Source organism: Eptatretus burgeri, chromosome 13 (assembly GCF_056783735.1).
Source record: "Eptatretus burgeri isolate ZD-2024b chromosome 13, Ebu_testis_v1, whole genome shotgun sequence".
NCBI lineage: Eukaryota > Metazoa > Chordata > Myxini > Myxiniformes > Myxinidae > Eptatretus > Eptatretus burgeri.
Window position 1 is genome coordinate 27737309 of NC_140973.1, and position 288358 is coordinate 28025666.

Sequence of the window (288358 nt, forward strand, 5' to 3'; positions counted from 1 at the left end):
GATGGCTGGCGTGGTGGTTGTTGTGTGATGGTGGTTGAGACGTGGTTGGTTCAAAATAAAGAGAGAACAGAAAAAATGGCGAACTCAAAGTGTCGCAGCCCAAATGGATCACATAAATTCCCTCTAAAAAATGGGTTTGGGCTAACAACACATGCACTGAGAGATATCTCAGCTACGGGCGCTTCATGGTGTAATGTGAATTTCCACAGCCCAAACAATATATATTAATTCAGTGGCCCAACGGGGCTTGAACTCAGGACCTTTTGGGTCCCAAGCTGCTGCCCTAACCACTGCGCCAACACCAGGTTGCTTCTCATGCAAAATACAATTGTATTTATTTGCAGTTTTATAAATTTAATTCGGAATATCACACTCAGAAACTTATCAAGTTAGAATCTGCAGCAAGGAAACTAAAAACGAATTGCTTGCCAAGGAGAATCATCACTGTTATGAGAACTGTTTTGTCATGAGCAAAAATGCACGAGGTTTATTGTGAAAGATTCATTTAAATTTAATGACAGACTTATTCCCCATAAATTAATTGATGTGTATTCAGTTGATTTCATGAAAAGCTTCGTTAAAGCATTGCAATTGAAATGGGGGGTAAACCTCAGAAAGATGATGCTTGGTAGATCACGTGATGGTTAAGTATGCCTGTAAGGCTCTTTGGACAGAATCGATACAAATTTACTTCCCATTGCAAGACAAGGTTTATGATGGAAGTCTATGTCATGGCTGAGTTGTTTTTACAATCCTTCCTTTTACACACCCTCACACATCACCCCTCACTCTAAACCTTCACCTTCCTCTCCTCCAGTTGTCAAAAGAACATTGGCACAAAACACCGGCTGAGAGTTCAGCGGAACACCATTTCACATCATCTACAACCACGAGGTCAGAAAATGCAATTCTGAAGAATTCTTCCCACGCTGTCCAGCAGGAAACGGACGGAATGATTACACATTGCTTTATTGCCAGGCTATAATTTAATTTCACTACAGAGTAAAAATGATGAGTATTTAAGTGCTTCTTGTGCGTGATAAAGTTTTCACCACATTTTGAATTTACTTTCATAAATTGCCATTTGAAGGAGAGCAATAATTTTTCCCCTCCAAATTGAACACAAGTACAATGACTTGGGAGGTGCAGCTTCAGAACCTCTGAATTTTCCTCATGACAATGAGAGCAGGCAGGATAGCCTCGAGGCATGCACATTTCCCTCTGAGCTGTCTAGCCAGGGTTTGAATCCTGACAAAGTGATAAACTGTCATCCTGGTGGCTCATCAATGTAAAGTATGTGCCATTCCTCGGATGGATGTTAAACAGGCATCCCATCTGCCAGCATTAGTTGGTGGATGTTGAAGACCACACGGTGTCCTTTGTGAAGAGTAGTTGAGCTATCGCCGGCACCCTGAACATATTACAAATTATTGTTCGAACCTTCAGGGGACAATGAATGCATCAGTGATACCCGCTCAGTGATGGGACTTGCAGTCGTGTGAAAGAAGATAATAATCCAATCTAAACTTTTGGCTGGCATAAACCAACTCGCATAGCTGATTGGAGAGTTTTGGACCATAATGCGACAAAATCATGCAATTAGAAAGTGATTTTTAAAAAACATTTGTCTTCTGTATCGTACGACAATTGTGTGCAGACAAAAGGCTTTTTGACTTGACATCCATTAGTTGAACCCACCCCTCTCAAATTTTAATCTCCACTGTCACATATGCAATTCATCTTTGGCAATATAAATGTACAACTGGCTATTGTGGTGCAACACAGAAGGAAAGGGTTGTAGTGTGCACAACACATATTGCAAGGCAGAGCCAGGGGTGGTGTAGTAAGTAAAAGTTGATGAAGATAAATGTTTGGCAAAGAGTTATACTCCGTTTGTTATGTTCATTTCAATTTGGTATATTATATGTTCTATATTCTATAATGAATGGCCTGACCAAAATTGCATAGACCAGTATACAGTAACATTATAGGAAGGGGTGGGGGAGGGAGGTGCATTATTCGAGTTCCTTTATACTCGGAGTAACGACAACTTGCAATTAGAAGCCATTTTGTATCCATCGAGCGTGGCGTACCGGGTAGGGAAAGTTTTTGTTTGCAATTGAATGGAACAGAAAAGAAGAAATTTCGGAAGAACAAAGGAGTAAGACTGCTGCGTTAAAATGGAGATGAGCCAGAAGTGAAGAGTTTGACATTTTTTCAAACTCTTCATTCCTTTTAGCATCAGTACTGTGCCACTGAAAACATGCATGTGCATGAAACCCTTCACATGTGCTGAGAACATGCATGTGCATGAAATCCTTCACATGTGCTGAGAACATGCATGTGTATGAAATCCTTCACATGTGCTGAGAACATGCATGTGTACGAAATCCTTCACATGTGCTGAGAACATGCATGTGTACGAAATCCTTCACCTGTGCTGAAAACATACATGTGTATGTAATCCTTCACATGTGCTGAAAACATACATGTGTATGAAATCCTTCACATGTGCTGAAAACATGCATGTGTATGTAATCCTTCACATGTGCTGAAAACATACAGGTGTATGAAATCCTTCACATGTGCTGAGAACATACAAAGTATGAAATCCTTCACATGTGCTGAGAACATGCATGTGTATGAAATCCTTCACATGTGCTGAAAACATGCATGTGTATGAAATCCTTCACATGTGCTGAGAAAATGCATGTGCATGAAATCCTTCACATGTGCTGAGAACATGCATGTGCATGAAATCCTTCACATGTGCTGAGAACATGCATGTGTATGAAATCCTTCACATGTGCTGAGAACATACATGTGTATGAAATCCTTCACATGTGCTGAGAACATACAAAGTATGAAATCCTTCACATGTGCTGAGAACATACAAAGTATGAAATCCTTCACATGTGCTGAGAACATGCATGTGTATGATATCCTTCACATGTGCTAAGAACATGCATGTGTATGTAATCCATCACATGTGCTGAGAACATGCATGTGTATGTAATCCTTCACATGTGCTGAAAACATGCATGTGTATGAAATCCTTCACATGTGCTGAAAACATGCAGGTGTATGAAATGTTTCACATGTGCTGAGAACATACAAAGTATGAAATCCTTCACATGTGCTGAGAACATACATGTATGAAATCCTTCACATGTGCTGAAAACATGCATGTGTATGAAATCCTTCACCTGTGCTGAGAACATGCATGTGTATGAAATCCTTCACCTGTGCTGAGATCATGCATGTGTATGTAATCCTTCACATGTGCTGAAAACATGCATGTGTATAAAATCCTTCACCTGTGCTGAGAACATGCATGTGTATGAAATCCTTCACCTGTGCTGAGAACATACATGTGTGAAATCCTTCACATGTGCTGAAAACATGCATATGTATGAAATCCTTCACCTGTGCTGAGAACATGAATGTGCATGAAATCCTTCACATGTGCTGAGAACATGCATGTGCATGAAATCCTTCACATGTGCTGAGAACATGCATGTGTATGAAATCCTTCACCTGTGCTGAGAACATACATGTATGAAATCCTTCACATGTGCTGAGAACATGAATGTGCATGAAATCCTTCTCATGTGCTGAAAACATGCATGTGTCTGAAATCCCTCATTCTTTTCTATACCCATTAAATCTCTCATCTTCAATGGTTTTCCTTTTCCCTCATCTCGTGAATACAGTTTATTACTCTCTTCTCGTTCTCTCCCTTTTTCTCACACTCCTTTGATTCTTTTTTCAATGAGCAGCTTGGCCGTGCCCGCACGGGATCTAAAACCGGGTAGAGATTAAGGTGGCAAAAATGCAAATCGCATCTTCTGTCAGTGAACCAGCAAGCTGGGAGCAACAATTCACATTTATAGCCACGCCTGATACAATTTAAATGCTGTAATGGCGGTGAGGTGCTCCATTTGAAACTGTTTGTTCAATATATGTCACGTTTTGATGCCTGCGGTCCATAATAAAAAAAATTGTATTGTTGTCAAAGCCACTGAACAATTGCAAATTCATAGTAGGATACACGACTAGTAAACCGTTTTGCTACAAGGTGAGGCCAAATGCAAATGGATCCTGAATTATTTTGGAAGTAACCATGCCATATAGACATGACATGTTAACAACAACACTTTTGAATAAATTACTAATTTAAATAAATAAATAAACAAACTTACATTGCAGACACACATTAAGTGGTGTTTATTTTTGAGCAACTTTGCCAGGATGTTCTCGATATGTTATAAATTATCTATGCATGTTTCGAAGATTATTTATGTCTGTTTTCGATTTATACCCAACTGCCAACTACATTGTGATTCCAGTACCACACATAGAACTTACCTGGCACTGAAACCACCCCGAATCAGTTTCCATCTCAAACCACAAACTATATCTTCCTTCCGGCGTCTTCATAATAGAGAAAAAGCATAATATATTTTTTTGTGTAGACATAATTGAGGCTTGGGGAAGAGCTAGTACACTGAACGGTTCAGGACATAACGGGACAAAAGGAACAGTAGAAAGAAGGACAAACACTAACAGCAGAGTTGAAGGCCAAGATAGAGGCAGACTTGGACAAACAATGGGTATGGGGAGGAATGAGGGCAGGAAAGGATGCATGGGGTGGACAAGATGGACACAGAAGGAAACTCTCATGAGGGAAAACTGGAAATTTGGAAGGATGAGGGATTGGGGTGGGGGTGGAGTAGGGTTAACGAGGGTAGAAAAGATCATGGTTTAGGATTGGGGACGATCTGAGATGGTGGTGAACAGCTTTCTTAAAGGGGCAGTTACTTCCCTGGGATAAATACCATGCTTGAGCAGGTCCTTCCTTTGAAATAAGGGCAATTCAATGCGATTTATTTCTTTTTCAGGAATTTCATTGTTAAATAAAATCTGAATGGAGTTTAAAAGAAAAGTTAAAATTAATGATGAGTAGACAATTATGAATGGCACTCACAAGGGCAAAAATAATTTAAAAAAAACAATCGTCAAAAGAGAAGACTTACCAGAGTTGGTGTCAAAGCCACCCAATGCTCGACTGTTTATACATTTATCGTTTTTACAAGACTAGTCCAATAATTAATATTTTTTATAAAGCATTGCAGTGAAGTCTGATCCAAATAATTTTAAAGCAATATATGTATTTGTATATTGCAATCAGTAACAAGAGCGCAAGTGAGCACAATATACGCCCGAACAAGAAGGTATATACAGAATTGTGCTACTACATGGAAAATAGCATCCTGGTTGCCATGGCAACCACTTGAGATGATGAACGAATGTCACGACACACCGTCTCCACAGTCTGTACCTATGTACCAAATATGAAACGTGAAAGTGGAAAACTTTGGGAGTTAGAGTGCGGACAGGTACGGACGGACGGACAGACGGACGACCGGTATCACATAATACGCCCCGATGTATATATCGGGCGTATAAAAAAATACTGTGGTAGATAAAAACATTAGAAAGGAAAAAATAACTTGCACCAAAAACTTTAACATTTTCACGCTCACGCTGACGCTTATGCTGATGCTCACGCCGGGGTATCGCTCTTGCTCTCTGTTCTTCGAACAGGCGAGCTTACCAGAGTTGGTATCAAAGCCACCCAATGCTCGCCTGTTTATAGATTTATCGTTTTTAAAAGACTAGTCTAATAATTAATATATTTTTTTTTATAAAGCATTGCAGTGAAGTCTGATCCAAATAATTTAAAAGCAATTTTTTGTTACGAATTCTCCCCCGCCCGGCGTGCGATCGGCCACGTAACTCGAATCGCGACGCGTCGCCCACCGGAACGGACAATTCAATCGTGACCCTCTTGGAACTACCGCCAAGGAGCTAGCCACGGGTGGGGGTTTAACCTCACCACAACCCAGTCCGCATTCTACCCGCGCGAAATAGGGTGAATCGCCGAATGTCGATATACCTAAGTACCCGCGCGGGTAGCGTACCGAGGAGTTGTACCACGCCGCAGGTTGACTCTGGACACGAACCGCTTTCGCGGCTCGTTCCGTGCTGCAGGGATAACCGAGCAGAGTTATCGTCGACCTCAACGTTTCGTGATTATTTTCCGGGTGTTACACCCTTCTACCAATTTATTCCGCGATTCAAGATGGCACTTTCAAACGGGAAAAAGACGACGAACGGGATACATTTCACACAATACAAGGACAAGCAAGGGGCAGTCATGCAATTTACAGGCAATGCAATGAAAATGAATCGTGCACGGGACGGGGACAAAGAAAACGAGCAAGGCAAAAGCACTACAACCGACTATAATTATTATTTACAAGCACTTACACAGTTTCTACTTTACCAGACACGGCGCCACAAGATCCATACAAAACCCCGAAAAGAAAATGGTGACTTCCCTTTGGGCCGTCGAGTCCTCCTCCCACGACCGTCGGCTTGGTCGCGCCTGGCCCCGACTCCTCTCGCGGTCTGCGAGCTCTCTCCGGCATTCCTCGCCCAAACGCACAGGTCCGCCACACCACCGGCGCTGCCGCGTCTCCCGTCCGTGCCTCCGTGTACAGGCCTCTCGCCAAACCGCGAGCACAGGACCAGAACGAGCCAAGACCCAGCCTCCACAGCTGCCAGAGCAGACGAGCGCAGAGGAAGAGGAAGAGGAAGAGCCAGCGAGGAAGAAGAAAACGCAGAGCCAGGGCCAGGATGAGAGAAGAGGGAGTGAGATCCACACGGAAGGAGAAGAAGAAGAAAAAGAAGCAAGCACCCTACGCGCGTCCGCCCTTTATGGAGCGGGGCTCCGCCCTTTGCTCCGCCCGTTCTCGGCTCCACCTCTCTTCGAGGCGTTTCCAGATAGCTCTCGAAGGGGGGGCGTGCCCCCACTCCGATCGCCTCACGCCGTGCATCCACCAATCGGGAGCGAGCTGCCCCACCACTCCCCTTCACACCAAGCGTGGTGGGGGGGATTCAGGCGGAAGCATCAGGCGGGGAAATTAGACAGGAAAAACCCCACAGGCGTTGTTGGTTTTCTTCTCCACGCACCGTACACATGCGTTCTTGAACCCTTTCCAACACGGAAAGGGTCGTTGCGCGGTCCGTGGAGAACAGCGTTCGGATTGTGGGAAGTGGCGAAGGTGGTGCTGTTGTAGGTTTGATCCAAAATAACGATAAAACAAAAAAACGGCCATCTCAAAGGACCACAGCCCGGTGAACACGGAAATTCCCTCTAAACAACGGGTGTGGACTAACTACACATGAACTTATCGATATATCTAACCTGAGGACATTTCTGGTGTATTGCAAATTTCCACAGCCGTAACAATATGTATTTGTATATTGCAATCAGTAACAAGAGCGCAAGTGAGCACAATATATGCCCGAACAAGAAGGTATATACAGAATTGTGCTACTACATGGAAAACAGCATCCTGGTTGCCATGGCAACCACTTTAGATGATGAACGTATGTCGCGACACACCGTCTCGTCTGTACCTATGTACCAAATATGAAACGTGAAAGTTGAAAACTTTGGGAGTTAGAGTGCGGACAGGAACAGACGGAAACAGCATCCTGGTTGCCATGGCGACCATTTTAGATGACGAATGTATGTCACGACACACCATCTCCAGTCTGTACTTATGTACCAAATATGAAACGTGAAAGTGGAAAACTTTGGGAGTTAGAGTGCGGACAGGAACTGATGGACGGACGACCGGTATGACATAATCCACCCCGATACATACATATATACATATATATATATATATATATATATATATATATATATATATATATATATATATATATTGTTGCGGATTCGCGCCCGCCGGCGTGCGGACGGCCACGTAACTCGAATCGCGGCACGTCGCCCACCGGACGGACAATCCAGTCGTGACCCTCTCGGACTAACGCCGGGAACTAGTCACGGGTGGACATTTCGGTCTCACCACGATCGTGCCAATCGGCCCCCGCGTGGGATAGGGTTGCTCGCCAAATTCGACCTACCTAAGTACCCACACGGAGGGTAGACCGGGCGATCGCACCTCGCCGCAGGTCGACTTCGGACACGGGCCACTTTAAGCGACCCGTTCCGTACTATCGGGATAACCGAGCGGTGTTATTCGTCGGCCTCGACAGTTCGATTAATTATCGGGCGTTTTAGCCCACGACCAACCCTTTACGTGAAGCAAGATGGAGATTCAATGAAAGAAAAGACGAAGCGAAGCGGGAAAACAGTTCAACATGAAGCACATTTATTTCGCGATGAACGGAAAGCACACATATACAATTCCACCAAAAGCACATGTAAAAGAAGAAGACAATGCAATATTACACAAAAAGCAAATGCAACAATGCAGATCTAACCGACTACCAGGCACACGGCAACACTTATACAATTTTACTTCACAGACGGCGCCGACAACACATATTCCCAAAGCAAAAGAAAAAGAACCACCCTCAAGGATGAGGCGGGCCTGGGGCCGAGACCGGGTCGGGCCTACCCGTCTGATGATGAGACGCGAAGTGGCGGTGTTGCCTCAACTCCGCGGGCCTCGCAGACAGTGTCTGGTAGGGGGTGGGAAAGGGGCCCCCTTTGTCGCACTATCTCAGCGCGGGGGGAAACAGGAGGGGGTTGCTGATGCTCGGGGGAAGGAGGATATCACCCTGTCTCGGGTCCCGCGGCGAGCGTCTCCTCCTCGACCTCGGTCGCGTTGCTGGGCTCTCCCTCTGCAGCTCCCGGCACCGACGCGAGCACCCCCTCGTCCGCCTTCGCCGCCGTCACCTCTCCACAGCTCCGTCTACTCGCCCTCTCCGTCTCCTCTCTTGGTTCGTCCCAACTCTTCACTCTTGACTTCTCCCACTTCTTTCCAGCTCCACCGACGACTCTCTTGAACTCCGCACAACTCTCTTTACTGACGAACGCAGCCATTTATATAAGCCCCGTGGCTTCGCTCTTTCACCCTTGACCCTTTGCCTCCGACCCTTCACCTCTCAAACTGGCTCCCCATTGGACCGAGGAAAAGTGGGCGTGAATGCTTTTTGATCCATGAATTTGCATATAGCGTCCTCACTCCAACGCCCTGGAGGCGGGGCCAATTCGCCCCAGCTCGCCGATTGGACGGAACAAAAGTGGGCGTGAGTCGTTTTTGATCCGTTTTCTGCGGAAAGTCCGTGATGTTTTTGAATACACTGCTCGGTGCGCGCCCTGCACGAGTCCAGTATCGGTCCCCACGAGTGGCGCGAGATGGTGTGGATGCGATGGTGGCGAGTTGTGACGGTAAAGGTCGTGGCGGTTGTGGTGAAGCGGCGTTGTGGTTGGTGGTTGTTGTTGTGAAGCGGCGTTGTGGTTGGTGGTTGTTGTTGTGAAGCGGAGTTGTAGTTGGTGGTTGTTGTTGTGATGGCTGTTGAGACGTGGTTGGTGGTGGTAATAATGGCGGCTGGTCCAAAATAAAGATAGTAAAAGAAAAACGGCTATCCTGAAGAGTCGCAGCCCGACTGAATGACATTTATTCCCTCGAAACAACGGGTTTGGGCCTAACTACACATATACTTACAGAGATATCTCACCTAAGGGACCTGAGTGATGGTTTGCGAATTTGGTCAACCACAACAATATATATATATATATATATATATATATATATATATATATATATATATATATATATATATATATATATATATATATATATATATATATATATATATATCGAGGCAATGCAATGAAAATGAATCGTGCACGGGACGGGGACAAAGACACGAGCAAGGCAAAAGCACTACAACCGACTATAATTATTATTTACAAGCACTTACACAGTTTCTACTTTACCAGACATGGCGCCACAAGATCCATACGGCAATCCTCGCCCGGATTTTTGTTACGAATTCTCCCCCGCCCGGCGTGCGATCGGCCACGTAACTCTAATCGCGATGCGTCGCCCACCGGAACGGACAATTCAATCGTGACCCTCTTGGAACTACCGCCAAGGAGCTAGCCACGGGTGGGGGTTTAACCTCACCACAACCCAGTCCGCATTCTACCCGCGCGAAATAGGGTGAATTGCCGAATGTCGATATACCTAAGTACCCGCGCGGGTAGTGTACCGAGGAGTTGTACCACCATGTATATATATATATATATATATATATATATATATATATATATATATATATATATATATATATATATATATATATATATATATATATATATATATATATATCAGGCATATAAAAAAAATGTGGTATATAGAAACATTAGAAAGGAAAAAATAACTTGCACCAAATACTTTAACATTTTCACGCTGACGCTGACGCTCACGCCGGGGGTATCGCTATAGCTCTCTGTTCTTCGAACAGGCGAGCTAAAGAGGAGATTAAACAAGTCGAGATACATGCCAAATAAATAAATAAATAAATATATAAATAACATATCCTCCAGCATGCGACATCGCTGGGGTAGCTTCGGCACCCGGCGATGCCGCTGTGCAGCACATGGAGACAGAATTGGGAGGGAGCGGTGTGCGATAATTGATTCATTGATTAATTGCATAATTAAAATAAATAAATAATTATAGTAAAATAATTAATTTCTCAATTGCCAAATAACATACCTAAACCACCACTGTTTCATCTAAATATGTAACTTTTTGAAAATTACGTGATTAATCGAAAAATTAAATAATTAATTGATTAATTGATTTTTCATTAAATCAAAAACACACTTTATAGCCAAATCTCTTGGTCACTGCCATGTGCAAATATCAGCTTCTGAGCTCAAAAGGAACCTGAGATATTACCCAGATGAGCTCCATTGGGATCCATAGAAAGGTTTCTTTAAAATTGGGATCTAAAGAAAGGTTTCTTTAAAATTGGGATCCAAAGAAAGGTTTCTTTAAAATTGGGATCCAAAGAAAGAAGGTTTCTTTAAAATTGGGATCCAAAGAAAGAAGGTTTCTTTAAAATTGGGATCCAAAGAAAGAAGGTTTCTTTAAAATTGTGATCCAAAGAAAGTTTTCTTAAAACTGGGATTCAAAGAAAGAATAAGGTTTCTTTAAAACTGGGATCCAAAGAAAGGTTTATTTTAAATTGGGATCCAAAGAAAGAAAAAGGTTTTTAAAAAATTGGGATCCAAAGAAGGAGGGTCTCTTTGAAATTGAGATCGAAAGAAAGAATAAGGTTTCTTTAAAATTGGGATCCAAAGAAGGAAGGTTTCTTTGAAATTGGGATCCAAAGAAGGAAGGTTTCTTTGAAATTGAGATCCAAAGAAGGAAGGTTTCTTTGAAATTGGGATCCAAAGAAAGGTTTCTTTAAAACTGGTATTGTTATTGCTTGTTTAAATATGGATGAAACTGGAGAAAATGCAATGGAATAATTTATTATTTATATAATAAGAGATGAGCAAACTGGAAGTTCCCCTCCAACCCCCCAAAAAAGCAGCTGAAGGCGATCAAAGGAGATCCAGGAAACGTTTTCTTTCTTTCAATTACCAAATAATTGGTTGCGTTGCATTGAAACTAAGAGATGAGAAGCGGTTTCCACAAGACTGGTGACCTGTTGTCAAGCTATTCATCGTGCTAGTAACCCATCACAGCAGATACGAGTGATTTTCTGCAGCGAGGGCGACATCATAAATCCAAATGAGTAAACTTGCACAGACACTGGGTGAGGCATGGAAAATGCTAACATTATTGACTGAAACCTGGATGTTTTGCAATGAGACATGAAACAAAGCACTATTTCATAGCCTCACCTTGCTGCACATAAGATAAAATGCCGACTTCTGGTCATGCTTGTGTCATGGCCCTTCCCCACGCATAACCATCTTACTTACAGGTTACTATCCTCAAAAGACAGACTCAGACTGGATATCCTCCATCTCTGGCATGCCTTCAGTAAATATTAACTTCTTATGCTTATGGAGCACTGCTCTCTCAATGGGCTGGAGCCCTCATTTCACATATGTTTCATCTGGTTGATATGGAATTCAAAGCTCACATCATCACTGTAATCTCCCAAAATGAAGCAGGTATAGCGCATGTTGCTTTCTGGTCTCAGAAAGGTTGGTATCTTCTCTCTTTTATACCACCTCTCTTCTGGTTTTACTCCCCATCCTTTTTTTTCAGCCTTCTATCCTTATCCATCCCTGCAAAAACTACACATGCTTTTCCAGTAACCCTCTCCTTGTTAGCCTTCAAAAATCCAAACTTAGTGCTCACCTCAATTCCTTTGTTCGTATTTTCTTCCATGTTTGGAAATACCTCCTTCAGTCAGTACAATTCCATTCTTCCCTCCAGGACTTCAAACTGGCAGTACACCACCATCTTACATCCATACCCATGATCCTTTCAACAGACATTAACCTTTCCCAGCCCTAACTATTTTACTTACTGATTATTATACTTATTTCTTCATCTTTTCTTCTCTCTTCCTATTTGATCATACACCTGTTTTTCCATGTCTGGCTGATTCCCCAGATTGTTACCTTGTTACCCTTATACAAGTCAAGCTATTGGATCCCAAAAAACATTTTTCAAATTAATGTCAACATCTCATATCAACATAAAAAAAGCAAAGTTGTGAACAACAACCAAATAATGCAGATGTATCCGTTGTCTCATCCTTTCCTTCAGTCCTTTAAGAGCACTGCCCATCATCAGCATGTGTTTTGTCCAATATTCAACACTGCCCTTTTATTTTCACTGGTACCAACCTCCACCCCTATAATCCCCCACCCCCAAATACAGCACTCCCTTCTGGTCCCACCCCTACCCTTCCTGCCACTCATCCACTCATGTATGATGTATTTGTCTCTCTGTTCACCTTTGATCCTGTGTCAGTCTGTGAACGTGCTGTCCTCGAAATTCATTAGCTTCTCCATGAGCCTAGATTTATGTATGGATAAAAGGTAATTTGCAGTTTTATAATTACCCCATGCACATGAAGCACAAAGCCAGGTTAAGCAATTGGTTCACTTTGTCTGTCTGTCTGTTTATTGACAACTGTCAGGTTATGATCGAGGAACAACTTACCGTAATTTCATTTGAATGTTATATTTTGAACACTAATCGGAACATGAATCAGAAAACGAGCTTGTTGTTTAGCAGTACTGTAGCTCTGAATTTGTCCTGATTGCACATATGCAGAGAGGAGTGAGATGCTTTTTCGTACTCTGTCTGCCTGTCGAGCAATCAAACAAAATTGAAAATAATTCCAAACAGGAAACTTACTGTTTTTGCAACGTCAAAGGACTCAAACAACTGGCATGAAAACTTAATGTAAGATGAATGCACGAATGACAAACAAATTTAATGTCAACGAATGGACACGACATGTAATGTCAAATAAGGTGGTGTGAAATACGCTGCAGCAATGGCGGTAAACTTCCGAATGTTTTTGTCTACTACCTTTAAAATCGTTATTTTATTTCAATTGAAATATATATATATATATATATATATATATATATATATATATATATATATATATATATATATATATATATATATATATATATATATATATATATATATATATATATATATATATATTTGAATATTGGAGAACATAAATCGCTTTATTGGCACTTTCAAAACCTTTTCGTTTAGCATTACTTGCACAAAATATTACAGCATTTTACTTCAACATGACCAATCAAATTTCCCACTCGCAGACCATGCCCATGTTTCTAAAAACTGTGTGGGGGTAAGGTGTTCTATGAACTCTCTAGTTGAATGTATTGCATTTGAGGCAATACTGCTTGTAAGACCCTTTTATTGTAAACGTGCCATATATACATGCATGTAGGTCATTGACATCCCCTGGTAGAAGATAATTAAATAAAGCTACAGTGGTATAAAGAAAGATTACTTTGGGATTTTATCTGTTGAATTGTTGAATGAAAAACAGAAGCAGCAATCAATTAGGAGTCAATTGTTGTCCCTGTCATCATGCATGAAATACATTAATAGTTAATGAGTGTGATATTGTTGCTCATTCAACTTCCTGCTTAAATTTTTTTTTTAATTGAATTCCTTATTTTACGGGCACTGTGATGATAATCATTCTCTGTAATTAAGACAAAATTGAACAGGCTTTATTTTCTTGAACAGAACAGGTTTTAACAAAAAAATTGCTGAGCCATTGAGAGTTTGTTAAAATAATGTGTTTATTTCAATGTTCTGGCTTTTGCATTTCCATGATATTTCCGTTGTTACCCACTGGCTCATCTGAAAATTTCAAGGCAAAGCACTGGTCCCATTGGCATCTCACCTGTGAATGGGAAATGCTGCTGGCTCTGTAAAAGCAAGCAAATGTAAGCATAATCATAAATACATATTTATTTTGCTGATATCAATGAAAGGCGTCAAAACACAGTGAAAACTAACGAATCCCTCACACATTAAAAACCTCAGACCTGATGCTAATAAAAGGCCTGTTGTGAGGAAGAAGGCCAATCGAGTACAAGATGGTACTACCTCACCAAGTGCTGCCTGTACTCCATGTTTCTGTACCACCAAACATGCAGTGTCAAACTCACTTTTCCAACTCTTAGCCACTCAGCAAGATGCATTCCTCATTGTACTCTCCACTCTTTGTGCCATTACCTGTGTGTAAAATATTTTTATGTGAGGATACCAAGATAATAGTATATACGAAGAGACAAATAATTGTGTGGTGATGCAGGCTGTTTTCCTGGCTAATCAGGCATTATGGGCCAAGGAAGCCAAATACAGATCAAACCCAAAGCTGTGCTCAGTTTTGTCATCAGTAAATTAGTCTTTGAGGTCAAAGGCCTTTGAAAGTAATCCAAGCTGTCGTCAATTTCTTCACCAAAAGTGGCAGCAAATTGGCCTTTGTCGCTACAGGATATGGCTACATGAAAGGTCATACTATTTACACCTTTCCTAAGTTGGCCTCTGTTTCCTCCACATATGGCAAATTTATCCCATGTCTCCTCTTCCACATCTCACATTTTTACATTCTATTGTTAGGCCTACTTGTCTAAGTTGCATGGTATAGAGATCAACATATCTTAGATAAAAGGCAACAGTTACATTGCAGAAGTCCCAGACAAGGTCAGTGGGATATTCCCATGGACTCTGGTAGATCGAGAGAAAAGGTAACATAAACCATCACTTCCAAAATGTTATCTCATCTGTCCCTGGATCATAACTACAGTGATTGGCCACTGGCTGAGAAAGAAGGGTGCACAGGTGGTCATGGACAGGGCAGGCATTATGTTCATACCAACGTTGCTTCCAGATGGGATTGGGGTGTTTCATGGGTAGCACTAGACCAGCCATTATGCTTTCCTTTTGATGCAGTCTGTCCTTGAATTCAAAGGTAGAGGTAGCCAATCCAGTAGATGAGGTTGAAGAAGCCAAAAGTGATGGGGAAGAAAACACGAGAGTAGGAGTCCAGCTTGGTTATACGGATATGCAACCGGCCTTGTCTCCAGCTGTCATTTTTACACTCATCGAAGCAGCAGAAGAATGCTGAGCAGTCCTTACCATCTAGGCACTCATAGCCATGTTCAGGTTCAGAGTTCAGCGAGGCTATTCCTCCAGAATATCCTTGTCGACCTGCTGCCTTGCTTGATGGGTACAGCGCATTGTTGAGTAGTTTATTGTCACCCAGAGCCGAACCAGGCCGAACAGTAAGTACACCAGACCTCTGTAGATAAAGTATATGATGTGATATTTGGCATGTGACAATGAAAGGATAAGCCAACTAGAACAAATAACATTGTGAACATGATAGCATAAAAGATTGAATTGAAGGAAGATATTACAATGCAAGTATCAAATAAAAATTGCCAACATAAGTTCATCGGCACCCATACATTTTACTTTTTATCAAGAAGAGCCATTAATGGAGATTACTGGAGCCAGTAAACGATATCTTTTTTTTTTTTGAATTCCATCTTTTGATACTCACATTGAGATAACAGCCAAGCCAGCACACGCCAACGCGCGCACGCACGCACGCACGCACGCACGCACGCACGCACGCACGCACGCACGCACGCACGCACGCACACACACACACACACACACCTATATATACATATAATTGTAAGTTTTGGCTCTTATGATCGTTTTAGTTGGGATTATTGAAAAAACGAAAATGTTTTTTATGCAAATACAAATAAATAACCCTTGTATATCGTATGTAGTTTTAATGGCTTTCATAGAAGTAGTAAATCAAAACAGATCTTGCAATTATCAATTCAGATCTCGTGGGTAAAAATTGTTAAATATACTCTTCATTTGCAAGAGAAAAATTATGCTTGAATCAATCATAGTGATGCGTCAAGTGAAGCATTCAGGTGATGTCACATATTTCTTACCAGTGATGAACGATGCTTTTTTTTCTTTCCTGCCTGTAACCTTTTGCGGCTCACAAAGAAGGTTAACATGGCAAACTCAATCATGGCAGCAAACACGAAGAAGAAGCACACAGTTACAAAGAGATCCATTGCAGTGGCATACGAGACCTTGGGTAATGACTTGCGGGCGATTGTACTCAACGTTGTCATCGTGAGCACAGTGGTTATGCCTGACAGAGGAAAACACAGTGAAAGCATTGAATTGTGGGAACTAAATGATGCTTGTGATGCAATTTGATTTAATTTGATTTTACACTTTCACAGCATTAACAGGACTACATTATATATCTCGCAAGATTGACATCCCAGGGATCTTGTGAATCGCTGATGAAAGTGGATGCGTTATTGAGATCAAGTTGAAACATGTAAACATGAAGTGCACACACATAGATACAATATGCCGAACTAGTAATTAAATCCCAACGGTTTTAGATACTGCACACAGAGTATCAGCATTATGCTTTCCCCCTTCTTGTCTCCCTATCTGGTAAATTGGATCCACAGACCATGATTTTGAGCTTGTGAAGCTTTTTGTTTGCACCTATGAAGTCGAGGTTTGTGGAAGAGCTACAACTCAGAATGGACAAGAATATAACAGGACATGAAGAACACAGTGGGAAGCAGGAAAGCACTCCAACAGCAGTGTATAAGGACAAACAGAGCGATACTTGGAGAAATAATGGGCATGGGGAAGAATGACAGTCCAGGCAGGATGAGGCCACAGGGGGTGAACAAGCTGGATGCAAGCTAAAATACAGCAAGTGGAGAAAGGGAAAATCCGGATGAAACAAAAAATGAAAAGGTTGGTGAGGGGTGGGGGAACGTTAATGAGGGTAGAAAAGATCATGACTATGGATGGCCAGGGATGACCAAAGGAGGTGAACAGCCATTTTGACATCTTGGAGGGAAGACTAAAATAGAACAAACCGAGGAGGTTGGTTCCACAGGTCAGAGAAAAGTGTAACAAATGAGTGAAGGTAAACAGGGAACCTGGTTTTGGGAGTTTTACTAACATCTATCAATGCAGGCTGCCGCTGAAAAATTGGACATCATCTGTTTAACAGAATCCTTTCTCCCACAGGACATTCCTGACTCCACGAGGTCTCTTCCTAGCTATTGTCTCCTCCGGTTTGAGAGGTTGGAACCCCAACCCAGCAGCAGAGTTGCACTTTACATCAATAATTCAATTCCTTACTGTCTTTTTACTCCTCATACACCTCCAACCCCCCCCCCCCAATAGTCCATTGGGCTGTGATTTCCCCTCCGCTCCCACAATTTCTTTGTCTGTGTGTTGTACTGTCCCCTGAACAGTGACAACTCCATTTACATTTCTCTCTTGACCAACTTTTAACCACCCATCCCAACTCTCTTCTTCATATGTGGTGATTTCAAGTCACCTTGCCAATTGTCTGGTACTGGTTGGTACCTCTCTTTCACCAGAAGTGGCACGTCAGCAAAGGTCTTCTGTTGACTCCATGGGCCTGACTCAATCTATGAATTTTCTGACCCGCATTTCTGCCAAAGGCAAATCCTCCCTTCTGGACTTGGTCATGACCAACATCTCTACTAATGTCTCTTGCTCTTCCTCTGTTCAAAATGGTTCATCTGATGATATGCTTTTGAAAGTCAACATCTGACTATTCTTAGAGAGCTGCCTCAATGCCGGTGAGTTTGGCAGTTCACTCAGGGAGACTTTTATGCACAAATTCATCCCAACTCATCTTTCGTTCTCACACTCTTCTTCCTATCCATGGTACACTGAATCCTGTGGTGAGGCATTTGCCTTGAAGCAACTTTCCTTCTCTTCCTGGAAGAGAAATTGGACCAAAGACAACTTCAGGTTACTCCATAAAACCTGCAGCAAGTGTGTGTTCATTCTCAGGAGAACCAGAAAACGGCATCTGGCCAACCTCAAGATTAAACTTTCAAACTTGCGTCCTTCCACAAAAACCTGGTAGCACCTTGTTAAGTCTGACTCAGGAGTATGCTCCTCCTCCATTCCTTCCCTCATTTCAAATAGACGTGTATGTTGTGAGTCGGCTGAATGCTTCAATTCTTTGTTTGCTTCCAAAGATTGTGTCCTGAACCACTCGCTCTCTGTACCTACCCTACCCAGTCGCACACAACTGTTCCTGAACTCTGTCTTTTTCACCGGAGAAGATGGAGATGTTTCTCGCAACCCTCAACTTTGATTCTGCAAGTGGTCCAGACGGCATCAGCGCACCTGTCCAAAAAACCTGCTCCACTGCTCTTGCACATTCTCCTGCTTTTTCACCCTATCATTTGCCCTCGGTCATCTTTCATCTGCTTGTAAGTCAGCCAAAATCACTGCATTATATAAACAAGGTACAAAAAGCAATCTTATTAACTACAGACATATCAGCTTACTTCCAATCATCAGCAAGGTCCTGGAATCTATTATCGCAGTTGACATCAAATCAGTCTTCTTTTCCAACAGCCTTATCTCAGACCCACAGCTCGGATTCAGAGATTGTCACTCTGCCATGGACATACTGCTTCTGCTCTCAGAACAATGGATGGAGGCCTTTAATGTCAGACATCAGATCAGAGGCATCTCTCGAGACACGTCTCGAGCATTCAATACAGTCTGGCATTCTGCCTTTCTCTCCAAACTCTGTCTATGGCATCTAAGACCACCTCCACACATGCCACCTGGATTTCCTCAACTATTGTAGCCAATGCCTGGCTCTCCATGGGATCCTCTAATCTCATTTCCCCTCCTTGTCAAGGCTGGGGTGTGCCAAGGTAGTGTTTTGAGCCCAGTCATATTATTCATCAACTATCTCTCTGACTCTGGAATATCCTCCTTATTTATTTGCTGATGATTTCTTCTGTCATAACATCTCTCATCCTTCATATAGACATGCAGTAGCCTCTTCCTTCTCTGCAGACTTTGATATAATCACAAGCTGGTCAAAAACTTGTAATATGTCTATTCATTTCCTGACAAATCTCACTTTTGAGCCTCACTAATCATCATTCTTGGGCAAATCACAATTCTAAGTTGGCCTCCAACTGGTTAATCTCCATCGTGCAAAGTCTTTCCTTGGTACACCGGAACCATTATGTATCTACACGGCCTTCATCCACAGCATGATGGAGTACTGCTCTCCCCTCTGTGTTGTGCCCTTGCCCCACACCTTCCAAATTTCTAGCTTTTCCTTACTGAGAGTTTGCTTCTGTATCCATGTTGTCCACCACCTGATTCCTTCTCTACCCTTCATTCTTACCCGCATTCCTTGTTGTCTGTCTCTGTGTATTTTGACCTGCTTTTCACATTTCTCCTTCTCTTTCTGTTGTTCATTTTGTTCTGTTGCTTCCTGATCCATTCTGTGTTCTCGCTCTTCCAAAAATCATGACTTTGTAAATAAAAAAAATCTGAAAGATCTCTGACTTTTGCATAGCAGTGTATATCATTGTAGGTTGGGTATGTCTTTCAAGCAGACAAGGCATCATATAGAGATAGAGCTGGATGCAAGATTGAATCAAATGATGGATGAGTAGCTGATTGTAGGGAAAAACATTCCTGATTTATAAATGTCAGAGGTGGATGAGAAAGAATACAGTCATCCCCCGCTATATCGCGGTTCACCTATCGCGCCCCCGGTTCATCGCGGGTTTTCCCTTGGAACCTCACTAATTTTTTTCTGCGGATTCCCCCGGTATATCGCGGTAATAATATATAGAATAGAAATTATTTAAGCATTAAATTATAACGCGTGGTGCTCGACCAGTCACACAATGCACGAGACAAAGTTTCGCTTGTGAACTTCGAATATTTTTTACGTTTTTTCTCCAAGCCCTATGATGCCGCCCAAACGCCCAGCACCTTCTCAGGCTTCTGGCAAGGAACCGAAGCGCCAGAGGAAGGTCCTGACGCTCCAGAAGAAGGTTAAAGTGCTCGATATATGCTTCGGGAAGGAAAAAGGTTTGCCACGGTTGGACGAGCACAGCCAAACCGACCAGGCCAGACAAGTCGATCTCCGGCACCTCAAACCCGATCATTGCCAAGCCGGCCAGACCAGACGAGTCGATCTCCGGCACATCGAACTCGATCATTGCCAAGCCGACCAGACCAGACGAGTCGATTTTTTTGGGAGGCATCCATTCATCGCGGATTTTCACTTCTCGCGGGGGGGTTTGGAACGTAACCCCCGCAATAAACGGGGGATGACTACTGACAAGATCAAAGAGGATGAAGAGTTCATCCCCTTTATCCCTTCATCCTTTCAGCCAGAATAACTGCCATATTCCTTGGGATCTGTAATGTTCAAAGGATGCATGACCCATGGAAAAAGTAATTTTCTTCAGTGCATGGCAAAACAATCTCATGAGACCAGAAAAGGGGGAGAGAAAAGTTATAGGAAGAAGTTAACAAAACCTGAATTGAGACAATTTGAACCAGTGGAAGACATTCAAGTTGAATGTTTGAAAGAATCAATAAAGCTGCTGACTTACAGAACTCAAATGGAATAACATGGTTATTGGTTAAAGTTCTAACCTTGAACTTGCTGGTGTAGTGGTAGTCAACACCACAGATGAGAAGCAAAGTGCTAGTTCAGAGGATAAAAGAAAATCAACGTTCGCAGTGTAATCCTTGCAGATGAACCCTTCAGTGCTGGATGTGTGATAAAGCCATTAACAACACAAAAGGTTCCTTCCTGGAAATGAGGACATAAAGCCAGTAATCCTCTTTCAGTTTTTGAGTCAGAATGGAACATTGGCTGGAGAGAAGAGAGTTACTGACATAGAGAGCATCTCCATCACCATTGAGAGTTGGGGTAATCAACTATAGAGTGTGTGGCAAAAGAGGGAAATTATTCAGTTGGGCTCAAGATAGGAAGGGATTCAATGAGGCATATATCTGCAGATGCAGCAGCCACTTGAATAAACAAATTTGATAGGTTGCAATGTGGATTTCTGCTCTCGAAAAACCAAACACGGAGGAATGACTGGAGAGACATCAAGGTGTGGAGTGGGCGAGGGAGTGGAGAAATAAGCTTTGCTCCAAATTTGATTTTGCTTATTGATTTACCCATAGATTATAAAACGCATTCAGTTCAATGTTAAATGTGTTTATAAAAAACGTCACCAGAAGTCGGGCAAGACTTAACGGAACCATGATAAACCATTCCTTGGAATGCTCAGCAGGTGTAAATATTCTTCATACTTTTGCATTAATTTCTGGTGGTCGGGCTTCCACCCGCCCTGTCTCTCTTTCATACATGTGCACCCCCCCCCAAAACCCCCAGGCCCCACCTCAGTTCACACGTTTTCTTCCAGACACCCACACAGTGGTTTTCCACTCCAATTCTATTACCTCATCTCTCTATTCTCTCATTTGTGGAATCAATACCATATGTGCCTCATGGTCTTCCCTCCAATCTTTAAAGAAGCGTTTCTCAACCTTTTTACCCTTGTGGAACCCTTGAAATAGTTTTCATGTCTCAGGGAACCCCTGCATATAAATTATTATATACCATTATTAATATCTAGCTCTTTTATATTTTTATCGTAGTTCACGTGGTAAATATAATATATTTTTTTTCGGATACCTGGTTTAAGGAAAAAATGACCCCCTTTTTGTCAAATTTATTGGCAATGAAAAAAAAACAAAAACATACTGCTCGTTTCTGAGAACTCACACCAAGGTTTTAATTCACAAAAAAAAATCTTTTTTAAATCAAAAAAAAAACAACACACCTCATGTAACTTGATCAACAAAACTTAAACAAATAAAGCGAGAGAGAGAGAGAGAGAGAGAGAGAGAGAGAGAGAGAGAGAGAGAGAGAGAGAGAGAGAGAGAGAGAGAGACAGACAGACAGACAGACAGACAGACAGACAGACAGACAGACAGACAGACAGACAGACAGACTTTGCGAGACTTCGCACTAGGAAGCACAGAGAAGATAGATGGACACCGTGCATGTGTCCCGTACTTGAGTCAGTCACTCAATGATACACGAATCCGCCGCGTACAGGACGTCCACTAACCAGTGACGGCGGTTTCACACTTGCGCCATATAGACATTGTTCAATACATTCCCTATGGTTGTTATAATTGTAAATAATAGGAGGTTGAAGCCTCTATTATAATAACCAAGGAGTTTCCAACAACATGCCGTATGTGTATAGTAAAATTACGAATATTAAATCAAACAAAAACTACTCAAAAATACATTAGCCTATTTATTACTGTTTCTCGCGGAACCCCGGTTGAGAAACACTGGTATAATGTGAGGAGGGAAAAAGGTTTTTTTTGTTGTTGTATTTTTTATATTTTAAGACATGAAACAGAGGGTATGGTTGAGTGGGATAGAAGGAGGGTGGAGGGAAAAGTGGAGAAAATAAAAACTGATGGTAATAAGGAGAAAATAGAAATAAACACGATCGTGCACACATAACAGGAAGAAGGGTAGGCCTCAAGGAAACCTGATATGAAAAGATGATGAAAACTCAACAATTAGCACAAGTTTTAACACAAGATCGAACTAGAAACACACATTAAACACAAAGATTACAATATGACAGTGAATACGCAACAAAAACGACTGGAAAAATTATCTTTGAGAAAGTCGGCAGAGACCCTGAAGCAGAACCGCCACCGTCGCTAAAGGGGGATGGCACGTTTTGATATAATATTTAATTACGACGTGGTTAATTAAATTTTAGCTCTTAATGATGATTTGTTTTTATTCCACTGTCATTTTCCAATTGGAAAAATAAGGTTTAAACTCAGAAGGTTGCAACAAACACAAAGCTACAAGTGAGAAAAGTAGTCAAACAAAGTCAGGTGATCATTTTGGAGAATGTCTGCTAGAGCCCCCCTCCCACTACCTCCCCCTCTCCACCCCCTGCCCCCTCCACCCCTCCACCCCACACCTCTTCCATGAGGACAGATAGCGATGGTTCCATATCCAAAACCATTTATAATGCCATCATCTACCTGTGTGCCAAGTTTCATGCATTTTTGCGAAAAGGTGCAATTCTTTGAAAACTGCACATATCTCCTGGAGACCTAGACTATAATTTGAACATAAACGTGTTTCCTTAGTGAAAAGCGTGCCAGAATAATTTCATTTCGTTATTGCAGTGTACACAGAAAAAAAATATACAGCGTTTTGATTAAACCAAACATTGGAACAAGTGAGATTGTCTGGGGAACAAATAATTGTTTAAATAGAGTTTGAAACTTTTTTTTTTCTTAAACAGATCAGTCCTTTTCTATTCACAGAACTGCTGGTAGCAATATTGTCAAGCAAGACTGTGCTGCTGATGTATCACCTCCTGTAAAATGGGGCAACAATTTTAACATCGACGAACTAATGCTAGCAGATGGGACTCCCAGCTTAACATCCATCCTTTGGATGAACACCAATCGGATCGTTTATCAGACTGAGAATCAAACTCAAACTGTACAGCACAAAGGTAAGTGTACTACCTGAACACCATCTAGGCAGGGCTATATATAACGATATGCTCATGGAGAAGCTAAACAACAGAGACCGCTTTACTGACCAACACTGTGGGGAACGAAGAGAAAACCGCATTGACACAGTGCAAACGAATGGCAGTAATGGAATAGGCAGAATTAAGAAATGAAATAATCAATTAATTCTACAATTAATTAATGGGAGTCAGCAAGAGAAGATGAGATTGGAGGTGGAGGTAGGAGAAATCATGAGAGGACAATAGGCAGCATGCTTTAAAGCAGTGTTTCTCAACCGGGGTTCCGCAAGAGGTCGCTAGGGGTTCCGCGAGAAACAGTAATAAATAGGCTAATGTATTTTTGAGTGGTTTTTGTTTGATTTAATATTCGTAATTTTACTATACACATACGGCATATTGTTGGAAACTCCTTGGTTATTATAATAGAGGCTTCAACCTCCTATTATTTACAATTATAACAACCATAGGGAATGTATTGAACAATGTCTATATGGCGCCAGTGTGAAACCGCCCTCACTGGTTAGTGGACGTCCTGTACGAGGCGGATTCGTGTATCATTGAGTGACTGACTCAAGTACGGGACGCATGCACGGTGTCCATCTATCTTCTCTGTGCTTCCTAGCGTGAAGTCGCGAAGTCGCGAAGTCTCTCTCTCTCGCGAAGTCTCTCTCTCTCGCGAAGTCTCTCTCTCTCGCGAAGTCTCTGTCTCTCGCGAAGTCTCTGTCTCTCGCGAAGTCTCTGTCTCTCGCGAAGTCTCTGTCTCTCTCTCTCTCTCTCTCTCTCTCTCTCTCTCTCTCTCTCTCTCTCTCTCTCTCTCTCTCTCTCTCTCTCTCTCTCTCTCTCTCTCTCTCTCTCTCTCTCTCTCTCTCTCTCTCTCTCTCTCTCTCTCTCTCTCTCTCTCTCTCTCTCTCTCTCTCTCTCTCTCTCTCTCTCTCTCTCTCTCTCTCTCTCTCTCTCTCTCTCTCTCTCTCTCTCTCTCTCTCTCTCTCTCTCTCTCTCTCTCTCTCTCTCTCTCTCTCTCTCTCTCTCTCTCTCTCTCTCTCTCTCTCTCTCTCTCTCTCTCTCTCTCTCTCTCTCTCTCTCTCTCTCTCTCTCTCTCTCTCTCTCTCTCTCTCTCGCGAAGTCTCTCTCTCTCTCTCTCTCTCTCTCTCTCTCTCTCTCTCTCTCTCTCTCTCTCTCTCTCTCTCTCTCTCTCTCTCTCTCTCTCTCTCTCTCTCTCTCTCTCTCTCTCTCTCTCTCTCTCTCTCTCTCTCTCTCTCTCTCTCTCTCTCTCTCTCTCTCTCTCTCTCTCTCTCTCTCTCTCTCTCTCTCTCTCTCTCTCTCTCTCTCTCTCTCTCTCTCTCTCTCTCTCTCTCTCTCTCTCTCTCTCTCTCTCTCTCTCTCTCTCTCTCTCTCTCTCTTAGTTCTTCTGTTTACCTTTATTGCTTCAGCTTTTTTGTTTAAGTTTTGTTGATCAAGTTACATGAGGTGTGTTGTTTTTTTTTATTTAAAATTTTTTTTTTTTTGTGAATTAAAACTTCGGTGTGAGGTCTCATAAACGAGCAGTATGTTTTTTTTTTCATTGCCAATAAATTTGACAAAAAGGGGGTCATTTTTTCCTTAAACCGGGTATCCGAAAAAAAAATATTATATTTACCACGTGAACTACGGTAAAAATAAAAAAGAGCTAGATATTAATAATGGTATATAATAATTTTTATGCAGGGGTTCCCCGAGACATGAAAACTATTTCAAGGGTTCCACAAGGGTAAAAAGGTTGAGAAACGCTGCATTATACCCATGTAACCACATGGCTTCCTGTACTGACTCTTCTTCCTCCTTCTTCTGCTGAACTACCATCTTAACTTTTGCCGACCCATATTCACCATACACCTTCATGATTTTTTTTTTCTTCAACCTTTCCTTTACCTATTCTTTAAGAAAAATAAATTCCTTCTGACCTTACACCTCCCGTAACCACGTGTTTCTCTACACCCTCTTCTTCTTCCTATAACTTTCGTAGAACTACCAGCTTCCTTCTGCGTTTGCCGATCCAAATTCACCAAACACCTTCACGATTTTTCTTCAACTTTTCCTTCACCTAAGCATACATAAACTTTATCAAAAATATAAATAAATAAATAAATAAATAAAAAAGGGTCTCTTAAAATGTTTCAACTTCCTCTTTCACACGTGTGGTTCTTGGTAATGTATCATAATTCACGACTCTTTCTTATTCAAAAGACTTTTCAATTTGACCTTTTCTTCATCCTGTGTCAAAGTCCCACTGTTGCAACGTTTCTTTTTTCCATTCTCTTAATTCTCCTTTATTGCATCCCAAGTAATGTCTTTAATCACATCTCTGACTCTAAAAAAGTTTAAATCACAGTTTGCAATGCATATTTTTGTTCCATCAATCATCCTTTTTTTTTCCAACTTCAGTGCCAATTCACCCCATCAACTTAAATCTACCTCCTCCTCACCCCTCACCTGTTATCCCCTCTCCTTTCCACTCCCATCTTGCCCCTCATCCTACCTCCGCTCTTGGCCCCACTTCACTGTCTTCTACTTCAGTATCAGTTCCTCCTCTGTTGTCCCAAAGTGTGTAGTGTTCTAACACCTGTGGGCTCCATTCCAACCTAACATATGCTGTACGTATCTCACTCTCTCAATCAGTACACTCTTCATCACCACAAACATGCTCTTTCCATCCTCTCAGCACACCTCCCCCTCTTCCCAACCCCTCAAATCTTGTACCTTCCCCTCCGCTCCCTTCTTCACCATAACACTACTAAGTCTCATCCTTCCCCTCTCTCCACCTCTCCCATCGTCGTCCTGCACCTTGGCCGTGCCTGCTCTCCGAACTTCCCTCTCAAAGCAACCTTCACACTCTTTCACCCTCACCTTTCTCAAAAACTCCCAAAAAACCCTTCTCCCTCCAATCTCCCCCCTCACTCCCCCTTCTCAAATATGCTCCACACATCCACAAAGCTGCCTCTTTCTCCTACCCTCTCTCTTTCATCTCATCACTCCACCTCCTCCAATCTTCAACTGCCCTCTGCCCCTCTTATATTACTCCCCATTATACCTTCACCCATCACCACCAAGTCTTTTCGCCTCCCGATCCGGCCCTCTCCCTGAGCTCTTCTGCAATCCCCCACACTCTTTCAACAACTCTCCTTACCTCCTCCCCTCATCCCTCATCCTTCCCTCACCAGTACCCAAAGCCTCCTCCCCTCCCTCCTCTTTAACAGTGTGGACCTCAAACATCCAGGGTCTTCACTAAAACCTGACAGATCTTTCCATTCAGGTTGCCACTGACAAACCAGACATAATCTGCTTAACAGAAACTTTCCTCCTTCAAGACGTCACTGACTCCGTTGTGTCTCTCCATAGTTACTCCCTCCTCCGGTATGACAGACCTGAGTCTCGTCCTGGTGGCGGAGTTGTTCTCTTCATCAAAGACTCTATTCCTCACTCTCCATGCACTGCTATCACTCCCCTACACCCCCAGGAATACCTCTGGCTAGGACTTCCCCTCCACTTCCACCTCATGTTTATATATGTGTTGCACCGTCCATCAAACAGTGATGACTCAATTTACATCTCGCTCTCCGAAAACATGGACCAACTTCTAACCTTTCATCCCAACTCTCTCTTCCTCATATGTGGTGACTTCAATTGTTATGCCAGTTGGCTGGATGTGGGTACCTCTCTCACCTCCCATGGCACTTCAGCAAAAGACTTCTGCGACTCATTGGCACTGACATATCTGTCAACTTCCCGACCCGCATCTCAACCAATGGTACTCCATCTCATCTGGATCTGATTTAGACAAATCTCCCTGAAAATATCTGCTGTTCTTCCTTCGCTCCAATCGGTTCTTCTGACCACGTCATTATCAAAGTAGACATCTCTCTGGTTGTTGTGAGAGAACCACCTCAGTGCCATCGAGTCTGGCATTTCACTCAGGCCGACTGGCAGGGACTTCAAGCAGCCATCAAACTTATAGACTAGTCTCCCATCTCTACTTTCTCCGACATCAACTCATCCTGGGAATTCTTTCAAAGAAACTTGCTCTCTCCCATGCACAGATTTATCCCATCTTGTCTTTGGTTGCCCTACACTTTCTCCTGCCACTGGTACACTGAAGTGTGTGGTGAGGCAGTTGTCCTGAAGCAACTTGCCTTCACCTCATGGAAGGCTAATGCAAATGAAGGCAATCTCAGTTCCTTCCACAAAGCTCGGAACAAGTGTGTGTCTACCCTCAGGAGAGCCATGTTCCCCCCTCCATCCCCTCCCTTACTTCAATTGGCAACACAGCCGATAATGTATGTGAAAAGGCTGAATGCCTAAACTCCGTGTTTGCTTCTAAATCTTGTGTCCCAAACCCATCGCTTTCTATACCCACCTTACCCAGTTGCACCCAGCTATTCCTGGAATCTGTCTCCTTTTCTCCCTCACAAGGTGGAAAGCTTGATGTCAAATCTCGACTCGACAAAAAAGCATCAGCCCAAGTGTCCTAAAAACCTGATCTGCTGTTCTTGCTCACCATCCCTCTGTTCTGTTCACCCTCTCATTTGCTCAAGTTCATCTGCCATCTGCTTGGAAATCAGCAAACATTACTGCCCTGCATTAAAAAGGTGCGAAAACAGATCTCTGAAACCACAGACCAATCAGTCTTCTCCCAATCATCAGCAAGGTTATGGAATCCATCATCACTTCAAACATTAAATCCTTCTTCTTCTCCAATGACTTGATTTCCGATCTTCAATTTGCTTTCAGGCCAGGCCACTCTACACTGGATATGCTGCTTCTGCTCTCTCAACAATGGAGGTCCTCAATGCCAGACATGAAATCAGAGCCATCTCCCTCGACATATCGCGTGCTTTCGATATGGTCTGGCACCCTGTCCTGCTCACCTCACCTTTGGTATCCAAGGTCTTCTCCACTCGTGGCTCGCAGACTTCCTCTCCTGTCACAGCCAACGTGTGGCCATAAATGGAGTTCTCTCATCCCCTCTTACTGTCCAGGCTGGAGTTCCTCAAGGCAGCAAACTGGGCCCTGTCTGTTCTTTTTGTGTTTTTCATCAATGGTCTTTCTGACTATGGAAAATCCTCTTTATCACTTTGCTGATGACTCCACCCTCTGCCATACAATGTCATCCCTCAGATCAGCAAGCAACAGCCTCTTCACTCTCTGCAGATCTGGATAAAATCACAAGGTGGTCCAACACGTGGAAAATGTCTTTCAATCCTGACAAATCTCACACTCTCACTCCGTCTATGGGAAAAGACTGTCTGGAAAAAAGCCCCATGTACTTTCTCAACAATCCTCTTGAAGATGTCCTTTCATTCAAGCTTTTGGGCCTCACTATCTGCCATGATATTTCCTGGGAAAGCAGCATTTCCAACCTGGCCTTCAAAGCCAGTCGCCGACGGGGTATCCTCCGTCGTGCAAAGTCCTTCCTTGGCGCACCTGAGCTCCTGTACACATACAAAGCTTTTGTCCGCAGCCTGATGGAGTCGCATCTGGGGCTGGTGGTCCCACCTCTCACCTTTCTCAGCTTCACGCTGTAGAAACCAAGGCATTTCGGATCATTGGTATCTCCCACGATGAGGCCGAGTCTTTGGGTCTCTCACTCGCTCACCGAAGGCAGGTCGGTGGTATTTCTGTCTCATACCGTCTCCTCTCCCGCCTCACTCACATTGCGATGTCTGCGATATGTACCCCCTCCATATTTACACAGGGCGCTCAAGGTGCACCAGAAACCCCCTTCTGGTAAAACTACCAAAATCACCAATCACTGCTCACCTTCATTCTTTCATTCCTCTTTTTCCCCACCTTTGGAACAAACTCCCACACACTCTTGAATCGCAATCTTCCCTCAAGGTCTTCAAAACAGCTGTTCACCATACTCTCTTATCTTCCCCCATCCAAAACCATGATCTTTTCTACCCCCACTAATCCGCCCCAAACCCACCTCCTTCAAATTCCCCGCTTTCCTTCCTGAAAGTCCCTGTCGTGTAAGGACCTCAGGTCAGGTCAGGTATGGGAGCATGTGCCAGAACAGCACGTCGCTGCGTCCACTTTCCGCCGGTACTCCAGGGGCCTCCGTCTGGCCATCCCCCAGGCAGATGCCAGGCCCATCCCCATCTCCTTGAGATGATGGTCAACCTGCTGCAACCACGGGGCATGTGGTCGGCCCACTGGCCTCCTCCACTCATGAGACTCCCTCGCTGAGAGAATCTGGTGAGCAGGATCAGCGTCAGGAAAATGAGCCACATGTCCATAAAGCCGCAACTGACGCTCACGGACTATGCAGGTAACAAATCTAATCCGAGTCTCTCTCAGCAACCGCTCGTTGGACACAAAATCCGACCAGCGATAGCCAAGGATTCTCCGAAGAGACCTGGTACCAAAGGAATTAAGTCTCCGTCTCAGATCCTTGGTCAGAGTCCAAGTCTCGCATCCATAGAGCAAGACTGGAAGTACTAAGGACCTGAAGACTCGGACTTTTGTCCTCCCGCACAGGTACCGGCAGCGCCACACCCCATGATCCAGTGAATCCATGACTCCCCAGGCCCGACCCAGACGTCTATTGACCTCTGACTCACAGCCAGCAGAGACATGAATATCACTGCCAAGGTAAGTGAATCTCACCACGACCTCAACATCCTCACCACAAACAGACACAGACAGGACAGCAGCATCCAAGATGTCACCAAAAGCCTGGATCTTAGTTGTGACCCAAGAAACCCGTAATCCCAGCAGCACCAACTCCTCATTCAGCACCTCGAGCGCCCCCAAAAGGATATCTAAAGTCTCCGCAAAGATGACTGCATCATCTGCAAAATCAAGGTCCGAGATCTTGACATTCCCAAACGATGCACCGCAGCTTGATCTCTCCGACATCCTCCCTAAAATCCAGTCCATACAAGTGCTGAAAAGTGTGGGGGCCAGTACACACCCCTGACGAACTCCAGTAACAACTGGAAATAAGACAGAGATGGTATCACCACACTTCACAGCACTCTCAGTACCAGAGTAGAGTTCAGACATCAGATCGATCAGTTTTGGTGGCACCCCACGAAGACCAAGAATCCTCCAGAGGACATCCCGATTCACTGAATCGAAGGCTTTACAGAGATCAACATAAGCTGCAAGCAGCCCCTGCCGAAACTCTCGTCTGCGTTCAGTGAGGACACGAAGAGCAAGGATACGGTCAATCATTGACCTCTTTGGTGTAAAGCCTGACTGCTCTGGACGCTGGTGCTCAAGCAGATGGTGGCGAACCCTATCAAGAATTATCTGAGCAAAGACCTTGCCCGGCACTGAGAGCAGCGTCACCCCTCGGTAGTTGTTGCAGTCTTGGCGATCACCCTTCCCTTTCCAGAGAGGACCAACAAGGCCCCTCTTCCAATCAGTTGGGATGATGCCTGTGTTCCAGGCAGAGCACAAAACGGCATGCAACGACACGAGTGCAGCATTTCCACTAGCCTTGAGAGGTTCAGCATGGATGCCACAGATCCCTGGAGCTTTGCCCCGTTTCAACTGGTTCACCGCAGCCCGTGTTTCCACAAGCGAAGGTGGACCACAGTTGATTTGAGGGTCAGCAACAGGGATTGTAACACCCTTGACGTCCAACTCGACAGCTGGGGGATCAGCCTGGTACAACCGCTCAAAGTAACCGGCCCAGCGGGCCTTCACTTCAGACTCCTCTGTCAAGAGCCTACCACTCTCTGCTCGAACTGCAGTGCTCCGAGGGATGGGCTTGGATGAACGCAATGCGCGAATTCCCCTGTAAGCGGGACGAGAATCACCTGTCGACAGGTGATGCTCTACCCCCTCACAGATTCCTCGCACATAGGCCTCCTTGTCCACCCTCAGTGCACGTACAGTTTTAAGCCTCAGCTCCCTGAACAGCTCAGCTCTGCCATTCAACCTGGCCCTGCGACTCTGGTCAATGGTATCCAGTGTCCCTTCAGAGACAAAATTCTTCTTTGCCCTGCAGTGAGTTCCAAGACATCCACCGGCAACATCAAGGACGGTGGTCTTGAAGGCACTCCACAACTCTTCAGGGCCCCCCAAAGCACCCAGACCCCCCAAGTGTCCACTCAGTCTGTTCGCAAACTCCTCAACGACTCTCTCATCCCTGAGCTTGCCAACATCCAGCCTAGGCTGGGATGGTACCATTCTCCAGGATTTAAGGTGCAGCTTTAGAGTTGCTACAACAAGCCTGTGGTCAGTATTGAGGAACTGAGCACTCCGGTAGACCCTGCAGTTCTGGATCATCCTCCAACGACCGTCAATTAGGACATGGTCAATCTCCTTTGCCACACCGCCAGCGTTGGAATGATGAGCTTGTGGGCACCGCCAGTCCAGCGATGAGCTTGTGGGCGCTGAAACCATGAACCAGCCACCCTAAGTCCATGACTTCTTGCAAAGTCAAGGAACTTAGTGCTATTCTGGTTCATAGTTCCTGACCCATGGGGACCAACACACACCTCATAACCATCCCTATCAGTTCCAGTCGATGCATTGAAATCCCCAAAGACTAGAAGTGTATCTCTTCTGGGGCACTGATCAACCACAGACTCGAGCGTGGCATAGAATGCATCCTTCACGGTGAGATCACTTGCCTCAGTCGGAGCATAAACAGAGACCAGGGAAATGACACCCAAGGAGTGACGAATCCTTAATCTCATAATACGCTCGTTGACCGGTGTTATCTCAATTATCATTGGGGTCAGCTTGTTGGACACGGCTACAGCAACTCCTTGGGTATGGTAACCATCCGAGCGACCAGACCAATAGTAGGTGTAACCACCCACCATTATCTCGCCGCAATCCCGTCTCCGAACCTCAGAGAGAGCTGCAAACCTGATGTCCAAACGCTTGAGCTGAGATGATAACAGAGACAGGTGATCATCCTCTCTTAGGGATAGGACATTCCAGGCACCCACCCGAAGGGACCGCCTCAGGTTAACCCAAGGAGGCCGCCGTCTGGTGGACGACACCTCAGCACCACTCCGACACACTCTCCCGCAATCTGACCCCGGGATGTTACCCCGTGGTTTCCCTCCTATCATCAAAGATTGGGGGTCCCGAAGGCTTTGCCACAATCCCGTCATCTGGTGAGCTGCCCTGCGAAGGGAAGCTGCACAGGAAGTACTCCCACGGAGTGGGTTTTCAGATTTTTTTGCATTTTTGTGTTTTGCGGAATGAAGGGTTTTACGGTGGCTGGAGTGCAAATCCTGCCACGAACCTCCGAATAAAAAAGTAACCCAACTGCAGGAGGACGTCCACAGACACAGTTGGGCACTAGATATGGATGGCCGTTGGCTCACAAGGAGCTCCTCTGCCCTTTAGGACCTGAAAGGACCTGAAAGCTCGTAAGGACCTGAAAGTCCCTGAATGGTCCATCTTGTTTACCCTGTGTACCCCGCCTCATCCCTCTCCCTTCCACAGATCTCCTTATGTCTCTGTTCCCCACTGTTTTGTCCTTCCCTCTCCCGGCCCTCTTGTCTCCCGCTCCCCTTGTTGTACGTTCTGTGTGTTCGCTCTCATACGAGCATCGACATTGTATCCAAAAAAAAAAAAAAAAGCAACAGCAGGGACCTGTGAAACATCTGCACAATGTAAAATGTGACTTAAAGTCCTCAACTTCCCTTCCCTCACAAACCCCCAATCATCAAGCCCCCCCTCCCAAACCACAAATAATCAAACCCCCCTCCCAAATCCCAAGTCCACAACCTCCCCTCTCCTCTCTAAGGCTTCAATCCCAGCCCTCCCCACTCCAAGCCTTCAAACCCCCTCCTCATCCCACATCACAACTCTTTGACCTCCCCCCACAACTCCTCAAGCCCCCTTCCCCACTGAAAGTCTTCAACCTCCCCCACCCCCCAATAGCTTCAACCTCCCCCTCCCAACTCTCCCATCTTTGCTCTCTCTCCCCCCTCCTCCCAAACACGACTCTTTGTCCTCTGCATCATCCTTCTCAGACTCACAAAAATAAAAGGGCGTCCCCACATCGATCATTACATCTTGTAATTCTTCATTACCTCATCAAAACAGTGGAGTATTTAGCTCTTTCCCCTCCCTTATCATGCTATCACAGACTTCAAAGAAACCAACATCAAAACAGCAACAACATGGCTCCGACATGTTATGACCCGCCACGTTCACCTGTCCAACTCACAATCCTGCGAGATATGTAGACACCCCATGGAACTGCAACTCTCAAGTGACCAAGAGCAGCCTATTTTTGCCAATAAATGACCCTAAACCAATTATTTTCTTCCTGATGCACACTGTATACACATATCGTTGAAAGTAAATAATGACGGATGTTTTCTTTCACAATTTCATGAGATTCCTGTAACTCCTTAGATAAAGACGTTTATAATGACATGGGTTTAATCATCCCTGGTCGAGTCATTGAAGAGAAACTAGTCAGAAATAATAGCAAGGGTCCGAGTAAACTCCGTGATAAAAGCCCTTGCTCAAGAGAATGCAACGTTATTTGGGCGGTGTTTAGCCAACAGACCGCTGCCTCGATCACTACCGAAAATAAAAAAAATAACCCGTGCTTGAAGCAAAAGCATACCCAATGCCTAAATATGTCCCTATATCAAGTGCCTTGTTTGCTATATGCCAATATATCTCCCGATATGTGCATATGTAATACATTGTGGTTATATATCTCGGATTTATTCCAATTGCACTGACCTATGGGTTGACACCAAAGGCCTGAAGCCAAAGGACTGAAACCTGAGGCCTCTATGTAATGTGGCCTTCACAAGGCCCATGATGCTCATCGGCTCCAACCTTTCGCTATGTGATGATCCCTTTAACAGTCACTTTGGTCGTTTTACACTAAAGGGAAAACTTACAGGGAGGGTAAGGCGATTGTGAATGTGACAGCTCCAAAGATGTATTTGGCTTCGCACATCATCAAAATGGTGGCCAGTAGGGTAAGAATACTGATTCTGGCTCACTTTTCCCCATGTAAATGAATGGGGGATTTTCAGCGATTCCCTTTTTTTTTCCCCTAAAAATAAACCCCCTTTTTATCCGTTTTTCCCTGCTGTGCAGGGGTTTGGCTTTTTGTGAGGCAATGTTTTATGGTCGGATGCCCTTCCTGGACGCCTCTTACAACACAGGGATATGGTACACCTATTCTAACCGGGGCATACACCGGGACCAGTATACTGGTACTCATTTCGCCGACCTCGGAAGGATGACAGGCTGAGTCAACCCCCTGGTGTTAATTCAGCAGCTGAGCGGGATTCGAACTCGGGACACTGGGATCCCAAGCCGCCACCCTAACCACTAAGCCAACACCAGGCTTTGTATATATATAACCAGGCTATCCCAAGGTATATTTATTTGTCTCCCCTTTAACCTGGGGGTTGAACAGCTCACTCATTGAACCTATAAAGATTTGTTCATTCTCAAATTCCTTCAATAGTTTAATTTTCTTTGCACAATAATCCCCATCTAAAATATTGACAAACAAAACATTTGAATCTTTATATTTTTTAAGATACCCCTTTGTGCCATTACGAAATGATAAACTTCTCTTAATGATCTCATCTGACCACCGTCCGAGTTGCAAATCATTTTTGTGTATAAACCACGCCATAAAAAAAGTTTTGTTTCAAATGTTTTCAGTTCATGCCGTGAAAATGAGGAAGTGTTTTTTGACACGGTCGTGCTGTGTGGTTTTAGACAGTCATGCTGTGAAAAAATAGGAACTATTCTGTGAGACAAGGTCTCGTGTTTATATTTTATCTCAGAACACGAACTGAAAACATTTGAATCGAAACCATTTTAAGTATGTTTTGTAAATGATTCATACAATCGCCCAGTTATTTTCCAAGCTGTCATTTCCTGTGGCCGCACCCAATGTTTCGGAGATTTTCTCATTGTAAGCCTTATAAGTGATTCACCAGACAAAGTTTCTGCCAGACAGGATTTTCATTTTTACAACTGAGACATGGATGATCTCTCTTCCGATGAAGGCAAAAGCTTACTACAGAGTTGGTAAGTTTGTTTGGTTTTCTCTTTGAACGATGAAGCAAATGATTATTAATTAAATCATGATAATTCTGATATATATATATATTTTTTTCCCTGACAGGGCATTGGAAGAAATTGAGTTTACGTATCACGACGTGGTTCATGAAATTAATACTCTTATTGAAGAGATCAATGATTTTAGAAGAGAATTGAAAGACATTTTCAATGAGTGGCACGAAGTCTTATCACGTCCTATCATCTCGAAGGAATTAAACCAATGGTGAGACACGTGTGTGTGTGTCTGTCTTCCTACCTACCTCTCTCTGCTCTTATTGAAGAGATCAATGATTTATAATGACCGGTCTCTGATCTCGAATGAATTAAACCAATGGTGAGACACGTGTGTCTATGTGTGTCTATGTGTGTGTGTGTGTGTGTGTGTGTGTGTGTGTGTGTGCGTGTGTGTGTGTGTGTGTGTGTGTGTGCGCGTGTGCGTGTGTGTGTGTTGCTTTCCCTGTCTGTCTGTCTCTTCATCTATACCCTTGACTTTTTTTTTTTTTTTTTTTCAGCACTATCGCACAACATCAGCTGTTGAAGCAATCTTGTACAACACATGATTTTCTGGAGGTAAATATTTCTGAATTATTATTAATATCACTCTCTCTTTAGAATGTCGTCTAATGTTGGTTGCATTATTAGTTTGAACGCGGTTTTGTCAGTACACTGGAATTAATTTTATTGACCTTGAAAGGATGACAGGCTGAGTCGGCCTCCTGGTGTGTTAATTCAGTGGTCAACGAGGCTTACTCATATTACCATGTAATTATTATCCACTTTTTGTTTCAAAACAGAATATGGTGTCTGAGTTTCGAAATCACAAGACATCTGGAGAAGATTGCTGGGAAAGATTATACATTCTCGCAAATGAATATTTAATATTTTCAATATTAATAAATTATATTTGTTTTGTATACAATTACTTGATTCTGAATTACAAGAAGAGGATCAAAACATGAAGGGAGGGTAGGTGCGCCCCCCCCCCCAATGACCCATCACCCCCTCATCCCATCCCTCCCCTCCCCATGTGTGTGTGTGGGGAAGGGTGGGGGGTGGGATGAGGGAGGTGGTGGGTCAAAGGTGGGGGGGGGGGCGCACAGGGGGGATGAGGGGGGTGGGGCTTGTGTGGGAGGGGCTTGTGTGGGCGGGGCTTTGGTGGGGCTTGTGTGGGCGGGGTGTGGGTGGGGCTTGTGGGGTGGGGCTTGTGTGGGAGGGGTTTATGTGGGCGGGGTTTCGGTGGAGCTTGTGTGGGCGGGGTGTGTGTGGGCGGGGTTTATGTGGGTGGGGCTTGTGTGGGAGGGGTTTATGTGGGTGGAGCTTGTGTGGGAGGGGTTTATGTGGACAGGGTTTATGTGTGTGGAGTTTTTGTGTGGAGCTTGTGTAGACAGGACTTATGTGGGAGGGGTTGATGTGGGCAGGGTTTATGTGGGCAGGGGCGAATGTGGATGAGGTTTGTGTGGATCAATGGATGGGTGGAGAGATGGGTGGATGGGTGGATGAGTGGAGCTTGTGTGGATGGGTGGATAATTTTTTAATTAAATAAACATGTTGTGTGTGGGGGAACTAATTAACTAATCACTAATTATGTGAATATGGGTGGAGCTTGTGTGTGTGGAGCTTGTGTGGAGCTTGTGTGGAGCTTGTGTGGAGCTTGTGTGGAGCTTGTGTGGGGTTTGTGTGTGGTGGGGTTTGTGTGGGGTTTATGTGGGTGGGGCTTGTGTGGGTGGAGTCAAAAAGGGGCAGAGTCAAAAAATTCCAATTTATTGGAGCTTGGGGGGGGTTTGTGTGTGGTGGGTTCGTGTGGGGTGTGTGTGGGTGGGGCTTGTGTGGGTGGAGTCCAAAAGGGGCGGAGTCAAAAAATTTCAATTTATCTTTGTCTTTTGTAATTCCTGTGAATAAAATGAACCTAAAATCTCTTCCCCTTCCAAATCATATCTTATAAGTCCAAGGAACCGTATCTATTACATCAACAATTTTAAAAAGTTCTTTCGTCCATCGTTCAGTAAAACCCTTTTCAAAATGAGATTTCCACCTCTATATTCTTACGATATCACCAACTTTGAACTTAGGTTTTCTGACATTAATCTCTTTTCATATTTTAATTTTGTAAATGTTTCTGATGGTTTCATATTCGTTGACGTGTGAATCGTGTCATTATACTTATCCACAATATCCTGAATATAAGATGACCATTGTTGTGAACCGAGTTGTGTGAATTTTTTATATAGTCTCTCTTTTAAGGTATGATTAAAACGTTCAACAACAATGGCCTTCCCTTCATTAAAGGTACTGTATAATGTAATACTGTTATTTTTTAGAAAATTCATGAATGTCTTGTTATAAAACGCTCTACACTCATCAGTCCACAATTTTTTTCGGTTTTCTCTTACTTATATTTAATATGTGTTGAAAGGCTAATATAAGAGTATAACCTGTTTTGTTTTTTAAAGGGATAAACCACACATATCTACTCCTCAAATCAATAACGGTAAAAGCATACTTGTACCCTTTATCATTATTGAGTTCAATCAAATCAGCAGACCAGATATAATCTACTTCCTTGGAATAAACTTTCCTTCTCTGAAACTTTGTGAATATTGGTTTATGTAATTCATCAGCTAATTGCTCTTCAGTCTTAATGACATCATTAGAGCTTACAAGTTTTTTGAATTTCCAAGTCCAAGTTTCAATTTAGCACTAATCATCTTCTTCACGATGAACCTATCAACTTTTTCTCTCAAGGTTGGATTTTGTATCAGAGACAAATTATACAACATTTCTCTATCGGCTTCATGCTTTTCTTCCAACGTTGTGGTATTCCCATAATCAATATCGTGTCTCATGCACACTTCATCAACTCTATTGATTGGTTTACTCCAGGATTTAGGATTGTCTGCCTCATCTAATCTTTTATCCAAGTTTGTGCCTGGACCACAGAAAGAATACCCTGGAAGATGTAATTCCCTGGTATTCCAGTAGTTGTAAATTTACTTCCTGATAAAAACTTTTGTATATCTCCTCCGAGTTTGTGTTTGGAGATAAATTGATTTTTTTTGAACCACACACCGAACATATACCTTTTTGTATAACCCTGTTATTTTTACTTTTAATATATGAAATATTTTTAGTATTACTTTTCTTTTTACATTTGAGACAATAACTCATTTATTTATGAGAACAATTCCTCCAGTCTCCAAAACCCCTTTTAGTTTCCAACATGCACATTTGAATCTTAATTTTTAAAACATAAAGAATCCTAAGAAATGCCTTCACTCTCTCCTCCATTTATTTAAGAAAAAACTTGAATTAAAATGAATGGCTTGACGATGTCAATAGTCTTGAAGAAAATATTGCAAATAGACTTGTCAATTCTTTGGTTTCCTCCTCGGTGGGTTGAGTTATTTTCTGTAATACCGCCAATCTTTTTTGAATCTCACTGGTTTCCATATTTTGATATTTATTTTGTCTCGCTCTTTCCTCCCTCTCCTCCCTCTCTCTCTTCTGTTTTTCCTCCTTCTCTTTCTTCTCCCTCTCCTCCTTCTCTCTCTTCTCTTTTTCCTCCTTCTCTTTCTTCTCCTTTTCCTCCTTCTCTTTCTTCTCCCTCTCCTCATTCTCCTTTTCCTCCTCTTCCCTCTCTTCTTCAACTCCTTCCTCATCCCTTACTATCCTTGAATCGTTTACACCCCATAGAATATTATACATATATTCATCAGGATTTCTTGTTATTCCTGCATCGAAAATAATTTTTTTACAACAGGAAACCAATAAAATTTCTTTTGAATTTCTAAAAGAGCCTTACCTTTTCTTAACTTTATAATTTTTTCATTATTTAACATTCTAATTAAATCTAAAGTTGTCGGTTTATCAACATCAGCATAATGCCAATCTTTTATTGAAAATACCTCATTCTTATGTTGTAGAACATATTTATTAAAATACCGAATACCCTTTTCTTGAAGGTATGCTTGGACACAGAAATGATAATTTTCTTGAAGCCTTCTTGCTGTCATTTATGTATTAGAAATATATGTTAGAATAATATTATGGCACGAAACACCTCCCCATCTTCCCATAGTTAAATCATTTTGTATTTCCTTACTTATTATATATAATCCTGTTTTTTCTGTTTTCATGAGATAAACAAGGGCAAAACCATTATTATATTTACCCTTATTAAATTCTTTTTATTTGTTGTTTACTAATCGTGGACCCACAAAACTCATTCTCGATACCAAGTGGATAATATTCTTCCTTACGAGACTGATTTAATTGTTCCAGGTCTTCGAGGTTAATTTTAAATGACCAATTATACCCTAAATCATTCATATCATACCCCCATTGTTCTATTCTCATACAAACGATACGCCCTTCTTTATAAAAATTTATTTTAATTCGAACTGTGAATTCTGTATGACCTGATGATAATATCAACACTTCTGTATCTTTGGAATACACAGCCGTTTTATTTAAGTATATATATTGTGATAAATCGCTTAATCTCACCAAGTCATTCGCGTCAGTTGGGCTTGGATAATTTTTTAATTTATAAGCATTTTTCATGTTAATATTTTTGTTTATATTATATTTATGTCGTTCAGCCTGTGCCTTTGTATAATAATTTGATAAATCAATATCCAGTTCTTGAGATACACCAAAGATAGAACCATCTTTACCAACATAAGTCATTTATATTAGATTAAAAATAATATCATAAATTTTTTTATTTTTGTTGAGTTGAAATAACACATATAGACATAATTGACCACAACACTTGGAATTTAATTCTTGGACTTGAAATGTTTGATAAACACCATTCTGTAAGAATTTTATGACTTCAACAGGTGGTGGAAGACCAAAACTATCAAAATAATATTTGTCTTGATTATTAAAAATACAAACCCAATGAGAACCGTTCCCATTATTATCTTCTAAGTTCATAATAATATTCTTTGTATGTTTCGGCACATTTGTTAATTCATCTCTCATACAAATAACCACATTTTGAATTTTTAATTTCTTACAATATTTGGCAAGTTGTAAATTTGATGTTGTATTCTTTCCAAATTCTTTCAACCACTCATCAATGCTCATTTATTTATTAGAAAGATATAATCCATTACCTCTTTTCGTTAATTTTACACCTGCTTGTGCAATAGAAGAAAGCATATCTCCAACTAACAATCTCGCTTTATCAGGCAGACCTTCAAGTTTTTCAGCAAAATCTACAATTACGCCACTTCCACTAATTTGTTTCTCCAACTCTTTGTTATGTCTTTCCAATTCTTTTTGAGCCTGGAGTTGAGCCTTCCTTTCGTTGGCAGTTTTCACCGCTGTTGAAATACCACCCGTCAATGCTCCAACCGCACTTAAACCAGCAAATAAAGGAATTAGAAATGGGAGAAATCCTCCACTCGTCTCTCTTATTGAATATTTTTTCAACATTGGTTTTGTCATTTTAATTTTAAGTGAGCCAGTGTCATTCAAGATTTTAACCTGTTCTCTTGTGAGCAAAACATCAATTCTTACTGCTCCTTTTCTCTGAATTGTATTAACGTTAATCGTACAAGGCTTTTGATTTTGAACACAAGATGATAGTTTATGAAGATTGATTTGATTAACATATACCCCAGTTGGTACTTTGCCACTCATTTATTTAACAAAAAATTATGTGAGACTAATCATCACACCATTATCTGTATTAATCTGCAATTCTGTTTCTTCCAAAAGCAAACAATATGTATCAACTTCTTCACTCTCTCCTCTTTCAATGTATAGGGAAGTATCCACTCGATTAGACTTTATAGTTTCCTTTTGCGCGCTCAGGTCAAACGCATAGATTGTATACAAACTTTTAAATGCTGTCATATCCAAAATAGGTTCTTTATTTCCATTACTTTCACACACCTTTTGGTAAGACTTGTATGCTTCAGCAAAATCATTTTTTTCCCAATTAATTTCCAATCTATCTCGTGGATAAAATGTTCCATCTAGAGAAACGCGAAGTTGTTTCACCTTAGCATTATCACTCAATGCATTATTCTTATCAGTCGCAGTATCACCATCTGGCTTTTAAAAATGATCCACAGATATCGTGGCTTTCCTTCCAGAACACCCAAATTCCACGTGTAAGTAGTTTGATTGAGTTTAACGTGTTGACATCTTCTTTTGAGGTATGATACACTGAGTGGTTTCTTTGAGTTAAGTCTTCGATTCAACATCTCTTCTGTTTTAAGATTAGGAGTATATTCACTGATATACCAACTCATCTCCTCAATTACAAATTTATTCTGATCACCAAAAGCATTACCAACACCAAAAAGCAATCTATTTTCATTATCATTCCTTTGTAGTTGAAATCTAATTTTAAGACCATACAGAACTTTATCATGATCACAAAATCCAAATATACCTTTAAGAGGAACCGCCACAGTAAAACTATTTTCTGCTTTTGTATCATCATTATACGCTCCTTTCCTTTGAATATATCCAGGGTCTGTGTTTGTTCCCGTTGACATATCAGGAATAAAACCTTCGACAGACCCCTTTCCCATTCTATCACTGAATGTATAGAGTGTAAATTTTATCATTTCAGATACAGCAGAGACATAATCAACCGCTTCAACTTCTTGTGTTCTAATATACAAACGCACACTATCAAACATTTTCCAGAAGAAATCATTTACAAGTGTAGCGTTTGTGTTATTCCCAGCTTTAGTGAATTTAAATTTACACAACAAGAAACTTTCGGAGAGATTCAAATAGGTTTGTTGATTATTTATTTCAAAACTTTTTGTACCATTCGTATTCCAGTCTGTTCCAGTTATTGCATTTACCTTGAAGTAATCTTCTTTTTTAGTGGAGTTTGAGATAATAATAGTATCATCCAAATCATAGATACTATCAATTGCTTCCATACTTGTATTTATTTAGGAAAAAAGATGTTAAAACTTTTGAAACCCTGATCCAAGTATTTGAATTATTTTCTGTCGTTCTTGGGGGGACAACTGAGTTTTGCCTTTCTTAATTTCTTTTTATTGCTTGTAATTTATGAGATTCCTTCTGAGCATCTTTTATACTCTTTACAGCACCTGCTACATTTCCCACAGCAGAAGCAGTTGAACCAATTAGATCTTTATGTTTAAGAATAGTTGAACCAATACCCATGAGAGTATCAATTATCCCATCTCCTCTAAATTGATGTCCAACACCCCTTTGTCTCTTAGGTTTATAGTATCCTCTACCAAGATACATACCTTCACCCTTGTAGTATGGGGAAAGGAACATCCCATCCCCTGTAATTATTTTATATTTTCCCAACTCGTGTTTCCTCACAATAACCATCGTATTTATTTATTGGAAAACTTCACGTAGGTGAATTCTGATGGATATAACTTCTCCATTAAAAGAAATCACACGATTATCTTGGTCGGTTATCCTAAAATTTACTCTGTGTATGGTTTTTCCTGACACAGGTAGATAAACCAAATTTTTAGGTTCCATATTAAATTTATAACCAATTGGGGTTGAGTATGCACTGAATGAAAATATTGTATTTGTTTTTTTTCCATCATTATAAGCACCATCAATCAAATCACAGTGAATTAACACCGAATTTATTCCTGAGGATATTTGAATGACATTATCACTGTAAAACGTCCCATTAGTTTCAATCTTTTTTGAGGAGAAACCCAATAACTCTCTAAATGAATTATCAATTGTGAAATCAACCTTGTAGTTATTTTTAACTTTAATCGTTGATTTTGAAGTATGTTTTTGAATGTTTATAACAATATTTTTTGGTTCATCACCCTGTTCTTTCATAAGACGAGCAATTTCGGAAGATATTTGAGAAATCTCATATGCTCCGGGTGAGACTGTTATCGCTTTGTATCCACTTCCGGGATTATAACTAAACTTGTCATTTTTATCAGTTATATTAAATAAGGTATTATAAGTTTCCATGGACAATAAAGATGCCTCATATTCTTTTGTTGTGTCAAGTTGTAGTGGGTATGGGAATGAAGATGTGTGGTCGCTTGTTGTGAAATTGAAACTAAGGATTGTGCTTCTCATCTTATTTAATATGAGATAAAATGTCTTTATATTGATATTTATTAATTATTTTCATGTTCATCAACTGGTCTAAAATGGCTGATGCTTCATTAAAACAATTGTTATTTCCAGCCTTCTGACTGCCTAACAACAATAACAGTCTATTAACTAATTGCGATGGGTCATTTGGAAGAAAAACTAACACCTGAACCAAGGATACTTAAAGCCTGAATAATGTGTTTCTCCTTCTCATTCTTCCTACTTTTACCAGAAAGAATAACCTTATAATTTAGAGTGTTCAGCAAATCAATATATACTCTATCATCATTATTTTCCATATCCAATGGTTTATCAATATACTTTGATTCATCCTTCACAGTTGAACCTTGTCTTCCATCTTTGTGAGAAGAAACATTAATCTCGGAGTTAGTTTAACAGGGGGTTGAGCAGAACTTAAGAACCTTAATTCATCATTAAATATCAATACCTTTTCTTGAACAAGATGAAATATTGCTGGTTGTTCTGTTGGAATGAGTCCTGCTTTGGTTTTTGAATCCGCTGAATATTCATTGTTTTGAACAGCATTCACAATATAATCAGGGGTTGATTAATCTCTTCCAGTTGTTGAAATAAACCTTCATCATGTTCTAATTCTCCAATATGCTCTAATTCTTCCTCCGTCATTTGACTGAAATCTTTCAACATTTGGAGCTTTCTGGGAGTATATTCTACTGTGGGAACTGTGGAAACATCTTTCATTTTTTCTTGGGAAGTTTTTAAAAGTGGTTTAAAAAATTTATCTTGTTTTCTTTCAAATGCTTCTTCGCCCGTTAGTTTCTGTTCATGCGTTTCTTCTTTATGTCTTCCTGTTGTTTTACAACTTTTGAAACCAACTCTTGATGTTCCTTAAATCTTCTTGCTCTTTCTTTTACATCCATTTATTTATTGTAAAATATCATTTAATGAATTGTAAAGATCAACAGGGAAATTTTCCTTTTCTTCATCATTCAAGTAGATGTGTTCAAATAAATCCTTTTCTTTAAATATTTCATCAAATTCTTTATTAACATTAATGCGAGTTGTAATTTCTTCTTCACTAATACTTGCATCTCTGCTTTTCATACGTTTGCGTTGAGTTTCTTCATCAACATCAAAACCGAATGATAAAATCTTCACTCCACTCAGATGTTTAATAATTTGTCTCGTTCCTTCTGGATTAGTTTCTAATATCCCAACACCACCAGATTTTAGTTTCCTTAACTCACTCTTACAATGTGAATATTTTGTTGTACCAAGAGAAACCTCCTCAAACATTTGACCTTCATTCCTCAATCGCATATGTTCCTCCACTGAAATATAGTGATAATCTTCACCTTTTACTTCTCCAGGTCTTATTGCTCTAGTTGTTGTTGATACAATGCGTATCACGGGGTGTTTTTTAAGTAAATTTACAATATTCTCATTTGTACTACACAAGAACCTTGATTTATGAAAGTTTTTTCCAGAAGCAGATTTACCCACAAGATTTATAATAATAGTTGTCATTTATATATGTAATTGTTTATAAAACAAAAAATATATCCCTTAATATCTCATCTTGTTTCACAACAATATATTTATATTTTTCAGTCGTGTGCTTCATATAATCCTCAAATTTCTTTTTACTACATAATGTAGAACAATTATCTCTCCAAAATTATTGATATCTATTGAATTTAACTTGAATAAAATAAAAGTATTAGCATTGTTTCTGATGGAACGACGAGGAAGTTGAAAGTACGATTGACTAAGATAAATACAATTACAAGAAGAATGTCTCCCTCTTGTGTAGTAGCTGTCCATTACCGTTTGGTTTCTCTCATTAACACAATCATCAAAGATAACGAGGTTCTTTTTTGATTTATCCAAATCTTGGGAGACGGTATATCATCCGTATTATCACTAAGAATACAAGTTATAGGATTTGATTTCTTTTTACATCTCTGTGTATCACAAAATAGTTGAATTATATCTTCAATGTTATAATCATTTAGGTTTTTTTGACGTTTAAATAAACCGATTATATCTTCTTTTTGAAGACCAGCATTAAAACCTTGTGAGAGTAGTTGATACTCTGGTTGAAAACTCGACTTTGTGAAAATTATTAAATTGTCATAATCTAAAAAGTTGGGAGTGAGGAGCATTTTTAAAAGTAAGCAGGTTTTTCCACATCCACTTGAACCAACTATGAGACATCTTAATGAATTTGGGAGATTTTTATGGTTGTTAAATTTTATCTTATTTTCCCAAATAGGTAAAAAATCATTCATTTATATATTTGAAAAACAGGTTATTTAATTTATTATTGGCTTTTTTAGAAACTCTATATTTTATCCTAAGTTCAGGTTTAATTTCAAGATAATCCATTATTTTATTTATACAATATCTTGTGTTGATATTTCCCTGAAAATTACATCCATGAATAATATACAACAACAATCCTTTGAACATTTCTCTTATACGTTCAGTTTCTTCCCTTGTAAGGAAAGGTGTGTTATCATCCTCATACTTTACATTCATTTCTCTAATCAATCTTGTAAAGTAATTCATTTTTGGTGTAAATCTAAAAGAATTATTTTCCTTTTTATATTTTTTATTATCATTAATTAGAAGATAATCACAGAATATACATTGTTTATAGGCTTTTGACTCTGTGTTTAATCCCCGTCTTTCACACGCAGGACAATTCTCAAATTTGTCATATGGAGAATCAGGAAAGTCTAGCATATTTATAAAGTAAAACTTTACTTAAACTGAAATTCATCTATACTTTCAGTTGTATATTACCATCGATATCGATATACTTTTTTTTCATTATCAGATTCAACGACAACATTTTTTATATTAAAGGTAATTTTAAAATTATCGTTAACTACTATTGAACGAAATGTCATTTCACCTGATATATTAACATCCTTTATTTCATCAGGATTTACATCTTTAGGGTTGTTGAAAAAAATACAAATTTCTCCTTGCATATTACAGATGGTCTTATCTTTTCTTTCTAAAGCTTCATCCATAAGGTTTTTGTTCTTTGATACTTTTTCTTGTTTCATTGCTTTTTCTAGTTTTGAATATATTACTAGAAGGAGAGGAGAAACTTTTGTTAGAGATACTTTAATTGATGTTCTACCAGGTATACTAAAAGCCCTTCCACTGAAGGAAATTGAAGAACTCATATTATTTACCATAATAGTTTTTATCCAATAGTTGTTATATTTATCTTTGTTCAATTTTACATCCTTGACATATTTCTCAGTATCTTTAACAGATGAAGAGATTGATTGAAACTTGTCTTTTGTGTCTTGAAACATTGTATTTATTAAGTGAAAAAGTTGGAGGATAAAATGGTTTTAAGCACAGATTCACCTGTAAAACAAAACGAAATTTTCATCAAGAAAATTTTAGTTTAAGCAAAGTTTTATTCTATAAATATGGTGAATACAACGTACTGCGATGTTTGTAATCACGAATATAAACATTATAGAAAACACCTCCGAACCAACAAACACACATTTAATCTGTTTCATAAAATATCTCCTCTTGAGTTGGAAAGAAAACATTGTGATATCTGTTCAAAGGATGTTTTGAAGAGTAGTTATAATAAACATCTTCAATCACAAAAACACAAGAAAAATGAGTTTAAAGTAAAGGGAGACTATTATATTGAAAACACTGATGGGGCATTTAAAGGGCATATAAAAATAAGGATTTTTCAATTTGGAGAACCCGGTCCATCATCAATAGCTGAATCAATTGAAATAGTGAAACCTGATGTTGAAAATTTTATTAAAAAGACATTAAAAGAAATGAAAACTTTAAAGTTTTATATGGGAGTGAAAATGAATATGAAAAGACAAGATGAAGAACAAACTCCTTATATGAGAACAGATCTTCATTTTATAACATCATTTCAAGATTTTTTGAATAGTGGGGTTTATGAAGAACTATCAAGACAAGAGGAGGATGTTGATAATACAGTGGTAGGAAGTGGATTCAATATTAAAAAAATCATCTTTTAGATATACACATTCTAAAATCAAACCCTCTTAAAGCTTCTTCTTATATTGAATTACCAAAAGAAATAAAACTAAAGAAGGCAGTTGTTAATATTAAGAACAATGATAATAAATGTTTTCTCTGGTCTGTTCTTGCTCACTTACATCCACCAAAAATGTAATTCAGAAAGAGTAAAACAATATATGAAATATGAGAATACCTTGGACATTAAAGATTTTAAATTCCCAATGCCACTAACAGATATTCCTAAATTTGAGAAAAGAATAATATTTCTATTAATGTATATGGATTAACGGATACAAACAAAGTTCAAATATTAAAAATTTCAAACAACTATAAAAATGAAGAAACACACATTGATCTTTTATATTTTAGTGTTGGAAAGAATTCACATTACACATACATCAATAATTTATCAAGATTAATCTCTTCTCAGGTATTCAGACCAGCAAACAAAATATATCCTTGTAAGTTTATGTCTTAATTCATTTCATACAAAAGAACGATTAGAACAACATTCAAAATATTGTAGTAATCATAAATCAGCTGTAATTACAATGCCTAAACCTGGTGAAAAGATTTCTTTGAAGATTATAATAAATCTATCATGCACCCATTTGTGATATACGCTGATTTTGAGTGTATCCTTAAAAAGATAAATACTGCTTCTCCTAATCCAAAAGAACCATATACAAATAAATATCAAAAACATATTCCTTGTGGTTTCTGTTATTATATCAAATCATCTGTTGGAGAAAAGTATAACAAACTTGAACATTATCGTGGAAAAAATGCTTCACAAGAGTTTGTAAAACGATTAGAAAAGGATTGTATAAGACTCACTAAATTAATGAAAGAAACAAATGAACCGATGAAATTAACCAAAGAAGAAAAATTAGAATTTAGAATGAACAATATCTGTCATATTTGTGAGGGGGAAATTAAGGAGTCTAAAGTTAGAGACCATTGTCATCTTACTGGTAAATATAGAGGTCCCGCTCATTCCTGTTGTAATCTTAATTATAAATTACCTTCTTTTATTCCAGTCTTTCTTCACAACAGCGCCAACTATGATACACATCTATTTATAAATGAACTTTCAAAAACACCAGGGAATATTTCTGCCATAACAAACACAAGTCAAAAGTATATTTCATTTTCAAAAATGATATTCACAAAACCTTTAACTCGTATTAGGTTTCTAGATTCTTACAAGTTTATGGGAACACCACTAGCCTACCTCGCATCAAATCTAAGCTCCACGGACTCTTTTCCAAATCTTAATTCATTCTTTCCAAAAGAGGAAATTCTCACTAAAGAGGAAATTCAGATTAAAGAGAGAATTCAAAGTAAAGAGGAAACTGTAATTAATGAAGAAATTCTAACTGAAGATGAAATTCTAATCATAAAGAAAATTCGAACAATGAATGAAATTCTAACTAAAGAGGAAATTCTGATTAAAGATGAAATTCTGATTAAAGAAGGAATTCTTACGAGAGAGGAAATTCAAACAAGGAATGAAATTCAAAGTAAAGAGAAAATTCTTACAAGTAAGGGAATTTATCCTTATGATTATATGGATTCATTTATGAGATTTAAAGAAACACAACTTCCATCAAAAGAAAGTTTCTATAATAACCTTTATGAAGAAGAGATAAGTGATAAGGAATATAAACACGCACAAGAAATATGGAAATTATTTAAGATAAAGAACCTTGGAGAATATCACGATTTATATCTAAAAACAGATGTTTTATTGTTAGCTGATGTGTTTGAGGCTTTTAGAACACTCTGTCATAATAAAAATTGTTATGGATTAGACCCTGCCCACTATTTCACAGCTCCTGGTTTAGCTTGGAGTGCAATGTTGAAAATGACAAAACAAGATATAGATTTAATCAGTGATGTGGATATGCTTTTGATGATTGAGAAGTCCAAGAGAGGTGGAATATCACAAGTATGTTCAAAAAGATATGCTAAAGCAAATAATAAATATCTTCCAAATTATGATAGTGAAAAAGATAGTAATTATTTGATGTATTTTGATGCTAATAATTTGTATGGATGGGCAATGTCTCAATCTCTACCTTATGGTAAATTAGAGTGGGTGGAAGAAAAGGATTATGAAAAGGCTTTGATGAATATTGTTATTTCTTCTCAAGAGGAATTGAATGACGAAGAAGAAGGTTATTATTTTGAAGTTGATTTGAGGTACCCGAGTGTTCTTCATAATAAGCATAAAGACCTTCCTTTTGCATGTGAGAAAGAAACCCCAAAGAAAGAATGGTTCAGTGATTATCATAAAAGTTTTAATATTAAAGGCAAATCAACAGAAAAGTTATTAACAACATTCTATGATAAAGAGGGATATGTTTTACATCAGAGAAGCTTAAAACAGTTTTTGAGAGAAGGATTGAGAGTAGCTAAAATTCATAGAGTTTTAAAAATTTATACAAAGTCCTTGGGTGAAAAAGTATATTCAATTCAATACAGATATGAGAGCAAATACAAAAGTAAAATTTGAAGGGGACTTTTATAAATTAATGAATAATGCTGTATTTGGAAAGACTATGGAAAATGTTAGAAACAGGCAAAACATTAGATTCGCAACATCTTGGAAAGAAGCTTCGAGATTGATAAATAAACCAAGTTTTGAGAGAAAAGAGGTTTTGTCCGAGAAATTTTCTGCAATTCATATATGAAAAAGGAAAGTATTGTAATGGATAAACCAATTTATATTGGAACAGCAGTTCTTGATTTATCAAAGATATTGATGTATGATTATTTGTATAATGACTTAAAGAAAGAGTATGGTGAAAATGTTTCATTGTTGTATATGGACACTGATAGTTTTATCCTAGATATAAAAACTGATGATGTTTATGAAGATATGAAGAAAAATATTGGAGTATATGATACAAGTAATTTCAGCAAGAAGAGTGAGTTATTTTCCAAAAGGAATGAAAAGGTTATTGGTAAGTTTAAGGATGAGTTGGGTGGAAAAGTAATGAGTGAGTTTATTGGATTGAGAGCAAAGGCATATGCTTATAAGTATGGTGATCAGATTGATAAGAGGTTAAAGGGAATAAAGAAATATGTAATAAAGAAATCAATAACTTTTAGAAATTATTATAATTGTTTGATGAATAAGAAAGAAGAATACAGGAAAATGAATACAATAAGAAGTTATAAACATAACATATATAGTGAAGAAGTAAATAAAAGGCATTAGGAGCCTTTGATGATAAGAGATTTATTTTAGATAATGGAATAGATTGTGTTCCATATGGATATTGTATGATAGAGTGTATAAAATAGATTGGGTTTTAACGATGGGAAGAAGGGTTAGGGTTTTTTAAGGGCTACACCGCTTTTTTCACAATATATAAATGGTTAAACCAAGTATTAATCAAACTAAAGAGTGGAGAAAATCTCAGTCTTGGTATATAAATGGAAAACATAATGAATGTGAAAAATATCAAATAAGTCTTATTGAAAAAATAACTAAAACAAAGGTAAATAAAACAAATAAGCGAATCAATTTAAAAAGTAGTAAGTTAGAGGATGTAAAGAAAAAATGAATATCCTTGAATGGACTGAAAACTTTGATGGTTATCAATTGAACAATGAAAAAACAATTTACTATAATCTCAAAATGATATGTGGCTCAGGAGGTGGTCAAACAAGAGCATTAAGAGAAGTTTATCATTTCGTAATGGCACAAAAGGGGTATCTTAAAAAATATAAAGATTCAAATGTTTTGTTTGTCAATATTTTAGATGGGGATTATTGTGCAAAGAAAATTAAACTATTGAAGGAATTTGAGAATGAACAAATCTTTATAGGTTCAATGAGTGAGCTGTTCAACCCCCAGGTTAAAGGGGAGACAAATAAATATACCTTGGGATAGCCTGGTTATATATATACAAAGCCTGGTGTTGGCTTAGTGGTTAGGGTGGCGGCTTGGGATCCCAGTGTCCCGAGTTCGAATCCCGCTCAGCTGCTGAATTAACACCAGGGGGTTGACTCAGCCTGTCATCCTTCCGAGGTCGGCGAAATGAGTACCAGTATACTGGTCCCGGTGTATGCCCCGGTTAGAATAGGTGTACCATATCCCTGTGTTGTAAGAGGCGTCCAGGAAGGGCATCCGACCATAAAACATTGCCTCACAAAAAGCCAAACCCCTGCACAGCAGGGAAAAACGGATAAAAAGGGGGTTTATTTTTAGGGGAAAAAAAAGGGAATCGCTGAAAATCCCCCATTCATTTACATGGGGAAAAGTGAGCCAGAATCAGTATTCTTACCCTACTGTGGCCGTATGATTTTTGAATGTTACACTTGTGGGTGGAGAAAGGCCAGCTGTCCAACTAATGTGTGGAAAGGAGCATTATGCATGGATGACAGATGGACGAACAAGCGTATTATTATCTCGATTATTATTTTTTAAAAGCAAAATTATGATGCAAGATCAAAAATATTATACATGCTCAGCCTGTTATATTTTTCAATAAACACAAATCTCTGGGTTTTATGAATGTCTTACTTTGAATTTTGCTTTAGTTGTTTGATCAGGACGCTGCAACATATTGCGGAGATCGATCTGCCACCTCAATCATATGATGAGCACTGTACAAGTGTTGCATGTAGCAACAATAATACTCCAGAACGGACACACCAAAACTAGGAATGGTTGAAGTTGTAAATAATATGGGAAGTCCATTTGTCGAAGTAATGGTTGGCAACTTGGTTGGCAATGACATAATGGATGAGGCTGTGAATATGTCCATAAAAAACTGGACAAAGATCAGCTGAATGTGTTCGTGAAAGAGAAGTTTCACCTCAAACGAAGACACTTGATCATCTTATTTTGAAAAGCCTGGTGTTGGCTTAATGGTTAAGGTGGCTGGCTTAAGATATTAGGGTCTCGAGTTTGAGCAGCTGTCATGTCGTTAAATAACATCAAGTGGGTTGACTCGGTCTGTTATCCTTCCGAGGTCGGCAAAATGAGTACCAGCTTACTGGAAATGGGGTGGAGGGGGGGGGGTATAGGCACGCTCCCAGCAATGATGCAACCAGCAGCTGCAGGCTGCAGACTGCATACAAAATAATAAAACCTTAATTTGAAGAAAAAGGTAAACTTGGTTTGACAACCTGTTCGAGATGTGTCTAAAAGCAAACTACAAGTGTCTTATTTGAAAAGTGACTGCTGTCTTTTCGCCAGGCTATACATTGATTTCCAAACACAGGAGGGAAATTGATTTCCAAACACAGGACGACTTCAGACACGAAAACCAAGCTTGTCCTCTTCCCCTATCTCAAAATGAGTTGTTGAGGTTGGGAAGTAAGTCTGATCTCCTTGGTTGTCTTTAAGGATGTGCAGAATCTAAGACTGATGCCATCATTTTAGATGGTCCTGCTCTTGTCAACATGTGGAATCCATCTGCTGTAAAAACTTTTGATGAGTATGCGAAGAAGATGCTCATATACTCCATAAAAAGTCAAAAAGTGACTTTCAAAATGACGTATGAATGCTAAATGAAGCATTTTGCACATGCACTGTGTACATGTTTCCACTGATTTGGTTCAACTTGGTTGGCACTTTTCACCTGCCATTACTAGCACAAAATCTGTGATTCAAATTGACTTTTAAACATAATTTTCAGTCGTTAGATGATAAAGTGGCAATTTCAGGATGGTTAACCATAATTGTTCTGTTCCTGAATGCAAATCGGACTCATGGAAATATACGAATATGAGAAACATCCTTGGAAGAAAGGATTTGGGTTTGTACAATTTCCTATTCACACAATTAGCTAGCGACGGCCGTGGTTACAGCACACACCCAAGAACGGGCACTACTGCTTTCACCAACAGATGCAAAAATATAGTACAATTTCTCTTGTGGCCCCAGAACCAAATAAAACAAGGAAAACAAGACATAAAATGTCATAGCTCCCATTGTTTTTAGAAATTTTGGTGTCTGGAGTTAAAGGGCTAGCCCATATTTATTTACAACTAAAATGGCTGCCAGTCTACCAGTTGGCTATCTTTGATCAGATCGCAAAATAAAGTGATGTGCACGTGTACGCCATTGTTTACTGTGCTTGTGCCATGTTTGAACAAAATAAGACCATGCCTGTCTGAGAAATGGTTGGGGACACGTTAAATAACAAAATGGCTGCCAGTCGGCTATCTTGGATCTGATTGCAAAAAAAAAAGAAAAAGATGAGCATATGTACGCCATCATTCCTTATCAGTGTGCCAAGTATGAACAACATCAGTAAATGCATGTCCGAGAAATGGTTGAGAACGTGTTCAACATTGGGGTTTTTTTTTACAACTTAAATGGCTGACAGTCGGCCATCTTTGATCGCATCGCAAAACAAAATTACGCGCATATGTATACTATAATGTGTTGTCTTTGTGTCAAGTACAAATAAAATCAGTCCATACATGTCCGAGATATGGTTGCAGATGCACGCACGCACACATGGACACAAAAACCAAGACTAAATTCATAAGGCCCTGTTTCGGACTAAGTCCAATAGGGGCTAAAAAATATATACTTATACCAACACTCACAGCCCATACCACTCCCACTCGCACCCCACCCCCTCCTCCCAAACATGAATAATAGTAAATATAATCATTTTAATCTTCCCCTGTGCATCGCCAAGCCTCAGATATGACCTTCCCATCGGTGTTAAGAAGCATGAAGGTTTGGTTGGAACGCACCATCTACGAACCTTCGGCCTAGTTCACAGGCCCATGTAATCATGAGTTTTTGCAATACAAACTACAACATATCAACTTTTTGGACGAGTTGATGAGGAAGTTATCCAACTGTTTCATTGTACAAAGGCACACCAATTTCTCAGGGGTACACTTACAAGCACTTTTGGCTTCTTAAAAAGCTTTTTTATTCCTTTCATTCTACAATTCTTATCTGGGAGGCATGAAATATGTCCAGGCTTCCCCGATTTACTTCATACTGGGGGTTTCTGCGCATGCACGCCGAGCAGTCTGGTGCGGATTATGTCATTTCGAAAGTGCCATGTTGCAAAAGGTCAGTCGGATTGACATTGTATAACACAGGTACTTTGACAATAGTTTGAAGTCCCAGATGAGACGCAAGTGAGGGAAAGCCATCAGGAGAAGAATTAGGTTTGACAATTCTGTAAATGGCAACAGTTTCTTCACATTGACGATAACAAGGCAGAGTAATTTGCCTTCCTTGCAGATCACATTGGTAATCTGATGAGAGAGAAGCAAGTTGTCACAACGAAAGGTTCAAATGTTCTCTGCAATCTTCAGTGGGATTCTACTATCCTTGCGACTTGTGATCACGAATAATCAGATACACATATGATTCTTCATATGGCAAACGGTTCTTCGAGTCATGATTTGAAGAAGATATGTCTCCCCACTGTGGACACAGATATTGTTGTTTTTGAAAATATCAGTTGTGGCTATAGCATTCGGTTCTCGGAGATATTTTCGATACATAGCTGCCCATATGAGATTTCCATTTCAGTTGGCCCTGAGAAATTGAATGCCCTATCAATTGTTGTTATGTTCTCCATATGCCTTCACACACCATTGAGCCAAAGTTTACATTTTTATTAAAAGATGCACAATTTTTCACATGTCGCCTGGGCTATTAAAGGCAATTTGAAAAAAAGCAAAGAAAAAGCCAAATCAATGGCCAAATGGCTAAGGCTAAATCAAAAGTGATGAAAGTGTTGCCTTATCACAACCATACCCAATGAAGTGCGTGCTGGTGTAGCATCACGGTTGATCCAAAAAGAGACCCAAGAGAGGACGACAATAAGACTGCAGGGGATGTACGTCTGAATAGTGAAGTAACCCATCCGTCGAACCAGGTCAAAGTACACCGTCATTACCACGTACTCACCTGCGTACAAAACACAGCACACGTTTCATAACATAGCACCCTTACTAAACAGCATCAGCAGGGCACAGATAGACCAAGCTATGGCATTCAATAGTCTCTGTCAGATTTCTTACATTTGCTTTATCAATAAAATATGTTGGTCAACATGACCCGTAAAATTGCGTCATGATTTGCACTATTTTATCTACAGTAGTATCGTAGATCAAATAGTATTTTTTAAGTTAAAAAAAAAGTTGTGCATTCTAAAATTGTAGTGCGTTTCACTGACAATAGGATAACAAGCCGTAAGGCCAGAGACAAACGAGTGCACGATATTAGACTTCTTTATTCTAAAGTACTTCCAACTGCATACCGCTCGGCAGATGGCGCTTAAGCATATGATGCATCATCTACTTGGTGCTGCTTTAGCAACATACAGCACACTTTCTCCACCTCTAAGTGGCACGAGTTATCAGACAAAATCTTCCAAATGCTGGGAACACTTTGTTATACATACAGATCATAAATATATGTGGAAAAATTATCATACAGATCATACATACAAAAAAAAACATTCAGATCGAACAGGGTGACCGGGTGACACAAAGACAGATTCTTCCTGACTTGGTAGGGGTGACATGACTGAAGGCCTCGTCACAGTTTGAGCATCATGTGGGCCAGACATGAGGGCATGTGCATTTGCTCTGGTCAGAACTGACTCAGACATATACCTTGGACTAACTGGCGTAGTTGGTGTTGGAATGTCTTGGATTGCTGACTCAAGAGAAACCTGATGTGGTGGTACAGCAAGTTCAGAATCAATTCTCACTGATGGCTGTGCTAAAATATGGTCCTGAATTTGGTTAACGTGCCATTTTCACACTTTACCATCATCAGTTTTAACAATGTAGTTAGCTGGTCCTAGTCACCCTGAGAAAATTCCTGCTATCACTGAGACAACTGTTGGTACCCACTAGCAATTCTAAGTAATCATATGCAATCACAAACCGCTTTACTTTGAAGGTACGACCAAGTTGTGGGCATGACAGAGAGATGGACAGAGACCCACTAGGTCTCAACAAATCTAGTCTAGATCTGAATAAATGCCCATACATATGCATACTGGGTGTCTCATAAATTGATATCTGTACAGCATTCCTATAATGCAGCAAAAAACCATCAACCATTTTGTACAGAGATTACTCCTTTTTTTCAAAGCAAAGCACATCTTAATGGATGACTCAGCCTGGCCATTCATTGCTTTGGTGGTATGGTACTGATTTGAGGTGATTGATACCATTTTGAACCATTAAGCTATTGAAAGCACCAGAAACAAACAGGACCATTATCTGAAATCAAATCTTCAGGTACACTTTTGTTTGCAAAAATAGACCGAAGTTTCTCCACTGTGTTTTCTGTGGTTGTAGATTGCATGATAACGGCCTCTGGCCACTTGGAGAACGCAATGCCTACAATCAAGAAAATGTTCCCAAATGGGCCAGCAAGGTTGACATTAATTCTTTGCTATGGCTTGTCTGGAGTAGGCTAAAAGAACAATACCCAGCATGGTTGGTGACATTTGACTGGCGTGTAAAGCAATGCCGAATCATACATTTGATTTCCTTGTCCAGACCGGGCCACCACAAGAGACTGGGCTAGGCCTTTGGTTTTAACGGCTCCTTGGTGAGTGGTTTATAGCTCATCGAGACAAAGTTGGCTGAATTTCAGAGGAATCACTGACCTTATACTCCACATCATATAACCTTGAGCTAATATAAAGACAGTTCTGATGATTTAGATGCATATGGCTGATACTCAGGTGTTTAAGGTAGGTCATTCCAACTACCAGTGGAGATTGCCCATTTGACACAGGCGAGCACAGAATCGTGGGTTGATTCAATTTTGAAATGGACTCAAGGAGATGTGGATGGGCCAGGTATCTGCCTGGGGGATGGCCACATGGAGGCCCATGCAGTACCGGCAGAAAGTGGATGCAGCGACGCGCAGATCCGGCGCATGCTCCCATACCTGACCTGCCTGACCTGTCGACAGGATGTGAGATGCGAAACAGATAGGGCTATCGTCCATTTTGAGTGATAGGACTGCTCTGATGCCTTAGGTAGAGCAATTGCATGCTAAGATAAGTGGACATTTAGATTCCTCGTGAATGAGAACCATATCCTCTGTGAGTATGAGCTTGATACCAACAAAAGCAGTCTGTTGGTCAGATCTCCATGCCCAGCATTCTTCCTTTCTGAAAAGTCGAGTTAATGGGGCCAACTCAGAGCTCAGATTGCTGATGAGTCCTTGGTAGTACTGTGCCATAATTGATGAATGAGTGAAGCTGGATTTTGTCCTGTGGCAGTGGCATGGTGAAAACATATTCTTCTGATGTAGGCCTGTTGGTCGGATCTTCGTATCCAGCGTTCCTCCTTTTTGAACAGTCGAGACAACAGGGTCAACTTCATAAAGTGGTTGGCCTGTATATCCTAACCAAGCTCATTGGAAAATAGGAATTGATGCTTTTGAAGGATTTGCTCAAACCAAAGTGGTGTGGGTTGTACAATGTGAATGGCTGACAAATCCAGCTTGATGTGATTCAGTCAGTCATGACCAAGAAGGGATGGTCCACTTCCTCGAACCACATATAACTTGAGACCGATATGAATAGCTCACTGTGACATCAGGTCAGGTCAGGTATGGGAGCATGTGCCAGAACAGCGCGTCGCTGCGTCCACTTTCCACCGGAACTCCAGGGGACTCCGTCTGGCCTTCCCCCAGGCAGATGCCAGGCCCATCCCCATCTCCTTGAGATGATGGTCAACCTGCTGCAACCACGAGGCACGTGGTCGGCCCATTGGCCTCCTTCACTCATGAGACTCCCTCGCTGAGAGAATCTGGTGAGCAGGATCAGCGTCAGGAAAACGAGCCACATGTCCATACAGCCGCAACTGAATCTCACGGACCATGCAGGTAACAAATCTCATCCGAGTCTCTCTCAGCAACCGCTCGTTGGACACAAAATCTGACCAGCGATAGCTAAGGATTCTCCGAAGAGACCTGGTACCAAAGGAATTAAGTCTCCGTCTCAGATTCTTGGTCAGAGTCCAAGTCTCGCATCCATAGAGCAAGACTGGAAGCACCAAGGACCTGAAGACTCGGACTTTCATCTTCCCGCACAGGTACCTGCAGCGCCACACCCCATGATCCAGTGAATCCATGACTCCCCAGGCCCGACCCAGACGTCTATTGACCTGACTCACAGCCAGCAGAGACATGAATATCACTGCCAAGGTAAGTGAATCTCTCCATGACCTTAACATCCTCACCACAAACAGACACAGACAGGACAGCAGCATCCAAGATGTCATTGAAAGCCTGGATCTTAGTTTTGACCCAAGAAACCCGAATCCCAACGGCTCCGACTCCTCATTCAGCACCTCAAGGGCCCCCAAAAGGATATCGAAGGTCTCGCAAAGATGACTGCATCATCTGCGAAATCAAGGTCCGAGATCTTGACATTCCCAAATGATGCACCGCAGGCTTGATCTTTCCGACATCCTCCTTAAAATCCAGTCCATACAAGTGCTGAAAAGTGTGGGAGCCAGTACACACCCCTGACGAACTCCAGTAGCAACTGGAAATAAGTCAGAGATGGTACCACCACACTTCACAGCACTCTCAGTACCAGAGTAGAGTTCAGACATCAGATCGATCAGTTGTCGTGGCACCCCACGAAGACCAAGAATCCTCCAGAGGGCATCCCGATTCACTGAATCGAACGCTTTACAGAGATCAACATAGGCTGCAAGCAGCCCCTGCCGAAACTCTCGTCTGCGTTCGGTGAGGACACGAAGAGCAAGGATACGGTCAATCGTTGACCTCTTTGGTGTAAAGCCTGACTGCTCTGGATGCTGGTGCTCAAGCAGATGGTGGTGAACCCTATCAAGATTTATCCGAGCAAACACCTTGCCCGGCACTGAGAGCAGCGTCACCCCCTCGGTAGTTGCTGCAATCTTGGCGATCACCCTTCCCTTTCCAGAGAGGGACAACAAGGCCCCTCTGCCAATCAGTTGGGTTGATGCCTGTGTTCCAGGCAGAGCACAACACTGCATGCAACGACACGAGTGCAGCATTTTCACCAGCCTTGAGAAGTTCAGCATGGATGCCACAGATCCCTGGAGCTTTACCCCATTTCAACCGGTTCACCGCAGTCCGTGTTTCCACAAGCGAAGGTGGACCATAGTTGATTGGAGGGTCAGCAACAGGGATTGTAACACCCTTGACGTCCAACTCGACAGCTGGGGGATCAGCCTGGTACAACCGCTCAAAGTAACCGGCCCAGCGGGCCTTCACTTCAGACTCCTCTGTCAAGAGCCGACCACTCTCAGCTCTAACTGCAGTGCTCCGAGGGATGGGCTTGGATGAACGCAATGCGCGAATTCCCCTGTAAGCGGGACGAGAATCACCTGTCCACAGGTGATGCTCTACCCCCTCACAGATTCGTCGCACATAGGCCTCCTTGTCCACCCTTCGTGCACGTACAGTTTTACGCCTCAGCTCCCTAAACAGCTCAGCTCTGCCATTCAGCCTGGCCGTGCGACTCTGCTCAATGTTATCCAGTGTCCCTTGAGAGACAAAATTCTTCTTTGCCCTGCGGTGAGTTCCAAGAAATCCACCGGCAACATCAAGGCCGGAAGTCTTGAAGGCACTCCACAACTCTTCAGGACCCCCCAAAGCACCCAGACCCCCCAAGTGTCCACTCAGCCTGTTCGCAAACTCCTCAGCTACTCTCTCATCCTTGAGCTTGCCAACATCCAGCCTAGGCTGGGATGGTACCATTCTCCAGGATTTAAGGTGCAGCTTTACAATTGCTACAACAAGCCGGTGGTCAGTTTTGAGGAACTGAGCACTCCGGTAGACCCTGCAGTGCTGGATCATCCTCCAGCGACTGTCAACGAGGACATCGTCAATCTCCTTTGACACACCACCAGCGTTGGAATACCAAGTCCAGCGATGAGTTTGTGGGCGCTGAAACCATGAACCAGCCACCCTAAGTCCATGACTTCTTGCAAAGTCAAGGAACTTAGTGCTATTCTGGTTCATAGTTCCAGACCCATGGGGACCAACACATGTCTCATAACCATCCCTATCAGTTCCAGTCGATGCATTGAAATGCCCCAAGACTAGAAATGTGTCTCGTCTGGGGCACTGATCAAGCACAGACTCGAGCGTGGCGTAGAATGTGTCATTCACGGTGAGGTCACTCGCCTCAGTCGGAGCATAGACAGAGACCAGGGAAATGACACCTAAGGAGTGACGAATCCTTAGTCTCATAATACGCTCTTTGACCGGTGTTACCTCAATTGTCATTGGGGTCAGCTTGTTGGACACAGCTACAGCAACTCCTTGAGTATGGTAACCATCAGAGCGACCAGAACAATAGTAGGTCTAACCACCCACCATTATCTCGCCGTAATCCAGTCTCCGAACCTCAGAGAGAGCTGCAATACCGATGTCCAAACGCTTGAGCTCAGATGATAACAGAGACAGGTGATCATCCTCTCTTCGGGATAGGACATTCCAGGCACCCACCCGAAGGGACCGCCTCAGGTTAACCCAAGGAGACCGCCGTCTGGTGGACGACACCTCAGCACCACTCCGACACACTCTCCCACAATCTGACCCAGGGATGTTACCCCGTGGTTTCCCTCTTTTCATCAAAGATTGGGAGTCCTGAAGGCTTTGCCCCAATCCCGTCATCTGGTGAGCTGCCCTGCGAAGGGAAGCTGCACAGGAGGTACTCCCACAGAGTGGGTTTTCAGATTTTTTGTGTGTTTTGCGGAATGAGGGGTTTTACGATGGCCTGAGTGCAAATCCTGCCACCAACCTCCTCATAAAAAGTAACCCAACTGCAGGAGGACATCTGCAGACACAGTTGGGCACTAGATATGGATGGCCGTTGGATCACAAGGAGCTCCTCTGCCCTTTGACAGGTTTTGTTTTTAAACCTGCTGGGTGTTCATATCCAAACACCCTCCTCGCCAGAAAACCTGGTGGGGGAGACGGTTTAGTCGCCGACAACCCGACCATGGAACAGGTTTACATGGTACCTGTAGCAGGTCACAGATCTAACCTGACCTGACCTGACCTGTGACATCAGCTACCCAAATCGGCTTTATTTTCTCGCTGGTGTAGGTATAAATTATAAGTTCTGAATTTACCATTCTTGGATGTGGACTTACCATTCTGAATCTTACCATTCTTGGATGCATCGGTTGATAGAACCGCATGTGGTTTCATTACGTCCATCTAGCGGAAGCCTACCTTCACTGGACATTACACCCACTGGGACTCCTATTTTATTTTTTTTATTTTTTTTTTTTTGTATACCTTGGTCGAGGCTCGTATGAGAGCTAACACACAACTCACAGCAAGGAGGCATGAGACAAGAGGGGCGGGAGTGGAAGGGACAAAACATTGGGGAACAGACACAGGTGAACTGTGGAAGGATGGGGAAGGATGGGGATGGGACGGGGAACATGGCGAGGGGAAGATGGACATTAAAGGGACTTTCAGGAAGGAAAGCAGGAGAATTGAAGGAAGTGGGCTTGGGTGGATTATCGGGGGTAGAAAAGATCGAGGATTTGGATGGGGGAAGATAAGAGGTGGTGGTGAACAGCTGTTTTGAAAGCCTGGAGGGAAGAATGGGAAAGAATAGAGTGAGGAAGTTTATTCCAAAGGCAGGAAAAAGAGGAATGAAAGAGTGAAGATGAGCAGTGATTCGTGATTTTGGTAGTTTTACCAGAAGGGGGTTGTTGGCGGACCTTGAGCGACCTGTGGAAATGTGGTTGGGACAAATCACAGAGAGAGCAGGGGGGGGCAAGGCTGGAGAGGAGTCGGTAGAAGACAGAAAGACCACCGACCAACCTGCGGTGATTGAGTGAGAGGCCCAAAGACTCAGCTTCATTGCGGGAGATGCCAATGATCTTAAAAGCCCTGGTTTCGACAGCGTGAAGTCGAGAAAGGTGGGAGGCAGGAGCACCAGCCCAGAGGGGAGAGCAGTACTCCATCAGGCTACGGACAAAAGCTTTGTAAGTGGTCAGGAGCTCAAGAGGGCCGAGGAAGGACTTTGCACGACGGAGGATTCCCAGTCGGCGACTGGCTTTTGAGGCAAGGTTGGAAATGTGACTTTCCCAGGAAAGGTCATGGCAGATAGTGAGACCCAGAAGCTTGAAAGAAAAGACTTCTTCCAGAGGATTGTTGAGAAAGTGGATGGGGGGTTTGTAAACGGTCCTTTCGAAGAGACATAGTGAGAGTGTGAGATTTGTCTGGATTGAAAGACATGTTCCACGTGTTGGACCAGTTTGTGATTTTATCCAGATCTGCAGTGAGCGAAGAAGCTGCTGCTTGCCGGTCTGAGGGATGACAGATGGTACGGCAGAGGGTGGAGTCATCGGCAAAGAGAAATAGAGGATTTTCCAGAGAGTCCGAGAGATCATTGATGAAAACCAGAAAAAGAACAGGGCCCAGAACGCTACCTTGAGGAACTCCAGCCTGCACAGGAAGAGGGGATGAAAGAACTCCATTTAGGGCCACACGTTGACTGCGACAGGAGAGGAAGTCTGCGAGCCATGAGTGGAGATGGCCTTGAATACCATGGGAAGAGAGTTTGGTGAGTAGGGCAGGGTGCCAGACTGTGTCAAAAGCACGTGATATGTCCAGGGATACGGCTCGGATTTCCTGTCTGGCATTGAGGACCTCCATCCATTGATGGGAGAGCAGTAGCAGCATATCTAGGGTAGAGTGACCTGGTCTGAAACCAAATTGATGATTGGAAATCAAGCCATTGGAGAAGAGGAAGGATTTCATGTCTGAAGCGATGATGGATTCCATAACCTTGCTGATGATTGGGAGAAGGCTGATTGGTCTATAGTTACAGGGATCTGTTTTTGCACCTTTTTTATGCAGGGCAGTGATGTTAGCAGATTTCCAAGCAGATGGCAGATGACCTTGGGAAAATGAGAGGGTGAATAGAACAGAGAGAGGGTGAGCAAGAGCAGAAGAGCAGGCTTTGAGGACACGTGGGCTGATGCCGTCTGGACCGGTTGCAGAATCTGACTCGAGGTTTGAAAGCAAGCTCTCCACCTTGTCAGGAGAAAAGGATACAGAGTCCAGGGACAGTTGGGTGCGACTGGGTAAAGTGGGTAGAGATAGTGATGGGTTTGGGACACAAGATTTAGCTGCAAACACCGAGTTTAGACATTCAGCTTTATCACGTGTGGAATCAGCAGTGCGGCCATTTGAGGTAAGGGAGGGGATGGAGGGGGAACATACACCAGAAACAGATTTGATTAAACGCCACCAGGATTTTGAGGAGGGAGAGAGGTTTGAGAGTTCAGACTTGAGATGAGAAAGATGTTGTTTTCTGGCTCTCCTGAGGGTAGCTACACACTTGTTCCGAGCTTTGTGGAAAGAACTGAGATTGCCCTCAGTTGGGTTTGCTTTCCATGAGGCAAAGGCAAGTTGTTTCAGGACAACTGCCTCGCCACAAGCTTCAGTAAACCAAGGGCGGGAGGAAGGGTAAGACAACTGAACACGAGAGGGGATAAATCTGTGCATGAGGGAGAGCAAGTTTCTTTGAAAGAATTCCCAGGATGAGTTGATGTTTGAGAAAGTAGTAATAGGAGACCAGTCTGTAAGTTTGATGGCTGCTCGGAGACCCTGCCAGTCGGCTTGAGTGAAATGCCAGACTCGACGGCGGTGAGGTGGTTCTCTGATAACAGCCAGAGAGATGTCCACTTTAAGGACGTGGTCAGAAGAACCAATTGGAGCGAAGGAAGAGCAGCAGATATTGTCAGGGAAATTTGTCAAAATCAGATCCAGAAGAGATGGAGTACCATTGGTTGAGATCCGGGTCGGGAAGTTGACCGATTGAGTCAGTCCCAATGAGTCACAGAAGCTCTATGATATATAAAATTGCCTTGATTAACACCCTTGTTAACATAGCTCAGAGGATTTGCTCACCTGGTAAGCTTCCTCTTGAAATAGACAAAATCATGAAGATACTTGACAATGGTTATCCAGAGTGGATCATTTGGAGATACGTACACAAGTTTCCCAACACAACAAAGGAACACAAGATCGGTCCTGAGAAGTGTCCAGTATATATCAGGATGCCATGGAAAGGACATTCATCACAAAGGTTCGAAGAACAAATTAAAGATACGGTTTCTCACACGCATCTGTCTGTGCAACCTCGAGTAATATTTACGTCAGTCTGCTTACGTCAGTCAACAAGGATGTGCTTCCCACCTCACAAGTCAGCAAAGTTATATATGAGTTTGAGTGCCGATGTGAAGCTCGGTATGTGGGACGCACAACCCAAACATTGGCTCATCTCATCAAACAGCATGTCTCCCTGGCGATCCGAGGAAAGAACTTGGGAACGAGGATGCAACCAGTACGAGCAGGCAAGAACGTTCAAAGACCGGCGGCCATTACATCTTCTTCTTCTTCTTCTTCTTCTTCTTCTTCTTCTTCTTCTTCTTCTTCTTCTTCTTCTTCTTCTTCTTCTTCTTCTTCTTCTTCTTCTTCTTCTTCTTCTTCCATTGCACGGCACCTGGAGGCCATTCCAGATTATGCAGACCAGTACAATGCAGATATGTTCAAGATTTTAAGCTGAGGTCGAACTACAATGCATTCATGTAAGTTAGAAGCAAACTTCATCCATTCCATGGACCCGACATTGTGTCGACAAAAGGAATTTGTACATTCTCTTATTCTATTTCAACACAGAAAGATTACAGGGATTTCTCCGACAATGGTTGGAGGTGATGACACGAATGGTACGTGATCTCAGGCAACTCTGCTCCAGCCAATCGGAGCCAACATAGCGGTGATGGAATCGACCAAAGGGCATTCGGAATCTGATTGAAGTCACGGCCGCAGAACCAATCAGTGTCGCTTTTACTTGGACATGCTTATAAAAGCACATGTGATCAGTGTTTCTGGTTTCTTTGCTGTGTATCACCTTGAGAAGAACAGCACGAAAAGCTTCGGTGTTATTTTTTATTATGTCGTGTTTGTTTTCATGTATTTTAAAAGTTCTGAACTGAGCTTCAGAATGAGAGGTCTATTCGCTAACGATGGAGACTGCAGCACCATTGTTATCTTATAATTTGATAGTATTGTCGAGTCCAGGGGGTTTACCTCCACCTGGACGGATGGCCAAACAGCCTTGGAGGCTTATAGCTGAGATTCTCGGAGATTATGGCGCGCGTGGGAAAGAAACAGCTCGACACTTCACCAGGACGGTAGCACAGCACAGGGGTTTTACTCTCGAACCCACAATAGATACACAGACACCAGCAACTTGAATAAATAATGATTTAATAAACAAAAATCAGCAATTATAATGGAAATTAATCAAGGCATGAGGTAACCTAAATCTAATTTTGAGGCGCCTCCACACAGACTTAAATACAGACAAGGGGAACAGAATAAAACTAGAACGGGCACTCAGTAGAGCGCATACCTTCGCCAATGCTACATTTCCCCCCCCCCCAGAAACCGTTGATTGTGAGGGTATTTAATCCCATACCATATCTGCCATCTCATGTGTTATGACGGCTTAAAAACATTAAATTTCCTGTGTCATATCGTACATCACAAGATTGGGCATTGAATTCACATTTTGGCATTGGTTGCATGCAAATTGGATAAAAATCGACCGCCCGATTTTGACCTTTTCATAACCTTGACCTTTGCACTCTAAATTTTGTAATTGGTATGAGAGTGTGGGGAACAGAACAGTCAACATTTTGGTGTTGGTTTCATGCAAATCGGATAAGAATTGACCGTGTTATGACTAAAACCACACATTTTGCAATGTCGTGACCCCCCCTGACCTTTGACTCCCAACCGCTAATAAGGGTTATTACGTCATTGTGTCATGTCACATATCACAAGACGGGGCATTGAATTCTGAACATTTTGGCATTGGTTTCATGCAAATTGGATACAAATTGACCACGCTCTGGTAAAAAGACGATTTTGACCTTTTTCATGACCTTGACCTTTGACCCGATCGCTGCCAAAATCTAATCAAATGGTCCTCGGATAATAACCAATCATCCCACCAAATTTGCTGCGATTCAGTTCAATACTTTTGGAGTTATGCGAATAACAAACAAACAAACAAACACACATATTCGGAAATAAATAAATAAATACACAGCGATCAAAACATAACCTTCGCAACAAAGTTTGAGAAGGGAACAAAAAAGAAACCCCTCCTTTATTTTGACACTTAGCTTAGGGTCCAAGAGATGGTCTCAGTAGCTTGAAGGTCACCAAACCATTTCATTACTGCGTGGGAGGGCACGCCCCAAAATGGTGCCGAGCCACTCTCAACCGCCGTGCAGCCTCTTCGTGGATTGTCCTCACCAACGTCAATATTCTGCTTTGCAGAATGGTACCGTCTCTTTCCCCCGATGGATCGACATGAGGCTTTGGCACTGGTCCCACACGTGGGCAAACACCTCAGCACGAACACAAGAATTGTGCTGTCTTCTTCATGCCTCGAAGGACAGCCAGCCGTAATGCCCTGCTCTTTCGACCGTCGATCCTGCCTCTCTCGCTTCTATCCCACTCGAGCCTTCGTCTCCAACCATGTCTCTCTCTTCCTGCAATGACCTGCCTCCCCATTCTCCTTTTGGACGCACTGTTTTCTCTGATCATGTCCCTCACACGAGACTGACTAACCACACTCTGCTCCTGCCACGAACAGCTTTCCCATTCTCCTCCCGAGACGTCTCCTCTTCTTTTTGATCGTCTCCTTCACACCGAATTCCACTCATGCATTTGCTTCTGTCCCGCTCCGACGTCACGCCTATCAATCACCCACTTCGGGAGCGTGACTTTCGCACCCCCCACACCCTCGTCACCCTTGGAGACGGGGCTTCTTGCCTACTTGGTCGTGCAGCTCAGTTGTAATGATTGTGGTTGTTATAAAAACGTAATTCCATCATTGCTGGTTTGTAATACAAAAACATAGTGAAAAAGTCACAGGGAGGCAATCACATATTGGGGGAAATGATCCTTAATCCCTATCTAATTAACACCACACCACCCCCTGTGTGGTGACAATAACACTTAAGCTCACAGTTTCCCTACCTAGTTTACATCGGGATGTCTCCTACACATCCATGGGCCAAGCAACTCTATATGATCCTATCTTTCCGATGAAATTTCTCCATCTACCCCACAAACGTATTTGTATTGTTAACTTTCATATTTTCTGTTATTAGTCTCGCCCCGAAGGGGATGCGAAACAATTGCAGTGTGTGTGTGTGTGTGTGTGTGTGTGTGTGTGTGTGTGTGTGTGTGTGTGTGTGTGTGTGTGTGTGTGTGTGTGTGTGTGTGTGTGTGTGTGTGCATGTTTGCGTTTATGTATTTTTTTCACTTTAAAAAAGCTTTTCTCTGCAACCGCTTATCCGATCGATGCAAAACTTTAAACATCAGAGGGACTCCCCGTGGATCATATTTTATTGCTAACTCCAACATCATAGGTTACATGGTATGGCAGCCATATTGGATTAAAGGAGAAAAATTCGATTTTTTAATTTTTTCCAGAGAAGATGATGTCCAAAGTTCTTCCATTTTTTCAACATGGCTGCCACCCCAAGTGACCTATGACATCATAATTATAATTAAAAAATTCTGCATGAGTCATCACACCTGTTAAAATTTTGTGTCAATCGGACAAGTCGTTGCTGAGAAAACACGTTTAAGGAAATCATCGAGCAAAAAAAAGGCCCAAAATGGGACAAAGAATAATAATTAATAACGAATAATAAAAAATACCCCCGAGCGGGAGTGCCGGTCATCTCTGCCAGAGGTCGACAGAAGCAAAATCAAATTAGCGGCATCGATAATCGATTCCATGGCTCGTGGATCTGGTCGTAGAATGCAGATCGCCAGAACAGTCGGTCACTTCAAATAAATGATGGAGACACTTTTCTTGAAGATTACAATGAACTGTAGATTTATCTCAAATGCATCAGTAATTATTAACTACGATAATACAAGTTCAAAAAGTAACTCTGTGCCAGACTGGAATAGGAGCAGTTCATAAAGTACGTACGCTCTACTTTCGGGTTTCAAAACCACCCACCCCCCTCTGTATGCAGGCGAGTGACCACCCACCCACCCACCCCCATATGCGTCTCATATCACAATACTTGAAGATTACAACGAACTGTAGATTTATCTCAAATGCATCAGTAATTATTAACTACGGTAATATAGTAATATGGAACAATTATTGACGTCCACGGATTCAACATGACATCGAAAATGTTCCTGTGAACGGGGATATTTTTCCCCCTCGCGATGACGACAGGCTCACCTTCAACTTATGAAACGCTTTCATGTCGTCCAACACCACTTTCATAAAGTATGTATATGCAGCCGTCGTACCACCCACCCACCCCTGTACGCAGCCCGTACGTGGGCTTTAAACCACCCACCCCCCTCATTTTTGTATGTACTTTATGAACGGTCCATACGGGGCAAAAATTTGCGCAGGACCCGGAGCATCTTCAGAGATTGGCGCCGGCCTCCGAATGACCACTTCAAATTAGCACTAGACATGTAAGAATCAGAGCAAAGTTTGAAGGGCTATAAAATCGGAACGAGAGCAAATTTCAAAAAAATGGCTCTTGTTGTTCTAGACAATAGTCCATAGTATCTGAATCACTCATAACATTTGATCTCTCTTGATAAATGAAGGAGGAGATACGATTTGAAATTGACGATTTCGCAACTTTGACAGCCTCGTGACCTTGAAAGTTATATCGTTGTGCATGTCTCATCAACCTCTATCCATTCCACTATTGGTTATTTATCTCCACTCGGTTTGATTGTGGACGGACGGACTATGGACGGGCGGGTGGACAGACTTCGAGACTGGCTTTATTAGATTATCTCTACTGAGATGATAGAGATGACTTAAAAACAAATTATCTGAACAGTAGCAATTGGGTATCACAGCCTGTAAGGCCAATGTTACCCGAATAATAAGCTATATATAATGGAGCAAATATATGAATGTATGTATTTTTGTAGCGAACGTAGTGAGCTTCATACTTAACGCGTGCACATGAGAGAATAGGAAACAACAACAACACAACACCCTGGCAATTTGGAATCGGTGTCGTTGGCTATGACCCTTTTGCTTCCGGTTTTGTCATGGGGAATGATGCATGCCAGGAGATAAAGGCATCGTCAGAGACATGAAAGACCCAAATAATATCAGACATGGTGTATATTTCCTCCACTGATTTTAAAAAAGATATCTCCCACATCATCAAAAAATAATTTTTAATCGTGATTTACGTTATTTGATCGCTGATCCCGAATCCAGGCCGAAGTAACCGGAAATTGCGTATACAGTTGTGAACAAGTTATAGGTAAAGTCAGAAGCGAATGTAAGACGAATTCTACGTTCGCTTTTAGTATTTATTTTTTTAGATGAGATCCTGTTCTAGGCGGTGTAGTTGTCGTTGTAAAGGTAATGTTGAGGTAATATGCAGTAGTGTTATCACGGTTATAGAAATGCATAAATAATTAATTTGATCTATAGTATACCCAATCACACCTTTATGACTAAAAAATTAACAAAAGGAGAGAGGAAATGCTCTCGCAGTTTTAAGTCCACCTAATTTTATAATAAAAATATCTCCCGCATCATCAAAAAATAATTTTTAATCGTCATTTACATTATTTGATTGCTGATCCCAAATCCAGGCCAAAGTAACCGGAAATTGCAGCATCGAATGTAAGAAGAATTCTATGTTTGCTTCTAGGCTTTGCCTATTCCATATTATGTCTGCTCTATCACCATTGGTTGGACAGCTGCCCTGATGCCACCCACAATTGTAAGCTGAGAAAAAAAATCACATGTCTACCATGTTGGTGTTATTGTTGCCCAACGCATCTTCGGAAGTGTCATATTCACAATCACTATATCCTCCCTGTAAGTTTTCCGTTCAGTGTAAAACGACTAAGCCACTGTTAGTCCTGGCCCTGGCATAGAACCCCGTATACATTTCTGACCGCATCGACTTTGACAGTTGATTTGAGTATGGAATACCTCTAGCTTCAAGAATCTACTAGGTGGAATTCTGAAATTTGTAGCAAAATCTGGAAAACAACCATTTTCCAAAATGGCCACCATCAGGCCAGCACCAAAAAAGAAATGCATATAACTTCTGAAAGGAACGTAGTATAAGGACGATTTTGGTGTCTATTATCGGGTTTTTAGGTATGCCCAACACAATGGTGGTGTCAAAAAGCACTTTAGACGTTGCCCAGTTACCGAAATCCAAAGTAGGCCTACTGTTACCCAAATTATGGGAATGTATATACCTTTTGATAGAAGTGTAGCCTTTTTCATTTTTTTTTTGTTTTGGAGTTTGGAGACAAAGCTCTCAGCCCCAATTTTTAATATCGACGATCAATAACTTAGTGGAGAAATAAGGAAACATTTTTCAGTTCGAGGTGCAGTCGTTGCTGCTGCATTCTGATGCTGCACAGCCTGAGACGACTGCTTAGAGCTCCTGGTATGCATGAAAGAATGATCAGAACTGATGTTCAATTGTTCATTGCAATGATATACCAGTATTATATTTATTTAACACTGTCTAAAAGTGGTAAATGGTGAATCTGATCATTTATTTTTCAGTCCATTCAAGGGTGTTGTGAGGTATGTGGGTGTGGTGGTGGTGGTTGTGGTGTATGTTGATTATATGTGGAAATTTCTTTCATTCTTTTTCAGGTGATGAAATTCTGAAAGATCCGAAACATGGCAGATAGAAAGAGAAGAAGTACCACACCAGAAGGGCTTAACCTTCGCCTAAAGCCTTCTCCCACTGCTATTCATCCCGACAGATGTATTATTTGCCAAAAGAAAGCCAAGAGCTCAGAACCACTCCATGGTGGGGCAACAGGAAGAAAACGTGTTCGTGATGTAGCGGAAGTGAAAGATGACGATGTCAATAAACGGCTGAAAATTCTTGGACCTGACTTCAAATTCAAATATCACAATACTTATTCTTGCTATAAGAAATACACGGATGTAAGAAACCGTTCGACCAGTTCTAACGAACCGGCTGCAGATGAGGCGACAGAAGAAGTATTATCTGACTCGAACATTCACAAGACATCGACACGCAGCTCCACCATGCCTCGGCCAGGACCCATGACAACTGTTAACTCAATCTATACAGAATGTGTCATGTGTGCATGTGATAGGGTCTGGATCAAAACAAGGGGGGAACAGGTGCGGGAAAAGTTTCGGCTCTGTAAGTTCGAAAGTGCACATAAGTTTTTGGACGCTATCCGTTATCGTAAAGATGATGTATATATCCGATGTGCAGACTTATACAGTCCTTAAGATGTATATGCTGCAGATTTATATTGTCATGCGTCTTGTTTTAAACAATATGTGTCAAAGTCAGATCAGAAAGAACCTAAATGTGAACTCAAAACAAACCCGAAGACTGATGTCTTCATTGATGTCATATCTCGTATAGATCCACTCCTTCAGGGTGGGTATGGCTGTACAATGACGGAAATCAGAGAGATGATTGTGATGAACCTTGATGATAGTGTGGAAGTATATAATCGAGATGTTAAGACATTTCTCACTGATTACTATGGCAATAGAATTCAATTCTGTCCAAGTTGTAGGGTTAATGACTCCGAAATGTGCTTCTCAGCAGATACAAGCAGAGAAGATCTAACTAGAACACTCCGCAATAAAGATGTAGTTAGATCCGCTGGTGAAATCCTCAGAGACACTTTCAGTGAGGTTGATTTTAAACTCGCAGATCGATTTTGCGACGATGGCAAAGAATTACGAGAGTCGTGGGAAAAGACTCCAATGCCTGACCAGGTACTGACATTCTTTAGAGCATTATTTGGTATTAAGCGGTCACGCATGCTAAAGATTGAAATGCTTGAGATGGTTAATGGTGATCGCGACGATGACGAGGTGGATGGTGACGGTGACGGTGACGCTAGTTCAGATGACAATATCCTAGAGGTGGAGTGGGCTGTGCGCAATCAGCACAACCAGCTAAACTGCCTCTTTCAGATTATGTCCAATCAACTCTTTCACGGTGCTAAAAAGACTCCTCTGACTGCCTCATTTGGCCAGTATCAATATGGTAAGAGCCGCAGCCGCGAGGTTCTGACAGCGGCAAACCGTATGGGTGTCAGTTCCAGTTATAACGATGTAAGGAGATCCAGGCGGTTGCTCGCTGCCTATGCAAAAAGGCTGGGCAAAACTGTGATCTTTTGTTACAAACAACAAGAATCAGCATGTCAAAATAACTAATAAGTAGTCAGTCAATTAGGTCAGTGACATCTTGGGTAGCGCAGATAGGTCAGTACACTAAATATTGCCTGTTCATCCAACGTCAGGATGGGACGTAAGAACTAATTGGTTTATCAATATCATAACTTGCCACTCTCTGTGCTTGAACTCATATTCATACCACGACAGGCAATGACTGTACTGTGTGATATTATTCTGCAATGTTTTTTCTCTCAGTATTGTTATTAAATATTAAGAATCTGTACAAGCCCTCGATATATGTTTGTCATACTTCGATTAAACTTTGTGTGTATCTTATTTAACTGATTTGATTGTTTGCCATACTTGATTGGCAGTCATGCTGGATTTTGGCAAACTAGATAATGTTAAATATAATACTGTTACCTAGGACTGTCAAGATGGCCACACCAGACACCATTTCTGTTAAAAGTTATGCACGTTTTCATGTTTGACGAATTTAGTTTGGTGGCCATCTTGTTGTTCGGTAACTGAGAAACATCAAAAATGTTTTTTTGGCGCCAAGACTGTGTCGGGCATACCTAAAACTCCATAATAGACACCAAAATCGTCCTTCCACTACATTCCCATCAAAATCCAAAGTTATACACATTTTCATGTTTGATGGATTTTGGGTGGCGGCCATCTTGGATTTCGGTAACTGGGCAACGTCTAAAATGCCTTTGGACCCCACCACTGTGTCGGGCATACCTGAAAAACACATAATAGACACGACATTCATCCTTCTACTACATTCCTATCAAAAGTTATACACATTTTCATGTTTGATGGATTTTGGGTGGCAGCCATCTTGGATTTTGGCAACTGGGCAACGTCTAAAATGCTATTTGATGCCACCACTTTGTCGGGCATACCTAAAAACCATATAATAGACACCAAAATTGTCCTTCTACTACGTTCTTATCAGAAGTTATATGTATTTCTTTTTTGGCGCTGACCTGGTGGCGGCCATTTTTGAAAATGGCTGTTTTCCTGATTTTGCTATAAATTTCAGAATTCCACCTAGTAGATTCTTGAAGCTAGAGGTATTCCATGCTCAAATCAACTGTCAAAGTCTATGCGGTCAGAAATGTATACAGGGTTCTATGCCAGGGCCTGGACTATGTTAAAAGGATCATCAATATATCGAAAGGTTAGAGCCGATAGGTATCATGGGCCTTATGAAAGTGATAGTACGTATAGGCCTCAGGCCTCTGGTGTCAGCCTATGGCCCAGTGCAATTGGAATTATCTGAGCTATTATAGCCACGATGCATTATATATGCACATAAGCAGTCGGCATGTTTTTGCTGCATGTACATAACCCGGATTATTTTTTTTATTTTCGGGAGCAATCAATGTAGCAGTCTGTTCCCTATACACCGCCTAAATAAAGAAATGTGTCAGAAGAACGTGTTGCATGCTTGGACCAAGTTCGACCACAGGATGGGTACTCTGTGAATGGAGCAATTGTTGGTTTGATAACCATGATGTATTATATCTGCATATAGGCAACAGACATGTTTTTGCTTCACGTATGGAACCCAGGTTATTTTTTTTACTCTTTTGGGAGTGAACGAGGCAGTGGTATGTTGCCTCTATACCATCCATATTAAGGAATGTGTCAGAAGAACGTGTTGTATGCTTGGAAAATATTGCCTGTAGGGTAGGTACTCTGCTAGTAATCGTAATAATAATAATGATTCACATACATTTGCTTGCTCCTCTGATTCTGATCTGGTACAGGTAGCACAACTGCTGCTTCATGTGTAAAATAAAGAAGTTTGTTTTAAGCATAAAAACCAGACTGTCTGCTGTACTAACTTGCAATTTCCAGCCTTTTGGCCAAAATTCCCAAGTGCTGCTCCAGGATTGCATGAATAGAAAAGTGGAAGAAGCAGACATGGACAGAGGTCAGCGGTGTGTTTCTCTCCTGCTACGGTTCAAGCCGGCCGACTGTGCATTTCTTCTCCAACCACTGTCCCATTGGTCCATTCTGTATTCTCCCACCTGCTACCTTCACCAGCAGGCGTCTTCTCTTGCTTGCCACGTGTTCCCCTGCTATGGTTAAAGGTGAGACTGGCACTTGTCGTTCCTTTTAAACACTGCCCAGGCCTATGTGAGTGATCGTGTGTGCGGCACCTAGGAGAAGATAGATTGATCTGTTGTGGTTATATTATGTGGGAATTGTTTTATCCTTCATGTCTTTATGCAACAAATTAATTATTGAATTATTAAGGAATGGCGTATACCTCATGTCTGCCGACATTTTGTGATGATAACTCGGGGTTTTTTCGGAGTCCTTGGAGGGTTAAAATTCTCATCTCTGTTTAATAAATGGCATGGAATTTGTCTGCCGAATCACAGGCATATGGCAACAGCTCACATCATTATATATTTCCACCTTAAATTACCATATAAAGGATGAGTACCATGCCTAAAACCAATGAATGTCTTACAGATGGAAGTGGGGCTTTGCTTCTTTTGTTGTATTCATTCCTCGAGTTGTTACAATGCAACAAAATGATGGAATGGTGCCATTACAAAGGTATTTTGGCCTTTATGGGTTTGTTATTCTTTTGATTTTTAAATTTATTTTCTGCTAAACAATCAGGGCCATTTTCACTCTTATAATTTCCATATACCTAAATCTTCCAGCAATATTACCACTACTTTTCTTAACCTATCTCTTTAACTTTGTGTTCACAACTGAAATGAGTACTTTGAGTGAAATTAAATAAACTTGAGGGCAAAAGCCCAAAGGCAAAAGCATGCAGCTGTTAAGCCAATGACATTTGCAATAAAAGTAGTGAGTTTTCAGGTTGGATTAAATCATGGCTCTTGCATTTTATTGCTGCATGGTCCATGGACATCAAAAGCTGCTGCTGTTTTATGGATATTGTCAGTATCTTTATGCCAAAGCTATTAGCCAATTGTCTGCACTCACCATATGTGCAGTGGCTTGTCAAAACCATGAAGGATAAAATGGGGTTCAGGCTGCAAAGATTAAATGTAACTGATCACTAGATTATGATAATTTTTCCACAGGAATGAGTCTGTCATTTGAAGAACCCTCTCAACAATGGCTTCCAAAATAAAGCATTTCATGTTAACCCCCATTTTAATGTATTCATAAACGAGGCTCAGCAGCATCTGGCTGCTGTTATGAATTTTGTATATTGGGCTGCTGTGTTTTTCAAAGGTCCTCAAAAACTTTTAAAATCTCAGATCAACGATTTTTTGGGGAAATAAATACTGTACTCTAGAATCTGCTTTAAAATGTCTTAAGCCAAATTTACAAAAGGATAATAGCAAAAAAAAAATTCAGATTCATTTATATGTTATCTTACAATAAGGGCTGACAGGATGGCCTAAAGGTATGCACACTCGTCTATAAGTCATCTAGCCTTCGTTTGAATCCCGACCCAGGTAACGATTGTCATTCTGGTGTTGCACAAGCATGGTGATTCATCAATGTGTGTGCCATCTCTCGGATGGACATTAAATGGGTGACCCATCTGCCAGCATTCATTGGTGGATGTTAAATATCATCCCATGGTGTCCTTTGCAAAGAGGAGGCGAGCTATTGCCGGCACCATGAACAAATTCCAAACTTGCAACTATTGGAGGTGCCTCTTCACGGTGGTTGCACCCCCCCAATGGGGCCAAAAATCTTCCCTGCTGCCTGGATTCCGCAGACTAGTGGAGTCATGGTCAGAGCGCCGATTGGTCCCCATGGACCGGCCCACTCACTCTCATCTTCCACACGAGCACTCAAAGATCACACTCACACATGCTTCACATATCCACAACAAAATATTTCTTTCTTTTTTTCTTCTTTGGGGAGTGACGTCCCTCTGGCAGTCCTCCACTTTCTCCTCATTCTAGCCAGAGACATAGAAACCAACCCGGGGCCCCGACCACCTCAACCCCAGAAATACACAGATAACCTGTACATTCTCCAGTGCAACACAGAAGGCCTCGTCAGCAAGACCACACAACTTCAACACTTCAATGTCACAAACAGCATTCATATAGCCATCATCCAAGAAACCAAATTGCACAAGAAAAACAAAACACCGACCATCCCGAACTATGGACCGATATGCTCAGGCAGACCGAAAAGCAGAGGTGGAGGCCTCATCAAATACATTCACAATTCAATTCGATACTCAAATGTGTCAAAGACTATTACATGCTACATCAAATAAACTTGAGACAATATATATATATATATATATATATATATATATATATATATATATATATATATATATATATATATATATATATATATATATATATATATATATATATGGGCTGGTTTAAGCATAAAGAAAATTCATAGAATTTTAAAGTTCAATTAAAAGTCACTGGTTGAAAAATATATTGATTTTAATACCAAGATGAGAACAGTTGCTAAGACTGATTGAGAAAAGCTTTTATATGTTAATGAATGATGATGTAGTTGGTAAGATGATGGAGAATGTATGAAATTCGACAAAACACAAGTTGCATCTTGGGAACAGGCTAAAAAAAATTAATAAACCAAGTTTTAAACAGGTGGAAATCCATTCAGAGAACTTTTATACTATTCATTTGGAGAAGGAAAGCATCATGATGGATAAACCCATTTACATAGGAACTTCAACACTTGACTTGTCAAACTCATGTATGACTATTTATTTAACAACTTAAAGAAGAAATATGATGAAACAGTTAATCTCCTCGACATGGATAGTTTTATTTTGGAAATTAAAACCAGACATTTATGATGATATGAAAACAAACAGAAACATTTATGACACAAGCAATTATAAAAGTGAAAGTAGTTTATTCTTTATGAAAAATAAAATGCTGATTAGAAAATTTGTAGATGAGTTGGGTGGAGAAATAATGAGTGAATTTGTATGATTGAGAGCCAAGACTCATGCTTATAGAAATTATTCTTCAAAGAATGGTGTTTCTAAATGTGATATAAATTGAAAGGGATTAAGAAGAATGTAATCAGAGACAATAAAGTTTGAACATTATTGGAACCGTTTAGTTTTTAAGAAAGAAGAATATAGAAAAATAAATACTATAACAAGTTATAATCATCAACTGTACTCTGAACAAGTAAATAAAAAGGCTCTCGATGCGTATGATAATAAAATATACATTTTAGAAAATGGAATTGATACACCCACCCTTAAGGATATGTGTTAAGATGTTTAAAAGTTAAGATATACATAAGTGCAAAAAATAAAAAAGATATAATTATATAAGTGTTAAGATATTTAAGAATTAAGATATACATAAGTGCAAAGAAAAAAATTAATTGGGTTGGGGGGATTTTATTGGTCTACTGACACCTTTTTACTGGTATATAAATGACTGAATCAGACAAAGGAATGAAGAAAACCACAGCCTTGGTATTTAAATGGAAAACATCATGAATTTGAAAATATCAAATAAGACTTATTGAAGAAATAACCATAACACAAGTAGATTAAACAAATAAGTGAATAAAGTTAAATACAAATGAATTAAAGGATGTAAAAAACATAAACATCCTTGAATGGACACAGAACTTTGATGGTTGCCAAATAATCAATGGAAATATAATTTACGACATCTCAAAATGATATGTGGCTCAGGAAGAGCTCAGACCAGAATGTTCAGAGGTTTATCATTTCTTCTCTGCTCAACAAAGATACTTAAGACAAGAACAAATCCCAACATACTATTTATTAACATTCTCAATGGTGATAGAAGCCATAAGAAAATGAAGCACTTTCATAAACTACAAGACAAACAAATATTCATCAGCTCTCTTTTTGAGTTCAATGACCAGAGAAAATTGGTCGTTATAATTAATTAATTCACACAATGATGATAATATAGAGAGAAATGACAGATTTTGACCATTATTACATCATTATCATCATTATTACTGTCAACCTCATTAGGGGGAGAAGTTGTAGTTTGGAGAGGGATTTTTGAGAATGGTCGGTTGTGGGACCCATTCATTTACAGTGCCTAGAGAAAGTCAACACCTCTTTCAAAAATTTTCAAAAAAAAAAAATTCAAAGATTTGAAATCTGGGGGCGGTCATGCTGAAAGGTGAACTTCCGGTCCCAATTTCAGTTTTCATGCAGAGGGCAGCAGGTTTTCCTTGAGGATTTTTCTGTATTTTGCTCCATCCATTTTCCCTTCTATCCTGACAAGTGCCTGAGTCCCTGCTGGTGCGAAACATCCCCATAACATGATGCTGTCACCACTATGCTTCACAGTAGGGATGGTGTTCTTTGGTTGATGTACTATGTTGGGTTTGTGCCAAACTTAACATTTTGCATTTAGGCCAAAAAGTTCCATCTTGGGTTCATCAGACCACAAAACATTTTGGCACATGGCCTCAGAATTTCCAGAATATTTTTTTGCATACCTCAAACAGGATTCAAGGTAGGCTTTTTTAAGTAATGGCTTCTTTCTTGCCACCCTCCTCAACAGGCCAGACTTGTGGAGTGCTCGGGATATTGTTGTCACATGCACATGCATACAGACAGTGATCAGTCTTTGCCATAAAGGCATGTCACTCTTTCAAAGTTGCCATTGGCTTCTTGGTGACCTCTCTGATCAGTCTCCTCCTTGCCTCGTCATCCAGTTTAGAGGGACGGCCCAATCTAGGCAGGGTCTTGGTGGTACCATACGCCTTCCACTTCTTAATGATTGTCTTGACTGTACTTCAAGGGATATTCAAGGCCTTTGAAATATTTCTATACCCATCCCCTGATCTGTGCCTTTCCACAACTTTATCCCAGAGGTCGTTTGAAAGCTCCTTTGTACTCATGGTTGAGTCTTTGCTGTGAAATGCAGTACCCAGCAGAGGAAACCTACAGGAACAGCTGATTTTATTCTGAAATAATCAGAATCACTACACTTGAACAGGTGGAGGCCAAGTAACTTGGTGTGTGATTTTGAAGGTGATTGGTTACATCTAAGCTAATTTACAATTGTTATTATCAGGGGGTGGTGGGTGGGTGGACACTTATCCAACCAAGATATTCTAGTTTTGCATTTTTAATTAATTTTCTGAAATTTGTAGAATTTGTTTTTCATTTGGAAGTTGTGGGTTATGATGTGTAAATAAAGGTTGAAAAAGTCGGATATAATTACAATTTAATTCCAGGCTATAAGGTAACAAAAGGTAAAATTTTGAATGGGGGTGTAGCCTTTCTATTGGCACTGTACATGTAAAATTGTGGGGATTTTGTCCCTCAACTCTCATTTTCCAACTACTCACGTACACATATTCTCTATGTGTAAAGATGTACAGACTTATAATGCCAACCAAAACTAGAGATGATATAACAAAAACTGCAATAGCAACTTTAATTTTGCAGGTTTGAAGTTTCACATGAAGGAGCTGTTACAAACAGATAAAGACATTATACAACACTGGACTTGACTTCAAACAAGCACAGGTTGAGGGAAGCAACATAATTTAGGAAAAGTGACATAACATCCTGGCACAATCTGGGAGCTGGCAATGTCATCTTCCGATCTCAACTTTCTATATGGAGTCAATGGGGAAATTAAGGAGAAATATTCCCCACCCCTTCCATGGGATGCTAATCCATGGGGTTTGTCCATGCTCTATCCTATAAATGCTGAGCGTCTAGGAATGAAGTAACACGTTCCATTTTTAGTCTTTGGTATAACTCGGCCAGGGTTAGAATCGTACTGCCATCTTCTCAGACTCGGAGCACATCGTCTTATCACAATTATTCTGAGTCTTGTATGTTTGTGTTAACTGTAAAAGGTGAGAAAAACTATTAATGTGAAGAATGATTGGTTTTACCTGATGGAGTTTTCAGCAAATCTGTATCATTCCTCAAGCCAAGGAAAGAAAACTGATAGAGCTTCCACGATCGTTCGCTTGCAACTTCAACTGATGTTTGACTCCACCGATAGATGATTTCTTCTTTGGGGTATCCATCTGAGGAATTAAAACATAAAAAACAGCAAAGGAAAACAAAGTGAGGGTGAAGTGCAAGAAAGCATCATCACACTTTACAATTGATGGCGTTGATTGACTTTAAGAAAACGTGTAATTAAAAACAGTTTGGAAATGCTCATTGCAATCCAAGTGATAACCCTCTTATTAAAAATAGTATGTGGTTCACTTCCTGAAAAGGGATGCCAATGTCTTCTTCTTCTTCTTCTTATACTATGACAACTACTTATTTAATGGTTCAAATTAGTCCAACCTTCTTGTTGGATTGGCCACAAATATTTGTAATTCAAAAAAGTTTGGAAATGCTTCTTGAAATCCAAGAGATAAACTTCGTATAGAAAGTGTCTGGCTCACTTCCTGAAAAGGACATTCCAATGTCTACAAATAGTTTTACTTCTTCTTTAATGGCTCAAATTAGTACCGCCTTCTGGTTGGATTGGCTACACGAACATTTCTCCCCTATCTCGAGTAATCTCTTTCTGCACCTTACCTCTCATGGCTATTGCCACCAATTCAATTTAAGTTTGCTCATTCTTCTCTTTGCCAACTGCATCCATGTCATTGACCTGCCTGACCACATCCTCCTCATCTTCCCTAAGCGCACACCCCAACCAATATACAAATCATTGATTATATCACCAAAGGAGCACACAACGCACGGGTGCCAATCTACATTGCCAGACGGAGAAAAACATGCATATCATATCAGATGCGTCACTGGAATGGGAAGTGGCATAATATAATATATACAGGGTGATCCATAATTAAGTCCTTTTTTAAAAAAAAGCAGAGCCGATCCGTCTCTTCATTGATGGACCAATGAGTCATCCTGTGTGTCAAAAATTTGGAGCAAGAAGAAGAAGAAAAGGAAGACAAATTTACCCGTGCATAGAGTGCTTTAACTCCTACTCCCCGCCTCCCATCCCCGTCCTCACATCCTGCTCCACCCCCCCTTCCCCCTTTCCCCACGTTCGTCTTGATGCCCCTTCCTACTGGAAATGTATCACACAATGACAGGCTTTGACAGACAGGCCTCTCCGTTTTTTTTTGGGGGGGGGGGGAGGGGACAGGGAGCGGATACAGAAGAGGAGAACAAATTTACCCATGCAAAGAGTGCTTTAAAGAGTGCAAAGAGTAAAAAAGAAATTTGTAATACCCTCTGTCACCACCACCAGGTGTCGCCACATGGTACAAATTTACATCTAGAATTCCCCTCCCACCCGCGCACACCCCCTCGTGAAGCCACGACCACGTAGCCTGAGTTAACCCCACACAAAGTTATATTTGTACCCCAAGATTGGAGTTTGTAACTTAAAATATGTGGCCGTGCACAAGGAACAAAACCATACAGAGAGGCAGATATAAAAAGGTCCAAGTGGCCAAAAACTCCAAATGGTCAAGGGTCTAATCTGTCTGAAGGGTGTCAGGGGTCTGAATGGTGTGAAGGTCTGAGGGGACTGAATGGTGTGAAGGTCTGAGGGGTCTGAATGGTGTGAAGGTCTGAGGGGTCTAAAGGGACTTAAGCAGTGTCAAGGTCTAAATTAACACGGTCTAAATCGCGAGCCACTCCCTCAGGGTGACTGAGCACGAGCCACTCCCTCAGGGTGACGGAGCACGAGCCACTCCCTCAGGGTGACGGAGCACGAGCCACTCCCTCAGGGTGACGGAGCACGAGCCACTCCCTCAGGGTGACGGAGCACGAGCCACTCCCTCAGGGTGACGGAGCACGAGCCACTCCCTCAGGGTGACGGAGCACGAGCCACTCCCTCAGGGTGACGGAGCACGAGCCACTCCCTCAGGTTGACGGAGCACGAGCAACTCCCTCAGGGTGACGGAGAATGTTTCCTTCAGTGGATTACATCATATCATCTGGTCTGATGAGGCTATTTTCCATGTTGGTGGATTTGTCAGCAGGTATAAATGCCACTACTGGGCAGGAAATGATCCAGAAACGATAGTCAAATGCCGCCAAAGTCGGCCAAAAATGTTCTCTGGGTCAAAAGGCTATAAAAGGTCTTCAGGGTGAAGGGATCTAAAGGTGTCTAAAGTGTCTAAGGGTTTTAAAGGTAAAATGTCTTCAGGGTCTAAAAGGTAAAAGGGGTCTTTATGGGTCTTGTAGGACTTATAGGTCTTTTGAATCCTCAGGGTCTTTGGGTGTATTATGGGTCCTCATGGACCTTTGGGTCATGTGGGTCTTTTGGGTCCTCAAGGACTTTTTGTTCCTCTGGGTCTTTTGGTTCCTCAGGGTCATCGGGTCTTTGGGATATTTTGGGTCTTTTGGGTTCTTAGGGTCTTTTGGGTGTTCGGGAACCTTTGGGTCACCTGGGTCGACTTAGTCTTTGTGGTATTTTGGGTCCTCAAGGACTTTTGTGTCATCAAGGTCTTTTGGGTCTTCTTGGTCATCAGGGTCTAATGGGTCATCTGGCTCTTTTGGGTCTTCTGGGGTGTTTTGGGTCTTTTGGATCATCTGGATCTTTTGGGTCCTCAGGGTCTTTTGGAGCCTTAAAGGGTATTCAACGGTCAAAGTCTCAGCAGTCTAAAGGGTCGAAAAGTAATCCAATAATACGTAATTAACAAACGTACGTGTGTGAAGTCAGGGTAAAATTGACATTTAAAAACAGTACGTAATTAAGACATGTAGTCACACGGCTTCATGGACGGACTGACCGTGTTTTTCATTTTTATTGTACACCGTTCCTTCCCAATTCCATATGCAGGTGATGCATGACATCATCGCCGGGTGATGAAGGAAGGGAGTACTCAGTTTTTACTCCGTTTATTTGTTTGTTTTCTTGCTTTCTTTCTTTCATTCTTTCATTCTTTCTTTTTTTCTTTTTTTCTTTCTTGGCTGGGCGATATATCAGCCATCCTTTGAGCTAGGAAGCTGAAATTTGGGGACAAAAGTGAAGATGTGCTTTGGAAAAAACAGTAATTTGGGCTGCACTTAGAGTTGGCTGCTCTTAGAGCACCCTTATTCTGGACATTTCCATCTGTCTGTCTGTCCGCGAAACTTTGGTCAAGCCGAGGGGCTAACCAACTCAACCGATTCCAATGAAATTTGGTAGGTAGGACCAATATTTCTGGGAATCGTGTGCTTTCGAATATGGGACCCTGGGCCCGAGCAACGGCATAGCAACGGCCCTTTAAAGTGGTCAAAAAAAAATCGGAAAAAAAATAAAATCGAAAAATCGAAGCTTTGAGTTCTGTGCACAATCTATCTAGCTCCGTCCATGCCAATTTGCAGCCCAAACAAAAAATATTTGTAGGAGGAGATAGGTTTTGGGCGAGTACATGTCAAACATTTCAGAAACGGTTAATTGCGAATATCTCTAAGAGAAAGGGTCTGATTTTGATGAAACTTGGGTGAAATGTGTACAATGTGGTAGCATGTACACAAAAATGAATGGTTGCTATGCACACCTCCGTTGCTTAAGGCCCAGTCACACCTTGACGTTTTAGCCAGCAATGGCAACGTATCAAAATGTATGTAAAACGCTGGCTTGCGTTGAACTTTTGATGTTTTTTTAAAAAGATTCGGACGTATTCATAACGAGTTGGTTGTATGCATAACATATTAGCAACGGACATAAAACGTTTCGTTGTCTTATAGATAACTTATACCAACGAATGCTTAGCCTGTTGTCGGCGTTCACAACCTATGCCCAATGATAGTCTAACTTATGCATAGCGCGCTGCACGTATTGCCGACGATCACGTGGCGTAGCATATTAAAAGGCTGCCGCACAACGATTTAAATCATAACCGCTGGAGAAATGGAAGTGTCAACATCGCAGTCACACCTTGGCGATCTTGCCAGCGTATGCCGACCTCTGAAAAATGCGTCTAAAACGCTGGTGCACGTCGAATACGGTATGGGTAGGTTTGGTATACATGAATAGAACGCTAAAGTAGGCTATCATATGTCATAGTAAGTGGAGTACGTCTTGTAATTTTAAACGTGTTAAAATTTTTACGACGTACTTGCCGTATGCCTCACACGTTCCGCATGCGATGGGAATAAGTTGTACGCACGATATGCGAACGTTGGCACACGTCGACAAAAGTTACTTGTAAGCTACTCATAAGTCGAAACACGTTGAGCTAATGTCTAGCGTACCCGAAAGTTATTTCTAACTTATGAGTAACGTGGTTTGAACCAATTCCTTACGTATTTCCAACGCACATTGACGTATGTAGACGTATTTGATTGACGACTTCCGGACGACCAAACAACTAAATGAACGTGTTTCTAACTTACAACTACCATATAATGGCGTATTGGCAGCGTTTAGGGGAATTGGTATATAAAAACTGGGCTTCACACAGGAGGAACCCGTCAGTGTTCCAGACTCCATGGTTTTTTTGTTTGTTTGTTTTTTCTTCTTCGGCATGACGGTGATGTTGACACTTCGATTTCTAATGCGGTTATGATTTAAATCGTGGAGCGGCAGCCTATTAATTATATTATATTGTTACGAATATACGCCGCCCAGCATGCGAAAGACTGCTTTTCACTAATAACGGCCGCACACCCACTGGACGAGCAATTCAGTCGTGACTTCCCGGAACAACGCCGAGAACCAGTCACAGGTGTGCCGTCAACGCACACCATGGCCCAGTCCGTATTATATCCGCGCGCGACAGGGTCAATCGCCGAATATCGATATACCTAAGTATTCGCGCGGGTAACAAACCAAGGGACCGTGCCACGGCGCAGGCCTGTTTGGACACGAGCCGCTTAAGCGGTTCGTTCCGTTCTGGGATAACCGAGCGGGTATTATCGCCAGACCTCGCCGGACCCGATTCTATTATCGGTATTCAAAAACCAACTAGTATTCCGAATAAACAATATGGCACTTCAATGGAGGCGGAAAAGGACACGACGAATGGATTAACATTCACACAAGCACATTTATTTACTACACACGTATACAGGGATGCAGGTATATACAGGCATGCAATCAATGGGGGAAGGGGACAAGACACGAGCAAAGTAAAGCACTACGACCATCTATGATTTACCATGTACATTCACTTAACAACAGTTCTACTTGAAAGACTCAGTGCCACAAATTTCACTCAAAAGAAAAGCAAAGAAAAGACCCCCTCACAGATAAGGGAGTCAGACTGGACCCGTGGGCCTTTATAACGTGGGGCTTTGGTGACCAAAAGGGCCCCACGAGACCGTTGCAGGTTACCTGCACCCTCGTGGTGCCTTGATGGGGCGAGTCGCGATGTCCCGTACCCATGGCAGTTAGCGTAGCCACGGTTGAGCTCGGACCTTGCCAAGCGGCAGGCTAGCTCTCTCCGGCTCTCCCCACACGCACGCGCAGGTTCGCGCGACACAGCAGTGCTGCGCCTCCAGCCCGCGTCTCCTTTGCGACGCCCGGACCTCCATCGACCGACCGCTCCAAGCTCCTGACTCGGACACGAGCCCAGATCTTCACGCAGCTCCGGCAGAAGCAGCACAGCTCCTTCCACGGCGTCCAGCGGCAGCAACAACACCAGCAACGGCAGAGCGAGTTCCTTCCACCAGCACAAGCAGCAGCAGCAGCTCCCCCTCGAGATTCTCCTCAGCATGAGCAGCAGCAACAACAGCAACTCCAGAGAGAGATTCAGCAACGACCGAGAGAGATTCTCCTCAGCACAACTCCAGAGAGAGATTCAGCGACGACCGAGAGAGCTTCAGCAACGACAGCGAAAGAGCGGCAGCAACCCCATAGAGAGAGAACGAATGCTCCGTGCGCCCTTTTTATTACCACGCTCCGTCCCTCCGCTCTCGCCCGCCCTCCTTCCAGAATATGCGGGAAACTTCCAGAACATGCGGGAACCTTCCCGAACGAAGCGTTTTCCCGCCAAATCGGGGACGCTCCCTCGCCGCTGTATTTGTCTTCTTCCACACACCGGGTGGAATTAACCGTGGAGACGCCATTCGCCCGGGGGAGGGGGGAACGGGGGCCGCCTGCTTTCCCTTGACGAAGGCCAGGCCTCGAGCAACCGTGTGCCGAGGTGGAAACGCGGTGGTGTGGTTATGAGGGTTGTGGTTAAGGTGGTTGTGTGAAGCGGTTGGTCCAAAATAACGATAGCAAAGAATAAAGGCTAACTCAAAGATCACAGCCATGTCGACACAAAAAATCCCATTAAACAACGGTGGGGAAATCTAACTGAACACGGACTTATCGGTATAACTAACTAAGGACCTATATGGTGTTCTGCGAATTTCCACAACCGTAACAATATTATAACCGCACCAGAAATCGAAGTGTCAACATCACCGTCATGCCCAAGAAAAAAAGAAACAAACAAACAAAAAAAACCATGGAGTCTGGAAGACTGACGCTAAACATTACCTCGACGCGTTTCAACTTAAGAGTAGCTTACAAGCAAGGAATGTCGACGTGTCTCAACGATCGCGTAGCGTGTTAACAACATGTCACTCATAGGTTATAAATAAGTTTCAGGTACGCTAAACATTACCCCGATGTCTTTCAGCCTATGAGTAACTTAAAAGTAACGTGTGTTGACGTGTGTCAACGATCGCATAATGTACCTAAAACTTATGGCCAGCGTAGCGGAACTTGTGAGTCATACGCTGGCATAAGTCGTAAAATTTCAAGCATGCTAAAATTTGAAGACAACTGCAAAGTACAACAATAAAAGCCAGCGTACTACGACGTATGGCAGTGTTTTTCAGCGTGCTCTCAATGTTTCCAAAACTTACCCATAACGTGTTGGACGTGGCCAGCGTTTTAGACAATTTTTTCAAAAATCGGCATAAGCTGGCTAAAACGTCGAGGTGTGACTGGGCCTTTAGCAACAGCTAAAATACTTTATCGTACATCGTACACTTATTGTGGACTGTACAAAAAAAACAATACCTCCGAAACTGGAACACCGAGGGACCTGTTTTTTTTGTGTCCAAGGAGAATGTCTTACAGCATCATATAAAAAAATAAAATCTTTAGCGAATAGATAAATGGAATTACCAGGGCTGCCATTTGTTAGAGTCTCTTTGGAAACATGCCTGAAATTTCACAAGGCGGGTTTCTGGGCGCAAACTAAGAGGGCTCTGATAATCATATTTATTGTGCTAAATTGATTGATAGCATGTACATGAATATCGGCTAGTCGCGTTGGCCAGCTTTCCATCTAGACCGAGCAGCCATGTCGCCTACCGGCTTGTTTATTTATTAATCAATGAATTGATCAATTACTTAATTATTATAGATTTATTTTAATGGGGGTGGTAGTTTTAAATCAGGAGTCTCCAACCTTTTTGGGTGGAGGGCCACAAAACCAAAGTGGAGAGGGGCGGAGGGCCGCACCCAAAAAAAGGACACTAAATTCCGGGAAAAAAAATATATATATATATAATTAATATGCGGAAATTTAAACAAAAATTAGTACTGAATATATTTTTCTTGCCAACGAATATAATAAATGAATAATCGTGTTAAAAACACGTGTCTAATATGAATCAAAATCATAATAAAAATTACAGAACGCTTTGATCATTGACCCTGACAAATTGGCAGTATCGCGGGCCGCATTGTAATGTAAACTTAATATGGCACCGCGGGCCGCATAAATCCGTCTAAGGGGCCGCATGTGGCCTGCAGGCCGTAGGTTGGAGACCCCCGCTTTAAATAATTACAACCAACGTAAACAATCCTTTTTATTTAAAAAAAAAAATGTATATATGTATGTGTGTGTGTGTGTGTGTGTATATATATATATATATATATATATATATATATATATATATATATATATATATATATATATATATATATATATATATATATATATATATATATATATATATATATATATATATATATATATATATATATATATATATATGTATAAAAGCTTGGTGTTGGCGCAGTGGTTAGGGCAGCGGCTTGGGATCCAAAAGGTCCTGAGTTCAAGCCCCGTTTGGCCACTGAATTAATACACCAGGGGGTTGACTCAGCCTGTCATCCTTCCGAGGTCAGCGAAATGATTACCAGTATACTGGGCCGGTGTATACCCTGGTTAAAATAGGTGTACCATATCCCTGTGTCGTAAGAGGCGACCAGGGTTGCGTCAGGAAGGGCATCCGGCGTAAAACATGTGCCAAATCACGATGCGGATCATACGGATGATCCGCTGTGGCGACCCCGAACGGGAGCAGCTGAAAGAAGAAGAAGAAGAAGAAGAAGAAGAAGAAGATGAAGAAGATATATATCTACATATGTATGTATATATTTATGTATGTATATATATATATATATATATATATATATATATATATATATATACATATATATATATATATATATATATAGACATATATATATATATATATGAGCAATATCTCAGGCACCTTTTGAGTGAGGAAGCTGATATTTAGACACGGCAGTGAACAAGTGATTTGGCTCCAAATGGCATTTTTGATTTATTGATTGATCAATTAATTATTCATTTTTTGATGCATTAATTTTCGAAAAATTAGATTTGGCTGAAACAAAGGTGGTTTAGGTTTGTTATTAGCTAATTTAAAAATCAATTCTTTTCCAATTACATATATTTTTTTAATTTGTCAATTAATCAATCAATTATTGTACATCGCTCCCTCCCAATTCCGTCTTCATGTGCTGCATGATGGCATCACCCCGGCAATGTCGTGTGCTGGAGGGTTTGTTATTTATTTATTTGGCACTAACAAATACCACCTGTCACTTTGCTGACGGGAGTACCAAAGGGGGGGAGGGAGAAAAAGAGGGGGGGGAGGGAGAAAAAGAGGGGGCGAGGGAGAAAAAGAGGGGGGGGAGGAAGAGACGGGAGTGGGAGCGAGGAGGGGTGGGGGATCGAGGCGGGGGTGGGGGAAGGGAAGACAGTGTGAGGTGAGAGGAAGGGAAGGCAGACATGCGGTGGAGCATCAATAACCACTACATCCGGACGCGTCCAGAGACAAACGCCGCCCGGACGCGTCCGAAACCAAGCTGGCCAGAGACAAACACCGCTTGGACATGTCTGGAAATAAACTCCCGTCTGGACATAAGCAACTCCCGTCTGGACATAAGCACCACCCGGACACAAACCCTGCATGGACACATCCGGAGACAAACTCCGTCCAGACATAACCACCGTCCGGATGTCAAGAGACATAGAGACACAGAGAGAGGGAGAGAGATAGAGATAGAGATAGAGATAGAGATAGAGATAGAGATAGAGATAGAGATAGAGATAGAGATAGAGATAGAGATAGAGATAGAGATAGAGATAGAGAGAGAGAGAGAGATAGAGATAGAGATAGAGATAGAGATAGAGAGAGAGAGAGAGAGAGAGAGAGAGAGAGAGAGAGAGAGAGAGAGAGAGAGAGAGAGAGAGAGAGAGAGAGAGGTTTCATGAAACGCGCGCACGCACGCACGCACGCACGCACACACACACACACACACACACACACACACACACACACGGCTAATATTGGCAACAACCCAAAAGCCATGAGTGCCTTTCACCAAAAAACAAAGTTGCATTTATATAGACGTTTCAGGGATATGACATTGTTTCACAAACATTAATCTTTAAAAACAGCTGCGTGTGACGGGTGGAAAAAAAATTTGTCTCGGTAATTTAGAAAACAAGTTAATATGGCAAACGGCTTGGAAATTGGGTGTTATTTCACAACCACTCGCTCAGGGCGACGGAGCAGAGCCACTCGCTCAGGGCGACGGAGCACGAGCCACTCGCTCAGGGCGACGGAGCACGAGCCACTCGCTCAGGGCGACGGAGCACGAGCCACTCCCTCAGGGCGACGGAGCACGAGCCACTCGCTCAGGGCGACGGAGCACGAGCCACTCGCTCAGGGCGACGGAGCACGAGCCACTCGCTCAGGGCGACGGAGCACGAGCCACTCGCTCAGGGCGACGGAGCACGAGCCACTCGCTCAGGGCGACGGAGCACGAGCCACTCGCTCAGGGCGACGGAGCACGAGCCACTCGCTCAGGGCGACGGAGCACGAGCCACTCGCTCAGGGCGACGGAGCACGAGCCACTCGCTCAGGGCGACGGAGCACGAGCCACTCGCTCAGGGCGACGGAGCACGAGCCACTCACTCAGGGCGACGGAGCACGAGCCACTCGCTCAGGGCGACGGAGCACGAGCCACTCGCTCAGGGCGACGGAGCACGAGCCACTCGCTCAGGGCGACGGAGCACGAGCCACTCGCTCAGGGCGACGGAGCACGAGCCACTCGCTCAGGGCGACGGAGCACGAGCCACTCGCTCAGGGCGACGGAGCACGAGCAACTCGCTCAGGGCGACGGAGAACGTTTCCTTCAGTGGATTACATCATATTATCTGGTCTGATGAGGCTATTTTCCATGTTGGTGGATTTGTCAGCAGGTATAAATGCCACTACTGGGCAGGAAATGATCCAGAAACGATAGTCAAATGCTGCCAAAGTCGGCCAAAACTGCTTGTTTGTTGTGGAATGACTTCAACCCATCTCATTGGATATTATATCCTCCACAATACAATAAATGGAGAGCGATACTCAGAAATGCTTCAAAACCTTCTTCCAAAAATTCAGCGATGGGACACTGTGAAGATGAAACCATTTTTTTTGTAAGATGATATCCATCAGCACTTCTTGGTTGAAGTTTGTAATTGGTTGGATACCCACTTTCCACGCAGATATATTGGGTGATGAGCACCGACAGAGTGGCCATCCAGGAGTCCCGATTTAACTCCATACTATGTTTTTGTGGAGATGGGCTTAAGTAAGAGTATATGCCACCAAACCTACTAACTTGGACACATTAGAAAATTCTATCTGCAATGTTTTTGCTAATTAGTCATAGGAGTTTCGTAGGCATTCAGTGGAAAATGTCGAATGATTGAAAAAAAATAGGCTGAGAATGCAGGAGCTTATGTTGAAATTTGTTATTCACAAATTAAAACAGTAATAAATGGCCTTTCAGGAAAAAAATATTTTGGTATTTTATTAACATCAACATTGTATTTATATATTTAAAAAGGGACTTAATTATAGATCACCCTGATATACACAGTATATACACACATCTCCCAACGTCCTGCTCAGTAAAGGAAAGTGCGCGTAATATGCCGCCACCACTTTCCAGGCAGGGGTCGTGATCACCGCTTCACCCACAGTTCAGTTGTGCGTGTTTTCAAATGGTGTCTTCTACTTTACTGTGTGTGCATGCAGCACCATCTCAAAGCTTCCCTGCTTTCCAGGGTTGCGGATTCCCCTCATTGGTCATTAAGTCTGCTGCAGGTGCAGCCGAGTACCCAGTGGTATAACTGAGCTGTGGGCAGACTGGGCCCATATTAGCCTTGGTTGGCAGCCAGTCTCGGAGAAGGAACCCTGATCTCAAACCCGGGTGCCTGTGCTTGGTATCCTGCTTCAATTGCCTTGTGGGTTACCCTGGGAGAGGAGGAAAGCTAGAAAATCCAGAAAACAAAATCCAGAGTGGAGCGCCTGAGGCAGTCAGATACAAAACTCTGATATCCTTCCAGGAACTCCTGCAGCTGACTTAGTACCAAATGTATTGACACGTTCATTCCTTTGGATCACATTAAGTATGCCGAGAGTGGGGTTCTGATGCTTGGGCAACTCAGAACCTCCTTGTCACCCTGCCCACGCTTCGTTGTACAGCATTGACATAATACAGGAAGTAGCAGTTGCCATTTTTAAGATGCCAGCTCTTCGTATTGCAAGCTGGAATGTATGCACTATGTGCACTGGCCTCATTGATGACCTACTGCAGGTCAACAATGCCCGCGAGACAGGTGTAATTGACAGAGAACTCAGCAGGCTTAACATCAATATTGCTGCACTTCAAGAGACAAATCTTGCCGATTGCGGATCACTCAGGGAAAAAAACATTACATGTTCTTCTGGCAGGTGAAAAGTGCTGAGGAAACTCATGAGCATGGAGTAGGCTTTGCAGTGAACCATTTACTGCTAACAGTGACTGAACTACCTACAGAAGGCTTTGAAAGGCTCTTGACTCAACCAACACAGGCTATGTCAACTTCATGTGCATTTACGCCCCAAAATGCAGCTCTTCATCTGATGTCATAGACCAGTTTTACGTGGCTCTGGAAGCTGCCATTGGTATAATCCCCAAGCAAGAAGGTCTGTATATGCTGGAAGACTTCAATGCGAGGGCGTGGACAGACTACACAGCCTTGACAACTTGTCCCAGATGTCACGGAGTTAGAAAGATGAACGAGAACAGACTGAGATTACTGGAACTGTACTGTTCCAGAGAACTGTATGTAACCAACAGTTTCTTCTGGGCCCAACTGAAGCATAAAGCATCAAAGAGACATCAGAGGTCTCATCACTGGCACCAGTTGAATAAAATCTTCACCACACGAGATGCCCTCAACACCATCCTCCTCACTCACAGTTACCACAGTACCAACTGTGACACTGACCACTCTATTGTGGCCAGCAAGGTCAGAATCAGGCTGAATAAACTGCATCACTCCAAGAAGAAGGGGCAGCCACAGATCAATGTCAGTAAGATGGCAGACCCGGTCAAGACCGAACAGTTTTTGACTCCTTGGGCCAGACCCATTCGGGCAGCTTTCCTGATCACTATAGTGTTTGCATCAAGGGCTGAGGTGTGGATTGCATCAAACAGGAAAAGGAAGCAAATAAATACTGATTGGTATGAATGGAGACATGACAGAAGCCAAGAGGAGAATTCTTATCAGCGACAAAGCTTCGCTAAGCCAGAGTACACACGTGACACCCTCAAAGCAGCCAGGAATAAGGCAAAACAGACTGCTCGTCGCTGCACCAATTGGCTGAATCTGTGTGAGAGCATTCCATGACTCTGGAAATGCAAGGGGGATGCACGAAGGCAATAAAAGGGCAACCGGTCCAACGCCAACCAAAACAGCTCCACTCAAGTCGAAGAGGTGATCAACGATAGCGGCATGCAGATGGAGAGATGGGTAGATCACTACCTTGACCTCTGCTCCTGAGAACATGGTAACAGATGCAGCCCTGAACTCTGTCACTGATCTTCCTGTCATGGAGGATTTGAATGAGGAAACCCACAATGGAAGAACTAAACAAAGTCATCGACTATCTCTCCAGTGGCAAAGCCCTGGGAGGTGATGGAATAACCTCTGAAATCAAAAACAGGAAAGCAGCTCTATTGCAGCCTCTCCATGACTTCCTCTGTCTATGCTGGAAGAAAAGATCTGTGCCCAAAGACATACGGAATACAAACTTTATCACCATGTATAAAAGCAACAGAGACTGAAGCGACCAATAATTACAGAGTCATCTGACTGAGTACAGTGGGAAAGATATTTACTCGAGTTCTCAAGGGAAGACTGCAGACCCTGGTATTGCACGTGTATCCAGAATCCAAGCATGGTTTCCGATCTGGACAGTCAACTGTGGACATGATATTCTCACTCAGGCAATTGCAGGAGAAAAAGCATGAGCAGTGACAGTCCATTTACATCGTCTTCATCGAGTTAACCAAGGCCTTTGACTTAATCAACAGGAGGAGACTCTTCAAGCTGCTCGAGAAGATCGGCTGCCCACATGCACTGCTTGGCCTGATATCGTCATTCCATGAGAACATGCATGACTATTTTTTTTTGTTTTTTTTTGTATACCTTGTCGAGGCTCATATGAGAGCTAACACACAACATACAGCAAAGGGGGCATGAGACAAGAGGGGTGGGAGTGGGAAGGACGAAACAGTGGGGAACAGAGACATTAGGAGATCTGTTGAAGGGACAGGGATGGAGCAGGGAACACGGGGAATACAAGATGGACATTTCAGGGACTTTCAGGAAGGAAAGCAGGGAATTTGAAGGAGGTGGGTTTGGGGTGGATTAACAGGTAGAAAAGACGAGGATTTGGACGGAGGACGATAAGAGGTGGTGGTGAACAGCTGTTTTGAAGGCCTGGAGGGAAGAATGGGATTGAACAGAGTGAGGGAGTTTATTCCAAAGGTGGGGAAAAAGAGGAATGAAAGAGTGAAGGTGAGCAGTGATTCGTGATTTTGGTAGTTTTACCAGAAGGGGGTTGTTGGCGGACCTTGAGCGCCCTGCGGAAATATGGTGGGGACAAATCGCAGACACAGCGGGGGGGGGGGGGCGAGACCGGAGAGGAGACGGAAGAAGACAGAAAGACCACCGACCTGCCTGCGGTGAGAGAGTGAGAGGCCGAAAGACTCAGCCTCATCGCGCGAGATGCCAATGATCAAAAAATGCCTTTGTTTCCACAGCGTGAAGCCGAGAAAGGTGGGAGGCAGGAGCACCAGCCCGGAGGGGAGAGAGCAGTCCTCCATCAGGCTGTAGATGAAAGCTTTGTGTGTGGTCAGGAGCTCAGGTGGGACAAGGAAGGACTTTACATGACGGAGGATTCCCATTCGGCGATTGGCTTTGGAGGCGGGGTTTGAAATGTGGCTTTCCCAGGAAAGATCGTGGCAGATAGTGAGACCCAGAAGCTTGAAAGAAAGGACTTCTTCCAGAGGATTCTTGAGAAAGTGGATGGGGGGGGGGTTCCAAACGGTCCTTTCGGAGAGACATAGTGAGAGTGAGATTTGTCCAGACTGAAAGACATGTTCAACGTGTTGGACCAGTTTGTGATTTTACCCAGATCTGCAGTGAGCAAAGAAGCTGCTTCTTGCCAGTCAGAGGGATGACAGACGGTATGGCAAAGGGTGGAGTAATTAGCAAAGAGATAAAAAGGATTTTTCAGAGAGTTGGAGAGATCTTCGATGAAAACCAGAAAAAGAACAGGGCCCAGAACGCTACCTTCAGGAACTCCAGCCTGGACAGGAAGAGGGGATGAAAGAAATCCATTTAGGGCCACACGTTGACTGCGACAGGAGAGGAAGTCTGCGAGCCATGAGTGGAGATGGCCTTGGATACCATTGGAAGAGAGTTTGGTGAGCAGGGCAGGGTGCCAGACCGTGTCAAAAGCACGCGATATGTCTAGGGATATGGCTCTGATTTCATATCCGGCATTGAGGACGTCCATCCATTGTTGGGAGAGCAGAAGCAGCATATCCAGGGTAGAGTGACCTGGTCTGAAACCAAATTGATTATCGGAAATCAGGCCATTGGAGAAGAGGAAGGATTTAATGTCTGAAGCGATGATGGATTCCCAAACCTTGCTGATGCTTGGGAGAAGGCTGATTGGTCTGTAGTTACAGGGATCTGTTTTTGCACCTCTTTAATGCAGGGCAGTAATGCTTACTGATTTCCAAGCAGATGGCAGATGACCTTGAGCAAATGAGAGGGTGAATAGAACAGAGAGAGGGTGAGCAAGAGCAGAGGAGCAGGTTTTTAGGACACGTGGGCTGATGCCGTCTGGTCCGGTTGCAGAATCTGAGTCGAGGTTTGCCAGCAAGCTCTCCACCTTGTCAGGAGAAAAGGACACAGAGTCCAGCGACAGTTGGGTGTGACTGGGTAAGGTGGGTACAGAAAGCAATTGGTTTTGGACACAAGATTTCGATGCAAACACCGAGTTTAGGCATTCAGCCTTTTCACGTGCAGTATCAGCAGTGCGGCCATTTTAAGTAAGGGAGGGGATGGAGGGGGAACATACACCAGAAACAGATTTGATTAGATGCCACCAGGATTTGGAGGAGGGAGAGAGGTTTGAAAGTTCAGACTTGAGCTTAGAAAGATGTTGTTTTCTGGCTCTCCTGAGGGTAGATACACAATTGTTCCAAGCTTTATGGAAGGAACTGAGATTACCCTCAGTTGGGTTTGCTTTCCATGAAGCAAAGGCAAGTTGTTTCAGGACAACTGCCTCACCACAAGCTTCAGTGAACTAAGGGTAGGAGGAAGGGTAGGACAACTGAAGATGAGAGGGGATAAATCTGTGCATTAGGGAGAGCAAGTTTCTTTGAAAGAATTCCCAGGATGAGTTGATGTTGGAGAAAGTAGCGATGGGAGACCAGTTGAGAAGTTTGATGGCTGCTTTGAGACCCTGCCAGTCGGCTTGAGTGAAATGCCAGACTCGACGGCGGTGAGGTGATTCTCTGATAATCGCCAGAGAGATGTCCACTTTGACAAGCACGTGGTAATGTTAGCTACAATGGAATGATGTCAGAGGCATTCAGGATTAGCAGTGGTGTGAAGAAGAACAGTGTACTAGCACCCACACTCTTTAGGGTATTGTTTTCTCTACTGCTGTTGTACGCCTTTGGAGATTTGACTGAGGGCATTTACCGACACACCAGGAGGAGAGGAAACTTTACAATATCACAAGGCTTCAACCTGGAGGGAAAAATGACATTGAAGAGAATGTGGAAGTTGGTTCCACAGGCTGGAAAAAAAGAGGAACAAATGAGTGGAGGTGAGCAGTGGTTCTGGATTTTGGCAGTTTCACGAGGAGATGTTTGCCAGTGGACAAACTTTGCATCTTAAAATGAGGGCTGCATAATATATTGTAATGGCGAAACTGGAATAAATTTAAAACAAAGGTTAAATGAACAAAATAAAGCAACATTGGCCTGGAATTTGAGTTGGATAGGACCAATGTTCTGCACACCATGCAGAACAAATGTCGAAGATTGGTTTACGAGGCATGACGCGACAGGCTATGCAATTGGTGTAATTAGCTAGACATTGGTCATGCACACAAGTACACACCCTTAATGTTAACTGCAAACTGGAGAGTTCATAGAACACCTTAACCCACACAGTCTTGAGAAAAAGGACGTGATAAGAGTCTATTTCAACTCTTGCTTTGCGTTTCCAAGCACAATCTCTGTTCGTTTTGTTCGTGAATCTTGCATAATAGACGTGATGGTAAACACAGTGCGATGCACCACCATATTTGTCAGAATGCAGCATCTCACACAGATATTCTCCCCTCGGAGCATGATATAGCATGAATGCTGACTCTCATAGTTACTCACCCTCAGGGTATGAATATTTTTTTCCCAACTACTGCTAAACGCGTTTTTGAAAGTGCCAAAAGGCGATTTGTGATCTGCAGTGTTCAAGTACAAAATTCAATTTAAATAACATAACAGTTTTAAAGGTTGTAGAAAAAAATTTTTTGGGGGAACTTGGCCGCCGTTGATACAGCGTCTCTTACACCACCTTATTTAGCATGTTACATTAATTCTTAGTACCTGTTGGTTGTGTCCATTATGATGCCCCTAAAAACAGTAAGTTTCTTGCTTGAAATGATTTTCATTTTATTTGATTGCCAGACAGACAGACTCAAAAATGTATCCCACCCCTCTCTGCACATGCACAATTGGGACAAATTCAGAGCCACAGTACTGCTAAACTATCGGTTCGTTTTCCAATTCATGTTCTGATTCGTGTTCAAAATATAACATTCAATGGAAATCAAGTTGTGAAATGTCAATCAAGTTGACATTTGTAGTCAGTCAGCCAGACAGACAGACACACAGATAAAGTGAACCAATTGCTGAACCCCACTTTTTGCTTTGCTCACATGGGGTAAAAACGGATAGTGCCTGGTACAAGCAAGCAAGAAGAGCAAACAATACTATGATACTCATACACACAACCTTATAACTGCACTAAGCCATCTACTTCAACACACATCATAGGCTCAGTGCCAAAAAGTACCACCCTCATCCATACACAAGTCACACAAGTGAGCACAAAGTGCACAATATGCTACTTCACAACACTCAGACATACAGGAAATCAAAGTCGTGCTCTGGAAGTGCAACAACCAAAGGGTTGTGTTGACTGTCCATGTTCTCCTCTTGTCTGGTCGGTACAAAATTGGTAGAGTGCATCGAAGTATGAATTCTGGTTGGTGCACCCTTCTTTTCCATATACCCTGACCCATGATCTTTATTCCCCATTAACCCTTCCAAACCCAACGCTCTGACTTGTTGATTTCTGTCTCCTCCCCTTCTCTTGCTCTCCTTTCATGTTTGTTTATTCCCTTGCTGGTTATTCCCAATTGTTGCGAAGTTACTGACTGTCAATCGATCCTAACGAGCCTCGCTCGAGGAGAGAGAAAAAAACAAAAACCTGCCATATCTAACACTCTCACTCTGTCTCTCCAAAAGGAGCATCTCACGAACCCCTCCATCTACTTCCTTCAAAAACCTCTTGAAGTTCAGTCACTCAATATTTTGGGCCCAAAATAAGCCATGATCTTTATTGGGCAGACAATATATCCAAGTTGGTCTTGAAAGCCAGCCACTGAATAAGAATCCTCCAGTGTGCCAGGTCTTTCCTTGACAAATCCAACCTAATGACATGCAAAGACTTCATTTGCAGCTCTATGGAGTACTGCTCTCCCATTTGAGTTGGTTCTCACATTTCACATGTTGATGCCATGGAAACCAAAGCCACAAAAATCATTGGAAACTCTTGCAGTGAGGTTGAATCTCTGGGCCTGTTACTCCCACATGGGAGAAAGATTGATGGTCAGTTTTCTACCACTGATTTTCTAGTCTTGCACCCCCTACCTTTTCTGTGCCCTATCTCAACTCCCCCCCCCCCAATCCCCAGATTTATCAAGGGTGCACGTGGTGTGCCAATAACCCACTTCTGGTGAAATTCCCATAATCATGGGTGAAACTGCAGAACTTAAAAAAAAAAAAAGGAAAAACGTTGGCTAGTAGTCGGAGTCTTGAACGTATAAGTGATGGGAATACATCTGGAGGAGTTCAAATGCCACAAGGGAAATAGTAAGTTGCGAAGGTACTTAGCTGAAGAGCCATCTGGAACCCGGCGGAGACGAAGGAAGGAATGATGAAGGAATCAAGGAGAAATCGACTCCGGACTCTTCAGACGAGCTTCACCAAACCACGCAAGGCAACTCGAGACGTGCAAGTTGCCACAAAGGCAAAGAAGAGCTCTTTACACACGAGCCACACGAAGGTGCCCATTATCAAGGGAAGAATCATTACCAGCGAAACTCCACGATAAGGGGTGCTCTTTCCAGGCATAGAAGATCTCTGTAAAGCGAAGTGCATCTGATAGACACCAACAAATGGAGGTCATTCGTGCCAAAAACGCCAAGCAGGCGGATCTTTAGCATGGAAGGAAAAGACGTCTGAGGTATTCGGAGTCAGTCGATCCTTCATTCCACCCACGGCCCAACAACCCGCTTGTCTCTCTTCCAGTTTCACAGGGTTTCAGAAAAATCCTGATCAACCCAAGCTCGAGAATATTTACATATTATAACATGAAAGGCAAAATGATGCCACTACAGATCGCAATGGCAGGCAAGTTCTCCTCGACCTTTTGTGAGACGATTGAAGAACAATTCTCCCGAACGATAAATAGTAAGCCTCGTCTCAGTGATAACTCGAGCAGTCTTCTCTTGCTATTATAAATCACCCATGAGGGATGAACGAACATCACAGCCTTCCATTCCGATCAGGGAAACCTCGCCTTTTCCCTTTCGCCGCCCCCTTTTACAAACTCCTCCATCTTCTTTAAACTCAATCTCTCTCTATTTTCATTCCAATCATAAAACTAACACTACACCATTAATTAAACAAAATAAAATGTTAACAAACACTCATGATGTAAACGAATATTAATGCCATTCCAACATGATAACCAATACAGATGAATCTGCCGGTGAGTAAAGATGGATACGCAACACCGACGTACACACATGGTCTCCTGCCTGGTGGATATCTGATCACGGTAACACGCTTGCAAGCTTTTGTACACGGCTAACTTCGACAAAAATAGCTCATAATAAAAACTACCATGGGAGTAATTCACATAATCGTGGTCATGATGCATTATTGTGATAGCATTACACCCAATCCGGATGAAATGGGTTAATAAACGAATCAGAATATCGTTATAGCACCTCAATTCCCTATAATCGTGACATGTCTTTCTGATGATGAACATACGGAAACCTCCATATGGGTCATTACAAAAATACGTATTTCCATAAAACACAGGAGTTTTACCCATGCATAATCCACACTCAGCGGTCACTTGCACTCATTTGTTCCTCTTTTCTCTTGTCTGAAGAGCCAACTTCCTCAGTCTGTTCAATCCCATTCTATCCTCTTGAGTATCAACAAGATGGCTATTCACCTCCTTTGGTCATCCCCCATTTATACTCAAGATCTTTTTTTACCCTTGTTAACCCTCTTCAAGCCCACCGGTTCCTTTTCAAGTTATTGTGTTTTCTCCCCTATCCACTCTAACATTTTTGTTGTTGGTGTTCTATTGCTATTGCATCACCCTTTTTCCCTTCCCCCTCTTTAAACCCCTCTTCTTCTTGCTGTGTTTGAGTTTGTATCCAGCTTGTTCATTCCCTCTGTCCCCCTTCCCCTCCCCTTACTGTCTCATTCTTCCCTTCACCCATTATTCTTCTAAGTTTCTCTCTGTTGTGTCCCTTTACCCTATTGCTGGTGGTCTTCTCTGCTTTACACTATGTGTTTTGGGTTTTTTTCTGTTCTGTTCTGTTTTTGCTTTTTTTCGGTTTTTTTCCCATATTCAACTGCAACTTTAACATATTTAGAAAACTGAAGGTTTTCTCGCCTTTCTGAGGGCCTCGACTTGATGTACAAAAAAGCTGGTTCGTGCTGATTTGCCGAATCTTTTACCTACCTGCTTTTATTAAAAAGCTTTGGTTGTATGCGTTTTCATATATACAAGAAGACATACCGACAGTACATACATTCGGAGAACATGTCCAACAGGATTGTGCAGATATATTGCACGAAACTTTGAGCTGTCTCATCTGGATTTGATTCAGTCTGACTACGAAATGCCGGATTAGCACTTACACATAAATACACAGCAAGTTCCTCCCTGAAAATATGAGTTCCCTTTCAAAGAACTTCAACACATAATGAGGCCATTAGGATCATCAAGCCTACACAATGCTTGCCAACTTATGGTTGCTTGTCCACACACCTTCCTTTTAAAATTCTGACCATCAATCAAGGAAGCAGTAAGTACCATTTTTAGTCTTTGGTACGACGGCCAGGGTTCGAACCACCGACCTCTCAGACTCAGAGCAGACACTCCAACAATTACGTCACCAAGTCTGGATGATTCCTTTTGTTGAATGCTTCCATTGTGTGTTTTAATAATAAACACAAATGTAATAAAACAATTTCTTTGCCATGCATTTTCATGCTCTACTGGCTATGTCTTCACGTCTTCAAAACCGAATTAACATCACTCACAACTGCCAATGCTACTTTCTCGCCATGGCACCTCTGACCATAATGAACCACAGACAAATTGCTGCATTCCCAGAAGCTTCTCCTGAAACTTAATGTAATCAAATAGCTGAGCCAGAACAATTCTGTAGGGTGGATTCAACAGAAATGAATTCCACGAAACTATGATACAAAAAAAAACAACTGACTATTATACAAAACTATATAGACTATATAACTGAGCATGTTGAGTACCGAGTATAAAACAGGTATTTTTGAATATTGACATTCATAAAAATAGAAACAAAACACTTTGGGTTGCTATATGGTTTATCAGGAGTGGTCACTGAAAGTCCTGTTTGACGTAAAATTTGTCTTAACTGTTGTTCGGCTTAATAAGAGTTCATCGTAAAATTTTTCCCATATTAAATAATGCGGTGATTTAAACTGCAATCATTCTGGTTGTTTTTGAGCTGAAAATCGATGTGATATATCCAGTGTGACTGATATTGTTTGTGATGCTTTATGGCTAACATGGTTTGTTTACTTTGTAACACATTTTAATTCTCATGGCTTTGGTTCTTGATCATATTCTATATAATTTTTCAACTCAGCCCCTCTCCCTCACACCCTACCACTTGGACACTGAGTTTCAAAGGAAGGTCTTAAAATTTGTACCCGATTTTAAAAAAATGATTTTGGATTCAATAATTTTGCATTGTTCAACTGCCACATTCTGTTTGTGTTCTTTTGACTTTGTTATGACCTGCCTCATGAACATGGAGGGGAACAAACATCATCTCATTATTAAGCATGAGGTGCTCGATCTCAAACATCCACCTTTAACATTTTGCTTCAGAGTGAAAGTACTAAACCTCTAGTAGTTTAGTACAAAGACTTTTCTCCAACTGCAAAAAAGGTGGCAACCTCTTTGTCTTCCACTGTCTTGTATCTGGCATTGTGTAATATCTCCTCTGAGACACCCAGCTCTATAATGCTTCAATAGATCACCTGTATTCATTCACCCATGAACTAACATTTTGCCTTCTTTTTGTGTCTTTTTTAATTTTTTTAAACTTTTCTGTCACTTCCCCAAATTGTTTTTTTGCCTGTTTCTAAAAACTGTACACTGTTCTATCGCTTATTGTGCTCACACAAAACATGGCGTGTGATGCTTTGCCATATCTCAGTAGCCCTCAGCACTACGTACAGCTGGAGAACTCAAGTGGACACGAGTGCTCATCCATGGGAAAGTTGTGCAGCTGTAGTTGACACTCAGCATTAATGGTCAATCTGCACAACAAGAATCACAAAGAGCAATAAAAAACAGAACCTGAACTGTTTATTTTCTGTGTAAGGGGGTTTAATATAAATTTATACTGCAATTAAAGACGACTTAGAGAATACAGTATATTTATATTATACGACCAGATAAGAGATGAGTTAAATACTTCAAATAAATAAATAAATTCTAACATAATAGCAATTGACAATCAGGTTATAAGTGATCAACGACCTTCTATGTTCTTGGGGGTGAGGTGGGAATGGTAAAATCAAGTAAAATATAGGGTTTACCTGAAGGAAAAAAAAGTTTAAAAAGGAAGGGAAGGAAGGAAAATAGGGAGGAAAAGGATGTGTGGAACATTTGTACAAGCGTTGAATCAAAAATGTCAGCTCGCATTTTGTGTACATAGTATGTTGATGGCCTCTCCAAATATCAATGACCAACAGTTAACAAATATGAAAATGTGACGTGATTCGATAATCCTCCATCCACCAAAATTTAGTGATGATCTCTTGAGCCAACTGTATTTGTTAGTAAAGAGCTCTAATCTTTGGTTTCAATGCCCATACAGAATGACCGGTCCCCAAAACAAGTATCATTTGAGAAATTGTTGATTGGTGCTCATTGGCAGAGGCATCTGTCACATGTCTCTGCCTGCATGGATCAATTATGGGGGTTTCACAAAAAGCTAAAAATAATACGAGAGTTGGGAAAAATTTACCAGGTTGGAACTCTTTATCTGCACAAACTATATAAGAGGAAGAAAATCCTTACCCTCTGAGCCCATCAGTATATTCCTTGCAGAAGGACAAGAGTAATGGGGCAACACGTCCCTGGTAGGAAAAGTGGGAGAACTTCTATCTTCTCTCTCCCAACATTCCCCCCTCCCCACTTCCCACTTCCCATCGTCACCCCCCACAACCTTCTCTGTCCTCGTTATATGGTCAGCATTCTGAACGTCTGCACCAGAGGTCTCTCTGGCTGGTGGTATAGTAGGCAATTTCAAATGAATTTTTTTTGTTATATTGGGGGAAAGGGTTGTGGAGAGAGGGAAATATCTTACCCACCTTTTTTGCCAGGGGCACTTTGCCTCACCACACTCTATTAGCCACAAGGCCTGAACATCCAGTCAGCGCTCTACGGCATCATTAAAAACTGAGACAAAAATCAATCAATCGTGCATATACTTCTAATCTGCAGGTTGCATCATCATTATGATTTGGATGTGGCTTTTTCACTGATGTAGTACCCCCTACAAATGAGCACACAAGGGAGCCCCTCAATGGATAACAATTCAGTGGGTTGGGATTTGTATCTGCAACCACAAATTATAAAATGAATCGTCAGCCAATTGAGCAAGCCCAGAACCTGTGGTTCAAAAGCCTTAAAAAAAAATAAAAATAAAAAAACATGTTACAATGCAATGGCTATGGTCGAATGCATTTTTAACATCGGTTGGGAATTTGCTGTGAGATTAGGAAATTTCCATAAGCTCAGCAATTTTGTTTCCTCCCTCAGGCATTCTCTGCCTTTTCCCATCGTTCCAGAATATTCAATGAAAATCGTGATATGAGCAGAGCAAACAACGACAGTCTGAAATTTCTCATGGTATCTTTATGTCTTCAGGCTGTAGAAGAATATCATATCCTTGCAAGAGGTGCAAAAAAAAAAACCATGCAAAGCAGAAATTTATTCAACAGTGTGTCTACCCTGCTTGCAAGCCATCATTCATATCGATGAATAAATTGAATAAGGATAAATATCACCAACTACATTTTAATCAAAAACGTAAACAACAATATCCAAAAACATAACCGATGTTTACAAAAATGTTATACCTGAGAGTGTAAAGCACTCGACCATTCTTCTCAATGCGGAGGAGTTGATTAGGTGTTGTGATCCAGTGGGCGTCCGCTTTCTTCGAGTTCCGGAAGAATGTGTCCGGGATCCAAATCTTCCCCACCATGTTGCTGTTTAACCGCAACACTTGCATTGTGCTGTTGAATCTCAACCTGCTGTCATACCACGTCTGTGCAAAGAAGATGTCGATTGTGTACTCCTGGAGGAAAAGGATCAAATAGTCGCCTTCAGCAGAAATGTTTGTATTTGCCTTTGTCTGTTTCAGGAGCAACCGAGCAACAGCCAGAAGTAAAAATGAACACAATGCAAATATAATAAAGAGGAAAACTGAGTGTCCAGGAAACATATGACAATTGATGGATTTAAATATATATTCTTTTTTAGGTAATTAAAAACTGAATATTTTGTTTGCGCAAAAGTGAATCCACACAAAGCAGTGTCGCACAGTGTGGGGTATGACTATATTGGTATTAAAGATCACTTTTCTGACCTGAATGGTTTTACTGATAGGGTGAGGAACATTATTCACCAACTTACTGACTTTAATGAACCACAGTGTTGTTGGCTAAAAATTTATGTTTTTAAAGCAAAAGAGGAATTGAAATGATGATTGGTTTGCCTTTGCTTGTCCACACTTGTACCATCATGGTTATTTTTGGTAGCCTCAACAATAATGGTGGTGGAAGCCAGTCACGGAAGCTTCAAGTAGATAACCTTATAATGCAGAAAAACGAGATGTAGTTTTTCTGCAAGAAACCCACGTTACTCTCGCATCCCAGACTGAATGGAAGTGCATAAGAAGGAGAACGGGGTACTTTAGTGATTCAAATTCTCAGACTGCGGGAGTCACGTTTTTGCTAAAGCCCCATTTCTGCCTGTTGCAAGTTTATTTTCAAAATATTATTCTAGGTCACTTAGCTTCCCTGGAATTTGTTACCAATATCAAGTTTACATTGCTAAATGTTTATTCATCCATTGGGACCATACTCTGTAAAGAGAGAGCGTCAGTGCTGCCGGAGCAGTCTCCTAGGCTGTTGCACAATACCGGATGGGTCAGCACTCCAATGCAGGATACTCAAATGTCTCAATCATCCCAGCAAGCTGGTACTCATTTGGCTGACCTCGGAAGGATGACAGGCTGAGTCAACCCCACCTGTTATTAATTCAACAGCCAAGCATGATTTGAACTCAGGAACCTTGGATCCCAAGCCTGCCAACCTAACCATTAAGCCAACACCAGGCATAAATGTTTATGCCCTTTGATATAGTCCAGACTGATAAGTCCTTTATGCTAGATTAGGATCCTATATCAGGCAAATTGATAGACAGGTGCATCATAATACAGGGGTGATTTCAACTGCATTCTGTAACTGAATCATGACCGGAACAGTGCAGAATCTCATCCTGAGTCAGCCAAACTGCTAGATGACTGAATAACTTTGGTTTCCATGATCTCTGGTGCTTACGAAACCCGAGCATTCATCAATTTACTTTGAGTAATGATACCAATAATCAGGTGTCCTAAGCTCGGTGTGATCAGTTCTTTGTGAACTTACTTTTAATCAATCTCTCCCCTATTGCTATCTATCGTTTACATTTGCTTCCAAATCGTGACTCGTTTTGGAAATTAAAGTCGCTGTTTTAGGGGTGCTTTTGAAAGTGTATGGTCCTGCTTGCATAATTGTAAACCCAGTCTCTAAATCAGCGGCTATGGTAGGACAACGTGAAGGTCCAAATTTGGGCTTTCTGAAAATAAGTTTTCCACCTAAAAAAATTTCTACCTACACAAGAAGAACAAGAGGAAGGGCTAAGTTGGAAAAATAAATCTTGCATATCCAAACAAATTCAAAAACCCACTCTGACCCACAACAAAAGCTCAGACTGCGGAGAAGAAGACCTTCCTTCGTAATATTGTCAATATCCAAACTCAAGGAGTGCTAATAAGATCATATGCTTGTGAGATCATATGCATTTTCAGCACCTTTACCATTTGGATGTGCCAACCCATTTTCTTTTCAAGAGAGTCAAGGCTAGTGGAAGAGTGAGAACACTGAACAGACCAGGATGCAACAGAACAAAAGGAACAGTAGAGAGAGGGGAAAACACCAACAGCATGGTTGATGGACAAAATAGAGGGAGACTTGGACAAATAATGTGTGGGTAGTTATAAAGGGTATTGGAGAATGCATGGGGTGGACAATATGGATACAAAAGCAGGCTCTCAGGAAGGAAAAACTGGAAATTTGGAAGGAAGTGGGCTTGGGGAAGAGGGAGCGGGGGGTAAACTGGGGTAGAAATTATCATGGTTTTGGATGGAGGACGATCTGAGATGGTGATGAACAGGTGCCTTGAAGACTTGGAGGGAACAATGAGATTGAAGATCAGAATGTGGAAGTTATAGTTTCACAGGTGGAAAAAAAGAGACAAACAAATGAGTGGAGGTTGTTGTTTGGATATTGTTTTTTTCGGGCCAGTCCATGATTACAATCCAGTGATTCTGCATTTTGTGAGTTTCAACAGAATTGGTGGATCGCGTGTGTCCTGCAGAAACCTAGGGGACAGGTGGACAAAGCATGGAAAGATCAGAAGGCGCAAGACCATAAAGGAGATGGTAAAAGACAGCGACCACAGACCTGTCATGGATGGGAGGGAAAGTGGTGGGCCCATAGACTCAGTTTCATCGTGGGAGATTCCAATAATCTTGATGGCCTTGATTTCCACAACGTCAAGCTGAGAAAGGCATGAGGCAGGGGAACCAGCCCAGAAGGGAGAGTAGTGCTGGATCAAGCTGCAGATGAAGGCCTTGTCGGTGGATTCAGGCATGCCAAGGAAGGACTTTGTACGGCACAGAATCACAAGTCAGCGACTGCCTTTGGAGGCCAACTTTGAAATGTGGTTTGCCCAAGAATGATCAAGACGAGACCTAGAAGTTTGAGTGACTGAACTTCCTCGAGAGGATTGTTAAGAAAGTATATAGGAGGGTTTGCCAGATGGTCCTTTCAGAGAGAGATAGTGAGAGTGTGAGATTTGTCTGGAGTGAAAGACATATTCAAAGTGTTTGACCACCTTGTGATTTTGTCATGGTCTGAAGAGAAAGAAGAGGCTGCTCCCAGTCTATCTGAAGGGTGAGGGATGTCATGGCAGAGGGTGCAGTGATTAGCAAAAAGATACAGGGGATTTTTCAGAGTCAAAGACATGGTTGATGAAAAATAGTAATAGGACAGGGCCCAGAACACTACTTTGGGGGACTCCAGCCTTAACAGGGAGAGGAGATTAAAGGATTCCATTGAGATGCACACGTTAGCTAGGCGAGTTGAGAACTAGTTTTTGACCCCATCTCTCAAAGGTGAAGAATCACTTTAAAAATTCTAATATCCAGATCTGTGTCCGGATCTTCACCAAAAATCTCATCAGTTTGTCCTTGTCACACGCCCAACCTGTCCACCAAATCTCATCTGAATCCATCCATAACTTTTTGAGATATCCTGCTCACAGACAAATAAACAGCCCAGACAAACAGTGGTGAAAACATAACCTCCAGCCGGCCACCTTCAGTGTTGGAGGTATGAAACAGACGTTACTTCACACATATCTGACATGTCAATTTTCTTTGCCAATAAATCAGGCTGCCATTCCAGTTCAGAAATTGAAAATTTTAACAAATTTGCCTCTATTAACCAATGAAAATGTTTTAAAATTAATTTTGAAACATACAATTCTTTGTGCTTTTACAGTGACTAGTCATAGCCATGAAATATGGCGTCAATACCCTCTCCCTCCGGCAGGGGTCAGTGGTTTCACCACTTCCTCTATTCCATATGTGCAAGCAATAATTGAAAGTCATCTCCCCACCTTCGTGAGGAAGGTGGAAGGGGGGAGATTGGTGTGATCTGACCCATCCATCCATCCATTGGGAACATACTCTGTGCAGAGCGTTAGTGTTGCCTAAGCCGTCTCCTTGGCTATTGGACACAATACTGGATGGGTTGCCACTCCGACACAGGATACCAGAAAGCTGGCACTCATTTTGCCGACCTCAAAAGGATGACAGGCAGAGGATCTGACCCTGGGTAGCCCAAACACATTTGAAAAATTTGCTGGAGATTGGCCAAGCTTTTTTTGATTCAAGAAGGTTCAAACATTATCACATACAGAGAATCAGCATATTTTGGAATGACCGATCCCTCATTTCTACGTGGGGCACCCTGCCAATTAGCAGGAGGACCTAGAATGGAAGTCGAGGAGGACTGAGCGGGGGCGGGGGAGTTGAGGAGGTCTAAGCATGGGAGTCGAGGAGGTCGGAGTGTGGGATTCGAGAAGCACGTTTGCGCATGTGCTGAGGGTAGAACTGAGTGGGTTTGGAACTGTGATATCCGTGTTAGAATTGAATGATTTTTGTGAAAAGCATTTACAGTATTTGTTACAAGTAGAATAAGCACAACTTTAAGGTTTGAATGAGAGCAGGACATAATGAAGGGGGCAGGATGGGGGGAGGAAGAGAAGAGGGAGGGAGTGAGTGGGGTGTAGAGAGGAACAGAAGAGGGAGTGAGTGGGGTGGGGATAGGAATGAGTGCCTCGATGGTGGGGAGAGGAGTCGAGTGTGGAGAGACAGGGGTGGACAAGGGGGAGAAGGGGAGTGAATGGAGAAAGAGTGGTGTGTGTCCGAGCACACACACAGGAATATGATAATAGGCTCGGGAGGTAGGTCCAGCAGGTCATCCCGGGCAGCGCCGCTGATTGATGACCAGGGAGTCCTGATCAAGATTGTATTAGCTCTGCCAGGCAGGCAGCGATCAAAAGTAAGGTCCGGCTAGGTAGATTGAATGTGGGATCAATGGAGGGGAGAGGGGTCGAGGTGGTGGAGATGATGTAGAGAAAGATGTTGGAAGTGTCGTGTGTGCAGGTGACATGATGGAAAGGAGAAAGGGCAAGGAGGTTGGCAACCTGTTGCACATGGGTGGGGATGCAAGGATTAGTGGTGTGGGAATAATAGTAACGGAAGAGATCAGCAAGCAGGTGGTCAGAGTGGAATGATGGGAGGGATGGGTAGTTATGTCATGGGGAGTGATATAGAGGCAAATTGTGTGTGTGTGTGTGTGTGTGTGTGTATGTCAGTATATGGGTCACAAACGTGAAGGATTCAGAACTGGATTTGGTGGTGGTAAGGAAGCGACAGCTGTGGAGGGTGAAGGACTGTAAGGCAGTGTTGGGAGAGCATGTTACCACCCAGCACAAGCCTGTCATGTTTGTGGTACAGCTAGTATAGCGAAAAGGAGGGAGGTTAGGAGCAGGGGGTGGAAGATTATTAGGTGGGGCAAGTGTCAGGGCAATGTCATAATAGAATACAAGTAGAGGATGAGGGACAGGTCACAAACATGAAGGACCAGGGCAGAGAAGCAGGAATGTTGAACCAGGAAGCAAGCAATGACAAGCTGGAGCTACTGTGTTATGGAGAGGGGATAGTGATGTTGATGGAGATCATGGAGGAGGAGGTGCAGACAGCATTGAAGAGGATAAAGAAGAGAAGAGCACCATCCACCATGTATTGATGAGGTGTGTACAGAGATGATAATTGCAGTGGGAGAAGTCAGAGTCAGTTGGACGAAGAGGCTGTTGAATATATTTATGAGAGAGGGTTCAATTCCGAATGATTGGAGGACAGAGTTAATTGTGACAATATGGAAGGGGAAGGGCATTGCTCAAGATCAGGGGAAGTACATGGGCTTTACGCTCCTGTCATGTAATGAAGGTGCTGTGGAGGATTCTGGACGGGAGGATAAGAAAGATTGTGGCAATGGAAATTGGAGAAGATCAGCAGAGGTTTAGAAGGCGAATTGGGATGACGAATGGGATGTTCATGCTGACACAGCTGATGGAGAAAAGTTTGGAGGTGCAAGGTGAAATGGCATTGGGATTTGTGGACCGGGAGAAGGCCTACGACACTGTCCTGAAGGAGATGGTAATGGTGACACTAAGATGGATGGGAGTGCTATAAGCAGAAGTTAGGCTGGTGGAAGGGATGGACAAGGGAACAAAGGGAACAGCTTTGCTTGGTCCTAGGATGTCTGGTTCAATGTGAGCATTAGTTTGAGGCAGGGAATGCTCTCAGCCCATTCATGTTTATCATGGTGATGGAGCTGGTAAGCAGGAAGGTGAGCTTGAGGGGTAGTATGGGGGAATATGTATGCAGACAATCTGGCTGTTGTGGTAGAGAGTGAACGAGAGATGCAGGAAGTGCTGGGGGAGTGGAAGGAGTCATTTGGGAAGCATGGGCTGAAGATGAGTGCAGAGAAGACAGGTGATGTGAGTCAGGCAGCAGAGAAAATAAAGGAATATCAGGTTCGAGTGGAGGGAGATCAAACAGGAAAATAGGTTTGAGTATTTTGGAGAAACAGTGACTGGGGATGGTAAGTCGGAGGCAGATGTGTGGAGGAGGTTCAGCTGAGATGGGCTGGCCATGAAATGCAAGCTGAGATGGGCTGGCCAAATGGTGCGTTTGGGGTAAGAGAGAATGGCAAAGAAGGCAGGTAGGCTGAGGGAGCAAGGTTGGAGGAAAAGGGGTAGACCAGGGTTGAGATTGGAGGATTGTGTGAGGAGGGATATCCGTAAGGTAGGGGTGATTGGAGAGTGGACGGAGTTGGCTGAGAACAGAGGGAAGTGGAGAAGTAATGTGGTCGAGGCAGGGCAGAATCTTGGTGCCATTGGACCTCACCCCTTATAAAGCGAAGTGGAGGAGAAGAAGTATTGTATTTATTGAATTCCAAACGATGATATTAGTTTCTTTTTAATGTCACGTTTGTTTCAATCTGACATTTAAATTGCACAGCCTTTCGCCCATTCCAATGATTATTGCCAGTGGCGGATTAACGCACGGGCACGCAGAGCCCGTGCCCAGTGGCCCCAAACTCAACGTGAGTCCCGAGCTCAACGTGGGCCTTGGGCAGAGGCAGCGTAAGGGCCATGAAACCCATGCAATTGCATGGGGCCCGAGATAACTCGGGGCCGGCCACACATGACAGATGGTGGTTCACAATCTTTTGAGATGGGGCGCAGTGGGATCTCACTTTACCAACAAAACATAACTTGTGAGTGGTGATAACCACAGCACAAAGGCAATGCTCCATCCCAAGGGGAAAAAAGCATTGTGACGTCATGAATCAATCTCAAAATATTTTCCATGATGTTGAACTAGACAGGACTTTTACAAAATTAGGGGGTGAGGTTAGATTCGTCGAGAAAGCAAGTGGAATAATAACCACGTTTAATGTTTACAAATGCAACAATAATCGCAATACACACAATTTAATTAATTCCTAATATTAATATCGATATTGTTCAACAAATCCACACTACTGTTTATTGTACGAACACAAAATACAAACAACCCCCCGTTAGTAAATGGACTAACCGATGCACACGGCGAATGTTACGGTTTTAAAAATCAGATCACCTGTCCCAAGGATGAACAAAAACGACCCAAAGTGGTGCTGAAAAGCGAAAAAAGCTCGACAACGGCGAAAAGGATGAAAATCACCCGAAATTAACTTTTTCCGTTACACAAGTGGCAGAACCAGAAAAGGGTCCTCGGTCTCGCACATGTGCCGATGTGTGTTCAATTACCATTCAGCTTGCTATCGCTTGCCAAGCCAGCCATTCCTTATAAATGGTTTTGTTGGACTCCTTGCTTGAGTTGCTTAAGCCACTTAGCGAGCACTCTACAAGAAACATTTAGCTCTTCCTCGAGACTCATAAATGTGTACAAAAAAAAAGAACATAAAAGTTTGGTAACTGAACACACCCCTTGAAGTGCTGGGGCATGTTCCATTACCAATCAGCATGCAGAGCACTCGCCATGTGGCTTAATTAAGCGCTCCAACAAAATGGTTAGTAAGGAACGGCTGGCTTGGCAAGCAATAGCAAGCTGATTGCGAATAGAACACCCTAACATGGCATTTTTTTCCCCAAGGGGGAAAAAGGCAATACAACATGGGAGTTCCTCCGGATTTTTTTTGCCGTCAAGTCGAAAGCAACATCGCCTAAGCAATGCAGAAAAAACACGGAGTCCTCTTTTTTGGACGAAAATAACAAGGAGTCCTCTTTTTGGGGCAAAATGACATGGACGGAGTCCTCTATTTTGGGCAACAACAACAAAAAAAAACACTCATCATTCTTGGGCCTTGTGGGCAAAAATAACATGGAGTCCTCTTTTTGGGGCAAAATAACACGAAGTCCTCTTTTTGGGGCAAAATGACACGGACTACACTTTTTGGGGCCTTTTTGGGCAAAAATAACACATAGTCCTCTTTTTTGGGACAAAATAACATGGACGGAGTCCTCTTTTGGACAACAACAACAAAAAAAAACTCATCATTCTTGGGCCTTTGTGGGCAAAAATAACATGGAGTTCTCTTTTTGGGGCAAAATAACACGGAGTCCTCTTTTTTTTGGTGTTTTGAGCTGAAATATTTTTTGTGTCCACAGCCCCAAAAAATCTTCATCCACCTCTGAAAATTGCATTGCCACATAGAGTAGATGTTTGAGACAGTTTAAGCACAACAAAACAACAAGCAATTTACTGGTTATTTCGAATGATCTGAAGCTACTGTGGATAGCCAATGTGCTCGAGAATGCTTTTAAATTACCTTCCTTTTATCATTTATCGTTTTCTTTCAAATAACTACTTTTAGTTATTGTGAAGCCACTGAGATATACATTTACTTGATTTCAACAAAGATGCATCAGAGGATCGGGATGGTAGGTAGCTTGGTTATTACAATGTTAATATGTATACAAGTATAATATAGTACATGTCGTGTCAGAAAATAAAACTTTTGATGTAAAAATGAAATTATTAAATAGCATGTGAATGAAAAACAGGAATGAACGGTTGAACGATGTGTGAAATCAACAGGGTGTTGATCGAAGTATGTTGACATTTCAGGCATGAACCTTTCATCGGAGCAAAGATAAATGGTTGAATGGCATTTCATTACCCCCGCCAGAGAGGGTATTGCATTTGGTCCGTTTGTGTCTGTTTGCTTGTCTGTACAGAATGTATGTGTATGAATTACATTAGACCCTTAAGAACTCCAAGACCCCTTGAGACCCCTAAAACACATTCCACCCTTTACAACCCCAAGTCCCATTAAGAGCACAAAGACCCTAAAGACTACAAAGACCCCTAAAACTCTTAAGGCCCCTTAAGACCTCTAAAACCCTTTAGAACCCAAACACCCTTAAAGACTCATAAGACCCTTTACACCACTAAAACCCTTAAGAACCTTAAGACCCTGAAGATGCCTAATACCCTTAAAGACCCCTAAGACCATTTATACCATAAGACCCCTAAGACCATTTATACCATAAGACTCTTAAGATCCCGAAGACACTTTAGAACCCTAATACCCTGTTGACCCCATTACACCGTTTAGATCCTTTTAGGCCCTTTAAACCCCAAAGACCCTTAGACTCCTTTCTACCCTTTGGACCTTCACACCTTTCAGACCTTTTGATACCCTGAAGATCCCTTTAACCCTTTTTATATATTTTAGAACCCTTTAGACCCACTCAGACAATTCTGATCATTTAGACCTTAAATTACACTCTTTAGATCCCTTCATCCTTTTAAGACCCTTTCAATACTTTTGACCATTTCTACCCTTTCGACCCATTTGGACATTTTCAGACCTTTCGACCGTTCAACCTTTCGACCTTCAGACCATTTGACTTTTGCAACTTTTCAGACCTTTGACCTTTACACATTTACAATGAGACCTTTCCTTTAATTCATCCTTGCATTTATTTGCCACACAAAATACACCACACAAAACAACTGCTGGCGAGGATCTGCAATGTCTAATAGATCTTTCTTGTTTATTTCGAGTTTCCTTGTGTATTTTCAGTCTAAAGATGACCACATTTTGTGCTAATTCATGTGTTTAACATCGGGCATTTTCACAATGTATTTGATGAGGTCGATCGAGCCACAATCGACTATCGTTACTCTATTAAAGAATGAAATATCTCCAAATCATTGGCGCTCAATAGAGAGAGACAGAGAGACACTCGTGTTATTTACATGGCTGTTATTAAGTTATCGGCTCATCAAGCATTGCTCTTGGTGCTTAAACAACTGAGCCAGACGATAGCAATACTCAAATTGAATTTGGTTACTGTCTTATAACTTCGAGTTGCAGGTTACTGAGGTTATTACGAAAAACAGCTCCATGAAATCACTGAGGATGCAATCACAGATGTAATAATGTGACACCCTGATAGTTTCACAAAACAAAATAGTCTGCATGTGACATATGGCATGACATCAAGATATTTTTGCTGTTGTTACTCAATAGCTCATAGCATATGTTTTGGGATCTTAATGACAGCAAAACGAACTGTTCTCTCATTTTATTTCAATTATGTATTTTTAATAGCTATTCTCTTCCTCCAGCTCTGATGGCTAAAACACCTTGAATTCAAAATATTCAAACAGATTATCCAATGCATCTCGTTCCCACCCGCCTTGTCTTTGCTTCTGAGACTGATGTCGCACCTTTGGGGTTTAATGTATACCTCTTAGTAATTCAACAAATTAATAGCTTTGTAGCACCAGTGGTGCTGAAAAAAGTACCACTGGATTACTATAAATTGCACATTTCATTATTTTACCACCCACAAATTAATGTCCCTCCGCATTATTTATTTTCGTATATAGATATAGGCCCCAGACACGTCCCAGTGGTAGTGTTTCCGTCTGTGTCAAGAACTCCATTCCTCACAGTCCATTACCCACACTAACTCCTTCGAGCCCTCTGGAATACCTCTGGCTGTGTCTATCACTCCGCAACCACCCAATGTTTATCTCTGTGGTGCACCGTCCACTGAATGACGATGGCTCTCTATATACCTCTATTTCTCCTAACATGGATCAATCTGTAACCATTCATCCCAACTCTGTTATTCATCTGAGGCAATTTCAACTGTTACCATGCCAGCTGGCTGAGTATTGGTTCAGCAACAACCAGCCATGGCATTGCAGCAAAGGCCTTTTGCAACTTTGTGGATTTGACTCAATCTGTAAACCTCCCAACACGGATTTCTGCAACTGGTACGTTCTCCCTCCTGGACCTGTCAATGACTCACTTTAGATCCTATTTATCCTGTTCCTCCTTTGTGCCTCCTGGCTCCTATGACCATGTTTTTATCAAAGCCCATGTCTCTGTCTCCCAGGCTATTGTGAGGGAGCATCCCCAATACCGCATAATATGGCTGTGTATCCAGATCAACTGGTATGGACTGCAATCTTCCTTCTCACAAAAGGATATGGCTGCCATATCGACAGCATCTCAATTGATGTACTTTGGAATACTTTCACAAAAGACTAATTTCTCTCATGCACCGGTTAATCCCATCCTGCCTAAGGCTTTCCTATCCATCCTCTCGGCTCTGATATATCGAATCCCATGGATAGGTTGTTGTAGTCAAGCAGCTTGCTTGCTATAAATGGAAGGATAACCCCACTGTGGGTGAATTTGCCTCAATCCGTATGGCTCGCAACAATTATGTGTCCCTCCTATGGCAACCCAGAAAATATAATCTTACAAATCTCAGGGATGTTGGCACTTTGTCAAGTCTGTTTCTGGTGTATGTTCAAGATAAGACAGAATGTCTCACTGAGATACTTGCTTCTAAACCTCATGTTCCCAACCCATCCTGTACCAATCCCCTTTCCACCCCGAACACCTGCTGTCCAATGGACTTTGTATCCTTATTAACCAAGAAGGTAAATAAAGTTTGTTCCTGCCTTGATCCTCCTTCAGCAATGTGTTCAGATGCCATCAATTCCTCTGTTCTCAAATTCAGTTCTGCTGTTCTTGATTCTCGTCTGTCTGCACTCTTCAGGCTCCTTCGATTTTGGCTGCCTCCTGTCTGCCTGCAAGTCATTAAACATCACTCTGGCCCACAATAATGGTGCAATTGCAGATGCTTTCAAGGTTCAACTGTAGACTCAGAAGCTTACTTCCATTTATAAGTAAAGTCATGAAATCCATCATTGCTGCTGATGTAGTCTTTCATTTTTCAAACATCCTGATATCTCACAATCAATGTGAATTCCAGCCTGGTTCCTCAACTATGGGTGTGCTGTTTGCTCCTCTCTCAGCAATGCTTGTAGGCCCTGAATCCTAAACAAGAAGTCAGGACAAAACACATCAATTTATGAGATTGTAAGCATTCAAAAGAGTTTAGCATCCTGCTCAGCTTGCCAAGCTTGCTGCTTGTGGCATACTAGGCCACCTCCATACCGAGTTGGAGTATTGTTGGATCTCTTGCTATTGTGATCCTTTTGGCTGGTATTGGTTTACCCCTATTTATTTTGTGTAGTTTATAGTGGCATGCCTGTTTGGAAAGTATGGTCAGGTATTCTCAGGTGACCTATATCTCATCTTGAACAAACGAGGCAAGTATTTACACTGAAAGCTGTTTAATATTTAATGTGGAGCTTTTTTTGTATTCAATGTCTCTGATTCATAAAGCAAGACGGCAACAATGTCGTTTTTGAAAATCATCAACTTTTTTTGTACTACAATAATCTCTGACTTCCAGAATGTTTATACAAAGCGAGGATAGCTATCGGGTTTTGATGTCAGCAGTGCATTTATCATTTTCACTGAATAAGCTGCCCAGGTGGATAAACATGTGAACAGCTGTCAAAGGATCATCTTTAAGGTTAATGTTAACATCATACTCAGCGTTTGTTGACATCACTTCTGTCTTAGTTTTGCCATGATGTAATTCACTCTTTTTGGCTATATTTGGAAGATTATTTATTTTCACTGCGTGCATTGTTCTTCGTAAGACAGATACAATCCAATCTGCATACTCTTCCCAAAGATCAATGCCACGAAAGAAGCAGTCTTTCGGAAGATAACACACTGGGAGGTTTGCTATAGTCTTTCCCAGCGGCAGACAGGGTAGGAATTTGCAGTTTGGCCAAGGTGTCAGCACACAATGACCTTCTCTTATGAAAGACACCATGGGATCTTTGGCATCCACTAGCGAATACCAAAAGCAGATGGGACACCCAGGTTAACGTCCATGTGAAAGAGGGCACACTGATTGATATAACACCCTTCCTACAAAGCACCAGATTGACAGTTTATTGACAGTCAGGAATCAAACCAAAACTATACATCTTAAAGACTGCAAAACGATACCTCTTAAATGCTACTTCTGAGCTATCCTTTCAGCCCCGTAGAGCAGATATCATCTGTAAAATCCAAGTCACCAAGATGGTTGTTGACCCATGCTATAGCTGTTGTTATTCTGCGTGTTTGTCTCAGAACATGGTCAATTTCCATTCTTAATGCTGGCAAAAGTATGGAATCCTGTCTGGTCCTTAATCACATAAAACCAGTTAGACAGTTCTTGAATGATTTTTCACCTTGGGCATTGTGGTACATCTGATAATTGTTGAGCAGAACAGAGCAGTTTTATTGGGCAGTCCAAATATTTGGAGAATCTGCCACAATGACTCCCTGTCCATGCTTGTGAAAGTTTATTTAAGATTAGTGAAATTTAATATCACTTTTACCTGCTGTTCATCATTCTATTCGATGTTGTTTTGGAAGATAAAGATTTGCTGTTCACGTTTTTATGTGGAAAATGGCTTGTGGTTCCCAATGTCAGAAATCAATGACATCTTAGATTATTTTTTAGGATATTTGAGCAGAAGAGTTTCTCAGCTGAACAGATATTCCTTATTATTCAACCAATTAGAAACCATATGTTCCACAATTCATTCCTGCTATTAAAGTAGCTTTTTTGATTACTTCATTTTCCCATAACAGCTTGATGATCATTCCTATTCCAGTCTTTTAGGATATGCACGTTTCATCCCACATCAGGTTAAAGAAGCTTGCTGACTGTTTCAAGTCACATGATGATCGTTCCTTATCCAATCTTTTAGGATATGTTTATTTTTCCAACATCAGGTTAAAAAGACTCAGCAGTTTCCAAGTTACTTTCTCCAAGTAACTTTAGTACTTTTGCAGTATTCCGGTCTTTCCTTTGCTGATCTGTTCCTTCTTCATCTTGAAATTGCTGCTTGGAGTTGATATTGGGTGATTTTGTCACACATGACCTCAAGTTCTGGAACTTTTTTCCATGGAGTCAAACCGTTTTAAGTGTGCTGGTCTGTTGTAAGTGTGATTGAAGCGTTCTGCCTATCTTTTTTCATATTCTGGAGTGGGAATAATTTCTGCATATTTATTGTTTAATTGCCCTTTCTGAACTGCCTAAAGTCTCCTGCAAACCTTTCGGGTGGCAGTCCTCATGTCTCCTCCTGGTGCAGTCATTTCAGCCTCTCATGCCTGTTTGTCAATGTAATCTGCTGTCTTTCTATCCTGAGTGCTTTACCGTTTCATATTTTTCTTTTCTTTGTTCTGTTTTTCCAGTGCTGTGGATTTGAGTACATTTGGCCTGTTTTCACACGATTCATCCCATGTGCAATTGTTTTCGCCTTTTGTCATAGCTGTCCTTGGTGTGCACTCTGGTCTGTTATAATGATGGAATGCCTCAAATAAAATCGTTCAAAATGGTCAATAATGACAGTTATTGATTAATTTACTAATGGCAAACATTATAAACATCTAAGCAAGTGGAGCTTCTCGGCAACATTGAAATATTTTCCATACACATTGGATTAAGGCATGGACAAGATATGCAGGGTCATCATGAAGAATGTCACCTGACTATAAAAGGCAACGATCTTCATGAATTAAACTTCTTTTTTATCATAGTTAATTAATCAGAGAATTTAATTATTTTCCTCTTTTACAGATCCTTGACAGGACAATTTTAACCTTTACACTTTTGTGGTTTTTGTGGTCAAAGATTGTCATTGTGCACCCTGAATACTTAATGATATGATAATTTCTGGATTAGCACAATGATCATTTCTACATCTATATCATCGATTGACAGGTAAGATGGAATGAAATCCTTATAAAAAGGAACTAAATGACATGTCCTTGGGGTCCATATAGTGTCATGGACCCTTCAGATCTGTTAGAGCTTTCAGTCAGTTACGTTCTATTCTCCGATAAGGAGGTTTAGACCTGCCCAGAGCAGTCTCTCAGTAAACAATCAGTTGGGTGGATGGTTATCAATTGTGGTCCCAATAGTACAGGCATACTCTTTTTGATGGGTACGATAGGATCTTTAACACCAACCAGTAAATATAAACTTGCTGATGAGTCAGCTTGGGGAACCTCTCTTTTGAAAGGACACCATATGATGCAATATAATGAAGGTATTGTTGTACCTGCAAAGCATCAGGATGACCGTTTGTATTCGGAACCTTTTCCATTGCAAATCAAACCCAGATGAGACAACTCCAAGTTCAATACATTAGTTCTAAGCTTCCCAAGGTATATGCCAATTAGAGTTTTATCTCAACAATAAGCCAATTTTTGAAAAAAAACATATGTCAGGCATTGGACTAATTATGAGCCTTTGGATGTCGGTGTTAGTTTTGCTTGAGAAATTTAGGCTTTATCAGCACCAATTCTCTGGTCTTGCTATCTCATTTTTCCATTTATTCAGACAAGGAATAAGCACAAGAGCACAAGTGGCATAATTTAATTATCGAAATATGAACATTACAACTTTTAAAATCATATAGATCAGGACTCGTTGTTCTGTTGTTGTTAGATACGTTCATACAATTCCAAAAGACAACACCAAAGGTTAAAAAAAAAGAAGCTGATGTTGAGATGTTACCAACTGGACGATGATTATGTTACATTTTTCTCGATGAAAACAAGACAGATAAACACCCAAATGCATAAAACGTGTATGTACACTATTTTCACGACGGTAATGTGCAAAGCCAAGTTGGATAATTCATAAAATAATAGTGAGTGCATGATGGCGGACATTATTGGGCAACCTTGATTAGATATGCAGGTGCTTTTCTTGGAACACAATTCGGTTTATCATTTGTATTTCAAAAGTAAATCATTTAGCAGTTCTATTAATGACAATTAATGAATCCGATCTCCTTACCTACGGAGAGGCTCACATCAAATACGAATGTCTTGCACATACTCCGAAGAGTTCTTTAAGTTCCAATATTATTATCTACACAGTTACATAAAAATTCACCTTGTGTTATATCAAGGTAGACATCGGGTGGTAATAAAACAGCAGGGAATACTGCCTTGCTGTTTTTAATCATAATGTTCTGTTACCGCTTCGGTGTATTAAAACCAATTTCAACCAATGGTCTCATCTGTGCTTTTGGATAGTTTGGAACCAGTGAATCTTAACCTCCTCAGGATACAAAGAAATATGCTTTCTCTTTTGCTTAAAGACTCTTGTCATAATTTTCATTACCAATAGCAAATAAAGATGAGGCAACCATTGTAACAGGCCACCTAACGTGGTGTGTATTGAAAATCCGCAAAGCGGTAAAATTAAAAACTCACATTCAAGTTAACCTTCAGAAATTTATTGAAGCCAATCAGCCAATCCTCCCATGATGTGCAAATTACTCCCTTTCATGGTGGAAGTGTGGAAATATATTAAGAATGATTGAATGTGTGTGATTCTAAATGTACGTGTTCTTTATCCCGGCTGTCAGGCTCTGTCGTGGATCATTGGTCAACATAGTGCACTGGGGATGGGTTACAAGAGGCCAAACTAAAGGATTGGACTTTGTAGAATTAGTTAGGGAATTAATTTAGGATTTGAACAGGGTGGTGGTGATAATGACCTACTCTTTGTGAAAGGCACTGTGGGATATTTAATGCAATCAATGGGTGCAGACGGGTCACCAGATTAACATCTCATCCAGCCGACTGTGTATTCAGTAATACAAAGCCTAACCTGCAAAGCACGAGTCCAACAGTTAAATAGTCGTGCCAAGAATCAAATCGAGACTATCAGCTCAATGGCGAGTGAGCTCCCTCTGCACTATGGTGTCATACTTTCAACATTCTTATATTGCCACCATGAGCATATCAATAGCCAGTTGCATTGTTTTCCCTCCAGTGCACACTTTTTCACCATGTGTGTATATCAATGAGTCAATTAATTAGTTATGCATTTGAAGCTCGATTCAGGATTTGGAAAAGTCCTTATTACAGGAGGTGTTATGTACAATTCAACAATCTTGCAAAAACAGCACGAGTCCACCAGCACGAGGAATTGGTGAGCAATCGTCTCTGTGCACATGGTGTCTCACTTTAGCTTTTTTCTGACAGGGCAAGCAATGTTCCAACTTGCTCAAACACGTATGTATCAAATCATGTGGTTTGTTTAATAGCATAACAAAATTTCATCAATAATTAAAACTTGATGCAAGGATTCTCAGCAAGTCACTTCAAAATTTCAGCACTGCCCTGCACATTGGTGATTACCTCTGGCCAGAATCCCTATGTTTTTGTGAGGGATACTCCATATATAAATGATGGTCCACAGGTCCTACTACACCAGCTAGCAAATAACATTCCGAATAGTTGTGTTAACAGGCAGAGGACAATGACTTACAGGAGTAAGTACACTAGTGAAAAGTGACACACGAGGCTACATCAGAGGCGTTTCCTGTTGATGATGTCTCTGGAGAGATGTGATGTTCATGAGGTTGGTTAGTGTTAGGCATAAATTCATGGTGTAACAATACATCCAGATAATCCTCTATGTAAGCACTATGTGTGGGCAAGCATGTACGCATAATACACACACATGCATGTACACGCAATGCACACACAGATACTAAATGTTTCAACATCATGAAGTTAATGAATAGAGCAGGAGTTAGACATTTCCTTCTTTTCACGTTAGGGTTTAAAATTGCAAAGACAAGGATCATTGGCCTAACAGAGAAAGACATGCTGTTGTGGAACTGATTTTTGCAACTGGTTCAGTCGTTAAAGCTGCTCAAAGAGAATTTAAACGTCAATTATGTGTGACGAAGGCGCTATCTGGAAATAGTATTTGCAATTATGTGAATACTTGTTGGAGTGAGAGTATTGTGGCGGACCCGGCGCCGTGGGGGAACCACGAGCAAGTGTCTGTCTGGGGTTCCTCTCCGGACTCACTAGGAATCGCAGGCCATCGCACACGAATAACTTTGTATTATTCGACCGCAGGTCGCTAATCGACTGACAAAGCCAATAACTTGACCACATGGCTTAGGGTCTTCCCACTAACAACCGTTTACCGAAGAACACGTGACCTCTATCGGGGAATCGCACCCTCAGTACATACTTGCCTTATTTAGGTTACTTACAGGATCAGGTGAAGCCGAGTGGAGCTGCCAAGTACGTACCAGCTATTTAACAAATTATTGGGGAATAATGCTCCGACTAAGCTATGGTGCAGGCCATGCCAGACCAATGAAGGAAAAGACAAAAACGAGCTGGGAACATTTCTAACAAAGACTTTGATTTAAACCAGGAATGAAAGTTATGTGGCACAGTGTGGGATTTATTGCAAATGTACAGCAGGGAAAGCAAGGAATTTGTGGGGTGCAGTAAAAGGCAAACAATATTTACAAAAGACACATTGCAGAGTTATACCAAATATTTTTATACAGTCTTAACTTATGCTACGACAGGTACCATCATGCGCACACACAAAAACCCGAAGAAAATTAGAGATATCTCAGAGAGACAGAAGCAGTTGAGGATTAACGACCTCTCAATACCTGGCGCGGCCGACAGACCTGCGCAACCCAGAACGCTTAGGAAAGGGGAGGAGGGAGAAATACTGAGGGTGTCTCGGATGTGTGTTTGAGAGGTGCAAGTGTAATGCAACGCAAGGCGTGGCATAGTGTAAGAGGATGAATGTGAGGTTTACGTCAGTTTGGTTCACTCTTCAGGTCACTCTTGGTTTTGCTCTGAAAATAAGTTTGTCTGGCTTGCCTGCATTGATTGCTCTTCTGCGTCCACAGTAGATAACAGATAAATGGTAGAGAAAGATGCGTTAGAGAAAAGATCCTATCATAGATCGTGCAAGACTCTGTATGTGTAAGTGTCGCTGCGGGATGCAGTCTAAATGAGCGACGGTGAAATGGAAGCAGTCCCGGTTCGCAGCAGCAACGCATGACTCCATGCCTGGTCACGCTGACTCTGACGCTTGTCTTTGCGCCGCCTGTCACGTCGGTGAGGTCCGATGTCTGGCGAGCTATGGCTTCTTCTGGCTCCTTGCTCATTCTGTCCCCTGGTGATTCTGCTCAGCTTTGTCCCTGGCGATCTCTCGGTGATATTCTTCAAATGAGCGCTCTTTTTTATTATTATGAGCACCAGACAAGGGGAGGAGCCAAACATCGGATCAAAAGAGGCTCTTAGCGAAATTGAGCTTCCCGATTACTGCATAGCAGTCGTAGCCATGCCCCACCAGGCCCTGAATGTGAAATCCGGCTCAGTCGCTCGCTAAAGGCCCGGTCACACCTTGACGTTTTAGCCAGCGATGGCAACGTATTAAAATGTATGTAAAACGCTGGCTTACGTTGAACTTTTGATGTTTTTTTTTAAAGATTCGGACGTATTCATAGCGACTTGGTCTTATGTATAACGCATTGATAACGGACACAGAACGTTTCGTTGTGTTATAGATAACTTATACCAATGAATGCTGAACCTGTTGTCGGCCGACACAACCGATGCCCAACGATAGTCTAACTTAGGCATAGCGCGTTGCACGCATCGCCGACGATGTCGTGACGTAGCCTATTAAAAGGCTGACGCACAACGATTCGAATCATAACTGCCGTAGAAATGGAAGTGTCAACATCGTGGTCACACCTTGGCGATCTTGCCAGCGTATGTCGACCTAAGAAAAATGCGTCTAAAACGTTGGGGGCACGTCAAATACGGTATGAGTAAGTTTGGTATACGTGAGTAGAACGCTAAAGTACGCTATCATACGTCGTAATAAGTAGAGTACGTCAAGAAATTTTAAGCATGTTCAAAATTTTACGACGTACTTGGCGTATGACACACGTTCCGCATGCGATGGGGATAAGTTTTACATACGATATGTGGACTGGACGCTTACACACGTCCACAAAGGCTACTTATAAGCTACTCATAAGTCGAAACACGTCGCGGTAATGTCTTTTTTACGCGAAACTTATTTCTAACTTATGTTTGACGTGCTTTGAACCAATTCTTTACGTAGTCCCAACACACATCGACGTATGTAGACGTATTCCAATGACGTCTTCCGGTCGACAAAAAAAAATAAATGAACGTGTTTCTAGCTTACAACTGCCATATAAAGACGTGTTCCCAGCGGTTTTGGGAATTGGTATATAAAAATGCTGCTCATAAAAGGGGAACCCAACAGTGTTTTCGAGTCCTTTTTGAGTCGATGTCCATGTCAGCAGTAACAGTATCAGTATCAGTATCAGTATTAGTAGTAGTTTGTTCATGTTGGCAGTAGTAGGTGAGTGTGATGGGGAGGGTGTGGGTTATGATGGATCGTCCTTGCGTCCGCGTGTCCACGGGTAGGAGACATCTTTTCACCATTGTTCGAAGTTATTCGCGGCTAATTTTTTATGGGGCTTTTTCAACAATGAGCTATAGCTTGTTTTTACGATTTAGGTCTATTCATAACGGGTTGGACAAATGCACAATGAACTAATAATGTGCATAGAGCGCTTTGATTACTTATAGATACGATATACCAACGAATAATTATCGTGAAGCCGGCGTTCACAAACTATGCCCAACGATAGCCTAACTTATCCATATCGTGCGGCAGTTTATCTTTGCCAGTGACGTGGGGTTTGCTATTCATAGGCTGCCACTCAACGATTTAAATGGCTGCATCTCTACTATTGAAAGTACATGCTTGCGCTCAACAATTGGATTTTTTTTTACACTCAACGACTTTTAAACGATACCACTCAGCTATTTTTATTGTTCACAATGAACGATTTAAATTGCTGTCACTCTCCTTTGCTTTTTGATGCTGGGGTTTTGAAATTTGAAGCGTTTCTTCTGAACGTGTTAAAACGCTCAAACTCGACTATTTTAAATAGACGCTGCCGATGGACAATTGGAATCATAACCAAGCTAGACATCGAAGTGTGAACATCCTCGTCATGCCGAGGAAGTTTGAAGAATTCTGCAAATAAGTGTCCTGGCCGTGGCCGTGGACGCTGACGCAAGGACGATCCATTATACCGACGTCTTTCAGCCTATGAGTAACTTAAAAGTAACGTCTGTCGACGTGTGGCAACGATCGCGTAACGTGCCAACAACACGTTAATCATAGGTTAGAAATAAGTTTCGGGTACGCTAAACATTACCTCGGCGTGTCTCAACTTATGATTAACTTACAAGTAGCATGTGTTGACGTCTGTCAACGATTGCAGACCGTGCATACAACTTGTGGCCAGCGTAGCGGAACGTGTGAGTCATACGCCGGCATACGTCGTGAAATTTCAAGCATGAAAACATTTGAGGACAACCAAAAAGTACAACGTTTAAAGCCAGCGTACAACGACGTATGGCAGTGTTTTTCAGCGTGCTCTCAATGTTATCAAAACTTACCCATAACGTATTCAACGTGTGCCAGCATTTTAGAAAAAAAAATTCAAAAATCGGCATACGTTGGCTAAAACGTCAAGGTGTGACCGGGCCTTAACAGGGCCACACATCGGAGCTCTGACTTTTACATGGGGTCGTGCTATTTGGAGGCGCTCTCTGGACTCGAATATGCGCTGACTTCCATTTAAATGTGGGATTTTAGGGAAATCCATGCGTTACCCCTTGGTCCTTAAATGACCTCCAGCACACGTTTACGCTTCGATTTATGCCCCCAAATAACCCGACCTTTGTCGTCTTCATGTCGCCTTGAGGCTGTGGTGAATGTTCGATGACTATGTGGCAGTTGTGGCAGTTGAAGAGTAGTGGGAACACGTGGCATTTGTAGTGAGGTAGGATTGTAACATGGCATTGTGGGGAAGAGGTTGAAGTTCCTTGTAACGAAGTTGTGAATAATGGTGGCGTTTGTAATGGAAAATGTAAGCTTGGGTTGTTGCGGGGATTTTTAGTAGTCAAATGAAGTGGTTGTGGTGAGCGTGGTATAGTTTTTTTTAGAGCAGAATGAAGGTGTGAGGTGAAATGGCAGTTGGGAATTGGGGCGTAAATGCAAATGAGGAAGGTGCTCACGGTGTGCTTGCTTGATTCCCATTCGTCTTTACCGATATGCATGTGTGCTTGCTTGCGCGTTTCATGTGAGAGAAAGGGTGTCGTAAAGAAGTGGAAGAACTGCAAGGGTTGAAGATTAAGAAAGTATAACTGAAAGAATCCCAAGCAACGCATCTTTCCCATTTACCCACTAGACATATGGAAAGGACTAACTAATACACATACGATTGAAATAACTGCCTTGGGATTGCTGTATGTTGTGTGCCATTGCCCTGGAGGCATGTGGTTTTACAGAACTGCAACAGTATGGCACAAGACGCTAAACCATGCGGTATGCCACACAATGTATAAGCACAAGAGGTGATTGAGAATATGCACATAGCAGTGATGAGGAGAACGAGTGGGTCTGTACTGCCATTAACTTTAATCTGCACATCACATTTCCACGTGTTGGTCGAATCCGCAGCTGCTACTTCCACCTCATTCGAGCTAAATTTTCTGAGCCGGATTTGTCGTGTTTTTCTGTTATACCTTTGTTCCTATGTTGCTGTTTGTGTTTCCGTCCCATTTTACGTGTTAAATCATACTTTGCTGTTCTGTATTTCTCAAATTAATTTTCATGTTATTCAAGGTCTACTTAAGCCACTCCTCGGATAACCGCTGTAAAAAATTGTCTTCCTTCTGCTTCTGCATTCCTCGTTTTGCTTCTTTCTTCCCAAATATTGTATTTTCTACCTCCTCCATCCATCCATCCATCCATCCATTGGGACCACATTCTGTGCAGTGTCGGTGCTGCCTAAGCAGTCTCCTTGGCTATTGGGCACAATCCTGGATGGGTCGCCACTCCGACGCAGGATACCAACAAGCCGGCACTCATTTTGCAGACCTCAGAAGGATGACAGGCAGAGTCAACCCCACCTGATATTAATTCAATAGCAGAGCAGGATTTGAACTCAGGATCCTAGGATCCCAAGCCCACCACCCTAACCATTAAGCCAACACCAGGCATGGTGCACCAACAGATCTTCTTTACGACAAAACTATTAGTTTACTTCCAAATAATTTGTGGAATCCATCATCGGAGATGATATCAAATTATTGCTTTTCTCCAATGGCCTGATCTCAAACTATCAGTTCAGTTTCTGACCTAGCCACTCGACCATGGATATTCTCTTACTACGCTCACATTATAGGAGTGATGGGGCTGACAGGATGGCCTAGAGGTCTGCACACTCACGTCTATGCTGTCTTGCCTGGATTTGAATTCCAACCCAATTATAAACTGTCATCCCAGTGTTTCACAGGCAGGGTGATACATTTGTGTGTGTGCCATCCCTCGGATGGACATTAAATGGGTGTTTCATCTGCCAGCATTCGTTGGTGAAGATTAAAGATCCTGTGGTGTCCTTCGAGCTATCACTGTCACAATGGCCAAATTCCTGCCCCAACCAGTGGAGTGGAAGGCATTGCCCAAATGGCACAGCCACACCATCAGGCAATGATGCTACCCCACAGCCTTAGGAGGTTTGTCATTACCAAGTTCAGAAGGGAAGATTTGCCATTGGGAGAAATCTGGGTGGGAAATTTCACAGATTGATTCAGTCCCATTGAGTCACAGAAGTCCTTTGCTGAAGTTTCATGGCTGGTGAGAAAGTTACCAACACCCAGCCAATTGGCATCGTGACAATTGAGATCACCACACTGAAGGAAGAGAGTGTTGGGATGAGTGGTAAAAAGTAGGTCCATGTTGTCTGAGAGAGATGTAGATGGGAGTCGTCCTTGTTTGGAGGATGGGACAACACACAGACAAATAAGAGTTGGGAGTGGAGGGCAAGTCACAGTCAAAGGTACTCCTTACCATTAGGAGATGTAAGATCAGCACAAGGACAGTGAGAAATTGAGTTCTTGATGTAAAGTGCATCTCCACCGCAAGGGCAGGTTTAAGGCCTATCAAATTGGTGAAGACAATTGCCGGGGAAAGAGACAAAGGAGTCAGGGACGTCCTGTGGGAGAAACAATTTTATGAAGCAGATGATGTCTGGTTTATCAGTGGCAGCCTGGATTGAGAGTTCTGTCAGGTTGGAGCAGAGACCTCGGATGTTTGAGGCCCATACAGTTAATTTCAGGGGAGGAGGTGTTTGGAGGATGCAGGATGGGGGGTGGGTGAAGGCTTTGTGGGGGCAGGGTGAGGGGATTGGGGGGGTGTGAAGGCTTTGTGGGGGCAGGGTGAGGGGATTGGGGGGTGAAGGCTTTGTGGGGGCAGGGTGATTGAGTGATTAGGGATGCAGAAAGAGAGGGCATGAAGCTTTGAGGGGGTTGGGCAAGGCTGCAAGTGGAAAGAAGGGACATGAAGTGGAGGGATGTTGATTCCAAGTTCCCAAATGGGACAAATGGAGTTAAAGATCATGAAATGGGAGGTAAGAATTTTTGGTGAAGGCATGGAGAAAGGTGGTTCTGTAGGTGTGGGAGGAGGGTCGTTGGCCAAGCACTCTGCTGAGGAGGAGGAGGAGGAGGAGGAGGAGGAGGAGGAGAAGGAAGAAGGAGAAGGAAGAAGGAGAAGGAAGAAGGAGAAGGAAGAAGGAAGAAAGAAGAGGAAGAAAGAAGAAGAAGAAAGAAGAAAGAAGAAAGAAGAAGAAGAAAGAAGAAGAAGAAAGAAGAAGAAGAAAGAAGAAGAAGAAAGAAGAAGAAGAAAGAAGAAGAAGAAAGAAAGAAGAAGAAAGAAAGAAGAAGAAAGAAAGAAGAAGAAAGAAAGAAGAAGAAAGAAAAAGAAAGAAAGAAGAAGAAAGAAAGAAGAAAGAAGAAAGAAGAAAGAAGAAAGAAGAAAGAAGAAAGAAGAAAGAAGAAAGAAGAAAGAAGAAAGAAGAAAGAAGAAAGAAGAAAGAAGAAAGAAGAAAGGAGAAGAAGAAGAAGAAGAAGAAGAAGAAGAAGAAGAAGAAGAAGAAGAAGAAGAAGAAGAAGAAGAAGAAGAAGAAGAAGAAGAAGAAGAAGAAGAAGAAGAAGAAGAAGAAGAAGAAGAAGAAGAAGAAGAAGAAATTGTGGTGAAGAAGAAAAAGTTGGTTACTCTTGATGGAGAAATAAGGAAAGTGAAACATTTTAAAATGTTTTTAAATGCTTTTAAAGGAAGAAGTGTTTATATTCAATGAAGAGTCATTCTGTATGTATTGAGAAAAGGGTGAAAAAAAAGAATGGAGAATGAGATTGTTGTGGAGTGAAAAAATATTTTCTTTTGTTTGTTTTTATTTTATTGAGGTGAGGATGGGAAATAGGATAGTGTTGAGGAGGTCTGCCTGATGTTGCGTTAATGGTGAGGGTTGTGGGCTTGGGATCCTAGGATCCTGAGTTCAAATCCTGCTCTACTATTGAATTAATACCAGGTGGGGTTGAATCTGCCTGTCATCCTTCCGAGGTCGGCAAAATGAGTGCCAGCCAGCATGCTGGTATCCTGTGTCGGAGTGGCGACCCGTCCAGGATTGTGCCCAATAGCCAAGGAGACTGCTTAGGCAGCACCGACACTCTGCAGAGTATGGTCCTGATGGATGGATTTACACCCTTTTATGCAATGCAGGGACATTGGCTGATTTTAAAGTAGTTGGAATTGGATGACCTGGAACAGTGATCAGGATGAACAGTGCAGAAAGAGGATATGCAAGAATGGCAGAACAGGTAATCAAGATGCAGGTGATGATGTCATCTGGCCCCATCACAAGATGTGGGTATTTTAAAGAAAAGGTGTACCAAAAGAGGCAGCTGTCTGTGGCTTTGTTCCTTATGCATGGCTACATCTTTTAAGTTACAAAATCCAAATTCAGGGATAAATACAACTTTGAGTGGGGATAATATGGGGTGTGGCTGCAGTCTCATGTGGGGTTGTGAGGGGGCATACATTCTCCATGTAAATGTGTATCATGGAGCACCACCTGATAGTGGTGGCATGGAGTGGGGAGAGGATGGGTTAAAGCACTCTAAGCATGGGTAAATTTGTCTTCCTTTACTTCTCCTTCTTGCTCAAAATGGAGAAGCCTGTCAAAGTGGGAAAAATAATAACCAGAGAGAGCCGGGGATCTCGTATGAGGGCAACATTTCCAGCAGCAAGGGATGTGCAGCTGGGGTGAGGGAGTGGGAGAGGAGGTGGAAGCTACAAATTCTGATCTCAGGGTATAGATACAACTTTGTGAGGGAAGTAACATGGACTATGTGAATGCGGCCTCAGAGGCTGTTTTGAGTCCACAAAGTGATGCCAAAGTGACCACTATAGTAAGTACAGTGCAGAGTAAGTACATTCCAATGGGGTGTAAAACTAGAAATAGAAAGAGACCAGGGTGTTTGAGCAGTGAGATAAGGAACACTATTAATATAAAGGAGAAGCAGAAGGCATTTATTAGGTTTAAAATAACAGGATTGGAGTTACATTTATATCACTATCGGAGTAAACAGAGGAAATTGAAGAAAATAACTTGGCAAGCCAAAAGAGGGTATGAGAAGATCGTGGCTAACAATATTAAACATAATAGCAAGGCTTTCTTTAAGTATATCAGGGGGAAATAACAGGTTAGGACCAGTGTGGGCCCATTGAGGAATAGCACCGGGAGAGTGGTTAGTGATGAAAGTGAGATGGCAGGCTTATTAAACAGGTATTCTTCTTCAACTTTTACACAAGAACAGTCAGGAGAATTGCCAATAGCTGAGAGTATCAAGGAGGTGAGGAAGGGCTTTCACAGAAGATCCAGGTTGGAGTGGAGGAAGTAAAGGAACCGCTCGGTAATCTAAGAGAAGATGAGGTTCCGGGACCAGATAACATGCACCTGAGAGTACCGAGTGAAGTGGCTGAGCCGGTAAGTGAGATGTTAACGCTTGCTTGAGTCAGGACAGGTACCTGAGGATTGGAGAAGAGCAAATGTAACACCATTATTTAAGAAAGGATCTAGAGAAGAATTCGGAAACCAAAGACCTGTTAGTTTGACTTCAGTTGTGGGGAAGGTGTTGGAGACATTAATTAAGGACCAGATGAGGAACCATTTAAACAAATACAAGCTAATTAAGGGTAGTCAGCATGGGTTTACCAAAGGTAGTTCTTGTTTAACAAATATTTTAGAGATCTATGAAGCAGTGTCTGATTGGGTGGATGAGGGAAAGGCAGTGGACATAGTATATCTAGACTCTAAGAAGGCATTTGATAAGGTACCACATCGGAGGTTGTTACCCAAAGTGAGGGCCTGTGGAGTGGCTGGTCAGGTAGCTAATTGGATTGCAAACTGGCTTAGTGATAGGAAGCAAAGGGTGGCTGTGAGTGGGAGGATGTCTTGCTGGGAGGATGTAAGGAGAGGGGTACCTCAGGGATCAGTACTCGGACCATCACTAATCATAATTTACATCAATGATTTGGATAATAGGGTGAAAAGGAGGCTTTCCAAATTTGTAGATGACACAAAGCTTGGAGGTAAGGTGGATAGCAGAGGGGGTGGTGATCAGATACAAGAAAGTATCGATACTTGCATAGTTTGGGCAAAAGATTGACAGATGAAATTTAACCTGAGCAAGTGGAAGGTGTTGGGGATGGGAAAGAACAATGAAAATAGAGATTACAAGATGCAAGGAGTAATTTTGGAGTGTGTCACACAGGATAATGATCTGGGGGTGGTAATAGATATGGGAGGTAAGCTGACAGCACAGTGCCAGGCAGCTACAGGTAAAGCCAAATCGGGTTTTAGGTTGTATTCGGAGGGGATCATTTATAAATCAAAAGAGGTGGTGTTAAAATTGTACAGGAATTTAGTGAGGGCCACATCGAGAATATTGTGTGCAGGTTTTGTCACCACAATTCCGGAAGGACATAGATTCCATAGAGAGGGTTCAGCGCAGGGCTACTGGATTGATCCCGGGCCTAGCCGAGACTCAGCTATGAGGAGCAGCTAAAGGAGACAGGGCTTTATACACTAGAAAGGAGGCGGTTACAAGGAGATATGATGAAGATGTTTAAGATTATGAAAGGTATCGATAATATAGGTGAAGATGAAATATTCAACAGAGTACGCAGTGATAGGATCAGGAACCATAGCCTGAGAGTAAAGAAGAGGAGAGTTATGATGTTAGTAAGGCAGGGGACTTTCACTCAGAGAGTAGTTAATGCCTGGAATGGTCTCCATGGAAAGGTAGTGGCAGCAGTAAAAGTAGATAAGTATAAATTAGAATTAGATAGGTACCTGGAAGTTATGAAGATCGAGGGATATGGGGATGTTGATAAGACTTAGGTAGTTTGAGTATTGATGGGTGATTGTGTGAATGTGTACGGAGTGCTGTTGGTGGGGGTCTTGTCAAAGGTGTGTTGTTTGGTTTATGTTGTGTTTTTAACCAAGCTCATGCCCCCTACCCTGAGGGGAAGAAGAAAAAGAAAAAAAAATACAAAAACTACAAAATAAATATAAAAAAAAATAAAATAATTAATTATTCTTTTTTTTGGGCATTTTCTTCCTTGGTTCTTGTGTACATAAATTAGTATGGTGTTCGTGCAGGTATGATGGACTGAATGGCCTCCACCTGTGTTATATTTCCTTGTATTGGTCAGAACTCTTGCGATAAGTGGTGGTATGTCATGTAGATTTATGGTTACCATGTCATTGAAGGGGTGGAATTACATTTAATCATTGTGGGATGGCTTTGCCAGCTCAACTCATCTCCACTGCACAATGATGAATGCCAATGAGCCAGCAATGCCTCTGTTGAGTGATTGCTTTCCCAATATGTAGCCTGGCATTGCCAAAAAAAAAATGCTTCCAAAGTTTATTTTACACGTTGTGGCGTTTATATGCGACACATTTGTCATGTATGTACATTTTAACCCTTTGAACCCTCAGGGATGTTTTAGAAGGACGCTATGCAAACCTGCATATACCTGATGGCCAGTTTACCGCCACAATTAAAATCTCCATATACCAGAGCGGCGGAGCCCAGGGTGGGGGAGCCGAAAGTCCAAGGAGCTCAGGGTTCAAAGGGACAAATAAATATCTGTGTTAAGAGTTATTTATATTTGTGTGTTCAAGGTGAAGCCATGAATGTTTGAATGATGGAGCATTAAGACATACCAATGCGGATTAAAATGGTATAACTCTGTTAAATTAGACTCTGTTATTGCAACTCAGCAAGCATTCAGGAGAATGTTCTCATTCCTAACTTGCGGCTTCAAAATATTGTGTACGCAGACACATGATTTCAACAAGATGGAGCAATGTGTGATACTGCAAGAAATGTTCTGCAATTTCTAAGGCAACAGTTTGAGGAAAAGATAATCTCTCGGTTTGGAAATTCTGTATGACCACCCTGATCCCCAGATTTGAGCGCAGCGAATTTCTTGCTCTCGGGATTTATGAAGAGCCAGGTTTGCAAGACACATACCACATGCGCAGAAGAACTTAAGATGAGGATCACTAAAGCCATCACTGCTATTAATAATGACACATTGAAAGCAGAAATAAACAATGTATTGGTTTGATGCAGGGAGTGCATCAATTGCAATGGACAGCATTTAAAATGTGATTTTTATGAAGTAGAGTGAGATTGTGTACACTGCTGTGATGTCACACAATCTCCTATACCTGTACTTCATTTTGCTCGACGAAGAACATGATTTACTTGGTTCTGTCTTGTTTTATTGCAGGAATAGATATATAAGATATCAATGCCACATCCTGTAGTTTTACTAATACCATGAGTATTTTACGAATACCTTCGAAAGCCTATTTACTAACATGTGCAGTAGCTGACACTGCTGTTAGAAGAAGCACACTGACTATAACACGATGCTGATGTCATGGACATAAATTATACCAACACGTCACCTCCAAACGAGGACGCATCCCTTTGGTACTCAAGCCTAATTTGCAGATTGAGATTTAACGCCAATGGTCACAAATACATGAAAGCAGATATGTCGATCTAGATTTCGCCCTTTTTGCGGGCTCATCAGGACAACATACTACTGATTGTTTATTTGTGACCATATTGGGCATGTGTTAGTATAATTTACGTACATGACATGTATATATATATATATATATATATATATATATATATATATATATATATATATATATATATATATATATATATATATATATATATATATATATACATCAGTTTGTGTCTGTGTGTCACAAGTGCTGCCCATTTTGCAGGCCATGCCTCCCCCCCCACACCCCAGCATCGCAAGCATCACCCATCAGCCAGACGCTGCCATTATGTTCGCTTTGCATAGCTCTGATGCCCCATAGGCCTCTGGTGTACATCTGAAGTCTGAAGCAACACATCTTTTATCATTAAATAATAAAGAGAGTGTGCACATGTGCATATGTGGAAACAAATGCTCCTGAGAAGAATAAGGTAAGTAGCGTGTTTGTGGGGTCTCGGGTTTTGATTTTATTAATGTTTTAAAATCCCCCATGCTTTGAGGCACAACAAAGCTAAACCCTTACAGGCTGTCCCACAATTTATTCTACTGATACCATTTTTGTGATATCATTTTTGATATTTGGACGGTGGTTATCTCCATATGTGTCTGGACAGTGGTTATGTCCGGGCAGGGTTTGTCTCCAGACGTGTCCGGTCGGTATTTATCTCCGGACGTGTCTGGTTGGCATTTATCTCCAGACGTGTCCGGATGGGGATTAGTCTCCGGATGTGTCCAGGTGGTGTTTATGTCTGGATGGGAGTTTGTGTCCAGGCAGTGTTTATGTCCTGACGGAAGTTTGTCTCCAGACGTCCAAACGGTGTTTGTCGCCGGACATCTTGGCTCTGGACGCATCTGGGCGGTATTTATGTCCGGGTGGTGTTTGTCTCCGAACGTATCCAGGTGGTGTTTATTTCTGGATGGGAGTTTGTCTCTGGAAGCATATCTCCATATGTGTCTGGACGGTGGTTATGTCCAGACGGGGTTTGTCTCCAGACGTGTCTGGATGGGAGTACGTCTCCAGATATGTCCAGATGGGAGTTTGTCTCCGGACATGTCCAATGGGAGTTTGTGTCCGGATGAGAGTTTCTCTCCGGACGTGTCCGGATGAGAGTAACTGTCGACTGTACATCCCGATCAGACGTGTCCGAATGGTGTTTGTCTCTGGACAGCTTGGCTCCGGACGCGTCCGGGCGGTGTTCGTCTCTGGTTGGTATTTATAGTATGACTGGTAGAAAATGGATTTCAGACATTATTTTGTTTCCAACTTCACTGTTATTCGATGCAGAATCATTTCGATGAAACAGTATGAATCGTAATTGACGCTCCACCACAAGTCTGCCTTCCCTTCCTATCACCTCTCACAGCCTTACATGTATATGCACTAAACCATTCAACTTGGTGAATTCCTTTACATGTAACCATTTAAATTTGGGATCTTTGAAGACGTGGGTAACACCATGCAAGGGGTACCCAGAATCAGGTAATGGGGGTACCCAGGGTCAGGTCATAAGCACACAAAAAATTCCCCCAAAAATCACCCCCCCCAACCCCACAAGGAAATTCTCTCTATTCCCTTTGTTGTTAATTTCCCTCTCTCTTCTTTTTTGTTGATTTCTCTCTCTCTCTTTCTCTTTTCTCACACCACCCGTAAGGCAATCAAGACATTAAGTGTAGTTACTGTACATAACCTCAAACACCCCCGCTCTAATGGAGATCCCTCATCCCGCAATCCTCAACCATGAACCCCATTGTAAGCCTTCATGATGGCTATCACGTGCCTGGGCGATGTTTGGTCAGCATTGACCTGAGAGAAATCGACTCCGTTTGTTTCCCCAGAATCGTTCTTGCGCACCTCAAACTGGCTGGATGCTCGTTCACTTTAAGCGGTGGCAAGCGAGGTCTGACTCTTACAACAGCCAGAACCCCCAACAGAGGACTCGCTGCAGAAACTCGAACGGGCGGGGTTGGGGGGCAGGAACGCTAATCTGCGCGTAGGCCCCACCCAATGACGGGCACATTCTCGAAGCTTCCAGGCCGGCCTTATTAAAGAGCGAACCCCGGAGCGTTTGCTCGCGGCTCCTTTCAATGGTCGTTTACATTGGATCCTTTCAACGGTCATTTGAGGCTCCTTTCAATGGTCATTTAGACTGGCTCCTTCAAACGGTCATTTGAGGCTCCTTTCAATCGTCATTTACAGTGGCTCCTTCAAACGGTCATTTGAGGCTCCTTTCAATGGTCATTTACACTGGCTCCTTCAAACGGTCATTTGAGACTCCTTTGAACGGTCGTTTACACTGGCTCCTTCAAACGGTCATTTGAGGCTCCTTTGAACGGTCGTTTACACTGGCTCCTTCAAACGGTCATTTAAGGCTTTCCAACAGTCGTTTGTGCCTTCTGTCTCTTTTCAATGGTCATTTGTTTGCTCTTTTTCAACGGTTGTTTGGGACACTTTTTCAATGGGCGCCGGACACTGTTCCCTGAGGTCATGCTGCTGGTTCTTGGCACTTTCGCCCCTTTGGTTTTTACTTCACGAACTGTCATCACGAGCGAGGAGCTGAGGCTGCGAGGGGGCGGGTGGAGTCAAGACGATTAATAGGACCAAAACCAAGATACACGACAGACACATCTCTTAGGTTCGCACACTTAGGCTATCCCCTCAAACATCTTTTCTGCTGCACCTTTTTTAGTTTCCCTTTTCAAATACAGTCTCAAAACACACCCACACGTGAATTCTCTACGCACCCAAGACACCTCACAGTCTTTCTTCCCACTTCTCTCTCTCAGCGTTGAAAAGTGGTTGTGAATGCTGGGGCCCATGTCCTGTGTTAGTGGAAGGTAAGGTGCTTGTTAAGTTTGCTCTGTCTCTTTTCTCTTTCTCTGATCTCATTACTGTACAAATTGCTTAACCCTCATTTCTCCCCGTGCCATTGAAATCCTTACATCCCCCCCCCCCATTTTCTCCTGCTCCTCACGTGTGTAAATAAACCTGTTCTTGTTGAAGCTATTAAAGATCTGTCCGTGTCTGTCTTTTCCACAAATTGTCTAGCATTGTCCACATGGAGATAGCTTGGGAGGTTTAGATTCCCTCCGGTTAAGTTAACACGGTCTGGCATGTGCTGGTGGTTCAGCTCGGCCACATTCCAGATCACCAGATAAGGTAAGTAGCACATTTACCAAGGGTGCGTTCCCCGGTTGTGGGTGCATTCCCCAGTTCCCTGGTTGATACCCCAAGTTAAACGGTTGTTAGACGGACGGACACTGGGACTCGTGTTCACTTGATTAGCATTTGTAGTTGCGTCGTAGTTGCATCGCAACCCACTGTGGGATGAAGTTATTCACTCCCAGTGGCCTCAGGTCCGGGTAAGTTCAAGAGAAACTGGGGATTTCCCCTCGTAGTAGGTTCGAGTCCCAAGACCGCAACAATATGTTTAAAACGTATGTGGTCAAGTTAATCAAAAATGTTACTTTCTCTTTTCAATTTCATCCAAGGCTTCTATCAATGTTGTACAAAATGATGTGCAGGTCAAAAACACAAGTATGTATCAGTGTAAATTAACATGAATTTAAAATGTATAAGTACACTTAAAAGAGGTATAAAACATGTAAGGTGGGATTTTAATCTGGGTTCCCTCACTGGGGATTCAGATAGAAACACCCACACTACCAACCCATGCAAATGAACTTAGGAATATATAAGAACATCTAAATCATTTCCATTATAAAATTTTACACAAAGTGGAGAAACTTTTGGGTTGTATCCTGGTCGATAATGAATGTTAAAGGTAATTTGGCTGATATGTGTGTATGTGTATTTTATATATATATATATATATATATATATATATATATATATATATATATATATATATATATATATATATATATATATATATATATATATATATATATATATATATATATATATATATATATATATATGCGCCTGGTGTTGGCGCAGTGGTTAGGGCAGCGGCTTGGGATCCCAGTGTCCTGAGTTCAAGCCCCGTTGGCTGCTGAATTAACACCAGGGGGTTGACTCAGCCTGTCATCCTTCCGAGGTCGGCGAAATGAGTACCAGTGTACTGGTCCCGGTGTATGCCCCGGTTAGAATAGGTGTACCATATCCCTGTGTGTCGTAAGAGGCGACCAGGGTTGGCGTCAGGAAGGGCATCCGGCCATAAAACATTGCCTCAAGAAAAAGCCAAACCCCTACACAGCAGGGAAAAATGGCTGTAAAAACGGTCATATATATATATATATATATATATATATATATATATATATATATATATATATATATATATATATATATATATATATATACTGGATATATCAAGTCTTTATAAGAGGAAACTGTTTTCTCCAGAGGCTTGACTTGACCAGTCGATTTAGTCCACTTTAGGAAGAAGGCCGGCCTCGACTTGATCCATTTTGTTACATTCAATGCAATTTGAGTCCATCGGACTCTGGTAATTATTTCACAAAAGGCCCACAGATTATCCCTTTTTATTGCTATGTGTCTGACCCAGTTACATTTCAGTTTGTTTCCCTGTGCATGAAGTGAAAAGCGGGGTTTAGCAATTGGTTCACTTTGTCTGTCTGTCTGCCTGTCTACATACATCAATCTATGATCGAGGAACAACTTAATTTCAATTGAATGTTATATTTTGAACATGAATCGGTACATGAACCTGCAGTTTATCAGTAGTTTAGCTCTGAATTTAGCAAGTTGTACGGAATCTTGTCCTGAGTGATCATGCATACAGAGGGAGTAAGGTAATTTTTTTGGTCTCTCTGGCAGTCAAACAAATTTAAAATCATTTCAAACAGGAATCTTACTGTATTAGGGACCTCATAAAGGACACAAACAACAGGCATGGATAACTAATTTAACATGTAAAACAAGGTGGTGTAAAAGACGGTGCATCAACGGTGCTAAACTTCTGACAATTTTTTCTACAGCTTTTAAAACCTTTATTTTATTTCAAATGAATTATATACTTGAACACGAGAACACAAATCACCTTATTGGCACTTCCAAAAACATTCCATTTAGCAGTAGTTGGACAAAATATTATGGCATTTTATGCCATCTTGATCAATCAAATTTGCTGCTTGCATTCTCACCGTTGGGGAATATTGAGATCGAGACAAAATTGCGGTTCATAGAAAATATCGATCGTGCTCGGAAATGCAAAGTAAGAGTTGAAACGACCCTTCCTATGTACTTTTTCTCAAGAATGCATGGGGTGTTAGGTATTCTATGACTAGTTTTAACTGTGATTATTATGTCAGGGAATTGTGTTCTCTCTCTGATGCATTCGTTTCTCTTATTCTCCCTTGTGGTTACATCTTCCATGATGATACATTTTACCAAGAAAACATCTTTCCATGGTTCTCCGTTTGGTGATAAATTTTCATTCCATCTTCTTTGTTGGGGACAATGATTCACTGCCATGCATTGCTGGATGAACAACAATTGTAAAGTTTCATTTTTAGACACAAGGGTTTGCTTTTCATGACGTTAAATTTTTTTTCCAAATGCTGCCCATCCTGCTCTCGTATGTCTCTTCACTTCTTCAAAGTCATCTGTATCAATTTGTAGTTGTTCTCAGTAAATGTAATTGCTGATTTCTTCACTTTAAATGTACAATGATCAATTTTAATCTCATCCTTAATTTTTGGCTTTGTCATATTCATGTTAACCCAACTTTCTAACTCTCTGTGAAATGAAATTGTAGAGAATGAGCTTAATGGAAAGCTTAATGAAGGCAGGAACTTATGAATTCAAATGAATTTATTAATTTCCTCAGCTTACTTCAACAATATATTTATATTCTTCATGGTAGATTAATGACAAAATAAAACATATGTGAACATTCTACAAATAAATCTCAGCATAATATAATAAAACTAGAAAGAGCAATCAGAGGTTGCAGACCTTCGCCAGGACTTGGTTTGTGTGGTGTTTATGTAGTGTACTTTGTGTGGCATTTGTGAACTGGTGTGTAACATAATTAATGAGACATAATTAGAACTGCCACTTTATAACTGCTGGCAGTGATGACCGGGTACCAAGACGTCCCGCTTTGATGCAACCCCGCTTTGATTGGACACCTGACTCTGACCCATGACGCTTTAAAAATTTTTTTATTCAATTAAGTTTAGAAAGGAATTAAAATAAATTAAATTCAAATCAAATGGAGACCAAATAGGTGCAGTCCTGCATTGGAGTAATCAGAAGGAAACCTTATCAAAAAGAAGCAAAAACTAAAGATGAAATCATCAGGAGGAACCTGGATAGGGTTCGCATTTCAGCTGCTACTCCTCCACCCTCAAACCCATCCAGGCAACTCCAGCCAAGTGAGCCTTGTTCAAAAAATAAAATAAAAAAAAAGAACCAAGATCAAAAAATTAAATAATTCTGGCTGCCAGACCATGCGTCTGATCAAGTTGAAAATTAAAACATTTATTCCCCATCACCATTATATCATAATTGTGAAGTTTCAATTCAATTGATTAAGCGGTTCCAGAGAATCCATTATTTCATATTTTTCTTCAATCCAATATGGCTGCCAAACCATGTTCCCCATCAATTAACAATCTGGTACACCCATGGCTTGGGAAACATTTGTGTGAACTTGATCTGTCTAGCCGTTCTGGAGAAGATTTTCAGGGGTTTTAGGGTAAATCCAATATGGCTGCCAAACAATGTGATCTATGACATCATGTGTGAACCTTTTGTTCATCATGGATAGGCGGTGATGCGTGTAAAGTTTCACCTCAATCTGTTCAGCCACTTCAGAGAAGAAAATTTTTGAAGCTTTAAAAAAAAAAAACAATATGGCTGCCGAATCACTTGATCGATGACTTCATCAATTATTTTTTTTGTGGACCATTTTATCCCAAGATGACTTTAAAAAATTTCATGCTGATCAGATATAGTGTTCTACATATGCAATTATGATGTCATAACAAAGGTGCCTATGATGTCATAAAAAAATCACTTATTCTCCATGAGGAGTACTTGTCGTGGAGCAAGTTTCAATTTTTTCCTTGGTGCGATTTCAGAGATACAAAGGTCCAGGTTTTCAGTTTTTCCAACATGGCCACCACACCATGTGACCGATGACGTCATAATTATCAATATAATATTCTACATGAGTCGTCACTCCTCTGGTGAAAATTTTGTATCAATCTGACAAGCGCTTGCGGAGAAAAACACTAAAGTTCTGTGTGGACAAACAAACAAACAAATGGACCCAAATGCAATACCCTCGCCTCCAACAAGGGTTACAATACTTTTATTACTCTATGTTTGTATTTACTGAAGTTTTTTTTTGTCTTGAACATTTATTGTTACTTTTTCGAGTTTACCATGACAGAAAAAGGTATTTTAAACAACCTAAACTTACATTCAACAGCTATAAGGTGTGCACACAATTCATCAAGGCTACTCCATTACTAAACAAGTATTTTCTTCATCAACTAATCTGCTTTACAATGTGTAGACTTTTTAAAAAGCTCTCACCTACCATGTTCATTGCAGATACTGGTCCAATGCTGTTCACGTATATATCCGTCTCGACCACAGTGGGACGTACTGTGATGCACAAACAGGCAAATACATCATGTGTTAATGTAAAAAATATGAACATAACTTCATTTAAAAATTTTTAATAACATATGCACTGCTATACAATATAGTGCAACAAGAGAAAAATAACAAAAAGAAAATCTCAATCAGAATAGAAAGAAAAGTAATGATAAACTGTGTGGTTGAGGAACGATTAAGATAGCATGTCTCGATGCTGAAGCTTCAAGGTTGTGTTCAGTTTAAGTAATTTTATTATTGAAAGGATAGAGGCAATTGAGAAGATTCAGCAATAGGCAAGTAAACAAGTTTCAAGGCTAATAAGTTATAGATATGAAGAAAACCAACTTACCTACAACACATCACCAATGCTAGTAAATGATGTTTAAATGCATAAATCATCAGATTCCAGGTCTGCAATCAATATATTTTTGCATATGTCTTAAACTGTCCACGTTGCAACCAGCAAATGAGCAGATTTGATTGCTTATGGGTGCATGATGTAAATGGTGGGAGCGAAGTCAGCCTGGCAATGTATCAGGTGTTCATCATGCCGAAGTGGTGTGTTACCATGGGCTGTTCAAATAGAATTACCGGTGCTGTGAACCATTTTCAATTTCTGTGAGACGAATTTTTAGTGGCTGAATGGGTTTGGCGAGTCAGGTGGGCTCACCCTGTCACCCATACTCTTCATTATCTGATTCTTAGCATTGACTGACTTGCTGAGAAAAAGTCACATTGGCTTCACCGTCCAAATATTATCATGAGTCATCTTTATTTGGACAATATCAAATTGTATGCAAAGTCAAACAAATATATTTTAGCTCTGACAAAGATGTGATAATCTTCTCCAATGATATTTGCATGTAATTTGTATTGGAGTGGTAAAAAGTGAGGTGAAGTGAAGACATCAACACCATCTGAAAAGGCCATCCACAACAATGTGAAAAATAAATAAAGCGGAGATGCAAGAAAAGGCTTCATCAACTCCGAGAGTACAAGCTCATTGGTAAAAATAAAAACCTTTTTGTGGTTGAGGAACGATTAAGGTTGAGGAATGTCAGCCTCTGTTGACAAAGTCGTCGGAGATATTATGTTTTCGGGATGTCCGTCCACCCTTGAACTGTTTTCAAATAATGCACCATTTCTTCCAGAAAATTGTTGAAATAAAAAAAAAATTTTGGTTTCCACATGTATTTCTTTGGTTTGCAGTGGAACAAAACAAAAAAAAGCTGAAAAAAAATTACAAAATCTTAGCTTATTCCAAACAGAAATCCTAAAATGGTTCAGACAATATTATTGGCACCTGTTAGAAGTTGTAAGAAATAATTAGATTTCAAGCAGATGATTCTCCTTTACTTTGGAGTTGAACTCACTTGTGGTGAGATGCAAGTGCCGACAATATAAAAATCACTCATTTAATCAGTTTAAATGGAGAAAAGGAGTCATTCTGCTGTTTTGTGTCACTGTGTGTGCCGCAATGAGCATGGAGAAAAGAAAGAAAACCAGACAATAGTCTGAGGAGGTCAGACACAAGATTGTAGCCAAGCATGGCTACAGGTATATCTCCAGAGACATTGATGTTCCTCTGTCCACCGTACACAATGTTATCAGGAAGTTTAAGGCCCATGGCATTGTAGCCAACATCCCTGGACATGGCCGCAAGAGAAAACTTGATTGAAGATTGTAGCGAAGGATTGTTGAAATGGTGGAGAAAACACCTCGATCAACTGCCAAACAGATTCAAGCTGGCCTTCAGACACAAGGTATGACAGTTTCAACTCACACCATCTGTCGCCAACTCAATGAAAGGGGGTTCTATGGTAGGAGACCCAAGAGGACCCCACTGCTGAGAAAGAGACATGAGAAAGCCCAACTGAGTTTGCCATAACACACATGAACAAGCCAAAATCCTTATTGGAGAATGTCCTGTCAACAGATGAGACCAAATTAGAGATTTTTGGTAAAGCACATCATCTCTATGTTTACAGAAAACAAAATGAAGCCTTCAAAGAAAAGAACACCTTCCCTACAGTCAAACATGAAGGAGGTTCAGTGATGTTTTAGGGTTGCTGTGCTACCTCTGGCACTGGGTGCCTTAAATGTGTGCATGGCATCATGAAATCAGGAGATTACCAAGACATTTTGGAGCGCAATGTTCAACCCAGTGTCAGAAAGCTGGGTCTCCGTCGAAGGTCATGGGCCTTTTAGCAGGATAATGACCCCAAGCACACTTCAAAAAGCACCCAGGAATGGTTCAAGACAAAATGCTGTGACTGTTTTGAAGTGGCCAGCAATGGGTCCAGATCTAAACCCATTGAACACCTGTGGGGAGATCTGAAAACAGCAGTTGGGAGAAGGCACCCTTCAAATATGGGAGAACTGGAGCAGTTTGCATAAGAAGAGTGTTTGGCCAAACTCCCAGTAGAGAGGTGGAGGAAGCTCATTCATGGCTGTCGGAAGTGCTTGACTGCAGTTATTTTGTCCAAAGGCTGTGATACCAAATATGAAGTCTAGGGTATCAATAATTTTGTCAATGCAATTTCTTTTTATTTTCTGATGTAACAGGATATATTCAGTTCTGAATCCAAAACAAAGGTTCTATAATATTAACAGTGAAATATAGAATTGTGGAGACCAAATGCTTCTGTCAATTTCAACTTTTTTTTTCGAGAAAATTGTGAGTTATTTGAAAAAAGTACAAGGGTGCCAATATTTTTGGCCACAACTGTAGGTCATCCATGAAACGACCTCCGTATCTCTGAAACAGTTCCATGGAAAAAAAACTGAAACGTAGCACATGTCAAGAACTCGCCACAAGTATGATTTTTTGATAATGTCATAGGTGGCTTAATTATGAGATCAAAATTGCATACGTCGAACACTTTATCCGATGAGTATGAAAATTTTGGAAGGTCATCTAGAGCTAAATTGTATGAGGGGAAAAAATTTATGACATCATCGGTCACGTGGTTCGGTAGCCATATATTTTTTTTAACATAAAAACCTTCAAAAATCTTCTTTTCTGAAACAGCTGAACAGATTGAGGTGAAACTTTGCAGGATAATCGCCTATCCAGGAGGAACAAAAAGTTCTCCACCTATGATGTCAAAGATCACATGGTTTGGCAGCTATGATTTTTTTGAAGAATAAACTTTTTAAAATCCTCTTCTCCAGAACGGCTTGACAGATTGAGGGAAATCTTCACCCACATGTTACCCAAGCTTTGGGGATACCAGGGTGTACACAAATAATGAATAGGTCACATGGTCTGGCAGCCATATTGGATTGAATGAAAATCTTAAAAAGTTATTTCTCTTGAAATGCTTCATTAATCGACATAAAACTTCAGAATTATGATCGAGTAATCATGTGGAATATATGTTTTAAATTTAAGCCTGATTGGACCCATGGTCTGGCACCCAGAATTATTTAATTTTTGAAACTGGGTTCGGGATTTAAATCAAACTTGGTACAGTGCAAGTATGAAAATGATGTAAAAATGTGGGCGGAGGCATACCTGTTGACGTCATGACGTAGAAGAGAGCCATCCTAGTTCTGTAGGCAATCAACATCGACAGTCAGGTCAAGCCAGATTAGATATGTGGCTTGCTACAGGTACCATGTAAACCTGTTTCATGGTCGGTTGTCGGTGACTAAACCGTCTCCCCCACCAGGTTTTCTGGTGAGGAGGGGGTATGATATGGACACTAGGGTGGAGTGAAATATAAGAATATGTAGGATGTCTTTGGAATAGTTTGTAAAAGATGTAGGACCCACTAATGACTCATCATGCAAAATTATAATCATTTAAAACAATGACTTCAGGTCGCCCAACTCACTCAAAATATTAATAACTTTCGCAAAAATAAATATTTCAAGGGGGATAACTCCGAAACTACTTTTGCAATTTATGTTGCTTGTTTTAATGATATTATACAACTAAGCATAATGCATAATAATTTAAAATTTGTTTGTTTTAAATATTAAATATTTAATTTCTACTTTGATTATGTACCATAATATTAGACGAGAAATTAATATAAATAATGTAGCAGATGAGCCCATTATATTGTTGCGGATTTCGCGCCCGCCGGCGTGCTGACGGCCACGTAACTCGAATCGCGGCACGTCGCCCACCGGACGGACAATCCAGTCGTGACCCTCTCGGACTAACGCCGGGAACCAGTCACGGGTGGACCTTTCGGTCTCACCGCGATCGAGCCAATCAGCCCCCGCGTGGGATAGGGTTGCTCGCCAAATTCGACCTACCTAAGTACCCACGCGGAGGGTAGACCGGGCGATCGCACCTCGCCGCAGGCCGACTTCGGACACAGGCCACTTAAGCGACCCGTTCCGTACTATCAGAATAACCGAGCGGTGTTATCGTCGACCTCGACGGTTCGATTAATTATCGGGCGTATTCAGCCCACTACCAACCCTTTACGTGAAGCAAGATGAGGATTCAATGGGAGAAATGACGAAGCGAAGCGGGAAACAGTTCAACAATAAAGCACATTTATTCGCGACGAACGGAAAGCACACATATTCAATTCCACCAAAAGCACACAGAAAAAACACAATTCCATTTACACAAAAAGCAAATATAAAAGTGAAGACAATGCAGAGCTAATACCGACTACCGAGCACACGGCAACACTTATACAATTCTACTTCACAGACGGCGCCGACAACACATACCCAAAACCAAGGAAAGAATACCCTCAAGGATGAGGCGGGCCTGAGGCCGAGACTGGGTCGCGCCTACCCGTCTGGTGATGAGACGCGGAGCGGCGATGGCGCCTCACTCCGCGGGCCTCGCGGACAGTGTCTGGCAGGGGGTGGGAAAGGGGCCCCCTTGGTCGCACTATCTCAGCGCGGGGGGAAACAGGAGGGGGTTGCTGATGCTCGAGGTATAGAGGATCTTTATTATGTGCGACAAGCGTCTCCACCTCGGCCAGGTCGCGCTGTCGGCCTCCCTCGGGTGCAGCTTCCTGCACGACGCGAGCACCCCCTCGTCTGGTGTCGCCGCCTTTCCACAGCTCCGTCCCCTCCGTTCCGCACACGACGAGCAGCTCCACCGCCCGCAAAGTCTTGACCCTCTGCTTCCGACTCTCCTACTCTCCGCCTCTCCGCCTCGGGACTCTCCGACTCTGGACTCTTCTTTGGACTCTTCCCTTCTCCTGACTGACGAACACGGTCCTTTTATCCCCCCGTAGCTTCGCCTTTGACCCCCTCCCTTTGACCTTTCACCTCGCTCCCCATTGGCCCGAGAAAAAGTGGGCGTGAAGGCTTTTTGATCCACAAATTTGCATATATCGATCGTCCTGGAGGCGGGGCCAAATTCGCCCCTCGCTCACCGATTGGACGGCAAAAAGTGGGCGTGTGTCGTTTTTGATCCGTTTTTGAAGCACAAAATCCGTGATTTTGTACACGCTGTTCGACGCGCGCTCTGCACGAGTCCAACACCGGTACCCACAGCGGGGCAAGAACGGTGGCGATGCTACGGTTGCGAGGTGTGACGGGAAGGTCGTGGCGGTTGTGGTGAAGCGGCGTTGTGGTTGGTGGTTGATGTTGTGGTTGTGATCATGGCGGTTGGTCCAAAATAAAGATAGTAAAAGAAAAACGGCTATCCTGAAGAGTCGCAGCACGCATATATGACATGTATTCCCACTAGACAACGGGTTTGGGCCTAACTACACATGCACTTACCGAGATACCTCACCTAAGGGACCTGAATGGTGGTTTGCGAATTTGGTAACCACAACACTACCCCCTCCCCTTTTTACAGACTCGTCCCGAGTCGTCAAATTTTCGTGTGCCATCATGTGTAGTTTTCCCCTAGTACATTTTACCTACGGATCCCTGGGTGCGACATTCATGGTATTCGTGTCCCCAAAATAAATAACCTGAGGGCTGCGTAACTATCTAAACAAACTCACTCACACAGACGACTTAAATAAAATTGCCGGCGCTAAGACAAACATGCCGGGGGCGCACTCATATGTACAGTACATCTTAACCTTAACTTACAAATCTTACACTAAACCATGGCCCAGGATCACTGAACTCTGCAAAAAAAAAGCAGTTAGCAGGGAGCCAGGCTGCCCGCATGCAGTCTCTGGCTCAAAACAATGCAGGTGACAGGGAACGTGGCTGGCTGCTCACACGCAGTCCAAGGCCTTCCCTTTTGAACTGAACGCAGTGAACCACAACGGTGCATGGGCTGCACAAACGTAGTCTCCGTGCCAGCTCAAGTGGCACACGCAATGAGCACAACGAATGGATGCATGAACACAAACACGGTGCACGGGCCGCCACTGCAGGCCCGTGTTGTAGCTGCCAACAGGGCAGTTCTTGCAGCTTGCAAACTGTTGCCTTGCGGATCCTGGCGCACATGGAAATGAACAGGGGGGGGGGCAAAGCAAAATTGAACGGGGCTGGTGAACGTGGGCAGTGGGCATGGCATGGCAAAGGTAGCAGGCAAACACAGCCCGCAGAAGAAGGCCGCTGCAGGCAAACACAGCCGGCAGATGAACTGGCCGGCACAGGCCTTGAAGAAAAACAGCCAGCAGATGAACTGGCCGGCACAGGCCTTGAAGAAAAACAGCCAGCAGATGAACTGGCCGGCACAGGCCTTGAAGCAAACACGGCCAGCCGATGGCACAGGCCTTGCAGCAAAACAACAGCTGCCGATGAAGTTGGCCGGCCTCCGCCTTGGAGCAAAACACGGCCAGCCGATGAAGTTGGCCAGCTCTTGCCGTTCAGTGGAGGTTGGTGGAGGGAGTGCGGTGGTGCTGGCCACTTGGAGGGCGGGCTCGGACCTACCTACCTGTCTCCCTCCCAACCTATCGCCTTTGCCTGTCACTGTACATACCCACTCCCTTAATTTGTGAAAAACCAATTTAGCCCCAACTTATTTTTTTGTTGTTTTTATTTTTACTTCCCCTCTATAAATCGTCCCCTAACCCCCTTTATCGTCTTTGTTCGGCTAACCTATCCTGTCACCTAGCCTACTCCCAACCCCTACGTTCCCTTCCCGGAGGGGAATAAGGGAGAGCTAACGTCCTGTGTCGAGGCCCAACTCAAGCCTCAGAATGGCCTCCCCAGAGTTCGGCGATCTATAACCCAAAGTGGGTCCAGCGGCCCACAACGACAGCGAGGGGATGGATGGTGCGGAGGGGTACATCTCCTAATCTACCCTAACCATTTAACAGTTAAACTACCCCGGGGCTTTCAACAAGCCCCTCTCGCTTAAAGTATTGGTTCTAACAACCCAGATTCCCGTCGCCTGTGTTGGTGTCCTCACAATTTCGGGCCTCGCCCCCCAATTTTCTCTCCGTGCCCTCACACGGTCTCCTGGCTGGGACACGTGGCTCCCTTTGGCAGGCACGACCCTCTGCCGAATCTCCCGCTATGGCACCCCCGGGCACTACACTGCCTCCGAGCCTACCAGCTCCCTAACACCGGGGAGTGCCCCCCATGGCACCTCCGCTGAAACGCACACGTGGCAGGCCGGCCTCCCGGGCCCCTTTCCGAGGGTCACCCGTGCCCACAACACTGCCCACGCGGCTAATGGCGCCCCGGGCCCCCGCACCAAGCAGGCGCACCCGTGCCCACTACTCTGTCCCGGCCCCCCATTGGCCCATGGCCTACCGCGGCCGACTAGCCTGGTGCCCGGGGTACCCACTCAGCGATACTCACCTTTCGCAGCCACGCTCCCAAGCCCGTCAACAGGGCTCCTGCACCCCTCCAAATGGGTCTCGAGCCTACTTTCCCACCAACAACAAAACGACCTCCATTTTTCAATTTGACTAACCCAGCTAACTCACTTTACTCTGACCCCGGGGTCCCTTGGGCGGGAGTCACTCCTCCCCCCAATCACTCATCGCACCATGCATTCCCTATTCGCTCCACTCACACAGACCCGCTGGGCTCACTCACTCAACAAGTACTCACCTCACAACTCACCAACTCTTCAACACACATACCACTGAACTCTGCCATCCTTCTAACTACATCCCCTAACTAACTCGTGCTCCCACGTCGTCCCTTAAACTAGTAGCACGTTCCTTTTAACACTACGTAGCTAAACTACGTCCCCGCTACACACTCACCAGTCTGTCTCTGTCTCCTAACTCAAAAATTCATTTTATTTCCCAACCTAAATCTGGCTACAATCCCTCTACCTAATCCATTCCACGGACTCCATGAGGACTTACCCCTGCCCCATGAAGTCGGTCTAACTAAGCTAACCCTTCCCCCTAACTAGTTTTCATCCTGTGCCCAGGGTAAGGGGGTCTTCCACCCCTTTCCCAGGAATCCTGTGCACCCGAAAGTGAGGCTTTTTTTTTTTTTCATGCGCAGCACCTGCGCGGCAACTCAGAGCTCGCGCACTTTACACCTGCCCGTGACGTCATGCAGCTGCACGTGTTCCTCGTCCCTCCTTGGACGGTACCATCCGGCCGGGATACCCCTCCTGCCGGATTCCAACCACACGTGCAGCCATGACGTCACCGTGCGCATAATAAAAAAAAACAAAAAAAACACAAGCCCCACGTCTCGAGGGGTTCCCCACGCGAACACATGTGCTTTGCCCGTTGGAGCTTAACACACACGATCGCGTGGAGAACCCGTCCGGTCCAAATCCATTTACCTGCCTAAACTTTGTCCGTCCGCGGGATCGGCAAATCCACCGCGTGCGTTTCCGGACCGGGACTTCACTCTCGCAAGCGAGCACGTGGCGGCCTCGTGCGTTGCACAGCACGAACCGCGTGCTCACTGCTGGGTGAACCCGGCACGGTCCGCGAAACAACTACAGCCGTTACCCGGCTTTCGTTCCTCCCATGTCTCCGTCGTCGCCTCCATTCCACCCACGCATACCTGCGTGTTACGACGCACACAGTCCACTCCATCACATTCACACCGGGAGACGCGGCTGCGTGCTCCCGCATGCCAACCGACATCTCCCTCACATACCGCTCTCTCACACACACGGTCTCCCTTGCACACAGCGACCTTGCACACGGCCGTTCACTCACGCGTGCCTCACTACTCACACAAACCATACTATTTACACACGCGGGGGCACTCACCCGCGGTGCCTCATCCACACTGGCCGTTTCACTCTCACACACGGTGCCTCACCCACACACGCGGGGGCACCAACCCGCGGTGCCTCACTCACACTCCGTGCCTCATCCACACACGGCGTGCTGGGAAGCACGTACTCCGGCACCATCGCCACCACACCACTCACACACGGGGTCGCTTCCACACACGGGGACGCACTCACACCTTGCACCACACACACAGGGACAACCACACTGGGGATTCGTGTCCCCAAAAGGGTCTCCGGGGCCTCTATACCCCCCAAGCTCTCCGTGCACCCGTCCACAGCACTCGTCCCCTCAACCTCGCGAAGCACGACCGAACTCACCTGGTCGTGACTCTCCTCAAGGGGGAATACTCCCTCCCCTCGTTCCTGGAGGAGGCCATCCAGGTGCTCGCACTGGGTCTCTACCCAGTCCGCCAGCTCACCCCCATTGTCCTCCACTACCTCCGTGTGTGTGTGTGCGTCACTTACCCCGTCTTCCTCGTGTAGTCTTTCCTCTATTTTTTCTATCTCCCGTGTCTCTGCCAACTCTTCACCCTTTACCTCCCTTGTCTCCACTATTATTTCCTTTGTCACGGCCTTCATGCCCGCCTGCAGGCATCGGCCCATGTTCTGCGTCTCACCCCGGAACTTTTTCATTTCCTCCTTCATGTTTGTTTCCATTCCGTTTATTTGCTTGTTCATTTCGTTTTTCATTTCATTTGTATTTGTATCCATCTTTTCGTTCATGCCTTTCATTTCGTTTGTATTTGTAACTATCGTCGTTTTCACTTCATTCATTTGCTTGTTCATGTCTTTCATTTCGTTTGTATTTGCATCCATTTTTTCGATCATTTTCGCATTCATCTTTTCGTTCATTGCCGCCAGCATGGCGCATAGCTGGGCCATGTTGGATGCACTCAGCTGAGCCGTTTCGGCAAGGGTTGGGGAAGGGTTTTGGTGGAGAGGGGGGGGGAGGTGTCATACACCGCGGCCGCTGCCGCACCCACCTCGGGCCCTGGGTTCAGTTGGGCGAGTCCGTGTTCCTGCACAATCAACATTTCCTGCTCGGGGATTCCATCCTGGACCATGGACTCTACATTATTACACATATACATTTCTAATACCCCCGGCTCCCGCTCGCCTTGAGACGCCATCTTGCTTCTCGTGAAGGGTTAATTTCGCTCGCTCGTAATTTGGAGGGAATCGGGGGTCGCTTCTCTCACCCCAGGACCGATTCCCGTGAATTTAGCCGGAGACAGGAGAGCCTGTTTTCCTGTTCTCCGATTCCAGTGCCGCGAGGAGGGCGATGAATTTGTATCGCACGACCTGACACCAGTGTTGCGGATTTCGCGCCCGCCGGCGTGCTGACGGCCACGTAACTCGAATCGCGGCACGTCGCCCACCGGACGGACAATCCAGTCGTGACCCTCTCGGACTAACGCCGGGAACCAGTCACGGGTGGACCTTTCGGTCTCACCGCGATCGAGCCAATCAGCCCCCGCGTGGGATAGGGTTGCTCGCCAAATTCGACCTACCTAAGTACCCACGCGGAGGGTAGACCGGGCGATCGCACCTCGCCGCAGGCCGACTTCGGACACAGGCCACTTAAGCGACCCGTTCCGTACTATCAGAATAACCGAGCGGTGTTATCGTCGACCTCGACGGTTCGATTAATTATCGGGCGTATTCAGCCCACTACCAACCCTTTACGTGAAGCAAGATGAGGATTCAATGGGAGAAATGACGAAGCGAAGCGGGAAACAGTTCAACAATAAAGCACATTTATTCGCGACGAACGGAAAGCACACATATTCAATTCCACCAAAAGCACACAGAAAAAACACAATTCCATTTACACAAAAAGCAAATATAAAAGCGAAGACAATGCAGAGCTAATACCGACTACCGAGCACACGGCAACACTTATACAATTCCACTTCACAGACGGCGCCGACAACACATACCCAAAACCAAGGAAAGAATACCCTCAAGGATGAGGCGGGCCTGAGGCCGAGACCGGGTCGCGCCTACCCGTCTGGTGATGAGACGCGGAGCGGCGATGGCGCCTCACTCCGCGGGCCTCGCGGACAGTGTCTGGCAGGGGGTGGGAAAGGGGCCCCCTTGGTCGCACTATCTCAGCGCGGGGGGAAACAGGAGGGGGTTGCTGATGCTCGGGGTATTGAGGATCTTTATTATGTGCGACGAGCGTCTCCACCTCGGCCAGGTCGCGCTGTCGGCCTCCCTCGGGTGCAGCTTCCTGCACGACGCGAGCACCCCCTCGTCTGGTGTCGCCGCCTTTCCACAGCTCCGTCCCCTCCGTTCCGCACACGACGAGCAGCTCCACCGCCCGCGAAGTCTTGACCCTCTGCTTCCGACTCTCCTACTCTCCGCCTCTCCGCCTCGGGACTCTCCGACTCTGGACTCTTCTTTGGACTCTTCCCTTCTCCTGACTGACGAACACGGTCCTTTTATCCCCCCGTAGCTTCGCCTTTGACCCCCTCCCTTTGACCTTTCACCTCGCTCCCCATTGGCCCGAGAAAAAGTGGGCGTGAAGGCTTTTTGATCCACAAATTTGCATATATCGATCGTCCTGGAGGCGGGGCCACCCGCCCCTCGCTCACCGATTGGACGGCAAAAAGTGGGCGTGTGTCGTTTTTGATCCGTTTTTGAAGCACAAAATCCGTGATTTTGTATACGCTGTTCGACGCGCGCTCTGCACGAGTCCAACACCGGTACCCACAGCGGGGCAAGAACGGTGGCGATGCTACGGTTGCGAGGTGTGACGGGAAGGTCGTGGCGGTTGTGGTGAAGCGGCGTTGTGGTTGGTGGTTGATGTTGTGGTTGTGATCATGGCGGTTGGTCCAAAATAAAGATAGTAAAAGAAAAACGGCTATCCTGAAGAGTCGCAGCACGCATATATGACATGTATTCCCACTAGACAACGGGTTTGGGCCTAACTACACATGCACTTACCGAGATACCTCACCTAAGGGACCTGAATGGTGGTTTGCGAATTTGGTAACCACAACAATATTATAATTATTGCAAGCAATGGAAAATTCCTGGCATAGTTTACCAGCTTGTCTTTGCCAACCCATAGGACCCTCTCTCATGTGGTTGCTAGGCAACATGGGCATGGCATGTGTTTTATTGTCTTATAAGACATTGAGTACACATTGTGGCAGTGTTACATGCTGTGTGTTGCGTGCATCTCACAATCTTAAACCATTCACGATGGCTAACAACGGCGAATCGCCTCTTGCGTCTGTATGTCTCAACCGAGAAGCCTTCGAGAAACTTGGTTCATTTGGCCACGTTCATCATGCGTGTGTATGCACCTATGTGGTTTGCCATCAAAAGAAAGCCATCATGCAAGGACGGAGCTCGTCATGTGTTTAACATGATTCAGAAATCACGATACATGTCGCCTGCTCACAAGAAGATTAATTATCGATCCCGTAATTCAGAGAAACGCGTACTTTGTGCACACCGAAAATCTTTTGCTGTGTATGGTGAGAGATGAAAGAGCACCCATACGTGAGTTGGCTCTGAGGAGAATATTGAAAGCACGGAAAGAGAAAGATGAGACAGATTGTTCGGTGCGGCAATTTGTTGTTCCAAAATTGAATGTTAATGCGAAGGATGAGACGGAAATCGTGGAGTGGATGTCGTGTAAAGTGACGGAACCTCCGATATTGCGGAACATGACGAATGATGAACTGTGGGCATTAATAAATGAAACTGAAATCCCATCAGTAGACTTTCAGCGTTACCCTTGCCATACACAAGCCGCAGAGCGTGGAATCAAACTCGTAACTGAGGCGTCAAAGTTAGTGTGCGGCGAGTCATCGAGAGATGGATTGATCAGAAATAGGCAAACCTCAAGGAACAAGATAGCAAAGTTTAACACCAAGAAAGAATACAAAATAAAATGTGATTTTCTGACATTGACTGCATATTTACTAATGGCAATGACTGTTTGATTAACTTTTATCAAGTTAGTTTTATCTAAAATATCCATATTCGTTCATTTTTTTTAACCGTTTATGTCATATTTGAGAGACTTGGGCTACCTGAAGTCATTAAAGAAATTAAATAAAAATTTAGTATATCACTTATTATTATGTGTTACATCTTTTAAAAACTATTCCAGACCAAAAATATGAAAATTACAAAAAATATTCATTTTCACTCCACCCGAATGGACACCCAGCAGGATTAAAAACAAAACCTGTCAAAAGGTGGAGGAGCTCCTTGTGAGCCAACAGCAATCCATTTCTTGTGCCCAACTGTGTCTGCGAACATCCTCCTGCAGTTGGGTTACATTTTTTTAGGAGGTTGGTGGCAGCATTTATACTCCAGCCACCGGAAAAACCCTTCACTCCGCGAAACGTACTAAAAGCGCAAAGAAAACTAAAAAATCCACTTTGCAGGGCAGCTCACCAGATGACGGGATTGGGGCAAAGCCTTCAGGACCCCCACTCTTTGATAAGAGGAAAAACACGGGATAACCTTCCCAGGTTGAATTGCAGTAGTGTGTGTCAGGGTGGTGCTGAGGCGTCGTCCACCAGATGGTGGTGTCCTTGGGTTAAAATGAGATGGTCCCTTCCGATGGGAGCCTGGAATTCATGTCCTATCCCGAAGAGAAGATGATCACCTGCATCTGTTATCATCTGAGCTCAAGAGTTTGAACATCGGTATTGCAGCACTCTCTAAGGTTTGGAGACCAGATTGTGGCGAAACCATGGCAGGTGGTTACACCTACTATTGGTCTTGTCGCTCTGATGATTACCATGCCAAAGGATTTGCTGTAGCTGTGTCCAATAAGCTACTCCAGTGAGAACTGAAGTAACACCGGACAATGAGCATGTTACGAGACGAAGGATTCGTCACTCCTTGGGTGTCGTTTCCCTGGTCTCTGTATATGCTCCGACTGAGGTGAGTGATCTCATGGTGAAAGACACATTGTCTGCCGCTCTTGTGTCTGTGGTTAATCAGTGCCCCAGGTAAGACACCCTTTTAGTCTTGGCGGATTTCAATGCATTGACTGGAACTGATAGGCATGGTTATGAGACATATGTTCATCCCTATGGGTCTGGAAATGTGAACCAGAATAGCGCTATGCTCCTTGACTTTGAAAGAAGTCATGGACTAAGGGTGGCTGGATCAGGATTTCAGCAACCACAGGCTCATCACTGGAGTTCGTATTCAAATGCTGGTGTGTGGCAAAGGAGATATACCACGTTCTCGTTGATGGTTGCTGGTGGATGATCCAGAACTGCCGGGTCTACCATAGTGCTCAGTTCCTCAATTCCAACCACAGCCTTGTTGTAACAACTCTGAAGTTGCAGCTTATATCCGGGAGAATGGTACCATCCCAAGCTGAGGTTGGATGTTATGTAGCAAGCTCAAGGACGAGAGGGGAGCTGAGGATTTTGCGAACAGGCTGAGGATTTTGGGGGTCTGGGTTCTTTGGGGAATCCTGAAGAGTTGTGGATTGTCTTCAAAACCACCATCCTTGATGTTGCCGCTGGATGACTTGGAATTCACTGAAGGGTGAAGAAGAATTTTGTCTCTCAAGGAACTGGACCAGAGTCACAGGGCCAGGCTTATTGGCAGAGCTGAGCTGTTCAGGGAGTTGAGGCGTAAAACTGGATGTGCGCTGAAGATGGACAAGGAGGCCTATGTGCGAGGAATCTGTGAGGTGGTAGAGCATCATCTGTGGTCAGTTGAAACTTGACCTGCTTACAGGGGAATTCACGCATTACATTCCTCCAAGCCTGTCCCTCAGTGTACTGCAGTGAGAGCGGCAGATGGTGGGATCTTGACAGAGGAGTCCGAAGTGAAGGCCCGCTGGGCCGGTTACTTTGAGCGGCTGTTGTTACAAGGCTGATCCACCAGCTGTTGAGTTGGATATCGGGGGTGTTCCCTTTTGACTATCGCTTTTGTGGACCCTCCAATCAACTCTGATCCACCTTCGTTTGTGGAAACATAGGCTGCGGTGAACCGGTTGAAATGGGGTAAAGCTCCTGGTATCTGTGGCATCCATGCTGAACTTCTCAAAGATGGTAGAAATGCTGCACTCCATGTCATTGCATGCAGTTCTGTGCTCTGCCTGGAACACAAGCATCATCCCAACTGACTGGAAGAGGGGCATTGCTGTCCCTCTCTGGAAAGGGAAGGGTGATCGTCAGGACTGCAATAACTACCGAGGGGTGGCACTGTTCTCAGTGCCGGGCAAGGTCTTTGCTTGGATAATTATTGATAGGGTTCGCCCCTATCTACTTGAGCACCAGCGTCCAAAGTAGTCAGGCTTTACACCAAAGAGGTCAACAATTGACTGTATCCTTGCTCTTCGGGTCTCCACCGAATACATATGAGAGTTGCGACAGGGGCTGCTTGCAGTCTATGTTGATCTCTGCAAAGCGTTCCCTCTGGAGGATGCTTGGTCTTCGTGGGGTGCCACCAAAACGGATCAATCTAATGTCTGAATTGTACTCTGGCACTGAGATTGTTATGAGATGTGGTGATACCATCTCCGACTTATTTCCAGTTGTTACTGGAGTTCATCAGGGGTGTGTTCTCGCCCCCATACTTTCCATCGCTTGTATGGACTGGATTCTGGGGAGGATGTCGGAGAGATCAAGCTGTGGTGCATCGACTGGGAATGTCAAGATCTCTGACCTTGATTTCACAGATGTTGTTGTCAACTTTAAGGAGACTGGATATCCTTTTGGGGGCCCTTGAGGTGCTGAATGAGGAGTCGGAGCCGCCGGGATTACGGGTTTCCTGGATCAAAACTCAGATCCAGGCTTTCAATGACATCTTAGATGCTGCTATCTTGTCTATACCTGTTTGTGGTGAGGATGTTGAGGTTACGAAGAGATTCACTTTCCTTGGCAGTGATATTCATGTCTCTGCTGGCTGTGAGCCAGAGGTTAATAGACGTGTGGGTTGGGCCTGGGGAGTCATGGATTCACTGGTTCACAGGGTGTGGTGCTGTCGATATTTGTGCAGGAGGATGAAAGTCTGAGTCTTCAGGTCCTTGTGCTTCCAATTCTTGCTCTACGGATGTGAGACTTGGATTCTGACCAGTGATCTGAGATGGAGACTTAATTCCTTTGGTACCAGGTCTCTTCGGAGAATTATTGGCTATCACTGATCGGAATTTGTGTCCAATGAGCGGTTGCTAAGAGAGAGTTAAATGAGATTTTTTCCCTGCATTGTTCGTGAGCATCAGCTGCGGCTGTATGGACATGTGGCTCATTTTCCTGACACTGATCCTGCTCACCAGATTCTCTCAGCGAGGGTGCCTCATGAGTGGAGGCCAATGAGCTGACCATGTGCCTCGTGGTCGCAGCAGGTTGATCGGCATCTAAAGGAGATTGGGATGGGACAGGCATCTGCCTGGGGGATGGCCAGACGGAGGACCCTGGGGTACCGGCGGAAAGTGGACGCAGTAACGCGCTACTCCGATGCATGCTCCCACACCTGACCGAACACCGATACCATTCAAGTCATAACATGCACTGCATATGTAGTAGACTAGACTTTTGAAGAATTGAGAATTGCAACGTTGGACGAAATGAACAGGAAGACTTCATAATACACAAGCAATAAAAACATTTTTAAAATGCAAAAGTATGTAGGGATGTTACTCCAAAGAGTATGTAAACAAGGTAGGGATGGTCACGAGAAATGATCATGAAAAGCCATCCCTACAGCTGACATCGGGTATGTACTAGGAGAGACATATCTGAACTCTAAGAGTTCGTGCTTTTCAATGAAACCTTTTTGACTAATGCTGTCTCTGCCAAGAAGAATGCAATCCTTTGGGGATTCACCTCATAGTTGTACAGGACAATGGAAGCCAGATAACCTGACATCCTACTCACCCACAAGTTATCAGTCTCAAACCCACAAATAATTACTGTCATTGACATTGCTTACCAATGGAATGAATGTCTGTAAAAAAAGGAAGAGGAAGATATCTCCAAATACTCACCCATTAAAATGGAATTACAGTATAGAAAAATATGGGGTGGAAAGGCTAAAATGCTACCATCATAAGGTGCCCTTGCAACCTTACTCAAGGAAATAAAAGGCAAAATAAAATTTGTACATATTAAAAAAGAAAAGAAAAAAAGGAGATAGACATCAATGTCAGCATAAAACATCACCAAAGGTCAAACCAGAAAGAACTTTGATGTTATGGATTTGGTAAATCCCAAAGTCAAGATGCAATAGCTCAGACACATTAACATCAGACCATAAGGTCGTGAGAAAAAAAAAATCAATAACAGCAATATTAAGAATAATGATAATAGCAACATGAAATGGAAAAAAATAATTACAAGACATAAATTGTCAAGGTAGGGCTGGAAGGATGGCCGAGAGGTACGCATGCTCGCCTCTAAGCTGTCGACCTTGGGGTTCGAATATCGCCCAGCTATAAACTGTCATCGAGGTGTTTCACAGGTAGAATGATTCATTAATGTATGTACTACTGTCCCTCGGATGGATGTTGAACAGGTGGCCTGTCTGCTGGCATTAGTTGGTGGACGTGAAGTACACGAGTTAAGTACCTTGGCCAAATTCCAAATTCCTGTCCTAACCTTAGTCGAACGTCAAGCCTGGCCAGCCACCAGCTGGTTCGTGAAAGGCTAGGACCAAACTTCCCCTGGCCAACTCCACAAGAATGTGAGAATAACTGTAGCATTGAAGATAAATTGTCAAGGTGACCAATACATCACCTCAAGCAGTAAGATATGAAAAATTGAAATTCAAGACAGACCTGGATTTCATGCTGGAAATATATATTTACAAATGTGCATGCTCGACTTGCTTGCTATCTGCAATATATATTTTACACAGTGGCATATCATAATGGAGAACAAAAGGAAAACAAGGCTCATTGTGAAAAAAAATACAAGTTGCACAAATTGAAAAAAAAACACAAAAACAAATGAAAAACCAAAAAGTAATCAGGAAAACATCAAGTGAGATTCGAGATCCATCGCCTGATTACACTGAACAACAAATTTCAAAAATTTTTTTTTACTGGAGATGTGTAAAGTGATTAAGACTAATTTGGGTACGCTGATTTCAAAAATCATAACCGTTTTGCTGTATCACGTCAGGATTTTCAGGAACAGAAATATTCCCATTGCCTAGAAGTCAGGATTTCAATGAAATTTACATATGTCTTTAACATGTCTATTTCGTACAATTGTTGTTAACTTGTGTTATATTTCTTTCTTTCAGATAAAGATGAGTAGGCGTTCCTGTACCAATCATCCTGACAACTTCTGTTATGTCTGTGGTCGGTATACCAAAAAAGATCAACAGCGAAGTATATCTACAGCAGTGAAAATGAAGGCTGCCTACTTTCACCACTTCGGGTGTAAGGTGGGGGACCAAGAACAGAGCTGGGCACCACACATCTGCTGCACAAGCTGTCACACAACCTTGACTCAGTGGTTGGTGGGCAAGCGCGCGAGCATGCCATTTGTGGTGCCCATGATATGGCGTGAGCCGCAGAATCATCATGATGATTGTTATTTCTGCTGCACAAGCATCGCCGGCTTCAACAAGAAGAATAAAGGTCACATCAAGTACGCTGACTGCGTCTCTGCTCGTAAACCTGTGCCTCATGATGACGAGAACCCCGTTCCAACACCTCCAGCTGATCAGAACATAGCTGTAAGCAGTGGTGAAGAGGATGGTGATGATGAACCTTTTGAACCCGACACTCAAGAATCACACCTTCTGAACCAGGGAGACTTAAATGATCTTGTAAGAGATCTCTCGCTGTCAAAGGCGAAGGCAGAGCTGCTTGGATCAAGGCTGCAGCAGTGGAATCTACTTGAACCTAACACCAAGATATCCTTGTTCAGAGCACGCCACAGAGACATGGCTGAGTTCTTTGAGATGGAAGACACGATGACATTCTGCAGTGACATCAACGGTCTGTTGAAAGAACTTGGGTGTGATCACGATCCTGCAGACTGGCGCCTCTTCATCGACTCGGGGAAGAACAGCTTGAAGGCTGTTTTGCTCCACAATGGCAACGAGAAACCATCAGTCCCACTGGCTCACGCGTTCGGCATGACAGAGACCTATGAGACTATGCGGCAGCTGCTTGATTCCATCAAGTACAATGACTTCAACTGGCACATCTGTGGAGACTTGAAAGTCGTGGCGCTGTTGTTAGGGCTGCAGTCAGGCTACACGAAATACATGTGCTTCCTTTGTCTCTGGGATAGCAGAGACGACAAGAATCACTGGACGAAGAAAGATTGGGAAGAGCGAAAAGAGCATGTACCTGGTCGACACAACGTGAAGCATGTCGCCCTTGTCGACCCAGCCAAGGTTTTCCTTCCACCACTCCACATAAAGCTCGGCTTGATGAAAAGTTTTGTACGGGCAATGGATCTGAATGGGCGTGGGTTTTTATACCTCAAGGAAAAGTTTGGCAACACCTTGTCGGAGGCCAAGATCAAGGCTGGTGTCTTTGTTGGACCGCAAATCCGACAGATTATGAAGGACGAAACTTTTCCGACAACTCTAAACCCCAAAGAGCTGGCAGCGTGGAGGAGCTTCAAAGCTGTGACGGACAACTTCTTGGGGAACGAGCGCGCGGACAACTATGAAGAAATAGTGCAGCAGCTGCTGGAGTCCTTCAGGAAACTTGGCTCCAGGATGTCCCTGAAAATCCATTTCCTACACCAGCACCTGAACTTCTTCCCTGACAACTTGGGAGCAGTCTCGGACGAGCACGGCGAGTGATTCCACCAAGAGATTTCACTCATGGAGACGCGTTACCAAGGGCGGCACAACCCGAACATGATGGGCGATTTCTGCTGGTTCCTGCATTGTGAAACTGACACAGAGCAGCACAAACGCAAAGCCAAATGCCTAAAGCATTTTTAATTACATTCTAGTGGAGTTTTTCTGTAATTTCTATAATTTTGAAGCATTCTTGATGAAATAAATGAATAAATGAATTTTTGTAAATTTCATTGAAATCCTGACTTCTAGGCAATGGGAATATTTCTGTTACTGAAAATCCTGACGTGATACAGCAAAACGGTTATGATTTTTGAAATCAGCATACCCAAATTAGTCTAAATCACTTTACACATCTCCAGCAAAAAATTTTTGTTGTTCAGTGTTATAAACAAGGATATTCTTAATATCCGTTATACCAGGTGGAATATCCGATCACTTAGAAAGGAATCCAACAATACCACTGTGATATCATTGTTTGTGACATCACTGTGGTGACGAAAAGGATGCAAACAAAAGTCTTACAGGTGTGAAAGACAAATTGCTGACAGAAAATATGATCGTGAACCATGCAGAAAGAAAACACTGAAACCTGATAGTTACACACTCCTGGATATTGAAATGCTTGGAACCAATCGGAATAGCTGAGAATATAAAAACATTCTTGAGAAAAGTAATTAGCATTTGGTCAACAACAATAACAGTAAATGGAAAACCCTTATTTCAAGTATAATCAGAGGCTTATTTTGAGGGGATTCTCTTCTGTCACTATTATTGTTGTTTAAGCCTAAGTCACATTTGCCACGGCGGCCGTGGGGTCTACAAAATCTACGGCCACGAGCAATTATAGGGTGGCCGCAGTATTTCCACGGTCACACAATGTAGCAGTCACATATGTATTTATTTTTCGGGGAGCCGCACGGGGTATTTATAAATTGTGGAGACCGAAAATGTGGGGGTGCCGTACGGTCTTTGATTTGATGTCGCACGGTGACCTTAGGGCGTTCCTGCGGCAGCCATAGAATTTTCAATGCAGACACAAGGTGCCCACAAGGCGACCGCAGGGGGGCCCTAAGGCGAACGTGCGGCCAAACAGACGGTAACGAGTGGGTTCATTATTTATTTATTTTTACCAGTTCTTTTTTTTGGCTTGTCGAATTGCTACGGCGAACGTAGAAATGAAAAAAAGTTATAACTCTGCGCTATAATTCCACGGCGACCTTACGGCCTGTAAAATATAGCTAAACGGCGTAGGGCCACCCTGAGGTCACCGCAGAAACTCTGCGGCCGCCGCACGTTTCTGTCAATTCAGAGGGCGTACGGCCGCCGTATCCTCGCCGTAGAGAAAATGTGACTTAGGCCTTACGAGTGCGTGGCCGTACGTGCAAAAAAATAAATAAAAACTTTCAAACCGCGTGTCAGAAACAACCACACAGGCCGTACCTCCACTCTCGCGTGCCCGTACGTGCAAAACAAACAAAAAAAACTTTCAAACCGCGTACCAGAAACAATCACACAGGCCATTCCTCCTCTCTCGTAAACGATGACTGGATTGGGAGATTGTGTTTATCTATAAATGCGCATAAGAAATCGAGAAATTATTAGAATACAATAAGTCATCACTATCCGGAAGTGGCGCGTGCCCGTACGTAATGTTCACATGTATTCCACGAATTATCGCTTGCATTGAAGTAACAGCTGCTGTGATACTTACACACACAGTTAATTAAAATCCAAATTAAAATCAAGTTTACCTCCCTGTCTTTGCTGGCCATGACATTCGCTGCCATTGACCATTGCCACTCCTTCGCCACGGTAATTAAGGCGCCCTTTCGCCATCGGCCACGCCGACACAGCAACGTGTCCTGTCATTGGTTTGGTAAATAAATGGCCATAATTTGGGAACCACTTGTCAGATTAATACCAAACCTTGAAAAGGCACAGACTCAGGTCCCCAGCAATATACCTGGCAAATTTCAATCAGATTGGACCAGTGGTCACACACACACACACACACACACACACACACACACACACACACACACACACACACACACACACGGAATCCAAGAGGGTGGTGACGTGGCTTTCGGTGAGAGAAAGCTCACGATGTCACGCAGCCCGTTCACGAGAGGGACACATTGTATATCGACGAAAGGCCGCTCCAGGGGTGTATGTATTCCACTACCAATCAGCTTGTAGAGCGCTTGCCAAGTTGTTAAGGCACTTAAGCAAGTACTCCATTCGAAAAGCGTTGATAAGGAACGGCTGACTTGGCAAGCGATATCTATTGCTTATTGGTAATGGAACACAACCCTCGAGGGGTTTGTTCAACAAGGTCTCCACAGGAAACTTGGTCACTGAACACATCCCAGGTCTATCAGTCTGGGTGTCAATTCGTGCAAGTGGGATGGAAGTGAAACTTTTTGCGTTTTTAAATCGATTGCACTTTCCATCCAATACAGGTTTTGACGATACTAAAACGGGTCAGACCCGTAAAATACGGGTCAAACCCGTGAAATACGGGTCAAACCCGTGAAATACGGGTCACTTGGCATCTATGTGAATACAATTAAGATGTTTCAGGTGACATCAAGGTTACACAACGGAGAAATTGTCAGCAGAAAGGATCACATGATCATATAAGAGAGAAATTAAAATGTTACAGCTCAAAGAAACATATAAGTATGTCAGAACAGAAGAAACTGACAGTATTAAACATCAACAAGTGAAATGAAAAGTGCAAGCTGAAAACAAGAAAATCAAGAAGCGAATACTTCGATATCGCGTAGCTAGGGGCAGTAAAAGGTTGAGAGTGATGAAACAATTTTGCAGTCATAAAATTTCAATGTAGACACGGTGAATTAGCATGCATGATGGGAAGAGTTGTGACGTGGACAAATTTCTATTTATAGCCCTCAGATCAAAGGGACGTACGCGGCCATAAGTGTGACAGAAGACAGAGGACAGAATAGCCAATTATACAACAGCGCGATGTCGCCGCGCTATAATAACCACTTCTGTCACCAAAAAAAGAGGAAGAAATCCCCTCCACAAGACGTTGTAAAAACACTTCTGGTGAAAAACAATGAAGAACGAGAATTACAACGCTGCGCGTCAACAACTAACGGAACAGGAAGATTATCACTTCCTGCTCAGAAAATCAACTTCCGGCGTCACACAGAAAACGATTCAGCACAAAAAAGCGTCGCTCTTCCGCATTAACCCCGCCCACAATTCACCCGGCAATCTCCGCCCACAATACACCGGGCAATCTCCCCCACAATACACCGGGCAATCTCCGCCCACAATACACCGGGCAATCTCCCCCCACAATACACCGGGCAATCTCTGCCCACAATACACCGGGCAATCTCCGCCCACAATACACCCGCCAATCTCCGCCCACAATACACCGGGCAATCTCCCCCCACAATACACCGGGCAATCTCCGCCCACAATACACCGGGCAATCTCCGCCCACAATACACCGGGCAATCTCCCCCCACAATACACCCGGCAATCTCCGCCCACAATACACCGGGCAATCTCTGCCCACAATACACCGGGCAATCTCCACCCACAATACACCGGGCAATCTCCCCCCACAATACACCGGGCAATCTCCGCCCACAATACACCGGGCAATCTCCGCCCACAATACACCCGGCAATCTCCCCCCACAATACACCGGGCAATCTCTGCCCACAATACACCGGGCAATCTCCACCCACAATACACCCGGCAATCTCCGCCCACAATACACCAGGCAATTTCCGCCCACAATACACCCGGCAATCTCCGCCCGCAATACACCAGGCAATCTCCGCCCGCAATACACCCGGCAATCTCCGCCCACAATCCATCCGGCAATCTCCGCCCACAATCCACCCGGCAATCTCCGCCCACAATACACCAGGCAATCTCCGCCCACAATACACCCGGCAATCTCCGCCAACAATCCACCCGGCAATCTCCGCCCACAATACACCGGGCAATCTCCGCCCACAATACAACAGGCAATCTCTGCCCACAATACACCGGGCAATCTCCGCCCACAATACACCGGGCAATCTCCGCCCACAATACACCCGGCAATCTCCGCCCACAATCCACCCGGCAATCTCCGCCCACAATCCACTCGGCAATCTCCGCCCACAATACACCCGCAATCTCCGCCCACAATCCACCCGGCAATCTCCGCCCACAATCCACCCGGCAATCTCCGCCCACAATCCACTCGGCAATCTCCGCCCACAATACACCCGCAATCTCCGCCCACAATCCACCAGGCAATCTCCGCCCACAATCCACCCGACAATCTCCGCCCACAATCCACCCAGCAATCTCCGCCCACAATCCACCCGACAATCTCCGCCCACAATCCACCCAGCAATCTCCGCCCACAATCCACCCAGCAATCTCCGCCCACAATCTCTGCCCACATCACACCCAACAATAAGTGTGACAGAAGACACAGGACAGAATAGCCAATTATATAACAGCGCCATGTCGCCGCGCTGTAAAAAAGTGAGATAACTTGAATCGCACGTCTCAAGTCGTAGAAAGTATATTTATTGAGATAAAAAACTGTAGAGATAAAAAAGATGATTTTTCGGGAGATGTACAAGTCTCCCGATGCCAATTTTGTTGAGATCATCGATGCTATTCATTCTTTGTTCGCATCACCTTCCCTTAAGAATAAACATTGTTTTGTCATGGGTGACTTCAACTTGTTTCATTACCATCAAAATTCCCACTGTCAGGACTTTTTAGATATACTGCTCTCAATATCATTTATCCCAGCAATTAGAAAACTTACAAGTAGGGCCGGATTTACCCAAAGGCAACCAGAGCATGTGCCCACCACCCAAGGGGCCTCCACCACCCAAGGGGCCTCCACCACCCAAGGGGCCTCCACCACCCAAGGGGCCTCCACCACCCAAGGGGCCTCCACCACCCAAGGGGTCTCCACCACCCAAGGAGTAATGTACCACCCAAGGGGCCTCCAACACCCAAAGGGCCTCCACCACCCAAGGGGGCTCCACCACCCAAGGGGTAATGTACCACCCAAGGGGCCTCCAACACCCAAAGGGCCTCCACCACCCAAGCGAAGGGCTCATCCAGGATTAAGCCAAGCCATGTGGGCCCAAGCCATTTGCAGAAGCTTTATGCAGTATTCACAATCGTTACGCCTTCCATTTCAGTTTTCCCTTCAGTGTAAAACAAGGATTATCAAATATATATCGAAAGGTTTCAGCCGACAGCAGTCACAGGTCTTGAGAAGACCACAGCATGTTTGGGCCTCACGCCTCCAACAACTTCTTTCCCCAAAGCGATTGTGTTGTTGTTGTTGTTGTTGTTGATGTGAAGGTGATGTTGAGGTCATATTTCTTGTTCTGGTTGCGATCCTGTTCTTGGCGGTGTAGTTGTTGAGGTAATGTTTCTTTTTCCGGTTGCGATCCTGTTCTCTTGGCGGTGTTATGATATAGCCTTGGGTAGAGGGCTTGGGTACCGCCTATTGCTCCGGAGGTCCTGATTGACATGCTCGGGAGACCAATACGTTCCCCATGTGCGGCCGCGCTGTATAAGCAGTCAGATGTGATCGAGCAATGTTAACATCCTAATACTGATGCCAATTCACACACCCCACTCTTCAACACACAGTATCGTATGTAAATCCAAGAATGCAATGCAAAATTCAAAACGGAGGAACAAAGGCAAATTTTTTTACTCAGGATGAAGAAACACAGGGTATACCACCAAGCAATGGATAAATCATGATACTAAAAAAAGAAGAATATAATAAAATATATCGTATGTAACATTGAAGACATTAAAGGAGAGACAAGCGCCAAGACAACATGGACAAGACAATTCAACAGGTCACCAGTTATCCCGAACCAATCCCAAAGGGGTGGGGGGAGGGGGGAAGCAAAATAACAAAGGAATATTTGCCAAGATATAAAGAAAATAATGTGTAAAGGAGAAAGGTGGGGGGGGGGAGAAAAATTCAGGTGTGTTTGAGTTGATGTTGCAGTGGCCTCGCCCCAGCCACAGGCCACAAAGATGATGCCTCACCACCACCCTTCCCTCTCTCTGGGTGTGTTCTCAAACTTTGCCAACGAACGAACCAGAGCAACTCCTGCAACACCTTGAAGCCACGCTTTGCTTCAGGTCGGCTCAGGTGACACTCAGGAGGAGGAAATGCTTCTGCTCCCTCTCTGATCAACGTGCTCCAGTGAGGCTCTCCTCTGCCTCAGTATCTTCAACACAGACGGTGCCTCCAACAGGCGGCCATCGGAGGGATCGCCAAATATATTTTGCTTTGAAGCTCACAAAGAGAAACCATCTAACCTTTGTAAGCACACGAGTCATATAAAAGAAACAATCGCTTTGGAAACAATCACGAGGACAAGGAAAACATGATTGCTCGTACACTGCTGAGGTTAAAAGTTAAAACCTCCACCACCAAATCATCATCAGAAGATACGGGATGAAACTGTTCCCCATGGCATCCGTAACCAAACATGCAGGCGTGCACACACACCCGCAGGGAGTCCCTTTACAGATCCAAATCTACTCATATGTACCACATCTGTGTGTGCTGTATATGTACCTCTACCTTAAGCAACTGCTGACTGTACATCCTGATCGGGACATGAACTGTAACACTATTGACTGTAGGGTGCTTGGCAAGTGGCTTAAGCACTCAAGCAAGCACTCCAATGAAATGGTTGATAAGGAACGGCTGGCTGGCTTCGCAAGCAACAGCAAGCTGATTGGTCATGGCACATACCTGCAAAAGACGAAACATCGCCGATTTCTTAACATTTTCAGATCTCACTCCAGATTTCGAGTTATTTAGTCCACCTGATCAGATCTTCCAAACTCAGATTATATTTCAATTAAATACTTTAATTCGTCCGTGAGAGTAGATCATGGAAAAATCGCATCATGTAATGCATGAAATTGTTCCAAGCTCATAATTTGAAAACTATAGCACTTACAAAAGTGATATATAGAGCAATTTGTATGTATGTAGATGAGGCTTTCAATGATACGAGTGAGGGAAAGTGAAAAAAACAAAAAACATTTTGAGCACTTTATCGTTAATAAATCGTTGTGTCCTGTTCCAACTCAAGGCATTGTTGAGCAGGCCGAACAAAATGGCAAATTAAGACCAGAGAGAGAGAGAGAGAGAGAAAAAAAGAGGTGACCGTGGAAGCATGGAGGTGTCTGAAGATATGTCTAATAAAGGAAAAAATTAAATAAGGCCATTAATTATCTTCAAATGGGGTGTTTTAATTAACCGAAACACCTAATTTTCACTCATGCACTCCCTTGGAGTTCCGTTAGTATGCATGCAAAGTTTCAGGTTGCTAGATTTCATGGTTTTGGAGTTAAGGACACACACACACACACACACACACACACACACACACACACACACACACACACACACACACACACACACACACACACACACACACACACACACACACACACACACACACACACACACTTATTGGTATAGATATCAATGATTTTCAAAACTCATCATCAGTCGTGTCATTTATCCTTTTTTCGGACGACTCTAATCTATTTTGCTCTCACTGTCATCCTGCAACCCTCTTGGATACTATGAATATAGAATTGCAATTTGTTTTGATTGGATCCAGGCCAACAAGTTGTCCTTTAATATTAACAAACAAATTTCATGTTATTTAGTAATTCCATATTATCTTTACCTATTCAGGGTACTAATAGTGTAATACAAGTTGATTCATCAAAATGTGTTGGTGTTTATATTGACAGTCAGCTGTCTTGGAAAGTACAGATTGATTTCTTATGTAAATTATTGTCTCCATATACAGAAAAAGGTGTCATAAACAAACTCAGAGAGAGAGAGAGAGAGAGAGAGAGAGAGAGAGAGAGAGAGAGAGAGAGAGAGAGAGAGAGAGAGAGAGACAGACAGACAGACAGACAGACAGACAGACAGACAGACAGACAGACAGACAGACAGACAGACAGACAGAGATATAAACAAACTAAAAACTGTTGGACTCATACATGTTTTGGTATGTACTCTATTCCACCCTCATCTTGTCTTATTGAATTAAAGTGTACTTGCTTGGGGAAACAGCTCTAAAAGCCATATAGACAAAATGAGCATCGTTCAGAAATGGCCCGTTAGAATAATAAATAATGTTGGATTTTATTCACATTCAAGTAAGCTGTTATATGATTGTATTATCCTTAAAATACCTGACATATTTTCATATTGTCTTAGAATATTGATCCACCAACAAATGAAAGGTAATTTACCAGATGCTTTTATTCCTCTTTTCCAATATAAAAGTGAGATACTTTGTTACCCCAAGAGACAACATGATTGTTTTAATCTTCCACGTACCTGTACGGTTTTCACAAACAAAACAATTACGTTAACTGGACCTAAATTATGGAATAGCTTAAATGCTGAACTAACTGAAACCCCCTCAATCAATAGTTTTAAACAAAAGCTCAGGTGTTACCTCAAATATTTATGTGTTGCTTTGCAATGTCCGACTGTTACTGGATTGTACAGATTGTACAGGTGGTACTGTACATTGTATTTGATTCAAGTGACAAATTCTCCTGTTCATTATACTCTCTCTCTATCGAGTGCAGCCTGTGGCTGCTGGTTGCATCATTGGTTGGGACACGGCAATGCTGCTGATGCAGTGTCCCCCTTACCAGTACACTGGTGCTCATTTTGCCGACCTCGGAAGGATGATAGGCTGAGTCAACCTCCTGGTGTATTTTTAATTCAGCGGCCAACGGGGCTTGAACTCAGAACCCTAGGATCCCAAGCCACCACCCTAACCACTAAGCCAACACCAGGCTGTTCATTATACTAAAGTGTGCTCTTTGTAGACCACATGGCTTCTCTCGTATGACATCTTTCCTTCATGTCTTCAATGACCGGAAACACATTTTTGTGTGTGTGTGTGTATTTCACGTCTACTTCCAACTTATTGCTATGCTCAGACTAATAATCTTTTTGCAGGAGCCTACTCCTTGACAAGCTCAGATTTTCATTTGGGTTCCTCACATTTTACACTGATTAGCCATGTCTTATTTATCTCATTTGACGCCTATATTTATTTCACTGTACATTGTATTTGATTCAATCTATTTCTTTGTATTGTTACTGGCCAGGGGTCAGCCGCCAACCGACCGCTCTGAACGGAGCCGCAAGTCGAGTCGGCCCGACCGATCGCCCGGAATATAGATCGCCGTCCGGATAACTCCGAGCGACGGATCCTTGTACAAGAACCGAAATACGCCAATCGGCAGATCACGTGGGGTAGGGTCGATTGCCAATCTTCAATTTACCTAAATACCCACGTGATCCAACTACCGGGGTATTCCACCCTCGACGGAACTCGTACCGAACAAATCGCCGAGGCGAGCTTGTCCGTGCGCGATTCCGAGCGGCGTAATCGCGAGAACCGTCGGTCCAAATGTCCCCCTATTACGGCAAACCAACGGCTTTTGATCTCCCAACACATGAAATGTTCAGTCAATGAGGGAATGGACGCAACGAGCAGGTTTACATTCACACAAGGACATTTATTATAATGAAACACGTATGCAATTAAATAAGGCAAAACACGTATGCAATTATACAAGCAACAAAAACACAACAAAAGAACTACAACCGTCTACTTATTATGTACAGTCATTTACACTTAACAGCAGTTCCGACTTATGAGACGGGCCCACGGACACACGTACATGCGCACGCTCACACACACACACACACACACACACACACACACACACACACACACACACACACACACACACACACGAAACGGTGGCTGAGGCCTTTAATCACGAGCTCCAGCTCGGAGGACAGGTGAGCTGAAACTCAGAGCTTGACTCGAACCTTTCCACCTCGTGTGGTCTTCAACTTGTCCGGACCTGGGCTCCAGCGAGAACGAGCTGGATCCAATCGCCGCGATCTTTCCCGAGCTCCCGCAAATCCTCCCGCGCTTCTCAACACGTGTCAGTGAGATGAGGCGCCAATCCTTCCTGTTGATCGTCGCTTCCCCGAGGATCCAACTCCAAGAAGAGGCCGATGCGTCGCACCAAGCCGGGTAACAAAATGAAGAGCAAAAAGCTCCACGAACCAAGAAGAAGAGGAAGAAGAGGAAGAAGAGGAAGAAGCCTCCACTCACAGCTCGAGCCGAACAACTGGCTCAAGTTGCTTCCAAAACAAAGCAGCAGCCGAAGCTCACTGAGCCAGCCGAAGCAAAAAGCTTCCGAAGGCCTCAAGCCAAGCAAGCCAAGCAGGACCCGATGGCCTGCTGAATGACTGCTCTCTCCGAAGCAAAAAGCTTACTCCTCCCACGGGACTCAGCACACGAACTCTGCACATGGGACTCAGAACGGGACTTCTTCATGAACTCTGCCACGGGACTCCCACAAACTCAGCCCACGAACTCAGCCATACCACGGGACTCCCACGAACTCAGCCCAAGAACTCAGCCCTACCACGGGACTCCCACACGAACAAAGAAAAGATGTCCTCTTTATCCTTTGCACCCCCTCCCCCGCACCTGGCGTGACTCGTACCCTCGTGATCCACCCCCCGCTCAACCACGGGTGGGAGGGAGTTGTTGACGTCACCGCAGGGTTCTTCTTCCTCTTCGCAGAAGAGGGGGAGGGACGTCTCCATTGTTCGCTCCCGAACTATTAAATCGATCCGCAGCGCATCTAATCAACTTCAAAACATTTAAACAATGGAAGGTGAGCTATCTAGGGGACAAGCACTTATTGAAATTGCTGAATAAGGGAACCTGTATGTTGTGTGCAATTGAATTCCAAATTCATAACAGTATTATTCTGAATTTGACTGAAATTGTATGAATCATGTCTTTTCGTGTGAAATGTGGAACAACAAACAAGTCAATTCAAAAGGCTACAATCGATCCTTAATTAGTCTAAACCAGTTTCTCAAGGTGGGGCGTGGTAATACTTTGGGGGGGCATGAGGATTCAGAATTAATGAATTAATATATGAACGCTTTCGAGAGAAAGAGAGAGAGAAAGCTAAGAGAAATCGACTGGGAATCACGAAACATGGTGATTTAAGGCTGAAACTGACAAAATTGGTTCCTCGAATTAAACAAATCTGCAGCCAGCGTCAAGGGCAGCGCTCCCATTGAAGTGAGTAGCAATTGAATAAAATTTGCAATAAAGTTTTAAGAAAGCCTCTTGAATACATATGTAGTATATACTGGAGTGTCTCCAATCATGGTGGGGCGTACGATTTTTTTGAAAATCAAAGTGGGGTGTGGGACAAAAAGGTTGAGAAACACTGGTCTAAAGCATTGGCTCTTAACCTGGGGGGGGGGGCATGAGTAATTTCCAGAGGGGGCGCGAACCCGGAGAAAAAAGTAGGAATTTCTCCAATTATTTTTGGATTTCTCTTTACAAGAGTTTGCATAATATCGTGATGAACATAAAAAAAAAAACAAAAGAATTGCCTTTAATAATTATAATTTTCGTTTTCTATTCGCGACTAGGCCTACCATTTTCTGTATTAAAATTAATTTAAAAATTTATCATTTATTTAAATTTAATGTTAAAATTTATATTTTATTTTAATTTTAATATTAAAAAAAAATTTGCACAGATTTGCATGACCAATTTCAAACTAAATCATTCGCAATGAGTGCAAAAAAGTGGAAGTATCTTGACGAATATATTCGATTTGGATGTGTCCCTCTCCAAAAGGGTAACACAGAGGTAACCCAGTGTGTAATATGCGACAAGACTCTGAGCAATGATGGCATGCGGCCCACACGCTTGTAACGCCACTTGAAGACAATGCATCCTGCTGTAGCTGCCAAACCCAAGGCAGTCCTTAAAACAACAAAGACAAATGTGTCCAAGAGCCGCATCGTAAAGGCAATAACAACAACTTCCGATATTTCGTCATGTACCTTGATGGAGCCAATAGCGAGACCCGTCATGGAGGCTCCTGTTCATGACGACAAAATCGTGTATCTACGAAATTACAACACATTAAATGGAATAATATTTAAATAGTAACGTGAACTTTTCGAAACTTTAAAGCAAATGTCCGAATATATTTAAAAGTTGATGATAGACGCTCTCAAAAGGCACCCTCAATGCGAGGATGTGTACAGGTGTTTAGTATTTATGGAGATCCGGATCCTGTATGTAAAAGAGCCGAGTCCTAAAGGTTTTGTCTTCACCAGAAGAAGAACAAGAAGAAGAAGAAGAAGAACAACAACAACAACAACAACAACAACGCAGAGCTCTCTTAGAGCCAGCATTCACGACGCGAGACGCGGTGAAAAAGGCAGTCCTTGAAGCAAGCTAAGATGGACAGCAGTGGAGCATTTTGGCAGCACGTTTCAAAGGTTGTTGAGGTTTCCTATGAGATCGCCATGTTGATTGCAAAGAGCAAAAAGAGCCAGAACATCGGAGAGACTCTCATAAAACCAAGTGTACTGCGTGCAGCAGAGCTCGTCTGGGGAAGGATAGTGCAAACAAGCTTTCCCAAATCTCTCTATCAAATGATACTGTCAAGGGAAGGATCGATGAAATGTCTCAAGACATCAAAGATCAAGTTCTCGACCAAGTAAGAGCTTCACCTGTATTTGCCATCCAGTTGGACGAAACAACTGAGGTTGCTCAGTGTTCTCAGCTACTGATGTATGCTCGTTTCGTGTCAGGCAATAGTGTAAAAGAGGAAATGCCCTTCTGCCATCCCATAGAAAGTTATACAACAGCAACTGATATTTTTCAAGTGGTATCAAACTTCTTTCAGGAAAATCACCTTTCGTGAGACTCGCTGGTAGTGGTGTGTACTGATGGAGCTCCAGCCATGCTTGGTTTGCAATCTGGTTTTTCAATCTGGTGAAAGAAAAAAGTCCATCTGCTATAGGTACACAATGCATCCTTCATCGTGAAGCCTTAGCATCTAGAACTCTACCTGCTGAAATGAGGGATGTCATGAACTTGGCTATCAAGGTAGTCACCTTCATCAAAGCTGGGGTCTTAAAAAGTCATCTCTTCAAACAGCTGTGTGTGGATATGGATTCTGAACATCAAGCCTTGCTTTTCCACACAAACGTACGATGGCTTTCGAAGAGAAACATGCTTGGACGGCTTTATGAACTATGACAAGAAGTGGCAACATTTCTAGATTCACAGCAGAAAACAGATCTCCATGACAAGTTCCAGTCTGAAGGATTTTTGCTATCTCTACCTTACCTGGTGGACATCGTTGAAGTACTGAATGCCATCAACCTCAAACCCCAAGGGAAAAACATCAACATACTCATGCACCATGACATCATTCGAGCCTTCATGGCCAAACTCGACCTCTGGAAATGTCTAATTCAGGATGAAACTACAGCCAGTTTTGCCAACTTGGATTCTGCTCTCATTCACAGTTATCTTGATTCTGAGTTAAAGAAACAAATAATTACTCATCTGACTGAATTGAAAGCAGAATTCATCAGATACTTTTTCGATATAGATGAGAAGCACGAAGCCTGGAAATTCATTAGGAACCCATCCATTTCAATGTGAAGTAGCTGATATTTCAGACGAAGTGCAAAAGGAGTTTCTTGAGTTAAAGTTCAACTCCTCAGCTGAAGAAGACTTCAAAAAACTGGATCTAGAGACGTTCTGGGTCACGTACCTTCCTCTTTACCCTTTGATCTCACATCAAGCTCTTCGGATTCTGACAATGTTTGGATCAACGTATCTTTGTGAAGCTGCATTTTCCACGCTCGTTGCTGTCAAGCCCAAGTACAGAAACAAGCTGAACGTTGAAGGGGACTTGCGTTGTGCTCTCTCTGGCATTTGACCACGCATTCAAGATCTGGTAGCAAAGAAGCAATGTCAAGTATCTCCTTAAATGTCATCTCATTAAATATGCTGTGTATATGAGTGTTGCTTATACGGAATTCTTTGTTCAATAAAAAGACTAAAAACATGCATTTTTTTGTTTGTTTTTCCTTTTAATTCAGGAGGGATTTTTAATCATTTGGTTGAAGATGTAAAGGGGGGGGGGGCGCATGGAGGCAAGGACCAACTACCAATTTTCAACCATGGTGGTAAAAAAGGTTAAGAACTACTGGTATAAATGTATGCAGTCACATAACATGGCTGGTACAGTAAACTGGACATCAAAATAATTTACAAATACATATTAGAATAAAAAAAAGAAAATAAATGAATGTCAATGATGAAGTACATCCAAGAGCAGATACAAATAGACTAAATCTCCCAGCAAGAAAGGTGGGAGAAGATTATGATCAGTAGAAGATATGGTAGAAGTATAAAGTATTCCTGAAACAGACTAAAGCAAGGAAAAGATCCCCAAAAGAGTTAAAGAAGATAAAATAGTTTAAAAAAAAACTTTGCCAACAAAAGTGTATTAGAAAGAGATGATGGAAGAAAGAGAAAAGCAATGCAAAAGACAAAACATTAAATGTCAAATGGCCAAAGATCTTAAAATAGGCAAACTAAGATACATCACTGTGGTTTTAGACTCACAGGCAATATGTGAAACAGTGTGTGTAATTTGGCTCAACATTGTACAAAGGCATATGGAACAAATCTAGATGTGAAGCCATGCTATATTCCACCTCTGGGGGCAGTGACAGCCATTTTCAAAATGGCCACCTCACTGCTTTGTGAATCATAAACCATGCTGACAGTAATACATAACTGTTAAGTTTTATGTTTTTGTAACCATGGTTTTAAGGAAAATATGGTTGAAAAAAAAATAAAAAAAAACCATGCCGCCCCACTTCAATACAACCCCGCTTCGATTGGACACCTGACCCACGACGTCCTCTTTGTCAAATCAAATTTAGAATGGGTGGCCGATCACGTCTTTGGAGTTTCGCGTTGATTGGATTTTTGTCCAACATGACTGCGAGACCATGTGACCGATGATGTTGAAATTTTCAACCATAATTCTCCATGCCGAGTCGATCATATGAAACAAAATTATTTCTCTGAATCGGCTTATCCTTTCAATGCGAGACTTTGCAGTGATTATCCACTACTGTTGCTACAAGTATTTTATTTAACAATGATCTCTTCAGTCACATGATGTGGCAGCCACGTTAATTTTAAATAGATAACTAAATAATTATTTCTCTGAAACCATTTAACCTATCAATACTCGACTTTGCAGTTATGATCCACTGCTCTTGTTGCACACATTTGACTTTAAAATGATGTCATCAGTCACATGGTGTGGCAGCCACATTGGTTTCAAGAAAAATATTTTAAAATTATATATCGGAAACCACTGTAGCGATTGATACGAAACTTTGCAGTTGTGATTCGTTGCCTTTGCTCCATGTAACACATGTTTCATATTGATCTGTTTAGTGGTTTTGGAGAAAAAGGTTTTGAAATTTTCGGTTTTCAAACTAACATGGCTGCCAAACCACGAGACCAATGAAATTGAGAATTTGGACTCTGCCCAATATTTGGTAGAGGATCATGAGTGTGAACTTTCGTTTTGATCAGATAAGGTTCGTTTTTCTATCCAATATGGCTGTCACACATGACCTATGATGTCATCATTTCCACAATGTATGCAGGTATATGGTTTGATGATACTTGGTAAATTTCACTTTGATCAGATAAGCAGTTCCAAAGAAAACATTATTTAATTGTTTTCTTCAATCCAATATAGCCACTGAACCACAAGATATTTATTCTTCATCATCCTAATATCCCCAAGTCATGGGGAACATGTCTGAAGTTTCCCCTCAATCTGTCTCGCTGTTCTGGAGAAGATGATTTTTGAAATTTGAGGGTAAATCCAAGATGGCTGCCAGACCATAAGACCTATGACATCATAGTTATCAAAATTGATTCAGCATGGATAGTCGATCATTTGTGTACTGTTTCCCTCTGATATATAAAGCCGTTCTGGAGAAGTATATTCGCTCCCCCCCCCTTTTTTTAAACAATATGGGTGCCAAACCACATGACGGATGACATCATATTAACTTCTTCTGTGTTTAAATATTTCCCGAGATGAACCTCACAAATTTTTATACTGAGCAAAGGCAGCGTTCTACTTGTCGAATTTTGACCGGGATATGGTCGTAGTTCATGAACTGGTCATCATTTGCGTTACAGGGTCAAAATATTCAATTTTTCAGTTTTCTCTGTGTTGATCGACATCACCAAGCTACATGCACTTGTGTGAAAAAAAATAGCAAAAACCACTAATTAACAGCGAATATGGTATTTTTAATTATGAACTTTCATGGATAATGCATAACAAGGAAAACACATTTTCGCGTTTATCTCGAATTCACCCTTTCTGAGTAAATTGGATGTGGATCAGTTATCCTTTGGCTGTTTTGGACAATTCAAGTACCAAATTAATCCTGAGAATCTGCTAGATACATAACTATGTAAAGATATTTACTAGATTTATTTTAGGAGTTTGTACATATTGGTCAGGGTTTTCTGAATAATAACGAGTTGAATAATCAATTTTGCATCATGCAACAGCAAGTCCCAAGTGTTACTCACCTAAAAAATAACAAAATAGATTAGATTAAAGCTTATTGATTGAAATAAATTCAGTTTATTCCAAATTTGACTCACCACATCCGCCGCCTCCGCTACATCCGCCGCCTCCGCCTGTTTACTCCACCCCTGACTTGTATCACTTATTTGCCTGTTACACAAAAACTATTGCATATTTTTGATTTGTTTTTTCCAAATTAAACGACAAAATTACCTTTCTTCTCATACTAAGATATCTAGATATCTGTGGTTTTTCTGGTCTGTAGTCAAAGTGGAAAGTGGATGTTTTGAAAAACATGTAACAACTCCGCCTTTTTAGGGTGACCAGTTCATGAACTACGACCATATCACTTCACCGATGACATCATAATCAAATCGCTCTTATTCCCCATACAGAGTCGTTGCCAGGTGGCAAGTTTCAATTTTTTCCATCTTGTGGTTTATGAGATACAGAGGTCCAAAGTTTTTCCGTTTTTCCAACATGGCTGCCACCCACATGCCCAATGACGTCATTATCATTACAAAATTCTGCATGATGAGTCGCATCTATGGTCAAAATTTCGTGTCAATCAAATAAGCAGTTGCAGAGAAAATATCGAAAATTTGCATGTATGTACGGACGGACAACCCGAAAACATAATGCCACCGGAGGCATAAAAAAGATAATTAGGAATACAGTTATTTGAAACTGTTTGTTCATTCTTTTGGGGGTGGGGAAGGGTGGTGGTATGCCACCTCCCTTTAGTGAACCTTTTGCCTGTACCAACAAGATGAAAAGCTGTGAGCTGAAATTTTGAGACTTTATAGTTTGTCATTTATGGGCAATTGAGTATTTTAGGCTCTATAACCCTCCACAGCCTTTGTTTTTTGTTTTCATCCACAGCTAGGAAAGAGGCTCTCGACATGATTCTTTGGCCTCTGGAAGTGCAGTCCAAAGTGGCTTCCATATTTAGGGGTCAGTCCAACCCCAATCAGAAGAAGAAGGCATTTCAATTAGTGGTGTTAATGCTTGTCCCCAGCAACAACCACCTGGCTCTCTTTACATGGCTCTCTTTACACACTGATGAAGCACTGCGTTGGTTGGCGGAATGGCCTCGATAGCTTTTCCTTTCAAGGTAAAGAGATTTTTTTCGGTCATCATCAACATTCTCTCTATTGCTGGTATGGTTGTACATCAGTTTAATATCGCATTCTACTGTATAACAGCCATACATCCAGCAGAAACATCATATGGTGGATGAGACATGGCAATAAAAACAGCCAAGACTTATTCACACATCAGACAGATGGCCCAGGCTTTCTTTTTCCCAATGTTTGCAAAGGCCAGCACTGTATCACATCTGGTGTAAGTGTAGAACATTGGTTGGGCATTCAATTTCTCAGGGCCTAGCGAAATGGCAATCTCGAATGGGTAGGTATGTATGGAAAATATCTCCCAGAACCAAATTCTAGCCACAACTCAGTCACATTTAGCTTGGTCATAACTGATATGGCAACAACAACGACTGTGTCCACAGTGTAGACATATTTTCTTGAAACTGTGATTAAAAGAAGCATTTGCTGCATGAAGATTCATCTGGGTATCTATCTGCTGATTCATCATCAGAAGGGGCAAGATTAGTCGAAGCCCAATGAAAATTGCAAAAATCATCTTAAATTTTTATTTTTTTGTACATAGTCAAGGTTTTTGGAAGAGCTACTACAGTGAATGGATCAGGATATAACAGACAAAAACAGGACACAAAACACATGCATTGGGTGGACAAAATGGATACAGAAGGAAACTGCAAGGATAGAAAACTGGAAAATTTGATGGAGGAGGGATTGGGTGGTGTTAACGAGGGAAGAAAAGATTATGGTTTAGGATTGGGGACTATTTGAGATGGTGGTGAACAGCAGCCGTCTTGAAGACCAGGAGGGAAGAATGAGATTGAAGAGTATGTAGAAGTTGATTCCACAAGCAAGAAAATAGAGGAACATATGAGTTGAGGTGAGCAGTGATTCTAGATTTAGGTAGTTTCACCAGAAGGGGGTTGATGGTGGTTGGTGTTAGCATAGGAGAGACCTGGGGGTGAGGGGGGGGTACAAAGCAAGGAAAGAGCAGAGGGTGCAAGACCAGAAAGGAGGCAGTACAAGACAGAGAGGCCACTGACCTGTCTGCGATGGCAAAGTGATGGATCTATTGACTTAGCTTTTGTGCAGCAGATTCCAATGATCTTGAAGGCCTTGGTTTCCATGGCATCAAGCTGAAAAAGATGTGAGGCAGGGCAGCCAGCCCAGAATGGAAAGCAGTACTCCATCAAGCTGTAGATGAAAGCATTTCAGGTGGATAGAAGTTCAGGTGTGCCAAGGAAGGACTTTGTATGATGGAGGGTGCCCAGTCAGCAGCTTGCTTTGGAAGCCAATTTTGAAATGTGGTTTACCAAGAAAGGTTGTGGCTGATAGTGAGACCTTTTATTATATATTTTTTGTGTACGTTGGCGAGGCTCGTATAAGAGCTAAGACACAGAACATATAATAAGGGGAGCAGGAGACAAGAGGGGTGGGAGAAGGAAGCACAAAACAGTGGGGAACAGAGACATTAGGAGATCTGTAGAAGGGAGAGGGATAGGGTGGAGTCCATGGGGGTAAACAAGATAGACACTACAGGGACTTTCAGGAAGGAAAACAGGGGATTTGAAGGAGGTGGTTATGGGGTGGATTAACGGGGGTAGAAAAAAAAATCAAGATTTTGGATGGGGGAGGATATGAGATGGGGGCGAACAGCTGTTTTGAAGACCTGGAGGGGAGAGTGGTATTGAAGAGAGTGTGGGAGTTTGTTCCAGAGGTGGGAAAAAAGAGGAATGAAAGAGTGAAGGTGAGTAGTGATTCTTGATTTTGGCAATTTCACCAAAATGGGGTTACTGGTGGACCCTGAGCGCCCTGAGGAAATATAGAAGGGGGGGGGCAGAGCACAGACAGAGTAGGGAGGGGATAAAGGTCAGAGAGGAGACTGTGGAAGACAGAAACACCACCAACCTGCCTAATGCTTCAGATAGGCAGGCAGCAGCCTCTTCCCTTTCTGCAGATTTTGATAAAATCACGAGCTGATTTAACACTTGGAATATCTCTTTCCATCCTGAAAAATATCACGCTCTCACAAAAAAAGAGCATTTGGCGAACCCTCCCATATACTCCCTTAACAATCCTCTTGAATAAGTTCAATCCCTCAAACGTTTGGGGCTTAGCATCACTCATGATCTTACTTTGACAAACCACCTTCCTATGTTGGCATCCAAGGCCAGCCACCGACTGGGCATCTTCCATCATGCAAAGCTTCCACTAACTCCTTTCTGGTAAAACTTCCAAAATCCAGACTCACTACTCACCTCCACTCATTTGTTCCTCCTTTTTTCTGCCTGTGGAACCAACTTTCTCAGTCTCTTAAATCTCCTTTTTCCCTCCAGGGATTCAAGGGACAGCTGTTCACCACCATCTCAGATCATTCACCATCTACAGACATGACCCTTTCTACCCCCATTAACTCTCCCCAAGCCCACATATTTCCGAATTTCCAATTTTTCTTTCCATCTCTGTGATTGAAAGTTTGCGGCTGTATCCATCTTGTGCACCCTTGCTCTCATTCTTCCACACATCCCTTATTTCTCTATCTCCCTTTACTATGCTATTGGTGCCCACCCTCTTTCTGCTGTCCTTTTTGTCACAATATGTTATGTCCTAGTCCATTCTGTGTTCTACATCATCCACGAGCTTCAACACTCAACAACCTCAACAATAAATACAAAAATAATCTAAGTGGTATTAAGCCATTTCAATCATACGAGGCCTTCTTTTTATGTCACTTTGTTATCAGAGCTTGAACCCCAAGCTCATGATGTGGGGAACCCAAGTTCAAATCCCATGTCACATGTCTTTGTGCATTGTCCACTTATGTCCAGATAAGGTAAAAGTGCATGCATATCGATTAATGCTTTTCTCTTGCATGTGATTTATAAGCCTGGTGTTGGCTTAGTGGTTAGGGTGGTGGCTTGGGATCCAAGGGTCCTGAGTTCAAGCCCCGTTGGCTGCTGAATTAACACCAGGGTGTTGACTCAGCCTGTCATCCTTCTGAGGTCGGCGAAATGAGTGCCAGTGTACTGGTCCCGGTGTATGCCCCGGTTAGAATAGGTGTACCATATCCCTGTGTGTCGTAAGAGGCGACCAGGGTTGGAGTCAGGAAGGGCATCCGGCCATAAAACATTGCCTCAAGAAAAAGCCTAACCCCTGCACAGCAGGGAAAAATGGCTGTAAAAACGGTCATTTTTATTTTTTTTCTTGCATGTGATTTATCTACAAGCATTAACATGATCTCACACACACACACACACACACACACACACACACACACACACACACACACACACACACACACACACACACACACACACACACACACACACACACACACACACACACACACGATAGTTTCGTCTGGGCTCAAATCTTGGCCAAGCTATAAACTGTCAACCTCCTATTTTGTAAGAATGGCGATTCATCAATGTGTGTGCCATCCCTCAGAGGAACGTTAAACGGGTACCCCGTCTGCCGGAGTTGGTGGACGTTCAAGATCCTACGGCGTCCTTCACAAATAGTAGATGAGTTATCATCAGCACCCGAAACAAATTCCAAATTCCTATCATCTTTAGTCGAATGTCAGGCCTGGCCAGTCGTTTTGTGAAAGACTGAGGACAAAGACGTTTCCTGGCTGACCTCACAAGGTGGGAATAATTGAAACCGTCAAAGAAGAGGAAGTAGTCGTAGTAGTAGCAGTTGTAGAAAGATATATAAATATAAAAGAGATACAATATTAGACATAATTAGGGTTCGAAGATTTTTCTTAATTCCTGAGAGATTGGGAGTGTCCTGTGTACATGACTGTCTCTTTGCATTGTCACATACTTACCGTACATGAGGATAAAAAGTGGCTAAATATAACAACACCACTTGTTGATTATACATCACATGATGTTAATGATTACTCTCCACCTATCTTGAATAACCACTTTGTTATTCTGCTGCAGGAAATGCTTAAATTAAAATATCATTATATGCAAATATTCACCCCACATCCGCACAAGTCACAATTATAAATAATAACAGGTTTGCAAATTTTTGTTCGCTCAAAATAGTGTTTCCAAAATGTACTCCACAAAGTTCTAAATGAAGTGTCCTGACTTTTGTTATGATTTATTTCGTTTCACAGATCATTGAGCTGAGGCAGACATACATCATTAGTTCATCACATTTATTCCATGTGTATCGTGTGTGCTCGTTCCCAGCATGCATGCTTGCAAATCCCTTTTTAACCGAATGAATTCTGATTTTTGTACATCGTTTTTGAAATTTTCATGTCTTTAAATGCCAAACATTTTCCGAAATGATTTCAAACTCTGGGTCGCAGTTTGCCTGCACAGGTCATACTAAAAGTGATTATGATACTTTTGCGCAGTTCTCATGATCTACCTGGCATGAGCATGTAGAGTTTGCCTAATTATGGTAGTTAGTGATGTATTAGATAAAGGACTTTCTCATGCAAGGTGGGAGGTGGTGAGGGTGTATTATGGGGTGGTTGTTGTGGGATCAGGGATGAAGTGAGGAAGAGGAAATTCAAGCTGCTTCTACAGTTTAGATTGGGTGTAGGATGACTTTGGCAGATAAGATATTTTTAAATTGAAGAAGCCGAATACCTTCCTTCGAAGATCCTTGGACGAGGAGAGATATAAATAAGGGACGGTTTTGTTCAAACATTTGGCTGGACGTTATTAGTGCAATATTCTTCTTTTGAGAATGTATGTGTATATATATATATATATATATATATACAGTGGGGAGAACAAGTATTTGATACACTCCCAATTTTGCAGGTTTTCCCACTTCCAAAGCACATAGAGGTCTGTAATTTTTATCATAGGTACACTTCAACTGTGAAAGACGGAATCTAAAACAAAAATCCTGAAAACCACATTGTAGGATTTTTAAATAATTAATTTGCATTTTATTGCATGAAATAAGTATTTGATCACCGACCAACCAGAAAGAATTCTGGCTCTCACAGACCTGTTAGTTTTGTCTTTAAGAAGCCCTCCCATTCTCCACTCATTACCTGCAATAACTGCACCTGTTTGAACTCGTTATCTGCATTAAAGACAGCTGTCCACACTCAATCAATCAGTCTCCAAGCTCTCCACAATGGGCAAGACCAGAGAGCTGTCTAAGGACATGAGGGACAAAATTGTAGACTTGCACAAGGCTGGGATGAGCTACAGGACAATAGGCAAGCAGCTTGGTGAGAAGGCAACAACTGTTGGCGCAATTATTAGAAAATGGAAGAAGCTTAAGATAACAGTCAATCTCCCTCGGTCTGGGGCTCCATGCAAGATCTCACCTCGTGGAGCCTCAATGATCATGAGAAAGGTGAGGGATCAGCCCAGAACTACACAGCATGACCTGGACAATGACCTGAAGAGAGCTGTTACCACAGTATCAAAGAAAACCATAAGTAACACACTACGCCGTCATGGATTAAAATCCTGCAGCGCACGCAAGGTCCCTCTGCTCAAGCCAGCGCATGTCCAGGCCCATCTGAAGTTTGCCAATGACCATCTGCATGATCCAGAGGAGAAATGGGAGAAGGTCATGTGGTCTGATGAGACCAAAATAGAGCTTTTTGGTTTAAACTCCACTCGCCGTGTTTGGAGGAAGAAGAAGGATGAGTACAACCCCAAGAACACCATCCCAACCGTGAAGCATGGAGGTGGAAACATCATTCTTTGGGGATGCTTTGCTGCAAGGGGACAGAACGACTGCACCGTATTGAGGGGAGGATGGATGGGGCCATGTATAGCGAGATCTTGGCCAACAACCTCCTTCCCTCAACAAGAACATTGAAGATGGGGCGTGGCTGGGTCTTCCAACATGACAACGACCCGAAACACACAGCCAGGGCAACTAAGGAGTGGCTCCGTAAGAAGCATCTCAAGGTCCTGGAGTGGCCTTGCCAATCTCCAGACCTGAACACAAGAGAAAATCTTTGGAGGGAGCTGAAAGTCTGTGTTGCCCAGCGACAGCCCTGAGACCTGAAGGATCTGGAGAAGATCTGCATGGTGGAGTGGGCCAAAATCCCTGCTGCAGTCTGTGCAAACCTGGTGAAGAACTACAGGAAACGTCTGATCTCTGTAATTGCAAACAAAGGTTTCTGTACCAAATATTAAGTTCTGTTTTTCTGATGTATCAAATACTTATTTCATGCAATAAAATGCAAATTAATTATTTAAAAATCATATAATGTGATTTTCAGGATTTTTGTTTCAGATTCCGTCTTTCACAGTTGAAGTGTACCTATGATAAAAATTACAGACCTCTACGTGCTTTGTAAGTGGGAAAACCTGCAAAATCGGCAGTGTATCAAATACTTGTTCTCCCCACTGTGTGTGTATATATATATATATATATATATATATATATATATATATATATATATATATATATATATATATATATATATATATATGTCCATTGCAGGTAGAACATAATTCCTCCCATTACCTTGGTTATGTTGGGAAAGAGCTTGAATATGAATGAAAATGATTTCACTTCAATTATCCTGAATTTTTTTATTGTTTTTCAGTTTGCCCTCAACTCTCATCGACCTATATAAAACAGCGTTTATTTGTGTGTTTGTGTATTTGTCTGTCCCCCTACATAAGGATGATTTAAGAAGGGTTTCAAAAGTCCGATCTTTTTAACTGACTGTGTGATCACGATAGTACATTTTTCAGGATAAAAAATAACTCTATAAACATTTTTCATAAAAGAGTAATTACATCTCTTCTATTGGGATTGTTGATGGTGAGTTGAAACTGGGCCTCATGAGCGGTGTGCAGAAGCATTTTCTTCAATAACGATATATACAAGGCAGATGGAGGTGAAATTCACTGCACATGATGTGGAAAGCACGCAGAGGAAAACAAGTGTTCATTTATGTCCGTAGGATGTCTAATTGCCAGGTCAGGACAGATTAGATCTGTGACTTGCTACAGGTACCATGTAAACCTGTACGAACCTGTTTCATGGTCGGGTTGTCGGCGACTAAACCGTCTCCCCCACCATGTTTCTTGGTGAGGAGGGTGTATGAATATAGACACCAGCAGGAATAAAAACAAAACCTGTCAACGGGCAAAGGAGCTCCTTGTGAGCAAACGGCCATCCATATCTAGTGCCCAATTGTGTCTGCGGACATCCTCCTGCAGTTGGGTTACTTTATTAGGAGGATGGTGGCAGAATTTGCACTCCGGCTACCGTAAAACCCTTCATCCCGCAAAACATATCACAAGCAAAAATAAATCTGAAAACCCACTCTATGTAAGTACCTCCTGTGCAGCTGCCCTTCGCAGGGCATCTCACCGAATGACGGGTTTGGGGCAAAGCCTTTGGGACCCCCAATCTTTGATGATAGGAGGGAAACCACGGGGTAACATATCAGGGTCCATCTCTTCTGGATCTGATTTTGACAAATTTCCCTGACTATCTGCTGCTCTTCTTCCGATCCAATCGGTTATTCTGACCACGTCCTTGTCAAAGTGGACATCTCTCTGGCTGTTATCAGAGAACCACCTCACCGCCGTCGAGTCTGGCATTTCACTAAAGCCAGCTGGCAGGGTCTGCGAGCAGCCATCAAACTTACAGAATGGTCTCCTATCACTACTTTCTCAAACATCCACTCATCCTGGGAATTCTTTCAACGAAACTTGCTCTGCCTCATGCACAGATTTATCCCCTCTCGTGTTCAGTTGTCCTACCCTTCCTTCCGCCCTTGGTTTACTGAAGCTTGTGGCGAGGCAGTTGTCCTGAAACAACTTCCCTTTGCCTCATGGAAAGCAAACCCAACTGAGGGCAATCTCAGTTCTTTCCACAAAGCTCGGAACAAGTGTGTATCTACCCTCAGGAGAGCCAGAAAACAACATCTTTCTCATCTCAAGTCTGAACTCTCAAACCTCTCTCCCTCCTCAAAATCCTGGTGGCGTTTAATCAAATCTGTTTCTGGTGTATGTTCCCCCTCCATCCCCTCCCTTACCTCAAATGGCCGCACTGCTGATTCCACACGTGATAAAGCTGAATGTCTAAACTCGGTGTTTGCAGCTAAATCTTGTGTCCTAAACCCATCACTTTCTCCACCCACCTTACCCAGTCGCACCCAACTGTCCCTGGACACGGTGTCCTTTTCTCCTGACAAGGTGGAGAGCTTGCTTTCAAACCTCGACTCAGATTCTGCAACCGGTCCAGACGGCATCAGCCCATGTGTCCTCAAAGCCTGCTCTTCTGCTCTTGCTCACTCTCTCTGTTCTATTCACCCTCTCATTTGCCCAAGGTCATCTGCCATCTGCTTGGAAATCTGCTAACATCACTGCCCTGCATAAAAAGGTGCAAAAACAGATCCCTGTAACTACAGACCAATCAGCCTTCTCCCAATCATCAGCAAGGTTATGGTATCCATCATCGCTTCAGACATTAAATCCTTCCTCTTCTCCAATGGCTTGATTTCCGATCATCAATTTGGTTTCAGACCAGGTCACTCTACCCTGGATATGCTGCTTCTGCTCTCCCATCAATGGATGGAGGTCCTCAATGCCAGACAGGAAATCCGAGCCGTATCCCTGGACATATCACGTGCTTTTGACAAAGTCTGGCACCCTGCCCTACTCACCAAACTCTCTTCCCATGCTATTCAAGGCCATCTCCACTCATGGCTCACAGACGTGCTCCCCTGTCGCAGTCAACGTGTGGCCCTAAATGGAGTTCTTTCATCCCCTCTTCCTGTGCAGGCTGGAGTTCCTCAAGGTAGCATTCTGGGCCCTGTTCTTTTTCTGGTTTTCATCAATGATCTCTCCGACTCTCTGGAAAATCCTCTATTTCTCTTTGCCGACGACTCCACCCTCTGCCGTACCATCTGTCATCCCTCAGACCGGCAAGCAGCAGCTTCTTCACTCACTGCAGATCTGGATAAAATCACAAACTGGTCCAACACGTGGAACATGTCTTTCAATCCAGACAAATCTCACACTCTCACTATGTCTCTTCGAAAGGACCGTTTAGAAACCCCCCCCATCCACTTTCTCAACAATCCTCTGGAAGAACTCTTTTCTTTCAAGCTTCTGGGTCTCACTATCTGCCATGACCTTTCCTGGGAAAGTCACATTTCCAACCTCGCCTCAAAAGCCAGTCACCGACTGGGAATCCTCCATCGTGCAGTCCTTCCTCGGCCCTCTTGAGCTCCTGACCACTTACAAAGCTTTTGTCCGTAGCCTAATGGAGTACTGCTCTCCCCTCTGGGCTGGTGCTCCTGCCTCCCACCTTTCTCGGCTTCACGCTGTCGAAACCATGGCATTTAGGATCATCGGCATCTCCCGCAATGAAGCTGAGTCTTTGGGCCTCTCACTCAATCACCGCAGGTTGGTCGGTGGTCTTTCTGTCTTCTACCGTCTCCTCTCCAGCCTTGCCCCCCCCCCTGCTCTCTCTGCGATTTGTCCCCACCACATTTCCACAGGGCGCTCAAGGTCCGCCAACAACCCCCTTCTGGTAAAACTACCAAAATCACGAATCACTGCTCATCTTCACTCTTTCATTCCTCTTTTTTCCCGCCTTTGGAATAAACTTCCTCACTCTATTCATTCCCATTCTTCCCTCCAGGCTTTCAAAACAGCTGTTCACCACCACCTCTTATCATCCCCCATCTAAATACTCGATCTTTTCTAACCCCGATAATCCACCCAAGCCCACTTCCTTCAATTCCCCTGCTTTCCTTCCTGAAAGTCCCTGTAATGTCCATCTTCTCTTCGCCATGTTCCCCATCCCATCCCCATCCCTCTTCCTTCATCAGTTCACCAAATGTGTCTGTTCCCCACTGTTTTGTCCCTCCCACTCCCGCCCCTCTTGTCTCATGCCCCCTTGCTGTGAGTTGTGTGTTAGCTCTCATACGAGCCTCGACAAGGTATACAAAAAAAAAGGGTCAGATTGCGGTAGTGTGTGTCGGGGTGGTGCTGAGGTGTTATCCACCAGACGGCGGTCTCCTTGGGTTAACCTGAGGCGGTCCCTTCGGGTGGGTGCCTGGATTGTCCTATTCCAAAGAGAGGATGATCACCTGTCTCTGTTATCATCTGAGCTCAAGAGTTTGAACATCGGTATTGCAGCACTCTCTGTGGTTCGGAGACCGGATTGTGGCGAGATCATGGCGGGTGGGTGCTTACACCTACTATTGGTCTGGTCACTATGATGGTTACCATGCCTAAGGAGTTGCTGTAGCTGTGTCCAATAAGCTGACTCCAATGATAATTGAGGTAACACCGGTCAACGAGCGTATTATGAGACAAAGGATTTGTCACTCCTTTGGTGTTATTTCCCTGGTCTCAGTATATGCTCCGACTGAGGTGAGTGATCTCACCGTGAAGGACGCATTCTATGCCACGCTCGAGTCTTTGGTTGAGCAATGCCCCAAGCGAGATATTCTTCGAGTCGGGGGATTTCAATGCAACAATTGGAACTGATAGGGATGGTTATGAGACATGTATTGGTCGCCATGGGTCTGGAACTGTGAACCAGAGTAGCACTAAGTTCCTTGACTTTACAAGAAGTCATGGACTGGTTCATGGTTTCAGTGCACACAGGCTCATTGCTGGACTTGGTATTCTAATGCTGGTGGTGTGACAAAGGAGATTGACCATGTGCTCCTTGATGGTCACTGGAGAATAATCCAGAACTGCAGGATCTACCGGAGTGCTCAGTTGCTCAATACTGACCACAGGCTTGTTGTAGCTACTCTGAAGTTGCAGCTTAAATCCAGGAGAATGGTACCATCTCAGCCTAGGCTGGATTTGGCAAGCTCAAGGATGAGAGGGCAGCTGAGGAGGTTGCGATCACAAAGGCTGAGTGGAGATTTGGGTTGTGTGGGTGATTCGGGAGATCCTGCAGAGTTGTGGAGTGCCTTCAACACCATCGTCCTTGATGTTGCCGGTGAATGTCTTGGAACTCACTGTCGGGTGAAGAAGAATTTTGTCTCTCAAGGAACACTGGATACCATTGACCAGAGTCACAGGGTCAGGCTGAATGGCAGAGCTGAGCTGTTCAGGAAGCTGAGGCGTAAAACTGTATGTGCATGAAGGGTGGACAAGGACGCCTATGTGCGAGGAATCTGTGAGGGGGTAGAGCATCACCCGTGGTCAAGTGATTCTCGTCCTGCTTGTACTGCAGTGAGAGCAGAGGGTGGTAGGCTCTTGACAGACGAGTCGAAGGGAAGGCTCTCTGGGTCGGTTACTTTGAGCAGCTGTACCAGGCTGATCCACCTATTGTGGAGTTGGATGTCAGGGGTGTTACTATCCCTGTTGCTCACCCTCCAATCAACTGTGGTCCACCTTCGTTTGTGGAAACAAAGACTGTAGTGAACCAGTTGAAATGGGGTTGAGCTCCTGGGATTTGTTGCATCCAAGATGAACTTCTCAAGTCTGCTGGAAATGCTGTACTCAAGTCTTTGCATGCAGTTCTGTGTTCTGCCTGGAACACAGGCAACATCCCTACTGACTGGACGAGGGGCCTTTGTTGTCCCTCTCTGGAAAGGGAAGGCTGATCGTCAAGACTGCAACAACTACCGATGGGTGATGCGACTCTCAGTGCCGGGCAAGGTCTTTGCTCGGATAATTCTTGATGTGGTTTGCCACCATCAGCTTGAGCAGCAGCGTCCAGAGCAGTCAGGCTTTACACCAAAGGTCAATTAATTGCAAAAGGTCAATGATTTACCGTATCCTTGCTCTTCGGGTTCTCACCGAACGCAGACGAGAGTTTCGGCAGGGGCTGCTTGCAGCCTATGTTGATCTCTGTAAAGCGTAAGATTCAGTGAATCGGGACGCCCTCTGGAGGATTGTTGGTCTTCGTGGGGTGCCACCAAAACTGATCAATCTGATGTCTGAACTTTCCTCTGGTACTGAGAGTGCTGTGAGATGTGTTGGTACCATCTCTGACATATTTCCAATTGTTACTGGAGTTCGTCAGGGGTGTGTACTGGCCCCCCACACTTTTCAGCACTCGTATGGACTGGATTATGGGGAAGATGTCGGAGAGATCAAGCTGCAGTGCATCGTTTGGGAATGTCAAGATCTCTGACCTTGATTTCGCAGATGATGCAGTCATCTTTGCGGAGACTCAGGATATCCTTTTACGGACCCTCAAGGTGCTGAATGAGGAGTCGGAGCCGCTGGGATTATGGATTTCCTGGGTCAAAACTAAGATCCAGGCTTTCAATGACATCTTGGATGCTGCTATCTTGGCTGTACCTGTTTGTGGCGAGGATGTTAAGGTCACGGAGAGATTCACTTCCCTTGACAGTGATATTCATGTCTCTGCTGTCTGTGAGCCAGAGGTCAACAGACATCTGGGTCAGGCCTGGGAAGTCATGCATTCACTGGATCATGGGGTGTGGTGCTTCCGGTACCTGTGCCAGACAACGAAAGTCCGAGTCTTCAGGTCCTTGGTTCTTCCATCTTTCTCATTGGATGTGAGACTTGGACTCTGACCAGGGATCTGAGACGGAGACTTAATTCCTTTGGAACCAGGCTCCGGCACATGCTCCCACACCTGACCTGACCGGATGTCTAATAAATAAAGAAGATATAAGCACACCTGATGCTCGCCCGAGGCTTCAGACTTTAGCACACTCATGAGGCAGTACCATCAAAACAAAACATCCCAGAAGATATAGAAAGTAGGATCACATTTGTACATGTAGTGTTTTAAAATTCCACTCTTTCTTGCAATGAATTGAAACATAATATCTTCCAATATCCTTGCATATTTGTAATAAAATAATTCTTTCCCATCATTTTACTAGTTTAATATAATTTGAAGGAAAAATAAAAAAAGGAAAAAGAAAGCAGAAGGGTTTATTATCTAAAATAGACCATGTGATGTGTGGTCTTTGACTTTAATCTTATCAGTCCTGCAGAGTATCGTTTAATAAGTTTATTGATGAATGTTAATGTTCTTCCTCAGCCTCAACGCTGCTATGATCCTCAGCTCTCGATCCATTTGAAAAAAGATCCATCTCCAGATCGTGATACTTGGGGATCACTACCTGATCTCTGCTTCCAGTTTCAAATCTAGATGTCATGATGAAGCAAACTCTTTCCTGTTTTCTACACATTGCTAAAATTTGTGAAGCTACATTTTATTCCATCTGCACAATATTGCTCAAATCTGCTCAAGCCTAAGTCAGAAGACAAATTAAACTCAAGTTCATGCTCTCCTAACATTATGCCTGAATTACTGCAACTAAATGTTAGTCGGCTTGTCTGCTTCATCTCTCAAGCCCTTACAGCTCATTAAGATTAAGGCTCATCATTAAGGCTCATTAATTTGATCACATCACTCCAATTCTCAAAAATTTTCAATGACTCATAGTGCACCAATGCAGAGATTATAGTTTTGCTTCATTCATTTATTTTGTGTGCAACAATTATCTAATTGTTTGCATCATTTTCTTGGAGTGCGGCAGTGCTGCTGATGCAGTGCCCCCTGTAGGCGAGAGAAGGAATTTGTAATTTAGACATGGTGCCAGCGATAGTTTGCCTTCCTTTCGTAAAGGACACCATAGGATCTTTAACGTCCACCAACCAATGCTACCAGATGGGACGCCAAGTTGAACATACATCCAAGGGAAGGTGCACACATTGATGCCTCGCCCTGCCTGCGAAACACCAGGATGACAGTTTATAGCTCAGCCGAGATTTGAACCTAAGCTAGAGATCTTAGAGGTGATTGTGCATACATGTAGGTCACCCTAACTTTTTGCTAATAACCTTTAAAATCCAAATTTAAATTGATTCCTGCCTTTATTTCTGACCTAATCAAACCTTTTACCCTGGCAAGAAAGCTACAACCAAACATCTCGCATCACTTCGTAATTCATTGCAGAGGATGAAGACGAGAGCAATCAAGCACTATTCAAATATGATCCCTATTTGAGGAACTCTGATTCGAATTCACAGGGCCTCAATAATTAAGGTTTACAAATATTTCTTCAAATCCAATCTTTTTCCATTACTTTCTCTAAATATATATTTTTTATTTTTCTTACCCCTCCTTCTTTGTGAAGAACTTTTTCGATTTTTCTTCAATGGGAATAGTTCCCATATTTAAAATGTATTGATTGATTTCCTACTCAATACTTTTCATGCAGAAACAAAATCTTGTTGGACAATCTGTATGTTTACTGCTGCGTATAAAATAAATAACTATGATCACAAACCTAATTTCTAATACAAACCCACCCAATACAAACCCAATAGTGTATAACACAAACCCAACAGTGTATAACAATAATACCCCATTTAGTCCTGATTGGTCACCTTGTGATTTTCAACTCTTTGGACCACACAACAAACATCTTAGCAACATTGTTTAAATATAATGAAGACAATAGAGTATTCCACTGAAATGACTACATACTCATCTTAAAGATTTCTATGCAGATGACACCAAGGTACGACCACATCTCTGAGACAAGTATGTACATGTATCAGGAGAATACCTTCACAAGTAGATGTTTTCATAAAAAATTTTTGTACTTTTTGATTTTCTAGAATGAGAGTCCACATGAACCTTGAACCACCCTTGTACACCCAAGTTTACAGTGGTCTGCAAAAGTATTTACCCCCTACCAATAATGCCACATTTAGATGAATTATGAATTATGCAGAAACCATTTCCAAATGAACTTATTTATTCAGAACTGAAGAGATCAACCAAAACCCTGTTATATGTAATTGAAGGAGGTTATGTCAGGAATACCTGAAAAAAAAAACATGTACAAATCAAAATTCACTGGTTGCAAAAGTATTCAGCCCTTGAGGTCAGTACCTGGTGGAAACACCTTTTGGCAGCAATGACTGTTATGAGTCATTTTGGGTAAGTTTCTCTCTCCCAGCTTTGCACAGTGAGATGGTGAAATGTTTGCCCATTCCTCACATGAAAATTGCTAGAGTTCTGCCAATTTGATGAGCATCGTCGATGGACTGCAACCTTCAAGTCTCGCCGTCATAAATGTTCAATTGGGTTCAAGTCAGAACTTTGACCGAGCCACTCAAGAACATTTATTCTCTTCTTATTCAGCCACTCATGTGTGGCTTTATCTTTGTGCTTCGGATCATTACCTGACTGAAATATTAATCTCTTATCCAGCTTCAGATTCATGGCTGACTCAAGCAGGTTTTCATCAAGGATTCCCCTGTACTTTGCACCATACATTGTCCCTTCAATCCTGACAAGCTTGCCAGTCCCTGCTGATGAAAAACAGCCCCATAACATGATGCTGCCACCACCATGCTTGACAGCAGGGATGGTGTACGTTGATTGGGTGACGTGCATTATTAGGATTGCATCAGATGTAACACTGAATTTATACCAAAAAGTTAAATTTTTGCCTCGTCTGACCTCAAAACGTTTCTCCACATGTCTGCAGTATCAGAGGCTTTTTCACAAACTCCATACGAGTTTTAAATGCACCTTTTTCAGTAATGGCTTCTTTCTTGCCACCTGTCCATAGAAGCCAGCTTTGTGAAGGGGACAGGATATTGTTGATCGATGAACACTGACTCCAATCTCAGACATAGAGCCTTACAGATCTTTAACAGTGATTGTTTGATTTACAGTGACATCCTAACCAGTTTCTTACTTGCCTGGCTGCTGAGTTTGGATGAGCGACCTGATCTGGGTAGAGTCTGGGTGGTATGATACATGTTCCCCTTCTTAATGATGGATTTCACCATACTCAAAGGAATAAAGTGACTTTGAAATCTTCTTATTACCCTCTCCTGAATAGTGCTTCTCTACCACTTTATGTCTCACTTCATTGGAAAACTCCTTGGTCTTCATGTTTGTCTTGTTGGTTGACCAAGTGAGTTTCACCTTAAAACTCCTTAGATAAGAGGGGGAGCTTAATTTTTAAGTTAAACCACTGATTAAATTCAGGTGAAACCTATTACACTTATTTTATAACCTTCCAGACACATCATTTGCTCCTGAAGTGACTTAGGGTTAATTAGGCAAAGGGTTTGAATACTTATGCAACAAAGAATCATCTGATTTTCTCTGTTAATCGAACTTATTCACATTTTATCTGCATTTTTTTTTAACTTTATCACTTTGGACTAGTTTGTGAAGACTCGATAATCTAGATATTAAGTTTGATTTGAAAGCATCATGAAATAAGCTCAGGTGGTATCAAAATGTGAAGACCTTGGAGGGGGTGAATACTTTTTGCAGGCCACTGTAGTTACGAGTCATGTTTAAACAATAGACCAGGATAACATTTGAAGCACTCCTGCGTTCATTACTTCACAAATATGGAGGAATTTGTGTCCTCCCAAACTCTTCCAGCATCACTAATCTTGGAGACATAGTACCAATACAGTATAATGAAACCATTGCACATACAACATGCATGCAATGGTTTGAAGGTATTGGAACTTTGTCTCCAATATTTAACATGACTGCAAAAGCGTCCTCTGCCATTATTCAAGTTTTTAAAAAGGTCAAATATCCATAAATTACAAGCCTAAAGGGTGTGGGCTCTGTGAAGGTACGTTTTATTGTTTTTGTTTATCATAGAAGTAGAGTGTATTGAACAAGAATAGAGATTATTAGTCTCGTCCTGAAGGGGATGCAAGACCCTTGTCTGTGTGTCTGTGTGTGTGGCCACGTCTATATATTTTTGCTTTAAAAATGCTTTTTTTCTGCAATCACTTCTCCGATCAAAGCAAAACTTTAAACATAGGAGGGACTCCCAATGGAGAATATTTTATTGCTAACTCTTAGATCATAGGTCACATGGTAGGTATGGAAGCCATATTGGATTAAAGGAAGAAAATTTGGACATAATTTTCCCCGAAACAGCAGAACGAAAACAATAGAAACTTGGCATACGTCATCAACTCCCCATGGGGTATGGAGGGTGATCAGGATGGCATCATCAGTGAAGTGGTATTCCAGCCATGATTGGTTGAATTGAAATCCTTATACAAAATTGGTTTTCTATGAAACTACTTGTCTGATTGATGCGAAACTTCAAACACAGGAGGGACTCCACATGGGGAATAATTTATTGCTAACTCTGATAAGGTAGCCATATTGGATTAAAGGGAAAAAATGAACATAATTTTCTCCGAAACCACTCAACAATAAAAATGGAAACTTGACAAACGTCATCAACTCCCTATGGGGGTACATAGTGTGATAATTATGATGTCATTGGTGAAGTAGTATTCCAGCCATAATTGGTTGAATTGAAATCCTAATCTGAAACTTGAAAACGATAGCAAAACAACAAAAATAGCAATAAAATAGGGTCGGCAAAATTTTTCGATAGCAAAAAAACAAAAAAAAAAACGTAGGGTCGGCGGAATTTTTAGGGTCGGGCGGGTTACGCCAATGCAACATTTTTTTTTTTTTTTTGGCCTGATCTACGACCCAATGTGAGTGAAGAATTAAATTTATGATGTTATTAAATTAAATTTATGATGTTATTGATCACGTGATCTGGAGGCCATATTGGATTTAAAATAAAAATGTAAAAAGGCATCTTCTCCAGAACCGTTGAACAGATCGATGAGACACTTCATACATACGATCGACGAGCCATGGAGAATATAGGTTGAAAAAAAATTCATATTAATCTTCATTGACACAATTTAGCCTTCATGTGCACAAAAGTGGTCATTAAATATCCTAATAATCAATAAAGCTATGGATAATGGCAATATATGTGACATGGTAGTGTGCATGGATGATACAGGTATATGGGCCATAATAGTAACATGTTCAGTTTACGATGGTATTTTTGTTCAGAATGAGCACGCGAGGCGAGACTATGCGCTCTACCAGCTCTACCAAGTGCCGTTCTAGTTTTATTTGTGTTCATTTTATCCTTATCAAACACAATACAACTCTGATACTACAATAAACTTCAACAAACAATACAGGGTCACTTATTTTAAATTGTTTTCATTCATACTAAAAGGCATTTCAAAATGGCCAAGGATCTGGGCATTGTCATTATTGCACGGCATAAAAAAATCCAAGTGCAAAAGACTAATATCACTTTAAATAATACCCAGTAATGGTGATTTTTTTTTTTTGTATACCTTTGTCGAGGCTCGTATGAGAGCAAACGCACAACTCACAGAAAGGAGGCATGAGACAAGAGGGGTGGGAGTGGAAGGGACAAAACAGTGGGGAACAGACACATTAGGTGAACTGTGGAAGGGAGAGGGATGGGGATGGGACGGGGAACATGGCGAAGAGAAGATGGACATTTCAGGGACTTTCAGGAAGGAAAGCAGGAGAAATGAAGGAAGTGGGCTTGGGTGGATTATCGGGGGTAGAAAAGATCGAGGATTTGGATGGGGGAAGATAAGAGGTGGTGGTGAACAGCTGTTTTGAAAGCCTGGAGGGAAGAATGGGAAAGAATAGAGTGAGGAAGTTTATTCCAAAGGCGGGAAAAAAGAGGAATGAAAGAGTGAAGATGAGCAGTGATTCGTGATTTTGGTAGTTTTACCAGAAGGGGGTTGTTGGCGGACCTTGAGCGCCCTGTGGAAATGTGGTGGGGACAAATCGCAGAGAGAGCAGGGGGGGCAAGGCTGGAGAGGAGTCGGTAGAAGACAGAAAGACCACCGACCAACCTGCGGTGATTGAGTGAGTGGCCCAAAGACTCAGCTTCATTGCGGGAGATGCCGATGATCTTAAATGCCCTGGTTTCGACAGCGTGAAGCCGAGAAAGGTGGGAGGCAGCCCAGAGGGGAGAGCAGTACTCCATCAGGCTACGGACAAAAGCTTTGTAAGTGGTCAGGAGCTCAAGAGGGCCGAGGAAGGACTTAGCACGACGGAGGATTCCCAGGCGGCGACAGGCTTTTGAGGCGAGGTTGGAAATGTGACTGTCCCAGGAAAGGTCATGGCAGATAGTGAGACCTAGAAGCTTGAAAGAAAAGACTTCTTCCAGAGGATTGTTGAGAAAGTGGATGGGGGGGTTTTGTAAACGGTCCTTTCGAAGAGACATAGTGAGAGTGTGAGATTTGTCTGGATTGAAAGACATGTTCCACGTGTTGGACCAGTTTGTGATTTTATCCAGATCTGCAGTGAGCGAAGAAGCTGCTGCTTGCCGGTCTGAGGGATGACAGATGGTACGGCAGAGGGTGGAGTCGTCGGCAAAGAGAAATAGAGGATTTTCCAGAGAGTCCGAGAGATCATTGATGAAAACCAGAAAAAGAACAGGGCCCAGAACGCTACCTTGAGGAACTCCAGCCTGCACAGGAAGAGGGGATGAAAGAACTCCATTTAGGGCCACACGTTGACTGCGACAGGAGAGGAAGTCTGCGAGCCATGAGTGGAGATGGCCTTGAATACCATGGGAAGAGAGTTTGGTGAGTAGGGCAGGGTGCCAGACTGTGTCAAAAGCACATGATATGTCCAGGGATACGGCTCGGATTTCCTGTCTGGCATTGAGGACCTCCATCCATTGATGGGAGAGCAGAAGCAGCATATCCAGGGTAGAGTGACCTGGTCTGAAACCAAATTGATGATTGGAAATCAAGCCATTGGAGAAGAGGAAGGATTTCATGTCTGAAGCGATGATGGATTCCATCACCTTGCTGATGATTGGGAGAAGGCTGATTGGTCTGTAGTTACAGGGATCTGTTTTTGCACCTTTTTTATGCAGGGCAGTGATGTTAGCAGATTCCCAAGCAGATGGCAGATGACCTTGGGCAAATGAGAGGGTGAATAGAACAGAGAGAGGGTGAGCAAGAGCAGAAGAGCAGGCTTTGAGGACACGTGGGCTGATGCCGTCTGGACCGGTTGCAGAATCTGAGTCGAGGTTTGAAAGCAAGCTCTCCACCTTGTCAGGAGAAAAGGATACAGAGTCCAGGGACAGTTGGGTGTGACTGGGTAAAGTGGGTAGAGATAGTGATGGGTTTAGAACACAAGATTTAGCTGCAAACACCGAGTTTAGACATTCAGCTTTATCACGTGTGGAATCAGCAGTGCGGCCATTTGAGGTAAGGGAGGGGATGGAGGGGGAACATACACCAGAAACAGATTTGATTAAACGCCACCAGGATTTTGAGGAGGGAGAGAGGTTTGAGAGTTCAGACTTGAGATGAGAAAGATGTTGTTTTCTGGCTCTCCTGAGGGTAGATACACACTTGTTCCGAGCTTTGTGGAAAAAACTGAGATTGCCCTCAGTTGGGTTTGCTTTCCATGAGGCAAAGGCAAGTTGTTTCAGGACAACTGCCTCGCCACAAGCTTCAGTAAACCAAGGGCGGGAGGAAGGGTAGGACAACTGAACACGAGAGGGGATAAATCTGTGCATGAGGGAGAGCAAGTTTCTTTGAAAGAATTCCCAGGATGAGTTGATGTTTGAGAAAGTAGTGATAGGAGACCAGTCTGTAAGTTTGATGGCTGCTCGGAGACCCTGCCAGTCGGCTTGAGTGAAATGCCAGACTCGACGGCGGTGAGGTGGTTCTCTGATAACAGCCAGAGAGTTGTCCACTTTGACAAGGACGTGGTCAGAAGAACCAATTGTAGCGAAGGAAGAGCAGCAGATATTGTCAGGGAAATTTGTCAAAATCAGATCCAGAAGAGATGGAGTACCATTGGTTGAGATCCGGGTCGGGAAGTTGACCGATTGAGTCAGTCCCAATGAGTCGCAGAAAGCTCTTGCTGAGGTGCCATGGCAGGTGAGAGAGGTACCCACACCTCGCCAACTGGCGTGATGACAATTTAAGTCACCACATAAGAGGAAGAGAGAGTTTGGATGAGAAGATAGAAGATGGTCCTTGTTTTTGGATAGTGAGGTGTAGATGGAGTCATCACTGTTCGGTGGACGGTACAGTACACATATAAACACGAGGTGGGATTGGAGGGGAAGCCGAAGCCAGAGGTATTCCTGGGGGTGTGGGGGAGTGAGAGCAGTGCATGGAGATTTATTAAGTTTATGACATCATTCTGTTCTGATCTGCCAAATTTGAACAACATGAACAAAAATACTTCATTTAAATCACAAACGTTTCAAATAATAATGTATTAATTTCCTCCTTATGGTCCAGGAAAATTATTTCGAAGATAAGTTAACTCCGGTACTCAATGAACCTAGGCTTTTGTAAAAAAAAAACAAAAAAAAAACACATTAACAAATATATATTGACAAATGACTGTTCTTTATCAGTGTGAAATCCTTGGTGTATCTTATATATGATCACATCGTTTTCATTTACAAGGCATTCATATAGCATTCAATGGAATCGGCTCCTCTTTGGATCGGCGCTTCTGCAGTTAATCTGTCACCTTTAGAATACATTAAGGCAAAAGCACTGGTTGTAGATTGTCACATGCTGAGGGATTGAGAACACCCACAGGGGGGACAGCCATATGTGACTACATCCACAGAAGGAAACCCCACTCCAAACAAATCATGGGGCCGCTTACAGGCTCTGATACCGGATGATTAATAAAAGGTCCATGAACTAGCACCTCTGGAAACAGGACTCCTGACACATTGATGGTAATGCAGAAAAACAACTTCCTTCAATATCTATCACAGCTGTCTCACGTTTATTTTTCACCACAAATCGTATTCTAAATCTTAAAAAAAGCTATTTTGTTATCCAATAAACACAGCACTAAAAAGGCATATAGCAGACAGATATAAGTATTTCAATTCAATACAGGGGTGTATTGTTATGTTGGAGGTGTTACGAATTAGCTCGTATGTTAAGGTAGCATGGTCCATGTGTTTGTGGAGGTTCGAACATTTTTTTATAACGAGGGACCTGTTAGAGTAAAGGTGGCCCTGTTTTTATGTACACTGTGAGGAGCGGTAGAGTTGACACAGGGATTAGAGAGGAAAGTGTAATTAATACATGTCCTCTCTGTAAAACCAGGTGAGGTAACAGGCAATGTAAGGAGACAGGTGGATATTGACGTGTCGGTGTCCTGTGTTTGGCTTTAAAAACTTACCCCAGCCCGCGATGGTTCGACGGGTCAGCCACTGTGGCAGCGGCAACTGTGTGCGTCGCTTGATTGGTGGGATCAGGCTGAGAGAGCGAGAGATGCTCGAGTGCTGTGGATGTGGCTGCGGGGGGTAATAAAAGGGCCACACACAGGCACTGGCAGTCAGTTGAGGTTGGGCCAGTGAGTCAAGCCAGTTAGAGCTTGGAGTTGGGAGTCAAACTCTCTGCAGTCAGGTGAGCAGAGTCAGTTGGAGTCGGGGCAGTGAGCCAGCCTAGTTTGAGGAGGAATTTTAGGAGTTGGAGGAGTCAGGGCAGTGAGTTGAGGGCTCGCTCTCTCCAGCGTCGAGGTGCAGCGAGCTCGTCTTCGAAGCTGCGACCGGAAAGCCAATCTGTGCCTCCCTGGATACCTCCCGTGCTGTCCATACTGGAGCCTGATTCCACCCTTTAAGATCTTGATCTTTAAGATCCTTTAAGATCTTGCCTGCCCCACTCCCCCCCCCCCCATTGTGTAAAATAAATTTTGTGCTCGTGGCAACTTAGATTTCTGTAGCTGTATCATTGTATATTTATTTCTCTCTTTATTCATTCGTTTCAGTCTACCTTTCATCCAAAGATTCTTTGTTTGTTGTTTTGTGTGTCTTTCATAAGCTGCTTTTTCTTTGCAATATATGTCACCCAATTCCCACTTTATCACTCGTTCAACCCTTTTTAAATCCCCAGGGGAGATATAAATTGGTTAAAAAAAACTCGTTTTAAGAGACCAGCAGAATACAGATACTATCCGTGGGAAGCTGTTTTTTCAGCTCAAATTGCAATGAGCGATGTAAGCAAGGGACAATGTGAAGACGAGGATCGATAAAGGAGACGCAAGATGGCACAGATTCAAAACGATGATCTGCAAAGGTCAGGGCTGGTGTGTCTGCTCTTCTGTGCAGCACCAATCACACTCTCCATGTCTTATGCCTCAGTCCGATCCTCCCAGCATTTGAGACTGCGCCCACCCCCCCCCCCCACCCCAAGCGGCAGGTCCTGTCGTTGGCCACCTGCCCATGCTCTTGTTGTCTCATAAAGTATAGGAGGTTTTTTGACCCATTCCAGGCTTTCACAGCGCATCTTGTCACTTTCAAATAGGAGATTTTACGCGACACAACCATACGCTGACCATCTTAAAAGTAAACACTCACTGCCTCCACTGTGCACATATTACATACAACTTAGCCCAACAGGTCCTTGTTAAATAGCAATCTAACCTACTCGAAACACACGGTCCTTGTTACACTTACCACAATCTAGCTATGGATCACCCCTCCCCCTGCCCTCCCCACCTCTTCCATTGAACAATAGCATCATTTTAAAAGCTTAAAATGACTGTGGATTCACAAGTCCCAGATATGACCTTCCCACCACTGTGAAAAGGCACAAAAACCAGATACAGTGTCTTCCTCAGGGGAAATCTGCTTGATACATGTGGTTCCTACGTGAAAAATATCTGGCACAAGATTTGTGTATTTTCATGTCGTGAACACAATCTTTGTCAAAGAGTTGGTAGCCATTACTTTGTTGGTGATGATGCATGGCATCATCTTTCCAATTGCAGACGTCCATGAAATAAATAACTAAGCCTGCCACAGGAGGCACTCCCGCAAGGTTCAAAGTCCATTCATTGGTAGCAATTGTCAGGGTTTGGGTAGAACACGCCCGGCACAGTTCTGGCCTTGCACCGGCCCACATCAATCTTCGGGAGTTTTTACAGTATGGAAAGCTGCAAGATCTCAGCCCTATTAGTGAGCTGAGAAAGTTCTCCAACTCTTTCATTGTGTCGAGGCACACCCATTTCTCTCAGATACTTTTCCAAGCATTTTCAGCTTATTTTAGAAGCTTTGCGAGCCATTTTAGGTAACAATTCTTATCTCGCACACATGATAGGATATATGTAAACATGCCCCGATCAACTTTGATGCTAATGGGTTCTGCGCATGCGTGCTGAGCATTCTGGGGAGGATCATGTCATTTTGAAAGTCTTCCATTTTAATGGCTGCAGCATTTCTACAGGTGACAGTACCAGTGGAGCTTCCCATGTTGGAACACACATTGTACATGTTAGAACATTGTTGCTTTTAAAGTATGACCAAACAGACTTTGTTAATAGCAATGTAAGAGCTCTTTCTCTAATCAAAAAAACTAATATCCATTTTTTTTTTAAATTTGGAGAGCCAGCTCCATCCTGATGGATACTTACCCCCAATGTCAGGCCTCAGCTTGCTGTCATATTTATCGAGCAGATGGTTGAGGATGCTTGTGACATCACTGTCATACACCTTTGGCGCCAGAGTCCAGGTCTTGTTTATAGTCAGGTCTTCGTAATCATCCTCACGCTTCGCCACACTGATGCACAGACACAGCAACACGCTCAGTCTGGCCTCTTCACTCATGGTACCATTTTCACAAAGCTTCATCACAGCATGTCAATGCAAGCACAAGTTAAAACGTAACACCATCGTGAAGAAGCAGATTCTTTTTCAGCAATGCATATAAAAGCAGAAGGAATGAGAATGGAGATATGAATATTAAATAAACGTTAGCGATGTCTTCCTCTTTTTCCCACATGGAAATCAAATTGGCTTACTAATGAGCTTCTCATGAAATATTTTGATGACTCCAATGAGGTAAATAACGCAATTGATACTGTACAACGTTCCTTGTAGGTGTGAGATGGAACAGCCAGTCAATTGCATGTGTAACAATGTATTCATTACCACTGCCACTGAAGGTGGATGGAGGTTATGTTTGTTACTTGCAAAATTGAAGATTTGCAAGTATATTGGTTGGTCTGGTGTGTGATTCTGATTCTATCTGTTTGTTTTTCTGTAAGTCAATCGCCTACATGTCGCTATTTTAAACCAAACTTCATGAAACTTCAAGAAATGGTGGAGTTGTCATAAGCAAGAAGCCTATTGATTTCGAGGTAAAAAGGTCAACATAGGCCAAAGGTCAGCAACTTTGTCAAATTTCTAAAATCATCATTTTCATCTGATTGACTTGAAATTTGAAGAAGATTTGCACATCAGGTCAGTGAATTCAAATCGCCAATTGTTTTTGAGGTCAATATCGGCCAAAGGTCAACGACTTAGGTGCAATGTCTAAAATCCTCAATTTTCATCCGTTTGAGTTGAAATTTCAAGAGGATATGCATATCAGGTCACTGAATTCAGCCACTAATTATTTTTGAGGTCAAATTCGGCCAAAATGTCAAAATAGGGCAAAGGTCAACAATGAAGGTGAAAGTTCTAAAATCCGAAATTTTTATCCGACAGACTTGAAATTTGAAGATTTGTATATCAGGTCACTGAATTCAACCACCAACTATTTTTTAAGTCAATATAGGCCGAAAGGTCAACATCGGCCGGATTTCTAAAATTGTCAGTTTTCATCTGATTCACTTGAAAGTTGAACGGGATTTGCATATTTGGTCATTTATGTCAACTGCCAATTATTTTTGAGGTCAACATGCGCTAAAAGGTCAACATAGGCCAAAAGTCAACATCTTAGGTGTTATTTGTAATACCCTCAATTTTCATCCGATTGACTTGAAATTTGAGGATTTATGTTTCAGGTCACTGAATTCAACCACCAGTTATTTTTGTGGTCAATCAGTCAAAAGGTCAACATAGCCCTAATTTCTAAAATCGTCAATTTTTATCCTATTGACTTGAAATTTGAACAGGATTTGCATATTTGGTCATTGAATTCACCCACCAATGATTTTTTAAGGTAAAATTTGTTTTAGGGAATTTGCAAGCTCTGCACGACATCATCTTGTTTATTTGTCTGTCTGTGAGCAGGATATCTCAAAAAAGTTATTGACCAATTCGGACAAAATTTGGTGGACAGGTTGGGTGTGTGACAATGATGAATTGATTCGATTTTGGTGAAGATTTGGATCTGGATCCAAAAATGTTTAATTTTTTTTAAGTGATTCTTCACCATTGAGAGATGGGGCCAAAAATAATATAAGCAGGATATTTCAAAACGTTGTGGATGGATTATGACAAAACTAGGTGGATGAATTGGGTAGGTGACGATAACAAGCCGATTCGATTATATTTAAGGTCCGGATGCAGATCCGGCCTATCAGTGTGATACAAAACGTAAACTGTCCAGCCCGGCAAAACTGCACTCTACTGAGTGCAGTTCTCGTTTCCCGTGATATGAGCTTATTTCCATAAATTTTATTTGATTTAACATGTTGGTGCCATTTTGTTTCCCGATCATGTGACTTACAAAAACCAACCTATTTGTTCGTATTTTGGGTATTATTGGTCTCACCAAATTACAATACCAATTACGTTTGATAATATCAGGCTTTTAGCTGGGTGGTATGACGAGATTTACAGAAAAGGGCTGCCTGCCATTTAAGTCAGCAAGCTCCACCATTGTTATTCACAGTTGAACTTGTTTACTTTATTCATATCCCCATAAAGACAGAAATAAGAGCATATAGGAAATCACCATATCTAGTCCAATGTATATCAGTTTGTGGCATTGTTGTGATTAACAATTCATTTATGTCAATTTTCCGACTCCTGGTGGAGAAAGTTTAACATCATGGTGAAACTTTACATCCCACTATATCTTCACTTTTAGAAAATGGTTTGTAGGAGCAGGAGGAAGACAAATATAGAGGTGCTGGGGTGGTACAGGTGGGGGTGGCATAGAAAAAAAAAAGTACAAATGTGCCATATTCTGGAAATGTTTCTATTGCTGTGATTATGAATTTGTTGATCATGTGAGACAAGCAAAAGAGTAGCATGTTACGTGCGTGCCATAAATGGTAAAAAATAACATCGGCATCATACAGCAATGTTGATGACAAGACTTTTTGGCGAGCCTCACCGTGCCAATGGTGAATCCTCACTGAGATATTTTTTGCCATTTCGTAGAGTTGTGTTGGTTGAGAAACGAGGAAGGGAAACAGGAAAAAGGAAAGAGTTGAAAGAGTGGGAACATGGATAGGATGTTGCACAATGGGGAAGAAATGAATGTTGGAGTGAGGTGTACTGCATCCCCAATGTACTTGCCCTGTACTGATACTGTATAGAAGAAAGAAGAACCGTCTATGCTAATCCTACAGCCTGAATATGCTTTAAAAACCATAAATAACAAAGAGGAGAAACTTGAAAAGCAGAAAAATCATTCATATCAGGAGAAAATTGGCAGTATGCCATCCCAAGTACAATACCACTAAAGTAGCGATAACACACTGATATTTTGGCCGTGATAGACATCATGTATGATTCTTAAACATTATTTAACTTTTTTAATCCAAAAGAATAGCGATATCACTTTATGATTGACTAGCTGATGCATTCATATTATTGTGGGGATGGCCAAAGGGACTGAAGGGGGTAAGATGGAATCGATATTTCATGAATAAGCATATATCATACAAATGTTTGGTTTCTGTGTGAAATGATAGATCATGTGTCAAAAAGTGTTTTAGCAGAAACCAACGTGCCCCCAACATTATGTATGTGTCTAAACCCTGACCATCCCCGCACCTTAATTCTCCAAATCGTTCACCTTTGGAATCTGTCTACATGTGCTTTTAACCTTCTCGCCCTCTCCAGCATGGACTGGTGCAGGCAAACAGCCAGAGAGGTGTGCAAAGGGATGTGGCGAAAGTCACCCCGCCCACCGACGAGAAGAGATGAGAAGCATCTCAAAGCCACGCCTGCTCTCTGACGTCTATAAAAAGTGGAGTGCAGTGCAGATCGGGCTACTTCAGGCTTCATGAGAGGAGTTTGGCTGACTCAGGATGGTTATGGTGAGTGGTTCTCAAGAGACACGGCAAAGAGACAACAAAGCGTCAGCGCTGCAATGGTGAAACCAGACCAGAGTGAGGCACGGAGTGAGGACCAGCTTCGTGCCCCTGAAACAGCACCAGAGGAGACATCGCATAACCTGGCAAAAAGCAAAGTGGGAGGCCAGACCAGGACGCAGTGCGTCTCTTCCGCACAGAGCTCACCACTCCCATTGCAACCACAACCACCACACATAAACATAGCGTGTGGACAGGTTTTTTCAGTTTCATCTACCTTTATCTGTCGCATATTTGTGAGTGTGTGGGACATTAAGTTATCGCGTAAGCTGAAGGGGATAATTATTTGTGGGTGTGGGTATTGTAGTCCATGTGGGATTTCCATTTGTTGTAACATTGCTTCTTTGTCCTCCGTCCCCTTTTTCTTTAATAAACTCTGTATTTTCACAATTGGAGTGTTGGTTTAGTGCATGGTCCGGTACTGGCAATGGTAAATCATGGCACGAGTAACACCGTGGGATAGGACATTTTACAGTGACCATTGAGAATTGGGGCAAAAATCCCCCGTTAGGAGGGCACAAATGTGATGGTTCATCGAACGTCTCACTTGAGCCCCAATCCTTGTAAATCGACTAATGCATTATCAGCGACAGGCAGGTTGGAGCTTCTGTTATGTCAGAAACTGAAGTAAAGATATTTGGGCTTTCTCAGGGGAAGACGTACGGTTCCAAGGATGACCCGTCGCTAGATTGGTGCCTGTCTGTGTGGGAGATTTGACAGTGTCCACCTGGCTCACTGTTACAATGTTAATGTGTGATCATTACAACACACATTTTACAGTGATCATTAAAGTTAAGTAAAAGTTCATGAATCTAATATGAATAATAATGATAACAATGAATTAAATAAAACTTCATGTTCATACTCTGGCTGGGAATCAGGGTTGCCCAAGGCTCGCTCATTAATATTTCCATTGCTGAGAATTTACCATGTCCAGATTACAGGTCCATTACATCGTACTTCCAAAATAGCTCACAAACAGGGCAGGCACTTGGAATTTGATCTGATGTCGGCTCACAATGATTTGCAGTTTTCAAGAAGCACCATGGAATCTTTAACCACTGTAAGGTAAATGCTATAAAATGGAATGGCCGGCTTAACGTCAACTCTGATGGATGGCATAGACGTTGATGCAATACCTTGACTGGAAAGCACTAAGATAACAGTTAATAGACGGGTCTGGAATCAAACCCAGAGTAGACAGCTTAAGTGAAAGTACACCCATCTCTGAGTTCTTCTGCCAATCTGTATAAATGTGTTATCAATGGAAAATTGTGTAATAGATGAAGACCAAACTGTATACATATATACTGCTACACCGAGGATTGACAAATGTGTGTTTACTGATGGCAACAGTGAAATGAGTGCATTGAACAGCTTCCTCTATCACTACCGAGCTGACAATGAAAAGTGTAAATAATAATATGGTACAATGAAGCATTATTATCTTCTTTAATATGCAGCACAAGGCTGCAGGGTAGCATCATTGGCTGAGGGTATGGTTATGCTGCTGATCCAATGCCCTCTGTAGGTTCGGGCAGGAATTAGGAATTTCGCCAGGTGTTGGCAAAAGCTCATGTTCTACTCTTCAGAAAGAACACAGGGTACCACAGTCTGGCACCCTGCGCTGCTCACCAAACTCTCTTCCTATGGTATCCAAGGCCATCTCCACTCATGGCTTGCAGACTTCCTCTCCTGTCACAGTCAACGTGTGGCCATAAATGGAGTTCTCTCATCCCCTCTTCCTGTCCAGGCTGGGGTTTCTCAAGGTAGCATTCTGGGCCCTGTTCTTTTGCTGGTTTTCATCAATGATCTCTCAGACTCTCTGGAAAATCTTCTTTATCTCTTTGCTGATGATTCCACCCTCTGTCGCACCATCTGTCAACCCTCAGACCAGCAAGCTGCAGCTTCTTCGCTCTCTGCAAATCTGGACAAAATTACAAACTGGTCCAACACGTGGAACATGTCTTTCAATCCGGACAAATCTCACACTCTCACAATGTCTCTCCGAAAGGACCGTTTCATTCAAGCTTCTGGATCTCACTATGTGCCATGACCTTTCCTGGGAAAGCCACAATTTCAAGCTGACCTCCAAAGCCAGTCGCCAACTGGGAATCCTCCGTCGTGCAGTCATTCCTCGGCCCACCTGAGCGCCTGACCACATACAAAGCTTTCGTCCGCAGCCTGATAGAATACTGCTCTCCCCTCTAGGCTGGTGCTCCTGCTTCTCAACTTTCTCCTTCTCCACGACATTTAGGATCATTGGTATCTCCCATGATGAGGCTGAGTCTTTGGGCCTCTCACTCTCTCCCCGCAGGCTGGTCGGTGGTCTTTCTGTCTTGTACCGCCTCCACTCCAGTCTTGCCCCCCCCCTGCTCTCTCTGCGATTTGTCCCCATCACATTTCCGCAGGGTGCCCAAGGTCCGCCAACAACCCCCTTTTGGTAAAACTACCAAAATCACGAATCACTGATCACCTTCACTCTTTCATTCCTCTTTTTTCCCGCCTTTGGAATAAACTCCCACACTCTCTTCAATTCCATTCTTCCCTCCAGGCCATCAACACAGCTGTTCACCACCACCTCTTATCTTCCCCCATCTAAAACCTTGATCTTTTCTACCCCCATTAATCCACCCCAAACTCACTTCCTTCAAATTCCCGGCTTTACTTCCTGAAAGTCCCTGTAATATCCATCTTGCATACCCCGTGCTCCCCACCCCATCGCTCTCCCTTCCACAGATCTCTGAATGTCTCTGTTCCCCACTGTTTTGTCCTTCCCTCTCCCACCCATCTTGTCTCATGCCCCCCCCCCCCAACATTGCTGTGTGTTGTGTGTGTTAGCTCTCATACGAACCTTGACAATGGAAACAAAAAAAGAAAAAATATCAAGGGCTTTATAACATCCACCAACGCATGCTGGCAGATGGGACACCCAGTTTAACACCCATCCAAGGGATGGCACACACATCGATTAATCACCCTGCCTCTAAAAGGGTAGGGGATCACGTTTGTGAAGTTTCGTGTTAATCGGTTAAGGTAAGTTTTTCTATCCAAGATGGCTGCCAAACCACGTGACCTATGATGTCATCAGTTTTACATTTTATGCAGCAATAGTGTGAGATGATATTTGTGAAGTTTCACATTGATCGATGAAGCAGTTCAATAGAGAGCATTATAAAAATATTTTCCTCCAATCCAATATGGCTGCCAAACCATCTGACCTATTAATTATTCGTGAACACCCTGGTATCTCCAAGCCATGGGGAACGTGTGTGAAGTTCCCCCTCGATCTGTCCGGTCTTTCTGAAGAAAAGGATTTTTTAAAAGGTATTAGGGTAAGTCCAATATGGCTGCAAAACCTTGTAAACTATGATGTCATAGGTAGGGAACATTTTGTTCCTCATGGATAGGCGGTCATACCTGTAAAATTTCACCTCGGTTCGTTCAGCCTTTTCGGAGAAGAATATTGTTGAAGGTTTAAAAAGAAAACAAGAAAAGAATATGGCTGCTGACATCAATTGTTTTCTATTGACTAATTTATCCCGAGATGACACTCAAAAATTTTCATGCTGATCGGATGTAGCAATCTACGGATGCAATAATGATATCATAACAAAGGCACCTATGACATTAAAAAAAATCACACTTATTTCCCATGGGGAGTACTTGACAGGTGCAAAGTTCCAATTTTTTCCATGGAACGGTTTCGGGAGATACGGGAGATAGAAAATAAATATAAAAAAAAACTTTCCGAGCATCTCCGGGTGATGTTTGTTGTTTATCGCTTGCCAAGCCAGCGCGGTCATATTAAACAGTCCTGGGACGACTGGAGATGACCGGAGTGTCAAACAATGTGCGAATTGGACAAACGAACACTTTTTTTTAGCAGTCGTAACTGCTGCGAAGGTCAATTCTGCATTTTAAATTTTGAAATTCAGCTCAGGTGAAGATATTCTCGAGCTTACCACATTTCAGCTGTCATGCTCATTAAACATCCAGAGTTGTATTTGCACATCATTTGATACTCCGGACAGTGGCTATCTCTTGACGTATCTTGACGGTGGTTATCTCCGGACGTATCTGGATAGTGGTAATCTCGAGACATGTCCAGACGGTTATCTTCAGACGTGTCCGGTCAGTGGTTATATCTAGACGGTGGTTATTTCCAAATGTATCTGGTTGGTGGAGGTCTCCGGAAGTGTCCAGACTGTGTTTGTCTCAGGACGTATCCGGGTGGTGTTTGTCTAGGGACGATGTTTGTCTCCGGACGTATCTGAGTGGTGTTTGTCTCCAGACATGTCCGGGTGGTGTTCGTCTCTGCACAGTTTTTGTCTCCAGATGTGTCCAGGCAGTGTTTATCTAGGGGTGGTGTTTGTCTCCAGACGTGTCCGCATAGTGTTTATCTCCAGGTGGTGTTTGTCTAAGGATGTGTCTGGGCGGTGTTTATCTCTGGGTGGTGTTTGTCTCCAGACATGTCCGCATAGTGTTCATCTCCAGGTGGTGTTTGTCTAAGGATGTGTCCGGGCAGTGTTTTTCTCCGGACAATTTTATCCCTGGGCGGTGTTTATAGTATGACTGGTAGAAAATGTATTTCAGACATTATTTTGTTTCCATCTTCACTGTTATTCTATGCAGAATCATTTTGATGAGACAGTATGAATCGTAATTAACACTCCACCACATATCTACCTTCCCTTCCTCTCCCCTCATGCTGCCTTCCCTTCCTCCACCTCTCCTCGCTCACCTCTCCTTCCCCGCTACCCTACCCCACCTCATTCTCCCTCCTTCCTCGCTCCCCTACCCCACCTCATTCTCCATCCCTCCCCCTCCCCCCTCCCTCTTTGAATTTGAGGGTAGAGGAGTAGCAGCCGAAACCCCAATCCTATCCAGGTTCCTCCTGTTAACTCCATATGTGTCTCTTTGTTCCTCCTGATACTCCAGTGATGTATTTGGTCAGTGATTTGATTAAACCCCTTCCCCTTCTTACTCTCCCCTCTATCTCTCTCCCACCCCTCTCCCCCACTCTTAGTATTCCCGTCAGCGCAGCGACAGGTGATATTTGCAAGTATATAATGCATTGTGGTAACATACCTGGGATCATTCCAATTGCACTGGGTCATGGACCAACATCCAGGCCTAAGGCCTGAGGCCTGCTGATCTGTGCTGCTTCATGGAATGGAGGCGCATGATTATATTGGGGTGGAGTCAGGCAACTGATCACTTACCTATGCATAATGTGATTTTTCTAAGATTAAAAAAGGGCAGAACACTGTGAAGAATTGATGAAACACCCTGAAACTCAAAATTGTTCTGTTACTTATCATAATAAAGGCAAGTACCAAGTTTCAGTTGAATATGTTGGAGGAAAATACCAAGTTTCAGTTGAATATGTGGGATAAAGGAATGGGAAAAAGTCTGAAAACCACAGTTGGGACGGACAGATGGAAGGACAGATGGCAAATGGACAGACGGACAGACAGAGAGCATAACTATAGTCCCCTCCAGTGAAACTGGGAAGGGACTAATAAACAAGCTAATGCATCGTCTGATAGTAGATGTCAATCATGCTATTTTATGCTCGTTATTGCTTCAAAAGAGCTATAGTAATCAATTACACAGAAAGGCAATGCGTTTGTCAGCTTCAAAACCCCTATAGGTTTAAAGTTGTCAGTTTTATGAAACCTGCATTATTGTCTTCAGTGTGGCCCTTGTTGCTGCTACAACTTGTCAGATGACGTCACAATATCTCTATAATATAGGTGATTCAAGTGAACTTACATATAATCATAATATAAAGTGAGTTTATTATACACACATTAGTACGTCTGTTAAAAAAAAAATCAATTCACATTAATATGTAGAGATATAAATGCCCCTTGATAAGATGCCTGATAAGATCATACAATTCGTTAATTAAAACAACATCATAAGTAAGTTTATCCCATTCAGCCAGTCCAAAAGGATGAAGCAAGTGCAGTTAAAGTATTACATGTGACGTATTAGGTGACATGACTTGTTTATTTACCTTTTGATTAAAAGTTTGAGATGACATCGTTATGACGACCATAGTGTTCACTTAACGTGCTGTTGAATATTGCAATCATCAATGCAAAGGAAAAGTCACTTTTTCCCCAATACTGTACATGATGGAATGGTCTTCTCAGTTTTAGCAGTCAGGAATGTCAGGTATGGTGTCGACCCAGAGTAAAAAGCTTAACATGAAGCACCATAAAGTCATGGATTAGTGTCTATTGGCACGGCCAAAAAAACACACCTCCCAGTTCAACAAAGCAAATAGTTGTACCAGCTCAATCACATCACAGAACAGTAGCCTCCAAGATCTCGGTATTGTGGAAAAGTGGTGATGGTGTAAGTTAAACAATTAGGGAGTGTAAACAGCTTTTCATTTACTTGGAAATGAAGAAGCTAATACACAAAGCCTAACAATGGCTTCCAACCAGTGGCATCTCTTGTGTTCATTAAACTCTTATATTTATATACATATCCCCACCAATTGTTCCTTTCTGTCAATAACCAATGAGCAGAACATTCATAACGTCATATAATCATCATCATCATCATCGTCATCGTTTTACAGCCGTTTTGCATGTGAAAACCTTGATTCACCTAATGGCTTCTTTCCAGGCTGCACGATCCCTTGCCCGTCCTCTTGTTCGGCCTTTAACTCCAAGATCGTCTCTCAGCAACACATCCCGTGTTTTCCTCGGACAGCCTCTTGCTCTCCTTCCATTCACATTCATAGTCGTACACCTCTTCACACAGCTGCCCACCCCCATCCTTTCCACATGTCCGAACCATCTCAACCTACCCCAACACGGAACCTCACGAATGCTTTCTATACCTAACCTCTCTCTTAATTCCACATTTGGTTTCCTATCCTCCAATGTCACATTACACATCCATCTCACCATTCTCGTTTCATTTCGTTCACACCTCCGTTCATCCTCCTTTTTGATCATCCATGTTTCACTGCCCTACATCATCATGCTTCCAATGCAAGCTGCATACACTTTTCCCTTTAATTAGAGAGTTCCCTTTTGATGTCAATAGGGGTAACAACTCCCTGAACTCTAATTTTTTCATTCACTGCTGCTTCCGCACCACCACCTGCACCAATCAAATCACCAAGATAAAATAATTTATCTACACATTCCAGAGATATATCCCCAAAAACTAACCTTTCTGCTCTAACTGGAGCCACTTGTTTACCAGTGCAGACAGTACATTTGAAGCCAGGAACCACCTGCAATCTACCCCTGATGCCACTACATCTCCTGTGCACCCAGCAGTTGCAGGATTTACACAATATTGAATTGCTACTTACACATTTTCTCCAGACATCACAGGGCCACCTCCCTCTTTTTTTGCACACTTCCTTCTCCCACACCACTAATCAGTACTTTCGTTTTCCCTGTATTCACTTTCAGTCCTCTGACCTCCATACCCTCCTTCCATACTGTATACTTACCCATTACCTCTTGTCGGCTATCGGCCATACTGTATACTTACCCACACTGTCGGCTATCAGCACCAGGTTATCAGCATACAGGAGTTCCCAATATAAGCCTCCTCTAAATTCCTGTGATATAACCTCAAGAACCATAATGAACAGGATTGGGTTCAAGACAGACCCCCTGATGAACACCCATATTCACTTCAAAATCCTCACTCTGTAATGCATTTACCCTCACAGAAGTTTTTGAGCCATTATACAATCGCCATAACTACCTCAACTAACCAATCCTCTACTCGTAACTTTCTCATGGGCCATTGAACCACTTCCCGAGGCACGCTATCAAGCACCTTCTCCAAATCCACAAATATGAAGTAGTCTCTTCTTCCCCAGATATTTTTTCCTGTAATTGCCAAACTATAAAAATTGCCTCCATCATGCCCCTTCTTGGCATGAAACCAAATTGCATTTCATGGAAATTAACAATCTGTCTCTGTCTCTGTCTCTCTCTCTCTCTACCACTTTCAACCATGGTCCAGCAAATTCAGACCCCTATAGTTGCTCTGAACTAAGGCATCACCCTTCCCTTGATAAATATCCACCACTACACTCTTAAACCAGTCATCTGGAACAGATGTCTCCCAATTGCCTTCAGTACCTCTGCGACAATACCAGTGCTGTGGGCCGCTTTACCATTCTTCATTTATTTTTCAATGGTGAAGAATCACTTTAAAAATTAAATAATTATCGTATCCAGATCTGGATTCGGATCTTCACAAAAATTGAATCAATTATCCCTTGTCACACCCCCAATCTGTCCACCAAGTTTCATCCGAATCCGTCCCCAACTTTTTGAGATATCGTGCTGTATATCGTTTTTGGCACCATCTCTCAATGATGAAGAATCAGTATTAAAATTCTAGTCGTCGGATCTGGATCTTCACCAAAATCTAATAAGTTCGTCCTTGTCACACACCCAATAAAGCCACCAAATTTCATCCGGATCCATCCACAAATTTTTGAGATATCCTGCACACAACTGCACAGAAACAGACATACAGAGAGGGGTGAAAACATAACCTCCTTCACCTTTGGTGGCGGAGGGAATGACGAGGTAGCGAGTCGGTTATGAGTAGCCCCAGAGGAACAAATAAAGTGTGTAGAAAGAGAGGAGGTTGTAGCACATGTAGGGAAAGATTCGTGCAGGGTGTGCATGACCCTACAGAAGGCAGGAGAATGTGTGTGTCAGGGGAGTCAGTGATCACATGGCAGGACGGAGCAGTCACTGACACCGACGCAGTAAATAACACACATGACGGTAATGGTACAAACGGGGACATGGGAGGCCAGTTAACGGAGGAGACATGGTCAGGTCTCTCCTCAGAGAGGTGTGTGTGTGTGTGCATGTTTTTTTGGTTGTACATGTGCAGTGTGCGGGCCCTGTGCATGGTCTATCTGAACTCGCACCAAAGGATGTGGTGCGGATCGCTGTGGTGGAGGTTACGTAGCCGGTTTATGAACCGTGTTTTTCGGCATGCGGTGAACAGCCGTGCTGTGGAAGGAAAATCCAAAATGGTATTTTCCTTCTTTCCCTTTTTTCTTGTCTCCTGTTCCTCTTGTTGTACGTTCTGCGTTTGCTCTCATACGAGCCTCAACAGTGAAAAAAAACAAAAAAAACAAATGCGAACGAAGATGCCGGAGCTGAAGGATGTCTTTCGCTGACCATGAGGTTCAAGACCAGGATGTGAGAACAAGGGATCAGCGAAGCTGCATGCAGATCATCGACGTCATGCCAAATAATCTGATGTGTTGTCAGGAGATACGGTGTTGCTGAAACGAGAGAATCCAAGAAAACTTGGCACAGCCTTCCTGCCAGGCCCTTACACTGTGGTTTCCAAGACAGGAAGCAAGATGACAACACAGTCACCAGATGGACTTTGTTATGACAGAAACACATCACATGTGAAGAAGTATCGACATCAGAATGTTCTTGATATGGGGAATCTGGAGACAAGCGGTGTTCCAGAGATAGATCAATTGATGATCAAGCAGCAGATGACAACACAACATGAGGCACAGAGGGGTGCAGAGACTGATGAGGAAGCTGAACTACCCATCAGAATTCCACAGGTGGATGTGGCAGAGAAACCTCAAGATCCTTAGGTATCGCCAGATCAACATACAAGGCAAGATCAGAAAGATGCATCGTTGTTACCTCATGCTCCAGGCAGACCACATCGAGAGAAGAGAATGCCAAGGGAATACAAAGATTTTGCCAGATTGTAATTATTTGATAAAGAATGAATCCAATTGAGATTTAATGCAAGAAGGTGAAATGTTGAAGTGAATGTTGTGAATTTGTTTGGGGAAATTTGGAAGGTCGAGTAGCTTGAATGATGGAACAGTAAACTCATGTGCAATCGTCCTATTCAAATGGGGGAGGGATGTCATGATAATGATTTGCATTGTGTTTGGATACTTTTGAATACAGTAAGTCCTCGCTAACCGGAAGTTCGCATATAGTAGTTTCGATTATTCGTAATTTAGTTTTAATGACCAATTTTTCAATTATCGCAAACATTTTATGCCTATCGTAATGTCATTGCAAGGAAAAACGCAAAAAAAAACTTTCAAACTGCCTGCAAAAAACAACAATCACACAGGATGCGCATAAACACACTTTCACTTTACTGCGCATGTACTGTACGCTGTACTGTACGTATTCTCTTCATGCTCGCCTGCATACCTTCCAGTATGAATCCCAAGCGACCCGCAAGTCTTTAGCCGAGCACACCTCGTTTCAAGAGACTACGAAAGGCTGTCACATTGAAGGTGAAATTGGATATAATTAAAAGACATGAACGAGGTGAAGGGACAACGGAAATCGGCCGCGCGCATGCAATCGCTGCATCGACTGTACATTCGATCGTTCAAAGTTCGGCAAAGATAAAGAAAATATCACAGATTGCGACCAGTTCGAGTGCAACGACACTAACGAGAATGAGAGATGGTGCCATGCACAACATGAAGCGTTTATTATGTGTGTGGATAGAAGATCAAACTAAACGTCGCATGCCTTTATCTCTTGCTGTGATACAAGAAAAAGCGCGTAGTTTGTTAGGGCATTGACCCACGATTACGTGATCAATTGCTTCTCCAATCATGTTGAGAAGTATCTCCAAGGAGAACAACATTGACAACAAATCTTTGCTGCTTGTAGACAATGCTCCTGCCCATCCTCAGCAAATGGAAGACTGGTGTGAAAACGTGCAGGTAGTATTTTTACCACCAAATACTACCTCACTTTTACAGCCTATGGATCACGGAGTTATTGCTGCTTTTAAAGCTTATTATGTTAAGCATACCATGCTGCAGCTTATCAAAAAACTGATAAGGACAAGCTATCAATCAAGGAGTTTTGGCGAACATACAACATAAAAATGGCTTTGGAAAACATTGAGGATTCATGGGCGGAGGTGAGTGCCTCCACAATGAACGCTGTGTGAAAGAAAGTGTGGCCCGAGTGTGCCCACAATTTCACGGGGTTTGCTGATGTTCCGTTGATTACAAGTCAAATTGTAGACCTGGCGCAGGAGGTTGGTTTGAAGAGGTTGACGAAGAAGACGTGGATGACTTACTGGAGTCTCATGCAGAACCCTTAAGCAATGAAGATCTTATGGAGTTGGAACAGCAGTGGGCTCTTGAGGAAGAAGAAGATGCTGTGACACCTTCATCCGAGCATCTCACCATGAAAAACCTCAGCCGAATCCTCAGCTCGTTTGAAAGTGCCACAGAATTTGTTATCGAGCAAGATCCAAATCTTGAAAGGAGCACTGATTTTAGCTGTGTTGTTTATGATGCCCTTTGTTGCTACAAGGAACGTTATGCAGAAAAGAAAAAGAAAGCCATCCAGCCCACTCTCCATGCATTTTTCAAGCCAAAAGATGCAGCACCAACTCCATCCACCATCCAGGATGCTCCTTCAACCAGCTGCCAAGAGACCGTTCCTGCTGGTGAAGAAAGTGACAGCACAGTGTCAAGTGAAGAGGAGGACGATTCTGCCACTCCGCAAGTGTGACTTATCCACCGCAATCAACTCCGTTCCTCCAGCCTCGGGGTAAGTCTCCACGACTCGAGGAGTGTGTTTTGTTTATTTGTGTTTATGTCCAAAAAATTCCGAGCCAGAAACACATCCCCCCTTTAACACATTGGTTTCTATGGGAAAATATGTTTTGTTTAACATAGTTTCGCTTATCATAAGGTTTTCCAGGAACGCAACCCTTGCGAAAAGCGAGGACTTACTGTACATGTAACTCCACTGTTCCGTCACAATGTCACGATGTCACAATGCAACAACCGGAAGGGAGGTTCTAATATGGCTGATTAAAACGAGCGCTGTGAGTGATAGTGGTGATCCGTAATCACGCTGGGTTCTGTGTTTCTTGGTCTCGCCGACACGACATGTGCAGACTGCCGCATGTGTGCGCGATGGAAAGTGTGCAAGCATGGGCACATGGACCTGCCCACCCTGGGGGTGGGGGGTGTAAAAAGAAACTTTGCCAATTGGGCACGTTTCCTTACTTCCATAAGCCTTATAGAAAAGGAGGGAGCAGTCAGGTAAATTGGGGATGGCGACGAATCCGCCATGAGCATTTCAGAAAAGGAGGAGGAATTTGCGAGGTAAAGTTGCATGGTGTTCTCTACGCAAATTGGCAGAAGAGCAGGGGAACCGAGACGTGAGGTAAGGGGTCACATGACAGAACCATGGAGTGAGCGCACCAGACTATGATGCGTGTGCAGAGGGCTGTGAGGAATGTACGGCTTGACACGCGGCATGCCGTGTGGAGTGTGTGACTTGTGTGAGGAGTAAAGCTAAAGTGGGCATGCTGACCGTGGCTGTGGAGTTTTCCCCGAGTCCTGTATGGGCTTGTTGGGGGCTCCAGAGCATGAGTGTCAGGTGCGAAGGCTGAAGCTGGGTCCATGGAGGATTCCACATGATCCATGGATTAATTATCGTTCAAAGACTGAAGCAGGCAGGTGGCAATGGATGATTAAGATTAGAGGGTTTATTTATAGGTGACTTCATTTTTAATTGCTGATTGGGTATATTTTTATTTTGTGAATTGGCTGACGTAGATTCGAGTTTTCCTTTCTTTCTCTTCCATCCTGATGATTGATGAATGAAAGGAGGAATGAGCATTATGCAACAATGAGGTGAATGAGAAACATAACCAATTTTTTTAGGGATTAATGATTGAATGAATGACACAAAAAGGTCTGTGTTTTGGGGAGCACGTACACCCACCCGTGTAGAGATGAATGTCTACCTTTGTTGGCATTATGTAGAAGGGATTCAGATGTTTTGGAATGGGATGCCATTCCAGTGTTGGTGCTGGTGGTGGAAAGTTTTTTTTGTTTATTTTTTTATTTGCAGAGGTGCAAAGGTTCATTGATGGGCTGGAAGTGTGGCTCATTGGTAGTCAGAATTTGGCGGAAGGGCATCCCAGTCAGTGCTAAGTGTGCATCGGGCCTCAGGGTGGACCAAAGACCCCAGAAGGGCGGGGGAAGTACGGATTGGGCCGAGTACCCAGGAAGAGGACATTATTGGGGAAGGCCAGGAAAGGCCCCCCCAGGATTCAGCAATCAGAAGGGTAGCTCAGGGGTGGATGACCCCAGCAGCGCGAGTTGGCGCATTTGAGTTAGGCATCAGCCTTCAGATGGAGCCTCACTGCCCAAACAGGATATTATGCAGGAGCACAGAAATTAAAGTTTGAGGGCCAGGCCCAAACTGATAGAGTGCCAACACATGGGATGATGGGGACGTTAGTTGTGTGGAACCACAGTAGAGGGGGGGGGGGTAATGTTAAATGGAAAATGTTGAAACTTCCGGTTCGGGGTTTGGAGCATCGGCAGGTCTCCTTCAGGGCTCTCTGCTGACGATCTCAAAGTTAAGTTTCCAGTCGTTATCTCTCCCATTGTAACTGTTTATTTTCTCACCTACAAGTTACTGTGTGTTCCTAGTTCAGTTTTGTTTCAAAAATCGTGCTATTTTGTGAGTTTGCATCGACCTTGTATTACCGGGTGCTGGAGGCCTACCCATCCCTCCCCTCAGTGTACGACCGTGTTTATTTGTATTTTCTCCCCATTACCTTCAATTTCTATCTTCCCCACTTTCCCAACATCCCCCATTCCTCCCAACTAAACTCTCTATTTCTTGCCTTAAATCCAAAAAACCAACAACAAAAAACTACCTTTCTCCTTGCACACTCACGAGTCTCGGTCCTTCTTCTTCTTCTTCTTCTTCTTCTTCTACTTCGCTCGCCTGGAGAACCCGTCCGATCCAAATTCACAATTTCCAGCCTAATTTCTGTCCGTCCACGGAGTCGGCTTGTATCCACCGCGGGCGTTCCCGGACCGGATTTTACTTGCGTAGGCGCGCACGCGACGGGACAATTGCGCTGGGGATTTGCGCTAACTCAAGGGGTCCCAGGGTCTCCATACCCCCCCAAGCTGCGCGTGCACCCGTTCACACCATGCACCCCCTCTACCTTGTACAGCGCGACCGAATCCACCTGGTAGTGATTCGCTTCAAGGGGGCATATTCCCTCCCCTCGTTCCTGGAGGAGGCTATCCTGCTGCTTGTACCGGGCCACGAAACATTCCCCAAGGTCACCCCCATTGTCCCCCACTACTCCCACGTATGTGTGCTCGTCTTTAGTTTCATTTAATTCACCCTCTATCTCCCGTGTCTCTGTTTCCATGACTATTTGCATTTCTGTCACCTCTTTTGTTTCCTTCGTCTCTATTATCATTTCCTCTACCTCCTGCGTTTCTATACCTTTTATTTCTGCCGTTTCCATTTCCGTTTCAGACTCCTGGGCTCCCGTTATTATTTCCAGTCTCCATTTTTATCATTTTTTCCGTCACCTCCACACGTCTCGCCATCGTGACGGCGTCCCTCGTCATGACCTCACCCACCCCCTTTGCTGGCCGGACACACTCCACACTCCCCCTCGTTGGTTCGGTGTCTCCGCCACGTGGTGTCGCCATAATGCAATCCACCGTCCGCATCTCGCCACGTGCAATCGCCATCATGCCTTCTATGCCCGTCTGCAGGCTTCGCCCCATGCACTGCATTTCCCATCACTGCGTTTGCATTTCACCCCTCAGTGTCTGCATATTTGCATCCATTTTCTTTGTGTTTTCTTGCATTTCGTCTTTCATTTCCTGCGCACTTGCATCCATTTTGTTCCCCATTTCTTCTTTTATCGCTCGCGTATTTTCTTTCATTTCGCTTCTCATTTCGTTTCCCATCGCTTGCATCATTCGCATCAAATGTTCGATGCCCGATAGCTCTTGCAAAGCTGATCCGCCATGATCAGACGCGGTTTCGCTGGGGACCGAGGGGGAAATTTGACGGGGGGGGGAGGGGGTGTCATACACCGCCGTCTCTGCCGCTTCCAATGCGATCTCCGAGTCTGGTCGCGGGCAAAGTTCCTGCATGGTGGTGGTGTCCTGGACCATGGCTTCTGCTAACTCTACACTATCATCGTTACCCACCTGGCTCAGCTCGTCTTGGCTGGCCATGTCGCGTGTTGGGAATAATAAATTTAAAAAGCTCGTAATTTGGGGACACAGGGGGGTGGGGCGGTTCGCTCCCTACACCCCTGATCCGCGTCCGTGAATTTTGCGAAGGAGGCGGAGGGGTACGAGTCCCGCTCCGTGTTACGGGGCCGGGGGTCAACCGTGAGCACAACCACCAGTCGGAGCATTGGAGTCGGCTCAACCGATCGCCCGGAAATGTAAAGGTCGTCGCCCCGGATAACTCTGGAACTGATGGGTCCCCTATCTGATGGGACCGATCTTCACCAATTCATAGACCACGTGGGGTCGATTGCCAACTTTTCAATTTACCTCAATACCCACGTGGTCCAACTACCGGGGAAGTTCACCCTCGGCGGAACTCGTACGGACACGAGCCGCTTAAGCGCGCTCGTTCCGTGTGAGATTCCGAGCGGTTTAATTGCCGAGAACCGCCGGTCCGAATATGCCGTTACTCCGGCAATGGATGCTAATCCCTCACACGCGTCATGTCGAGCCAATGCAGGAAGCACAAAACGAGCTGATACATTTAACAATTGGGGTTTATTTATACTGTAATACTGGGGAACTAGGGAACACAAAAGAGCAGAACTATACCAAATATACGAAATGCAATCATTTACAGCACACAAAGCACTTAACAGTTTTCTACTTGTTAGACAGGCCCACAGACACACATACGCAAACACACACACACACCCAAGAAATGGTGGCTGATGCCATTAATACAGACTTCAGCTCGGAGGGAAAGATGAGCTGAAGCCCAGGGCCTGCCTCGGACCTTTCCACCTCGTGTAGTCTTCAAGCTGTTCGGACCGGGCACCAGCATGGGCGAGCTGGATCCAATCACCATGAGCCGCGATCCTTTCCCAGCTCTGGAGGATCCCCTCGCGCTCCGGACCACGTGCTGGTGAGGCGAGGCGCAGATCCTTCCCGGAGATGTGTCGCTTCCCCCGAAGAACCACCGGCCACGGTGAGGTCAAGGAGTCGCACCAAGCCGAGAACCAAGCAGAGACCACGAGGCAGCTCCACGAACCAAGAAGAACCAGCCGAACCAGGCCACGAAGCAGAGCAAGAACAACCACACAAGTCGACTGCACGACTCGACCACCAACGACCACCGACTCCAACAACCCCCCCCGACAAGAACCCAGAACCAACTCGAGCCAAGCAGAGGGTCCCCTTTCTTATTCCTCTCCGCCCTGCCTCGCTTCGCTTCAGCGTGACTCATGCTCCCTTGTGCGCCACCCCCCCCCCCGCAACCGCGGGTGGGGGCTGTTTACCTTGCTGAATCTCGTGACGACCCGTCCCAACCCCCTTCCCAACCGTCATTCCCGTTTACGCTGCCGAGTCAGCTGTTGAATCACGGGACGCTGTTGAATGTTGGATCACGGGACGGGAGGGTTCTTCTTTGTTGTTCAGTGCATTTACACAGATTTACCCATTAAACAATGGAAGGCAAGCTATCTATGGAACACGTACTTACCCGAGATTACTGAGCTGAAAGGAACCTGCATGTTGTGTGTGATCGATTTCCAAATACGTACGTAACAATATGTATACATGTGTGTATGTAGTAATATATATATATATATATATATATATATATATATATATATATATATATATATATACATATTGTTGTGGTTACCAAATTCGCAAACCACCATTCAGGTCCCTTAGGTGAGGTATCTCGGTAAGTACATGTGTAGTTAGGCCCAAACCCGTTGTCTAGTGGGAATACATGTCATTTATGCGTGCTGCGACTCTTCAGGATAGCCGTTTTTCTTTTACTATCTTTATTTTGGACCAACCGCCATTGTTACCACCACCAGTCACAACATCAACCACCAACCACAACGCCGCTTCACCACAACCGCCACGACCTTCACGTCACACCTCACAACCGTCGCATCGCCACCGTTCTTGCGCCGCTTGTGGGTACCGGTGTTGGACTCGTGCAGGGCGCGCGCCGAACAGCGTGTACAAAACCACGGATTTTCCACTTCAAAAACGGATCAAAACGACACGCCCACTTTTGTTCCGTCCAATCGGTGAGCGAGGGCGGGTGGCCCCGCCCCAGGGCGTTGGAGGGCGATCGATATATGCAAATTTATGGATCAAAAAGCATTCACGCCCACTTTTTCTCGGGCCAATGGGGAGCGAGGTGAAAGGTCGAAGGGAGGGGGTCAAAGATGAGAGAGCGAAGCCACGGGGCTGATATAAGCGACCGTGTTCGTCAGTCAAGTAGGTCAGAGAGTTAAGACTTCGCGGGCGGTGGAGTTGGCAAGAAGGAGCTGGTCGTCGTGTGCGTTGGAGTCGGAGCGGAGGGGACCGAGCTGTGGAGAGGCGGCGAGGGCAGACGAGGGGTGCTCGCGTCGTGCAGGGAGCTGCACCCCAGGGAGGCCGACAGCGCGACCTGGCCGAGGTGGAGACGCTCGTCGCGGGACTCGAGGCAGAGTAGGAATCCTCTATACCCCGAGCATCAGCAACCCCCTCCTGTTTCCCCCCCGCGCTGAGATAGTGCGACCAAGGGGGCCCCTTTCCCACCCCCTACCAGACACTGTCCGCGAGGCCCGCGGAGTTGAGGCACCATCGCCGCTCCGCGTCTCATCACCAGACGGGTAGGCCGACCCGGTCTCGGCCTCAGGCCCGCCTCATCCTTGAGGGTATTCTTTTCCTTGGTTTTGGGTATGTGTTGTCGGCGCCGTCTGTGAAGTAAAATTGTATAAGTGTTGCCGTGTGCTCGCGTAATCGGTAGTAGGTCTGCATTGTCGCATTTGCTTTTTGTGTAAATTGCATTGTGTTTTTCTTTTCTGTGTGCTTTTGGTGGAATTGAATATGTGTGCTTTCCGTTCATCGCGAATAAATGTGCTTTGTGTTGAACTGTTTCCCGCTTCGCTTCGTCATTTCTTTCATTGAATCCTCATCTTGCTTCACGTAAAGGGTTGGTAGTGGGCTGAATACGCCCGATAATTAATCGAACCGTCGAGGTCGACGAATAACACCGCTCGGTTATCCCGATAGTACGGAACGGGTCGCTTAAGTGGCCCGTGTCCGAAGTCGACCTGCGGCGAGGTGCGATCGCCCGGTCTACCCTCCGCGTGGGTACTTAGGTAGGTCGAATTTGGCGAGCAACCCTATCCCACGCGGGGGCTGATTGGCTCGATCGCGGTGAGACCGAAAGGTCCACCCGTGACTGGTTCCCGGCGTTAGTCCGAGAGGGTCACGACTGGATTGTCCGTCCGGTGGGCGACGTGCCGCGATTCGAGTTACGTGGCCGTCAGCACGCCGGCGGGCGCGAATCCGTAACACTGGTGTCAGGTCGTGCGGTACAAATCCATCGCCCTCCTCGCGGCACTGGTATCGGAGAACAGGAAAACGGGCTCTCCTGTCTCCAGCTAAATTCACGGGAATCGGTCCAGGGGTGAGAGAAGCGACCCCCGATTCCCTCCAAATTACGAGCGAGCTAAATTAACCCTTCACGAGAAGCAAGATGGCGTCTCAAGGCGAGCGGGAGCCGGGGGTATTAGAAATGGATGTAGAATGTGTAGAATCCATGGTCCAGGATGGAATCCCCGAGCAGGAAATGTTGATTGTGCAGGAACACGGACTCGCCCAACTGAACCCAGAGCCCGAAATAGGTGCGGCAGCGGCCGCGGTGTATGACACCTCCCCCCCCTCTCCACCAAAACCCCCCCCGACCCTTGCCGAAACGGCTCACCCAAGCGCACCCGACATGGCCCAGCTATTCACCATGCTGGCACAAATGAATGCGAAAATAAAAAGCATGAACGAAAAGATCGATGCGAGTACACAGCAATTGAAGGAAGAAACGAAAAAGCTGCGGGGTGAGACGCAGAACATGGGCCGAAGCCTGCAGGCGGGCATGAAGGCCGTGACCGGGGAGATAAGAATGGCGACTCCACGTGTGGGAGCAAACGAGCTGGGAGGGGGTGCAACGGCTGACAGGCCCGCGGTGGAGGCGGGTAAAAAAATAATTCGGGGGGCGTGTTGGGCGAGGGTCGTGAAAGAGGAATCGACGGTGACCAAGAGGGAAAAATTAAATGGGGAGACCAAAACGTGTGAGACGAGACACGAGGTGACGACAACAGACACTTATAAATGTATAGAGACACGGGAGATAGAAAAAATAGAGGAGAGACAACACGATGAAGACGGGGTAAGTGACGCACACACACAGGTAGTGGAGGACAATGGGGTTGAGCTCGCGGAGCGTGTCGAGACCCAGTGCGAGCACCTGGATGGCCTCCTCCAGGAACGAGGGGAGGGAGTCTGCCCCCTTGAGGCGAGTCACGACCAGGTGAGTTCGGTCGTGCTTTGTGAGGTTGAGGGGACGGGTGCTGTGGACGGGTGCACGGAGAGCTTGGGGGGTATAGAGGCCCCGGAGACCCTTGTGGGGACACGAATCCCCAGTGTGGTTGTCCCTGTGTGTGTGGTGCAAGGTGTGAGTGCGTCCCCGTGTGTGGAAGCGACCCCGTGTGTGAGTGGTGTGGTGGCGATGGTGCCGGAGTACGTGCTTCCCAGCACACCGTGTGTGGAAGAGGCCGTGTGTGTGGATGAAACGGCCAGTATGAGTGAGGCACCGCGGGTGAGTGCCCCCGCGTGTGTGGATGAGGGACCGCGGTTGAGTGCCCCCGCGTGTATGAGTGAGGCACGGTGTGTGGATGAGGCACCGTGTGTGAGTGTCGCCGTGTGTGTGAGTGAGGCACCGCGGGTGTGTGCCCCCGCGTGTGTGAGTGAGGCACGGTGTGTGGATGAGGCACCACGAGTGAGTGAAAGGCCGCGAGTGCGTGGAGCCACGTGTGCGAGGGAGGCAGCATGCGTGAGTGAACGGCCGAGTGCAAGGGAGACCGTGTGTGTGAGAGAGCGGTATGTGAGGGAGATGTCGGTTGGCATGCGGGAGCAGGCAGCCGCGTCTCCCGGTGTGAATATAATGGAGTGGAGTGTGTGCGTCGTTACACGCAGGTGTGCGTGGGTTGAATGGCCACGACGACGGCGACATGGGACAAACGAAAGCCGAGTAGCGGCTGTAGTTGTTTCGGGGACCGTGCCGGGTTCGCCCAGCAGTGAGCACGCGGTTCGTGCTGTGCAACGCACGAGACCGCCACGTGCTCGCTTGCGAGAGTGAAGCCCCGGTCCGGAAACGCACGCGGTGGATTTGCCGATCCCGCGGACGGACAAAGTTTAGGCAGGTAAATGGATTTAGACCGGACGGGTTCTCCACGCGATCGTGTGTGTTAAGCTCCAACGGGCAAAGCACATGTGTTCGCGTGGGGAACCCCTCGAGACGTGGGGCTTGTGTTTTTTTTTTTTTTTTATAATGCGCACGGTGACGTCATGGCTGCACGTGTGGTTGGAATCCGGCAGGAGGGGTATCCCGGCCGGATGGTACCGTCCAAGGAGGGACGAGGAACACGTGCAGCTGCATGACGTCACGGGCAGGTGTAAAGTGCGCGAGCTCTGAGTTGCCGCGCAGGTGCTGCGCATGAAAAAAAAAAAGCCTCACTTTCGGGTGCACAGGATTCCTGGGAAAGGGGTGGAAGACCCCCTTACCCTGGGCACAGGATGAAAACTCGTTAGGGGGAAGGGTTAGCTTAGTTAGACCGACTTCATGGGGCAGGGGTAAGTCCTCATGGAGTCCATGGAATGGATTAGTTAGAGGGATTGTAGCCAGATTTAGGTTGGGAAATAAAATGATTTTTTTTTGATTTGGAAGACAGTGACAGACTTGTGAATGTGTAGAGGGGACGTAGTTTAGCTACGTAGTGTTAAAAGGAACGTGCTGTAGTATAAGGGACGACGTGGGAGCACGAGTTAGTTAGGGGGTGCAGATAGGAGGATGGCAGAGTTCAGCGGTGAGTGTGTTGAAGAGTTGGTGAGTGAAGTGGAAGCATGTGCTTGGTGAGTGAGTGAGGCCAGCGGGTCTGTGTGTATGGAGCGAATGGGGAATGCATGGTGCGATGAGTGATTGGGGGGAGGAGTGACTCCCGCCCAAGGGACCCCGGGGTCAGTATAAAGTGAGTTAGGGGGTTAGTTAAATTGAAAAATGGAGGTCGTTTTGTTGTTGGTGTGAATGTAGGCTCGAAACCCATTTGGAGGGGTGCAGGAGCCCTGTTGATGGGCTTGGGAGCGTGGCTGCGAAAGGTGAGTATCGCTGAGTGGGTACCCCGGGCACCAGGCTAGTCGGCCGTGGTAGGCCAAGGGCCCATGGGGGGCCGGGATAGCGTAGTGGGCACGGGTGCGCCTGCTTGGTGCGGGGGCCCGGGGCGCCATGAGCCGCGTGGGCAGTGTTGTGGGCAAGGGTGACCCTCGGAAAGGGGCCTGGGAAGCCAGCCTGCCACGTGTGCGTTTCAGGGGAGGTGCCATGGGGGGCACTCCCCGGTGTTAGGGAGCTGGTAGGCTCGGAGGCAGTGTAGTGCCCGGGGGTGCCATAGCGGGAGATTCGGCAGAGGGTCGTGCCTGCCAAAGGGAGCCACGTGTCCCAGCCATGAGACCGTGTGAGGGCACGGGAAGAAAATTGGGGGGCGAGGCCCGAAATTGTGAGAACACCAACACAGGCGACGGGAATCTGGGTTTATAGAACCAATAGTTTAAGCGAGAGGCGCTTGTTGAAAGCCCCGGGGTAGTTTAAAGTTAAATGGATAGGGTAGAATAGGAGATGTACCCCTCCGCACCATCCATCCCCTCGCTCTCGTTGTGGGCCGCTGGACCCACTTTGGTTATAGATCGCTGAACTCTGGGGAGGCCATTCTGAGGCTTCGTTGGGCCTCGACACAGGACGTTAGCTCTCCCTTATTCCCCTCCGGGAAGGGAACGTAGGGGTTGGGAGTAGGCTAGGTGACAGGATAGGTTAGCCGAACAAAGACGATAAAGGGGGTTAGGGGACGATTTATAGTGGGGAAGTAAAAATAGAAACAACAAAAAAATAAGTTGGGGCTAAATTGGGGTTTGACAAATTAAGGGAGTGGGTATGTACAGTGACAGGCAAAGGCGATAGGTTGGGAGGGAGACAGGTAGGTAGGTCCGAGCCCGCCTTCCAAGTGGCCAGCACCACCGCACTCCCTCCACCAACCTCCACTGAACGGCAAAGGCTGGCCAACTTCATCGGCTGGCCGTGTTTTGCTGCAAGGCAGAGGCCGGCTAACTTCGTCTGCAGCTGCTGTGCTGCAAGGCCTGTGCCGGCCGGATCATCTGCAGCTGTGTTTGCCTGCAGCGGCCTTCTTCTGCGGGCTGTGTTTGCCTGCTTGCCTTTGCCATGCCATGCCCACTGCCCACGTTCACCAGCCCCGTTCAATTTTTGCTTTTCCCCCCCTGTTCATTTCCATGTGCGCCAGGATCCGCAAGGCAACAGTTTGCAAGCTGCGAGAACTGCCCTGTTGGCAGCTACAACACGGGCCTGCAGTGGCGGCCCGTGCACCGTGTTTGTGTTCACCCATCCATTCGTTGTGCTCATTGCGTGTGCCACTTGAGCTGGCACGGAGACTGCGTTGTGCAGCCCATGCACCGTTGTGGTTCACTGCATTCAGTTCAAAAGGGAAGGCCTTGGACTGCGTGTGAGCAGCCAGCCACGTTCCCTGTCACCTGCATTGTTTGAGCCAGAGACTGCATGCGGGCAGCCTGGCTCCCTGCTAACTGCTTTCTTTTTGCAGAGTTCAATGATCCTGGGCCATGGTTTCGTGTAAAATTTGTAAGTTAAGGTAAGATGTACTGTAAATATGAGTGCGCCCCCGGCATGTCTGTCTTAGCGCCGGCAATTTTATTTAAGTCGTCCGTGTGAGTGAGTTTGTTTAGGTAGTTACGCAGCCCTCAGGTTATTTATTTTGGGGACACGAATACCATGAATGTCGCACTCAGGGATCCGTAGGTAAAATGTACTAGGGGAAAACTACACATGATGGCACACGAAAATTTGACGACTCGGGACGAGTCTGTAAAAAGGGGAGGGGGTAGTGTTGTGGTTACCAAATTCGCAAACCACCATTCAGGTCCCTTAGGTGAGGTATCTCGGTAAGTACATGTGTAGTTAGGCCCAAACCCGTTGTCTAGTGGGAATACATGTCATTTATGCGTGCTGCGACTCTTCAGGATAGCCGTTTTTCTTTTGCTATCTTTATTTTGGACCAACCGCCATTGTTACCACCACCAGTCACAACATCAACCACCAACCACAACGCCGCTTCACCACAACCGCCACGACCTTCACGTCACACCTCACAACCGTCGCATCGCCACCGTTCTTGCGCCGCTTGTGGGTACCGGTGTTGGACTCGTGCAGGGCGCGCGCCGAACAGCGTGTACAAAACCACGGATTTTCCACTTCAAAAACGGATCAAAAACGACATACGCCCACTTTTGTTCCGTCCAATCGGTGAGCGAGGGGCGAATTGGCCCCGCCCCCAGGGCGTTGGAGGGCGATCGATATATGCAAATTTATGGATCAAAAAGCATTCACGCCCACTTTTTCTCGGGCCAATGGGGAGCGAGGTGAAAGGTCGAAGGGAGGGGGTCAAAGATGAGAGGGCGAAGCCACGGGGCTGATATAAGCGACCGCGTTCGTCAGTCAAGTGGAACAGAGAGTTAAGACTTCGCGGGCGGTGGAGTTGGCAAGAAGGAGCTGGTCGTCGTGTGCGTTGGAGTCGGAGCGGAGGGGACGGAGCTGTGGAGAGGCGGCGAGGGCAGACGAGGGGGTGCTCGCGTCGTGCAGGGAGCTGCACCCCAGGGAGGCCGACAGCGCGACCTGGCCGAGGTGGAGACGCTCGTCGCGGGACTCGAGGCAGAGTAGGAATCCTCTATACCCCGAGCATCAGCAACCCCCTCCTGTTTCCCCCCGCGCTGAGATAGTGCGACCAAGGGGGCCCCTTTCCCACCCCCTACCAGACACTGTCCGCGAGGCCCGCGGAGTTGAGGCACCATCGCCGCTCCGCGTCTCATCACCAGACGGGTAGGCCGACCCGGTCTCGGCCTCAGGCCCGCCTCATCCTTGAGGGTATTCTTTTCCTTGGTTTTGGGTATGTGTTGTCGGCGCCGTCTGTGAAGTAAAATTGTATAAGTGTTGCCGTGTGCTCGCGTAATCGGTAGTAGATCTGCATTGTCGCATTTGCTTTTTGTGTAAATTGCATTGTGTTTTTCTTTTCTGTGTGCTTTTGGTGGAATTGAATATGTGTGCTTTCCGTTCATCGCGAATAAATGTGCTTTGTGTTGAACTGTTTCCCGCTTCGCTTCGTCATTTCTTTCATTGAATCCTCATCTTGCTTCACGTAAAGGGTTGGTATTGGCTGAATACGCCCGATAATTAATCGAACCGTCGAGGTCGACGAATAACACCGCTCGGTTATCCCGATAGTACGGAACGGGTCGCTTAAGTGGCCCGTGTCCGAAGTCGACCTGCGGCGAGGTGCGATCGCCCGGTCTACCCTCCGCGTGGGTACTTAGGTAGGTCGAATTTGGCGAGCAACCCTATCCCACGCGGGGGCTGATTGGCTCGATCGCGGTGAGACCGAAAGGTCCACCCGTGACTGGTTCCCGGCGTTAGTCCGAGAGGGTCACGACTGGATTGTCCGTCCGGTGGGTGACGTGCCGCGATTCGAGTTACGTGGCCGTCAGCACGCCGGCGGGCGCGAATCCGTAACAATATATACACACACACACACACACACATATATATATATATATATATATATATATATATATATATATATATATATATATATATATATATATATATATATATATATATATATATATATATATATATATATATATATATATATATATATATATATATATAATGTGGATCAGTGCGTGAAGCTTTTTGTTTAATTATAATTCCACATCTCTGGGTCAATCTCCACCTAATTATGCCTCTGTGCTGGGGCTACACAGGGTCAGGTCACAGGCACACAAACCCCCCTCCCCGGCCCCCATAATGAAGTGCTCTGCATGTATGTGTGTACATTTGAAAATCATAGAAAAAATCGACAACAGAAGACTGAGGAGAAACTGACCTCGAAGGAAAATGAGGCCATTTGGCCAAACATTGCCATGGTACACTCCTGGGTTAATTTTTGCTCCAGCTTTAAACCTCAACCTTTGTGATTGTTTACCAAGTCTAACAAAACCCCGATCTTTATCAGGTGATGCAACATTTTATATGTACATCTATATTCCACATACATGGAGCTTCAGTCATGTCGAATTGCAGCTCAATCAACACGAACATAAAATATACATCATCATGTATAGATTGTAACAGAGAAACGTACGTGAACACACACACACACACACACACACACACACACACACACACACACACACACACACACACACACACACACACACACACACACACACACACACACACACACACACACACACACACACCAAATATATGTTTGCTGATAGGTCATCCAGCATGTCAGGTTGTTTCATTGCGCTCTTTGTAATCTAATTAACAACTCGAGAGATAATTAAACACATACCCAGAAGCCTGTCAAATGCATCGTATGCATGTGCATGGAGTGCAATTACGTATCGTCACAAACGTGCAACACACACACACACACACACACACACACACACACACACACACACACACACACACACACACACACACACACACACACACACACACACACACACACACACACACACACACACACACACACACACACACACACACACACACACACACACACACAGTAATGTAATGTAATGTTTCCCCACCAGACATTATCCCCGTTGCTTATAAACAGTCTTTGAATCGTCCTTGGATTGCATAAATATAATTATTTTATCATCTCACAATTACTACCCGCACCCTTACAGTCCTCTTCGGGGTCAAGGTTACGACGACACGTCATAAAGGGACATCGACGGCTCGACGTGCATTTCAGGATCTCGAGTCAGACACGAAACTCTAACCTCGGCTCAGAAACCACCGCGGAATCCATTAAGGTCTGTGCACGTCCTACTCCATCGGGCTGTCATCGTCCAGATCTGTCGACGTGCACTTCCCACGTTTCTCTCCCTCTCTCGTCGAAATGCCGTTGTGGATCATGATGGTTCAAAACCGATGAACCGATTATGGGGGTGTTTCAACCCAAAACCACATTTACCTCTCCATTTCACTTTATCTGCTCATTTAAAACCTCGTTTGTTCATTTTAACTGAGCTTTTAGGATTTGCATTCTGGTTGAAATCGCCAGGGTGGATTAAACACTCACTCACTCACAATTTGGCATGCTCTGGCGTGGTAGATGGATCACACACACACACACACACACACACACACACACACACACACACACACACACACACACACACACACACACACACACACACACACACACACACACACACACACACCTTACCAGGCTCGTTTGCACGAGAAAAACAGGAGGAATAGCAAAGATGACAGTAGGATACGCGAGAGATGCGAACCAGGCCCGGGTCTATTCGCCATCCCGGCCTCGCCGCTGAAGCCCAAGAGAGGTGAGCGGAGAACGACTCGCTGGATCGAAGGGAGGGGACTCGGATGCTGGGGGAAACGTAGCGAGCTGAATCTCAATGCTGAACTCGCTGCACCCCCTCTCGCACCCTCTCCCTCCACCGTTCATTCTCTATTCCGTCATTTCCACATCCAACACCGTGCCGCCTCAATCCTGGCACCTCGGGACACCTCTCCACCCACCCCGGCTCCTCGGGACACCTCTCCACCCACCCCGGCTCCTCGGGACACCTCTCCACCCACCCCGACTCCTCGGGACACCTCTCCACCCACCCCGGCTCCTCGGGACACCTCTCCACCCACCCCGGCTCCTCGGGACACCTCTCCACCCACCCCGGCTCCTCGGGACACCTCTCCACCCACCCCGGCTCCTCGGGACACCTCTCCACCCACCCCGGCTCCTCGGGACACCTCTCCACCCACCCCGGCTCCTCGGGACACCTCTCCACCCAACCTGGCCTCCTCGGGACACCTCTCCACCCACCCTGGCTCCTCGGGACACCTCATCCTGGCTCCTCTCCATGTTGACTCCTTCCATGAGCTCGGGAGACGACCTTCAGTGTTCATATTGTGGAGTGTTTGCTATATTATCATTAACCGATGAAGGACTGCACATTGAGAGATTGCAGGGTTAATGAGGCTCTGTTAATAAGGATCATCTGTGCGACCTGGAAATGAGCACGAAGAGCGTCCATATTTGCACGCGCAACTTGTGCTTTTATATTGAGAGTCGTGTGTTCATGTGTGCGCCCTTTATCACTACGTTTTAACCGCTAAGTACGTCATATCTATGGGCTGGGAGCCTTCAGGTTTTTGCACAAAACGACCGATGGTTTCGAGCCACAGTTCTGTCACACATGTTCTGGACCATTTTTATACGACCACAGTGCAGAGTTCCAGAGTGAAGATGGTCTTCCAGTGATGTCCTCACAGTGTTGATTTGGCATTTTGGAGGTTTGAAATTTGGTTTTGAGTTTATTTGTGCAGATTGATTTGGTGGTGTAGTAGTGATTAGCCCGTCCGCTGCACAGCACGAGATGGGGTTTTGCAATCAGGTGTGTTGTGTGTGTGAGTGTGAGTGTGTGTGTGCGCATGCACAAATGATCAATATAGAGAAAATACTACAACAGAAAGAAGTGTGAAGTAATCTTCCAGAAACAATATAACAGAGAGAGCCACCAAGGGTTGGATACACTTTCCGAAATGCAATTAGGGGAAAAATCGTCAACTGTAAGGAAACTGTGCAATCTATAGATGTAGAGGAATGGTTGAGTAACACACATCATTGTAATTGTGAACATGCCATATTTAAAGATCCACATCATAAACACATTATCGCAGGTGATCTCGGAATAGTGAAAGATAGAAAATTACGTGCATTACTCACAAAAGAACCAAATTATAGAGAAACTAAAAGGATTAACTGGAACAAAAGCGATGTAACTTACAATGCTGGGAGTGATGGAATGGATGAGAGAACAAATTGATAAACACAAAGTACCAAACACACAAATGGCTTTAAGTTTGGACGAGGTGGAGAATCATGTTGTTTTGTTGATTTGAGGAGGAAAATTGTTTATTTAAAAAGAAAAGTTTGAATCAAGAATCTGAAAGTTAATTTTAAACAATTCAGAGACACGTGATTATTGAAAACAGCTTCAAACACAATATGTTATTGTTCCAACTGACAAAGCAAACAATAATATTGCATTTGCACGCAAAACATTCTCTATTCAAACACTTTTGGAAGAAATGGGCTTACAGACTGGACTCTCAAAGACCTACAAAATAAGTTACAAAAATAAAATAGACTTGATATACAACACCATTTAAAACACTCCAAAGTGAGAAAATTGTTAGTTCTGGATAAACACCATAAAATACCATTCATTTACTGATCCCAAAAACACACAAAAACCCTTGTAAGATGAAGTTCATAATCGCAAGTAGAGAATGCAGTTTGAAACCATTGTCAAGTAGACCTGCAGGCTACAGGGGTGATGAAACTAATTTTTAAATGCTTAAAAACCCCGATGCGAAGGCAAGGTTTTATTCTGGAATAAAAAAAATTCTGGATCATTGATAATTCCAAAACTGTAATCGACAGTATCCACAACATTAATAACAAGGTCAGGTCAGGTATGGGAGCATGCGCCGGAGCAGCGTGTCACTGCGTCCACTTTCCGCCAGTAGTCAAGGGGCCTCCGTCTGGCCATCCCCCAGGCAAACACCTGACCCATCCACATCTCCTTGAGATGCTGATCAACCTGCTACAAACACGAGACACGTGGTCGACCCATTGGCCTTCTCCACTCACGAGGCTCTCTTGCTGAGAGAATCTGGTGAGCAGGATCAGCATCAGGAAAACGAGCCACATGTCCATGCAGCCACAGCTGACACTCATGGACTATGCAGGTAACAAATCTAATTTGAGTCTCTCTCTCAGCAACCGCTCGTTGGACATAAAGTCCGACCAGCAATAGCCAAGGATTCCCCGACGAGACCTGGTACCAAAGGAATTAAAGGCAGTCTCAGATCCCTGGTCAGTGTCCAAGTCTCACATCCGTAGAGCTAGACTGGAAGCACTAAGGACCTGAAGACTCAGACTTTCATCCTGCACAGGTAACGGCAGCGCCACAGCCCATGATCCAGTGAATCCATGATTCCCCAAGCCCGACCCAGACATCTATTGACCTCTGACTCAAAGCCAGCAGAGACATGAATATTACTGCCAAGGTAAGTGAATCTCTCCACGACCTCAACATCCTCACCACAAACAGGCACAGACAGGACAGCAGCATCCAAGATGTCATTGAAAGCCTGGATCTGAGTTTTGACCCAGGAAACCTGGAGTCCCAGCGGCTCTGACTCCTTATTCAGCACCTCGAGGGCCCCCAAAAAGATATCCTGAGTCTCTGTAAAGATGACTGCATCATCTGCGAAATCAAGGTCAGAGATCTTGACATTCCCAAACGATGCACCGCAGCTTGATCTCTCCAACATCCCCCCCCCCATTAATGCAGTCCACACAAGTGTTGAAAAGTGTGGGGGTCAGTACACAGCCCTGACAAACTACAGTAACAACCGGAACTAAGTAGGAGATGGTATCACCACAACTCAGAGCAATCTCAGTACCAGCATATCGTTCAGACGTGTGTGTGTGTGTGTGTGTGTGTGTGTGTGTGTGTGTGTGTGTGTGTGTGTGTGTGTGTGTGTGTGTGTGTGTGTGTGTGTGTGTGTGTGTGTGTGTGTGTGTGTGTGTGTGTGTGTGTGTGTGTGTGTGTGTGTGTGTAGGGGAGGGGCTTGGCAACCTGGTCACATTTTACAATATGCAGAATTTCCATGGGTCCCAGATAGTCCTGTTGAGTCTTTTAGGTATTTTGAGTTCTCTTGGTATTTTGGTTCCTCATGGTCTTTTGGATCCCCTGGGTCTTTTGGGTCCTCAAGGTCTTTTGGGTGGGTATGTTAGGTCTTTTCAGTATTCAGGGACTTTTGGGTGTTTTGGTTTCTCAGGGTCTTTAGGATGTTTTGGGTCTTTGGGGTATTTTTTGGTGTTTTGAGCATTTGGGGTCTTTGGGGGATTTTTGGATCTTCATGGTCTTCAGGGTCTTTTGAGTCTTTGGGGTCTTCAAGGTCTTGGGTCTTTGGGGTCTTTTGGATCTCTTTGGTCTTTTGGGTATTTTGGTTCTTTAAGGGTCTTCAGTGTCTTTCAAGGTTTTTTTTTCAGTATTTTGGGTCTTTTTGGTGTTTGGGGTATTTTGGGTCTTCATGGTCTTTTAGGTCTTTTGAGTCTTTCAAGTTTTAGCTCTTTGAGGTATTCAGGTCTTTGGGTATTTTAGGTCTTCATGGTCTTTCAGGTATTTTGGGTCTTCATGTTCTTTTGGGTCCTCAGGGTCATTTAGGTCCTTTTGGGTCTTTAAGGGTCTTCAGGGTATTTTGGGTTCTCGGGGTACTTGATTTCTTGGGGCAAATGGATTCAATTCTGAAGATCCGAATCAGTTTCCAGATTCGGATTTTCAAAATTGAATCAATTCATCCTTGTCACAAACCCAATGTGTCCACCAAGTTTTGTCCAAATCCGTATACAACTTACTTCCGTGCTATATATAATTTTTAGCCCTATCTATCAATGGTGAAGAATCCATTAAAAAATTATAGTAGTCAGATCCGGATCCATTTCTTCACAAAAATCTAATCAGTTCGTCCTTGTCACACACCCAACCTGTCCACAAAATTTTACCCAGATCCGTCCACAAGTTTTTGAGATATCCTGCACACAAACAAACAGACAGAAAGGGGTGAAAACATAACATCCTTTCACCTTCAGTGGCGGAGGTAATAACCTGATGTACATCTATGAAGCAAAAAACATGTGCACGGCTTATGTGCATCTATAATACTTGAGATCATTCCAATTGCATTGGGCCATGGACTAACACCCAGGCCCAAGGCCTGAGGTCTGCCGCCGGCCTGTGCTGCCTCATACAATGGTGGCACATGATTTTATTAGGATGGAATCAGGCCAGCTGTCCAGCCAGTGCATGACAAGCAGTGGGGTGGAGTCAGGGCAGCTGAATACTGACCCATGTATTATGTGATGTTTTCTAATTTTAAAAAGGGCATAATTCTGAAAAATTGATGTAACACCCTGAATCTCGACCTTGTTCTGTAGCTTATCATCATAAAGACATGGACTAATAAAGTTAATAAAGTCAGATGAATTTGTGAAAGGGTTTGGGGAAAAAAAAAATCTGAAAAACCACAGACGGGATGGATGGACAGACGGAGAACAAATCGAACGTCCCCTCCGGTGAAACTGGTCGGGGATCAATAATGTGGATTCTGTTTGGTTTTCAAGCTGTTTCATCGCATAACTTCAGGCAGAAGCAGTACCATTGTATAACAACTTTTTTTGTCTGCATGATTGTTTAAAAGATTATGATGACACTCAGTAACTAGATTACGATCACAAAGCGATTGCCAAGGGTAAGCCTCCTCCAGTCGAAGCTTACCCTTGGCAATCACTCACGTCTTACCCTTGATCCGAGATCCAATGATGGCTATATTTTTTTCGGACCACAATATGACAATAAACTTAGAGGGGAAATAAAGAAAATGTGTTCCCATCTACAATCTATCCATAAAACTCAACATCATGAAATTCAAAATCAAAAAGCTCAAAATCACAGCCATTTTCTCAACATAGTCACTCCGATTCAGAATAACCATGCTGGAGCCTTTATCTGGTCTGCAAATCTGGATTTCAAGATTGGATTTGAGGTCACTTCTAACGTCCAGGCAATCACGCTGCATTTGGAAATCAGACAGATCGTTTGGCATCCCACAGTAAGTATGAGCGAGATCGGCTAGCCTGGCCCTTCCATCTATTATAATAGATGGGTCAAAATATTGATGGGTAATAGATGTATAATATATAATAGATGGGTCAAAACATATCGGTAATCCACGTACCGATAATTATCGGTAATTCTGACTAATCCTCAGTGTGCAGGGCAATATCGTATCAGCTGGTATAGAATCCTGAGTAGAGGATGCAGTTTAGCTCACCTTCGTGTAATGAAGGACACATTCATCAGGTCAACCAACCATATTCTTTGCAGACAGAACGGATTTGTCCGAACTTTATATCTGTTTTGACCATGATGGCTTGACTGTGTAACAACTGTACCACAGTCAATGTTGAGTCATCATGAAAACCACCACCCCCCTTACTAGCCCTCAGCTAAATAGCATTATGTTTCCGCCTGTTCTTGGAAATTCATCTCCGCCCATTCATTATTCGTGATTGTTCATTTCCACCTACTCATTATTCATGATGCTTTGTGGTTCCACCAATCAGGTAATCTCGTCCTTTCTTTCTCTCAACCAATCAACGCTGAGGACATTACATTGCAACTTGAAAATGAGAGTTTGGTGCTTCTTCTTTATCTGCTTGCAGTTTTATCCCAAGTAGTGCAAGTCAAAAAGCTTTGATAATAATGTCTATTTTATTGAAATGCATATTTAGATCAAAAAGGTGTTTTGTGGTAATCAGGTCACAATCAAAAAGGTTATGATAAAAAAAGGTTATAATCAAAAAGGGTGTTTTTTGTTAATTACGTCACAATCAAAAAGCGTTTTTTGTTGTTGTCACAATCCAAAAACTAATCAAATATCATGTTTATAACTTTAATGCAAGTCCACTGTTCTTATGCCAGAACATCTTGGAAGGCCATGTGGTCTTTAAGATTTCGCATTGGCAAAATTGAGCGATGATAAAAAATACCCTTTTTTTCAGACTGCTATTTGATCTTGACCTTTAACCTGTAAGGGTATCATGTAAATTAAGCATTAATGCACCTTGCTATAAGCTGTCTAGAATGGGCCACTGAGTTATGATCAGCCAAACCTGAGTCAAGTTATTGTGAAAATGTTAATGTCTATAATTAGGTCATGACCATAAAATTAGGCCAAAAAAAAAAAATGTTGCATTGGCGTAACCCGCCCGACCCTAAAAATTCCGCCGACCCTATGTTTTTTTTTTGTTTTTTTGCTATCGAAAAATTTTGCCGACCCTATTTTATTGCTATTTTTGTTGTTTTGCTATCGTTTTCAAGTATCTTGTTGATTGCGATCGCGATCGCAAAAACCCGGAAGTGTTTCGGACAGAACCCGCCGACAAAAAGGGTGGTACTCGAGCCGGGGGAGATTTTGGGAGGGATTTATTAGGAAAAAAAAAAAAAAAAGATCCCGACCGACCTACCCTATTTTTCAGTGACCCGTTATGCCAATGCAACATTTTTTTTTTTTTGGCCTTAGGTCAAGGTCAAAATTAATTATGTCATTCCCGCATATTTCTATTCACATTATTGATGAAAAATTTCATTCTAAAAGCCCAGTCGGCTACAAGATGCAGCTCGGAAATTAGCAATGCAGAAAAAGAAAAACTGAAGTGGTAGTTTAGTACTCCTCAGAATTTAAGAAACTCCAGGATACCATGAAAAATATAAGCCTCCCCTATAATACAGGGGGGGGGGGGCTTAATAAGATTAAGAAAGCAGGGTCACACCAGAACTGAAGCAACCTAAAAAGGCCGATGACTGGAAACATTACACAATAATCATCGTTGGTGGATCGGCGGTTCGGACTTCATTTGGTGCTTGTGCCTGTGGTCTCGGCTCGGCCCGTAGGACAGTGGAGTGGGTTGGATCAGTGGTACCGACTACATTTGGTCCTTGTGCCTGTGGACTCAGCTCGGTTTTTCTTGGTAGGTCGGCCCTGCACAGCAAGGAACTGGTGGACAGAGTGTGGGGTTTGGCAGTTTTTAAAAACGTGGGTCTCGAGTGTGGGAGTCAAGAAGGTCCAAGGATGGGAGTTGAGGAGCTTATTTGCACAAACGTGATGAGGGTCGAACTGAATGGCTTTTGAACTGTGATATTTTGTGTTAAAATGAAGTGACTTTTTTCATGAAAAGCATTTGCTTGTTGTAAAATGAATAAGCATGACTTTAACGTATTGAGGAGAGCGGGGAGAGTGGGACATAAGGAAGGGAGGGTGGGGGAGGAAGAGAAAAAGAAAAGGAATGAGGGGTTGGGAAAGGAAGAGAAGAGGGAGTGAGTGGGGTTGGGGGAGGAAGAGAAGAGGGAGTGAGTGGGGTTGGGAGAGGAAGAGAAGAGGGAGTGAGTGGGGTTGGGGGAGGAAGAGAAGAGGGAGTGCGTGAGGTTGGGGGAGGAAGAGAAGAGGGAGTGAGTGGGGTTGGGGAAGAAGAGAAGAGGGAGTGAGTGGGGTGGGGGAAGAAGAGAAGAGGGAGTGAGTGGGGTGGGAGAAGGAAGAGAAGAGGGAGTGAGTGGGGTGGGAGAAGGAAGAGAAGAGGGAGTGAGTGGGGTGGGAGAAGGAAGAGAAGAGGGAGTGAGTGGGGTTGGGGGAGGAAGAGAAGAGGGAGTGAGTGTGGTTGGGGGAGGAAGAGAAGAGGGAATGAGTGGGGTTGGGGGAGGAAGAGAAGAGGGAATGAGTGGGGTTGGGGGAGGAAGAGAAGAGGGAGTGAGTGGGGTTGGGGAAGAAGAGAAGAGGGAGTGAGTGGGGTGGGAGAAGGAAGAGAAGAGGGAGTGAGTGGGGTGGGGGAAGGAAGAGAAGAGGGAGTGAGTTGGGTGGGAGAAGGAAGAGAAGAGCGAGTGAGTAGGGTGGGGGAAGAAGAGAAGAGGGAGTGAGTGGGGTGGGAGAAGGAAGAGAAGAGGGAGTGAGTGGGGTGGGGGAAGGAAGAGAAGAGGGAGTGAGTGGGGTGGGAGAAGGAAGAGAAGAGGGATTGAGTGTGGTTTGGTGGGGAGAGGGATGAGTGCCTTGAGGGTAGGGGTGAGAAGTCAAGTGTGGAGGGAGAGCCAAGGGGGTGGATAGGGGAGGGAGGTGGGGAGCGAGTGGAGAGACAGTGGTGTGTGTGCGTGCGCACACACAAGATTATGATAACAGGATAGGGTTGTGGGTTCAACAGGTCAGCCTGGGCAATGCTGCCGATTGATGACCAGAGCGTCCCAAACTGATCAAGATGGTACTAACTTTGCCAGGTGGGCAGCACTTCAGAAGCGAGGTTCGGTTTGATAGTTTGAATGTAGAATCAATTTGGGGGGGGAGGGGATTCAAGGTGATGGAGATGATGCAGAGAAGGAAGTTGGAAGTGTTGTGTGTGCAGGACATCAAATGGAAAGGAGACAGGGTGAGGATGTTGGTATGAGGATACAAGCTGTTTCACGTAGGCAGGGATGGAGGAGAAATGGCAGGGGAATAACAGTATCGGAAGAGATCAGCAAGCAGGTGGTCAGAGTGGAAAATGGAAGGGATGGATAGTGATGGCATGGGTGGTGGTACAGAGGCAAATGGTGTGTGTTATGTCGGTATATGGGCTACAAACAGGAAGGACTGGGACGGAGAAGTAGGAATTCAGGGACGCACTGGAGAGGATGATGGGAATGGTTGTGCAGGATGTGGTGCTATGTCTTGCAGGAGACTTTAACGTGAATGTGGGAGGGGTGGAGCCTGGGGAAGAGGACAGGGTCAAGAGCTTGCGGAGCTGGTGGTGAGGAATGGGATGGCCATACCTGATTTATTCTTTCAAAAGTGGGAAAGCCACAAGATTACATATAGGAGTGGATATCATGGAACAGAACTGGATTTGGTGATTATAAGAAAATGACAACTGTGGAGGGTTAAGGATTGTTAAGCAGTGGCGGGAGAGAATGTTACCACCCAGCACAAGCCTGTGGTGTTTGTGGTATGGATGGAGAAAAGGAGGGAAGTTAAGAGCAGAGGTAGGAAGATTATTTGGTGGGGGAAGTGTGGGGGAAACATCATCATTCAGTACAAGTAGAGGTTGAGGGCTAGGTATGAGCAACTTAGCGAAGAATGGTAAGGTTTGGAGGAGGAGTGGAAAAATTACAGAGCAGCATTTTGGGGAATTGCAGAAGTTTTGTGTGGAAGGACGTCAGGAATGGGTGCATCGTTGAGGGATAGAAACCAGTTATGGTGGATAGAGAAGGCAGCGAAGGCAGTTGGTGAAAAGAAGGTTTGGAAGAGTATAGAGAAAATCAAGGATAGAGGGAGGCAGGCAGATGCGGGGTTGCTGCACTTGTATGGGCAGAAGAAAAAGCAGCCAGGAGAGCTGTGGGTAAGGCAAGGAATGATTATGGAAGAGGAGGTGTAACACAAATTGGAAGAGGATGGTAGGAGGAACATATATGACCGTTTTTACAGCCATTTTTCCCTGCTGTGCAGGGGTTAGGCTTTTTCTTGAGGCAATGTTTTTTTTTTATGGCCGAATGCCCTTCCTGACGCCAACCCTGGTCGCCTCTTATGACTCGCAGGGATATGGTACACCTATTCTAACCGGGGCATACACCGGGACCAGTACACTGGTACTCATTTCGCCGACCTCGGAAGGATGACAGGCTGAGTCAACCCCCTGGTGTTAATTCAGCAGCCAACAGGGCTTGAACTCAGGACCCTGGGATCCCAAGCCACCACCCTAACCACTAAGCCAACACCGGGCTTGGTAGGAGGAACATGATATGTATATTTGCTTGTGACAGGAATGAAGATGGTAAGAACATCAAAGGGGGGGGGTGGTGGTGATTAAGGATGGTGGCAGGAGGCTAGTGACAGAGAGGGGGTGGTATTGAAGATGTGGCAAGGATATTTCAAAGAACTGTTGAACCAGGAAGGAAGCAACGGTGAGCTGAAGCTACCAGGTTATGTCGAGGGGAAAGTGGAGTTGGTGGAGATCACAGAGGAGGAAGTGCGGATGGCATTCAAAAGGATGAAGAAGAGAAGAGTACCAGGCATTGATGAGGTTTGCACAGAGATTATAATTGCAGTGGAGGAAGTTGGAATCAGTTGGACGAAGGCTGGTGAATGTATTATGTGAGAGGATTCAATTCCGGAGGAGTGGAAGACAGGGTTAATTGTGCCGATATGGAAGGGGAAGGGTGATGTTCAAGATCCGGGGAAGTACAGGAGCATTACACTCCTAAGCCATATCATGAAGGTGCTGGAGAGGATTCTGTATGGGATGATGAGGAAGAGGGCAGAGATGGAGATTGGAAAAGAGCAGCAGGCGTTTAGAAAGGGTAGAGGGATGATGGATGGGATGTTCACGCTGAGATAGCTGGTGGAGAAGAGGTTGGTGGTGCAAGGTGAGATGGCATTGGGATTTATGGACCTGCAGGATGCCTATGACACTGTCCAGAGACAGATGGTGTTGGCAACACTGAAATGGATGGGAGTGCCAGAAGCAGAAGTGAGGTTGGTGGAAGGGATGTACGAGGGAACAAAGGCAAGAGTTTTGGTTGGTCCTGGGATGTCTGAGGAGTTCAGCATGCACATTGGTTTGAGGCAGAGAAGTCCTCTCAGCCCACTCATGTTTATCATGGTGATGGAGCTGGTTAGCAGGAAGGTGAGTTTGAGTGGTAGTATGTGGGGGATTCTGTATGCAGACGATCTGGCTGTTTTGGTGGAGAGTGGGCAGGAGATGCAGGAAGTACTGGTGGAGTGGAAGGAGGCATTTGGAAAGTATGGGCTGAAGATGAGTACGAGGAAGACTGAGGTGATGTGGGTCAGGCAGTCGAGAAAAGAAATGAATATCATGTTAGAGGGGAGGGTGATCAGACAGGGAAATAGGTTTGAGTATTTGGGAGGAACAGTGACCCGGGATGATAAGTCCGAGGCAGAGGTGCGGAGAAGGATTGAGTTGGGTGCGAATGCTTGGACGAATGGGGAGGGAATAATGTCGGATCAAAAGATATCAATAAAATGGAAATGGAAAGTTCTGATGTCAGGTGTAATGCCAGCCTACCTTTATGGTCGAGTGTCGGTGGCACTGACAGAGAGGCAACAGAGTCAGATTCTGCAACCGGTCCAGACGGCATCAGCCCACGTGTCCTCAAAGCCTGCTCTTCTGCTCTTGCTCACCCTCTCTCTGTTCTATTCACCCTCTCATTTGCCCAGGGTCATCTGCCATCTGCTTGGAAATCTGCTAACATCACTGCCCTGCATAAAAAAGGTGCAAAAACAGATCCCTATAACTACAGACCAATCAGCCTTCTCCCAATCATCAGCAAGGTGATGGAATCCATCATCGCCTCAGATATGAAATCCTTCCTCTTCTCCAATGGCTTGATTTCCAATCATCAATTTGGTTTCAGACCAGGTCACTCAACCCTGGATATGCTGCTTCTGCTCTCCCATCAATGGATGGAGGACCTCAATGCCAGACAGGAAATCCGAGCCGTATCCCTGGACATATCACGTGCTTTTGACACAGTCTGGCACCCTGCACTACTCACCAAACTCTCTTCCCATGGTATTCAAGGCCATCTCCACTCATGGCTCGCAGACTTCCTCTCCTGTCGCAGTCAACGTGTGGCCCTAAATGGAGTTCTTTCATCCCCTCTTCCTGTGCAGGCTGGAGTTCCTCAAGGTAGCGTTCTGGGCCCTGTTCTTTTTCTGGTTTTCATCAATGATCTCTCGGACTCTCTGGAAAATCCTCTATTTCTCTTTGCCGACGACTCCACCCTCTGCCGTACCATCTGTCATCCCTCAGACCGGCAAGCAGCAGCTTCTTCACTCACTGCAGATCTGGATAAAATCACAAACTGGTCCAACACGTGGAACATGTCTTTCAATCCAGACAAATCTCACACTCTCACTATGTCTCTTCGAAAGGACCGTTTACAAAACCCCCCATCCACTTTCTCAACAATCCTCTGGAAGAAGTCTTTTCTTTCAAGCTTCTAGGTCTCACTATCTGCCATGACCTTTCCTGGGAAAGTCACATTTCCAACCTCGCCTCAAAAGCCAGTCGCCAACTGGGAATCCTCCGTCGTGCTAAGTCCTTCCTCGGCCCTCTTGAGCTCCTGACCACTTACAAAGCTTTTGTCCGTAGCCTGATGGAGTACTGCTCTCCCCTCTGGGCTGGTGCTCCTGCCTCCCACCTTTCTCGGCTTCACGCTGTCGAAACCAGGGCATTTAAGATCATCGGCATCTCCCGCAATGAGGCTGAGTCTTTGGGCCTCTCACTCAATCACCGCAGGTTGGTCGGTGGTCTTTCTGTCTTCTACCGACTCGTCTCCAGCCTTGCCCCCCCTGCTCTCTCTGCGATTTGTCCCCACCACATTTCCACAGGGCGCTCAAGGTCCGCCAACAACCCCCTTCTGGTAAAACTACCAAAATCACGAATCACTGCTCATCTTCACTCTTTCATTCCTCTTTTTTCCCGCCTTTGGAATAAACTTCCTCACTCTATTCTTTCCCATTCTTCCCTCCAGGCTTTCAAAACAGCTGTTCACCACCACCTCTTATCTTCCCCCATCCAAATCCTCGATCTTTTCTACCCCCGATAATCCACCCAAGCCCACTTCCTTCATTTCTCCTACTTTCCTTCCTGAAAGTCCCTGAAATGTCCATCTTCTCTTCGCCATGTTCCCCGTCCCATCCCCATCCCTCTCCCTTCCACAGTTCACCTAATGTGTCTGTTCCCCACTGTTTTGTCCCTTCCACTCCCGCCCCTCTTGTCTCATGCCTCCTTGCTGTGAGTTGTGTGTTAGCTCTCATACGAGCCTCGACCAAGGTATACAAAAAAAAACAAAAAAAAAAAGAAAAAAAAAAAAGAGGCTGCAGGTTTGTGAGAACAACTGGATCAGGAGGATTGTGGGAGTGAAGAGGGTGGACAGAAGGAGGATGGATGAATTGAGGGAGGAGATTTGGTGTGCAGATGAGTTTGATGGGGAGATTGGTGAAATTCCAGCTGAGATGGGCCAGACACTTGGTGTGGATGGGGGAAGAGAGAATGGCAAAGAAAGTGGATACGTTGAGGGAGCAAGGTAGGAGGAAAAGAAAGAGGTAGATCATGGTTGAGATGGAAGGATTGTGTGAGGAGGGATATCCATCAGGCCAAAAAAAAAAAAATGTTGCATTGGCGTAACCCGCCCGACCCTAAAAATTCCGCCGACCCTACGTTTTTTTTTTTTTGTTTTTTTTGCTATCGAAAAATTTTGCCGACCCTATTTTATTGCTATTTTTGTTGTTTTGCTATCGTTTTCAAGTATCTTGTTGATTGCGATCGCGATCGCAAAAACCCGGAAGTGTTTCGGACAGAACCCGCCGACAAAAAGGGTGGTACTCGAGCCGGGGGAGATTTTGGGAGGGATTTATTAGGAAAAAAAAAAAAAAAAAGATCCCGACCGACCTACCCTATTTTTCAGTGACCCGTTACGCCAATGCAACATTTTTTTTTTTTGGCCTCAGGTAGGGGTGGTTGGAGTGTGGAGAGAGTTTGCTCAGGACAGGGGGAGGTTGAGGAGTATCGTGGTCAAGGCAGGGCAGAAGCGTGGTGCCATCGGACCTCACCCCTTATAAAGGCAAGGAGGAGGAGAAGAGGAAGAATAAGAAGAAGGTAGTTGCTGCAGTTTTAAAAACATTACACAAAGACTTGGAATGATGATCACCAATTTCAACAGTTGCACTACAACAGTGGTTTTCAAACTTTTTTAAGTGGCGACCCAATATCAGAACCTCTCCACATCGCGCGACCCAAAAGATTCAAAACCCAATTCATAATATACAAGATAAGATTTCATATGACACAAGAAAATTTACTGTTTACTTAATCACCATCATCATGTGTTCATAGAGGAGTAAACGGAGAATAGCCGACAGTATCCAAATAGTATAGTTGAATGTTTCAGAAGTTTAGTCCGAATGACATTTAGATACATCAGTGAGAAGGATGAGCCTGTTTTCAGAAACCAACTTCTCGATTCGTGGAGAAGTAGATGACAATACCAGGATCATATCATGCTCCATTTCTAGGCAATTTCTGTACTTTGTTTTAATCACCACCATGGTGGAGAACGACTGCTCACAAAAGTATGATGAAGGATATGGCATGAGAACCTTAATGGCGTGCCGTGACAGGGTCGGGTACGACGGCAGCATTTTGCACCAGAATGTCGACAACGAATTCGTCCGCGCAAGAGCCTGTGCTCCTGAATCCTGCTGGAGCTGTACAAGCTCTTCCTGTGCTGTAACATCTTCATCAGCAATCGAGTCCAGTGGAGCTGTGAAAGGGTCCCGAATCACAGAGAAGGACTGCACATCCAGCTCAGGGAAATAGTGCTCGAACTGTTCAATGAGCGACCGAAGGTGACGTGCTATCTCCCCAGAAAGACTGTCAAGCTCAGTATCATAGTACTGGCAGGTCGTTAGATGCTCCACCAGACGGGGGAAAAGGCTGAAGCGCTTAACAGTTGCTTTGTCTGCCAGTAATTTTAGAGTCGCCAGAAATCCGCTCATTTTGTCGTGAAAAATCATGAGGTTGGAGTCTTTTCCTTGGAGGGAGCAGTTGAGGACATTGAGATGTTCAAAGATGTCAACGAGATAGCACAGTTCTGACAGCCAAGAGTCCGACTCGAGCAACGCTACCCATGCCGTTTTCCCTTGTGTGCATAGGAACTCCTTCAGTTCATCTTTGAGCTAGTAAACGCGCAGAAGAAGGTTTCCTCGAGATAACCATCTCACTTGAGTGTAGAATAGTAAATTCTTATGGTCTGCGTCCATCTCCTGGCAGAATAGCCTGAATAACCTAGTGTTGAGGGCGCTCCATTTGATGTGATTCACCATTTTTATGACTTCTGAGAGCACGCTCTGCAAGGTTTCTGGCAAAGTACGAGAGGCGAGCGCTTCTCGGTGAATCATGCAGTGTACCATGGAGGTCTGAGCAGCCACCTCAAGCAATTTAGCCTTGAATCCAGAACGCACTCCTAACATTGCTGGCGTGCCGTCTGTTGTAGAACCGAGCAACTTTCCGAAGTCCAGATCATGGTCATAGATCATCAAAACTGCTCTACTTTTCCAAAAATGTCCTCGCCTTTGGTGGTGGCCTCCAATGATTTGATGAGCAGAGGCTCATCGACAAAGTTATCAGCCTTGATGAAGCGGACCCAGACGATGAGTTGCGCGTACGATGCGATATCAGTGAACTCGGCAAACTGTATGGTGTGCCACGGCGATTCCTTGATCTTCTGTACGACCTGAGCCGTTACGTCCAGACTCATATCTTCAATTCTGCGTTGGATGGTGTTGTCAGAGAGGGGTATAACTGCCAGTTTCTTCGCCGCTTCCTCCCCAACCATCAGAGATACCATGTCCTTTGCACATGGCAGCACGAGCTCTTCCGCAATGGAGTAAGGCTTTTTAGTCTTGGAAACATGGAGCGACACTCGATACGAGGCCTCTAATGCCCGAGAATTGGTCTGATGGCATGTACCCTCTCTGTCAAGACGCGTATTCTTGAGTGCAAGAAGTTTCCTCTCAAAGAACGCTCTCTCCTTAAGGTGCTGTCACACCTTGACGTTTTAGCCAGCAATGGCAAAGTATAAAAAAGTATGTAAAACATTGACGTACGCTGAAGTTTTGAGGTTTTTTTTTAAAGTTTTGGTCGTATTCATAACGTGTTGGTCGTATGCATAACATATTGGTAACGGGCACAGAACGTTTCGTTGTCTTATAGATAACTTATACCAACGAATGCTTAGCCTGTTGTCGGCGTTCACAACCTACGCCCAACGATAGTTTAACTTAGGCATAGCGCGCTGCACGTATCGCCGACTAACTCGTGGCGTTCTCTGCTAAAAAGCTGCTGCACGCCGATTTAAATCATAACCGCCTGAAAATTGGAAGTGTCAACATCGCAGTCACACCTTGACAATTTAGCCAGCGTATGCCGACCCATGAAAAATGTGTCTAAAACGGTGGCACACGTCGAATACGGTATGGGTAAGTTGTGTATACGTTAGGAGCACGCTGAAAAACGCTGAAGTACGCTGTCATATTCCGTGGTACGTCTAGTACGTCGTGAAATTTCAAGCATGCTGAAAATTTTTTCGACGTACTTGACGTATGGCTCACAAGTTCCACATTCGCTGGCATAAGTTCTCGGCACGCTCCGCGATCGTTTACGCACGTTACTTGTAAATTACTCATAAGTCGAAACATGTCAAGGTAGTTTAGCATACCCGAAACTTAATTTTTAACCTATGAGTAACATGCTTTGAACCTATGAATAGCATGCTTTGAACGTATGTGTAACGTATCTCAAACGCATAGTCGTATGTGGACGAATTTGATTGACGTCTTTCGGACGATCACAGAACTTACTGAACGTGTTTCTAACTTACATCTACCGTTTAATGGCGATTTGGCAGCGTTTAGGGGAATTGGTATATACAAATGGGCTTCACAAGAGGAACCCGTCAGTGTTCCAGACTCCATATTGAGTAGATGTCAATGTCAGTAGTATCAGTAGTAGTAGTATTAAGTGAGCATGTCAGTAGTAGTAGGTGAGCGTGATGGGGAGGGTGTGGGTGATGATGGATCCTCGTTGCATCCACGAATAGGAGACTACTTTGCACCATTGTTCGATGTTCTTTTCGGCTAATTTTTTTTTCTCATTCCCACAATGAACTATTTTTTTGTTTCAGTTTTAAAAGTATTCAAAACGACTTGGACAAATGCATAATGTACTAGTAAAGAACACAGAACGCTTCGATAACTTATACATAAGTTATACCAACGATTGATAAGCGTGTTTTAGGCGTCCACAACCTATGCCCAACGATAGTCTAACGTATATGCAGAGCGTGGCAGCGTATCGTCGACGATTACGTGAGGTTTTCTATTCAGAGGCTGCAAACTTCACTTTTAATAAATGCCTGTCACTCGCCTATTGTTTTTGGATGCTGGTGCTCGGCAATTGAAATCGTTTCCATTGAACGAGTTAAATCGGTTCCACAGCACTGCAGTCACGGCACCAACAGCAGTAGGCTCAGTGCCAGCCTCATGCCAGGCTCAAGCGGATCCCTGTAAAAGGTGTACTGCTTGGTTATCCTTGGACCCACTCTGGCTAGCAGCTCGTCGAGCATCGCTGGGGGCATTCGCAGGAAGTTGATGAAGGATGCATGGTCCTCGTTCCGGAGTTCCACCATGAGCTGGTCATATATGCCGTAATGGCGTCGCCTCCCGATCCATGGTCTGACCCAGTTCCTTCTCCTCCTTTCACGTCTTCTTCTCCCGGCTATATTGGCACGCAACTGGTGCAGTGTCAACTCGATGAGGTCATGTTGATGTTCGAGGACAGGTAGGTATTGTCGTCTCAGCCTTGCCGTATCCTCCATCTCTCAGAATGACGTGGACATGTACTCACCACGAAGTCTAAAAAAAAAAAGACGGGTTCCTCCTGCGAAGCCCCTTTTTATATTCCAATTCCCCCAATCGCTGCCAATACGCCATTATACGGTATCTGTAAGTTAGAAACGCGTTCAGTAAGTTTTGTGGTCGTCCTGAAGACGTCAAATACATCTACATAATATTTGTGTGTAGGACATGCTTTACAAATAATTCCCAAGCACGTTACTCATAGGTTATAAATAAGTCACAGGTACCCTAAACATTACTTTGACGTATGAGGAACTTTCAAGTAACGTGTTGCGAAGTGTGAACAACGTTTGTGTAGCGTGCTTACAAAACGTTACTCATAGGTTAGAAATAAGTTTCGGGTACGCTAAACATTACCTCGACGTGTTTCGACTTATGAGTAACTTTCAAGTAACGTGTGTCGACGTGTGTCAACGATCGCATAACTTGCCTACAACTTATGGCCAGCGTAGCGGAACATGTGAGTCATACGCCGGCATACGTCGTAAAATTTCAAGCATGCAAAAATTTGAGGACAACCCAAAAGTACAACGTTTAAAGCCAGCGTACTACGACGTATGGCAGTGTTTTTTAGCGTGCTCTCAACGTATTAAAAAAACGTACCCATAACGTATTCGACGTGTGCCAGCGTTTTAGACAAATTTTTCATAAATCGGCATACGCTGGCTAAATCGTCAAGGTGTAACAGCGGCTTTACCCGGATAAGGCGCATGTTTTGTAGTCAAATGCCTCTGCAACTTATTTTGTTTCATAGACTCCGTAGAAAGCACTTCGAAACAAATCACACACTGAGGCCTCTGTGCCCCACTTTTATCCACCACGTAGTAAAATCCAAGGTCCAGAAATTTATCCTGGTAAGAACGTTCGAGATTTGCTGGAGGCCGGTGCTGCCATCACAAATAAGGTCTCGAGTCGTACGTGGAGACGTGAATGGACGTTAATGATAGAGTCAGAGTCTGAGTCTGAGAGGCCGTGGATCAAACCACTAATTTCCCGCCAAAATGAACCGCCCTTCAGCGAGCCCGCGCATCGGCTGGATCCCATTCCAAGCGTCATGTTGCGCCGGTTCCCATACTTTGAACGAACCGTTTATATTACATCCCATAAAAGCGAACACCGATCGAAAATAGACAATTTTTTTTTCGCTGCAAGCGGATGCCCGCGGCCCCACGAAATTTGCTCGGCGACCCCACTTGGGGTCGCGCCCCCGGGTTTGAAAAACCAAGCACTACAAGATGATTTTATTGAATGGGTTCAACTACTGGAGAAAGTGTTGTGTGTGCAGATATTTGACATTCCCAACAAATCCTCTGAGGACGATAACGCTCTCAGCAGTTTACTCTATAAATAAAAAAATACTTTGTGGTTTGTCATTGCCTTGATCGTGGCTCGTGGAAGAGTTAGAGCAGAATGCAAGGGGAAAACACCAACAACAGAGTAGAAGTGAGAGTGACAGTGAGATCAAGGAGAGGGGGATAAGGATACCTAGGTGTGCACATACTGCACACAAACTGAATGAAACAGAACAGGAAGAGGAAGGTGGAAGAGGGGATGAAACAGCGAGGGAACAAACCAACTGACAAGTAACAAATGAAGAGAGGTGAGAAAATTACAATAAACTGGAAATAGGGAACGTTTTGGAAAAGGGTCATTTGTGGTAGAAGAGATCATGAATATGTATGGAGGAAGAACAGGTGTCTTGAAGTCCTGGAGGGAAGAATGGGACTGAACAGACTGGGGAAATTTGTTCCACAGGTGAGAGAAAAGAGGAATAAATGAGTGGAGGTGAGCAGTGAGCCTGAATTTTGGGAGTTTACCAAGAAGAAGGTTACTAGTTGGCGGTATGTACCATGCAGAAACCTGGGAGAGATAGAGCCAAGTACCTGCCATTATTAACCCTCCTTTGACGAGCACCTGCCATTATTTCCTTGTAAAAGTCATGAGGTACTTATCACACTTAGTTGACTTTTATTTTATCGCTGTAGACAGCACTTAGATTGCTAATTGGAGCACGTATCTCCAACATGCTTACACACACACACACACACACACACACACACACACACACACACACACACACACACACACACACACACACACACACACACACACACACACACACACACACACACAATGATATAAATTCATTACCCCAATTTATGAGGATTTTATAAATGTAAAGGAAATTGTGCATCCAGTGCCATGGAGCTGTGTACAAGCAAGTTTGTATGCCATTTCCTGCTCATCATGAGTGGCTGGATGAGGTAAGCAATTAATGATTGCTCCAACAAATTGAGAGTGAGAAACATAAGGGGTCAGGGCTGCCATGGATTTTTTTTATTGGACAAGGTGGCCACAATGTCTTGTCCCCCATTGTTAAAATTGTGGCATTGCCTTTGTGTGCAGAGTGTTAATTCGTTTCCTTTTTCCCTCTTTTCAAATTGAGTGAACTTAACCATGGGTGATACAAGCAATTACCCCATCGAACAACGGATTGTTGTCAGTGTCTGTGCTCCCGTCAAAATTATTCTCTGTAATGACAATGATGGATCACAAACGGATCCAATGGACACTTAAGACTTGTGTCATATGCTGTATAATGTGTAATAAAGCAAAAGAACACCGCAAATTTATGTGGTATAACTTGTAGAACCCTTCAGTGTTGTCAGCTCATATGATAACAAGCCGGTAGGCGACGAGGGATTCGCTAGGATCGAAGCGCTGGATACGACGCTTTTCATTCTGACCGATCCACCGACGAAGATTCATTGCCAAGACGTATTGGTTCACATACAATTGTTCCTCTGCCTGGCAAGATTTTTCCTATTGCGTATTTTGCCAACTGACACTCTTCATAAAAAATGACGGTAAATAGACACGCTATTTTTGAAGGACTACCATTTGAAAAATAATCGGTTTGCTGGTTTGTGCTGTGGAGCCTCGTGTTGCAGACACAAACACAAACACAAACACACACACAAAACCCGATAAACTTCTCTCAATGCTCTTGCTTGAGCACACCTCCTGAGCCACACAATATTTTTCATAAGCCACGCCCACTTTCCTACACCACTCCCACTTTAAATAATAAATAATTGAAGGTGGTGTGTGGATCGTGGAATCATTTACGGTAAATAAATAAATAATTAAAGGTGGTGTGTGGGTCATGGAATCGTTTACAGTAAATAATTGGAGGCGGTGTGTGGGTCGTGGAATCGTTTATGGAAAATAAATAAATAATTGGAGGTGGTGTGGGTCGTCGAATCGTTTTCGGTAAATAAATAAATAATTGAAGGTGGTGTGTGGGTCGTGGAATCGTTTTCAGTAAATAAATGAATAATTAAAGGTGGTGTGTGGGTCGTGGAATCGTTTTCTGTAAATAAATAAATAGGAGGTGGTGTGTGGGTGGGGAATCATTTTTGGTAAATAAATAAATAATTAAAGGTGGTGTGTGGATCATGGAATTGGTTTCGGTAAATAAATAAATAATTGGAGGTGGTGTGTGGGTGGGTAATCGTTTTCGGTAAATAAATAAATAATTGGAGGTGGTGTGTGGGTGGGGAATCGTTTTCGGTAAACAAATAAATAATTGGAGGTGGTGTGTAGGTGGGGAATCGTTTTCAGTAAACAAATAATTGGAGGTGGTGTGTGGGTGGGGAATCATTTTCGGTAAATAAATAAATAATTGAAGGTGGTGTGTGGGTCGTGGAATCGTTTTCAGTAAATAAATGAATAATTAAAGGTGGTGTGTGGGTCGTGGAATCGTTTTCTGTAAATAAATAAATAGGAGGTGGTGTGTGGGTGGGGAATCATTTTTGGTAAATAAATAAATAATTAAAGGTGGTGTGTGGATCATGGAATTGGTTTCGGTAAATAAATAAATAATTGGAGGTGGTGTGTGGGTTGGTAATCGTTTTCGGTAAATAAATAAATAATTGGAGGTGGTGTGTGGGTGGGAAATCGTTTTCGGAAATAAATAAATAATTGGAGGTTGTGTGTGGGTGGGGAATCGTTTTCGGTAAACAAATAAATAATTGGAGGTGGTGTGTGGGTGGGGAATCGTTTTCAGTAAACAAATAATTGGAGGTGGTGTGTGGGTGGGGAATCATTTTTGGTAAATAAATAAATAAATTGGAGGTGGTGTGTGGGTGGGGAATCATTTTTGGTAAATAAATAAATAATTGGAGGTGGTGTGTGGGTGGGGAATCGTTTTCGGAAATAAATAAATAATTGGAGGTTGTGTGTGGGTGGGGAATCGTTTTCGGTAAACAAATAAATAATTGGAGGTGGTGTGTGGGTGGGGAATCGTTTTCAGTAAACAAATAATTGGAGGTGGTGCGTGGGTGGGGAATCATTTTTGGTAAATAAATAAATAAATTGGAGGTGGTGTGTGGGTGGGGAATCGTCTTCGGTAAATAAATAAATAATTGAAGGTGGTGTGTGGGTCGTGGAATCGAAATAAATGAATAATTAAAGGTGGTGTGTGGGTCGTGGAATAGTTTTCTGTAAATAAATAAATAGGAGGTGGTGTGTGGCTGGGGAATCATTTTTGGTAAATAAATAAATAATTAAAGGTGGTGTGTGGATCATGGAATTGGTTTCGGTAAATAAATAAATAATTGGAGGTGGTGTGTGGGTGGGTAATCGTTTTCGGTAAATAAATAAATATTTGGAGGTGGTGTGTGGGTGGGGAATCGTTTTCGGGAAATAAATAAATAATTGGAGGTTGTGTGTGGGTGGGGAATCGTTTTCAGTAAACAAATAAATAATTGGAGGTGGTGTGTGGGTGGGGAATCATTTTCGGTAAATAAATAAATAATTGAAGGTGGTGTGTGGGTCGTGGAATCGTTTTCAGTAAATAAATGAATAATTAAAGGTGGTGTGTGGGTCGTGGAATCGTTTTCTGTAAATAAATAAATAGGAGGTGGTGTGTGGGTGGGGAATCATTTTTGGTAAATAAATAAATAATTAAAGGTGGTGTGTGGATCATGGAATTGGTTTCGGTAAATAAATAAATAATTGGAGGTGGTGTGTGGGTGGGTAATCGTTTTCGGTAAATAAATAAATAATTGGAGGTGGTGTGTGGGTGGGGAATCGTTTTCGGTAAACAAATAAATAATTGGAGGTGGTGTGTGGGTGGGGAATCATTTTTGGTAAATAAATAAATAAATAAATTGGAGGTGGTGTGTGGGTGGGGAATCGTTTTCGGTAAATAAATAAATAATTGGAGGTGGTGTGTGGGTGGGGAATCGTTTTTGCTAAATAAATAAATTATCGGTTTGCTGGTTTGTGCTGCGGAGCCTCGCGTTGCAGACAGACAGACAGACAGACAGACAGACACACACACATGGAAAACCTGATAAACTTCTCTCAATACTCTTGTTTGACCACACCTTCTGAGCCACACAATATTTTTCATAAGTCACGCCCACTTTCCTACACCACTCCCACTTTTCAACCATGTCCACTTTCCATAAGCTCCGCCCACTTTCCTAAGCCCCTCATAAAAAATGACGGTGAATAGACACCCGATTTTTTAAGACTACCATTTGAAAAATAAAACCTCAATCAAAAATCGGCTCAAGTAAAATTTTCTAAATATCTTGAAGTGTTTAATTCCGAAGTCTCGTTTTTCTACATTCAAAACTGAAGGATAAGTATTGAAAATACTGTACACGGTTTTTCGGCCGCTGCACAGCAACGGATGGTTGCGAGGCAATGAAATTCAAACGCGCACATTCCCACAAATACTGCACATGTTGGCAAAGTTTCATCGAAATCGGTTCGCTGGTTTGTGCTGTGGAGCCTCGCATTGCAGAGACACACACACACACACACACACACACACACACACACACACACACACACACACACACACACACACACACACACACACACACACACACACACACACACACACACACAATAAGGGATATCTAGCATAAAAAGCGAATCCAAAAATGACAAGACATCCTGGCCACCCTGTAGAGCAGCGTTTCTCAACCTTTTTACCCTTGTGGAACTCTTTAAATAGTTTTCATGTCTCAGGGAACCCCTGCATATAAATTATTATATACCATGATTAATATCTAGCGCTTTTATATTTTTACCGTAGTTCACGTGGTAAATATAATATTTTTTTTTTTCGGATACCTGGTTTAAGGAAAAAAAATGACTCCTTTTTGTCAAATTTATTGGCAATGAAAAAAAAACATACTGCTCGTTTCTGAGACCTCACACCGAGGTTTTAATTCACAACAAAAAATTTTGTTTGTTATCGTCATTTTTGAAAGTGTTTGTCAACCCCGAGTCTGTTTGACAATTAAAAAACACACCTCATATAACTTGATCAACAAAACTTAAACAAATAAAGCTGAAGCAATAAAGGTAAACAGAAGAACAGAGAGAGACAGAGAGAGACAGAGAGAGACAGAGAGAGACAGAGAGAGACAGAGAGAGGCTTCGTGCTAGGAAGCTCAGAGAAGATAGATGGACACCGTGCATGCGTCCCGTACTTGAGTAAGTCACTCAATGATACACGAATCCGCCGCGTACAGGACGTCCACTAACCAGTGACGGCGGTTTCACACTGGCGCCATATAGACATTGTTCAATACATTCCCTATGGTTGTTATAATTGCAAATAATATAAGAGGTTGAAGCCTCTATTATAATAACCAAGGAGTTTCCAACAATATGCCGTATGTGTATAGTAAAATTACGAATATTAAATCAAACAAAAACTCGTCAAAAATACATTAGCCTATTTATTACTGTTTCTTGCGGAACCCCTCGCGACCTCTTGCGGAACCCTAAGGTTCTGGGAAACCCCGGTTGAGAAACACTGCTGTAGAGTATAGAACATGTAAAAACAAGAACGACACTCGGTGGAGCGCATACCTCCGCCAGACTGAACAGTTCACGTTTTGTATCCCACTGATGGGTGGGATCTGCATCCAGACCTGAACCAAACTCTAATCGACTTGTTATTGTCACCTAACCAACTCATCCACAAAGTTTTGTCAACCTATCTGCAACTTTTTGAAATATTGTGCTCTATCGTTTTTGACCCCAGTTATTGCTGAGTGTTTGTGAGCATTCTCACAACAACCAGCTGCTATCACTGTTGAGCAATAACATTAAAAGTGTTACGCGACTAATTGTGGAGATTTTTCGGATCAGTTACACATGAAATCACAGACGATTTGGATGTCATTATCGGACGTAGGGAACACAATCATTCATTCTCACTTGAAATACACTCAGGTGAGTACAAAGTGGGTACCCAAGAATATCTAATTTTAATTTTTTTATCAATGGCAACTCATATGACCATTTCAATAGAGATCCTTTAATGCACCAGAGGAAGGCAGATGGTTCATTGAAGAAGACTGTGACTTGTAATGAAATCTACCTCGGTTCATCATTTTATGCAAGAGTAAAAGCGAGCCAGCATGGAAGAGAGACGTTTATGGTTCTCGAGCACGAAAAAAGATTGCAGGTTCAGCCATCAGCCAGAAAACTTATGGAAATTGTTTTGGGGATTTAATGATTCCATTAGTTAATGTGGAATTTCTCAGATGTGAGAACACCATGAGAGAACAATATGACAGTGGAATGAAGAACTAGTCTTGCTCGTGAAGGAGGGTGTCAACCTGCATCGGCAGACAGGTAGAACAATGGATGAAATCAACAGGACGTTGATTGAGGTATGTGAACCGCACCACCATGGTAGACAAGTTCAACAATGGATGAAATCAACTTCCGAGGGTGCTTAGCAACCTCAATAAAAGTCCTGTTGATTTCAACCATTTTTCACAAAACTACCGTGATTGGCTATGCAGTGAAGTGAACAACCAAAATGCAGACTGTGGCCAGGCATGCTGTCACAAGATGTGACCACTCTGCAATATTGTTTGCCCTCTCATGGAAAATCTAACCAAAAATACTCCAGAGAAGGTGGGTTGTTTGGAAGTTGGAAATAATGTGAGCTGGGGTTACAGCACAGTCTCAAAATTCCAAATGACTTTCTGCATCGAATGATGGGCTGTAGTACAGACGATTCAAGATCCTCTTACTGTTATCCAATCACAATGATTAGCTGAGTGATATAGCTCTTGCAATTATGACCAGTAATGTACTTTTTGGAAGTTGAAACTCATACTATGGATGTGCTAAGAAGAATCAAGAGGCAGCATGTTTTTTTCGTTTTTACATTTATTTATGACTGCATACCTACTGACAAAATTCCTGTTATTCATCCAAAGTCCAGACTCGGTGGTGTAATGGTTGTAGTGTCCGCTCTGAGTCTGGAAGGTCGGTGGTTCAAACCTTGGATGAGTCATGCCAAAGACTTTTGAAATGGTATGTGCTGCTTCTTTGATTGACATTCAGCATTTAAAAGGATAATAGCACAGACAAACCCCTAATTTGGCATCCATGGGAAGGAGGAAATTACTCCTTAGGAAATGGCCTGCTGAATGTGGTGAGGAAGGTGCTGCCACTGTTGTGGTGTTGCTGGTATCCACAGTGCCCTGGGAAGTGAAGGCACTTTCCCCAAGCTCAGTGGCTGTGTTTGTCTCATCTTACAGTCCTGTGTTGTGTGTCATGTATTCGTCTGCAAGTCCATGTGTGTGGGATGTGTGCATGGGAGCTCCATTACGAGCCTTATATCCTTAAAAGACTCAAAACTCAAGGTGTTATTTTACAACTTGCAGGGATTGTACGACTATGAAAGTGTGCACTGATTATATATCTTTCACGACAATATTTCCCTCTAAAGAACAGACAAACCAAATGAGAGAGACCCATTGAATGGTGTGGTAAGAAGCTCAACCATCGTTTTAAGCTGATCAACATTGGAATCACTTTGGACCACGTACTTTGCCATATGACTCATCAACGAGACCAAACCTGAAGTAGGGACAAGACTCGATGAAATCCTATGAAAACTGCCTCACTCATGATAAAGTGCCAGTCAAAATACCATTACGACCTCTGGCCAAGCATTATGCTTCTCTTTCAAAGAGTACACCCGTCCAGTAAGGGAATTGTCTACACATGCCAACAAACTGAACCAGATTCTCAATACCAGATTCTGCTCACCTTCACTCTTTCATTCCTCTTTTTTCCCGCCTTTGGAATAAACTCCCTCACTCTGTTCAATCCCATTCTTCCCCCCAAGCCTTCAAAGCAGCTGTACACCACTACCTCTTTCATCCCCCATCCAAATCCTCGATCTTTTCTACCCCCGTTAATCCACCCCAAGCCCACCTCCTTCAAATTCCATGCTTTCCTTCCTGAAAGTCCCTGTAATGTCCATCTTGTATACACCGTGTTCCCCGCCCCATCCCTCTCCCTTCCACAGATCTCCTAATGTCTCTGTTCCCCACCGTTTTGTCCTTCCACTCCCGCCCCTCTCGTCTCACACTCCCCTTGCTGTGCGTTGTGTGTTAGCTCTCATAAGAGTCTTGACAAGGTATACAAAAAAAAAAATACTGGCTGCCTTCATCAACCAAGGTGGACAATCTGGTTCTATTTTCCAGAATAAAGTAGTCACAAGAAGAAGTGAAAAAACTAGGACCACTGGACCTGCAGCTTACCTAGGCCCTGGCCTAATGCTGTATCCCAAATTTGGTAGAATTCTGATTGGTGGGTCTGGTGAGGAAGATTTTTGAAGGAATTTAGGCAATTTTCCAAAAATTTTACTGTCTGCCATTTTGACACATTTCAAGTACGGTATGTACGGAATCAGATGAAAAAAGCAACGTAAATATTATATTTTGGGATAAGAAAGATAATTTTTACACTGACAGGAAAAAGAAAAAAAACAACACATTTTGAGAGAGTCCGATGTTATAAATTACAAAGAAAACACAGATGAGTTCAGGTGCAAAGAAAGCCACACTTGTAAGCGAAAAATAACGTTAAAATCGAATCTATTTCTTTCGAACTTTTGAAAATAATCACTTTAATCATGAAAAGAAAAACATAATTCTTAACTCTCAGATCCTCACGAAGCACCAAAAAAAATATAGCATTGGTTAACATGAAGAATTATCACACAAATGCGAGTCACCTCATTCGGCTCGTCGTCCTCATGCTGGATTCGTACGTTACGGCTCTCGCAAAGACACGGACACGAAGACAAACGCTGCGCTCGACGGCAAATGGAAATGTGCTGACACACTTGCGAGTGCCTATTATATCCATCAATCGGGGAAGTTTGCAAGACGACAAGATTTTCTAATGCTAGCGTTATTTGCGTCCGACGAGAGATGATGATTCGTACATAACGGGACTGACACGAAAATCAAGACGGGATTACTTGCAGTCCGAATTTTATTTTCTGATCACAATTTTGATGTATATTTTTCTGCTGTTAGACTGTCATATTTCCAAGAAATTAAGGGAGATTTTGAATAAAAATCATAAGAAACATTATCAACACTGGACTCCTTATTTTTCTCGATGCAGTGGACACGAAGCGTTATGTACAAATCCATTATTTCATCAGATAGGGTAGATGCCAGAAAAACCGAATAGGGAAACAGAACATCATCAAAACATAAAAGAGACACCAAAGTTCACATTCTGAGTCACCACACTCAAAATAAGTCACATAAGAAACGTACAGTAAAATAAAAATTTTACCAATGAAACTAACATTTCTAAGGTTAAAATACCCATATTTTGTTGCTTTAATAAAACAGGGAAATGGAGAGTATGATATTGCCAGTTTCTACAGGTTCCCCAAGATGTCCACTTTCATTTCTGACCATTGATGGTTTGTCTAAATGCCTCATAATAGTTTTATGTGGAATTTCCCACAAACATACCACAGCATACCCACTTTGTGAGCCATGCTCATATATATATATATATATATATATATATATATATATATATATATATATATATATATATATATATATATATATATATATATATATATATATATATAGTGCCTTGAGAAAGTCTACACCCCCGTTCAAATTTTTCACCTTTTGTTGCCTTATTGCCTGAAATTAAATTGCATTAAATCAGACGTTTTCCATCTTTATTTATGCGTCGTAACTCACAACTTCCAAATGAAAAACAAATTCTACAAATTTCAGAACATTAATGAAAAATACAAAACGAGAATATCTTGGTTGGATAAGTGTCTACTCCCCTGAGTTAATACTTGGTTGAAGTAGTTTGGTTGAAACCTTTAACAGCAATGACAGCTGCGAGTCTGTTGGGATAGGTCTCCACCAACTTTGCACACCTTGATTGGGGAATATTTGCTCATTATTCTGGACAAAACTGCTCAAGTGCAGTCAAGTTGCATGGAGAGTGATGGACAGAAATCTTCAAGTCATGCCACAGATTTTCGATTGGATTTAGTCATGGCTTTGTCTGGGCCACTCAAGGACATTTATCCTTTTTGTTCCTTAGTCAATCAGTGTAGCTTTGGCTGTGTGCTTCAGGTTGCTGTCATGCTGAAAGGTGAAAATCCATCCTCATATCAGTTTTCTTGTGGAGGGCAACAGGTTTTCCATTAGAATTTTTCTGTATTTTGCTCCATCCATTTTCCCTTCTATCCTGGTAATTGCCTCAGACCCTGCTGATGAGAAACATCCCCATAACATGATGCTGCCAGTAGGAATGGTGTTCTTTGGGTGATGTGTTGTGTTGGGTTTGTGCCAAATGTAACATTTTGCATTTTAGGCCAAAAAGTTCCATCTTTGTTTCATCAGACCACAAAACTTTTTGCCACATGGCTTCAAAAATCTCTGTTGTGTTTTTTTTGCATACCTCAAACAGGACGTAAGGTGGGATTTTTTTGAGTAATGGATTCCTTTTTGTGACCACACCGTACACGCCAGATTTGTAGAATATTGTCACATGCACACAGTGATGGATCTTTGCCATAGACATGTAGCTCTTTCAAAGTTGCCATTGGCCTCTTGGTGGCCTCTCTGATCAAGTCTCCTTACTTGGTCAACCAGTTTCGAAGGCCAGCCTTATATCAAACAAGTGGTGAAGGAGAGTGGAATAAGTTATTGTGCAATTCAGGCCATTTTGAAGAAGGACTTAGGATGGAAACTATATGAACCTCATCATGTTCAGTGGTTGTTTCCTGATGATTGTGACAAGAGAATGAAGTTTCTTGAACGTTTCCTTCAGTGGATTGAAGACTGCCCAGATGTGTTACATCATATTATCTGGTCTGACAAGGCTGTTTTCCATGTTGGTGGTTTTGTCAACAGGTATAAGTGCCACTACTGGGCAGGAAATTATCCAGAAACGATAGTCAAATGCCGCCAAAACTGTTTGTTTGTTGTGGAATGACTTCAACCCATCTCATTGGATATTATATCCTCCACAATACAATAAACGGAGAGCGATACTCGGAAATGCTTCAAAACCTTCTTCTTCCAAAAATTCAGCGATGGGACACTGTATAGATGAAACCATTTTTATGCAAGATGATATCCATCAGCACTTCTTGGTTGACGTGCGTAATTGGTTGGATATCCACTTTCCACACAGGTAGATTTGGTGATGAGCACAAACAGAGTGGCCATCCAGGAGTCCCGATTTAACTCCATACTATGTTTTTGTGGAGATGGGCTTAAGTAAGAGGGTATGCCAGCAAACCTACTAATTTGGACAAATTAGAAAGTTATATTTGCAATGTTTTGCTAATTAGTCATAGGAATTTCTTAGGCAGTGGAAAATGTGGAATGATTGAAAAAAAAATGGGCTGAGAACGCAGGAGCTTATGTTGAAATTTGATATTCACAAATTAAAACGGTAATAAATGTCCTTTCAGGGAAAAAAATATTTTCGTATTTTATTTACATAAACATGGTATTTATATATTTAAAAAAGGGACTTAATTATAATAGATCAACCTGTAGATGTTCCATCCTGTTTTCTCAAACCACATCTTATTTGTTGACCCTTTTCCCATGTTATCTGGACATTCCATGAGCCTCTATCCCATGTATACTGGACAGCATGTTTTGTACATATGTCTCAATATGCTACCATTGTTATTGTATTTAATCATTCATTTGTTTTGTTTTTGTAACTTATCCTGGCCATGTTTCAGGCTCTGCGATGGACGATTGGTTCATACTGAGTAAGGGGTGCCAGAGCTCCATTTTTGGGTTGTACTTTGTACATCTTGTTCAGGAAGAACTTTAACCAGTGTTAGTGAAAATTGGCAACTCTTTGCACCAGTCATTATGAGATCTTTAACATCCACCAACAGACAAGTCCCTAGCTTAACTTCCCATTCAATGGACGGTGCCCTGCCTGCGGAGGACAAGTCCGACCTTTATAATCAGGTTCAGAATCATAACCCTCTGCACCATTCTGTCAAAATTCTCATTAAGTTACACTGGGACACAGGATTATCAGTATATCCAGGAGTCATCACCCGAAAATAAAATTTTAATTTGCACCTCATCACACACAGCGGGTCCTTCGAGCTTTACTCCGTTTATGGGTGTTTTCGCAACACTTATTTTTGTTTGAATAGTTCATCACTCAGTAATATTGTGAGATATAGGGTTTGCATTAATCATCTCAGATTTAATACCGCTCATGGAAAAGCATAATGCGCAAACAATCCCCACTATTTTTATAACGTAGTTTTGATGAACCTTAACCTGTGAATCACTGAACTCATTATTTTCTGTTCAATTCTCCAAATCCAGGTCTTTGATGCAATTTGGGATTCAGGTTGTAGCTTTAGCATTTCATTCTGAAAAGCATCCAAATTATATATTCTTATGCAGTAAAAATTTTAAAATTTATAAATCAATATTTGATTCATGTTAGTCTTCCTAAAAGCATCTTCATCGAAAAGTAAAATCACTTCCTGCAGCAAGCTTTTGACAATCTCAATACCTGATACGTTTTGGCTTCACAATCACCTGTATTTATTGTCCATCATATTTTCAGAATTGCCTTTGAAGTTATTTCTGTATTTATCAAGTCTTTCCTTGATGGTTTTGAGATACCTTGACAGCTTGATCAAACAAACATCACAGGATTTGACTAACAATACAATTGTCTTATAAGGCAGGGCCCACCCATCCATTTGACAATGCAATCCAAGATGTTTAACATTATTGGTAGTTGTAACCAAATGAAGACACAAGGACTTTTACTTACTCAGCATAAAAATAAAACATTGTCCTTTCCTCTTCTCTTGACTTTATGAAGTGACCTATAAATAATTTTTTTTTAAGGATTGTATCCCATCAGACTCTGCTGTACAGGAAGTTCAGCAACTCCATGTACATTCTACATCTTTTTTTATGAATTGTAGGTCCACAAGGAATGGGTCAAAAGCTTCATACTGCCCTGCCCAGGGGTAATGGTGCAGACATTGCAAAAGCAACGGAATCATTCTACAAAGGTGGTGTCATTGCACTCCGTCACAAGCACTAACCCAGTCTCGAGTTCAATGCTCTTTACTCATCACAATTCGCTCAGTGCTCTCATCTCTTCGTTTTAGACTTGTGCAATACATCTGAACAATACATGTATACCCCTTTTGTTGACAACTAGGACCAATATCATCCTCCTTAACTTAGAGAAGCACTGCTTGCAGTTATCCATCAAGCTCAGCATAACCCAAGCAGCAAGTCCAAAATGATCTCAACCATCTTTAGGGGTTATGTTCATTCAAATATCGATGTGATGGACATCTGGCAGCTACAAAGTGCTACGGTGAGTGGGGTTTCCTCCCGTTTCCACATTCTATGTCACAAATCATGAGGCCAACCTGATGGCTGGGTCTTAATATATTTGTCAATCTTGGTTTTCTCCTCACTGACTACAGTTTTCCTCCTGGCAGCAAAAATGGCCTTCACTCTTTGATGGGTTGGGTCTTCTTGCCAAATTAATAAATCAACTAAAGGTTGACTCGTGTTATACAACCTTTGTACCACATTCCACTTTGCTGAAGGAACGAAGTATCTACAGAGCATAAACTCCTGCTGGATAGTGACATTATAGAGCCCATAGTTACAAATTCCTTGATTTCAACTCGGTAATGGCAAAGAAAAAAAAAATGGACGACTTCACCTGGGTGTGATCCTGCGAGCCGTGAAGAGGGCCATTATATTTAACTTGTACCCATTACCTTCAGCTGAGGAGCTTATCACCAATTTCTCGAGCTCTGCTATTAGTTCGACTTGAACCAAGGCTTTCTCCATATTCCTCTTGATCCAGCTAGCAGGTACCTCACTGCATTCGTTGCATATAGTTTTCCATGACACAAATGTCTTTGGGATTGTGTGACCTGCACCCATTTGTTTACAAAAATATTATGTTGTCTGTATTCACAGGCATTTATGGTATGGCCTAATATCTGGTTGGCATTGTTGTGCATGGCTGTAATAAGTCAGTTCATGATGCTGGCCTGTGCCAAGTATTCTAACGGCTCACCTAGCATTACATGATCGGGTTTTTGCCACAGTACTAAGCCACCACATCATCTCTCTGACGGCTTCTTTAAAAATATGCTCCATTGAACTAGGAATCATCATGCCAGCACCTACTCTGGCTCATTTTCACCACAATAGTATTATCCATGTTACTTGCGATGCTTCAGCCACTGCACTTGGAGATGTTCTGTCCCAAATGCAGGAAGATGTGGACAGACAATTAGTTTTTGTATTTCGTGCTTCAAGCCAAAAGGAACAATAATACTCTCTCAATTGGAGAGGGAGAGAGAGAGTCAGCTTGGTGTGCATCTGGGTGTGTAAGCACTGGCACATGCAAACTGCATATATGGCAGTTTACCCTTAAGATGGATCATGAGGTGCTCATAGCCAGAACATCCACGTAAGGTAGTGGGCGGAGACCATTTGGGCTGCACAGGTAGGCAGACAACCTTCAGCAGTAAAACTTTTTCAGAGAAAGTACAGTATTTGCAGAATAATCTAAACTGCCCAGCATAACCAAAACCACCTGGCATAATCAAAACCACCCAGCATTTGCCTGGCAGAACCCAAATAGTCTAGCTCTAGCATAACCCAAACCACCCAACATAACTTTAACTATCCAGCATAACCCAAACCTTCTGGCATATAATCAAGCTGCCCAGCATAACCCTTGCTCACGAACTTCGTAAGTGGCACCAACGTCTTTTCCAGAGTGTGGTATTTGTGTTTACTATTTTGTATCAACATTTCCAAATTTGTTTGTCAGATGTAACAGTTATTAACATACAAGTACAGCGTTTCGAAACAAAATAGCAAGTTAAGGTGTGAGGGACTATCGGAACTAAGAAATGATGATGCTTCATGTATTTGATGAAAACTTTTCATAAACTACTGTATGTTCACATTATTTCCGACATTCTGACACAAATATTTTCTATTCTGTCATTGGAAAGGCATCAATTTTTGTTTGCCCTTATGAATACAAATGATTTATGATGCCACTTGGATACTTTCGAGAGATAATAGTTTAAAAATAAATGAATAAAACTAAAATGTGAGACATTCCTCCAGTGAATACAACACATCTCCCCCAGATCAACTTTGACTCCTGGAAAAATCAAAAAGAAGACACCATAATCAATGTTAACCTGTTTATTTAGTGTGTAGATATTTTGGGTAGGTATAATTTTGTCAATTTGTCCGGATTGGTGGAAATAGAGGAATGGCAAGGCAGAAACATGGATTTTGTAACCAATTGAGAAAGAGAGAGAAAGAGAGAGAAAGAGAGAGAAAGAGAGAGAAAGAGAGAGAAAGAGAGAGAAAGAGAGAGAGAACCTCACAAACAAAAACAAAAACACACGAACACACAGGGGAAACACGGGAAAACCTCACAAACAAAAAAACACGAGCACCGTGAGTGAAATGGGCAATGTGGGGACACAAACCAGCACAATGGAGGACAGGTACTCACACGACATGAAGCAAGCAGCTGCCATAACAGTACACACAACGTACCAACGGCCAGCAGGGGGCAAGAGAGAGAGAGGGGTGGAAGAGGGTGAGAGAGGGAGGAGGAGAGAGAGAGAGAGGGAGGAGGAGAGAGAGAGAGAGGGAGGAGGAGAGAGAGAGAGAGGGAGGAGGAGAGAGAGAGGAGAGAGAGAGGAGAGAGAGAGGAGAGAGAGAGGAGAGGAGAGAGAGGAGAGAGGAGAGGAGAGGGAGGAGAGGGAGGAGAGGGAGGAGAGGGAGGAGAGGGAGGAGAGGGAGGAGAGGGAGGAGAGGGAGGAGAGGGAGAGAGAGAGAGGGAGAGAGAGGGAGGGAGAGAGAGGGAGAGAGAGAGAGGGAGAGAGAGGGAGAGAGAGAGAGGGAGAGAGAGAGAGGGAGAGAGAGAGAGGGAGAGAGAGAGAGGGAGAGAGAGAGAGAGAGAGGAGAGAGAGGGAGAGAGAGGGAGAGAGAGGGAGAGAGAGGGAGAGAGAGGGAGAGAGAGGGAGAGAGAGGGAGGAGAGGGAGGGAGAGGGAGGGAGAGGGAGGGAGAGGGAGGGAGAGGGAGGGAGAGGGAGGGAGAGGGAGGGAGAGGGAGGGAGAGGGAGAGAGAGGGAGAGAGAGGGAGAGAGAGAGAGAGAGAGAGAGAGAGAGAGAGAGAGAGAGAGAGAGAGAGAGAGAGAGAGAGAGAGAGACAGAGAGAGACAGAGAGAGACAGAGAGAGACAGAGAGAGAGAGAGAGAGAGAGAGAGAGAGAGAGAGAGAGAGAGAGAGAGAGAGACACAAACAGAGACACAAACAGAGACACAGACAGAGACACAGACAGAGACACAGACACAGACACAGACACAGACACAGACACAGACACAGACACAGACACAGACACAGACACAGACACAGACACCTTTTTTTTTTGACTTTTATGTCCTTTTATTATAAAAGTATAAAACATTTCACAAGGCAAATTTAAACAAAGAAAGAAATCTTGAGGCACCATTTTCCTGAGGTTCAGAAAAGCATCAACACATGAGAATCAAAGTGCCATTCTTAAAGTACAGGTGTTCCAGCAGAGTCAGAAAACAATGAAAGTTCAAGAGTCAATGATATTGTTACAACTCACAAAAAATGTGAACTTCATTCTCAACACATTTACACAAGACACCACCACTGCACCATAAGTCTTCAAATACCAGAAGACGACCCATGTTTACATGATATGCATGTTCTAGTTTTATACGAGCAGACACCATGCCTTTGAAACAAAAAAGTGCATTTTCATTTTTCTTATTTACCAATCTGGCTCTCCTGGTTTTATAAATAGCAAGCTTAGCAATTCCAAGTAAAAAATTCAAAAGCAAAAACACAGATTTGTTTCCAGTGTTGAAAGCTAGCCCATAAATTAAGATTGGAAAGGAAAAAACAATTTTAAATTTACAAAAAATCGGACTCAGGTACAGAAACAGAGGTGTCAACCTCTTGCACTCAATGAACGCATGATTCAAATTTTCGATACTCACACAGAAAGGGCATGAATTAGACACAGAGGGGTTACATTTCTGTAGGGGAACCTGTGTGGCCAGGGCTTGATGGACCAGTCTCCAATTTAAGTCTCCCGTGCGACCAACGGTCGGAAATTTGTACATCACCTTCCAATTGGGAGTAAGAAAAGCTCCTGCAGGTAAGGTCTCTTTCCAGTGGTTTCTTAACCGTGTCGTACAGCCTGGTAAACACACTTCTCGACAAATCCCATATAATGTTTTTTTCCCCATGACGTAGAACACACCAGACTCGTCACTGTTTGAAGAGAACACGTCATGGTGTTTTTGGGCAGTGATTGAAAGTTCAGGAAAATTTTGGTGAAAATCAACTTCTTCACTTACCCCATTCCACCCAATAATTAAATGCAGGAAAGTCTGGGTTACTATCCTCATGACCTCACCCACTACTCTCATTGAATGCAATCCAATTTTTTTTAGAAATTGAACCAGTAGGCAACCAGCGTTTCAAGGAAGGCTCCATAAGATCTCACACTTTATTTATTCCACTATTTGTGAAGTACTTTATGAAGGATCGGCTGGTAGATATTCCAGCAAATAATAAGTTTTGGAATAGTGGCTCATGCACAAATTTCCTGGCATCATAGGAGATCTCGAGCCGCTGCACTCCAAGAGCTTGCCAAGCATTCAGAAGAGATTGATGAAACGCAGGGAGCCGAGCTCTTTCAACCTGCTTTAGGTCCATAAGGAAGAGATGCCGGTCATAATCCAAACCACCCATTTTCCGAAGCAAGGTATTGGTGAGAGGACGCCAGGACACTACTTCACCAAAGAGTAGGCGTTTTATTGCCATGAGTTGAAAAGCCATTATTCGACTCGGGATGTGCATCAAGTTTTGGCCACCAGACATTCGTGGCCTGCACAATACATCTGGCTTGAGCCGGTGGTGGCCTTCCCAGAAAAAATCAATCCGACTTTTCTGAATGCTTGTGATCACAGCTTGAGGAGGCTGGAGTGCGATAACCTTGTGCCATACGGTTGGAAGTATTAGGTTATTAATAATCGTTACCCGTGCCTTAAGTATCACGATGATTCATCCTCGATGGGAGCTCTGCACTGGGCCGTGCTATGAGAGGGTGTAGGGCAGCCCGGAATCATGGCGAAGCCCAATCCTTATCCCTGTGTCGTAAGAGGCGACCAGGGTTGCGACGAGAAGGGCATCCAGCGTAAAACCTGTGCCAAATCAGTATGTGGATCATGACGGATGATCCGCTGTGGCGACCCCTAATGGGAGCAGCCGAAAGACGAACAACAACAACAACCCGCACCTTAAGTGACAAGAACTGGAGCATTCCTTTCCACCTTGATAGTTTCTGCTCAATGTTGTCGAGGAAACCATCCCAATTCCTTTGGATATAGCTCGTAGTTCCCAAATGGATTCCTAAGTATTTAAACCCATCTGTGTTCCATAACACTCCTCCTGGAAGAGTTGGGAGAGGTGCACATGAGGAGTGGGGAGTGTATTTGGGTGTAGCCAAAGAGCTACGCTCTTGTTCCAATTTACTCTTGCTGATGAGGCAAGTTCAAATTTGGCAAGACAACGGGATAGCTCACTGACATCTTTTGGGTTTTTGACCACAACACACAGGTCATCTGCATAAGCAGAGATAAAAATGTTCAGACTGTTTGACAAGGATAACCCAGACAATGAGGTGTGAAGGATAGCCAGTAGAGGTTCAACAGAAAGTGTGTACAACATGCCTGACAGTGGACAACCCTGACGGATACCACGCTGAAAAGGAAAGGGATGGCACAAGCACTATTATTTACTTTTAGCAGGCATGCTGCATTTCTGTACAAAAGTTTTATGCAGGATATGAATTTTCCCCAAACCCTGCTCTATTAAGGACCGCAAATAAGAAAGAATCATCCACACTGTCAAAGGCTTTTTCCTGATCCAGGAGTAACAACTCAAACCCCTGAGGCACAGTTTGACCGATGGCAATTAAATCTCGAACTCAAAAAAATACTGTCATAAATGGATCAATCAGGAAAGAGATGACATTTTTAAGACTCATTAGTAGGGTGAATATACTGATTCTGGCTCACTTTTGCCCATGTAAATGAATGGGGGGGGGATTTTCAGCGATTCATATTTTTTTCCCTAAAAAATAAACCCCCTTTTTAGCCCAAGGTATATTTATTTGTCTCCCCTTTTAACCTTGGGGCACTCTATTCAAATAACCAATGCAACAAGATAAAGATTTCTTCAAGTAGGAAAGTAGTAACGTGATTTGTTAAAGGTGATTCTGAAGAAATATCTGAAACATGTAAGCCAAGGGACACTCTTTTTCAAATAACCAATGCATATTGTTTAGCTCACTCATTGAACCTATAAAGATTTGTTCATTCTCAAATTCCTTCAATAGTTTCATTTTCTTTGCACAATAATCCCCATCTAAGATATTTAAAAATAAAACATTTGAATCTTTATATTTTGAAAGATACTCCTTTTGTGTCATGATGAAATGATAAACTTCTCTCATTGATCTCATCTGAAGATGAGAAAGTTATCAAAAAAAAAAGAATCTGAGGCTCAGGAGGTGGTCAGATGAGATCAATAATAATTTATATATATATTATTGATCTCATCTGACCACCTCCTGAGCCTCAGATTCTTTTTTGCATAAGCCACACCCACTTTTCATAAGCCCGCCCACTTTTTCATAAGCCCCGCCCACTTTTACGAAGCCTCGCCCAGTTTTCGCTAGATATTTTCATATGCCACGCCCACTTTTCCTAAGCCCCGCCCACTTTTAGTAATCCTCGCCTACTCTTACATCATTTCCAGTTAATCTCTGACTCAAAGAAATCACGAGGAAATTCTACAATGTTATGGTTTTGAAAATTTTCCGAACGAAGGCTTGCCTGGGCTTGCCAGGGAATTTTCAAAGTAAACCACCCCCACCAGTCTTTCTCTATAAAAGGTTCAACCCAGACTCCATTTTGAAAAAAAAATTGACAAAGGAGTGCTGTACTTTCTTTGAGTGGGATGAGCTTGCTTGTAGATCAAATATTTGTATGGAACTAAACCTTCAAGTTGATGAACTGGATTCAAACCTCTCATCTGTTGAGGTAAGATTTTTATTTTCCTATTTTCAGTTCCTTTTAAGCATCGACTCATTTAAAAATTAAATAACTTAATTAATACATTATTATTTTCTCTCACAGGAAATTGTATCTGAAATACAATATGAAAATACTGCTTTTGCTATAACTTGGGGCGAAATTGTTGCTTGGTTGAAGACCTTATGAGCGACCAAGACCCACAGAACGAGCTTGACCTTGATGGCCCAACCAAAGAGTTATACTTTGGAGACCAGCAAAATCCTGAAAAAGAGTTTTACAGCAATAGTACTCATTGCGAGTTATCAAGACAATACCCACATAACGAGTTATACCTTGATGAGCCAGAATACAAGTTTTACCTTGGAGACTCACAAATTTTGAAAAAAAAAAAATCAGTAAATGAGTTCTGCCTTGATGGTTTAAATAACTACCTTGGAGACTCAGGAAAAGGGTTCTGCCAAGATGGTTCTAAATATGGGACCTACCTTGGAGACTCACAAATTTTGAAAAAAAAAAAAATCAGTAAATGAGTTCTGCCTTGATGGTTTAAATAACTACCTTGGAGACTCAGGAAAAGGGTTCTGCCAAGATGGTTCTAAATATGGGACCTACCTTGGAGACTCACAAATTTTGAAAAAAATCAGGAAATGAGTTATCCCTTAGAGACTTTGTAAGTTGGTTTTATTTTGGAGACTTGAAATGTGGGTTCTGGCTTGATAACTCACAATGTGATACATATCTTGGAAACTCAACAGGAATGTGGTTATACCTTGAAGACTTGGAAAGTTGGGTTTAATTTGAAGACTTGAAATGCTATCACTCTTTGGGATCTAAACCTATCAATGTAGTTCTTTGTTGGATGGTGCTTGATGGGAGCAAGATCAAGAAAGTTCTGGGAAGAAAGTGCAGGCTTATTCCCCCTTTCTACGTCATCAAACCTGAAAGCCTTAAAAGACATAATTGGAAGAAGAGAAAAAAAAAACATAAAAAATATATATATATATATATATATATATATATATATATATATATATATATATATATATATATATATATGTGGAAATCTCATTTTGAAAAAGACATTGTGTTGGGTGAGGATTGAGTTGGGGTTGAGATTTTGAATGTGAGGGTTGGGGTTGAGATTTTGAATGTGAGGGTTGGGACACGCACACGCACACGCACACGCACATCAACAAACAAAGTTAAGCCTGAGTATTCAGTTGAGGATTCTGTGTTTGGGGTTCACAGATTGAAGAACGTCCCCCTTGACACATTATATACTGTTATACACCTCGGACTTGGCTCTCGAGTGTCCACAACGGTGTATAGGAGGAGGGAGTGAAGCGCCAACCCATTGCTCCCATTGCACACACATTATATACTGTTATACACCTCGGACTTGGCCCTCGAGTGTCCACAACGGTGTATAGTAGGAGGGAGTGAAGCGCCAACCCATTGCTCCCATTGCACACACATTATATACTGTTATACACCTCGGACTTGGCCCTCGAGTGTCCACAACGGTGTATAGTAGGAGGGAGTGAAGCACCAACCCATTGCTCCCATTGCACACACACACACACACACACACACACACACACACACACACACACACACACACACACACACACACACACACACACACACACCAACAAACAAAAGTTAAGCCTTGACTATTCAGTTGAGGATTCTGTGTTTGGGGTTCACAGATCTAAGAACGTCCCCCCTTGACACACATTATATACTGTTATGCAAGTCGGACTTGGCCCTCTTGTGTCCACAAAGGTGTATAGTAGGAGGGAGTGAAGGGACAACCAATTGCTCCCATGGGTATTATCTGCTTAGTTTTGTCTTTTGTAATTCCTGTGAATAAAATGAACCTAAAATCTCTTCCCCTTCCAAATCATATATCTTATAAGTCCAAGGAACCGTATCTATTACATGAACAATTTTAAAAAGTTCGTTCGTCCATCATTTAATATAACCTTTTTCAAAATGAGATTTCCACCTATATATTCTTACGATATCACCAACCTTGAACTTAGATTTTCTGACATTAATCTCTTTTTCATATTTTAATTTTGTAAATGTTTCTGATGGTTTCATATTTGTTGACGTGTGAATCGTGTCATTATACTTATCCACAATATCCTGAATAAAAGATGACCATTGTTGTGAACCGAGTTGTGTGAATATTTTATATAGTCTCTCTTTTAAGGTACGATTAAAACGTTCAACAACAACGGCCTTCCCTTCATTAAACGTACTGTATAATGTAATACTGTTATTTTTTAGAAAATTCATAAATGTCTTGTTATAAAACCCTCTACCCTCATCAGTCCACAATTTTTTAGGTTTTCTCTTACTTTTATTAAATATCTATTGAAAGGCTAACATAAGAGTATTACCTGTTTTGTTTTTTTTAAAGGGACAACCCATGCGTATCTACTCCTCAAATCAATAATGGTTAAAGCATACTTGTACCCCTTATCATTATTGAGTTCAATCAAATCAGCGGACCAGATATAATCTACGTCCTTGGAATAAACCTTCCTTCTCTGAAACTTTGTGAATATTGGTTTATGTAATTCATCAGCTAATTGCTCTTCAATATTAATGACATCATTAGAGCCTATAAGTTTTTTGAATTTCCAAGTCCAAGTTTCAATTTAGCACTGATCATCTTCTTCACGATGAACTGATCAACTTTTTCTTTCAAGGTTGGATTTTGTATCAGAGACAAATTATACAACATTTCTCTATCGGCTTCATGCTTTTCTTCCAACGTTGTAGTATTCCCATAATCAATATCGTGCCTCATGCACACTTCATCAACCCTATTGATGGGTTTGCTCCATGGTTTAGGATTGTCTGCCTCATCTAATCTTTTATCCAAGTTTGTGCCTGGACCACAGAAAGAATACCCTGGTAGATGTAATTCCCCTGGGTATTCCAGTAGTTGTAAATTTACTTCCTGATAAAAAACTTTTGTATATCTCCTCCGAGTTTGTGTTTGGAGATAAATTGATTTTTTTTTGAACCACACACCGAACATATACCTTTTTGTATAACCCTGTTATTTTTACTTTTAAAATATGAGATATTTTTAGTATTAGTTTTCTTTTTACATTTGAGACAATAACTCATTTATTTATGAGAAAAATTCCGACTGAGTGCAAAAACCTTTTTAGTTTCCAACATGCACATTTGAATCTTGATTTTTAAAACATAAAGAATCATTAGAAATGCCTTCACTCTCTCCTCCATTTATTTTAGAAAAAATAAAAAAAACTTAAATTAACATCAATATCCTCTCCATGAAAACGATGTCAACGATCTTGTCGAAAATACTGCTAATAGACTTGTCAATTCTTTGTTTTCCTCCTCGGTGGGTTGAGTTATTTTCTGTAATACCACCAATCTTTTTCTAATCTCACTGGTTTCCATATTTTCATATTTATTCAGTCTCGCTCTTTCCTCCCTCTCCTCCTTCTCTCTCTTCTCTCTCTTCTCCCTTTCCCCTCTTTCTTCTCCCTCTCCTCCTTCTCTCTCTTCAACTTCCTCGTCCCTTACTATCCTTGAATCGCTTACACCCCATAGAATATCATACATATATTCATCAGGATTTCTTGTTATTCCTGTATCCAAAATAATTTTTTTACAACAGGAAACCAATAAAATTTCTTTTGAATTTCTAAAAGAGCCTTACGTTTTCTTAACTTTATAATTTTTTCATTATTTAACATTCTAATTAAATCTAAAGTTATCGGTTTATCAACATCAGCATAATGCCAATCTTTTATTGAAAATACCTCATTCTTATGTTGTAGAACATATTTATTAAAATACCGAATACCCTTTTCTTGAAGGTATGCTTGGACACAGAAATGATAATTTTCTTGAAGCCTTCTTGCCATCATTTATGTATTAGAAATATATGTTAGAATAATATTATGACACGAAACACCTCCCCATCTTCCCATAGTTAAATCATTTTGTATTTCCTTACTTATTATATGTAATCCTGTTTTTTCTGTTTTCATGATATAAACTAGGGCAAAACCATTATTATATTTACCCTTATTAAATTCATTTATTTGTTGTTTACTAATCGTGGCTTCACAAAACTCATTCTCCATACCAAGTGGATAATATTCTTCCTTACGAGACTGATTTAATTGTTCCAGGTCTTCAAGGTCAATTTTAAATGACCAATTTTACCCTAAATCATTCATATCATACCCCTATTGTTCTATTCTCATGCAAACGATACGCCCTTCTTTTTAAAATTTATTTTAATTCGAACTGTGAATTCTGTATGACCTGGAGATAAAATCAACACTTCTGTATCTTTGGAATACACGGCCGTTTTATTTAAGGATATATATATTGTGATAAATCGCTTAATCTCACCAAGTCATTCGCGTTAGTCGGGCTTGGATAATTTTTTAATTTATAAGCATTTTTCATATTAATATTTTTGGTTATATTATATTTATGTCGTTCAGCCTGTGCCTTTGTGTAATAATTTGATAAATCAATATGCAGTTCTTGGGATATGCCAAAAATAGAACCATCTTTCCCAACATAAGTCATTTATATTAGATTCAAAATAATGTCATACAAAAAATTATTTTTGTTGAGTTGAAATAACATATAGACATAATTGACCACAACACTTGGAATTTAATTCTTGGACTTGAAATGTTTGATAAACACCATTCTGTAAGAATTTTATGACTTCAACAGGTGGTGGAAGACCAAAACTATTAAAATAATATTTGTCTTGATTATTAAAAATACAAACCCAATGAGAACCGTTCCCATTATTATCTTCGAAGTTCATAATAATATTCTTTGTATGTTTAGGCACGTTTGCTAATTCATCTCTCATACAAATAACCACATTATGAATTTTTAATAACTTACAATATTTGACAAGTTGTAAATTTGATGTTGTATTCTTTCCAAATTCTTTAAACCACTCATCAATGCTCATTTATTTATTAGAAAGATATAATCCATTACCCCTTTTAGTTAATTTTACACCTGCTTGTGCGATAGAAGAAAGCACATCTCCAACTAACAATCTCGCTTTATCAGGCAGACCTTCAAGTTTTTCAGCAAAATCTACAATTACACCACTTCCACTAATTTGTTTCTCCAACTCTTTGTTATGTCTTTCCAATTATTTTTGAGCCTGGAGTTGAGCCTTCCTTTCGTTGGCAGTTTTCACCGCTGTTGAAATACCACCCGTCAATGCTCCAACCGCACTTAAACCAGCAAATAAAGGAATTAGAAATGGGAGAAATCCTCCACTCGTCTCTCTTATTGAATATTTTTTCAACATTGGTTTTGTCATTTTAATTTTAAGTGAGCCAGTATCGTTCAAGATTTTAAACTGTTCTCTTGTGAGCAAAACCTCAATTCTTACTGCTCCTTTTCTCTGAATTGTATTAACGTTAATCGAACAAGGCTTTTGATTTTGAACACAAGATGATAGTTTATGAAGATTGATTTGATTAACATATACCCCAGTTGGTACTTTGCCACTCATTTATTTAACAAAAAGTTATGTGAGACTAATCATAACACCATTATCTGTATTAATCTGCAATTCTGTTTCTTCCAAAAGCAAACAATATGCATCAACTTCTTCACTCTCTCCTGTTTCAATGTATAGGGAAGTATCCACTCGATTAGACTTTATAGTTTCCTTTTGAGCACTCAGGTCAAACGCATAGATTGCATACAAACTTTTAAATGCTGTCATATCCAAAATAGGTTCTTTATTTCCATTACTTTCGCACACCTTTTGGTAAGACTTGTATGCTTCAGCAAAATCATTTTTTTCCCAATTAATTTCCAATCTATCTTGTGGGTAAAATGTTCCATCTCGAGAAACAGGAAGTTGTTTCATCTTTGCATTATCACTCAATGCATTATTCTTATCAGTCGCAGTATCACCATCTGGCTTTTAAAAAATGATCCACAGATATCGTGGCTTTCCTTCCAGAACATCCAAATTCCACGTGTAAGTGGTTTTGTTTAGTTTAACGTGTTGACATCTTCTTTTGAGGTATGAGGTTTTTGAGGTTTTTGAGGAAACCACTGAGTGGTTTCTTTGAGTTAAGTCTTCTGTTCAAAATCTCTTCTGTTTTAAGATTAGGAGTATATTCACTAATATACCAACTCATTTCATCAATTACAAATTTATTCTGCTCACCAAAAGCACTACCAACACCAAAAAGTAATCTATTTTCATAATCATTCCTTTGTAGTTGAAATCTAATTTTAAGACCATACAGAACTTTATCATGATCACAATAACCAAATATACCTTTAAGAGGAACTGCCACAGTAAAACTATTACCTGCTTTTGAATCATCATTATACGCTCCTTTCCTTTGATTATATCCAGGGTCTGTGTTTGTTCCCATTGACATATCAGGAATAAAACCTTCGACAGCCCCCTTTCCCATTCTATCACCGAATGAATATAGTGTAAATTTCATCATTTCAGATACAGCAGAGACATAATCAATCGCTTCAACTTATTGTGTTCCAATGTACAAATGAACACCATCAAACATTTTCCAGAATAAATCATTTACGAATGTTGCGTTTGTGTTATTCCCAGCCTTAGTGAATGTAAATTTACACAACAAGAAACTTTCGGATAGATTCAAATAGGTTTGTTGATTATTTATTTCAAAACTTTTGTACCATTTGCATTCCAGTCTGTTCCAGTTGTTGCATTTACCTTGAAGTAATCTTATTTAGTGGAGTTTGAGATAATAATAGTATCATCCAAATCATAGATACTATCAATTGCTTCCATACTTGTATTTATTTAGGAAAAAGATGTTAAAACTTTTGAAACCCTGATCCAAGTATTGAAATTATTTTCTGTCGTTCTTGGGGAGACAACTGAGTTTTGCCTTTCTTAATTTCTTTTATTGCTTGTAATTTATGAGATTCCTTTTGGGCATCTTTTATGCTCTTTACAGCACCTGCTACATTTCCCACAGCAGAAGCAGTTGAACCAATTAGGTCTTTATGTTTAAGAATAGTTGAACCGATACCCATTATAGTATCAATTATCCCATCTCCTCTAAATTGATGTCCGACACCCCTTTGTTTCGTAGGTTTATAGTATCCTCTACCAAGATACATACCTTCGCCCTTGTAGTATGGGGAAAGGAACATCCCATCCCCTGTAATTATTTTATATTTTCCAAACTCGTGTTTCCTCACAATAACCATCGTATTTATTTATTGGAAAACTTCACGTAGGTGAATTCTGATGGATATAACTTCTCCATTAAAATAAATCATACGATTATCTTGGTCGGTTATCCTAAATTTTACTCTGTATGGTTTTTCCTGACACAAGGAGATAAACCAAATTTTTGGGTTCCATATTGAATTTATAACCAATTGGGGTTGAGTATGCGCTGAATGAAAATATTGTATTTGATTTTATTCCATCATTATAAGCACCATCAATCAAATCACAGTGAATTAACACTGAATTTATTCCTGAGGATATTTGAATGACATTGTCACTGTAAAACGTCCCATTAGTTTCAATCTTTTTTGAGGAGAAACCCAATAACTCTCTAAATGAATTATCAATTGTGAAATCAACCTTGTAGTTCTTTTTAAGTTTAATCGTTGATTTTGAAGTATGTTTTTGAATGTCTATAACAATATTTTTTGGTTCATCACCCTGTTCTTTCATAAGACGAGCAATTTCAGAAGATATTTGAGAAATCTCATATGCTCCGGGTGAGACTGTTATCGTTTTGTATCCACTTCCCGGATTATAACTAAACTTGTCATTTTTATCAGTTATATTAAATAAGGTATTATAAGTTTCCATGGACAATAAAGATGCCTCATATTCTTTTGTTGTGTCAAGTTGGAGTGCGTATGGGAATGAAGATGTGTGGTCGCTTGTTGTGAAATTGAAACTAAGGATTGTGCTTCTCATCTTATTTAATATGAGATAAAATGTCTTTATATTGATATTTATTACTTATTTTCATGTTCATCAACTGGTCTAAAATGGCTGATGCTTCATTAAAACAATTGTTATTTCCAGCCTTCTTACTGCCGAACAACAATAACAGTCTATTAACTAATTGTGATGGGTCATTTGGAAGAAAACTAACACCTGAACCAAGGATACTTCAAGCCTGAATAATGTTTTTCTCCTTCTCATTCTTCCTACTTTTACCAGAAAGAATAACCCTAAAATCAACAGAGTTCAGCAGATCAATATATACTTTATAATCATTATTTCTCATATCCAATGGTTTATCAATATAAACCTCACGAATGTTGCGTTTGTGTTATTCCCAGCCTTAGTGAATGTAAATTTACACAACAAGAAACTTTCGGATAGATTCAAATAGGTTTGTTGATTATTTATTTCAAAACTTTTGTACCATTTGCATTCCAGTCTGTTCCAGTTATTGCATTTACCTTGAAGTAATCTTTTTTAGTGGAGTTTGAGATAATAATTGTATCATCCAAATCATAGATACTATCAATTCCCTCACAGTTCATCCCTCACAGTTGAACCTTGTCTTCCATCTTTTGTGAGAAGAAACATTAATCTCGGAGTTTGTTTGACAGGGGGTTGAGCAGAACTCAAGAACCTTAATTCATCATTAAATATCAATACCTTTTCTTGAACAAGATGAAATATTGCTGATTTTTCTGTTGGAATGAGCCCTGCTTTGGTTTTTGAATCCGCTGAATATTCATTGTTTTGAAGAGCATTCACAATATAATCAGGGGGTCGATTCATCTCTTCCAGTTGTTGAAATAATCCTTCATCATCATATTCTAATTCTCCTATATGCTCTAATTCTTCCTCCGTCATTTGACTGAAATCTTTTAACATTTGGAGCTTTCTAGGAGTATATTTTATTGTGGGAACTGTGGAGACATCTATAATTTTTTCTTGGGAAGTTTTTAAAAGTGGTTTAAAAAATTTCTCTTGTTTTCTTTAAAATGCTTCTTTACCTGTTAGTTTTTGTCTGCGTTTCTTCTTTAAGTCTTCCTGTTGTTTTACAACTTTTGAAACCAACTCTTGATGTTCCCTAAATGTTCTTGCTCTTTCTTTTGCATCCATTTATTTTTTGAAAAATATCATTTAATATCTCATCTTGTTTCACAACAATATATTTATATTTTTCAGTCGTGTGTTTCATGTAATCCCAAAATTCCTTTTTACTACATAATGTAGAACAATTGTCTCTCCAAAAATTGTTTATATCTATTGAATTTAACTTGAATAAAATAAAAGTATTAGGATTGTTTCTGATGGAACGACGAGGAAGTTGAAAGTACGATTGACTAAGATAAATACAATTACAAGAAGAATGTCTCCCTCTTGTGTAGTTGCTGTCCATTACTGTTTGGTTTCTCTCCTTAACAGAATCATCAAAGATAACGAGGTTCTTTTTAGATTTATCCAAATCTTGGGGAGACGGTATATCATCCGTATTATCACCAAGAATACAAGTTATCGGTTTTTATTTCTTTTTACATCTCTGTGTATCACAAAATAGTTGTATTATATCTTCAATGGTATAATCATTTTGGTTTTTTTTAAGTTTAAATAAACCAATTATATCTTCTTTTTGAAGACCAGCATTAAAACCTTGTGAGAGTAGTTGATACTCTGCTTGAAAACTCGACTTTGTGAAAATTATAAAATTACCATAATCTAAAAAGTAAGGAGCATCTTCAAAAGTAAGCAGGTTTTTCCACATCCACTTGAACCAACTATGAGGCATCTTAATGAATTTGGGAGATTTTTATGGTTGTTAAATTTTATCTTATTTTCCCAAATGGGTAAAAAAATCATTCATTTATATATTTGGAAAACAGGTTATTTAATTTATTATTGGCTTTTTTAGAAACTTGATATTTTATCCTAAGTTCAGATTTAATTTCACGATAATCCATTATTTTATTTATGCAATATCTTGTGTTGATATTTCCCTGAAAATCACATTCATGAATGATATATAACAACAATCCTTTGAACATTTCTCTAATACGTTCAGTTTCTTCCCTTGTAAGGAAAGGTGTGTTATCACCCTCATACTTTACATTCATTTCTCTAATCAATCTTGAAAAGCAATTCATTTTTGCTGTAAATCCAAAATAATTATGTTCCTTTTTATATTTTTTATTATCATTAATTAGAAGATAATCACAGAATATACATTGTTTATAGGCTTTTGACTCTGTGTTTAATCCCCGTCTTTCACACGCAGGACAATTCTCAAATTTGTCATATGGAGAATCAGGGAATTCAAGAGGCTCAAAATCGAGTAAACTATTCATATTTATAAAATAAATCTTTACTTAAACTGAAATTCATCTTCAATATCATCTTCAATACTTTCAGAATCATCTATACTTTCATAACTATCGTTTGAACACAAACTTTCGGTATCATAATCACTCTCTTAATCTTCAAAATCTTCAGTTGAATATTGACTCATATTTAATTAGTAAAAAAAAACATTACCATCGATATCTATATACTTTTTTTCATTAACAGATTCAACTGCTACATTTTTTGTGTTAAAGGTAATTTTAAAATTATCCTTAACTACAATTGAACGAAATGTCATTTCACCTGATATATTAACATCCTTTATTTCATCAGGATTTATATCTTTAGGGTTGTTGAAAAAAATACAAATTTCTCCTTGCATATTACAGATGTTGTCTTATCTTTTCTTGTCATATTGTCTTATCTTTTCTTTTGTTCATATTGTCTTATCTTTTCTTTCTAAAGCTTCATCCATAAGGTTTTTATTTTTTGATACTTTTTCTTGTTTCATTGCTTTTTCTAGTTTTGAATTATATTGCCAGAAGGAGAGGAGAAACTTTTGTTAGAGATACCTTAATTGATGTTCTTACAGGTATACAAAAAGCCCTTCCACTGAAGGAAATTGAAGAACTCATATTATTCGCCATAATTGTTTTTATCCAATAGTTGTTATATTTATCTTTGTTCAATTTTACATCCTTGACATATTTCTCGGTATCTTTAACAAATGAAAAGATTGATTGAAACTTGTCTTTTGTGTCTTGAAACATTGTATTTATTAAGTGAAAAAGTTGGAGGATAAAATGGTTTTAAGCACAGATTCACATATAAATTAAACAAAATTTTCATGAAGAAAATTTTAGTTTAAGCAAAGTTTTATTATATAAATATGGTGAATACAACGTACTGCGATGTTTGTAATCACGAATATAAATATTATCAAAAAACACCTTCAAACCAACAAACACACATTCAATCTTTTCAAACAAATATCTCCTCTTGAGTTGGAAAGAAAACATTGTGATATCTGCTCAAAGGATGTTTTGAAGAGTAGTTATAAGAATCACCTTCAATCACAAAAACACAAGAAGAATGAGTTTAAAGTAAAGGGAGACTATTATATTGAAAACACTGATGGAGCTTTTAAGAATCATATTAAAATAAGGATTTTTCAATTTGGAGAACCTGGTCCATCATCAATAGCTGAATCAATTGAAATAGTGAAACCTGATGTTGAAAAAGTTATTAAAAAGACATTAAAAGAAATGAAAACTTTAAAGTTTTATATGGGAGTGAAAATGAATATGAAAAGACAATATGAAGAACAAACTCCTTATATGAGAACAGATCTTCATTTTATAACATCATTTCAAGATTTTTTGAATAGTGGGGTTTATGAAGAACTTTCAAGACAAGAGGAAGATGTTGATAATACAGTGGAAGGAAGTGGATTTCATATTTTAAGAATCATCTTTTTAGATATACACATTCTAAAATCAAACCCTCTTAAAGCTTCTTCTTAGATTGAATTACCAAAAGAAATAAAACTAAAGAAGGCAGTTGTTAATATTAAGAACAATGATAATAAATGTTTTCTCTGGTCTGTTCTTGCTCACTGACATCCACCAAAATGTAATTCAGAAAGAGTAAAACAATATATGAAATATGAGAATACCTTGGACATTAAAGATTTTAAATTCCCAATTCCACTTACAGATATTCCTAAATTTGAGAAAAAGAATAATCTTTCTTTTAATGTATATGGATTAACGGATACAAACAAAGTTCTAATATTAAAAATTTCAAACAACTATAAAAATGAAGAAACACACATTGATCTTTTATATTTTAGTGTTGGAAAGAATTCACATTACACATACATCAATAATTTATCAAGATTAATCTCTTCTCAGGTATTCAGAACAGCAAACAAAATATATCCTTGTAAGTGATGTCTTAATTCATTTCATACAAAATAACGATTAGAACAACATTCAAAATATTGTAGTCATCATAAATAAGCTGTAATTACAATGCCTAAACCTGGTGAAAAGATTTCTTTTGAAGATTATAATAAATCTATCATGCACCCATTTGTGATATACGCTGATTTTGAATGTATCCTAAAAAAGATAAATACTGCTTCTCCTAATCCAAAATAATCACATACAAATAAATATCAAAAGCATATTCCTTGTGGTTTCTGTTATTATATCAAATCATCTGTTGGAGAAAAGTATAATAAACTTGAACATTATAGTGGAAAAAAAGCTTCACAAGAGTTTGTAAAACGATTAGAAAAGGATTGTATAAGACTAACTAAATTAATGAAAGAAACAAATGAACCGATGAAATTAACCGAAGAAGAAAAATTAGAATTTAGAAAGAACAATATCTGTCATATTTGTGAGAGGGAAATTGAGGAGTCTAAAGTTAGGGATCATTGTCATCTTACTGGTAAATATAGAGTTCCCGCTCATTCCTGTTGTAATCTTAATTATAAATTACCTTCTTTTATTCCAGTCTTTCTTCACAACAGCGCCAACTATGATACACATCTATTTATAAATGAACTTTCAAAAACACCAGGGAATATTTCTGCCATAACAAACACAAGTCAAAAGTATATTTCATTTACAAAAAATGATATTCACAAAACCTTTAACTCGTATTAGGTTTCTAGATTCTTACAAGTTTATGGGAACACCACTAGCCAACCTCGCATCAAATCTAAGCTCCACGGGCTCTTTTCCAAATCTTAATTCATTCTTTCCAAAAGAGGAAATTCTAACTAAAGAGGAAATTCAGATTAAAGAGAGGATTCAAAGTAAAGAGGAAATTCTAATTAATGAGGAAATTAATGAAGAAATTCTAACTGAAGATGAAATTCTAATTATTAAGAAAATTCGAACAATGAATGAAATTCTAACTAAAGATGAAATTCTGATTAAAGAGGGAATTCTAACTTGAGAGGAAATTCAAACAAGGAATGAAATTCAAAGTAAAGAGAAAATTCTTGCAAGTAAGGGAATTTATCCTTATGATTATATGGATTCATTTATGAGATTTAAAGAAACACAACTTGCTTCAAAAGAAAGTTTCTATAATAACCTTTATGAAGAAGAGATAAGTGATAAGGAATATAAACACGCACAAGAAATTTGGAAAATATTTAAGATAAAGAACCTTGGAGAATATCATGATTTGTATCTAAAAACATGTTTTATTGTAAACTGATGTTTGAAGCTTTTCGAACACTCTGTCATAATAAAAATTGTTCATAATGGATTAGATCCTGCCCACTATTTCACAGCTCCTGG

General features: G+C 42.8%; 1 protein-coding gene and 1 long non-coding RNA gene across 6 annotated transcripts; one reads left to right on the forward strand and one right to left on the reverse strand.

The window, feature by feature from the left end:
- Positions 1–14143: 14143 nt before the first annotated feature.
- LOC147014133 (gamma-aminobutyric acid receptor subunit gamma-2-like) lies at positions 14144–235551 on the reverse strand. Of its 5 annotated transcripts, XM_085851829.1 has the most exons (11): positions 235229–235551; positions 207775–207795; positions 205121–205266; positions 143256–143323; positions 105594–105814; positions 103681–103763; positions 81166–81303; positions 55791–55943; positions 16349–16557; positions 15510–15672; positions 14144–15329 (listed from the first exon to the last, which is right to left on the reverse strand). In XM_085851829.1, exons 1-11 carry the CDS (start codon positions 235318–235320, stop codon positions 15241–15243), a joined length of 1383 nt encoding a protein of 460 aa, XP_085707955.1. In that variant the 5' UTR covers positions 235321–235551; the 3' UTR covers positions 14144–15240. The 5 variants fall into 5 exon arrangements, with proteins under 5 accessions (XP_085707955.1, XP_085707953.1, XP_085707954.1 ...); XM_085851827.1 differs by having other exon boundaries at positions 14144–15672; positions 235229–235549; XM_085851828.1 differs by lacking the exon at positions 207775–207795 and having other exon boundaries at positions 14144–15672; positions 235229–235547.
- On the forward strand, positions 34826–36995 carry LOC147014134 (uncharacterized). The gene is made up of 3 exons (XR_015050657.1): positions 34826–36140; positions 36430–36487; positions 36712–36995. It is a non-coding gene; the product is annotated as an uncharacterized LOC147014134 (long non-coding RNA).
- Positions 235552–288358: the final 52807 nt, after the last annotated feature.

Excerpts from the sequence above, each read along its gene's own strand:
- LOC147014133 (XM_085851827.1), bottom strand. The coding sequence starts at position 235,320 with ATGGCGAATAGACCCGGGCCTGGTTCGCATCTCTCGCGTATCCTACTG. Across the intron at positions 105,815-143,255 it reads CAGTATCTGCAATGAACATG|GAGTACACAATCGACATCTT; the intron begins GTAGGTGAGAGC and ends CTTTTCCTCCAG. Across the intron at positions 81,304-103,680 it reads TCCACTTGAGTTCTCCAGCT|ATGGATACCCCAAAGAAGAA; the intron begins GTACGTAGTGCT and ends TTAATTCCTCAG.